Source organism: Eumetopias jubatus, unplaced genomic scaffold (assembly GCF_037043125.1).
Source record: "Eumetopias jubatus isolate StellerSeaLion01/CBP00866 unplaced genomic scaffold, mEumJub1_p1.0 scaffold_17, whole genome shotgun sequence".
Taxonomy (NCBI): Eukaryota; Metazoa; Chordata; class Mammalia; order Carnivora; family Otariidae; genus Eumetopias; species Eumetopias jubatus.
This window is the reverse complement of record NW_028274823.1, coordinates 14,040,761-14,329,118: the sequence shown is the minus strand read 5'-3', so window position 1 is coordinate 14,329,118 and position 288,358 is coordinate 14,040,761. Positions and strand designations below refer to the sequence as shown.

General features: G+C 45.0%; 3 protein-coding genes across 3 annotated transcripts; 2 read left to right on the top strand and 1 right to left on the bottom strand.

Moving 5' to 3' along the window:
- The first annotated feature begins 22,208 nt into the window (after positions 1-22,208).
- On the top strand, positions 22,209-33,556 carry KCNK18 (potassium two pore domain channel subfamily K member 18). Its single transcript, XM_028121723.2, is given in 4 exon segments — positions 22,209-22,428; positions 24,960-25,088; positions 32,759-32,933; positions 32,935-33,556. Coding segments are annotated over 4 exon segments (1,146 nt in total).
- A 21,750-nt stretch (positions 33,557-55,306) lies between these two features.
- On the top strand, positions 55,307-92,113 carry SLC18A2 (solute carrier family 18 member A2). Its single transcript, XM_028121844.2, has 16 exons — positions 55,307-55,368; positions 55,793-55,928; positions 57,205-57,556; positions 66,217-66,275; positions 66,557-66,640; positions 66,932-67,024; positions 67,820-67,909; positions 68,049-68,092; positions 68,164-68,224; positions 70,704-70,799; positions 80,217-80,295; positions 80,470-80,521; positions 81,160-81,223; positions 82,933-83,052; positions 83,398-83,531; positions 89,841-92,113. Exons 2-16 carry the CDS (start codon positions 55,808-55,810, stop codon positions 89,943-89,945), a joined length of 1,554 nt encoding a protein of 517 aa, XP_027977645.1. The 5' UTR covers positions 55,307-55,368; positions 55,793-55,807; the 3' UTR covers positions 89,946-92,113.
- Positions 90,159-171,349, bottom strand: PDZD8 (PDZ domain containing 8). Its single transcript, XM_028121843.2, has 5 exons — positions 170,257-171,349; positions 145,940-146,065; positions 130,161-130,263; positions 102,108-102,270; positions 90,159-97,774 (listed from the first exon to the last, which is right to left on the bottom strand). The coding sequence occupies exons 1-5, from the start codon at positions 171,126-171,128 to the stop codon at positions 95,571-95,573; spliced, it is 3,468 nt and encodes a 1,155-aa protein (XP_027977644.1). The 5' UTR covers positions 171,129-171,349; the 3' UTR covers positions 90,159-95,570.
- Between the last annotated feature and the right edge of the window lie 117,009 nt (positions 171,350-288,358).

Genomic DNA, 288,358 nt, shown 5'->3' with positions numbered 1-288,358 from the left:
TCTGGCCTTTCTTGGATCTGTCCCAGCTTCCCCACCAGCCTGGCAGCTTCTCTAGCAAGGAAATGGCACCTGGATCATCTTTGAAGGATGCCTCCCTCCCTGTAGCCCTTAGCAGGGGACTTTGCTGACCGGAGTGCTTCCTGGAGGAACTGGGGCCCCGGGGCAGGTCACAAGGTGAACTGCGGTGTCACCTCTGAGGCTGATGCTGGCTGACCAACTGCCTACCCCATGCCGTGTGCCTTCTCATAGGTCTTGACAGATGGTGGCGTGGGTTTGACAGCTTGTCAGCCCCACGTGGATACTTGTCCCCGGTCACTGCGCTCTGACTGCCAGCTCTGATTGCAGGTGCGCCGGGCTTTTCCGAGAATGCTTGCAGCTGGGGAGATGGGGCGGGAGCAGCGGGTGGGACTTTGAAGGCAGCAGTGGGGTTGGCAGGGAGATCTGAGAAGGGCTCACGTCCGTTCGCAGGCATGACCTGCACGGAACGCTCAGGAAAAGCTCCAGAGAGCCGGAAGTGGTGGCACCAAGAGCCCCAGGCAGGAAAACACTAGACCTGGTTCCAGGCCTGGCTCTGTGGTCCTCGGCTGGTCACTGAACGTCTCCGAACGCAGCGTCTGTGTTTGTTAACCTTGCTGGACGTATTTTCCGAAGATTCTTTTCCAGGTACAATATTCTCTTCAATACACACATATGTATTAAAAAGACTGATGATGTGTCCAGTGACCCGTGGCTGTATGCTACCACTTTCAAGGATGAAAACTCAAGAATCTGTAACTCAAGATTTCTACACATTTCCTCCTTAGCTGGCGAGGCCATTACCTGGGCACTACTGCCCCCTTGTGGCAGCGAATCTCATTTTGTGGGGTGGTGATCAGAAATTCAACAGTTTATAAGGCTTTATAAACTTGGATTTATAAAAGGGTTGGATAATGAATGTCCACAAAGCTTTATTCATGCCTGGAAGGAACGCATGCCTGTAACCAGATCAGATGCCTTAGTCATTCACCCTCTCAAAGCCTTTCCCTTATCTCAAAACTTTATTTATTTTAATATATATTTTTTATTTTTATTTTCAAATTCCTCTTTAAATTCTAGTTCGTTAACATACAGTGCAATATTGGTTTCGGGGGTAGAATTCAGTGATTCATCGCTTACATATAACAGCCAGTGCTCATCACAAGTGCCCTCCTTAATACCCATCACCTAACCCATCCCCCACCTCCCCTCCAACAACCCTCAGTTTGTTCTCTATCTTTAAGAGTCTCTTATGTTTCCCTCTCTCCTTTTTTTCTTTTCCCCTTCCCATATGTTCATCTGTTTTGTTTCTTAAATTCCACATGAGTGAGATTATATGCTGTCTTTCTCTGGCTGACTTACTTCATAAGTGAAATACACTTATGTGTATTAAGCATAATACACTCTAGCTCCACCCATAGCATTGCAAATGGCAGGATTTCATTCTTTTTGATGGCTAAGTAATATTTCATTGTGTGTCTGTGTGTGTGTGTGTGTGTATACCACATCTTCTTTATCCATTCATCAGTCTATGGACATTTGGGCTCTTTCCATAGATTAGCTGTTGTTGATAATGTTGCCATAAACACTGGGGTGCATGTGCCCCTTCAAATCTGTATTTTTGTATCCTTTGGTTAAATACCTAGTAGTGCAATTCTTGGATTGTAGGGTAGCTCTATTTTTAACTTTCTGAGGAAACTCCATACTGTTCAAAACAGTAATTTGGAGGCAATCTTTATTTATTTATTTATTTATTTTAAAGATTTTTATTTATTTACTTATTTGACAGAGCGAGAGACAGCGAGAGAGGGAACACAAGTAGGGGGAGCGGGAGAGGGAGAAGCAGGCTTCCCACTAAACAGGGAGCCTGACGCGGGGCTCGATTCCAGGACCCCCGGAACACGACCCGAGCTGAAGGCAGATGCCCAATGACTGAGCCACCCAGGTGCCCCTAGAGGCAGTCTGGATTACAGCCAGATAAAAATTGGCCACAGATTAAAATTTGTGAGCTTCTGAGAACCGGTATGCTCCTACTTCAGAGTAGATTCGTTAATCTTTTTTTTTTTTTTTAAGATTTTATTTATTTATTTGACAGAGAGAGTGAGAGAGCACAAGTAGGGGGAGCAGCAGAGGGAGAGGGAGAAGCAGACTCTCGCTGAGCAGGGAGCCCTATGTGGGACTTGATTCAAGGACCCTGAGATCATGATCTGAGCTGAAGGCCGATGCTTAAAAGTCAGCCCCCCAGGTGCACCGAGTGGGTTTGTTAAAGAGGGAAATGTCACTAAGCCCAGATGGCACTTGTAGGTATTAAATATCTGTTTGTGCGAACATTTCTTTTTTCTTTTTATTGAGGTAAGATCTACATAACATAAAATCAACCATTTTAAAATGAACAATTCAGTGGCATTTAGTATATTCATGATGGCGTCTTAACCATCCTTGAAGGATGCCCCCTTCCCTCCAGCATCTAGCAGGGGGCTCTGCTGATTGGACTGCTTCCTGGAGGAATTTATGAAAACATCTAGCTCCAAAACACTTTGATAATCTTAAAAGAAACCTCCTGTACCCATGTAGTTAGTCTCCAATCCCCAGCGCCCCCCAACACCTGGAAACCACCAAGTTGCTTTCTGCCTCTATGGAATTACTTATTCTAGATATTTCATTGGAATGAAATCATATACAGTATCTGTCATTCTGGCTTCTTTCACTTACCATAAAAGCTTCAGGCTCATACACGTTGTAGCCCGCCAGTACTTCCTTCTTACTGCTCAGTAATATTCCATTACACATAAGCCATATTTTATTTATCTGCTCATCCACTGATGGGCATTGGGGTTATTTCCACCTTTTGGAGATGGTAAATAGTGCTGCTCTGAGCAAATGGTATTTGTCTGAGACCCTGTTTTTAATTCTTTTGAGCATATATCTAGGAGTGGAATTTCTGGGGCATAGAGTAATTCTGTGTTTAACTTTTTGATGAACTGAATCTTTAGAATGATGTATCATTAGGAGGGAAGATGACACACTCCAGGATGGGCACCTTCTTGTTTATAATCCAGGATCTGTCTCCGGTTTGCAGGCTGGTTGGTGTGGTTTCGCTCGGGGTGAGGGGGTTCTGGTCCGCTCCCCACATCTGGGATGAATAGCTCCCAGAGAATGTTCTTCTTAAGATGCATAGCAGGAGACCAAACCAATCTGTGCAAACACATTAAAAAGCCTCTTCCGGCCTCCCATCAGCCACCATTTCACTGGCCAAAGATCACAGGGCCAAGCCCAGCTTTAATGGAGAGAGAAATATAATGCTGGCTGGGTCTATCAGAAGGCACTGTGACGTCACACGGCTGAGGGTGTGGGTGCATCGGGGTGTCACAGACAAGGAGCAGTTATATTCCCAGCATCCCCTGGGGTATTTGTTCCCTCTTGGTAAGGGGCTGGGGTTCTGTGAAATACTTAATTTACTTTTTCTGTGTCATATTTACATTGTCTCCAAGACATTCATGATCTTGATGCAAATGCATTTGCACTGTGGGGTGTTTGTTGGTAGAGAACCCCCAGACTGCAGCGCTGGGCAGCAAGCATCCTGCTGCCGGATGGGCCTCTGGGGAAGCGGGGCTTGCGCTCGGTGGAAAACTTCAGGCTCCTTTAACCCAGGCCTCTTAAGAAATGGGAATCGATAAGTGGCATAAATTATTCACCTCAAGGAACATTCTCAGAAATGAACAACAGGGTATTCATCCTTTTCAGTGTTTGGACCTTTCCTCACCTCCTGAATGGCTGGACATTTCTAACTCTTAAAAATTCAGATCTCAGGGAAGAATGAATCTAATCTTTGCATGGAGATTTCCACGAACTCCGAGTTTCTGAGGGTCAGACGAGTGAGTAAGCAGACTCGGTCTTGCGGGGTGACCTCCGGGCTGTCGAAAAGACCTAGCCTCTGTTCAAAAAGATCTTTTCTACCTGTCGGCTGAGATACCAGAAATTCATTCCATCTCTAAAATCCCTTCTGAGGGCTTTGTCTCTTTGGAATGGAAGACTTCTTTCAGAAAGCAGAAACCCGGGTGGGGAGGTAAACTAACATTTATCAAACACCTATTATATGGATGCATCATCGCCCCAAGATAAATAAAAAGAATAAGAGTGCCTTGCATCGCGGCCATCAGAGATAATCTCTGGTAATGGTGTATAATCCTGCAGATTTTTCTCTGTACTGATACATGTATTAGCATCTTTCTTGATTTATAAGCAGCATTTGACTGGATTGGTTGTCCTCCTGGCCTTCTGAGATGGCTTCCCCATGATTTTCCACCTGGTGCTCTGGCTGCCAGCCTCAGTGGCTTCTACAGGTCTCTGGATCATCTTCTCTGCTCACTCTATACATATTAGGAAGTCTTGTTCAGTCCTTTACGATCCTCATGTACCATCCACCCAACAGCCTCCTTCTGTCTTCGGAGCTCCAAACTAAATACCCAACTGCCGCCTGACAGCATCACTTGAATGACTTGCAGGAACCCTGAACTTTGAACAAAATCAAGATGTTGATCTCTCTCTTTCAAAAGCTGCTACTCTTCCATCTCAGAATTAGGACCTCTACCTCCTGAATTGTGACTGGATATCTTTCTCTTCCTTGCTTCCCTCATTCAATCCATCATTAAGTCCCATCAACCTGGCCTGCAAATATATCCACATAGTACAATAGGCACATTTTATCAAATCTGAAATGTGTTGCCGCTGGTACTTTTTAAAAAATTTTTTTTAAGATTTTATTTATTTATTTGAGAGAGAGAATGAGATAGAGAGAGAGAGCATGAGAGGGGGGAGGGTCCGAGGGAGAAGCAGACTCCCCGCTGAGCAGGGAGCCCGATGCGGGACTCGATCCCAGGACTCCAGGATCATGACCTGAGCTGAAGGCAGTCGCTTAACCAACTGAGCCACCCAGGCGCCCGCTGCTGGTACTTTTTTAATCTTTTTTTTTTTTTTTTTTTTGAGAGAGAGAGAGTGTACAAGTGGGGAGAGTGGCAGAGGGAGAGAGAGAGAATCTCAAGTAGACTCCACGCTGAAGGCAGAACCTGACTCGGGGCTTGATCTCCCGACCCTGAGATCATGACCTGAGCCGAAGTCAAGAGTCAGATGCTCAACCGACTGAGCCACCCAGATGCCCCAGGACTTTTTAAATCTTAGCAAAATGTGTCAGTGGAATGTTTTCACCACACAATTACCTCACAATTGTTCCATGGTTGATAACAATTGAAAGATACTATCGGTTGGAGGATACATCTTGTTTTTTAAAAAGATTTTATTTATTCATTTGACAGAGAGAGAGGGAGAGAGTGAGCACAAGCAGGGGGAGCAGCAGAGGGAGAGAGAGAAGCAGGCTCTCCGCGGAGCAGGGAGCCCTGGGATCCCAGGACCCTGGGATCATGACCTGAGTCAAAGGCAGATGCTGAGCCGACTGAGCCACCCAGGCGCCCCTGGAGGATACATCCTGGTTTCGGAGAAGCATAAATGTGAGAAAGAATGTGGCTCTTGGAGTCAACGAAATACAGAACCTTGAGTCCATCTGTTTCCATCTCGGTCACTCCTGTTCTGGCATAAGTCTTCTCCCATCTGGGCTTCCTGCATGCTCTTTCAGACCTCACATTTGCTTCTTCTCAAGCCTTCTCTCCCCTTTATCCACTGGCAAGTCCCGTTTACCTCCAAAATCTACCTGGATTCTAGTGAGGTCTCCACACTTCTCTTCGGTGACCCTCGTCCAGGCCCCACCATCTCTTGCCTGGACAACCGGTCTCCTCACTTCCTCCAGCAAGCCAGAGGGATCTTTCTAAAGAGGAAGCCAACCTCATCACCCCTCATGTCAAAACTCTGCAGAGATTTCCAGTTGTACTTGGAATACATTTAATGGCCAGGCTACCTGTTCATCGTTCTCCACTTGTCAGCTTACTCCCTGGGCCACAGCTCCCTGCACGTTTTTCTCTGCCTTCACACATGCTGAGCTCATTTCCATCTCAGGGCTCTGGCATTTGCCCTTCTGTTTGCTTCAAAAACTTGTCCTGGGCCTTTGCACAGATACTTCTTTCCCACCAGTAAGGGGTCAGCTCAAATGTCCCTTCTGAGGAGGGACTAAAGCTGCCTCTCCACCCTTATGTCCCCCTCCCAGTCACTGTCACTTAGTACCTAACAGTATCTGATTTATGCATTTATTTCTCTTTCTCCTGTCACTAAAATGTAAGCTTCTTGAGGGCAGGGACTCTGTTCTCTGCTCCCACTTCAGCACCTTTGGGCTTAGCACAGAGTAGGCAGTCAATAAATATTGATGAATTACTTGGTTCCCTACTCCCTACTTGCTCTTTTGTCCTTCTGAACTTGACTGCTAGACTGATCTTTTAAAAATGAAAATCCTGACCATGACTCCTCTACTTGAAACCCCGTAACTGCTCATTACAGTACTGAAGCAATGCGTTAGCAGCATCCTGCTCTCTCTGATCTGTTCTATTTTCATTTTCATTCAGTTCAAAATGCTTTCTAATTTCCCTCATGATTTCTTCTTTGAAAGAAGAAGGGCTGGTTAGAAGTGTGTTACATTTAGTTTCTGAATATTTGGGGATTTCCAGATATCTTTGTGTTACTGATTTTTAATTTAATTCCACAGTGCCCAAAGAACATACTTGGTACGACTTGGATCCCTTTACATCTACTGAGACTTGTTTTATGACCTCAGATATGACTGATTCCCATAAATGTTCCATGTGCATCTGAGAAGAATGTATATTCTGCAGTATATATGCACAGGAATGTTCTATAAATGTCAGTTACTCAATTTTGGTCGAGAGTGTCATTCAAGACTATTCTTGCTGCTTTTTTGCCTACTTATATCAATTCTTTAGAGAGGGGTATTGAAATTTCCAACTATAATCGTGGATTTATTCATTTCTCCTTGAATTTTATCAGTTTTTCTTTCATGTATTTTGAAGCTCTATTATTAGGAGCAAGCCCTTTAAGACTGTTATCTCTTTTTGATTAATTGACTCATTTATCATTACAAAATGACCTTCATTCTCTCTGGTAGTATTCTTTGTTCTGAAATCTATTTTATCTGATAGTAATATAGTTATGACAGCCTTTTCTTCTTCGTTTTTACAAAAGATTTATTTAGTTATTTTAGAGAGAGAAAGCACCAGCGGGAGGAGCATTGAAAGAGAGGGAGAGAGGATTCCAAGGAGGCTCCCCACTGAGCATGGAGTCCCATGCGAGGCTCGACCCCAGGACCCTGAGATCAGGACCTGAGCTGAAATCAAGAGTCGGATGCTTAACCAACTGCACCACCCAGGCGCCCCACAGCCTTTTCTTCTGACCATTTTAACATGGTATATCTTTCTCCATTCTCCTAACCTAATAGTGTCTTTATATTTAAAGTGTGTTTCCTATGGATGGCAACTAGTGAGGCTTTGCTTTTGTATCCAATCTGACAACCTATGCCATTTAATTGGGATGTTTAAACCATATATATTTAATGATTATATTGTTATGGTTAGGTTTCAGTCTATCATCTTGCTCTTTATTTTTCATTTGTCTCATTTGTTCTTTTCTTCATAGATCACTTCATAGATCATAGATCACATAGATCACTTTGTTGTCTGATATCCATTTTTTTAAACACTGTTTTATATAATTTATCTTTTTTTTTTTCTGGTAAGAAGGATAGCTTAACCCTGTTATTCCATTTTGACTGGACCTATTGATTGTCTTTGAGTTCATTAATTCTATCTTCTGTTGTATCCAAGTCTTGAGTTAAACCTATTTAGTTAAACCTATACATTTCTAAAAAAAAAAAAAATAGACTTTCTTCTTTAGGGCAGTTTTAGATTCATAGCAAAATGAAGCAGAAAGTTCAGAGAGTTCCCATATGCCCCCTGCCCAGACACATGCACAACCTTCCCTACTATCAACATCCTGCACCAGAGTGGTACATTTCTTGCAATCCATGAGCCTACACTGACACATCGTTATCATCCAAAGTCCATAGTTTACATTAGAGTTCACTCTTAATGTTGTACATTCTCTGGATTTTGATAAATGTATAGTGACATGTATCCACCAATATAGTCTCATGCAGAATAATTGCATTGCCTTAAAAATTGTCTGTGCTCTGCCTTTTCATCCCTCTCTGCCTCTTAGCCCCTGGCAACCACTGATTCTTACTGTCCCCATTGTCTGGCCTTTTCCAGAATGTCATATAATTGGCATTGTACAGTGTGTAGCCTTTTCAAATTGGCTTCTTTCACTTAGTAATGTGCATTTAAAGCTTTTCTATGTGTTTCCATGGCTTGATAGCTCATTTCATTTTTAGCACCAAATAATATTCCATTGTCTGGATGTACCACAGTTTATTTATCCATTCACTTACTGAAAGACATCTTGGTTGCTTCCAAGTTTTGAATATTATGAAAGAAGCTGCTATAAACATCTACATGCAGGTTTTTTGCGAACACATGTTTTCAACTTCTCTGGGTAAATACCAAGGAGAGCAATTGCTGGATTGTGTGTTAAGAGCATGTTCAGTTTTATAAGAAACCACTAACCTGTCTTCCAAAGTGGCTCTACCATTTTGCATTCCCACCATCAGCGAATGAGGGTTCTTGCTGCTCCACATCCCCACCAGGGTTTGGTGTTGTCAGTGTTCCACATTTTGGCCATTGTAATAGGTGTGTGTTGTATCTCGTTGTTCTAACTTGCAATTCCCTGATGTCACATGAGGCTGAGCATCTTTCCATGTGCCTGTTTGTAACTGGTGTATATTCTCTGAAGTGTCTGTTCAGATCTTTTGCCCATTTTTAAATCAAGCTGTACTTTTCTTTTTACCACAATCTTTTAAAAATTTATTTTCTTTCATTCCCCAGCTTTGAACCCAGGTATATGCTTCTCTATTCATGCAAACTTTCGCTAAGCTTTTTCTCCCTTATAACCTCATATGCTACTCATAGGCACATTTCTCCACAACCTTGCAAGAATCACTAACCTTCTTCTTTGCTCTTCTTTCCCCAGTACTAGAAACAGGAATGAAGGAGAGAGGCTACTTGATAATCTTTGTTTTACAGACTTATGGACACCACATAACACAGTGAATGGAGCCCAGATGTCCAAAACAGGGCACAATCTCAAAAATTTCCAGCCTCCCCTTGAAGGTTTCGAGACCTATCCAGTTTCTGCCCTATGCCTCACATACCTTGCTAGCCCCTATAAACTGTCCCTAGGTTCAACAAACACAAGGCAGATTTGGGGCTGATCCCTGCCTTCTCATTGGGCTACCCTTCTGATAATAAACTTTCTCTCCTTCAAACCCAGTGATACAGAGATTGGTTTGCAGCAAAGCAAACACACTCATCTTATTTCAGGGTTTGGTAACAATTTGGTGAGCCAGCCAGGAGGGGTGGGCCATCCTGAAGGGCGGGCCATCCTGAGCGGTGGGGTGACTTGGGGGATTCCCCGAAGCTGCTTGGACCACGTATCAAGTCCATGGGAGTTCTCCTGGCCAGCTCCCCAGTATCATCGGCTGCATTCAGCATCAAACCACAGTTGGAGGAGAGCAACCTCTATTTGGCCACTGGGAGGCATTCTACAAACTGAAGGGTAAGTTTCTGGTGTGCATAACCAGAGACTGTTCCTCTCGTTTGCTTTTGGTCCTTCTGGGGAATATTCCTGCTGTATCTGTATCTGGGCATCTGTAAGAGGGACCCTCACAGTTTGCGAGATAGAAAAAGTCATCTAACCGCCCGTATTCAATTATGTTTCCTCCCACAATGCCTTGACTGTTGCCTTTGTGTGTTGTATGTTAGTCTTGCTTATAAACATGTGAAATGCTGATTTGGTTCTGGACACTTTGGGCTGCGTATTTCAAAACTGGTTTTAGTTATGAATTTATGAAAAAGAAAAAGATGATATTCTTTTGCGACACTGCTTGGCCATAATATTTTTTAGATTCTGGAGAAAAAATGACCAATTAATGGATCCACAAGTTATAATACTAGCTTACGGTTACATTTATTTTGTAAAAGGGAGATTTTTAGAAATTGGGTCTTTAATATCTTCTCCACAAATATTAGTAAAACAAAGGCTAGATTTTGTTTGCATTTTGTTTGTGTATATATGTCCATATGTGTTATGCATATGAGATATTTTCTCTACCTCGGATGGTATTGCTAAAATTAATTTGCAAAAAGCTCTATTTAATTGGCTTAAAGACAAGCACTTGTAAAAATTGGGCATTCTAAAACTCTGATTATAGCTAACCCAAATGTTTTTCAAGTTCACATGGCCTGGAAAAATATTTGATATTAAAGCAAATTCAAGGTTGTTGGTTTAATTAAACAGACATGTATTTAGAGTTATCAGCATCAAACATAAAACTTTTATTCTACCAAGGTTTACCAAAGGTCAAATGAGCTCATACTGTCCTGTTACAGAATTTGTCAACAAAAAATATAACTTAAGAATAATGGTTAGCTGTTTAGTGTCATAAAATTTTCATAAATTTATCTCAACATAATTGTTGAGGATAAACAGATGAACTTTAAAGTTTTGCTAAGTTAAGTGGTGAGTAAAGTTAAATCCATTACCTGGGTGTCTGGGTGGCTCAGTCAGTTAAGCGTCTGCCTTTGGTTCAGGTCATGATCCCAGTGTCCTGGGATCACATCAGGCTCCCCGCTCAATGGGGAGTTTGTTTCTCCCTCTGCCCTTTCCCCTGCTCCTGCTCTCTTTCTCGCTCTGCATGCTCTCTCTCTCAAATAAATAAAATCTTTTAAAAAAAGTCATATCCATGAAATGTCTAGGTCATTTCCAAATAAGACTAAGTCCTGAAACATAATTACTAAATATATGTTTATCTGCTTTTGGCTTCCTATTGCAGAGAAACTAAAGATACTTGGGTCTGTTAGTAAACATGTTTTATGCTTTATTTAAAAAGTTATATTATAAAAGAACACGTGTTTCTAGAAATTATGAAATATATTCATAAACTTGCCAGTCTAAAGAATTCTGGAATAACAGACGCTTCGCAGTTGGTGACTACTTAGTTTTCCCTGGAGATTGAGGTTTCTAAGAGTTAAGTATTCTAATAAATGTAGTTGAGACTGCTGGAAATGATAAGGAAATCAGCTGTGTGTGTAGGGAAAGTAGGATATGTCTTTTTGGTAAGAAAGAGTAGAGGAATGGAGAGGTATTTTCATTTAGGGAAAAGAAAATAATTTTGTCCTAAAAGAAGACTGGTTATTTGAAGAAGGTAAGCTTAGGACAATATCTAAATGCAAAGAGAAGGTTGTGGAAGGCTTAGGAGAAGGAAATCTTTGGAAAAGAATTTTATGCATGGGCAGGATGCATGAGAAGTCAATTTTGAATTTATTAGAACTTATGAGTTAGAATTATTAGAATTTATGAGTTAGAATTATTAGAATTTATGAGTTAGAATTATTAGAATTTATGAGTTTTAATATCAAAACCACACTGGCATAAAATTGAAATTTGGTCTTTCTCTCTGTTAAAATGACAGAGTTTTCTTAGATTACTGGTCTACTCTTCACAAGTGTATGAGAGCTGACAACACCAAATCCATCTTTGGCTCTCCATCCTTTTTTTTTTATTTTTAAAGATTTTATTTATTTGACAGAGAGAGAGCGAGCGAAAGCAGGAACACAAGCAGGGGGAGTGGGAGAGGGAGAAGCAGGCTTCCCGCCGAGCAGGGAGCCTGATGCGGGGCTCGATCCCAGGACCATGGGATCATGACCTGAGCCGAAGGCAGACACTTAACGACTGAGCCACCCCAGCACCCCTTTGGCTCTCCATCTTGTCCGTACTCACGCTATGGCCTCTCTCAGTGTTACGTGGTCCAGGCCCCATGGAGGTTAATGTATGCCTGACTGGAATGCCAGAAAGTTTGTTCTGACCGTCCCTAAAATGTTGCACAGAAGGCTCCACTTGAGATAACTAGTTGAGATCCTCTGGTGCACAGAAGGCAGCACTTGAGATAACTACCCTATGACCTCACTACCATGCTCTTTTCTGTAAAAGGTGCGGATTAAGGTCGGGCTGGGGTGGAGAGTAGATGCATACAGCCTGGACCACCAGCTCCTGTCAGTAGGCCACCTTGAATAAGGCTCCATGGAAATGGTATGGAGTGGCTTGTTTCATTCTTTGGTCTTTTTTTTTTTTTTAAGATTTTATTTATTTATTCATGAGAGACAGAAAGAGAGAGGCAGAGGGAGAAGCAGGCTCCCAAGAAGCAGGGAGCCCAATGCGGGACCCGATCCCAGGACTCTGGGATCATGACCTGAGCTGAAGGCAGACGCTTAACCATCTGAGCCACCCAGGCACGCTCATTTTTTGGTCTTAAGCTGCGTTTTCATCTGGAGGATATATTACTGACCTTCCTCCACCTTCTAGCAATAAGAAATTGTAAACAAAGGTTTTTCTTTACCTTTAAAGATTCCGCCTAGGAAAACAAAGTTTCTGTGTTTTGTCTTTATCAGGTCTTTGATTACTTTAAAAAGTTGAATCGTCTCAGTATTAAAAGAGCTAGTTTTGCTAACAACCATATAACCCTCTGTATTTGCCTTTGGAATTTCTGGTTACCACCTTGACTAAATAGATAATTAAGTATTAAGTTGTATAATGATCTGTGGTCCTATTTAGGCATGGGCTTTGTAAACTTTTTTTAAAGATTTTATTTATTTGACAGAGAGATTGGGAGCACAAGCAGGGGGAGAGGCAGGCTCCCCACCTAGCAGGGAGCCCGACATGGGGCTTGATCCAGAACTTTGGGATCCTGACCTGAGCCGAAGGCAGTTGCTTAACCGACTGAGCCACCCAGGTGCCCCTAATTAGGCTTCTTTATTTTGTATGTCAAATTACATGGGAAGCATTGTCAGACAAGTGCTGATAAACCTTCTTATGTTATGAGTGAATGCTATAATTGTTCCGGAAATTACATACAGTTCCTAAGCTTTTGATACGTCCTAGTATAATGTCATCACTTGTAATCCTAATTATTAAAATGTTGTGTGTCACAGAAATAACTGAATTCCCTTGTCACCTGCATTATAATGAACTCTCATTAGATCTTTAGCCATGGACATTTTTGAGTCCTTTGTCATTTACAGTTACTGTTTTATTCTGATGCCCTTGAAAATGTGTTTCAGCTTCAAAGAGATTCATGGAAAGGACTTTTTAAAAAATTTATTTTATTTAAATTCAATTAATTAACATATAGTTTATTATTAGTTTCAGAGGTGGAAAGGACTTTTGACAAATCCAGGTTTCCTACATCTGTAAGATCATAAAATGAAACTAAGAATTTCTTACTAATAGGAAAGCTGCATTCAAACAGAACAAGAATTTGTAACATGGGGCTAGGTAAAGAGAGGAAGATGATTATAGTTTTTGCGACTCTTGTTTAAAACATTGCCTGTTCTCCAATGTTTGCTCTTCCAGATTTAAGGAAACTGTCTTTCTCAAGATATCTATGACTTACAGAAATTTGGAAAAATCTTCCTTTGTAAACAAATGCAAACATTTATCTTTTCTCCCTACCTGAACCCTCCAGAATTCAGAAACTCTCAGGGAGTATTCTTTCATGGCAATTATAGGTGTGTACTCAAATTCATAAGAATCTGTTCCCCCTTATAACAGGGCACCATTAAAACATTGGTCATATTATCAAGGCTTTGATTGGAAGGTCATATTTGAGAGACACATGCATAGACTCAGATATGACCAGACAGCTTGAAGGAACTAAGGTTGACTTAATGGAATCAGTAGAGCCCCTTGGAAATGTTGGCCTGATATCTTGCCTACAGAGTTCCCAGTAGCCTTACCAGGTGAATAAAGAATTCCTGGCAGGTATAGGAACCTCAGGATGTTTTGGGGATCTTAGGAAGAGAGGAATTCACCCAAATGGACAGGTATTACAGGCGAATCTGATGGTAAGTATTTGACTTAGCTTCTGGCTTCAAGAGGCTGTTAAAAGTTTAATCTGAAATTCCCTATGAAAGCTTCCAGCAAAGCAAGTTTTTAAAAACTTATATGGTCAATTCTTGGTGCACTTTTGTAAATAATTAGGCCAAGTTTGTTAAAATTGGACTTATTTTACAAACAAATTCATTCTAATTTGGCCATCTTTGGCAGAAATGAGGGTGATTTTAGAGAGAAAAATATATGTTTCAGTAACATACCTTTATGGATGTTAGGTTCTATTTTGATTAATTGTCTTTGAATGTTTCTTTGCCTTTAAAACTGGGCTGGCTCCTGAAGCCTTCTGGTTTCCTCAAATATCTGGCGATGACTCTCCAAACTAGGTTTCCAACTTTTTCCCATTCTCTTGAGAGTTCTCATTGAGAACTAAAACTGCCCCTTTTGGCGCCTGGGTGGCTCAGTCGGTTAAGCGTCTGCCTTCGGCTCAGGTCATGATCTCCGGGTCCTGGAATCGAGCCCCACATCGGGCTCCCTGCTCAGCTGGAAGCCTGCTTCTCCCTCTCCCTCTGCCTGCCACTCTGCCTACTTGTGCTCTCTCTTTCTGTCAAATAAAGAAATAAAATCTTTAAAAAAAGTAATCAAACTTCCCCTTTTCCTGAACCCCTGCAAACTGAAGCTGGATAATTTGAGGTTAAATTGCTACAATAGTTCACGGATAGTCCGTCTTCATACTTGTTTTTCTGCGGACCAGTCATAAAGATCACCAGGGACATTTGAACTACTGTCTAGAAAAATCCATCAGATTACCACTGCCTGCTCCCACTCCATCTGAGGATGCTTTGAACCTGACATCTGGAAATCTCATTGGCAACACTTGGGACTCAGAGGCTAAATTTATAATTTGCCGTGACCATTAGCCTGTGTTTTACTTTGTTTCCATAGAAATGCCTCTGTTAATTACCTCATCGCTTGCACAACCTAGGCCTAACTTGGAGAGCCCACTTGCAGAAATGAGACACCTATTTAACTGAACTGACCAATTCTTTTTTTTTTTTTTAAGATTTTATTTATTTGACAGAACGAGAGAGCAGGAGAGCACTAGTAGTGGAAGGGGCAGAGGAAGAGAGAGAAACAAACTCCCCACTGAGCAGGGAGCCCGATGTGGGGCTCGATCCCAGGACCCTGGGATCATGACCTGAGCCGAAGGCAGACGCTCAACAACCGAGCCACCCAGGCACCCCTGAACTGACCAATTCTTAAGACTAAGACTAGCTCATGAAATTTAGAGTAGGATTTTTACCTAAGATTCAGAATAGAGCAGTTAAACTCCAGCTAAGAGGAAATAATTGTTGATCTATGATGTTTTTCTAAGAAAAAAAATGTGTCAAAAGGGGAGAATGTTAATTCCTGATCATACCACAAGGACTTTTGATAAAAATTTATTCCAGATATGGGACAGAGTCTCATACATGCCTCCCAAATATGATAAATTAAGTCAGAGGGCCATGATGCTGAAAACAAGCTAATCATAATAAATACTGGACTCTTTTTCCGGATTCCCTAAGGGATTAAATCATTGTTACAGGACTAGTATTTGGATTTATGTAATAATTAAATTGGTTTCTGAATATTTTGGTCATGCAAAATGTACAAATTAAGCCGAATATTTCCAGCAAGTGCAAAGCTGTTTCCTTCCTCCAACCCAACTTTTGCCCCTCTTTGTCAGAAAGTAGCTGAGATTGGTTGTCACCCTGTTCCCCATGATCAAAGAATTATAAATGGGAATGGGGACTTGAACCCAGACATATGCTTCTTTATTCATGTAAACCTTCACTAGGCAGGCTTTTTCTCCGTTATAACCTCACACGCTGCTCATAGGTACATTCCTCCACAGCCTTGCAAGAATTATTAAACTTGTAGTTTGGGTTTTTCCCCCAATACTAGCTATAGGAACCAAAGAGGGAGGGCACTTGATAATGTTCATTTTGTAGACACAAGGTCAACATGTAACATACCAGGACCACTGGTTAGAACCCAGATGTCCAAAACAGCGCACAGTCTCAAAGGTTTCCAGTCTCCCCTTGAAAGGTTTCGAGGGTCAACCAGTTTTTGCCCTAACCTCCACATACCTGTCTCTAGGTTCAACAAAGACAAGGCAGACTAGATTGGGGGCTGATCCCCAGTCTTCTCATTGGGCTACTCTTTTTTTTTTTTAAGATTTATTTATTTTAGAGAGAGAGAGCATGCACATGAGCAAGGGGAGGGGCAGAGGAAGAGGGAGAAAAGCAGACTCCCCAGTGAGCAGGGAGCTGAACACAACCTGAGCAAAAACCAAGAGTCAGACGCTCAACCAACTGAGCCACCCAGGCGCCCCTGGGCTACTCTTCTGATAGTAAAACTTTCTCTGCTTCCAACCTGATGACTCAGATATTGGCTTACAGTGCATTAGACCCATGGATCTGATTCCAGGGTTTGGTAACTTTATTGAGATGTAATTGATATGTAACATTGTGTAAGTTTAAAGTATATAATGTATGATTTGATAATGTTATGTATTGCAAAATGAGGTTGCTCTTGTTGAGTTTTAAAACTTCTTTGTAGATTGTGGATAACAATCCTTTATCAGATGTGTCTTTTGAAAATATTTTCTTTTAGTCTATGGCTTGTCTTCTCATTCTCTGGACATCTCGTAAGTTTTAAATTTCATATGTTTTAATTTAAATTTAGAATATACTTTTGATTGTCTTTTTTTAAAGATTTTATTAGAGAGTGAGCAAGCACAAGCAGGGGAGGGGGAGAGGGAGAGGGAGAAGCAGACTCCCCGCTGAGCAGGGAGCCCAATGTGTGGCTTGATCCCAGGACCCTGAGATCATGACCTGAGCTGAAGGCAGACGCCAAACCGACTGAGTGACCCAGGTGACCCTTGATCGTCTTTTATAACTTGTAGATATTAAAATTTTTCATTCATCCATTTGTCAACCTTTTCATCTATTTTCTTTAACGTATGAAGCTATGTTAAACTAATTGTCTGCTAACTCGCTCATCTGGATCATCTATGGGTCTACTTTTTCTTTCCCTACTTCATTATGGTCACATTTTCCTCTCAGTGTGTCTGTAAGTTTTTTATTGTGTGCTAAATCTTCAGGATGGAGAGTGTGGGAAACTCCAGACCCCAACATTCTGGAATAATAAAAATAACCGTACTTCAAAGTTTTCAAAGCACTTCCCATGTATTGTATCTTTTGACTTTCCTCATTCTACCTGCCCCCAACCAGGATAACTATAAGAAGAAGTTATCTCTGCCAAGAGATTTTATAAAGGCCCTGGCCAGAAACTTGGAGACATGAGTTTCCATCCAAGTCTGTGAGGGCGGTGTCTCTGCCTACAGTCTCAGGATGCCCTCTGCCCCTTGGTGGGGGTGTGGTCAGTTATGACCTCACAATCAATGACCCCTGTCTTCCTGGGCCATGGCCACCTGTTAGAGGTTACATTTTTTAGCCAACCTTATGGCTGAGTATAGCTGTGACAAAGTTCTCATCAACTGAATGTGAAGAGAAGTGGGGGCGCCTGGGGAGCTCAGTCAGTTGGGTGTCCAACTCTTGGTTTTGGCCCCGGTCATGATCTCAGGGTCGTGGGATCAGGCTCTGCGGTCAGCACAGAATCTGCTTGTCCCTCTCCCTCCCCCAACTTGCGCTCCTGCTCTCTCTTCCTCTCTCCCCCTCACTCTCCCTCTCAAATAAATAAATAAATAAATAAATTAATTAATTAATTAATAAAACCTTAAAAAAAAAGTGATGCGTGTAATTTCCACCCCACCGGCTTAAAAGAAAGGTGATTGCCCTAACGCCCTCTTTCCCTTCCCTTTCCTAAAACAGAGGTGGGCCTCAGAGGCCAGTTTTAAGCATGTAGGTGAGGACAGTGCCCTAGGGTAGTGCTTCTCACACTTCAGTGTGCTTCAAAATTGCCCTGGGGCTTGGTCAGACTGCTGTGTCCCACCCCCAGAATTTTGAAATCTGGGGTAGGGCCCACGAGCTTGCATTTCTAACACGTTCCCAGACAATGGTCATGCTGTTGGTCTGGGGACCACAATTTGAAAACTGCTGCTCTAGGGTAAAGCAGAGCAACAAGATGGAAGGACCCTGGCTACTTAGTGTCAGGATGGAGCAGGGCTGCCCCAGCAATGTGCAAATCTTGCTTTTGGACTATTATGTAAGAGATCAATATGCCTCCTTTTTTTTTTTTTTTTTTAAAGCACTGTATATAGTTCAAGCAACTTTGCCTTCACCCCATCAAGGACACAGGTGACTGCCCAGTAGGGAATGGTGATCTCTAGGCAGGTTTTGGATCAGTGACAGCGCTCACATTCAATCTTCTTCTTTGGTCTGCAGGTCCAGCTCTCTCTGAAGGAATCACCTCTTCCCCATAAGCCTGACCTGCAGATGGCAGGCCACAGGGCCCTCGGCCCAGGGCAAAGCCTACTGGACCGGAGGTGGAGACCCGACCTGAGAGGTGCCCACCTAGGCTGGCATATGTGGGCTGGATAAAGCAAACAAGCTTTGGAGGCCTGGTTTGTACACCCCACCCCCACCTCCCTGCCTTCTCTCCACCAACCTGTTTGCATTAAGACTTTCTTTCTTCAGTTCCCACACTCTCCCTTAAGTGGTTAAGACTGTAGGTCGTAAGTATAAAATGGATTGTACAGCTTGATTGTAACACAGCAATTTGATTTTTAGGAACCAATGCCATGTTTAATGTAGGAGTGTAATTGGCTCCTCATTATTTTTTAAAAAATTGGTGGGTTCATTGTGACTGAAAAACCCACCCCACCCACCATGCTTGTCCTCTTTCAAGAGAGAGAAACAGAAACACACACACATACACACACACCCATGGGCAGAAAGCATGGCGCCATGTCTCCTTCCAGGGCACGCTGTGGTGTGAGAATTCGCCTGGGGCCAACACTGCTGCTCCCCCACCAGAGGAAGCCAGTCTGGGTGTTGCTTTTCCAACTCTGCCTGGATTAGAAGGACTCGTCCTTGGCTGCTGGAATAGCACCATCCCCCTTCTCCGCTGTCTGGGTGCGCAGTACCCACCTGAGGTGAGGTACCCTACTGAGTCTCAGGGGACCAGGAGGCGGCCTTAAACCTTGATTTTGTTTTATCTGTACCTTGAGTTCCTGTGTTCTCAACAAAACCACTCCTCATTTAGAGGAACAAAAACCTTTGCTGTATTTCCACCCACCCCCACCTCCAGAACTAGAAAATTTTACCTCAGTCAGACCTATGACCGTGGATCTGCTCTCAGCTGGCCATTATTTTCCTTCTCCTTGGACATCTTTTGAGCTCTTCTCTTCCATGTGGCTCCCTTAGGCTGCTTGGTCTCCCAGCATTCCTCTTTCTTCTGCCTCCCATAAGCCACAGGGTGTTTGCATCTCACTTCCTAATTCATCCCTCATTATACTGAAGTGAATGAATCCATCTATCTGCATCCTCTCTTTCCATGGGTGGTGGGGACCTTTGTTGGCCTCACATCATCTGGCCTCTAGTGGGCTCCCAGGAAGTGCTTTTTTGGCTGGTTGACGGATGTCCATCTGATGCCTCATCAGCAGAGGGATTTAGACTTCAGCAAGAAGAGGTCTCTTGCTAATCTGTGTCCCTTCCTCTCTAGGAAAAGGGGCTAGATAATGTATAGGAAGCAGAAAATTTCCCCTCTCCTAAAAATGAAGGAAACTTGGGTCTTCTAAGAGGTGGGGAGGGGTGACTGGATCTCATGGCCTGCCTTTATCCACAAGAGTCCCTTCTGTTGTGGGTTCTCACCTATTCCTGCCACCACTCTCCCACTGGCCCAAATGTGGGTGGATAACTCCTGTATACTGATAAAAACCATAACATTGAATCATATCCAACTAGATCTTGTGGCTAACAGGCCGGAGCTCACCTGACTCCAGTTCGTGTTCTATCACAGGGTCTTTCTCTACCCAGCTCCCTATCTCCCTCCAGATGGTGCATGGCATCAGGGGTAATGGGTACATGGCACTTGTTATGTTATTTTTTTAAACATTTTATTTATTTATTTATTTGACAGAGAGAAAGAGCACAAACAGGGGGAGTGGCAGACAGAGGGAGAGGGAGAGGGAGGAGCAGGCTCCCCATTGAGCAGAGAGCCCAATGTGGGGCTCAATCCCAGGACTCTGAGCCGAGGCAAAGAGTTCTTAAACTTGACCTCATCTAGGAGGTTGGATACAGATGTAAGGGTGGGGGTGGGGATGCAGACTGTTGGCTTGTTCTAGGCTTGGAGATATTCTCGTTCTTCAGGACTGTAAAGAAGCAGTGAAGCATTGGTTGCTTTCCATTTCAAACTGAGAATTATGTGATCATATTCCTTTACTGTCTTCCATCCCCACAACTCTGGGCTCTGTAGAGGTCCTGATCCCCGAGGGGGACACATTCACCAGGAAACCTAGTAAGGGGCCCATTGAACTACACCCTATGGCTGCTGCCTGGGCATTTTAGGATCTTCATAATCAGGAGCCAGAAAGCAAGAGAAGGGGTGATTATCTTGTCGAGGGCAATTGCCTTGTCAACGGAAGGAGGTAGGGCTGCTTTCACACAATGGGGGCTGAAAGGAATATGAGTGTAGCTCAGGAGACCCACGTGGGTACGTCTTGGTACTTCTTACCCAACTGTGTCTATGAACAACATAAGCAACTCCAACCTGAAGAGGATATGGTTACCATGGACTCAGACCCCCCAGGAATGAGGATTTGGCTCGTGCCATGGGGTAAGCCATTGAGACAATGGAAGAGTTGGCAGAGGGCAAGGGGAATTTAGATTGGGTAGTGCAAGAAGGGAATGATGAGTATCAGTTGCAGCCCTGAGGCCAACTGCAGCAGAGGCTGTGGTCTGTCCTACTAACCTCCCTCTTCTAAGTTTGCCTTCAGGGGATCGACGTAACTTCATGGTAATCATCCAAACTCATTGTCCTTACATTTATCATTTCTCCAATATGTTTTCAATGCCTGAATTGTTGTACTGGTCAACACCTTCCACCGGCACACCATCCCAGTCACCACTGGGAGAAGTTTATCCAAGTGGAAGGCCATCTTGAACCAAGAGCTCTCTGTCCACCATCTCCCCACAGTTGGGTATTGGTCAACCCAGTTCCAAACCCCCATCTTAGAGTCTGCTCTCCCAGGACGCTTTTGGTGTCAACTACCACAGGTTGGATCCTCTGCGAAGCAGACATGGAGATCTAGGGTAAGAACTGCAAAACCTGTACTGGGATGCCGGATGCGACAGAGGATCATGATGCAGAGCTGACAAAATCCCTGGCAGACCAACAGGGAGTTCTGGAACATAGGTTGCAGTTTGGAGGAGTCCCTGGGGGTGAGGCAGACATAGGGAATCTCTTGAACCCCCACCTTGCTCAGTCATTGCACAGGGCTTCCCAGAGAAGAGGGCTTGAAAGTTGAGGCACACCCTGAAGGGATGAATAGCTGGAAGCTGTCCTGAACCGTGTTCCTTGAAGCTGCGCAGAGGATCCTTTTATGAAGGGGGATCCAAATGTGCCCACAACCCCGTGCTTGTGGCTGGCCATGTTTTTCTTGTGGTGGAGATAGGGCACCGGGGACAGACATTTCAAGCCCCTGCTTACGTCCCGTCTGCTAACGGCCGATTGGTTAGAGCAAATCACGTGGTCTAGCTCTGCCCACCTTAAGGCGGTGGCAAAGGGGCGGGGGGCGCTATGCTACAGGGGAGTGAAGAATTAGGGCCGGTAATTTGATCCGTACAGGATAAATGTCGTAGACTGCCGAGCTCCGGCCGTGGCCATTGCTATTATTAGTACCAGTCCAAGAAACCAGGTACCACAGACAACCCTCAGGAAGGACAAAAGTCAAATTTGGTAACTGGAAGTCAAAATTGCAGCTGCCAGATGGGAAAGGCCAAAGCACAAAGCCACCCCCACAGCGTCCACCCAGAGCCCCTGCAGGACAGCTCCCGGCCGGCGGATCAATAGCAATTTGGGGTGCTAGGGGGGCGCCGTCTAAGTAACTGAACGTGATGAGAACCGGCTGCTCCCCAGTCCTTGGGGAAGCACCCGCACCATCCACTTAGTGCTGGAGCCTCGCCATTCTCTGGGCGCTCGCATTCCTCCCCCGTCCCTCCTCCTCCTCCTCCAGCTGGGGCCTGCTCCTGCCTCTTCCACGAGTTCCTCCTGTTCTGAGTGCTCCTGGGAGGATGGAGGCTGCAGGGCCACCCCCGGCCCGGAGGTGCTTTCGGGAGGCCCTGGAGAAGCTTTTCCCCCGCCTCTGCTTCCTCTGCTCCCTGGTGACCTACGCGCTGCTGGGTGCCGTCCTCTTCTCGGCCATTGAGGGCGGCCAGAACCTGGGGCCAAATGACCCGGAGTTTGAGGAGTTCTTGGTGGAGCTCTGTGGCATCTTGAAATGCAACAGAACAGGTAGGGGGCTCCCCTGGGTGGGGTGGGCCCTTTCTCCGTGGGTGGAGGCAGCTCCAGGAGAGCAGAGGGCTGTCTTGCAGGAGGCTGGGGGGGGGGGGGCCCGGGAGCCCTCAGCTTGTATCCTCCCCATCTCTGCGTGGGACCTCAGGCAAACCACTTCTCTCTGAGCCTCAGTTTTCACCTCCAGAAAATAGGGAGAACAGCAGCCTGTTAGTGTTGCTATGAAGAATGTAGGGAAAGCACTGAGCCCCAAGTACATGCTCTGGAAGGACCAGCTCCTTTCCCTTAGCCTCAGTTCCCAGCCCACCCAGACTGGCAGGCTCCAAGGAGGATGGATTGCCGGAGATTTGATGAGGTTGGTTGGGGGACATGGGTGAGTAGATTTGGGGCTGGGGGTTCCTAGGCTGGTCCTCCGAATTATGCGTGCCTGGCCCCATGACTCAGTTTACAGGAACTAGGATTCAAGGGACAATTAAACTGGGCTTGGTCCCCTCGGAGGAGCAGCCTGGCCCCCTTCTCTCCCATTTCCTGTTCCCAATGGCCTTTTCTACCGTCAGACTCAGGGGAAGGGAATTGGTAACTTGGGGGCCCGGTTTCAGTCCTGGTTGCTCCCCCAGCTTGCTGTGCGATCTGAGGTAGAGCTGTTGCCCTCTCTGGGTCTCAGTGTGCTGGACGGTGGGGGCCCACAGTCTCAGGCCTGCCAATCACAGGGACCCTGTGGGAAGCAGATAAAGCACACGAAGCCTCTTGAAAGGCACAGGCTCTTTACCTATCTCCTTACTGCATTTCATTTGTCTTTAGTCACTCATTACTGCTCTGCCTTATTCCCCAAAGCTTGCAAATATGTATTTAATAGACCAGAATAAAAATATAGAGAGTTAATAAATAAAAGACAAAGGAGAAACAGCCTCCACAAGTGAGGGGAAGGATGTCCCTGGTGTGACAGGTAGGTCCTCAGCTGGGGCTGCTCACAGCTCCTTCCATGGGCCTGACCTTGCTTCCGAGCAGGTTCTTTCAGCTGAGGCCGACAGGAGGCTGGTCACAGGAGGCAGGCTCTCCTCCCTGGAGGGTCCTACTGTTTCTGTCTGCATCTGTCCCAGACAGACACACGCCTGCTCAGCTGACCCAGGAGATGTCCTCTGCCACCGCCACCTCCCGGACTCTGAGCCACTCCTGGCTCTGATGGTAACAAGTTCAGAGCTTCCCAACCCTGGCCACACATCAGAATCATCCAGGGAGCTTGTCTGAAATACACATTTCCAGGCTTTTCTCCAAACCCACTAAATCAGGATTTCCAGAGCTGGGTTGGGAATCTTATTTCTACAGTTTTTAAGGATTCTGACGCACAGAATACAAGGGGAATTTAGCACTGGTCCAAACCCCATTTTGTTTTTGTTTTTTAAAATAATCTCTACACCCAGCTTGGGGCTCGAACTCATGGCCCTGAGATCAAGAGGCGCATGCTCTTCTGACTGAGCCAGCCAGGCACCCCTCCAACCCCATTTTGTACTGATTTTTGTTGGAGATTAAAATGCTCAGTAAGTGCAGACCCTGTGCTGAACACGTTCCTGTGTTATCCCACTTAATCCTCACGCCAACCCCAGGGGCCTGTATGAATTGACCCCTTTCACTAGGAAACAGAGGCTCTGGGAGTTAAGCAACTGGCCAAGGTCACAAACTACAAGGTGGAGCCAAGGATTCCACCCCAGGCATTTGGACTCCACAGCCGCGTCATGCTGCTTCCCTGGTGGGGAAACAGGCTCAGAAAGAAGCGTCTTATCCACGGCTGTGGGAGCTACTCAGGGTCAGAGCCGGGTCTAGGATGTCTGGACTCTCAGGTCAGCACCCTTTCACGTAAGTACTGACTTCCTGCTGCGTGCCAGAGTCCCAAGATTGTTCTGGGGTCCTAAAGCCCACTGGCCACCCAGGCCAACAGAACTATGTGGGAACTTCCCTGAGGAACCAGGGCCCCAGTCCTGCTCTGTTGGCCCTGGGTCAGATGTTGTGAAAGCCAAGGCTTCCTAGAAATCCTCAGGCACCTTGGTGCCCACAGATCCCAGTGTGAGTACCAAATGCCATCAGGCGTAATGACCTCCAGGAGTGGGGATGGTTTGTATCCATATAAGAGCTTGCATTTCATGAGACCCATTTTGCTTTCAATTCTCAAGAACCCTGTGAGAGAGACTGAGCCGAAGTAGAATGCCGCTTTGCAAAGCAAAAGACTCAGAGGCTCAGAAGTTTCAGGAAGCCCCCTCAGGCCACACAGCAATCCTGTGGCTGAGCTTGGGCCAGACCCATGGGCCTCTCCCTGGGGGGATCCTCTCATGGGGGGGGGTGTGTGTGTGGCCTTGTTATCTCCGAAGGCACTAAATGCAGGAACTAAGTGCAGAGACAGCAAACACAGAACCAGGTTTTGGCGTTAAGGGGCCACAAGGCAGGGGGCGTGCTGGTCCCTGGGGAAGACCCCTGCGTGTGGTGGGACCTGTCTGGAGCAAAACCCTCTGCCTCACTCTGGTCCCCTCTTTCCCCAGTTGAGGAAGGCAGGAAACAGGACCTTGGGGCGCTGCTGCAGAAGGTGAAGCCCCACTGGTTTAGCAGGTTTGCAGACTGGTCCTTCCTGAGCTCACTCTTTTTCTGCTGCACAGTGATCAGCACTGTGGGTAAGTCCGAGGGCAAAGGCAGGCCTGGGAGAGAGACGTGGGGGAGCAAGAGGGAGAAGGGGGAGACTGGGGACCCTTGGTGGGGAGGTAGAATGTTCGGTTCACTAGGTCAAGAAATGGTGATGGGGGGCTGCCTCTGTGTGGGGTCCACCATGCCGGTGAGCAGGGCTGTGCTGGCTTCTAAGGTGGGGGCTCCTGCTGGTGGGAATTTGGAAAGAGTGCCCTTCTCCTGGTGGGTGCAGCCCCTTGCCAAGCTGGAGGCCCCAGGGAGCAAGGCAGGGGATGCCTTTCAGCCCCTTCCTGCCCCTTGGCTGAATGTTCTCCTACGACAACCTCTTGCTAGTGATGCCTGCCAGCGCGGACTCCCAGGCATCGAATGTGGTCAGCACGCAAAGTATTCGGGGTATCGTGGGAGCGCAGAGTAGGGGCAGCTGTCCCAGGCTTGGGGGTGGTCCAAGAGGCAAGACTGAAGTGGTAAGAACATTTTAAAGGCTCCCGGGAGGGGATGCCGGCCATGCTGAGTCAGGCAAGGAGAGCAGGAGTCACCAGTGTGGGGGAAGGTGGGCGTGAAGACAAAGGCCCAGTAGCAGAAGGAGTGGTAGGCACTGTAAGGTTAATTAGGGGTGACAAGGGGTGGGAGGGAGAGGAGGGGCCAGTCCACGGGAAGGCCCTGCAAGCTGGGCAAAGAGGTTGGGTTCATCCTGAGGGCAGTGGGGAATGTCTAGAGGGTTTTAAGCAAGGGGAGAACACGGTAGCTCAGCATTCCAGAAGGATCAGCCCAGCTGTAGCGTGGGGGGGAGGGATCAGAGAGGGTAAGACTGGCAGCAGGGAGAGCGGTAGGGGGGCTTCTGTGGCAGCCTATGTGAGTGATGATGGCAATGGCCTCATCCAGGACCATGGTCATGAGGACGGAGAAGAGGGGTGGATTGGAGGAAGGCTGCAGGAAAGTCTGCAGTGGTTGGATACCTGGGGGGTGAGGAAGGCACCGCAGTCTCTAGCTTTGCTGGATGGGACCGGCAGGTTGCTGCGGGGAGGGTGGTGAGGATGCTGGGCCGGGGGATGGAAGTGATGAATCAGGGCGAGTCGAGGTCAAGGCTCCAGTGGAACTTCCGAGGGGAGACACCCAGCACTGCTGGAAATGTGGGTCTGGGGCTCAGGGCCCTGGGCAGGGCTGCGGAGCTGAGTTTCAGAGTCACCAGCGTATAGATGGCAATTGACTCCCAGGGAACGGAGGGGAGCAATGAAGCGGGGGTGTGGTGTGGGGAGGGCCGGTGGGCGAGCGCAGGACTAGGAGCACTAACAGTGAGGGGGAGGGAGGAAGGACCTCGGGGGTAATGGGTGCTAACAGTTACCCCCCGGGGCTGTACTAAGCTGCCTCCTTTAAAGCTCAGCGAGGTTTTATGGATCAGGTGGGGGAGCCTGAGCCCAGAGAGGTGCTGCCAGGGGCCAAGGGCACACAGTGAGTAGAGCTGGTGCCCGCAAATAGGCCTCGAGACTTCAAGTCCAGTGCTCTTTCCCCAGAGTAGCCTGCCAGCCTTGCAGATCTGTGGGGTGCTGCAGGGACCCTGCCCAGCCCTGCCCAGGGAGCCCCAGGGAGAGCCTGCCTGTGCCTGGGGGGCAGGGGCAGCTCCGATTTCCAGAGAGACCTTGTGTCTGGCTGGAGTTGATGCCAGTGCCTGGAAGGAAAGGCACTTGGAGAGAAGGAGCCAGCCTGACCCCGTTCCCTGCCCTTCCTTTACATGTGTCTTCAGCCCCCAAAGAAAGCAAAGATCCCTTACGTGCAAGTCACTGGCCCAGGGCAGCCCTTCCAGAGCCCAGGGTAGAGGGGAGGGTGTGGGGCACAGCTGCCCCCTGCAGTGGCCACTTGCTCATTTAAAAGGGCCCCAGATCCTCTTCTCAGGGGCCACATGAGGTGTGGGCTCCTGGGTGACCGAACAGAGAGCGGACAGGAGTGGGGGGGACATGGCAGGAGCAGTAGCCTCCTGAGCTGGGGGGCTGGGCTGTTCTTGCACTTGGGCGCTATGTCGCTGGGCCTGCCTCTGAGGATGCTCAAGTAACTAAGAGCCCCTGGCTTCCCTCTGTGGCAGTGCAGCAGGATGGGCCAGGTCGGAAGGGCCATGCCAGGGCTGGCAGGAGTGTCCCCTGCTGGGGATGCGGGTCACAGGAGTGGAGGTGGTGAGACTGCCCTCCGCCAAGGCTCGGGAGCTCCTGGGTCAGCATCCCCCCTGGGAGTGGGGCCCATGGCTCAGCCCCGGCCCCTCTTGGCCAGGGAAAAGGCCTGGGGCCCTGTCTTCATTCAAGAGAGTACCAGTCCCTGAGAGGGATGGGCCAACAAGGGTCACAGAGCCCCGGCCGTGCCTGGGTGCTCGTGCTGAGGCTCCTTCCCACGTGGGGGGTGGCGCACACTGGTTAGCTATGGACTCTGGAGGCCGGCCACCTTGGGTCAGTGGTGTGAGCATCAGGGAGTAATGTGGCCCTTCTGAGCCTCGTCCCCTCATCTGTAACGCCTCCCAGTCCTGCCTTTCAGATCAGTGTGAGGATAAATGTAAGTGGCAGCCAGGATCCTCTCAGCTGCCACTAACGGAAAATCCAACCCAACTGGCTTAAACTGCAAGGAAAACGTGTTCCCTCCGGAGTAAGGAGTCCGGTGGAGACAGCCCTGGGGCTGGTCGGTGTGCAGCTCAGCCGTGGCACTGAGCGTCAGGTTCTCTCCCATCCTGCTCAGCAGGTCACCAATGTCCACTCCCGTTGGGGCTTCACTGCATCTGGTAGACAAAGGGATGGCCATCACCACCAGCATAGAAACCTCCCAGCCCCAAGCCAGTCCTGGCAAGGGGATTAGATCACCAGAATGACTTAGAACGGTTGGCTCTATCCCTAGAGCAGGTGGGGGAGCAGGGGTACCCCAGGAAAGAGGAAGGAACGGTTGCCGGGAGGACAACCAGAGTCTGTGGCAACGGGCTTCAGAATGGGCCCGTGTTTGTGTCCAAGAGCGCCCTCATGTGGCTCCTTTCGGAGCCGGTCTCTTCCCCTCCGTCGCTGCTACCCGCGGGGAGGTAAAGGTAACCCGCAGAAAGACTACTACTACCTACTGCAGTACCGAGCTGTTGCCAGCACTGGGCATGGCGCGCACAGCCTTTACACGCATGATCTTATCTAATCCTCATGACACGACAGTCCTGTGGGGTAGGCGCTGTGGCCTTTAGCAGAGAGCTGAGGCTCTGGAGAGGGAGGTCACAGCCAGCAAGGCAGGGGCAGGGCGCAGCTGGCCTTTCCAGGGAAACCCGCAGCTCAGTGGAGCAACCGTGCCGGGGAAACGGTAGCCCCAAGGAAAATAGTGGAGATGAGCAAAGGGGTTCAGTTTGTTTCCCTTTTGCTCCAGAACTTCTGGGGATTAATCTAACGCAGGCTTTCTGGGCTGGCGCTGTGGGCAGCTCGAGCTAGATGATTCTTTGTGGTAGGGGCTGTCCTGTGCATTGTGGGATGATTAGCAGCATCCCTGGCCTCTACCCGCCCGATGCCCCCACCTCTTCCCCTGCTGTCTCCACATTGCCAAATGTCCCCTGGGGGGGGCGGGCAAACTGTCCCCGTTGAGAACTGATCTAATGCAGTGGTCCCTGGACCCATTAGCATGCATGAACATCACCTGAGAACTTGTTAGACATGAGAATGAATTCTCAGGCCCCATCCTAGACCTACTGAGCCAGAAACTATGGATGTGGGGCCCAGACATCTGTATTTAACAAGTTGTCCAGGTTATGCTGATGCACGCTAACGTTTTCGAAACACTGACCCTGTGCGAGGGTCCTCAGTCCTGGCTGCACATTGCAATCATCTGGCTATCTTTTATAAGCTCCCAAGCCTGGACCCCGTGGCAATCAAGTCAGAGTCTCTAGGGACAAACCCAGGCCTCAGTATTTTTCAGAGCCCTCCAGGTGATTCTAATGGGAGTCCAGGCTGTGAACCACTGATCTAATGGAAATGCATTATCTTGGTTCAAATCCCAAGAAAGCGATGCTCCTATCAAATCAATTAGGATATCATGCCGTCCAGTAATTACAACTGGAAAAGGATATTGGGGAGGTTCTCCACTGCGTGTAATCAATAGCAGTGTTGGAAATGCTTCCTGCCCTACATCTTTGGGTCACCCTTAGTGTACCTGGCCTTGATGCTGAAAAAGGGACACCTGGCAGGTGTGAGGTTGGTCAATCCCCAGTCATTTCCAACTGGGGCAGTGCCCCTGGATGAGAAAGTAAAGCGCGTGGGGGCGCCTGGGTGGCTCAGTCCGTTAAGCCTCGGACTCTTGATCTCAGGGTCATGAGTTCAAGCCCCACGTTGCGGGTGGGGGGGCTCCATGCCCAGCATGGAGCCTACTTAAAAAAAAAAAAAAAGAAAGAAAGAAAGTAAAGTGCATGGACTATTAAATACTCACAGCCTAAGTGGAGTGGATTGACCGACCGTATTGGAATATATGAATATGTTATAAGAAATGATAGGATTTTCCATTATGCATTTCAGCATTCAGTAATTGGTACAGTTAATACAATTTCCTTCACAGGGGCCGTGTGCTCTCTGAGATTTGCTTCCTTGATGCATTTTCTGGAATATGGCGTATCTCCTGGACTCTAAACATGTTCTACCTAGAGGCAGTCACCTCTAGTTTAAATCCACTAAATTCACCTTTGCCAAGGAGAACACTGGGGTGGCAGGTGGACAGGGGAAGTCTTCAGGTAAGGGGTGCACACCCTTGTCGGCTTTGAGCTGCGCCACCCCAGACAGGTCACCTGACTTCCCTGTTCCTTGTCCATTAAATGCGGTAATAATGGTGGTTGCAGGCATTAGGGATTTCGCTATGCAGGGAATTGGGATGAAATGGGATGTTCTTTTCTTTAAAATAGATCTGACCCTGGGACCGTCTCCTGGAAGCTGAGAGGTTTCTACTGTGGAGCCTCTCCTGACTCACCGGGGCGTGCACAGGAACCCAGGGGGCTCATCCACCATCTAGAAAACAGGGTGGTCCCCATCTCTGGGCCCTCATGGCTGTTGCTGATATCCTAAGGACTGATGGCTATGTGGGGCCCATGACAAGCTTTGGCACAAGAATCTTTGCTGACACTCAGGGCCTGGGCTCTACCAGAACTCCGTGGCCAGGCCTCTCTGAGCTCCTGCCCCTCCAGTAGAGGCTCCAGGTGCCCTCCTCCCTCATCTTCCCTGCTCCAGAGACTCTTTCCACACCTTTCTTCATGGCTGGAGTGACCACCTGTCCAGTTTGCCTGGGACTGCCACAGTTTTAGCACAGAAAATACGGTGTTCTGGGAAACCCCTCAGCCCCAGGCAAACTGGGCAGGTGGTCATCCCGCCATGGCCACCTCTGTTCCTCTTCTCCACCTTCCCCTTTAAGTCCTCACCCCCACCTTCATTGCCTCAGTGCTTCTGGGCTTTGATCGAACAAGGCGCTGAGGCCACTTCTGCAACCTCCTCTCCTAGAGGGGAGGACCGGAGCTGCTAGTGACCCTCACGGAACAGGGAGGGGAAACAGAGGCATTTGGAAGCCTTGGCACTGTCTCAACAAGTCCTGCCCCATGGCACAAGCCTGGGTTTCTAATGGGAGAGTGAAGCAATGCGGCTCCCATTCCTGTCCCCTGGGACATACATACACCTGTCAGGTCCTCATCACATCCTGCTGATAGTGGAGAACTAAGCTCAAGGCCTTGCTTCATCCTCAACTAGGAGTCCTAGAGGGCAGGATTTCTGCCTGTTTCTCATTGTACTCCCAACCCCACCCACAAGTGCCTGGCATAAGGTAGGTGCTCAATAAATGCAAATCCAGGATGGGCGCTTTTGTTCTAATTGCTCATGGAACAGTCTGCTCTTTTATGTCCTGTTGTTGATCTCCATCTGCCATAGCATACTCACTAGTGTGGTTATTTGATTCATATCTGCCTCTCCCCCTAAACCAGAAGCTCAGCAAGGTTGGATATCTCACCACTGTGTCCCCAGCACATGCAGTAAGCGCTCAATATGCACCTACGCTATGAATGTACATTCAGATTTAACTGCCCCTGCCACCAAATGGTGCCTCGGGAGTCAGCCAAGGGCGGTGTGGAGTGCTTTGTGGTGGATGCCAACTGATTAGACCCTCTGAGGTCCCCAGCCCTCTCCCAGGATCCTGGTGAGGGTGGGCAACTTGAACATGTGTGTGCTCCTGGAAGGCAGAGCCTGAGGCCAGAGTCAGCCACAGGGAGCTACAGCCCTGGAGGAGGCTGGGGCTTAGCCAGCCTAGCAAGTGCCTTCCAATCAATTTACACAATTGGCCTAGGTTTTCCTGTATTAATCATCCTTTATGACATCATAAATTAAACACAGGCATTTAATACAAAAGCTTTTCCCTCACTTTGTTGAAGTCACTGAGCTCGCTCACTCCAGAAGATCCAACTACCTGGGCTGTGGGGTTTGACACCTCTCTGCTCCTGCCCTGCTGTAGACAGGAGGGTCGGGGCTGGGATGATGGAAGGATGAGGGGCTCCTGAAGAGCACGGAAGCCGCAGCCCACCCCTCCCTTTGCTTGGTCGACTGGTTCGTAAGGATTGCCAAGTTCCATGCCCTTGGGTGCTCCTGGCCCAGTGCGGATGAATGCTGGTGTGGCAGCTGGGTGGGTCTAGGGGTTTGGCTGCCAACTCCACTCTTGGTCACTGAATGTTCTTGGCTGGGTTGCTCCATTTCTCCAAGCCTCAGTTTCCCCACCTGTGAATGGTGCTAACAATGTCTACCTCTGTTGGTGGGTCGACACCAGCCCATAGTAAGCGTGACCAGCAGCTATTCTCAGCTTGAGGACAGGGCTGCCAACATTTCTCAGCTGCCCACTATGGGTCAGTCCCTGGGCTCACGTAATCCTTCCAGCTGGTCAGTATACCAAGCAAGGATGGTCATCCCTATTTTACAGACAAGAAACTTGAAAATGTGAGCCAAAGTCAAGTAACATTCTAGCAAATGGCAGAGCTGGGATTCGAACTCAGGTTGGTAAGATTCTAGATGCTGGGATCCTCACCACTTCACTAGCGTTTGTGAAGTGTTTGTCTAATCTACTGAACCACAGTGGCTCTGAGGGCAGCAACTGCATTTCACTCCTTCCATCCTTCCACTGCCCCACATGCTGTGCACACTGCTGTACACTGTTGGCAAATACTAATAGCCCGTTACAGAGAAACAAAGAAACGGAGGGCCGGACATCCTGGGGAGGACAAGAGTGGCTTCTTAACAACAGGTGCTTTCGTGGAGGATGAAGGAGGAGGTGGGTCTGATGGCAAAGCTGTCCACGGCCTCTCCCCTGCATTCATCCTGCTATGTGGATGCTTAGGTATGGCCGCAGCAAAATGAAAAGCGATCAGCTCACTCCCAGACATGCTTGTCCCCTGCCAAGGGCATCTTGGGTCAAAGATCTGGACATGAATTGCTCCTTATCCTAAAGAGAAGCTGAGTTTCACCTGTCACTCCTCCCACCAAAGCGAGCCCAAGGCCAGATGGTGGATGAATGCTTTAAGCTGAATATTTTCAAACACATTGTGTAAACTGTCACACCAGGGAGGAGAAATGACAGAGGTCTCTTTAAAGCTCTTTTCAGGGGGAGTGGGAGAGCAGACAACCACCCTGGGCTCTGTCCTCTTTCTCAGGTTACGGTCACATCTACCCAGTCACCAGGCTCAGCAAATACTTGTGCATGCTCTACGCCCTCTTTGGCATACCCCTGATGTTCCTAGTCCTCATGGACACGGGTGACATCCTGGCCACCATCCTGTCCACGTCTTACCATCGGTTCCAAAAACTCCCATTCTTCCCACCTCCCCTCCCCTTACTGGTGCTCCCGCCTGCTCTGCAGAAAGCCGGCCACCATGCCCGCGGGCGAGGCTGTCCCGAGGATCGTCACAGATGCCCAAGAGCTGCCGGGCCCCAAACCCGGCCCGTGTCCGTCCACCCCAAGCAGCAACACGGATCTGTTCGAGAGACTTCTTGCACGAGAGAAACGGAACATGCTGCACCCGCCCCCGCGGGCCGCAGAGAGGAGTAACTCGTGTCCCGAGCTGGTGTCAGGAAGACTCTCCGACTCGGTCATCAGCGATCTGGACCAGGTGGGACGGCAGGTGGAGAAGCTGGACGTGCCCCTCCCGGTCATCGCCCTCCTTGTGTTCGCCTACATTTCCTGTGCGGCCGCCATCTTCCCCATCTGGGACAAGACGCTGGACTTCGAGAACGCCTTCTATTTCTGCTTCGTCACACTGACCACCATTGGGTTCGGGGATACCATTTTAGAACACCCCCACTTCTTTTTGTTCTTCTCCATTTATATCATCATTGGGATGGAGATCGTGTGCATCACTTTCAATTTGGTGCAAAACAGGCTGATTCACATCTACAAAAATCTCATGCTGTTCTTTGCAAAAGGGGTATTTTACCACCCTGTTAAAAAGTGAAATCTCTGCCATCTCTTGTGTGACAAACACCAGCTGAGCTGGTTTCCTTGCGTTGTCTGTTGGGGGCCAGAGTAGTTGGAACTGGTGTCCCTGCAGCCTGTCCCCTGAGACCTTGGGGCTTAGAGACAAATCCTGCATGTGGGCTGATTTTCGTCCTGAGGCCCTGCAGAAACATGGCTAATGCCCTTCATATCAAGACGTCAGACAAAAACTATCACCATCCTCCAAAGCCCGGTTAATTGGAGCCCCACCTTCATTTTTCAAATGTCCCACCTGATGTAGATGAAAGCACCTTATGAATATCACAGCTTTTCCTGAGTCACCAGAAAAAAAATTACCATTGCTCTTGCAATTTGTACTTTCAGCTCCATTAACATCTTCCCGAGCTACTGCCTGTTCACCCTTGATGAAAGAGAGTGAGTCTGAACCACCTCTTTTCTTGAATGGCTTCATGGATGTGTGCAAGGTCAGCCCAATCCTGGCCCACCCAAAATGCACTGAGGCCAGGGTGGGATTGTCACCTGTGTTCTCAGGGGCCTGGGCTATTTCAACTGCCAGATTCTCTGTAGACCAGTGTTGTCACTAGGGTGGAGGGCTGGTGCCTCCTGAGAGAGTAGGTGTGTGCAAATGTTGATGCCCGGGTGGATGGTTGGTACAGGAGAGGGTTGGCGCTCAGTGAGGGGGATATGCTCCTGAGCTGTTCCTGATTGAGTTGGCACGTGAATGAGCTGAGCTCTATAGCAGATGCTGTGGATGCCCCACTCTTATGCCGTGGGACTCCAGCTTCCTTTGCCTGAGAACTGTCCCTAGTCACTAAAGCACGGGCCTATGCGGGGCAGGCTAGAAGGGCCAACGGGTGAGCGCTCCTGGGCGTACCCCTCAATCAACAACTGACAGGAACAGGTGGATGGATGGTGCCCAGCTGCTTGCCCCTCCCACGGGCTGACTCTGGGTCGTATCCAACACTGTCTTGCCGAGTTCCCCAGTGGAATGGAACCTCAGTTGCTCATCCACATCGCCTGCCTTGGCCTCCTTCATCTCGGTTTCATTTCTCCATTTCTCTTGAGATCACCCCCAAATGACCCACTTGCACACAAATCCTTGTCTCCGAGTCATTCCTGGGAAGCCCAGCCGGGGAGAGGATGTAACAAATCAGTGTGTGGACATGCTTGGGGTAGTACAAGAGTCTTCCTAGTTCCTCGGTTGGTTATGAGAAATGTCTTATTTGAGAGAATCAACGTTTCTGGAAAACTTCTTTGAGAGAATCTTGGAAATCTGGTAATTCACAAAATGAGTCCCTGGGTAAGTGGTGAACTTTGCTCCAGAGTATAGCACAAAGATTGCAAAAACCAATAAAAAGTGCCAGGAGGTTCCAATTAGAAAGGAAAGGAAGCACCTACCTTTTGAACCTTTTCTATTCTGCCTTAGGTTCAGGTCACTGCCAAGGGCCAGCTCTCAGAGGGGCCTCGGGTCTTCTTTTCTGGATCTTCCCTCCTCCTCCCCACAACTATGAGGTTCCTGCCCCTTCAACACTTTAAGACCTGCCTCAGGAAAGGGAATTGGCAAGGTGTAAGCAAGAACCACTGAGAGACAAAAAGCACTGAAAGTGGGATTTCAGGCAGCCGCTCACCAGGATGAGGGCTTTTATGGGGTTTCTTGACATCCCTGAAATCACAGCGGCCCGGGTGCAGCAAAACCCCTTGAACTCAAAGGTCAATCTAGACCGGCCACTCAAATGAGAGCACATGACCGGACCAAAGGGCTCTTCAAGGTTCATTCAGTTCTACCAACATTTATGGAGTGATTGTTACTTTCCACTCTCAAAGAGGATTCCAAAGATTAATCAGGTACATCCTAGAAACATGGAGGTAATTACAGGTGGTTTCGAATTTCTCAGCCACTCCCTTCTGGAGGCAATAGCAAGTCCTGTTCCAATGCAAACATGCAGTTTGTCAGGGATACATATCATGTAAATTAAGCATCACGATCATTTGCTTATTGCACTTGCTAGTGGGTGTTCTGCAGTTCTGGGGAAATGGCCCAGCATGCCTTCCTGGTCCTCATTTCTTGCCCATATGCACCCCATATTCCAGCCACCTTGAGCTATTTATTTCTGCATCCCTGTGCAGGAATGTGCATTCATTCCTCCAAGGATTTGCTAGGGGGTTCTCAACCTAGCCTGTACACTAATACCCAAGGGGCTTCAAAGAATTCATGTGTCTCCCTCCCCTCTCCAAGAGACTCAGTCATTGGTCTGGGGTGCCACCTGGGTAGTGGGGTATTGGGGTGATTGAGTGTGTGGTCAGAGTTGAGAACCAGCTGCTCTCTTGGCCTGAATGCCTTTCTCTCATCCAGGATAGACGAAGACTCATCTTTGAGGTTCAGCGCACATGGCACCTCCTCTGGGTAGTGACCCCGGACTCTTGGGAGTGATCACCACAGTCTCCCCCACACTCCCACTGCACCCACTCTAATCCCTTCCTTAGTTACAGTACTGTAGCTGGGCCCTCTCCAAACTCAGGTCTGCCCTGCTAAAGATGGTGTCTTTTTCCATCATCATTGTTTTTTAGATTTAATTTAATTTAATTTAATCCTATTTCTTAAGTAGGCTCTATGCCCAGCGTGGAGCCCAATGAGGGACTCAATCTCATGACCCCGAGATCAAGACCTGAGCTGAGATAAAGAATCAGACTGTTAACCAACTGAGCCCCCAGGGTCCCCATCATCAGTGTTCTTGCTCCCTTGTCATCTTCCTAGCCTGCTCTGCAGTGTCAGCCGCATACATATAGGGGGACCGAGGGCAGGACTAGGTGCCAAAGGAGGTCAGCCAGCATTTACCGCACACCTACCACATCCAGGCCCGGAGCTGAGTCCTCATGTGCACCATCTTATATAACATTCCCTGCAGTGCTGAGAGAATGGTGCCCATTTTACAGGTGAGGAAGCCGAGGCTGAGTAACTAGCTCAGGAACTCACCGCTAGGAAGTGGCAAAGCTAGGATTCACACCCAGGTCTAATCTGACTCTAAAGTAGTTCTCAGTGGACCACCTGCATCAGCATCCCCTGGGAACTTGTTGGAAATGCAGATTCTCAGGCTCCATCCAAGACCTCCTGGACCAAAATACTGGACAGTGAGCTTGGCGGTCTTCACAAGCCTTCCAGAGGATTCTGATGTTTGATTAAGAAAGTTTCATTCTCAAGCTTGAAAACCACTGCTCTAACTGCTGTATTCACAGCCTCCCCGAGTGTCACCAGCCGATGGGGACAGTCACCTGGGGGAAGGCATGAGGTCTCCTGGATGGGGAAAGCACACTGCAGGGGTAGTCCGGCCAGGAAGGCCTCCTGCAGACTGGAATGGATCCTGTCCCCAAAAGAGCTAACCCTCTGTCTTCTCCAAACTCAGGCTATGTCTTGGTGATCAGGGGAGCCTGCTTCCTGCCTGGCCAGGCCTCACCTGGGGGCTGATGATCAAACTCCCCAGCAGCACTGGGCTCTCTAGGAATGGCTGCAGGGTTTCAGCTTGGCTAGAGTCAGCATGGGGAATTAGGGGACTTGGAAGTGGCCCGGAAGCTCCTGGACTGGAGGCAGAAGGAAGTATTTCGGTGATCACCTACTGCATCTCCGACTCAGGGGGCAGAACCTCCCGGTGCAGATGCACAGCGCATCTCTGACATCCAGGCACCTGGACCAAAGCCTTTGGGAGGCGCTGCCCCGGCAGCCGTGGAGGTCGCCCTACCCAGTTGTGCATCAGCCCAGCACATGGTATTGTTAGATTCCAGCCCCACCTTTTTTTTAACAGAAGAAGAAACTGAACTTCTGTTCTAGGACATTAAGCAGTTCTCTCAAGATGACCCAGCCAAAGACATGGGGAAAGGTCAACGATGAAGGAGGCCCAATTCCCGCGGAGCCTGGGGGCTGCGAGAGCGAGCGCTGCCCCGGGAAGGGCAATCTGTCCTGGCCGGTGCTGCCAGGTGGGTGGGGACTCGGAGCTTCATAGGGTGGGGGAAACCGAAGGAGGAACCGCTCCCACCAGGACCCTAGGACGGTGTCCGGCGGCTGGACCTTGCTTCCCACAACGGCCAGCAGGTGGCGCCACCAGACCGCTCGAGCCCCACGCTCCGAGGCCAGCAGGTGGCGCGTCCGCGGCTCCGCACCTCCGGGAGGGAGCCTCGGAGGATCCTGTCTGCCGCCATGGACCCCCGAGAGTGGACGCCTCGGACTACAGTCCTCGCTGCGGTCCCCGAAGACGAGGCTCCTCGCCTTTCCCCCGCCGCGGACATCTGGGGTGGCAGCACATTTGTGAACCCTTGTCCTCGGAGCAGCGGTCTAGACAGCGCGCTTCTCTAATACTGCCCCTTCCCCAGTTTGGGTGGGCGGCACCAAGCCCTAGAATGAGGATCAGAGACTTCCACTGACTCCGATCAAGGTCAGCGTGAAGGACAGAGGTGATCTACCTGGAGACGAAGGAAACAGAACCTCAGGGACCTTCCGAGGCCAAGAGACGCTCTGACAATGTGGTCACACAGGGGCGTGTTTTTGTATTTGTCATCCTTGGAATTTGTTATTTGTTCTCATTCTAAACAAATATACGTGTTCTCATCTGGTTTGGATTGGGTAATTTTGCATTCTTTTTAGGAGGGCCCCTTAAGTTGAATAAACATCCATAAAACCTAGATTCCCCCTCACCCCAGCCGAGAAGGAAAAGGATGTCCAAAGGGACAGCCTCTTAAGCCAGCCACCTGCTGATTTTTCCAGCATCCTGTCCAGACAGAGGTCCAGCCACATTTCCACGGGGCATCACGTCCCTTCCTGCCACCTCAGCCTGCGCACACAGTCAGGTAACCTTAAAATAACCTAACAAGATCCGTGCCCTGGTTTCTACCAGGTGGTAGGACAGTTCGCTCTCCAGAGATGCCCAGAAAGAAGCTGACCGATAGAAAGGGTGAAGAGGAAGGCAATCAGATGGCCAGCCATCTGGAAACTTCCTCCAGAGCACCCCTCGGTGTCATGCTGACCAGCAAGGAGCAGTGTGGCTTAGTGGTTAAGACCCTCCTTGGCCAGCCTTGAATCTTGGTAGGTTCCTTTACCTGTCGAATCGACATAAAATTAGTACCTACCTCAAAGGGTTGTGAGGATCAAACAAGATGACCCGTGGAAAGTGTGGTAGCCCAGTGTCCAGCTTTGCAAGCTCTTAAAAAAATTCTAACTGTGCCCATTACTATGACTAGGAGGCAGAAAATGGCACATTTCCATTTTCTCCAGCCCCCCCCCCAACTGCCTGCGAGGTGGAAAGGGTGTATTTAGCCTCAGTTTTCAGGACACTCTCAATGGGTCTCCCAGTGGTTCCGGGGTGGTCTGGATCGTGGGGGCTCAGGCAGGATGTGACCCCCCACCCAGGTGTGGTGCATTCTGTAGCCAACAGCCCAGCATGCAAGGGGTGGGAGGCATTCTTTCCCAGCTCCCCTCTTTGCATGCTGGGGTCCCCATGCCCAGCTGTGTCCTTCTTCCCCAGCCTGTGTTTGTCACTTTCTCTTGGCTTCCCCTGCACCATACCCTTTGACACTCTCTTCCATGGCCTTTGCTGTCCCCTTGTGCTCCGGAGTTCACACCCGAGACCCTTCATTTCTCCTCGGCTCTACTCCCTCCCTTGTGGTCTCTAGTGGATATAAAAGCCATCTCCAGTCCTTCACCCCAGAACTCCGGATTCACGTCTGCTTCCCCGGCAGCTCAAGTTGACATGTTCAAGATGGAGCCCAAACCTGCCCTCGGGCCCTGCTCTTCCCCATCCAGGGAGGGGCAGCCCCAGCCTTCCAAGTTGCTCAAGACAGAAATCCGGGAGGCTGTCTTGATTTGGTCTTCCTCTCTTCCGCTGTGACTCGAGAGGTGCGTGTGCCGCGCCCATTTTGAGTCTACCTCCCTGATGCAGCCAATTGCAGGCAAGGCCCCTCACGTGTATATTTTAGAAGCTCCTGGCTGACTCTGGGGCTAGATGAATAGCCCTCAAGAAGAGCATCTCTGACGGACAGGCGCACAGTGGGTGAAGATATGTCTAATGGAGGTGGTGGCCCAGGCCATTCCCCTCCTCCCCACAAAAAACCATAAGACAGCTGGATGAGAGAGGGGCCAGGCTGAGTCGGTCCTCCGGCTCCCCATCCACCCAGGTCCCAGGAAGAGCCAGGCACATGGCGAAGCTGACAGGGGGCCGTCCAGGGTTGGGAGGCCCAGACGCAGCGCTCTTGTTGCCATGGAGATGGATGTGCGTCTGTTGGGCAGAGAACTTTGGAGTAGCTTGGAAGTCGGACAACAAAGGGCACCTCCACCTTGGACACAAATTGCGGTTTCTTTTCATCCTCTTTGGCCCTTTTATGCTCTGCTTTTGTTCTTGCCATTTAGATCAGAGAATGAGACCCTTTCAAATGCTATAAATTCAAAACATAGGCAATTAGGGGGCCTCTCTGCTGTTGCAGCCCCCCTGTAATCTCTTTAGAAAGTAATTGCATGTGTGGTGAAACAGAGATGACTGAGCAGAAGTGGTCAGCACCTCCCAGATGTTACTTTCCAGCCAGTAATGACTGAGCATCTACTATGTGCCAGGACCGAGGCTGGCGCTGGGGATTCAGTGTGGTACAAGACCGACCCGATCGCTGCTCCATGCCTCAGTTTCCCCAGTGTAAAACAAGGGGCTGACTTGGCCCAGGGGTTTTCATGTGGAAAGAAGATCCCAGTTACCTATTTTGACTGAGTAGCTTTGCTTTGCTGTGTTATGTGCTCCTCTTCCCTATAACATTTTGTTTGAAGAGAGAAGTTCATAACTTAAAAAAAAAAAAAAGGAATGAAAACCAGTAGGCAAGGATTCCCTAAGGCTTTTTCCAGATGGAATGTTCCGTGCTGTTGATAGCTAAGGAGAATGCAGATTCCCCAGGCTGTTAGGACACATAGAGACTGATACACAGAAGAAGCTAGGTTGCATTTAGGATGTTTATCTACCTGGTTGACTGATTATCCTGCCTTCATTTTACATAAAGTCAGGAACCTCACTGAATGTTGGAAAGAGAACGGACCCAGGGCTTTAGGCAACTGCCCTTGTCAGACTTGGGATCCCAGCCAGGCCTCAAGGCCCCGTCCACAGCCTTTCCTCGTGGGACTTCACCTGGGCCAGCAGGCTTCAGGAACACACCCTCCTCAGAGCTCCCCCCGCCCATTCTGGCCTCAATGCACCTGCCCTGTGGTGACTGGGGGTCTGCCGTCTCTGCCCGGCTGGACTGTGCAGTCTCAGAACACGATGTGTGTTGAGGAACTCACTAGATGAGGTGCTGGGAGTCCTGCTGGTGTTGCTTCTTCTCTGGGCCCTGCCTCTCACCCTGTGCCCTTCCTGGTTTTCTCCTTGAACTGCAGGAAAGCCCAGTGGGCAGTGTGCAGAGCAGGCCCTCTGCCGCCTCCTCTCCCTCCCTAACGGACGGCTGAGGGACACCAGGCCCCCATTACAAAGGCGACCTGAGTTTTTCCCAAAAGCCATTTGCACTGTCTGGGCAGGGAAGCGGGAAATAGGTCGGGGACAGGGTGTTTTATTGACTGTCTCTTGTCTTGAGGAGCTGCAGGAAAGCTTTATTAATACAGCAAAACCAAACAAGCTCATTTAGGGCCGTGCACCACCTGGACCCATTGGAGGTTCAAGCTGATATTTTTGCCTGAAGGCTGAGTCCCCTTTTATTTCCTTATCACGTACGTTACCTTTTTCCCTGAAGACCAAATCGGTGCAAGAAACAAAGAGATTCTGGATTAGAGAACAGCTTCTCTTCAAAACACCCTGAACGTGTCGAAGCTACCCCAGTACGTGGGGACTGTTGAAATTTTGCCCTCTTGCCTTATTATCATGGGGCCCAACCAGAGATCAGAGGATGCCAGGGAGCGGAGGTCACACCCCCCTCTGCACTGCACGGTCCCGGGCGCATGGTGGGCCTGCAGCAGGAACAGCCCCTCTGCCATTGGCCACGTAGGATTAGTGACCTCTTGGTTTCAACACCTTGGGGGACCCTTTTTCTGGGGACGTGTGGAGTTTCAGGTCACCAGCACTCCATGCCTGCAACCCGCCCCTCCCTCATCCTCTGGGGAGATGTGAGCTGCAGGGAGCAGAGGGAAGATGCCCGAAGCAGGCTGGTGGGGGGGGGGGGGCGATCTGCTTCACCTTCTCACGCAGCTGCATGATGAGCCCAGAAGTGGGAACCACTGGCCACACATTTGGAGGAAAGGGCACCTTCACGAGTGCATGCATCTCAACACAGATGGTTTCACCCTTTGCCGATGTCATTTCCTTGAGCCCTTCCTTCTGTAACTCCCTGATGGCAGAGGGGGGCGATTACCATCATGAAAGTGTGGGCGCCCTGAGGACGGTGATGACCACCCACAGATGGGCTCCCAGGGCAGGGCTCTGGGCAAGGAGGAGGACTCCTGCCCTTCTGGGTGGCTGGACGTCAGTCTTCCGGGCCTTCGGGTGGCTCTGTTCCAAATCCCAGCAAAGCTGGCTGGGGACGGATAGCCGAGGAGCAGAGCGAGAGGGTCGGGGAATGAAAATTCTCTAAGAGCAGACAGCAAGGATGGAAGGATTCTTGCCGAACCTACTTAACACGATTGATTTTCAATGAAGGCAGACCAGGACAATCAGACATCCAGAGTGAAGGATATGGAATTTGACCAGATAGAGAGGGTGATCAGATATCAAGGATGGGGTGGTTCTTGCTAAAATGATTTAGGAGATTCTTGCTACAGCTGAACTAGACTGGCTGAAGACAGGCCCAAGAGCAAGACCTGGTTGGAAAGAAGGCTCTGAGGAGCATGTCTACGGTTTGGTCGGGAAGAGGCTTGGCATGGACATTTGGACTGATGGGCCTTTTTGAGGGCCGCCATTTTTAACAACCTCATCCCCATTTCTTTTGTCTCTTCAAAGGTTTTCTTCCTTTGGTCTCTCATAGAGAATCTTCTAGCACAACACTGGCAAACTGCTTCATTGGAGCAGAGTTCAATGGACAACAGAAAATAAAAACACAGATTTCTCCTTGAGAAAACAATAAGACTTTGGATTTTTAAAAGGAACAACAGTGATTTTCTTGGGAGACAAGGGTATTCGGGGCCAGGAGCTGAGTCTGTGAGGCAGAGTGCTGGCCCAGTGTGGGACTGGAGGCAGGAGGGGTGGGGGTGGGGGGGCTCTGGAGGAGAACCATGGGTGATTACACATCTACAGTTTCTATTTACCCAGTGTTCTTCCAGAACCTTCACACTATGCTAATCAGGGCTCTGTGACATTGACAGCTGGCTGGTCAGGATACACCCCAGGTGGGAACCACCCCTACTGCCGTGAGGTTTCCAGCACCTTCTGGACATTGTGCCACTTGAGGCAGGTTAATGGGAATGATCACCTGCTTTTAGGGGAAGAAACATAGAGGCTTAGGGGATGAGGGGAGCTGACCGTGGTCTTGGGACAAATGGAAGAGAGGATGCCAGCCCGTGTCTCCCTAAACCTTCCTAACCACTGCGCTCTGCAAAGAACAGCTATGGAAGATTGAAACGGGCTCTACCCACATTGGGAATTTTCCTGCCCTTTGACCTCATATGCCACCCCATATGCCACTCCTAGGGGTTTTCCTGAAGGCGATAATTGCACAGATATGAAAAGGTGTGATCATAGGGACTGTTCACTGTGGCATTGTTTATCACTGACTGACAAGGCAAATGTCCCTCAAAAGAGAGCAATTAGGTGAATCCTTGTGCATTTATACCCTGGACTCCCTCGAACCACTAAAAGTGAAACTTTTTGCAATCAGCTTTTTGCAGTCAATGTATTACGTGTATAGGAAGGCAAAAGCACAATAAAAATCTTTTAAAAAATTACCGGGATGGTTTGCGGCAAAAGGACATCATTCCCAAAATTAGACTCACTGGGCAATAATGGTGCACAGTTCAGTGTGCAAAGCCTTGTGCTAAGCTCTGTGGGGAGTCATGACATTTAGTGATAGCCAGCCTTGTCCTCTGGGGGTTTGCAGAGGGAGATGGTAGGGCAGGCTCTGACAGATGGCTGCCTGCGTTGGGCCATGAGGCAGCCGAGGAGAGGCAGTGAAGACTGCCAGGGAAGGCTTGGGTTCAGGTTCTTGGGTGGTGGAAGAGCCAGATGCAAACAAAGGGCATGGGGCATCCTAGGCGCTGGGATGCCAGAGTGCAAGCAGCAGGGAGGTTACTTTGAGAAACCCTTCTTACTTCTCCTCCCTCCTTCCCTCCTTTCTTTTCATTTGCATGAAGACCTTAAAAAAACCTTCAAAATTAGCATTATGTGTTCATGCAACTATTTTGGAAAGTGTTTGGCGTTGCCTGGGAAGGGCGAAGCTGGGCCTATCCCACAATCCAGCAGTTTCTTCCACATGCAGACCCTGGAGACGCACGTGCATCAGTGCGCCAGGGTGTGGGGCACGCATCTCCGCCGCAGCCTGGCTGATGAGAGCCCCAAATCAGGGAGGCCCCAGTGTCCACTCACAGAATGAACACGGAAAATGCGATACGGTCACACAAGGGAATACTAGACAGCAATGAACACTAATGAGCTGCACTTATACAGAATATGGCTGAATCTCACCAGCGATATTGCACCAAAGGAACCAGAAGAAGAACAAGGAAGGTGTCATCAAGTAAGTCAGGAGAGTGCTTACTTTTAGGGGAAGGGAGGTGACTGTGATGGAGGAGAGGCACCCCGGGGGCTCTGGGGCTTCTACATCTCGACCTGGATGGGGGTCACCTGGGGCTCACCAAACAACTCCTCTTTACATGACACGTTTTGTGCCCTCTTCTGTGCATGCACCTCATAATAAAAAATATAAGAAGCAATAGAAACTTGTGGTAAATAACACTTCAAAAATATGGAAGGGCATAAAATTACAAGTGGAAAATAAAGATCTTCACCCTCCTACATGCGCCCCCCCCATTTCACTTCCTGGAACTGATGACTATGGGCACCTCCGGGGGTTGACCAACACCCACCCAGAACCCAGCTGTGTGCACGTAGAGCCTCTTTAATAAATGTGCTTGTTTTCCTAAATTGGATTGTAAGAGGCCTGCTGTCCTGTGAGTTTGATTGCACTGGAGGATAACATCTCTTGGATATTTTTCTATGGTGAACATCGCGCTACCTAATTTTCTTAAGGGACCACTTGGTATTTCGTTGTAAGAGTGACCACCCCTTATTTCATAGGCCTCAATGTGCCCACGCTCAGGAAGTTTCCAGATTATTCTTATTGAGCAACAATTCTGAAGTCACGCAAGAGACTTGACATACAAACATCTTTTCCAAAAGCTTTCTCATCCTTAAGTCTTTTCTCCCATTTGGGGGGTTTGGTGAATGTTTGGGCTGGTAGAAGACACTCTCTGCATGCGGCCATTTTAAAGGGATTCATTTTCTTCTCCCCTCAGAGGAATTAGGGTGGCAAAATCTGGAACAAAATAAGACCAAGACCCAGAAAGTCACGCTTATAGCAGCAGCTCAGGCTACCTGTGCAGAAGGGGTGGACCAGAACCTTCCGCAAAGGCTCCTGGAAAAGGGAAAGCTCTCTGCGTGTGCGTGTGCGTGCGTATGTGCGTGCGTATGTGCGTGCGTGTTTCCCTGTGGCACCCAGCACTGGTTTTGTGGGGAGACAACATCTTCTACAATAAGACAACAGTCAATATAAATCCAATTGGATATAATGACTGGATTTCTCTCCCCCCACAGAGATGGTGACAGTGATTTCTCAGGTGTCTTTTAGTTACAGACAAGTTTCTGAACAAAATAATTAGGTTTGGGTCTTTGCAGCCTGCCCTATCGGACTATTGATTAACCACTGAAGTCTCCTGCCCTGCGGATGTCTGGGTGTGCAGTCGGCATAGCAAGTGGGCAAAGACAGCTCTGAGCAGGGGGTGGGGGAGGTGGGGATGGGAGAGGTGAGGCTCCACAGAGCTGCATCCTGAGTCTGTGGTTTCTCCCAGAGTCCTCTGCTGCTGAGAACCACCTGTGGGCACCCACCTGTTGGTACCCCCAGTGTTAGGCACCTGCTTCCCCCAAACCATAAAGGTCCAGGAAGCAGAGTTCTAGTCCCCACCGCCTGGTCTCACACCCGTGTGACATCGGGCAAGGCTGTGTCCATCTCTGGGTGCTTCCTTGTGTGGAAAGGGCAGCCTTTAGACTTCGTAGCCTCCCAGGCCCCTTCCAGCCCTGGTGTTTTGTCCCAGGCCTGCCCAGGAGAAATAAAACGTGGGCCACAAACTTGGGCCATGCAAGTAATTTAAAACTTTCTAGCAGCCACGTTAAAAGAAGAAGCAACTGGTGAAATTAGTTTGAATAATATATTTTATTTAACCCAGTGTATCTAAAATAGTATCGTTTCAGCATGTAAACAATACAAAAGCTATTAACGAAATACTTCACATTTTTTGTACCAAGTCTTCGCAATTCCGTGTGTATTAAAATAGAATATAAATGCCGACAGCGCATCTCGAGCCTGGTTGCGTTTCAAGCGCTCCAAGGCCCCATGTGCTGAGTGGCTCCTGGATTGGACAGTGCAGGTCTACCTGGTTCAGCTGCTGTCAAGCAGATGGGGAAACTGAGGCCCAGCTGGTTGGGGCAGAATCGGCTCTGGTCCCAGGGCTCCTCACCTTGCGTCCGATGTTAGTCCTGTGGTCCTACTCTGCGGGTAGCTCCGTGCACACTTCCTTGGGGAGACAAAGGAGGAAGAGCTCACGTCCTTTGCTGTCAAGGAGTCAAAGGTCCAGTTGGAAAAAAAAAAAAAAAGAATGAGCCCAGGTGAAACTGTGGGGGCACACTGCACTCTAGCAATGCTTTAGTGGGGTTTTTGGAGGCAGAAACCCAGGGAGGGTGGCAGCAATTATCCCAGGCTTGACTGCCCTGTGCAGAGAGGACTTCAGCTGGGCTCTGGGGGGATGAGGAAAATGTGAATAATGTCTGTGGCTGGATTAGAGCCAGTGTGGAGACGTCTGATTAGAGCAGAGTGTGGGAGCTGGGGGGTAGGGTGGGGGACGACCCTAAGAGCTAGGCAGAAGGGTTTAGATGTGAGTATCAGGGAGTCACCTAAGGCTCCTGAGCTGGGGCAGGGGTCCTTGGAAGCTGTGGTTCATGGAGACCCGCTGAGTTCCCGACTGAGTTCCCAGTCAAGCCTGGGCCAGTCAGGAGGCTGCTGGAGCAGTAGCTAGTGATGGGGATTGGGGGTTAAGACGAAAGAGGAGCCATTCCATGGACTTTGGAGGAAGCCTGTGCCGTGGCCATGCTTTGGTGGTGACAATGTGCCCCTGTGATGACATCTGGGTAGTTTGCTTTTTGCCGGCCTCCCTTGCCCAAGGGCAGGAAGGTCATGTGCGGTGGATGGATCTGCCTAAGCAAAGACTCCGAGTCAAGAAGGAACAGAGGTTGGAGGGTCAGGGGGCTGGGATGGCTGCAGGGAAGGGGGCATGAAGGATTCAACTATCCGAGACTTTAACAAGCAGAGACAGCCATCCCTCGTAGCATCATAAACAGAATGGGCTTTTTGGTGAGTCAGTGGGATGGTGGGAAAAAGGTTTTTCACGCCAAACCAGGTAGGAGGAGATGGGGCTTGGGTAGGTAGGAGGGGGTGCACACGGCAGGTGAGGGAGTGACTTTTGCAAAGGCAGGGGGCTGGACTGAGCTAGCACATCACTGGGTGGGAGGGCAGATACCTGCTAGGGCACCGGTCAGTTCATTTAGTTACCCGAAGCTGGTGCTCATTGCTTAGGTGATCAGGGACCGTGAGCCAAGCACAGCATTTACTGAATGCTGTTTTCTGTGCCAGGCAGTGTGAGACTCTGGGGGGCGGATGATGTGGTGAGCAAGACACCAGAGGCCCTGGCCTCAGCTTGCATGGAGGAAGATGTAAAAATCAGACGTTAATCATAGTTGCAGTGAAATTGTGATTATAACAAGTGCCAGGAGTAGGGAGCTATCAAAATAGCGCGGGGGACATATGCATAAGGGTCGGTGAGGACTTCTCTGAAATGCTTTTCCATCCACTTACTTTTTTTTTTCTTTCAAAAGTTTATTTAGTATCAAGCAAGAGGAGACTTCACTTAACACTACAGAACATTTCCAGACTTGAGTTACAAAAGAATACCACATTACTCCCACTTGCAATTCGCTTCCATTTTATGCTTGTTGTTGGCGAGTGGAAAAAAAAAATTAGCATACGGCTGAAAGATAAAATAACTACATTTCTATGGAAACCTTTAAAATGAAAGGTGAGGCTTATGTTAAAAGTCCATTCATTTACTTTTAAATGTCTTGACCTGAGATGTAAAGGCTAAGGGGGAATTAAGTACATAAATGGGAAGAGAGGGGGGCATTCAAGGCAGCAGAAATGGTCTGAGCGAAGGCTCTGGGGTAAGAAGGAACGCAGGGTGTATGGACAGATGGGAGACTAGGAATGAGAAAGATAATCAGACAAAGAGGAAGAGGAAGAACCTCTCGGGCAGAAGGAGCAGAGAGTGCAAAGGCCCTGAGGCAGAGAACCCACCTTGAGAGAAGCCCTTTGTGGCTAGAGGGGGAAGGCAGGACAGAGCGGCATCAGAGGTGTGGAGGCTCCATGGCCCAGGTTGGCGAGGGCTCTTCAGGCGGCAATGCTGGGACCCTCGGGACACACAGAGACATCTGAAGCCATGTGAGAGCCCAAGTAATCAGGGAATCCGATTTTCGACCAGAGGCAAATGAAAACGGAGGGAGTGGTTGAGGCTGGACAGGGTCCCACTGAGCCACATTGAAGACATTTGACGTTATCCCAAGTGCAAGGCCCCTGAAGGGTTACAGATCAGGGAGTGGCGTGACCACACTGGTGTTCTGGAGCTCTCTCCCGCTGGTGGTGAGGAGGGTGGACTGTGGGAGGCCTGGGTGGCTGCTGGGGTAGCCACTGGGGATGACAGCAATGGTCCAAGTAAGGAGGAAAAAATTAAGGCATGGAGCTGATGAGACACAGCTCTTCACAGCTGGCTGGCTCTTTGCAGCCTCCAATTACAGCGAATGTCCTCAGACAGGTTGGTGATTCTATTAAAGTGGCCAAACCTGGAGACCTGCATCTTACAGATAATGCTGCATGAAGCCAGCAAATTCAGGGACTGAATTATTAAGTTAGAGCATCTATGACTTAATTTTATCGGCAGTCAGCAAGGCATCCTTCAAGTAAATTGACATTTGCTTTGCCCTTCCCTCTTAAACCACAACAGATTTGGTTCAATTTTAAACGGAAAATGTTCTCTTGCAGTATGCAGAAGAACTCAGAAACGAATGGAAATGAAATGCATTTGTTCCCAATCGTAGCCTCATTATTTACATGTAGGCTCAGCAACTGAGAGAGCTGGCTTCAAAGAAAAAAACCCCCAAACCGACCAATAACCAAACAACCCTTTAACTGAATGTGACGGATCCTGGCTGAGACCTTCCATGAGCACTGGAAAAGAATAAAGTCGGCTGTGGTTCAGGGTAAATAAATACCAATTAAGCCAACGTGGTTGCTGGTATTGTTTTGATCTTGTATACGTCTGCTGGTTCTTCTGGTCTAGGTGCTCTATCGGTTGCGAGAAAGAGGTGCTACATCCCTCAGGATTGTGAAATTGTCTTTTTTCTTCCTGTCTGGCTTTGTTCCATATGTTTTAAAGTTCTCTTATGGTGTACATACACACTGTGATGACGATGTTTTTCTACTGCACTGATCACTTTTGTCATGATGAGAGTTCCTTCTTTGTAACTCCGTTTAAAGTTTGGTTTGGGAATGCACGCGATCTGGTGGTAACAGAGGTATTCCAGCCTTCTATGCTTACGGTTTGCCTGGTATATTTTTCCCACCCGTTGACTTCCAACCCATCTGTGTCTTTATATTTAAAGAATGTCTCTTACGGGCAGCGTAGAGTTCAGGCTATTTTTTTTTTTTAAATCCATCTTAACAATCTCTGTCTTTTAATTGTAGTGTCCATTACCACTGAAAGTAATTTGGGGTCTAGTTGGATTTCATCTATCATTTTATTCATTCCTCATTGTTTTTGTTCATCTGTTCTTCCTTTCCCCGCCTTTTAAAATGATTTGAATACTTCATAGAATTTAATTTAATTTTAATTTTCCTGTTTAGCTATTCTCCTTTGCATTATTTTTTACAGTGGTGGCCCTACAGATTACAATATACATCCTTAATTTTTTACAGTCCATTTACAGGTAATAATCTACCACTGCACGTAAAACATAGAAGTCTGGTCACTTTATAGCCTCATAACCACCTCATCCTTTACTTATTATTGTTATAATACATCTGCACATGTCACGAATCCATCAAAAGACCAATATACTTTTGTTATATTTTTAAAGAGTTAAAGGTTCGTAAAGGGAAAAGGTAAAAAAAAAAAAAAAGCGGAATAAAACAGAAAACATCTGAGTCTGTTGCAGTTAGCCAGATATTTATTTACCTTTTCCGAAGCTCTTCATTCTTTCCTGAGGATCTGGGTTTCCATTGGCTGTCATTCCCCCTCAGTCGGGCTTGAGACACAGCACAGCCCTGCCCGTCCCTGGGAGACGCGATCCACGTGTGGCCCACGTGCTCAATACGGCCACCTCTGCACGGAAAGCCTTTGTCCCTTCCAGGCAACCACGGCTGACAGCCCCTTTGGAAAGGAACCTCGTGTACAGAGAGCTGATCGTCTGTCTCGGTTCTGTGCACACTATGGTCATTGGTCTTTGCAAGGCCCATTTCTTGGTTTATTTCTACATCTTTCCACTTTCCCACCTCATCCCGGATTCCCACTCCTGGGCCCCTCCCCCTACAAAGGCATCCTGGTCCGTGCGCTCAATACATAGCCTTGGACAGGAATGAAGCCCCAACATAGGCAGGGGTGCTCTGTGCACTCTTAATGAACCAACATGCAATCATGCCCTAGAACTTGCTCTTCTCTGCCCTCCCCCACCTCCTTTCCTCCTTCATCACTGTGAAATCTGCGCAGACACGCTGGTAATCCGATGCGCCGCCTCTCAGGGCTCCAGGGGGCTCCTCCTCATTTCGCTCCTTTGCGCCCCGGGGATGGAAACCGGGCTTGCCTGCAGCTGCCCACTACTGCCGAGGACACTGCAATGTCTCCGCCTGTTCTGGGCCCCTTAGGGATTGCGGAGACAGGGCTGGATCAGAGAGTGCCTGTTGACTTCATTCCCCCAAGCGGTCCTGATGGCTCTCCATAAAGGCTGCACCAGTCCCCCCACCCCACTCCAAGGTGAGGAACCCCATTTCCTCACATCTTCACCAACAAATGGCATTTACCCAACTTCCTAACTGTTGCCAGGCCGATGGGGGTTGTGCTGTTTCTCACGGTCTTTGATTGCCGTGTCTCTCATCACTAGTGTGCCCGAGTGTCTCCTCAAGAGCTTGGCAGCCCTCTGGGCTTCCTTTCGTGTGACCTGCCTGCTCCACCCTGTGCCCAGCTCTCCAGGGGGTACGCCGGCTCCTTCCCCCCCACCCTGTGTTTCCTAGTACATCAGGTTTTAGGGTCAGAACCATCGTCTCTTCAGGGCGCCCTTGTTCGTTTCTGCTCTGAACACTATTTGCATTTCATACTTCAATGCCCAGGAGCTAAGTCTGTTTTCCTTAATTCCAAGCTCTCTCATAGGCAAAGACCTGAGAATTTTCCCCACAGACCACCTACGCCTTCCAGGTACTCAGCACGTTCACTATTCCAATGCCAGAGAACACGTCTTAAAATTTTGATGTCGTTTTGTTTTAATTCCAATATAGTTAACAGGGTTATATTTAGTTTCAGGTGAACAATATGGTGATTCAACACTTCCTTACATCACCTGGTGCTCATCACAAGTGACCTCCTTAATCCCCAGTGCCTGTTTGCCCTCCCTCCCCTCTGGTCACCAGCAGTGTGTTCTCTAGAGCGAAGCGTCTGTTTCTTGGTTTGCCTCTCTTTTCTCCCCCTTTGCTCATTTGTTTTGTTTCTTAAATTTCACATCTGAGTGAAATTATATGGTATTTGTCTTTCTCTGACTGACATTTTGCTTTGCATTATACTCTCTAGCTCCATCCATGTCAGTGCAAAATGGCAAGAGCTCATTCTTTTTTATGGCCGAATAATATTCCGTTATATACATACACCACATCTTCTTTATCTATTCATCTATCCACGGACACTTGGGCTGCTTCCACAGTCTGCCCACAGTAAAGAATGCTGCTACAAACATAGGGGTGCATGTATCCCTTTGAATAAATGCTTTTTTTTTTATTTTGGGGGTAAATACCCCGTAAGGTGATTCCTGGATCGTAGGGTAGTTGTATTTTTAACTTTTTGAGGGACTTCCATATCGTTTTCGAGCTCTCTCTTCCCCCTCGTTTTCGACAGTGGCTGCACCAGTGTGCCTTCCCACCAACAGTGCAGGAGGGTCTTTTTCCTCCACACTCTTGCCAAAACATGTTTCTTGTGTTGAGTTTAGCCATTCTGCCAGGTGTGAGGTGATACCTCGTTGTAGTTTTGATTTGCATTTCCCTGATGATGAGTGATGCTGAGCATCTTTTCACATGTCTGCTTCCAATGCCAGACAATATTTTATGAGTGTGAACATCCACTGTGTGCCTGGCACTATGCAAGCATCATCTCCCTGAATCCCCGTAACAACTCTGGGAGGGGGCCTTTTATCATGCTTGAGTGACAGACCTGAAAAAAGGCACAAAGGAGTTTAGAAAATGCCCAAAGTCATATAACTTGTGAAAGTGACCCAGTCAGGATGCTACCTATAGCTGAGATTCCTTCTAGTGTATCTCAAATAATGCCGATTTCAATTAGTGGCTATGTTCTAAGCAGCTCCCTATCATTCATGCCTTCTCATTCCTAAATATTGAAATTTACTGAAAAAAGTCAACCCTGGTGGTACCTTTGTACCTTCCCAGTCCCTAGTGTTTGAAAGGGTGGGGGCAAGTGGAGGCAGGGGGCTTGGTGGCTGAGCTCACCCGTCTGAGTCCCCAGGGAACTATCTAACCCCAATGTTCATACTCCTTACAGGTATTTAATGAGCATTGACTGTGTTCGGCAATCTTGGTGATGAGCAAAAAGAGTATCTGATACTTGGAGAGACAGAGATAATTGCTCACACTTATGGGAATATTATTCTTCACGGAGAGACAAGTTCTGGAGGAAGTAACGGTTCCATGAGGGTTTAAAAGAGAAGGCCCTGTCTGATACCAGAGGTGGGGTCCACGAAAGGATGGCTTCTCGTAGGAAGTGACGTTAGGGCTGATAAAGAAGAATGAGAAGGAGATAACTAGGAGAAGAAGGGGAAGATCTTCTCAGGCAGAGGGAACAGTGCAAAGGCCCTGAGGCAGAGAAACATTGAGAGGAACCAGGGTGGCTGAAGGGGAAGGCAGGAGCTAAATGGGTTAAGAGAAAGCTGTGGATCCCCAAAGACCCAGACCAGACTGGTCTTCCCGGGCTGGATCTTCAACCTGGAATGCCAGGACACTGGGTATATATGAAGGCTTCTCGAGCCATGGGAGACCTTCGATTTACACATGTCCTCTATTTTAAAAATGATCTGGCTGAGATGGACCCAGGGTAGAGACGTGAGGTTGCTCCTTTACCACCTCCCCTTTCAATAATCTCCTGTCTCCCACTGGTCAGAGAAGACGTTCACCTCTCATCCAACCTGATTCTTACCACCTTACTGTGTTATATTGTCCTGAGGCATAAAAACACCCAGAGGCAATGTCAGTGCCTGTTTTTGCCAAAAAATCCTCCCCCCATCCATCTCATTCAGTCATGCACTTCTAATACAATTTTTCTTATGTTTAGTAATTATCAAAATTCATATGTGTATGATGCCTTTATCATTTATATGCTACTAATGATTGTTATAATAACACGATCATAAAGGGAATTTTAAAATTCACCTGTATTGCGCTGCTCCCAGAATGTGTAGGCACCCCAAGAACAGTGATTTTGCCTGCTTCGACCATTCCTGTCTCCCCAGCATCAACCGTTGTGCCTGGCTTGTAGTAAGCACTCAATAAATCCTTATCAGGTGAATGAATGGTGGACAAGCCAAGCTCTCACTTTGCGCAGAGCACTGTGTTAAGGGATTCCCACTTCATCTTCACTACAACCCTGCAGTCATTCCAATTAGTATCCCCATGTCAGAGATGGGGAAACTAAGGCACAGAGAGGCTATGTAATTTGCCCAAGGTCACCTACCAAGGAAGTAGCAGAATGGGACCCGGGCATCCTGACCAGAACCCTTAACTATGACCCGTCTCTCCCCAAGGGAGCATGGGGCAGAGTCTGTGTCTTTGGGTTCTGAAACTCCAGGCATGTTGGGGCACTCCCTGAGTGTGATACCCGCCACAGCCTTCTCCACGACTCCCTGCCATCTACTCTCTCCTCCTAAGTGGTTTTCCTTCTCTCCGTGTTTAATATTTCAGTTGACACATCCTGGGACATCCCGGAGTCCCCATGTCACTGACCTACTTACTTATCCAGCCATCTTTCTCATACATCAGGGGCAGCATGGGGGTGTATGGAAGGAAGGAGGTGAGAGAGTGGGGAGCACCACGCATCCCCCTCTGCTGCAAGCAGCCTCCAGCTGACAATAGGCCAACATTAGTAAAACAAGGCTGGGCTCCATGGCTAGGATACTGCAGCAGGGTAACATTTATTCTATGTGGCTTTCCAAGAAACTAGCTCTGGTTCCTTCCACCCTCCAGAAGGGTCTCCAAAGTCCAGCTGTGTAAGGACATCTGTTTGTTTCTGTTCTGCTTATGAAACGGAGGGACTTGGAAATCAAAGGTTGGCCCTTACCCCTTGGGAGTGAGGATTACAGCTCCTGATCACCTACAAACAGGCCTGTCTTAACCAGACCCCCCTCCCCCCACTCGGCCTAGCACAAAGACTAGAGGACTACAGCATACAGGGTCTGGGCCAGCTGCCCCCCCCCCCCAGTCCTTTTACTAAGATGCCAGGTACCTACCTGGTCTCTAGCGTCCCCTGTCCAGGGTGACGTACTCCTGCCGGCCCCAGAGGCCCAGGACCCTGCTCCTACTTTCTGAGTCCTAGGCTCCAGGGCTGGGGTCTTCACGTCCCCTTTCTCACTGGGGGGTGACACCCAGAGGTGTCCCCTTTCCCCCTGTTTCCCCATCCCAACCTGAGGGGACCCAAGGACCTGCCCGTCAAAGACTCCAAGTGGCACCCTTCATCATGCTCCAGAGGCGGGGAGAGGAGAGGAATGGTGGGGGTGCTGAGTGGCTTCCCTTGGAAAGAGATCTGTCCCTGCCTCCCAACACCCTATGACCCCTTTCCCTGGCACTCTCATCCAGTAGCCTTCATGTCCTCACGGCCGGTCTCAGGGGCAGGGAGGCTCAAAGAGCAGCTGCAGCCCCTACCTGGGGCCAGGTGAAAGCACTAATCCCGGACTCCTCCTCTTGGCCCTGACCTTAACTCCAGGACCCTCGACCTCTCGCTCTGGGGCCCCTGACTTCTTCCCTCGGCGTCCCAGCCGCGTCCCCCGGGCGGCTTGGGATGGGGCACCGTCCGGTCCGGACCGAGAGCCAGGGAGGCCGGCGCAGGTCTGGGGAGAGGGAGGGCTGAGGCCGGGATGGGAGGTGGCGCCCTCCCGCCCCCGCCGGCCGTGACGTCAGAGCCGGACCGGGTAAAGTGGGCGGCGGCGACGGCAGGGGGGACGCTGGGGTGGAGGCTGCGACCCGGCGCGGACGGACGGAGCCCACGGTGTAGGACAGGGGGCCGCAGGCGACCCCGAGGTAACGGGGGAAGTGGGGGGAGACGGCGCGGGGACAGCGGGGTCCGGCGGGGAGCAGGGAAGAACGCCAGCGCCGCGCGTGGGTCTCCGGGGCGCCGGACGCACGGGGCGCGGGGTCCCGCGGCGCCTTCCGAGCGCTCGGTGGGAGGAGGGGGACCTCGGGGGCGGCGGAGAGAGGGACGGCACCCCGCGGGCCCCAGCTTCGGGCCCCGACGGCGCTGGCGGGCGGCACTGGCCCGGGAGCGCAGGTGCCCCGAGGCCGCCCCCGCCGCAGGTGCCCCGAGGGTGGGACGCTGGGGCCCGGCCCGTGCGCGCGGCTCCCGGACCTCTCCTCCTGCCCGGGCGGGGTCCGAGCGTTGCGGGTGCGGGGAGTCCCCCCCCCCCCGCCCCCCGCCGCGGCCCCTCACCGCGCGCCGCGCCCACAGCCCAGCCGCCGAGCCATGGCCCTGAGCGAGCTGGCGCTGCTCCGCTGGCTGCTGGAGAGCCGCCACTCGCGGAAGCTCATCCTGTTCATCGTGTTCCTGGCGCTGCTGCTGGACAACATGCTGCTCACCGTCGTGGGTACGTACGGACCGGGCGGTCCCCAGCCCCGGGGACCCCTTCCCTGGGTGCTTACCCCCCCCACCCCCGCTCCCCCGCGCACCTGAGCGCGCCTGGGTAAGTTGGAGAACACGTTTTGCAAAAACCTCTCCTTCCCACTTCTTCCATCCAGCCCCCATCCCCATCCCCAAGTCTGCCGCACTGGGCTAGTTGCAGTCTCGTTTTGTGGCTTCGTTTTCCTGCTGGTCAGGTCAAAAAATGTGACATCTGTTAAGGACCAGAACTTGTGTTTCCTCCTGATAATTTCCTGCTTCCCCCTGCCTACTTTGACCGCGATGAAAAAGATTTCTACTAAGAACCAGCAATTCCCCAGGGTTCAAAATAATGTTACAATAATTATTATGCCAACCAGCAAGGTGGGTTAACAGTTCGCCTTCACATTTAAAGGAACAAGTCAACATCCCTCCCTGCAAAAAAAGGAAGTGACATGTAAATATATTGTATCAGTGCTTGGCTGGAGATGGAAACGTTTCAGGATCTTTTCAAGAGCACTTTAAACAGTGTTGGTTTTAGTCTTTTCCCTATAGTGGATTTTTGAAAAACAATTAAAACCCAGGTCTCTTAATTAGCCCCATTAATAGCAGCATTTGGTATGCTTTTCCTTAATGTCTAAATATCTAATGAACATATATATTTTTTTAATTCAGATTCTCAGGGCTGGGTTATGCCCCTCCTCTCCATTTACGGGTTCTCACCTCCAGGATTACCAGAGTAGTGGGGCTGATGGGAGTTCAGTAACAAGGACCTCACTTCTTTGTGTTGAACGCTCTGTTGTCACACACATGCCTAGAGCTGGCTTTTACATTAGTTTTTCTTTGCCTTTTTAGAAGTCTCAGGAATTTGTACGTTTTCCACGTTGTATGAAAAATTGTGGACTCCCACTCAAGTCATAGAAAGATGAAGTGGGCCTGTTGCAGAATTTCCAAATTATTACTTCCTGTGGTTTATCTTCCCCTAAGATACATAATGAAATTTCGATTTCTATTTCTTGGATTCATTCACTGAAAGGTCTTTCTGAGCCTCTCTCTGAGGAGGTCTCGACCCCAGGTCAGCCCTGAACAGACTTCAGACCCCATTTTGCTTTCCTAACCAATTCCTGGGAGGGAACCCCATAAATGAACAACCCCACAGAGGCCCAGAACCCCAGGCAGGCCCCTTCTGCACAGCGCAGACGGACTTCTTGCAGCCTCCTGGGGCTCAGCGTCTTCTAAGATTCCGTCTGTGTTTTTGTCCTCAGTCCCCATCATCCCGAGCTACTTGTACAGCATTAATCATGAGAAGAACACCACCGAAATCCAGACTGCCGGGCCAGGGCTCACAGCCTCTACCTCAGACAGCTTCCAGAGCATCTTCTCTTATTATGACAACGCCACTATGGTCACGGGGAACAGCACCCGAGCCCTTCACGGGGGGCTGCTGCAGCCGGCCACCACACAGCGCGCGGTGACGAACACCTCCACGGTGCCTTCTGACTGTCCCAGTGAGGACAAGGACCTCCTGAATGAGAACGTGCAAGTTGGCTTGCTCTTTGCCTCTAAAGCTACCGTGCAGCTCCTCACCAACCCCTTCATAGGAATGCTGACCAACAGGTAGGTTCTGTTATTTTGGCTAAGGAGGGTTTTTGTTTTTGTTTTTGTTTTTTAAAAAAGGTTTTATTTGAGAGTGAAAGAGAGTGCACAGTGCGCACGTGTGGGGAGGAGCAGAGGGGGCCCTGGGAGAAAGATTCTGAAGCCGACTCCACACTGAGTGCAGAGCCCCACAAGGGGCTCGATCCCACGACCCTGAGATCATGACCTGAGCCCAAACCAAGAGCCGGAGGCTTAACCGACTGAGCCCCTCCCGGGCACCCCTGGCCAAGGGGTTTCATATTTATATTGTTCCCAGGTTATTTCTCCCTGGGATTCTGTTTCTTGTTCATTCATCAGAAGGTTGAAAACCAGTGGTGGGTGAGCTGGGGGAGAACCCCGATCTCCTCCTTTTGTTTCTTTCCTTAATCGCGATTTTGCATTTGTTCAGCCTGTCTGTTGCCCCCTCTATTGCTTAGGAAGTAAGACACTATTGAAAGAGAAGAAAGGGGCCCTCCCCAAGTGGGAGAACTCTGAGTCTGTCTAAATGCCGGATTTCATTAGTGCATTTGTCAGACTCGCCCCTGGGCAGCAAGAAGTCTGCAGCCACATGGCATCGTCATTGGATTCTGTGTGTCATACAGCTTTGTCTTGTCTTCTACCTCGGGTCACCCACTTCCCTAAAGAGAGCCAGGGTGGTTTGCTTTCCAGCTGGCAGGGTGAAGGCTCAAGATGGCGGTGGGGGGCGGGGGGTGCAGGGACTGTGGAGAAAGACCAGTAGTCCTGCCTCATCGATGGAATCTTAGCGGATGCTGAGGCCGTGGGCAGTGTAAGCGGCTCCCTGGCCAGTTACTGAGCTGGGTCCACGTGCACAAAGAGAAAAGTGAGGCTGTTTTCTGGATAAATCAAACCAGCCAACAATGCCCCAGATGATGCCCCAAGCTAGCTTTATGTTGATCTGGATGTTCTGGATGTTTTGTTTTGTTTTGTTTTGGACCCCCTCCTAATTTTGAATAATTGTTCCCATCTCTACTGTCAGTGGCTATCTGGCTAGTATTCTACAGCTCTGGTGGCCCAGCTCTGCCTCGTGCGTCAGGGCCTCAATGCGGAGGCTGGGAGGCTGGCTGAGAAAAGAGAGAGGCAGCTCCTGCAGGCGTCAGTTGCAAAGAGGGGGAGATGGTACAGTGTGAGTGGTGGGGGGGGGGGCAGATAGCCATACACACACCGTGGCCCTCAAGGCAGAAAAGTGGTAGAGAGAGGAGTGCCCGGAGTCCTACTTGTGAGCCAGGCGCAAACACAGGAGCGAAGGCCAAGATCACAGCTGGCAAGGAGGCCATGGCGGGGGGGGGGGGGGGGCAGGGCTCTGAATAAGGAAGGCAGGGCAAGCAGCCGGGCCAGGGCAAGGCTGGAAGAGGCCCCAGGTGCCAGGTTGGGAGAGGAAGGGGGTTTTGTTGGAGTGAGGGGGCACTTGGGAGCCACTAGATGTTCCAAAGCCAAGTTGAAGAGTCCAGGAGCCAAGCACAATTTTCAGTAGGTCAGCCAGGCACCCTGTGTAGTCTGGGAGCAGGGATATCTTTGGGTTCACCCGGGTTTTGGCCTGTGGTAGGGGAAGCAGGCCTGGCTACGTTACTTGCAGGGCCCTTTGTTCAAATATTATTGAGCATTTCAAGAATGTAACAATAGATTATTAAAGCAAGCACAGGACCCTCCTGAGAGTGGGGCTGGCTCTGGGGCAGGGAAGAGGAGGTGTGTTGAGTGGAGGGCCCCAGGGTGGTGGCAGAGGCTCAGAGGTGGATCTGGCCCTTCCCCCCACCGGGCAGGCCTGAGACGCACACACAGGTTGCTGGTCACGTACCCGTGGCCACTCGGATGGAAGCACGTTTTAAGCGTTTGCACTCTGACTCTCTGGACTGGGTAGCGGTGCCCCTGAATAAATTTTTAACAATCCTAAGCCCCGTCCAGCAGCCCCCCCCACCCCGCCCAGTCTGTGTCAAGCAATATTACGAAGGTGCCAGGTTAAAATATGCTGAGCAAATGAGCCTCGCAAGGACGGACTGACTGGGAGCCCAACTCGAAGCACGGTTATCAAGGTGCCATTGGGAGGTTTCGCTCTACTTCAGGGAGAAAACCAAATAGCCATCGAAGGGTTGTTTTTCTCTGCTTCTAAGAGTGCCTCTTAAACTGCATCTGGTGTAATTACAGAAAATGTCTCCGGGTTTTGTATTCTGAGAAAGCAAACAGCTCAAAGGCTATATGAGGAAAATTGAAGACATTACCGTAATAATGCCTTGCCAATCACTGGGGCACGAATCCTCCTAGCTGAGGAGTGCAATACAGCACTCAGAAACTCCGCCGAAATGGTGTGAATGTTCCAGTCTTCCAAATGCAAATGGCAAATGAAAAGTTTTTTTTTTTTTTTTAATCCCGTTCTTGTTTTTAATGTTTTGCTTACACCCTGGGGAGGAAGTTTGTTCAAAGCCTGTGAGACCTTTTCCCTTATTAAATACTCCGAAGGCTTTGATATTGTAGCCACTCAAGGCTCCTGTTTGGGGCTCAAAAAAAAGCCTTCCAAGAGAAACCTAATTTTGTTCTGTGACCTGTGAAATTCGGTCTCTTCTTGCGATGAGTTAATCCACTTTGCAATTTAGAGCAAAATTGTAATCCCTGACTGGTTCCCCCAGCCACCCAGCAAATTTCAAAAGCCTCTCTATTGCTGCCTTGTAATATGTAAATGCAAACCAGTTGTAACATTGATGTAGCGTGAACTCTGTCGTCCCTCCAAAATGATCCTGATTTTTGTATATTCAATATTTTCCAAGCCCAGTAGACATGAATTTTGGGGATTTGCGGCGTTTCTGAGCACCCCATAGCTCTGCTCAGAGCCGTGATATATTCCACTTTCCTTTACGGGACTTTCCCTCGTGAGCCCCTGCAGTTAGTCTTTTGATGTAATTTGTGCCAACTGCATCCTCAATTATGAACAAGATGTGTGACTCACATTTTCAGTGTCGTAAACAACTGTGTTTAAAACAGCATTTTGCAGTTGGTTAATACGTTTCTGATTAGAGAAAGTGGTTAAAAGCATGGAGCATCAGAGCTGGAAGAGACTTTAGCCAGGGCTTTGGGGCCAGTCCTACCATTTTATAGGCAAAGGAGTTTGTCACTCAGGAAGAGAAAGCATCTGCCCCGGGCAGCAGCAGGGCCAGAGCCAGTGACCAGACTCTCTGTCTGGGTGTCTTCCTCCCTTCCTGTTCTCTCCACCTGCCTCGTGATTTATAGTTTTTACAGTTCGCTACTCAGAATCAACAGCGCAGGTCAAAATCTGTCCTCCTTGCATCTGCTTGGGCTCTAATTGTACCAGGCTGAGCTAGTGAAAGTGAAAGCCCAAACAGTTGTTGATTGCTATTCTTTTTTTTTTTTTTTTTTGAGATCTATTTATTAGTGAGCATGTGCGCACGAGCTGGGGGAGGAGTAGAGGGAGAGAGAATCTCCAGCAGATTCCCTGCCGAGCACAGAGCCGGACCTGGGACTCGATCTCACGACCTGAGCTGAAATCAAGCGTCAGACACTTGACCAACAGAGCCACCCAGGCACCCGCCGATTGCTACTTTTTAATCATTGGGTAGGGAGTTTAGAAGAAAACCTGTGTGGTTTTTTTTTGGACACGGACCCTCCCTCACCTCCCCAGCTCTGGAAAAATATCTTTTTCTTGCTCTTGGTGTGATCTGGCCCTGCTTGCTTCTGACAGTGGGGAAAAGAAAGGCCTCCTACATCCCCCAAAACTGGGGAAGCTATGGAGAGACAGGTTGGAGCCCTCCTTTCTAGAGCCTTTTGCTGTAAGTGGGACCCACTCATCACATGCGTCATGTCATGGCTTGGACCCTCCTATTCATGGTCAAGGTGCTGCTGCCTGAGTGGCTCTTACGGGTGGGTGATCCTGGAGGCAGGCTGCCGGTCTGTTGTTCTAAATATTGGATAAGTGCTCTCCTTCCAAACCCTGAGAGTAAAAAATGACAATTCCTGAGAAATGCTTAATTGCCCATTGTGCTGCTGATATACAAGTTTTATTCCTGTTTGATTTCATCTTCAGGTGCTACATTTTTACTGGAAAACAGGTGCCCAGAGAGGGAGCGAAGGACTTTTGATTTTGGCAAGAGTGGTGCTCGCATATCCAGCAGCACACTTTCCAAAACCCGCGGGTGCCTTGATTTTTATCTTTGAGGCTCGTGTGACTTCTAATTCGTTTATTCATCTCACGATTGCAGCTCTGCATCAAAGGGAGGGGGTAGAAGGAATTTGACTAACAGCATCTGTTACTGTCTACCCCCGTGAGTGAGTTTGAGGCGTATGTAGACCTAACGGGAATGTTCCAGGCAGACAAACACTGTAAAAGCACCTCTCTGTTTCTCTCCATAAATCAGGTTAAGAACGTGGCATCCTGGTCTTCACTTGCTTACTCTGGGGCTTCCATAGTTGTTGCATCTTGAGAACCAAGAGCTGTTCCAGATGCACTGGATGGATGGGGAAAGAGTTAACTCGGGGTGCTGGGGGACAGCTCCCTCGGCTTCCTCACTCGTTGGCGGCTCCCTGGTCTGCTTTTTATCAAGCCAGCATCAGTGGCTTAATATATTTCCATAGTTACCTCGTATATTTGAAAGCCAGTTATTTGTCCTCACAAATCTTAGCCCACATCTGAATGACAAGAAGGAAGCCGCAGGGCATGGAGTCTCTACAGAATGTACGGTGGTAATTTTTTTTCCTTTGCTTCAGCCAGTTGGTCCGAAGTAGGCTCTGTGGGAATAAGCAGTGACCTTTTCAGTTCTTCCGAGGACAGGGAAACCAGCTCTTCTGGAAAGGGATTTCCCGTCCTAGATGTTGTTAGGATGGTGTGACACAGTCTTTGCCTCTGAACTGGAGAGAAGCTGGCAGTAGAGTGGGGTGTTTCCCATGGGAGCCAAGCCCCCACCTGAGCTGTGTGGCAGGGACAGGGGTCACCCCCACCCACAAAAGTATGAAGTCCACGGCTCGCATAACTCCCTGCGCGCATCTGATAGCTGAACAAGACAGACCTAGGGACTAAACCTAAGAATTTTGTTTTGTCTACGAAATGATGGACAGTCAAACTCCCTAGTAGTACGTTTTAGCAAACGTTAGGCATCATTCATTACTGATATCTCTTACTGCACCACCTTTCAGAAGATCATTGAAAAGGGATATGCCTCCTTTTGTCTCATCTGATGATCGTTTGTACCCTTCTGGATCCCCTACTTTGTGTCAGGCAGAGGGAGCCTGAGTTTTAACAGCCCTGAGAATGGGGCGTGCATTGGTCTCTATGGCAGAGATAAGCTAGTTCTATTAAAGAAAAAAGTATTGATTTTCAGTGATGATTTAGGGGCTATGGAGTTTCTCCATTGGTGTGTAGGTATATATAATGAGCATAACTTTTATTGCTTTGCACTTTTTTCCTGGGGATTCGATATATGACTTTTAGTCTTATTTCAATTGGATTAACTGCTCCCTGATGCTCTACAGAGGACAACTGTGGGCTGGGATGACGCGTAAGGGGGCATTTTGCTAAAGGTTTGCTCTATCCGGTCTGGCTCTGCTTAGCACTGAGACCAGAGGCTGACTCAGAACTTCATGACTAATGTCACTTGAGTCTTTGTCCATTTAGGAGACATTGTGGGGAAGGAGAAAGGACACTGGTGATCTGCCCATCACTCAGTGACCCTGGGGCATGGGACAGCTTTCCTTCGGAGGTGGGTGTTCGGGGGGTGGGGAGGGGTAGAAGAATTTGAGGGTGGAGGAGTCCAGGATCTGCCCATTGTGCCCTGCTGCCTTGGGACTGAGCTCTGGGGAAAAGATGCTGCCCAGCACTTTCCACTGGGCAGCCCGCTCAGCAGCCTGGCCGGCAATGAAAATATAGGGGGCATGTGTGTCTGGTAACAGGAAGGAAGCCATGTGAGCCCCGGGGTATCCAGAGTGGTTGGCTCGCTCTGCCACCAGGGGTGAGCCACTCTCTTTTTTTTTTAAAGATTTTTATTTATTTTTTGACAGAGAGACAGCCAGAGAGGGAACATAAGGCAGGGAGGTGGGGGAGAGGGAGAAGCAGGCTCCCCGCTGAGCAGGGAGCCTGATGCGGGGCTCGATCCCAGGACCCCGGGATCATGACCTGAGCCGAAGGCAGACACCCAACGACTGAGCCACCCAGGCGCCCCGAGCCACTCTATCTTTGAACCTCCACGATCTCATCTAGCATGAGGGTTGGACTGGCCAACCTTTGCGTTTCCTTCCAGTTTGGCCACATGGTTATTCCCTAAGTGCTTATTAAAATCCCAAAGGGATTTAAAACAAACAGCCCATAGCTGCAGTGGTTCTAAAGCAAACACAGCACCTGGGCTTGGTAACAAGAATCCTGTGTGAGCATGTATCCCTCTGGGCACAGAGCGACCTGCTGCTAACCCAGAGACCATCTGTTCCACCCACGCGGCGTGACCCTGTGGTCCTGTATTGGGCATCCCCACCCATGTGTATGCCAGCAGGACCGGACACACCCCAGGCGCTCAAAATAGGCCTGTTATCCTGAATTTGGGACAAGTTACTTAAATTCTCTGGCCCTAAAATGGAGTCGTCTGAAAAATGAGGGTCCTGCCAGCTACCTCAAGGAGCTGCGGTGAGAATCACAAGGGACCCCCTTGCTAGTTTCCTACTTATGGTCTTGGGGAATGCCAGAGCCTTCTGGTAAGAAGAAGCTACTCGAGATGTGTCCTGCCAGGTGGCCCTGGCCAGTTATCAGGGCTGCAGACTGAGCATCGTTGCGCTGGTATTTCCACCAGCTTCGACAAGTACGTTGTTTTCCAAGGAGTGTGTTGAAAGGGGGTGAGAAGCCTCTGTCTATTCTAGGGCAGCTACAAGCATTGCCATATTCCATTCTTCCCCCAAGATGTGCAGGAGTTGCTGGGGAAAAATAAACTGCCTGTGAGTTCTCCTCTCTCAGCCTCCTGGAAGTTTCTTTATTCAGTATCTGGCAGTGCCGTGTAGGGCCTGGGGTTGCGAATGGGGTTCTTTTGCCTAAGTGAGGAAAGCGCGCAGAGCAGTTGGCTCCAGGCTAGCTGAGGTTAGAGACGCTGCCATTTGACGCCCATCGGAGCTGCTGTGTTGAACCCTGGCATCTTTCCTGGTTTGTCTGATTGGCTCCGAGCCCCGCCTGGTGAATTAATAAACTCATCTCCGGTCATAGTAGGGGAATTTTTGCATGGGACGGAGGGCTGTCTGGGAATCTGACATGATTTTGCGATGTTATGTGTATTTTTGCTAGTTTCTGGAGCACATGAAGCAGTTTTAAAAAAAGGGGGGGAGGGGGGGAGTATGACCAGGAACTTTTGGAAAGATTTTATTTAAAGCCACATATGTCCTTTGGCTTCCTGGGGAGGTGGTGAAGTTTGCAGGGAAAAGCCCTAGACTGGGCAGGATAGCCCTGAGTGAAATTAGCCCCAGGACCTTTGACAAGTCACTTTTTTGCACCTCTGTCTCCTCACCTGTGAGATGGGGAGGTGGTCATTTGTCCTTACCAAATCATCGAGCTGGTGGGCGTAAGGGCCTGGAGAATTGAATGCAACTTTAAATGAAGTTATTGTTATCATGATTTCTTTTAGGCAAGCCTGGACGAGAAGAGCCCTTCCAGGCTGAGTAACTGGGGACTCAGGACTCCTTGGTCCTCACTTGGTTCCTGTCCAGGAGCCAGTGGGTCTAGGGCTGGGAGGAAACAAAGCCTGGAGATGTTCTGGGCTGTTCTGCTAGAGGGCGGCCACTCAGCTGGCGTTGAACCCCCTCCGGGGCAGCAGGGCCCAGGAAGCTGCCTTCACTCTCCTGTCCCACTCATGTGGCAGGAGCCAAGTGGTCTGCTTACCTGCAGGCACAGAGAGGAAAGAAGAGAATGGGGGAGGAAACACTTTCTGAAGCCTCTGCTATGTCCCATAGTAGCAGTTGATCACCCACATCTCATTCTGTCGTCCCTCCCGTGCTGGCAGGTGGGTGGTGGCTTGCTCGGCTCCCATCGGAGGGCTGGATGTGATACCTGAAGACCAGGGTCTTCCCACTGCCCCTGTCCACCCGGGGCAGAGCCCTGTATGGACCGTGGTCTTTTCCGAGCAATCAGGACGTGGAATTTTTGCACAGAAAACGAGGCCGATTTTTCTAGGCTGGACCCATTGAGGTCAATATGGAGATAGACTTGAGTATTTTCTTGTATCCCCAGTGCCTCTCAAATGTGGTCCCATTGGCTCTGCTGCCAGTTGAATCACTTGATGACCTTTTACTGGAACCGTTGCTTGCCATTGTCCCTTTGGAGAAGCTCTAGCAAAGACAGTAATTAAAGAATTAAAAAAAAATAAAGATGGGAACCGGGGTTGTGTATTTTAGACATGCTCTGGATTGCTTGCCAATATTGTGTTAACATTTATTGCAGAGAAATTTCTGTTCAGAGTGGCAATCCTGAAATGTATTCACGTTCCAAGGTAGTCAAACACGAAAAGGTCACATAGGAAGCACCAACTATATGAATTTTTAGAAAAGTCGACCAAACACTTATCCACCTGATCCCAAAGCGTAGGCAGGAGAGACTCCATATAAAGCCTTAGAACAATACAGAGTCACCAGAGGGTCCCTGTGCTTTTCTTTTGCAGAATTGGCTATCCAATTCCAATGTTTGCGGGATTCTGCATCATGTTTGTGTCGACAATTAGTAAGTGTCTACTGTTTGCCTTCTGCGTGTGGGTCACGGGGTGGGCTCTGAGGACCCCACACCGGGAGTCGAAGCTGCAACTCCGGGGTGGGGGTGGGGGGTTGTGTATCGGCCACGGTTGCAGAAGGGGGTCCGTCAAGTGGTTCGTGGCACAAAAGCGCAGTGCAGTTAGTACGGAAATGGGCCATCGGGTTCAGGGCTGGCTTCACGGAGCTTGTGTGAGCGGCGCGGCCCCGGCGTCAGGCTGGGACTGATGGGCCGCCGGGCTGCTCCCTTGGCAGTGTTCGCCTTCTCCAGCAGCTACGCCTTCCTGCTCATCGCCAGGTCACTACAGGGCATCGGCTCATCCTGCTCGTCTGTAGCCGGTAGGTGTGCAAAACGCCCGGTAAGTCAGTGCGCCCGGGGCCAGCTGACCAGCCCCTTGCAGAATTAGCTGGAATAATGTAGGGAATCACGGTATTAGCAGTGGTGCTTGGGGAGGGGTGCTTAGGGAGGGTACTGCTTTTTCCTTGGCTTCTGCTTCGTCTTACATTTCTGTGCATCTGGCCGGTTTGGGAGATCACAGGTCTGGGCCCGAGAGGGAGGGCGAGTCACAGGGGATTTCTTTTGGTGCTCCCTGGAGAGCTTGGCTGTTGAGCATTCCTTCTCTTGTTTAGGGATGGGCATGCTGGCCAGCGTGTACGCGGATGACGAAGAGCGAGGCAACGCCATGGGCATCGCCCTGGGAGGCCTGGCCATGGGGGTGCTAGGTGGGCAAGGGCCACGTGGAGGCCGTCTGTGGGGAGGGGCCTGTGGGCTGTTGGAGGAGGGCTGCAGTGCTCCCTGAGTCCACTCCGAGTCTGTTCCCCTCTTATTCCCTACTTTCATGGAGCCTGTGTAAACTGGTGGGACCTTCCTGACCTGGGGGGATGTGGGCTCCCCTCTGCCTCCCCTTCCCAACCTGCTGGGTGACCTTGGGCAAAAAAACCAGAGACCTTCATGGGTCCAGATGTAAAATGAAGGCTGGAACAGGGTGGTCTGCCAAGCTCCTTTCTCTTGGGCATTCTCTGGGTTACCATCCACTTGTGGACCTTCCCACCTTGCTACCTTCCAAGTCTGCCTCTCCCCCCTGCCCTGGCTGACCTCCCTGGCCAGGTGACAGATACCTTCCCTGAGAAGGAGATTTGGGTTCTCTCCCTTTGTCGCATTCCTGGCCTTCACTCGGGAGCCCAAAGTTCTGCCCATGCTGGTTTATAAGGACCAAGGTCCTCACTGACCCACTTTCCTGCTCTCGTTAAACAGCACAGTTGTGTGGCCTGGGTCTGGATTCTCTCTGGTTTTTACTTTTGGGGTACCCTTGTATGCTCTTGCCCATGTCTTGGGTATAAAACTGCTTGGAGGAAGTTGCCAGGGCAACTTGACCTGAATAGAATGTAGGGTGGCCACCCCAAATAGTTTTTGGAACAAACTCAGGAAACAAATGGATGGTTCTTGTGGAGTGGCGGGGGCGGGGGGGGGCATCAGTCCCAGGGCCTGGCACCAGCCCCTCTTTCTCTTCCTTGCAGTGGGCCCCCCATTTGGGAGTGTGCTTTACGAGTTTGTGGGGAAGACAGCTCCGTTCCTGGTGCTGGCTGCCCTGGTGCTCTTGGATGGAGGTGAGTCCATGTGGGCACCTTGGCCTTGACCTCGGCGGCTGTGACCTGTGTCGGCAGGTGATCCATTTCACCAGGTGCTTGTGCCCACACCTCTTCTTCTTCTTCTTCTTTTTTTTTTCCTTCCCCCTCCCTCTCATAGCTATTCAGCTCTTTGTGCTCCAGCCGTCCAGGGTACAGCCAGAGGTAAGCCCCTGGGGAAGGAGGGTGCTGTGGTGGCCACATCAGCTTTTTTAACCCCTGTTTTTTGCTGACAGAGCCAGAAGGGGACGCCGCTAACCACATTGCTGAAGGACCCCTACATCCTCATCGCTGCAGGTGGAGCTCCCCTCAGTCTCCCTGATCCTTCTCCGCCAAAGCGTGGGGGGTGGCTGGCGAGAACCAGTGTCCGCTTTGCTGCTGGAATCTGTAGAGAGTCATGAGCGGCCAAGAGGTTATATATGCGTCACCAGGAATGTCTTTCTTCCATCATTAATCTCTGACCCTCAGCCAAGGTCCTTCCTTGGTTTTCACTTGGGGCAAAGAGGTCTGGGTCACGGAGATGCCCTGACCCAGAGGTTTGTTTGTGTCCGTGGCCATCACTGTTTGGCCTTGAACTCCCGGAAGGAGTCGGTGGCCTCACTGCAGGCCTTGTAGGTGGGCGGTCTGGTTCACCTGGGCATGCGTGAGTAAGGGCTGATGGCAGAGCCCCAGAGGACTGCTCCCTTCCCGTGGAGAGGTCACTCTGTGCAGCACCAGAGAGGCTGCCGGGAAACCCTGTCTACAGAAGGGCCCATCTTCGGGTTCTTGGCCTAGGTGGGCTCAGTGGAAGCCCTGGTTCTATGGTTTGTTCATTCATCCAAGAGAGTGTCCCGCCAAGACCATCTCAGGGATGCGGGCCTGGGGCTGCCTGACAGGGGACCGGCCTTATGCTGCCTGGGCCTGGACGCTGGTCACCAGTGACCATTGGGGTCCGGCCAGGAGAGGGCAGCCCTGAAGTGTGGCAGCAGGCGCAGTTAGGGTGAGATTTGTCCAAGCAGTGGTCCCGAACACGGCTAGGGCTGTGGGAGTCTGGCTGAACTTGGGTGCGTGCCCCGAGAGCATTCCCGTTTAGCCTTCCTATGCCCCAGGCTGGCTTTGTTGAAGCCTTCTGCTGCTGGATTTGGTCATGGGGGCACCTGTGTAACCCTGGTCTAGACCGTCCCCATCAGGCCAGCCGGTCCCAGTGTTGCAAACCCGGTGTGGTGACGTCCTTATGCAGGGGACCTCTCTATGCCCCCAGCATGATGCAGGGACTGTTCCGGTGCCCAGACGCCCGTGGAGCCCAGGCTGTCTCCGATGGAGTGAGGAGATGTGTGGTGAGAGCGGGCCTCCCTGCAGCTCAGCTACACCCACTGCCTCAGGCTTTCTTTGACCCTCACCGCCTCACCCTGACTCAGGGGGGAAAGAGCCACCCAGCACTGAGTATCAGGCTATCACAGCTCCAGGCAGCCTCGGCTGAGGGAGCTAGAGGCCAGGCAGTGTCTTCTTTGTTCTGGTGGGATTTTAACTTAACGAAGGTGACTGAGTGATGACCCAGAGAGGTCAGTGCTATTGAAAGGAGATTTTATTACCACACCACTCAGGGCCACCTGGGGACGGAGCAGGTTTCTTAGGCCAGAGGTTTGCATGAGAAAGGCAAGGCAGGGCTGGGGGAACAGCTTCCAGGGGCAGGCTTTGGAGCTGGGGGCCGACCCCGGGTGCCTGGCGCCTGGCCCTGGGTGGATTTAGGGCAGGGATGTTGGTTTGCTGTGTGAGAGTTGGACAAGGAGGGGTTCAGAGCATGGGCCCTGGGTCCCCGGGGAGACATAGCAACTGTATCAGTTTGGCCCTAACTGAACAGATGGCAAGTAGACCAACCCCGAATCTGGGCAGTAGGTAGGTGGGGGGAGCCAGTCATGTCCGCATCCTTTCTCTGTTCCACCTGTAACGTCACGAAGCATGAAAAAACCTTTCTTCATTATGTGAGCCCCTTAATCACCACAGCACAATGTTCTTTGAATCAGGATTCTGGCAAATTAGAGGTTCCTGGGGACAAGGCACAGGAAGCTCCCAGCACTGTGGGGCAAGGGTCCTGTGCGTCTTCTCCTCCAGTGGCTCTACCTTTACCAAGGGTTCTGGTTAACATGGTGGTAATGGATATTTGCAAAGATACGCTATTTGGATAGTTGATTAAAAAAAAAAAATCCCTCGACAGCCCATCTGTACCGAATGTACTGGATTTGGGGGCATCCCAGGGCATCTTTAGAAATGTCTGTGTTCATTGCACAGTAAAACTTAGGTGCAGGAGCCTCCAGTTGCTGGGGTCTGTGTGTGGTCTAGAAGGGGCCCACACTGGTGGGCGGCCTCAGGCAGGTAAGTTACTTTGTTAATAAATTGGAACTCCTTTGCCAGTAGGCTGGGATGGGTAATCAAATGGCCTCTAAGGCTCCCTCCAATTCCTTTATGACTCTGGGATTCTAGTTTGAAAAAACTGTTTCTTAATACTTTGTTTAAATTTAATACTTGATTTCAGTTATTAGTATTTCATTTTAATAGATTTAACTTAATATTTAATTATTATTTAATAAGAATAATGATGATGATGATAGTAATAATAAACCCAACTTCCCCAGTCTCCCCTTGACCTGTTGTCTATCTTTTCCTCACAAATAGAAGTTCTGGGCCTCCAAATGGATTGTTCTGGCTGTGGGCATGTGGGGTTTAACTGTCTTTGGAATCAGTAAGAGATGCTCAACACCCAAAATGGAAGCACACTAACCCTCTCCCTCCCTTGAAGGGTCCATCTGCTTTGCAAACATGGGGATTGCCATGCTGGAGCCAGCCCTACCCATCTGGATGATGGAGACCATGTGTTCCCGCAAGTGGCAGCTGGGTAAGGACTGGAGTGGGTGCTTCTGGTTCTAGAATTTTTGTCCTCAGGGCAAGTCCTATCATTGTAGCCCTGCCAAGCTGCAGGTACCAGGATGATAAAATGATGGTTTCTCTTTGACAATGGGGTCCGTGCTTAGGGTTGCAGTGAGCTTTGGGGTCTGTTTCAGCTCCAGTTTTTTTTTTTTTTTAATCATCCCTGATGGATACAGAATTAGCATAGAGGCATCAGACGTGGGCAGAAACGAGAGCACAAAAATACATTCAGTGTCTCCCCATGTTTCTGAATTAGACTAGTTATGTTAAATGTGTGTGGACAGCAATAAAATTTATGTGAAAGAGGCTAACAAGCAGGATTTAAGAGGATTAATTTTAGCATTTCTAATTTAGACAGTAATACATACTTTATTATTTAAAAAACAGACCCAGAGCAAGGAAATAAATCTTAAAATCTCATGTTCATCTTTTTCCTCCCAGCCCAGTCCTCCATGATACTCATTTTTAATAGTTTTGTGTCTTTTCCCAGATGGTTCTGCATTTATCACCATGTAGGAAATGCTTAAAAGCCCAACGCAAGTGGAATCTTCCCAATTGTATCACTGTGTGACCTCTTGTTTGTTCATGTTTCCAGGTCAGATGGGTAGATTTAATTTTGAAAATTAATTAAATTTTTACCAGTTACACATGTACTTAACGTTTAAGTTAAACATTACTAGCATTACTAGAATTATAATGAAAAAGCCAGTAGTCTTTGACCTATACCTCCCCATCTCCAACCCCCTTCCTCAGATTTGATAACCTTCAACGCTTTTGGTTGTTTTTTTCTGCTAAATTATGTCTCTAAATAATAAGTGTAACTGCTGTCTTTTTTTTTTTTTTAAGTTCTCCAATTTCTGACATTGTCTACTAGCTCCCTAATGTGGTAGATGGAGATTTAATGCCATTATTCTACCTGAAAACATCAAATAACCAACTCACCTGTTTTCTCAACTTCTGTTTTTCTAAAACAGTTATATTACGGTTGTTGGTTAGATTGGCATTCAGTATTGACATTATTGTGACTGTGTAAATATTGTTCAAAGAAGAGCTATATAGAGTTTTGTGATTATTTCTTTTTACAGACTTTTGTTTTTCCTGGAGTTAGTCATGGCCATGTCTTTCCATTTTCTTAGTTTTCAATGTAGCATTTATGGACATATACCCAAACTCTCTGGCAGAAGTTAAAGGCCCTCTAAATGTGGCCAAGTACATCAGCAAGCCTAATCTATTTGTGTTTTTGCTTCTTTGTGGACATTTGCCTCACATTACTCTGTCTTGCTCCAGTCTGGACTTACCACTAGGTCATCCTAGGACTTTCCTCTTCCAGTATCTGGGCATCTTTGCCTCTCTTCTGTTTCCTGTATCCTTCTCTATATTCCTTTCTCTCGGTTTACTCTAGCATTATGATAGAACACATCCTCTAGCTGCTTTCTGAGAGATGGTGCATGGCATGTAAATTTTCAGAGATCCTGCATATCAACAAACATCTTTATTCTCATGTTTGGTTGACTTAGTCTATTTGGGTATATGATTCTTGGTTGGAAATTATTTTTCTTCAGTTTTGAGGCCACTGCCCTATTGTGCTCTAGTGTCCAGGGTTGTTGTTGAGGAGGCTAGTGTCCTTCTCATTCCCCATCCCCTGTAAGTGCTGAAAGGATCTCTTCCTCTCTAGGTTATGAGCGTCCATGATGGTTTTTGCAGTGGGGTCTGTTTTCTTCTACTGGGCACTTGCTTGGTTAGCCTGTTCACTTGGGAAGCTCCTCCTTTTAGTTCTGGGAAACCATTTTGTATTATTTCCTTACTTAATCCTCTCCTCTACTCCATTTTCTTTCTTTTACTGTTACCCTTGTTGGTTTGATGTTGGACCCTCTGTGCTTTATCCTTTTAATTTCTTGTCTTGCTTTTTCTTATTTCCACTGATTTTTTTTTTTAAAGATTTTATTCATTTGAGAGAGAGAGAGAGCATGCACACACAAGCGGTGGGGAGAGGCAGAGGGAGAAGCAGACTCCCTGCTGAGCAGGGAGTCTGATGTGGGGCTTGATCCCAGAACCCAGAGATCACGACCTGAGCTGAAGGCAGAGGCTTAACCATCTGAGCCACCCAGGCACCCCTATAACTGATTTCTTCATCTTCATTTTCTAAACTGTCTATTAAATTTTTGTAATTGGTGTCTTCATATCTTAAATTTGAAGAGCCCTTTCATATTTACTCTAAGTGGTTTTTGGATGTGTGGAAAGGCTGTTGAAATAACAGCCTCTTACCATTTAGTAGGAAGACTTCCACTCCCTTCCTTTCTCAGCCTCTCGTGTTATCCCTGGTCTCCATGCTGCCTGGGCTCCCTGGGCCAGTTGAGCTTGTTTCTCTAAAGAAGCTGTTCTCCTGCCAGGGTGAGTGATTGAGAGCTGGCAGGGTCCAAGTGCTCCTCAAACAGCCTTTCAACCCTCTTTCCAGTTGACAGACTCAGCCTTACATTCACAGTACCTGGAGCCTTCAGTTCCTGAATAGACTGGGTTCTGAGGCACGAAAGCTGTTCCTTCTTGTTGGCTGCCCCATGTGCAGTGCAGGTGGAAGGTTCCAGTGTTTTCTGCTGTGTCTATCACTGCTTTCACTCTGCTGCTTCCTCCCTCTCACCGCGTTTTCTCCTTTCTCCTTTTGTTTGTTTTTGGGCATTAAGGGGAGGGTGTGGAGTTTTCTTTTGTTCCTTTATTAAACGGAATTTGGGATAGGAATAGAGAAAAACCTATAGATTCAGTGTGCCCAACATTCATTTTAACGATTGGGTATCGTTCTATTTTAAGGTTGTATCATAAATAAGGTTATACCATAAATTTTCCGCCGGTTCCTATTGTTGGACATTTGGGTTAATTCGTTTTTGCCATTTAGAAACCATACTTGTAGCAAGATATTCTTACATGTATTCCCGTTAGTGTTTGCAAGTATTTCTGTGTGCAAATTCCTGAAAGTTAGGTGGGCATTCGATAATTAGTAACATTGCACTAACACAAGTATTGTCTTCCCCAGTTGTGTATGTGAGAAGGTGGGGGGGGGTCTCGTTTTTATTTCTTTTTACAAATTCTTTACAGTTGAGCATTTTTACATATGTTTCTTAGTTATATCTATTTCCTCTACATGGATTTCTTATTAATATACTTTGCCCATTTTTTCTGGGGAGTTTTGTCCTTACTGATTTTAAATGTTCTTTGCATATTGATATTAATCCTTTATCAGATGTTTCGCAAATATTGCCTCTGTCTTGTACGTCTTTTGAGTTTATAAATGGATTCCCCGCCCCCCACACTCAGAACATTTAAGATGCCTCTAAGTCAGGGTTAGTGGTCTGCCCCTTCGTGTCCTTGTCATTTCAAGGTGAGACCTTTCCCGTGTGGAGATTATTTTTGTCATATGTATTTTCTCCTCATTTATGATTTGTTTTTTACATTAAAATCTTGGATTTACAAGGTCTTAATTTAGGTGCATGGCGTGTGAGAAGGATCTGGTGTTACTGTTTTCTGTATGACTAGCCAGTTACCCTGAGTGTCCACCCAATTTTTCCCAACTTTATCATACTTGAAATGACTGTGTGTCCTTGGGTCTGTTTCTGGGTTCTCTCTTCTGTTCTATTGGTCAGCAGGAATTTCTGTGTCAAGATCCTCCTATTTGATTACTGGAGCTTTAGAACACTGTTGAGTATCTGGACAGCTAGTCCCTGCACGCACACCTTTTTCTTTAAGAATTTATTGATTATCCTTCCTGGGGATTTATTTTCTTTTCATAGTTCTCTCAGCTTATAAATTGCCATCTTCGGATGGAGATTCTCAGTTCCAAGTGAAGCTGACATTTATAGTGCCCCCAGCCTTCCCGCAGGCAACTTTCTATTCCCTCTGCCATGGCATCTTGCTAGATGCTGCTTCCTGGTTCACACTTGTCCCTACCCCAGCCCTCATGGACGCTGCACTGATTGCTGTGTTCTTTCATCAAATAATCCTTCCTTAAAAAGGCCCAAATTGCTTGGGACAGGGCAGGATGAGGGGGTGCTGCTAATGGGTGTGGGTCTCTCTTTGGGGCGATAAAAGTAGTTTGGAAACGCATAGTGCTGATGGTTGCGCAACCCTGTGAATGGTACACTTGCAAAGGGGGCGTTTTAGGGTATGTAAATGATGTCACGAACAAAATCAAAACCACGCCCCAAACAGCAAGAGTCATTCAGCGACAGAGGAAGGCTTCTTGGAGCAAACCTAAGGCTAGTTCTTAGAAATTTAGCTCAGAACCTCCTGGCAAGGGAGATGCCAGAGGAAACCCAGAGACTCAAAGCTCCCAGGGAAGGCATACCACTTTGCAGAGGGAAGGACTTTTTCTAACTGGGAGTTTTATAAAAGATGAAGAGCCGCTCTTCCTGTCTTATTGCTGATGCTGGCTGTTAACCCCGTGGGCGCCATTTCTCCCCATGGTGGTTTGGGCCTCCAGGTGTTTCCAGGAGGCGGCACTTGGTGTGTGCACTGCGGGGTCCACGGAGCCTCTGTGTTCGCTTTGCGAGCGCTCTTGGGCTGAGGCCCTTCTCTGGTGTTTCTCATGTCCCCACCTGACTTCTTTCCTGACTGAATGCATCTTGGCCATGAGCAGGGCACCTCGGCTGCTCCATCATTTTCCTCTCCAGACGCAGTGAGGCTTTCTTTAAAGAAAGTCCTTGAAGTCCATCAGAGGCTGGAGCCTTCCGGGTTAGATAACAGGCTGCAGGCCACCTCGGTTTTATCAGGAGATCCTCTCGTTGGGCTTATCTCCTGGGCCAGATGGTCCGCGGGTTGCATCTTTCCACCCTGAGCTCACGCCCTTCCTGCCTCCGACATGGACTTGTGTTTCAAGAGAATCCCGTATCTGCACCTGTTCTGCCATGTCCTCCCCAGTGTGCACGGAGCACCTCTCCCAGAGCCCCTCAGGCCCCTTGGAGCCTTGGGGTGAGGAGGCCACCAGGGGGCGGGGGATGCGGTACAAGGACCGAGGGTGGAGGTGAGGACCCGCCAGGAGTCTCGGGAGGCCCGGGCAGCCTCCCCTCCCGGTGCAAGGTCATGTGTCAGCTCCCTCTCCAGTTCAGTGTCAAAAGGAAAGCCCTTCTGCCCCTCTGCTTCCCTCAGCATTTCTGGAAAAAGACTGTAAGCTGCGAAGTCAAAGCAAAACAATCTTACCAGGTGCCCAGGGGACGCATGACGGCTTTTGTTGAAAGCGGCGTTTTTGGCCATAATTTTTAGAGGAGGTAGATGGCGGCCTCAGGAATGGATCATCTGGAGCTCGGAAGAAGCCCATGGACGCATTCCCACCATCCCTCTGGGGCTGCGTGTCCAGCATCAGCTCCTTGGGGGCTTCGTGGTGGGTTGAGCCTTGCCCTCTTGTGCCCGTTGAGCCGGTGGTCAAAGCCGGGCTTTCCATGGAAGCACAGGGGTGGGCGGACGATCCCCGTGGATGAACTTTCTCATAGGTGCAGGGGCGAGTGAGGAGGTGCGGGCACCCCTGTGAGGAGAGCAGCGGCCCAGCAGAAGGGGAGGCTCCCACGTGTGGCCCCTGCACTGTGTGCAAGCCGGCCCGTCAACACGTTCCTCCTTGTTTCAGGAAGAGGCGGACAAAGACTTTTTTATCGCATTTGCAGGGGATACGGGTTTGGGGAGGGACAAAATTGCCCAGTTGGTGACAGATCCTAAAAGATCTCCCCTGGCACCAACCAAAGTCTGAAAAGGACAAGGAGGAATCCCTCTGGTGAGAAGGTAGAGTCCTGCCCTAGGGTGGAAGACGCCCCCCAGAGGCCAGCAGGGACGGGGTGGGGGTGCGGGTCGGTGCGCTGTGAGCCCCTCGAAGGTTGTGTGAGTGTTAGCGGCGGCTCCCCGGGTGTGGAACAGGCGTGACTGCCTCCAGAGCCCGGAGTGGCCCAGGGGCCAGATGGTGGAGCCAGCTCCACCATTCCCTTGGTCCTTCCCCAGGGGCTATGGTCACGTGTTGTGCACCCAGCATGGAGCTGGGCAGGGGCAGTTCTGGGCACCGTGTTTCAAGGTAGAGGAGTGACTTGAACTTGTACACGAGGGTGGCAGTGGATGCCCAGCCACTGGGAACGACCCTGGAGCCCTGGTGGTGGTTCGCTGGGGAAGCCCAACCGTGGGTGGGAGGCATTTTCTCTTGTGCTGGTGGCCTGGCTGGGGGAGGAGGTGGAAGGTTCCAGAATGCACACCAGGACCAGTGGGTGGAAGTGATGGCAAATTTTGGGCTTGGTGTTAGGACACCTGCACCTCACAGGAATTGTCCTTAAGGATCTGTCTGGAAGAGCAGTGCTCCCAGCCCGGGTCTTTCTGAGCAAAGCCAGGTGGTCTCTTGGGACACCAGGCAGGCTGCTGTGGGAGGCACACTGAGGTTTCTAGGTTTCTTTGAGTTCCTAGAACGGGTTCTGTCGGTTGTGTGGGGCGGTGGGGGCCCTGGCAATGCAGAGGATGCCGAAGCTGTGGCAGATCAGCTCTCAGGGGCTTGGAGGCTGAGGTCCGAAGCTGGAAGTCAAGAAAAGAGGATCCTGGCTCCAGACTACACTGTCGTCTCTCACCCACCGGAGGCAGGCTGCTGGACAAAGGGGGCCCTGCCTTCAAGGGACATTGGCGTCCCTCAATACTTTTGGTTCTGTGAAGTCAGTGTCCTTACACGGGTTTTTTTCTCTAAGTGATCAGCCGTGTTCTGAGCATCGCCTGTGTGCCACCTGGAGCTGGGCGGTGGGAACAGGTGTTGTGGTCCCCTCTGCCCGCTAGGAGATCACTGCAGTTTGGGGAAGGCCAGCCCGCCAGGGTGAAATGCCAGGAAGGAGCTCACAGGGAAGGACAGGGCAGGGGAATCAGACGGAGAGGACTAGTTGCCCTTGGAACCCCAAAGCCTTCCTATGAGGTGAGTGCTGGAGAAGCGGTCCACTGTTTCTTGGGCTCTGAGAGGTTACAGCGACCCACTGGAGCCTCCGCTAGTCTGTGTCTAGCTGAAATGAACATCTTGCTTCTTGCCTTACTTCCGGTGCTTTCTCCTGGAGAAGCATGAAACTGGAGTTTGCCACCTGAGAGTATTTGCCGTCTATGGAAAATCAGGTGCGTCTACATGCGGGTCCCACGGGTGAGCCTAGCACCCCATTCGTAAGTCAGGAAGCTGTAGCAGATCTGTGGCTTCCTCTGGAGCACGTTGCTGACCCTGCTTTGAGGCTTTGCTCCTAGAGTCAGGACTCACCAGGAAGCAGGGCTCCCGGCCGGGTTCTTTGCAACCCACATCCTTTGGCTCCAGGTTACGGCGGTGTTTTGTGGACCGGAATTCAGCCCATAGGTGGGGTTTGGTTGGCTGCCTCAGTGTCAGCCTGCGAGGGCTATATGTTTTTAAAAAATTAGTTGCCAACGTTTACAAATCCCAGAAGATTTCATGGAAGACCCTGAGTTCAGGCTTTTCTAGAAGAATTGGATCTTCCAATCTGTGACCTCAGTCCTCTAGAGCAGTAATCGTCTGGGAGGAAGCGCAGCTGCTTTCCTGGAGGGGGTCGAGGCCCTTCCCCTCCGTTTTCCTTTTGTTTCTTGGACGCTGAGGCCCAATGTTGGTGGCTCTTTATCATGACCCCTGTGCTGTTATTTGTCTCATACTTTGCTTCCTTCCTTCCTTTACCTCCTCCCCGAACCCCAGAGACACTCATCCTGAGACCAAGGCCTTCGTGATTTCCTGTGTCTCCAGACTAACTCGACTATGTTGTGGTCAAGGTTAGGCCTAATTACCGGCTGCTTTGGGGAGCATCTGGGTTCCCAGAGCCCTGCATCCGTACCTGTGTTAGTCCCTGACATAGACATGTTCCAGTTCAGGCGTCATCTGCTTCCTTCCTTTGAAGACGTGCTCATGGCGACTAGAGCCACGCTGTGGTCATTGTCTTCACTGTAGCACTGAGCCGGGCCCGTGTTATCAGGCACGTTTGCTGAATCCGATTACACCCAACAATCATTTGGCTGCCCCTATGACAAGTGTGACGGAAATGGTTTCCTGGAACATGAAAATGAGATTGCTCTTTATTATTATTTCCCAGATCACCAAGCCTAGGATGATTTGGTTTTGGATTTCACTCCTGAACCTAATCATTTTGAAGTCCCTCCTGTGCTAGAAGGCTCAGCCTCTCTGGAGGGTTTGATGGCTTGCATTCGTGCTTAGAGAGATGCAGGGAGAGGCTGCTCTATCCTTGAAGGGCCGAGATCACACTTGTCTGTCTGCACGCTGCTGAGCTGCAGGGACAGGAAAGGCCCCAGGCCCTGTGCATTTCCAGTGCCTACCTGCTGACCATCTAGTATATGGCATGTGTGTCTGGCTTGTACAGTCATGGGATTGAGGACAGAGCAATGTTCACCATGAGTGGGCAAGGCTTAGAATCAAATCTGGTATAACTGAGTCCAAGAAGAACATCAAAAGTATGACTAGTTTGAAAAGCCATCTTTTGAGAAGAGATTGTCTGTTGTCCTGATAACCGATGGGGACCACACGGAGCTGATGTGGACAAATCCCCAGCAGCCAGGCAGGTCACACTCGACGAGGACTTTCTGTTTAATGCAGAGATGACGTTTAAGGCGACCACCACCACCCGCACCTGGAAACTGGCACAGGCTTGGCCTGGGGACGACAGGTCTCTGGGAGAGCATGGAAACCTTGGACATGTCAATGACCGTCACGTGACTTGGCCACAGAAAAGGACCACATGGACATTTATTTTTTTTTAGACATGGAAAGATGTTCATAAAGCTAGTTGAAAGAAGCAGGATGTAGAACAGTAGTACAAACCCATATTTTGTTTTTTGTTTTTTCTTAAAATCCCATGGACACACATTTATCTGTGTGTGTATGAACTTGTGTGTATAAACTTATGGGAGGAGATCCCCATGCTCATTCTCTGAGTGATGGGGTTTGGGATGATTTTAACTTTTTTCTTGGTCCTTAATGTTCCCGTTTTTTTCCCCCAATGCCTGTGTCTTCCTCCTTGTGGTAAAGTAACAAAGGGGTGAGGCCGGAGCGGGCGGTGCTACTGCTCGGCGTGTGTGGGGTCGCAGTGGCCCCGCTCCTGTGGCGGGAGATGCCCAAGCCAGGCCGCGCGTGTAGCCACCCCCAGGCAAGATGGAGCTGTTGATAGAGGAATGGATTTCATTTCTGGAGTGTCTCAGCAGCTTTGTGAGGATGGATCAGGCCCGTTGAGGCCAGTCTGGATCTGTCAGCCGCCGGATATTAGCTGCTTGGGTGCTGGCCCCAGGGCTTCTCTCCTCGGTTCTAATCACCATCGTGGTGTCTGACAATTATTACTTTTTCTAACACTTGACTGATAATCAATACTGATAAGGTGTCCTTTTCATAAATTTACAGGCATTGCTTTCTTGCCAGCTAGCATCTCTTATCTCATTGGAACCAATATTTTTGGAATGCTCGCACACAAAATGGGGAGGTAAGATGAAATTCAAACAGCACTCTCTTAGAATAATGTATCTCTTTTAAGCAAATTCTACATGTTTCTGCCTTAGTTATTACAAGCAATTGTTTTAACTTCTATTGAAAAATTGGACTGGGGAAAAATCGGAGTGGTCATTTACTGAAGGTGCTTTTTTTGTTTTCTTGGTAGGTGGCTTTGTGCTCTTCTAGGAATGATAATTGTTGGAATCAGCATTTTATGTGTGAGTAAAAGATATTTGACAAGTGGTAATGGTGTGTAAATAAAACTTTGCTTTGGGCCAGGATCCCCAGGAAACCTTTTATAGCTGTTTAAAGTTTGTTGATTTTTGGTTTTATGACATCTTCCATTTTCCTCTGATTTTTTTTTTTATCATCTTAAACATTTTGGACAAGATTTTCCAAGGAATACATTTTCATTTTATGTCAGTTGGAGGTTAGGTAGTATATTTTGTTGCATAGTGTATATGTCACTATCCCCTCATCATCTTAAACATTACAGTGTCTTAAAACACTTTCAAACAACTAGCCTGAAACAACAGCAAGATGTTTTTCTAGAATAAAACACCTCTACCAACGGCCCGTATCTACCGCAAGTGAGGCCTTCTGGTTCTTGTCAGAAGCGGAGTGTGGTCCAGGCTCATCTCAACTGTGGCAGTCAGCGAGTTTTCCTTGGTGGTCGCAAAACCCATTTCAGCTTCAACTTTTAAAGACTTGGAGGTCCCGGTTCTTCCCAAACACCACCCTCTTCCTTCCTCCCATTTCCTTCAGAAGGAAACATGCACACCCAGGCCAGAGGTTTTCCCAGAAGATTTACAGTTGGATATGGTGATTCTCGTGTAATGTTTATTTCCTCTTACAGATTCCTTTTGCAAAAAACATTTATGGACTCATAGCTCCCAACTTTGGAGTTGGTTTTGCGATTGGTAAGTCCCATAACCTTATGCCCAAATTTGAAACTTTGTTTTCCCCACAACTAAGAAAGATCTCCTCTTTCTTAGTTGATTTGGGCAGACTGTAGTTCCTCAACCTAAAATTTCCGGAAGCTTGAGAGGAGGCTGTGGGCAGCCACGTTCAAGTACAGCCTGACCACTATCTATAGATAGATACCTGCTTCTGCGTACTAGTCCTTTATTTCCAGAAAACCAGTATTTTTAAAAGCCTGATATTTACAGAAGCAAACGGATACTCCGTTGCTGCCCTCGGGCAAACAAGAGAATCCCTTGCTCAGAGCCTGTTTGTTTGGGCTCAGGTCTGTGCACTGAGCTGCTCCTATGAACCAGGGCGGGCGGGGGGGTGGGGTGAGGTGTGGTACAGAAAAGGTGAACAGAGATATCGATCACCACCATGCTGCGGGACTTCTCACCGGCAAAGGGGACGAGTCTGTAATGGGAGGAATAGTCACATGTTAGGAACAATCTCGTGAACATGTTCTATAAATAGTATACATTTGTTTCTCATTTGTAATATACAGATGGCACCTAATAAAAGTAAATGCTAAATCTATCACAGGCTAAAGGCGAGAATTGAATCTTTGGTACTGTGGAAAGAGAGAAGGGAGCCTCTGCAGACTCCCCAGGCTGGGTTAGGTTTGTCCTCACACAGCACCTCATGGTGTCCATGACAACTGTGATTCGTATTTCAGCTCTTTGCGGCCCGTCCGCCCCTTCTGTCCATTTTGTTCACCCCATGGCCCCAGCACCCTCCACATGTTAGGGGATCAAGGAATACTCATTGAATGAAAGAAACTTCCCTCCTCTTCTTGCCGCTAGTCCTTGGTGGGGGTGAGGGAGCTAACTTTGGAGTACCCTGCTGGAGGGGTCCACGGATGATACAGTCTCCTTTCAGCCGATCATTATCTGCACCATTTTATGGATGGGGAAGCCAGTGTTTGGAGAGAGAAGAATGGCCGGGCTCACCCCGCCAGGGACTTGAACCTAGGACTCAGCACACATGCTCTTTATGCTTCCTGTCCCGGCCTGTTGAAGGAATAAGAGATTATAATACTGGCCTTGGGTGTGGTGTTTGTTTGAGCCCCAAATTAGAGCTCTTTCAGTCTCTTCCCTGAGCAGGGCCGGGTGACCTCTCAGACAACTTCATGTTCTGATTCCTTCCCATCTTCCCTGATACTTTCCAGCTTCTTCTTATGGTTTGCGTGTGAGGCTAAGGTGTGGCTGAGGCCAGGGGTGTGTGAGGTTTGTAGATGTGCCCCCTGGCTGAGGGCAAGGGGCCGGTGGGCCAGAAGAGAGTTAATCTGGAAAGCACCAGCTGGAAGCAAGTGAGGGGGCCACACAGCCAGTAGCCAGCACCCCACTGGATGTGAAGCCTGGTCTGTGAGTCACCAGAGGACTGGAGGCCCTCCCCTGGAAGATGGGCCCTTCAGACCGTAGAGGACAAGGTGAGGTAAGGTGGAGAACAGGCGAAGGTGGCCGGGGTTCCAGTCCTAGCCTCAGCCACCGGCAGTCTGTCCTCAGTGAAGTGTATGCCTTGGGCAGCCTGCCTTGAGACTCACAGGTGGTGATGACCACTGGGGAAGAGCTGGTGGGGTTGTGAGGTTAGGACACAGTCCCCAATATTCCCCACATTTTTGGGTTACATCCATTTTCCATAGACCATGTTCCCTGACTGTCCACAGGAATGGTGGATTCATCAATGATGCCCATCATGGGCTACCTGGTCGACCTGCGGCACGTGTCTGTCTACGGGAGCGTGTATGCCATTGCAGATGTGGCGTTCTGTATGGGATATGCCATAGGTAAGGACTCTGGCTTTTCAAAACAATGTTTTAGCTTAATGCATGATCATGCTGGTTGAAAATCATTTAAACTTTTTTTTTTAAAGATTTTATTTATTTGAGAGAGAGAGAATGAGAGATAGAGAACACGAGAGGGAGGAGGGTCAGAGGGAGAAGCAGACTCCCTGCTCAGCAGGGAGCCCGATGTGGGACTCGATCCCGGGACCCCAGGATCGTGGCCTGAGCCGAAGGCAGTCGCTTAACCAACTGAGCCACCCAGGCGCCCGAAAATTATTTAAACTTTTGTACCTTCCTATCTGTGAGACATCTGGAGAGAGGTCAGTCTAATTCTCTGTTTCCTGAAAGGTCCTTCTGCTGGTGGGGCTATCGCAAAGGCAATCGGATTTCCATGGCTCATGACCATTATTGGAATAATTGATATTCTTTTTGCTCCTCTCTGCTTTTTTCTTCGAAGTCCACCTGCCAAGGAAGAAAAAATGGTAAGAAAATTTGGGGCCGCAGTCAAGTGTTTCTTGATCATTTTAGCATGGTCTTCTGGATAGTTTCTTCATGGCTTAATTATAAAATATGTTTCTGTTCCTTTTGGACAGAATTCCCCAAACATAAATGGTCAAAGTTCCTTTTGAGTTTATACCACATGGGCCATATTTTTTTTTTTTTACTATATCAAGCATTTTGTTTGTAAATGTGAAGAATGAAATAACTTTTATACATATGTTAGCAGTCTGTATAGCTCTTGTCGACCAGACATGGGGTAGTTCAATGTGATTTTCTTCAGCTATTGAAAATCTTGGATATTATTTTTTTTTGCCTCCTGTGCCGAGTCCTAAGATTAGCCATTTTTGGTGCTGTTTGCTTTTCTCCTAAGCCTTACAGCTTTCAGTAATAGTGTTTTAGTCCTTACTGCAAAAGATTCTAGAGATGGTTTTGGTGTAGATAACAGAGCATTTTGGAAAACTATCATATATGTACCTCTGGGCCCACAGGGGCATGTCTAACCTTTAAATTCACAATTTTATAGCCAGAACCGTAACTAGATGAAAGATATAGAATTGAGTATAAGGTGTTCCTCTTCTGAACAGATTCACTTATTGATTCTAAACTTGAATTTTAAAATGCATTAGTCGTGTTAATCTGACAGCCTCCATACGTGGTGGTAGAGTTTTTAAAACCTCCCATGGTGACAGATTCTCGTCCAGCTGGAAGAAGAGTGGTTTAGATTAAGAATGAATGAGATAACCAAGGCAGGCAGAGACAGTATTTTTGTGATTATGAGGTTCGCTTGTGATGTTCTCTTGGGGGTACATCAGAAGTTCTTTCTGACGGTTGAACTGAAATGGGTCTTGATGCTTTGGCATTTCTTGAACTGCCCTTTTATGATTTTCCCCAAAGAGTGAGTTTAAAAACAGACACAGATTCTAAAGTTAGGCTATGTGCAGCATTTATTTGTTTGGAGCGTTCTTTGTATTCATGAATTCCTTCAGTATATTGAAAAAATATATTCAGCATTGGGCACTGGTCTTATGCCCTTTATTATACAGGATGTAAAGCAGTAATTTTGAATCACTCAGGCCCTGTCTGATGGAAAGAAGTGGAAAGTGTTGTGGAAATATCCCGATGGAAACCACCCCTGCTTCCGTCCTCTTGCTTAGATGCCGAACAACCGTAGTGCTTTATCTGACAGATCATCTGACCTGTCCCCCGGCCTGACCCCCACACAGTGCCTTGCCCAAATCAGGGTCAGAAAATTCTCAGTGCAACGACTAAAAACTGTCCTTCTGTTGCCACCATATCAATTTGATTAAGGCTGAAGGAAGGTTACTCCCAACCCTTTTTGACCAAAAAAAGACAAATCACCTACGAATGCTCCTGTCCCCCCAGGAGACTGTTCATGATTCTTGGGAGATCGTGAAGGGCTGGCATGGCCTTGGAGCCAAACTGTCCCATGGGGGAAATGACCGCATCTGCCTCACTGGCTTGCCGGGAGGATTCGGAGGAGAATCCCGCAGGGTGCTTAGCCCCGTGCTTAGCACACAGGAAATGTTCATTCAGCAAACGTGTTACTATTTCCAGTACCACCCTATACTTCTTTCTTGCTTTTACTGAATGCTCTGATTTACTGTCCGCCCAGAGGGTCCCTGCTATTGTCCCTTTGTCCTCTCTGTGAGGTGAGTGCTTCCTTTTGCTACTGAGACCCCAGGACTGCTGAATGGGTTTCCCTGGCCAAGCAGCAGACGTTAGTGGCTGTTGGGTTATCTGTGTGTCGGCAGCAGCGCGATGGCTTACCTGGGGCGTCGGAGGAAATGAGCGAGATGAGAGAGGTCCGAGGATGAGCTGGGGGATCAGCCTGCCCACCAGCTGCCACCGTGGGGTCCCCATGACGCCGGGCAGGAGGCAGGCCCCCGATGCCTCTTCTCTTCCCTCACGTGAATCCGTGCTTTAGTTCACGTGACAATGCCCGGGAAGTGAAAGAGATGATCTTGAGAGGCAAAGCAACGAGAATTGCAGGCTTCCAGAAAGCCACTTTCACTGTAAAATGTCAAAATCCTTAATGCATGCCTAGGAAGAGGAATCCTTAAAAACTTGAGAAAACGCGCATCTCGCTGCCCGTGATCGCTGCCCGTGATCGCAGGTATCACACTGGATTCCGTCTGCCCCGTGGAATGGTAGCCTTTGAGGGTGGCCGGCAGCGGCTCCCTACTCACGGAGCAGGAAGCAACCTAATGATGCGGGGGGCGAGGCCGGGACGGCAGTGTGCCACGGAGGGGACAGAAGTGATTACTGCCCACTTGAGAAAATCCAATACTGACCAGTGCTGGCGTTCAGGATGAGCAGTTACCAGATGCAGGGGGGGCAGGAGAGCCGGAAGAAGGCCTATAAACTATAGCAATTAATTCTTTCATTAGGCAGCGTTCTGATAACGAGGCATTTGGGCTTCCGCTGTTTTATATTGAAGGATCAAATGCTGTGTTCATGGGTCCGCAATCGCAGAATCATGGACTAGTTTGTGAGCACTTGAGTGCTTTTTCTATTTGGTGTACTTGATTTCCTTCTTTCTTCCTTTCCTCTCCCTCTCTCTTTCTCTCTTTCTTTCTCTCCTCCCTCCCTCCCTCCCACCCTCCCTTCCTTCCTTTCATCAGTACAGAGGGAGAAAAAAACCTGTTTGTTACTCAGGTCCCTTTGCAAGTATAAGAAATATCCGCTCTGCCATGTGATTTAGGTACATGACAATGACATGCAGCCCATGATTCTCAGAGTACCCAGTTGAGAATAGCTGTGTGCTGGTATGGATATTTTTTTCAGGTTGAAGAATTATTTTTGAAGATAGGGCACGTTTCTTACATCTTACTCTTGAAGTTTCTGGTTGTGGCCCAGAGGGGAAGGTCGGTGTTTGAGATCACAGCTTGTTTTCCTGGGTGACTCTTGGCTCTCTCATAGTTGTTTCCAGAGAGTCCTTCCGTCCTTCCTGCTACTGTTTCCTGAATGCAGGGGCCAGGCAAAGACCTGCATGTTACAATCTATTTATAGAAATGTGTCCTTTTGCAGGGCATTTACATAGTGGGTATGCACAACCATCACTAATTTTTTTTTTTTTTTTTTGATACAGTAAATAAAACTTTGCAGCATACAGGCCTGGTATCTCAAAATCTCCAAGCCTGGAGGGGCTTACGCTTCAATGCTTTTCCTGTCTGAGTATCCTGCTGTGTATTTAATTTATATACTTCATTTGGTCCAACAAGGCTTTTACCACTTTGGAGAGCCTCACTCTGCTCTGTGTCTGATAGGAAGCCAGGCGCTTGGTGGGGGTTCATTTCTCAGTAACTGGGCTCTGTTTGGGATTCAGATACCCTCGTCCTTCCTCTGTTGTCTTTGGTGGAGAGTCAGACACACCTTGTTCCCCAGCAGAGTGCTGGCTTAAATTACCTGGCGGCTCCATGAGCCGCGCTCGTGGCCCCTACACGCTTGACTTACCCACTTTCTCCTGTTCACCCCCCTTCTGTCCCTGGCTCTTTGGGAATATTACAGATGCCGTCTGGCTTATTTGATCACATATAACTTGTTAAAAAAGCAGATGTCACAGATGTCACACATTCTTTCAAAAGAGGTTCAGAAGCCAGTAAGCTAGGTTTTAAGAGCTACGAAACAGTATTTCAAGAAAGAAAACTTATTTATCTGGACTAGGCTTTGTGTGCAAATGTGATTTGGCTGCATTGATAACTTCTGACCACTGAAGTCTGTTCGATGCTCCTATCATCAGTCTGACTGAACTTCCCTTGCAACACAGCTGTTTGAGTCCGTACTAGGTGCCCAGTGTTAGGTTTCTGGGATCCTTAAGAAGTCTACATATACGCAGAGTCAGGTCTGGGGGGACGGGCGGTGAACCAAGAGAGGGCAGTTATGAGAGGGGTAGAATGACAGCCATCCTTCCCAAGGCTCTTGCTGCCTGTGGGTCAGGGATCGAGGCCCCTTGCCTGGCGTTCAGGGCCCTGCAGTCTGGTTCTGGTTGGTCTTTCTAGTTAACGTCTGTGTACCTCAACGTCAGACCTCTGTGGTGGTCAGGCTGGCTCACTTATTGTCTCTGTTTTTATTTTATTATTTTATTTTTATATTCTTTTTGAGAGAGAGCGAGAGTGAGCAAGTGTGCTGGTTGGGGGAGGTGGTCAGAGGGAGAGGGAGAGAGAGAGAAGCCCAAGAAGACTGCTTGCTGAGTGTGGAGCCCAGTGCGGGGCTCAGTCTCATGACCCTCTGAGATCATGACCTGAGCCGAAATCGAGAGTCAGCCGCTTAACCGACTGAGCCACCTAGGCACCCATGCCCCTGTTTTACATAGTGGCTCGTCGAGGAGATAATTCATACTGTGCTCACAGTTCCTTTGCTGTGCCCATCCTTCCCATCCTTCAAGGTTCAGCTCGTGTCCCATCTCCTCCATACAGCTATCCCTGAGCACTTCACCCACCTGTGTGTGCTGTGGGACCTGTCCTTCCCTTGTGGGGAAGTTATGGAGGTGCTGGGTTAGGACCTTAGGGGGACGGCAGCAGGTGCCCAGCAGGCTGTTGGTAGCCATTCGGCTCTGCTGTAGTTCTAGATGATACTGTATCACTAAGGCAGTGCTTCTCATAGCATGTTGACACCACTGTCATGAAGGGTTAGGGACCTGAATTTCAGGTTTAATTTCACCCCCCCCAGGTGATTCTTGTGCATGTTTCTTTGAGGATCACTACCCTGTAGAGGTGAGACGTTGAGATCTTTGGAGGTTAAACCTTTTGTGTAACAAGGATATGTCCATACGGGGAGAATGGTCCTCGTGGACAATGTCTGTTGCATCAGTTACTGAGTTTTAGAAATTGAACTCTTTATTAAATACATGTATCAATTCACTTGGCATGAAGCATAAAAAAAAAAAGTTAAATTTGCAGCTGATGATTTGAGCTGGCAGCCTGACTTAGAGGGTCAAGAAAGTCATTATCTTAACATGTCACCCAGGCAGATCATTTTAGAATTTCTCAGGAAATGATAAATGGGTTAGCACTGAGTGGAGTCATGGAAGTTATCAAATGTATGGGGCAAGACCTGGGGGGCGTAGCTGACAAACACCGAGAGAGGTTGCCGTAGGCCAACATGAGATAAATTTTAACAGATAAATGTTTCCAAGTAGATTTTCATGCTGCAAAAAAAGGTATTGGGGGAATAGTTTATATGGAGGAAGACTCCAGAAGGCACAGCTGGTGGGAGAATCCATGAGTTGTACCCAGTGTCCTGCCCTGCAGTGCCGCCCCCCCCCCCCCCCCCCCCCCCCCCCGCCTACAGCAGGAACAGACTTTGGCACAAGGCTATCTGGCGCATATCTGCCCCATTCTAGCTGTACGTCTCATGGTCATGTTCTTTAATCGCTGTGCCTACACAGAGGGTTATGGGCCTACCACCTAGAGTGCTCGTGAAGCTGAGGTCTTGCAGCAAGGCCGCTCGGCAGGGGCCTGGCAGGATCGGGGCAGCTGTATTCTCAGACAAGAGGCTTGGTCTGCACATGTTCAAGAGGAATAATGATTACCAGGACTTATTAACTGAGGATCAATGGACTGTTCTTCAGTAACAGTGAGAAGGCACACGATTTTTATGTTCATTAGAGTGTCTTTTTGTGTGTTTTAAAACCTCCATTTGAGCAAGAGGAAGACACCCAGGATTTGGGGAGAGGTGCTCTGGAAATGCCATTTATGAAGACAGGGGGCCCTGTGATTAGTGTAGGGAAACCTAAGGGGCCAGGGCAGTGGTCTTAAGATATCCTAAGGGCAGTCTGTGAAGATGGCTCGAATCTGAGCCGGATCCACGTAGAGAAACAAGGGAGGCAGTTTAGCCTCAGGTACATTTCCAAGAGGAGTTCACCTCATGGAGGATATGTTGCCACCGGGAAATCCGTGCATTAGCAGTTGGACTGGGTGACCTACAGGATTCCTACCCCCTTCTCACCCCAGTCCCAATTCCAAGATTCTAAACAGAATCTTCCTAAACGTGACCCGCACAGCCCTTGCTTCATGGCTTGCAGGTTGCCCTGACTGGACTTCACAGCCCTGGGGGAGACCGCGGCTGTGGTCTCTCTCGCCTGGAACCCTCCCGGAGTGTGGAACCCCGGGGCTTCTGGGCCAGGCACCTGGCAGTTGCACCCAAGGACTGGTTGACAGCGGGTGGTGCTAGATACAGCTTTCCAACTAGTAATCCTTAAAGATGGTAGGTTAAAACCATCTTCTCTTTATGAAAGAAGGTTAATATATCTGCACTTGGCTCTCTTTCAGGCTATTCTCATGGATCACAACTGTCCCATTAAAACAAAAATGTACACCCAGAATAATATCCAGTCGTATCCGGTAGGTGATGATGAAGAATCTGAAAGTGACTGAGATCCTCAAAAGTCTCAAAGTATTTATTGTATAAAACCGTGTTTCCAGAAGTGAAATGACTCCTCCGGAACGGTCTTAGTCCTACCATTCATCCCTGGTGAAAGCAAAACAACCAAAGGTTATTCATTCTTCTCCATGGTTGTGATTGATTGCCAACAGCCTTATAAAGAAAAAGCAGCTTTTCTAGGGGTTTGTATAAATAGTGTTGAAAACTTTATTTTATGTATTTGATTTTATTAAATATTGTACAATATATTTTGACGAAATAGATATAGTGTAAATCTATAAATATTTGAATCCAAATCAAATATAATTTTTAAAAAACTTACATTCATGAACACTTGGGCAAAAAAAATCTTATATTTTTTCTGAATATTGGTAATGAGTGTTTAAAATGAAAGCACACATTATCTCCGAGACACTTCCAACACTGAGAAACTAGAAGGAAGTCTGAAAAACAGAATCAAGTAAGACAGCATATGATGTTGTGACACTGAGTGTGGTTAACTTGTAATTACTATCAGTATACTTATGAGCTAAAAGCTAGTTATCTCAAATGCAGAGGACAGGAAGTTGAGTCCATCATCTTTTGGACTTACCCATAATCGTGGCTGGCATTAGTTTTCTACAGAATCATCTACCTGGAAACAGATGGTCGTAAATTATGTATTTACACGTCGTGTGGCGGGCAGCGGACAGTAAAGCCAATAGGGAAAATAGTAAATATTCTGAAAGCAGAGAAAAGCACCCAGAAGTATAGTTATGAACAACTAGCTTTCCCTTTCTAGTATATATTTGATTGTCCTAGGATGAAAAGAAAATTGAGGGTAGATACACCTTCTACTGTCGAGGTTGTTTAAGCATAAGTATATTAACATCTAGTTCAACTTTTAGAAACTTAAAAGGCTAATAGCTGCTATGATGTGAAAAAAATCTGACCATACCTTTTTGACCTGGGAAGAGGTCATCCAAGTGTCTATTAAGTTTTGAATTGCAACTATTATTTTTTAGACTTCTGAAGGTTGTTCACATTAATGTGAAAAATTTTAAACGAAGATGGAGGAGGAATGAAATTATCTTGAATCACATTAGGAAAACAGGTAAAAATAGTAGGTCAGGACACATTCCCTTTCAAAGACAGAAAAACCCTAGAAACATCTAGAAATGTCTGTGTATTCTTCTATCATCTAGTGCTGTATAATGTGGTTTTTCTAAGCATGACAACATTGACGTGCCTTTTCAATTTAACAGCAAATACTGTGTTAGCACTGTCAGTTGCCATCAGGTTTTGTATGAGATGTGATTGGAGTGTGCAGATAGTATAGAATGTCTCAGATAATACTTGTAAATTCTGTAGTTCTGCAATCAACAAAAATTACCTAATGTCTGTACTTTGTTAAGCTAAAATTGTGTTTCTGTTAACTTGGTCAAGGAGCAGAGAAGTTTAGAACAAGGACTCAATCTCTAAGAGAGTAGCTGGTACTTTCCATTTGCTTTATGAAGCTTCTCGGTAGCTTTATGAAGCTTCTTGGAGTGACTTCAAATCTGAAGTGCAGTGTGGTGGAAGCAAACAAGTTTCCTCCTCACATATTTGCACTGGGCAACTTACAAATCTCTGACTTTGTAAGATGGCTCTAGAAGCACTTTCATATGGCTAACGTAAACCATCAGAATTGTTCTCTACTCCCACAGGGGAGACCCTTCAAGAACGTGCTACAGATCAATTCTCTTAGAGGGCTGGTGGCTCTCCCTGACCACAATACTGTATGATTTACTCCAATTTCATTCTTGCCTTTATGGCTTCAGTCTCTTCAAGAATGACTGGCAGAGGCATGCCCACTGTTGATCTCTAGAAAGAGCGTAAAAGACATGTGAGTTTTTCAGAACTGTTTTGGGAGCAAAAGTATCAATTATATCTGAGGGGGAAAATTACAAGGTCTTTTATAGGACTAATATTCTGGCCTTAGCAAAACTGTGAAGTGAGGCTTTTTTTTCTCAATGTATAGGAACCGTGAACATACAGCTCCCTGAATGTTTTTTTGAGGTGGGTTTTTATGTTTGTACCTGGCAAAACAGATACAAAATCGTTAATGAGGTAGCAAAGAATATTCAGTTCTTTCTTCTGACTGCTAAGTGTATGTGCATACATGTTTTAGCTAGTTTCCTTAATAAATCTTCTGAACACTACTGTGCCTGTTTGTATTCCTTTATAAACCAGACATGATCGTTGGAATAAAATACATAAGGTGTTGACTGTGAATATCTAATTAAAAACTATTCTTTTCTGCTTGCAGGCATCAGGTAAAAACTCAGGTTAGTCTTAACCCTACTTTTTGGCTTTGCAAAATTGGCTTTAGATTGAAATCTGTAACTAGTCCCATGGTGTCAATGTGGAAAAGCCCAGTTAAGTTACCCTTGCATTTCTAAAGTTAAATTGCCTTCCTGACTGTCGTGAACAAATCTAAAGTTAAATTGCTTTCCTGACTGTTGTGAACAAATAACTGTATCTGATGGAAGTAACTAAGCTCTTCCACACGGTGAGCCCACATGGCCCTGGAATCCAGACAACGTAGGGTGTGTACGTGTGTCTTTCAGGCATGAGACTCACAGGCATGAGAATCGCAGTTTTACTCAGATCTTAGAGGGGCTCTACAACCTTCCCCAAGCCTTCTATTAAAGGAAAGCTATTATCTCAATTTAGAAAGAAAGACGATACATTTTCAAAGTGATTTTAAATTTATTCACTTTTAGGGAAATTAAGATCTTTGTAATCAGGAGCCACGTTATTTTCAAACTGCCTTTCAAAAAATCGAGATAAATTTAGAGCTTGACAGTACCCTTCAATTTTCAGCTTTTCTCAAAATCGTAAAATAGCCAATAGCATTTCAGCTATTCTGATACTTGAGTATAGGACTTAATATTAGGAAATGTAGCATATTCTGATTCCAAAATAATGCTAAAATATTGTTCAGCTTGATTGTTTAACCTAGTTCTTCACCTCGCCTAAATACCAGAAATACAGAAAATAGTCTAATTCCTAATAAATAGCAGGGCCGATCCATACATCTGAGATTTCACAGCTTAGAAAAACAACAGTAAAACCGGAATTTAATGCTTTTAGGCAAATTTCAAAAGAGCAATTTTGTTTAGCAAAAGTGGACTTTGTGAAGAGCTTGTTTGCATGGCCAAATTCTACCAGGCGGTAATATCCAAAGAGATGTAGCAATCACCTCTTTCAGATGTTAGCAAATGAAGATATTCTTGTTTTCTGTGGTAGTTCTTTTTATTATTTTTTAGCTATTGATAACATAGCATGGTAGCAAGATTACATCAGGAATGTAATAGAATACAACTGTTTTCATGGAAGCCTCACACCTCACTATCCCCTAGGCTATTTGGAGTGACCACCTCCCCCACACTAAAGCACAACTGTGATGCTTCTACTGCCTGTCCAAGTAGATAGAAAAATATTGCACTACATTAAAGGTAGATTTTACAAATATCATTAGCAGCATTACTGAGCTTTTCATAATTGTGGTTCTACAGAGTTAAATACTTTTAAAACAGGAGATTTTTATGAACCAAAATTTTGCATTATTTCTGCAGCTCTTTCAAATGCATCGGTTTCAGCAGCATGCTTGGATGTCACTAAAACTCCTGTGGTGTCATCCATCCATACACACCAGCCACTTACAGACACTGGCTTTCCAGGTCATCACCGGTAAGTTATTTTTCATAAGATAAAAGTTGGTTATTACATTGGGCAGACTGTTTCAGGCACATTACAGAACTTTTTTTTAGCTTTCAGAGAAGTTGGTGTATAAAGACTTCCACAGCAGTGTTCTTTTAAAATACAAGCATGCTTAACACAAAAAAGGGGATACACAGATCTATTTTTGTTATCAACTTGGCCAATAAAGGTACTTCCTAATATTTCACTTAATAAAAGTAGAATAACTCCTCTACCTTCAAAAATGTTTTTGTCCCCCATTTGAGTCATATTTTTTCTTGAATACTTTTTTTACTATTCAGAACACTTCTGCAGTTCTGTTGTTCTCCTCACAACAATCCTGTGAGGTAGTTAAAGTATTGTTTATTCCTACTTTGGAGCTGGGGAGACTGCGGCATGGAACCTTCTTGTGATTATAAAGTTCATTAATGGCCAGTGGAAGAGCTTGACCTTTAACTCTTGCCTGGAGTCCTGGGCTATAAACCTGGGCCAGAACGCTTACTGTTACATCTTACAACTATGCCTCTTCCCTGCCGGCCACCGAAACTGTCCCACCTAGCTTTAAATTCATGTCAATCTTTAGTATATGTCATTTATCACAGAGTTACCTACAAGAGGAAAACAGACATATAAAAGGCCAAAACTTTTATGGTATACCAACAGAGGTCATGCTCACATGTTTTCCCTCAGTCACATGTTACTGGGGTCCACACAATGGACCGAGTATTGGAACACATCTTTATTATCAGAGAACTGATCCCCATTCCTATGTATCTATACTGTTTTTTTATTTTTTTTAAACAAAAGACTGTCTGAACTATAGACACGTTCAGAATGACCACCATTCCTTCAACCTACAGCATGTCAATCTATCTTGCATGATTCCTTTACAACATCCTCCTGCATGAAAATGTTCCTAAAACAAAATAGCCAAACCCAGTTATCAACACGGTCATTTTAAGAACAGTCCTCTGAAACTTTATCCTTGACGTGCTTTATTTCCCATGGGAGAACTGAAAATGAAAAAAATCAAATGTTCAGAACTTCCATTTAAAGGGAGAAAGCATCCACATTTTGAAAGATTTTATTTCAAAATCCTACTGGTTACTGTTTTTTTTAGTAATCCTCTCTACAAAATTCTTGACCAACTGCATTCTCTATTTCCTATTACATTTTGTTTTTCAATGCAACCTCTTCAAATTAATAACTGTATTCTCACTAAAACTGCAGAAAAACTAGAAAATTCACAGGATAGAAAGCAAGCAATACACGTAAACTTTTTTTTTTTTACTAATCAGTGTAACTGACTAAAGCCGCAGCATCTGCTTTTATGTTACATTTGGCAAAAACAAAAAACCACCCTCAAAACCCCAAAATAAAAATTTCAAGCAAGTAGAGATGACAAACTTTCTAACACGAAGATTCAAAACCTGTTCCCTCAATGACTGCCGTTGTCAATTTGGGCATGCAGCAAACTTGTTATAACCGTGATGGAAATGAAAATACTTCAAGAATTTGGACAGTATCCTATTTAACACTCATTCAAAACTAAGATGAAGGAAAGTAACACAATGAGACATCACACGTACATAAACATGAAAAGTTAGCTTACATAATTACATAATTAGAAAAAGTTAGAAATAAATTAGTAAAAATAAATTCCCAGTATAAACCCAAAAACGCATATAGCTATAAATGCAATCTGAAACAACCAATGTAGTGAGCTGGTCATGTTTTTGCTGGAAAACCACCTTTTTTCACTCTTGTTCTTACACAAGCAAATGGCTGTGGAGAAGCAGGCCGAAGTGCATTAGAAGAGGGCTTCCATGTGGGTTATCTGTGGTACTTGAGATGCAACTTTTCCCTAATCACTCAAAGTTTAAACAGGCTGTCTGTTAAACAGACTCTGATGGGCCAAATAAGTCCTCTGATATGCTGCTGAATGGCTGGGAGTCTATTAGTTGGGTTATTTCATTATCGAGGTCTTCTTCTGTATCATCTGTGTACTTGCTTATTTTTTTGGAGTGCTGCTCCAAAGACAGACTTTCCAAAGATTCAAGATCTTCAATGCCCGCTCTGTAGTGGATCATGAGAAGTGTTAGAGCTTGTAGCCTTTCACCTGATTTAGACAAAGCAGCAGAAAGAAGGGATTTTTTCCTTGATTCAGTTGCTTCTTTTTCTTCTCTAACAAGGGAATTATTATGTTCCAGCTCCTGGTCAATTTCGTTCTGCAGTTTATCCAGCATGAACTCTAATTTCTGGATCCTCTCCTCTGTAGGCAAGCCCCTGTACAGATCGCGGCCGATTTCTTTAACTGCAATGAAAACGCTGTCGTCCAGACCACCCTCCTTCCTCACCAACTTTATTCCTGTGTTGTTTCCCCGTTTAGAAGGACTGTTCGGACCACAGACCTCTGTGTCACTGCCTTCGTTGTCTGATGTGTTGGGTGTGTGTTTTGGTGAAGGTTCCACTAGATCAGTTCCTGGTTCAGAAAGGCGAGTTTTAGAGACTTGGCGCAAATTTAACAAACGAGAGCTCGTGTTGATGATGTGTCTTGTCAAACCTGTTGTTTTATTGACTGACTTGCTAGCTTCAGCATCAACACGAGGAGGCAGGCCTAAGAAGGTTTCTTGTCCTTCCAGCCTGAGGTTTTTCAGGGTCCGGTCTATCCGCCTATCAGCTGCTCCACAAAGAGGTGTCTCCGCTAGACACTTTTCCTGACATTTTTTATGGCAAACGTAAGCACAGAACATACACTGGGAAGCAGCTTTAGTCCACACTTTTTTCTTACAGTAATCACACCAAGTTGGGTTCTGGAACTGAGTATCCTGGAAACTATGTTTATTTTCTGTTAAACCCATCTGTCCAACAAAATGTTCCTCTTTAGGTAGGGCAGAAACCTCTTCGACCAAATGGAGTTCTTTTTCTTTCTCTAAGTTAGTAACTATAGGGTGGTCTGGTTCTCCTTCTTTCAAATATTTGAAGTGAATGGTAATGTCACCAAAGCAAAACTTGTCATTGAATCCCTTTTGCATACTCAGATTCCGTAGTGCGGTTCTCGTAACCATTGCCTTAGGTGAGGGGGCTTCCAGTCTGAATTTTGAAAAGTATTCCATGTTTGATGTAGCCAGGCATCCTAAAGCCACCTCTTCAAGTTTTAAGCTGACATGCCCCAAACAGATAAGACCCCCTAACTTGAAAGGATCTCTGCACCACAGTGCAATGTTTAAGTATCTGTGGCAGGCTTCTATGTCAAAGAAACAGGTTGCTCTGGTTCTTGTCCATTTTCCTAGCTTATTACGGTAAGGAATTTCTGATGATTCCCACGTCTGAGGGTCATCTGAACTGTCCTTAGGAGGGCAGGAACCTTCTGAAGTAAAATCTCTCGCCACTTCTTGCTTTGCTAAAAATGGCTTAGATGCAGCAGCTACATCTTCTGTATGATCCATATTTTTCGCTTGCTTTTCAGCAGGTTTATCCGCGGGAGGAGGCAGCACCTTTTCTGGCTTTTCAGGGAGAACATCTGGTTCTGTCTGGTTTGGGGTGTCGGCAGAAGGCAAAGGAGCTTTCACTTGTGGTCGTGGTGGCACGGGTGGTTTGAAAGTGGATCCTTGGGTGGGTTTTGACCCTTGTGTTGGGTCTGTTAACTCAGAAGCTTTTAGGGCCAAGGGTTTATTTCCCTCTTTACATGGAGGTTTTGGTGGTGGTGGGTGATTTCCTACAGCTAGTTTACGGTTTAAAACTGGTGATGTCGTTGCAAGGGGTTTAACAGAAAGTGTTGCTGGGGTACGTTTGGGGCTGTGACTTACTGACGGAGTCTCTTCTTTGAGCTCATTCTGCGCTCTGACGTCACTTGCCAAGTCTTCAAATTCAGAATCCAAATCTCTATTTTCAGCATCTACCGCCAACCCAGTGGTTTCCTCTTCGTAGTTTGGCGGGCACGAGCTTGACAGAAAGTTTTCTTCCAACTGCCCAAAGTTATCTGGCAGCGCTGCGCCTTGACTGCCCTGGCCGACAGGCCTCTCGTAGTACACCAGGACCCGGTCCCCAGCCTGCTTGATCAGCTTCAACACCTGCAGGGTAGATGTGATCTTCACACCTGTCGTAAGATTTTAAAAGGGAAAACATGTAAATTACTGAGATGAAAATCACTTAAGTTTGCTGAATGTAACTGCCCTTAGTTTATGATTATGGAAAAGCAATACAGAAATGTGGTGAATGATCAAATTCAGAGACCAATGCTTGAAGTAAACTTAGCAAAATACTGTATTATGAATAGCGGACTCTTTTACATATTCTTTTTATTAGCCCTACCCATCAAACTAATCTTTTTATCAGGACCAGAAAGAACAAGGAAAGCATAAATTGCTTTAAAGTTTAACAAGGTGGTCACTATCTGCATCGATACTATCAGCTTAAATTTTCATTTTATTGGGCGCCTGGGTGGCTCAGATGGTTAAATGTCTGCCTTCGGCTCAGGTCAGAATCCCAGAGTCCTGGGATCGGGTCCCGCATCGGGCTCCCTGCTCCTTGGGAGCCTGCTTCTCCCTCTGCCTCTCTCTCTCTCTCTCTGTCTCTCATGAATAAATAAAATCTTAAAAAGAAAGAACAAGCAACTTAAAAAAAAAATTTTTCATTTTATTATGTTCTAATAGGTGGCTACATTAACCCCGTTTGAAATTCAAAAGGTACAGAAAAATGCAGAGTGAAAAATCTCCCTTCCACCTCTATTTCCCAACCACACTGCCCCTTCCCCGAGGCAGTCAAAGCTAGCAGCTTCCGGTGGAGTCTCTTCCAGAGGTACTCTAGGTGTTATCTTTAAAGGCTCTATTTGTTTCCTGCCCCTCCCCCCACCCTCCCCCAAACAGTACTTACCCAAGCTAGCCCTTTCTGTAGGACTTAGAAAAAGGTGAGAAGGGGTCTTTGCTTTCCAAAGGTCTTAGGGCCACCCTAAATAAATCAGAGTAACATCAGCCCCATCTAACAACCTGACTTCAGAGTTCCTCAACCTATAACCTCTCCTACCTCAGCTGCCCAGGCAAGATCATGCTTTAGACCTGATTATCACTTGGAATTTCCCACATCAGAGATCTTTCACTTGTAATTAATCTCTGCTCACAATCTCCTGTTTGTTACTAACTGAATCTGTTTTGAGGTAATTTCCAGGCCCAATCATTCTTCCTTTGCTGTCCTGGTCCAGCTGGTTGGTCTCCTAACACCACTTGCTTTTCTCCCCAACCTTAGTCTCAAGATTTCACTGATGTTCACTTACATCAAGATTTGGGATTCTTCTGCCCTGGCACTTTCCTCTTCTGTCTACCTGGCTTTCTGATCCCAGCTTGCTAGCCCCATCTCCTTTTTCTGTTCCTGGGCTTACCACCGGTACCTAGTGCTAACGGATGCTGGCCATCTTCAGCAAGGCATTCTTTTGAATTGTTTCTGGTCTCTAAACAACTAAGTCTCTAAAACCCCAGCTTCAAACCCTCCCTACTGTCTTTTATTCTGCAGGTGATCTCATTTACTGCAGAGATCAACAAGCAGCCACCTTTTCTCCTGGCCAGTCATTTTTAGTATGAACCTATCTCTGAGGATGAAGTAGCCCTTGACTTGTACTTTGGATCCTATTGCCCATCTCCTTCAGGACTTTGCTCCCTCAGCTATCCTGGGCTCATTCTTTATTCCCTTCCTTCTTCTCCTGTAAAACCTTTTTCTTGGTTTTCACACTGTACTACTAATTTGGCTCTGACCACCTCTGCTTTCTTTTTCTCCATCCATATCTGCGCCTTGTACCAAACGTCCCCGTGGCTTTTATATGCCCTAGTTCTCTCCCTTTTTACTCTCTCCCTGGATCACAACCACCTCAGTGGTTCCAACCGTCTTTTTCTTTGGTTGGTCTCCCCTCTTCTTCACACTATTCCTACATCCCTAACTACTTCTGGAGATCAGCACCTGGATGTTCCCTCGACGTAACAAATTCAGCTAAGTTAAAACCCCTCTCTGATCTTCTCATTCTCCTGTCCTCACTATGTGAATTAACTTGCCACCCTCCCAATTAATCCAATCTGCACCCCAGAGACAGCTGACCCCCTAGATCCCAGGAGCTCTCAGTTCTGTCAGAGTTCTAGGCCTTTTCCTCCCTTGTTCAGATCCACCTGGTCACTGGCTTCAGTTCCAAGAATCCACAGCTCCGTGCTGTGACCCCTCAGGTCTTCCCTGTTTTAATCACCAAACATACTGCTCCCCAATTTTCCTAAAGCTTTGGCTCAAAAACCTTTAGTGTACAAACTCATCACACTGGAATCCAGAGCTTTCTAATGTGGCTCTCTCCATGATTCATCCAGCCTGCTCTTTCCCTCTAACCACACTATGTTTCAACAAAATTGTAGTCTGACCTACACACAAATGAAAAATAAGTCCATCTACTGAGCAGGAAAACTTCAACTCAATCTAAACTCATTCCTTGTGACTTAACACCTGGCCTCATCTCTTTCCCAACCCCCAGGAGCTCTGGGGAGACAACCGCTATTCTTCTAAGGACTAGCTGGCCAAATCTGGATTCCTTTTCTTTTGCAATGTTACAAATACACACAAAACTAGAGGAAACAGAAGAAAAATGAACTCCATCATTGAGCTTCCAATATAATAAGCGCTTTGCCAATCTTATTTCAACTACCACCAATCCCATTACTAAATATTTAAAAATTACATACCCATATAAACGAATTACAGGTATAAAAAATAAGTATTATACCTGTCCCGTATCTCAGTACTTCGTTTTTATAAATGTTAGCTATAAAGGGGTGACCTTTTTCCACTCTGCACACATTTATATTGCTTTATTTTTGAGAAGAGATATTTTCGAGAATATTTACTGCATGTGTAACTGAAAACAAAAACCTTTCCATAAAAGGACATAAAAAAGAAAAAAAAATACCCTGTAGGTAAACCCAGAACAAAGGTATGTGTGGATATAAAAAATTTATACTGAATTCTAGTTTTTGGCTGAGGGGGAGTAACTGCTATGTTTGTTAAACAATTACGTAACAGAGGAGGTCTGTTTCATGGCTCTGCCATCCTTAGTTCCTACAAAGAGCCGCAGCATCTGGGGGCTTGTGAGAAACGCAGAACCTTGGGCCGTTGTCCAGGTCTGCTCTGAAGCAGAATCCCTATTTTAACACCATGTCTGGGTGACTGGAATAGTCAGAAGGTTTGAGAAGCACTGTTTATGACCTATCAAAGGGATTTCCATGTGAAAATATGGACTTAGTTGGGCTTCCAGGTGTGCAACTAAATGATTTTCATTATTTTACTGTCATGGCTCTGAATCAAAGCTTTAACATGTAACAAAGGAAAACGCCTTGCTTTGAGGGGCGCCTGGGTGGCTCAGTCAGTTAAGCGTCTGCCTTCGGCTCAGGTCATGATCCCAGAGTCCTGGGATCGAGTCCCACGTCCGATTCCCTGCTCAGCAGGGAGTCTGCTTTTCTCTCTCTTTCTCTCTCTCTCCCCTTCCCTCTACCCTTCCACCCCTGCTCATTCTCTCTCTCAAATAAATAAAAATAAAATCTTGGAAAAAAAAAGAAAAGAAAACTCCTTGCTTTGGGGACTGATCTACCTTGTTGTTTATTATCTTAGCTGTGAAAGAATATACCACATTGTCTTTGGAAGCTCAGCTGTGACCAAACATGAGTTCAAGAAATTTCTTGACAAGCCTAGAATGGGGGGACGGGGCAGGTACTACAAAGGTCTGAAAAGGTTTGGACTTTTTCCCCACTGGTGTGTACAGGGAGTCCTACTGCCTATTCATAAACATCCAAGCAAATAATCTGCCTATCAACAGAATTTATGTGGTTATCAGTCCAACTGATAGGAAGGCATACAGGTGACACGTTCTTCCACTAGCAATAGTGATTTGGGCTGTACTCTAACGACTGCATATTAACAAATGGCTAGCCAATCAGGGACAATACACAGCCATCAATATGGGGCCACAGGACAGTTCAAGTGTGCCCTCTTGGACAAGAAATATTAGTCTGTCTCCTGTTCATTATCTAGTCCGAAGTGATGGGGGTCATAGTGCTAATACTGTCAATTTTAGGCCCAGAGGAGTTAGGTGGTTATACAGAAGGAACTGTTGGCCTGCCCTTTCTTTCATATTCATTAAACACTAGAGGAGTAGAAGATGGGATGGAAAGGAAAATTAAGAGTTTACCGAAGAGTGGTCTAAAAATGAAGTATTTTACAGATTATACATAAGGATAAAAATGGCATATGTGTTGTAAATTAAAGCTTCCTTCAGATTTTTATTTTTAATAAAGTTATTCTCTTTCCATTGTAAAAGTAACGTGCTCAGAGAAAGAATGAAGATAGGGAAAACTCCCACATTTGATGATTTCTCTATAAATGTGATGTGTGTTGCATATTAGCATAATTACCTCCAATAGCAATCAGTCGGTCTCCCCGCTGAAGATCTGCAAGTGCAGCAGGCGAGTTTGGGGCCACCGTCTCAATTATGACATGCCCAGCATACCCGTCAGTTGACTGGACAAGACGAAGTGTAAGTCCGACACTTTGTAAATTCCCCTTTATTAATTCAACCTTTGATAAAGAGGAAAAAATGAAAACAATCAATGGGTTCATGGTAGGGGAGTGAGAAAACATTAGCCCACTGAGAACACTGTAGCTGATGCTGTCTTTTGTACCATGGTGACTATTTTTACAGACAAGTAAAACAGGAGGAGATTTTTATTGTGACAATGTTAACACGTGCTCAGACTGCACATATGGGGTTCAAAAACATTAAACATACTTTCTTATCTTCAGTATGTCTTAAGATCCATTCTCACTGTAGAATATTTGCAAATAGAAAGGCAAAATGAAAACACTCCTAATCATACCATCCAGAACTGTTGTATACTTTCTAATATACATATTTTAACACAAAATTAAGATTCGATTGTGAATATAATTCTGAATCTTGCTTTTTTGAAATATAATGGGAAATATCTTGTATGTTATTAGATGTGCTTTGGAACCTCTTTTTTATGATATATTGTTAAATTATCTTTTGGGGAGGAAGTAAAAGAGTTTACATTTGTTTTATTAACAGGTATCTTATTAATGAGATAGCCTTTTCTAACTCATCAAGATCATTTTGTTTTCTAAACAAGCGTCACCTAATTTATCAAAATATGTGTCCCAGATTCACATCATCTGTGAACTAAAAAGGCAATGCAACATGTTATGTCCTCATTTAAATTACTGATTAAAAAAACCAGATTGAATGCTACATCCTTCTAGACGACAAGAATTCAATCTGTGTTTATTGAGTTAAATAAATTACAAATCAGTCTAATTGTATTATCATTCAGCCCATGTTTCTTAGTTCTGGTCTTCAAGAGATCTCATGAGGGACTCTGCCAAATAACTTGCTAATATCCTAATATATCACTGTCTGTATTGCTTTAATAAATAAACCCTACTTTTAAAAGCCAGAAATTTAATTCTCCTACCTAATGGTGTTGGCTGGTAAAAGAGACCTAACTGGAAATTGTTTTTTAATATGGATGTTACTAGATTTTGTAAAGGTGCTTTTAGATTAAGAAAAATCTTAATCACATTATGCTCAAGAAATGGGAGAGGTAGTCAAGTTTTTGCTTATCTAAAGGTTTACACACAAACAAAAAACCCTTCCAAAAAACGTATGTATTTAAACCTCCAAAAAAACTGAACAATTCTTGCCTTATGATACAGTAAATAATCACCTTATAATGTTAATAGTGGTTTTCACTTTAAAAAAGCCCTTAAGAATACATTCTTTCAAATCCACAAACATAAATAGATTCTTAATATATACAGAGTGCCAAAACTAAAACTTATAATGTAACATTTTCTAATATGAGAAAGTTAATAGTACCAAATGGGCAAAAAACTAAATTGTATGAGTCTGAGAACTGTAAATTTTAAAAACACTGTGAATGTGTTTTTTGTGATTTACTCTTTGTTCTTAACATGGAATAGAGGTTGGGTGGATGGGGTTGAGAAGGGAACTGAGGCTACTACAGGTTTTGTGTAACTGACTTAACTTATTTTCTATATACCAATCATACTATTCCCTTTCCTTTTCTTACCTCAAATGATTCTTGAAGTAAACATTCCAGATGGAAAAGGATAAGGTTTTCAGGAGGAAAAATAAGGGTAGATGATACATTACTGCCTGCCCCCCTTTTTACTACTGGTTAATAGTAAATGCTATTGATTTCATACTTACACAGGGAACCAAACTTAAGACACTATTTCTTCTGCCTCTTTTCTTGTTAAGATTGTTTTGTTTCCTTCTAAACTCACAGTGCTGACGTGTCTAATTTTGGGATTATAGGTACAGCCTTCTCTGAAACAGAAACTTAAAAATTTAAGTTCTGACAGCAAAACTTTACAAGTATAAAAACACCTCATAATTAAAAACCTGACAAAACATTTAAAAATGAGTATCACACAAAAATTTTTAATGTGAAATTTATGATAAAGTTTACAAGACTATCCAAATGATACCATGACTTCTGGAACAAAACTGACATCTCCATTGGGATGAAACTATTTTTAAAACAAGAATAGCCAAAAATAAAAAATTCTCCTCCATACACAGGTATTTTTTAAAATTATACATACGACTATTGGATATTCCATGCAACTATAAAACATATGCCAAAATACAACTCTTTAAATGAGGTGAAAATAAAAGAGAAATCCTAAATATTTTTAATGTATCTGCATGTGGCATGTACCCCCCTGAAATATGGGACACCTTATTACCTGGGAGGTTTTGGTTTTGAAATTTTTATTATGGAAAATTTAAAATATATACAAAAATAGAGGAGAGGTAAAATGAACCCTGTGGTAGGTTATAAAATATGGTCACAAATTACTATCCTCGTATGCAAGTCCCTCTGTAATTATTCCCTTACCCAACCTGCCATTAGAGGTGTAACTTGTTTCTCCACCCTTCTCAGCAACCAATATAACCAAAAAAAAAATAAGCAAAGACAAGACAATCTGATCATTATCATCCCTGACATAAGTGACATTTAAAGAACATGATACCTAATTATGACAAATACACATTCAAGTGCACATTTCACCAGAATGTGCTAGGTCATAAAATAAGTGTCAATAAATTTAAAAGACTGAAATTCAAGATATGTTCTCTGAATGGAATTAAATTAGAAATCAACTAACAATAAGATAACTAGGAAAACCCCCAAATATTTGGAAAGTAAAAACAATATGTTTCTACATAATTCATGGCCAAAGAATGAATCAAGAAAAATTTAAAAAACATTCTGAATGGAATGATGAAAATACAAATTATTAAAATCTGTAGGGCGCCTGGGTGGCTCAGTTGGTTAAGCGACTGCCTTCGGCTCAGGTCATAATCCTGGAGTCCCGGGATCGAGTCCCACATCGGGCTCCCTGCTTGACGGGGAGTCTGCTTCTCCCTCTGACCCTCTTCCCTCTCGTGCTCTCTATCTCTCATTCTCTCTCTCTCAAATAAATAAATAAAAAATCTTTAAAAAAAATAAAATAAAATCTGTAGGATGCAACTAAAGCTGTGTTTACTAGGAACTGATAGCTTTCAGTGCTTATACTAGGGGCAAAAAATACAAAATTAGTGAAATTAGTTCCTATATCAAATCAGAAATCTCAAAATAGAAGGAAAGAATAAAGAGCAGAAATCAATGAAATATAAAAACAATTCAATCATGAGAGCTGATTAATGAAATAATAAAAGTGATAAGCCTCTAGGCCAGACTCATGAAGAAAAAAAGACAAGACACATTCCCAAAATCAAATAAAAGGGACCATCACTACAAAATCTACAAACATTAAGAGAATTAGGCCATATTTTGGACAATTTTATGCCAATACATTTGACAACTTAGATGCACTGGAAAAATTTCCTCAAAAGATACAAATGACAAAACCCCCAGAAGACAGAAATTTTGGATACATATCTACTATTTATATCAAATCCATAACCCCTTCATCCCCACCCCCACCCCCCAAACTCCGGGTCTAGACTGCTTCGTTGGTGAATTCTCAAGGAAGAAACAATACCAATCTTATCTGGAATCTTCCCAAATCATGTGTTAAGGCCAATGCTATCCCCTAATTCTAAAACCCAGACAAACACAAAACAAGAAAGCAGAACTACAGACTAATATTTCTAGTGTTCACAGAAGCAAAATTTCCTAAAAAAATTTTTAGGGAATTTAACCCAGCAATATATAAAAAGGATAATAATCAAAAACAACTGGAGTTGATTTCCAGGAATTTAAGTTTGATTTAAGCAGCCAAGAATCAATCAATATAATTTACCATATTAAGAAAACAAAAACAAAACAAAAAAAGAAAAAAACCCCTAACATCCATTCATGATAAAAATCCCGAACAAACTTAAAAATACAAGGGGACTCTTAAACCTGATTATGGGCGTCTACAAAATTCTACAGGTAACATGATAGTCAATGTTTTCTACCTAAGATCAGGAACAAAGAAGGATTTCTGCTTTTACCATTTCAATTCAGTATTATACTGGAGGGTACAGCAGGGTAATAACACAAGAAAAGGGGAAGGCATAGAGATTGGAAAGAGAAGAGAAAAACGGTCTTTATTTACATATAACATGATCTGATACATGAGTAATCCTATGAAATCTACAAAACAACTATTAATAAGTGAAATTAGGTCACAGACTACAAATTCACTTACAATAGCATAAAAATATTTAGGGTTAAATTTAATGAAAGATGTGCAAGATCTGTATGCTGAAAACTATAAAGCACTGCAAAGGAAAATTAAAGAAGACCAAAATAAATGGATAATGATACCATGTTCACAGACTGAAAAACTCATTACTGTTAACAGATGCCAATTCTTCCCAAATTTATCTACAGATTCGAACAGAAATCTCTGCAGGCCTTTGGAGAGGCAAAGTCAAAGAGAGGTAAAGGACCTGGAATACCCAAACACATCCTTAAATAGAACAAGGATAGAAGACTTAGACTCTCTGATTTCAAGGCTTACTATATACAGCACACACAACACAGATAAATCTCAAAGACATGTGGAGTGAAAGGAGTCAAACACAAAAGACCATATGCTCTATGATTCAATTTGTATGAAATTCTAGAAAAGGCAGAATTAGAGTGACAGAAAACAGATTAATAGGACTGGGGGTTGGAGACTGCAGACTGAGGGCATACAGTAGCACAAATAAAAGTTCCCAGGTGATGGAAATATTCTGTATCTTGATTGGGGTGAAGGTTACATGATTGCATACAATTACCAAAATTCACCAACTGTATACTTAGTGAATTTATTGCATTTAAATGATGCCTTAATAAGGCTATTAAAAATAAAGCAGAAACAAAACCCCCAATATACCATCTTTGTCTTAAGATACTTAAATATAGATTACTGATAATTCATTCAGATAGCCCTTAGTTTTCCAATTTACTTAATTTAATAAAAACAACCTGGGATGAATTTAGATGTTCCTTAAGTCAATCAGGAAGGACAGCAACATTTAGATAGTTTTTCCATTTAGCGTATGTCAATGAAATGCATCCTGACTCTTATGTACAGATAACTGGAAATACTACACTGTAGATACAGGATTAAACCAGATATAATTGTAAGAAGAACAAACTGTGTCTGAAAAAGAAACAAAAACACCTGAAAATGTAACCCAAGTTTTAATGTTATGTACTGTTAAATCACCAAAAGAATATGAATAAACTTTTAATTTTTGTCAAATACCTGCATGTGGTTAAAAAAAATCAAATACATAAAATAACTTACACTAAAAAGCAGCAGTCCTCTTTTTCTAAGCCCCACTCCCACACCACAGCAACTACCTAGTTTTTCGGGATTTCCTTTTCTTCCTCTAGGGAATACATTACTATCTCCTGATGTATCGAATTTGAGACAATCTGCTGACTTCCTACTATTACAGACAAGGATGTAGCCCCATCTTCCTTTCCCTAAATACAGTAGAATTCATCACTATTTTTAGTTCCTCTACATAAACTCTTTATAATTTTAATTAATACACTTATCCTTCTATTTCTTATTTCATCTTTCTTGATATTAGGACTTCCATCTTTCCCTTCACCTCTCCTCTTTACCTGCTACCTTCTAAACTCTGTCAAAGTTGGTAACTATTACCTTTCTAACTATAATTAAGCTATCAAGTTTGATTCTAAAAGCTAAAGACCAGCAGTGTTTATTTATAATTACTGCAACCATATAAACATTATTTATTGTAAAGCTGAGCATTATTACAGTTTCTGTTTTGTAGAGCCTTTTGTTTTCCTTGGGAGTTTTTTTCTTTCAACAACATAGCTTTCACTTTAAATGTAGAATTTATGTTAAGTACGGCTTCTGCAGTTAGCTCTTAAATTCATTTATCCATTTTTTTGCATATTATTTAGCACCCAGTCGAAGGGAAGCTTTTCTTTACCCACCCTTTGCCTCCTGCCGAAAAGAAGCCAGTTAATAAATGCAGAAGAAATTTTAAGATTAGAGAAATCACCTCCTGGCAAATACCACCCCCCCCAAAGGTAGAGGGACTGTTTTAGGTTTAAAAAAAAAAACAAAACAGGGGAGCCTGGGTGGCTCAGTTGGTTAAGCAACTGCCTTCGGCTCAGGTCATGATCCTGGAGTCCTGGGATCTAGTCCAGCATCGGGCTCCCTGCTCAGCAGGGAGTCTGCTCCTCCCTCTGACTCCCCCCTCTCGTGCTCTATCTATCTCATTCTCTCTCTCAAAATAAATAAATAAAATCTTTAAAAAACAAAAACAAAAACAAAAAAAACAAAACAAAACAGGACACAGAGACTAAAGAGATGTTACAACCAATGTTATATATGAATCTTGATCAGATACCAGCTTAGAAAGAAAAAAAGGCTACAAAAATATTTATGGGACATTGGGGGCATTTTAATATAGGACTATTAGGTAAAATTAGGGAATTATTAATTTTCTTATGTGTGATATTGGTTACTATGGTTATGTAAAATGCCCTATTTTTAGAAGATTCATACTGAAATATTTAGGGGTGAAGTATCTACATGTTGATGTTTATAATAATCCTTGACGATGACTTGAGGCAAATGTTAACCTCTCTGAATATCATTGGTAAAATGAGACATCTATCTCAAATGTGGAGCTCTGAAAAGGCTCAGTTGTTATTACTGTTATTAGCAAAACTCAGCACTACTAGTCAGAAATGGGAATGCAAAAGGAAATTTAAAAACCAGTCTGCTGCGAATGAACAAGGCAAACTATTATGACACAAACATCAATTCAGGGCATTAGAATATTTAAACTATCTTATATCGGGCAAACATTAGTTTTATAGGATCAAGACTGAGAGGCTAAGTTTATGATTGATTTAAAAAATAAATAAATAAAAACCTGTCTAATAAGAAAAGACTCTTTGGTGACTGGTGTCAACAGTTGGTAAAAGAATAGCTGCCAGTTCAAACGAATTAGAAGTACAATGGGCTCAAGCAGGGTCTTTACTTCCAAAGAGGTAGAAATTATACTAATGGTGGTAAATATCTACTTTTTCACAAAATTGTAAGTTTTCATTTCATTATAAAGTTTCCTCTATGCAGGAGATAAAGATGTATCAGATGAAAGTAAAAGGAAGGGGCCAAAAAGAACAGCAGGGCGAGAAAAAACTGTATTTCTTATGGACAAATAAAGTATGGTGAAGAAAAAATGAACATGGAACAATATTATATTGTCCTTTGGGGCTGAGCATGAAATCTTTTTTTGGGGGGGGAGGGGCAGAGGGGGAGAGAGAATCTTAAGCAGACTCCACACCCAGCATGCAGTCTGATGTGGGGCTCGATCTCACAACCTGAGATCATGACCTGAGCCAAAACCAAGAGTTGGACACTTAACTGACTGAGCCACCCAGATGCCCCCCGGTCATGATAGCCTTTACTAAAAAAAGAGAAAAGGGGAGGATGAAAGTGAAGGCAAAATGTCTGTGTAACAAATACAGGTATACATTAAGGTGGAAGGCTTGGGGTCAATTTCAATAATCATCAGGTAATAACTTTTCCTTTCTTATAAGAAGCCAACTGGATATTTTTAAGTTCATCCAAACTGGGTGATCCCCTACTGCAAAAGATAAGCTACAATTAAGGAAAAGTTAACCTCTATAAAATTTTTCCATCAAAATCTCTGTAGATATGCAAGTTTGCTTTCTATGTTTCTTCAAGGTAAACCTTCTTGTCCCAAGTGAAGATCAAAATAGGAAATAATAAATGGGGAGGTAATAAATGGGGTCACAAAACCTTCTTCCTTTGGAGCAGTCATCTGATTAACTTCATGGAATTTGCCTGGAAGTCTTAAGCCAAATCCTCCAAATCCAAATCTGTGGTGATGTAAACTATATAAACTCCATGATCCTGAGACTGTTCAGACCACAAGGATCCTACCTTCATCAGAGGATTGGAGGACTGGAAGCATCGTGGTCAACTGTTAGCATTGTTCTGGAGATTAATACAGATTTAGATTAATATGGGATTTAGATTAATATCTAAATGATATTCCAAGAGCAAAGCACAATGGGCCACAAGACATGTATGGATATGGTGTTATGGGAATTCCGGGGGAAGTGAAGACTGCCTCTGGATGAGGGGTCTGGGGCAGGCTTCACATAAAGAAATGGCATTTAGGTTCTATCTTAAAGCATGAGAACAATTTGACAACTAGTGTAGGGAGTTGGGGGCAGGGGGAGTGGGAAGTGGTAGGAGAGGTTATCATTCTAGCTCACAGTAACATTGCTAGAGCAAAGAGATGGAGACAAGAGTTCAGAGCACATGAGAAAATTAAAATCATCATGATGGTATTAGCTGAGATTTAATGGGAGAGAAAATTCTTACCCTGATTATAACAACACATTTTACTAGGAAAAAGCCGCAGCACTTCATAGAACATATCACAGAATCCTATTGTATTCTGATATCTAATAGAGAAAAAGTCCTACAATATATCATCTTGCAATAAATGTATATAGTTTGCAAACCTCTATTAATATCTATTTGTTATAAATATGTTCCTTAAACCTATATTTTGTGGCATGGCTGATATTTTATAAGAGAAAGAAGAAATTAGTAGGTTAGTACATATTAAACACTTACTACATGCTTAGTAAAACAGACACTAATGTTTGCCATGTTCTCCCCTGCTCTGGGTCTATCTCTGCAACTCTCTAATTCCCAGTATGGTTAAGGTGGGAACAGCCAGACTTATATAACACGGTCCCACTGCTCTGCCTCCTTACATGGTCCAGGGTACACACCTGACCCAAATTGGACCAATCAGAGTTCTTTTCTGGATGGTGGGAACTCATCAGATTCAGAGATTCCTTGAATGGGATAAACATAAGTCTAGCTGTAGGCATCTGTGTATCTTTTTATGAACTAGGAAACAAAGCCAGTCTGCAGAGTGAAGATTAAGGCATATAAACAGCCAGGAGCAGAGAGGAAAGAGAGGCCTGACAGTAGTTTAGTTTCTGGTTCCAGTTTGTTTCTAAGGCCTAGCTATACTCCTGCTAAAAGCTAAGCAGAGTCTAACCCACAAAACGACGAACAGTGGCCCTCGCATCTGCCTGTGGCATCCGTGCAACACCAAAAAAGTACCTCTTTCTTGCTTTAGCTAGTTTTGGTAGAAATCTGTTTCAAATAAGCTCTAACTTAACAGGTACTGTGTTAGAGACAGTCACAGACAATATCTCATTAAACTCAAAGTGTTATATTTATTCAACTAGAAAGCTACAAATACATCATAAAAGTTGGATGTAGTGTTTTCTGTGTGGCTTAGCCTGTGTCAACTCGCCTAAATTTTGTTAAAACCAAAAAGTAGATTTTAATGGAGTAGAAATATTTTATTTCTAGTATTTTCTGAATTACATACAAAAAAAAAGTTTATCAATTGCCAAGAACTGCTGACACATACTAACTAAAACAGCAATTATATGCGCTGAATCACAAGTCAATACATACAAGATTGCAGACAGCCTGCATTCAACTTTGCCAATAATGTCAGACACAGGTTAAAAAATTCTAGCTGTATGTGCATCTATCTTGGGGAGAGCAATTTAGTAAAAACACCGAGATAGCCTTTAAGAGCTCTCATACTCTGGCAGCCTTTTAGCCTGTCTTGGACCCAGCTGGGATGCTGTATTTTCACCTGAGGGTAAAACAACATATTGATTTTTTTAATCCCTTCCTAACATGCACAAATTTTATACAACGGATAAGAAAAGGATATATTTGAATAACACATCAATACAGCTCTTTTACAAACTGTTCTCTCCTATACAAGCTTTTAACATTGAGGGGGAAAAAAACAAACCCAGACGTGCAAGAAAAAGGATCACTAAGTGAAAGACCCTAAATTAGTATGACCAGGTATACTCTTGAGTATTTTTTCATCAAATACGTTTCTGAAAAAGACATCCTGAGAACTATTTCCCAGTTTTTTTAGTAGAGTAGCGGGGCAGGGATGGGAGAAATGGCACAACAATCTGTATACATATGTACACAACGCCAGTATATAATGGAACTTTTATCAGCAGGCTTTTAAGTGCAAATAACCATTCCCAGTCTTCCTGGTCCATGATGTAAACCAATACCTTTCCTACCAGAATTCTTATTATATTACAATTTAAAAACATGCTCATGATCTTCAGACACATTGGTGTATTCTATAACTCCTCTTCTCAAAATGAAGTGGTGTAACACTTTCAGAAAAATCAGTGTTGATCTAAGAAACACACATTTAACAAAACCTACAGCAAAACTACCAAGGAAGAAAGGTAATGGGAAGAAATGCACCAACTGACTCACTCACCCAAATGCTTAGGCACTTTGCCTAGAGGTTGAGCCGTGAACAAGAGAGATGAGCTTCCCTGCCCTCATGGAAGCAGACAGAATAGGTAGGTAGAACAAATAATTACAGTACTACACATGCCATTTAATAGGAGTCACCTAACTAACTAGAAAGCAAGGAAGGCATTCCTAAAAGAACAAATTTAATTTGACACTTGACAGATTAGTAGTTTATCAGGCCAGGTCAGGAGTGCAGGCAATATGTCTAACAATGAGAGCAGTAAGTTTGAAGGGAGGAGATAAAAGCTAGGCATATTTAAAAAATGAAGGAAGTTTAGTATTACAGCTCTTTGACAAGTTCAGTCTACATGAAGAGGGAGGGAATCTTGGTTCATTCAACTAAAAGTAAGAAGAGTATCAATTCCACCACCAATTTTATGCCCAAGATACTCAAAGTAACTATGGTATAAAGAAGCATTTGGATGTGCTAATTAATACTATAATGTGACTGCAAACTTGAATGTGAATAATATTTAATCCACACTGGTCCATTCAAGCCCCTTAAAAAAAATGCCCAGTTTCACAAATACTAGCGCAAAAGGGGAAGGGTTTTTTTTTCCCTTAAAGAAAAAAAAATCTAAAAAGTCAAATGTTTCAAAAAGATACATATGTTTGTAAACCATTAAGCACTTCTCCTTTTATAGGTCACTGATGTAGATTATCCAAATTTCCGAAGTTCAAGTACTCTAAACCTAAAAGCCAAGGCCGTAAAACACAAACCGAAGGAGTTTGAAAAACAGAATTCTCCCATGGATAAATTTTATTTACTTAACCAAAATGTGAATGCTGAGAAAGAGGCACTTCATAAATTGCTAAATGAAGACTGAGGCTCTAAAAATAAAATCATATAGTTGCTGTTTTCTCAGGGCAATCTGCCGTTGAGATGAGCAACTTGTGACTTAAGAGTGATTGCTCTGACAGACTCCCTAGTGGGTAGTTACCAAGGAAAATGCCTACATGTAATGGACAAAATGGTGAGAAGCACAGAAACAGGTCTGACTTGGGCGACACAAGTGTTAGCTCGAAGTTTCCGGGCAAGCTCAGCCTAGCGGTGTGGCTTGCCTGGCTGCAGGGACAGGATCCAAGGGCAAAGGTCTGCAGACTACTTCTTTCCCACCTACCTGGGCAGACTGAAACTTAATTCCCCTTTCCCCTTTCCTTCCCTTTCCTATGCAGGGGGTAAGGGCCCTGAGCCAGCCACCAAAGACCCAGGACAACAAGATTAAACAAGGAAGACAAACTATACCTAATTTGGTTCTTTCCAGATGGGCAGAGTGGATTACATCAGGGCAGTGATGGTCTGGAACAGTGGAAGGGCTTCCTACAGGAGCTTTCTGAGAAGCTTGTTGACAAGAGACAGCTAAGTGGCAGAATCTAGCTTTACAAGAGGTGGCCTTTGAAGAAGGAGCCATCTACATAGTTCTGTTCCCATCATTAAAACATTTTTTTGGAAGGGCATTCCCTACTCATTACAGTATTCAACTATTACTGTGTTGATTTGCAGTGGTTTTGTTGCCTACATTTTTTAAAAACTGAAAGCATACACTCTTTCAACTATCTGGTAAGTTTCTGCAGACTGGCTAAGAGCCTGGATAGCAACTGATGTGGGACCCTCCACGTCTCTGTCAACGCCTCCAACCTCTCGTACTCCTCCAGGACTCTTCTCTACCGTGTGAGGTCTCTAGCTTCACCTACTTCCTCACACATGACAAGAGATTTGACCTGCTTTGCCCTCCTTTAAAAATCTGCCACCACCTAGGGTTAGGCCTGGCTTCCTAATTCCTGTTCTTCTTGAAGGGCGCTCTGGATGGGTACACATCCTAAGCAGGGATAGAATTAGAATAACAAGTACAGAGATTCTAAAAACAATTACCTTATAAACTGAAGTTTTTGAAGATACATGCCTGAAAGCAGAACTATTTTTATGCCAACTAAATACCCTGGATCTTCTGGGATTGTGCAAATTTTAAAAGTTGTCTTCAGAAACTATTCTACTAATGCAGCAAACAATTCTGTCAGAAAGCCACCTGAGTTTACAAAATTTGGACACTGTGTTCATGAGAATATAAAACCAGATCCTTTGGTCAAAGTAGCTCAAACTCTAATGCGAAGATTTTCAGAAGGTGACTAAAAATCCCTATTTCTGATGGGCCATTGTATAGATTACCTTTACTTGGCTTGCTCTGGGGCTTGGCAATTGAATTCTGAGTATCAGGGATCTAGACAATTATGATTACAGTATTGAAGATTTATCCCTGAACTCTGAATTTCAATTGAGAGTTCAGGATTTCTAAAACTAGAACTTTTATATTAAGTTACTGAGCTGTAGGCAAGGGAAACAACATACTCAGCACAAAATGTGGCAGAGGTGTAACATTCTGGTCATTTCCTTGAATACCAGATGTCAGACCAATTTGCTTATGGTTACAGAGCACAAATTACTGCCAGGCTAGGAACCAACAGCTTACCGTCCATCTCAATTAGAAGCAGCAACAACCTGCTGTTGAAGATCTTGGGCCAGATTTCATATTTTACCACCCATCACTTTTAAAAATTATAACCACAAGTGACAATCCCACCACAAGGAGAAGCATATGCTCATGTTCGCAGCCATTCTCTTTCCTTCTCCCCCACTCTTTCTTCTCCCCTTCTCTCCCCTCAACACACAAACACACTTGAGTATAAAGTAACACAAGTAACATTTGGCTCAATTCTGAAGCAACAGAGCTAGAACTAGAGTACTATTACTAAACAGCTGCTGATAAAGCATATTTCAATAAATTATAATTCTGAGAAATTAATAAAACAATTTCTAGGTTCTAGAATGAAAATGGGCACATGTGAAAAGAAAGAAAATACTAAGTCTCTGAAGGGTCATTCTGTATCAATCCAACCCCCTTTTAAGCACAGGCAGGTTTGACAACACAGAAGATGCAAACTGAAATACTCCATGGGACCCTCAACTGCTGGGTAACTGTGTGTGCGCTTCTAAGGACCCAAGTACATTCTCAGCCACCTTCTATTCAGGTCCACCACCATCTAACAGGAAAGAGGTGGTACCGTATTCGTTAGCAGTCTTTTCTGAAACTGTCTTGTATGAGCAAAGAGGATTCACAATTTAATGACTGAGCCACCCAGGTGCCCCAGGGATTCACAATTTATACCTAATCGTACTGTCTTTTTCATAGAAGGTATAATTCTGGAAACAAATATGGCATATATCTTGGTTTTATCTCTTGGCATAAAAATTACTATCAACTCCCACAGAACTTTTCAAAGACAGGTCATTAAAGTTTACTTCATAAAGGTTTAAATGAGAACAGTTTTTAAACTCATAAGCCAGATAAATGAAAAAGAATCTGTCAGGTAAAGAAGCGCTACTGCAGAAGTTTCCATACCCCCTGTCCCAAATGATGACAAAAATTATTTTTTAAAGACGTTCTTAAAGGGGCATATTTGAATAGTACAGTGAATAAAACCTAAATTTTCTCACTTGGAGTTTTACATGTAAATAGTTTTTCAGTAGAATGCCTCAATTTTCAGTGATCAGCTTTTATAATGGATAGTTAACAAAACAAAACAAACCAACACTGGAATCAGTCCCTCCTCAGCACTGGGGCAGATTCAAAATTCCTTTTTGAAGAAAAACTGAAATGTCTGGGATGGCTTGTATTCAGCACTGGGTTTGAATCTGGGCTCTAATGTTTACTAGATCTGTGATCTCAGACAAGTGATTTAGCCACCGTGAGTCTTATGTGTATAAAGGGGATACTAATGTCTATCACACTGGTTGTCAAAATTAAAGAAACTACAGGAATAAATGACTGGCACAATCCAGGTACTTCCATTGCCTTTCCTCAGCCGGAACAGGAAGACTCCTTTCGGGAGTGAAAATAGAGTGAGGCCCCTCAATCTTCAAAACAGAATGCCAGCTTGGACACTTCTCTGATAACCTGGTCTCTAAAGCAATTAGATGGTAAATTAGAACCGCATCCTTTGGTTGTCTCATCTAAGAAGACAACAAAGATATAGAAATATGCTGAAAAAGTAAAGTCCATTATACAAAACTGACCTAAGAGATCTAAAGAATAAAAATTAAAAATGATCCTCTGCCTAGGTTCAAAGGCTGTTAAAAGGCTGTTAGCAAAGTAATCATATCAAAATAACTACCTTGCAATCCACTTAAGTTTCTTCTCTTTTTAAATCTGATTGAAGTCTCCATTAATGCTCTGATTTGAAACTAATTTAAATTTTATACAACCATTCCAGTGAAATAAAAAGCTCTGAAAAGTATGCAAAGTCTGAGGTTATTACGGAAACAACAGAATGGAACATTGTTGCACTTTTAAATTTCTTTGTCAAATAGCTCTGATTCTGAATCACAAAGTCTACCCCTGGCTTCATATACTATCACTGTACTTCGGGTAGGGGATTTATATCTTACTAAGGAAGTATTAAAGAGTTTTAGACAAATTACTTATTTTTTTATCTTGAAATAATTCAAACTTATGGAAAAGATGCAAAAATAGTACAAAGGATTTCCATTTTATCCTGAATTCAGACTTCCCAATTGTTAACATTTTGCCACATTTGGATCTCTCTCTGCATATTTTTTCTGAACCATCTGAAAATAAGTTGCAGACATAATGCCTCCTTTAACCCCAAATATTTGAGTGATTTTCTTAACAGGACATTTTCTTATAACCACAGTACAATTATCAAAGTCAGAAAATTAACACGGATACGATCTACAGACCTTATTCTAGCTGGAATGCAACTGTGAAATATGTACCAACAGCCTCCTTACTTCTGCACAGCTCTGACCAAAGAATCATTTGGATCAAGGGTCAACAAACTAACCTGTGGACTGTTTTTTAAAGAAGTTTTAATGGAAAACAGCCACACTCATTTATGTATTGTCTCTAGCTGCTTTAGAGTTAGAATAGCAGAGTTGAGTAGTTGTGACTGTTACTATCTGACTTGCAAAACCTAAAATATTTACTGTCTGGCTTTTTATAGAAAAAGTATGCCAAACCATGACTTAAACAATGGATGTGCATGAATATATTCACACTGACATTACAGATTTCTTTACAACATCAAAAAATGGGAAAGTCTACATGTTCATTAATATGTGATTGATTAAATAAAACATGTCACACAGTGGAGTATCAGGCAGAAATAAAAACAATAACACATGTATACGGAAATAAAAATAGGCCGTCGGTATATTGTTAAGTAGGAAAAAAGGCAGGTTATAAAAAGACATGATCTCATTTTTAAGCAACCATAAACATAACCTGTGAATAGTATGTATATGCTTGTGTTTATAAAGTTCTTCTAAAAAAGTTAACAGTGGTCTCCCTGGGTAGTGGGATTATGGTTGGCTTTCCACAGTTTTCTTTATAGCTTTCTGAATTTTTTTTATATGGGCAAAAATATAGCTCATACCAATTTCCAAACATATCATTTTTATCTTACAGAAACTGCTGATTTTATTGTTAAATATGCATTTGCTCAAATTTCACACGAGTATATCACACAGAAATTAAAATTCTGCTTCATGATACCTATGCTTCCTTATGCTCAATAGCTTCCCACTTAGACTTCTAGTAACATTCACAGTGTTGATCAATTTACAAAAGATAATTCACACATCATTCATTTAGAAAGTGAGCCATCTGTCCATACTCTACGAGTCACGTGATAACCTTTAAAGAAATATAATGAATTACCCAGAAGTAGTCTTATTTACAATGATTAATAAAACATTCTTATCTTTTCCAGTATAGAGCATACTGTTTATATATAAGCAGCTTTCAATATAACCACTTATTTGTCTAGTCTGATTCAATATCAATGTAAATTAACATGCTTACAAATGAGAAACACAGCTGTCCTAAACCCACTTTGATCAGGTCATGTTCAATATTTATGTGGAGAAATACACAGCACCTTATGGAAATACTAAAAAAGACTGACTGTTTAAACAGGACATAGGAGTTAAGTGTGGTCTTTGCTGCCCTTTGCCCTTTCCCTTTTGAAGATACAAACAAAACCTTCAACCTAGTTTTACTTTTAGTCTATTCATTTGAAAGTAACTTCAATTAGTAAATGATAGAACTTCACATTTACAGTAAAGTGAAAAAGTCAGTGCTAGAGATCTCAGGTTAGTCCCATATACTACTACTTTCTAAATGTTCTAAAACTATGCTATTAATGACAGATATCTAGGCTTTTTTTCTATGCTATGACATTAACACTGGTTATTCCTATGAAGTTCTTAATTTATTGTAAACCTTCCTGAAATTTAAATGCTTGTCCATGTTTTATCCTCATGTGAGATGGGCAGCAGGTGGCTGATCTCCATCCTTCTTATAAGAGCCCTTATTAAACTTGATTTTTTTTTAAATTGCTGATGTTCTTAAAAGTCACTATTTGGCCCGTAAGTCTTAAAAAACAAACAAAAAACACTATCCCATGACTGAAGAAGCTATTTCCCTGTCCTCCTCACCGTGTTATAAGAAGGATTTAAAAGGATATATAAAATGTCAGCACTAAAAACATAGGAGCGAAGGAGGTGGCATTTAGGTCAAGTTTGATGATAATAGTTACTATTATAGTTATTATGGGCCAGATACTGTGCCAAGTGTTTCACAGATATTTAACCCTTGTACTGTTACTATTATCTCTATTTTAGAGACTAGGAAATAACTTGTTCTACAGGCACAGAACTAGAATCAAAGAGCCCAGATCTGAAACCACCACTGGTGGGATGGTACAGTAATTAAGAACACCAGCTCTGGAGTCACACTACCTGGGTGTGCAGACTGTCTTCACCACTTGCTAGCTGGGGGATCTGGGTAAGTTACTTTCTCTCTGCGTGTCTCAGTTTCCTCCCATATAAAATGGAGATGACAAGCATGCCTATTCTCATGAGACTGCTAAGAGAATTACACGGTTGCTGCATGCAGAGTCTTACCATCATGACTGGCAAAAGAAAGTGCTCAGATCTTGTTACTACTCCTAATGACTATGAGACTGAACACATGTGGACAGGGAGGTGTACGCTACCGCAGGATCTCTGGTAACTCTCAACACTTTTCTCATTGTTTATTTCCTCATTCTGCAACCTGCATCTGAGGGTATGACTTGGGAAATGGGCTATTTGGCTAAGTGGCTTTCTGTGGGGAGGTGCTACTGTGCCTCAAGAGGATGCTTTAGTTCATGACAAAGTATGGACTGAGTGGATGAGTATTACTTGGACCATAGTAGACTGGAGGGTCCTGAGGAATAGAATTCAAAAACAGTGTTTAAGTTTTATTAATATTATTTTGTTTTCAAAAGCTCTTTTAAAAAATATTTAGATTCTTACTACTTTCTTGTGAAACCATTCTGCTTCTCTTTACCCTATTTGAAAAAGAGACCTAAAAACAGAGCATATAACCCCAACTAAAGTGTTCAACTTACTAATGTCAAGACCTTAAATGACAGCATCAGATGTATAAAAACAAAAAACAGTAGATCAAAGAGGCACATGAACAAAATCCCATCTCTAGATCGACCTTTGACAACCACTGTACCTGAAACCCAACATGTCCAGAATGAGATCTTCTTTCTTTTCTTCCTGCCGCCTCAGGCTCCAGTCCTTCTGGCTTCCTCTTTCACTGTCCCCAAACCCCACATTTCCAGTGGTATCCAAGCCACATCGATTCTATTTTCCATTTTCGTTGCCCACATTCTGGTTCAAACTTTCATTGTCCCTCACCCCTACTATTTCACATCCTTCCCTTGTCAAATCATCCTTGACTTTATCCATTTGCTGCCAGATTTAGTAAAGTTATTAATTACTACATACTGTATGCCAGATACTGACCTAGACATTTTAATACAGAGATTTCATTTATCCCTCCTACATCCATGTGAAGCACTATCAGTCCCATTTTATAGAGGAATAAAGTGCTTGTGGAGATGGGTTTGAAGACATTGACCAAGATCATGCTGCCAATAAGTGACCTAACTAAGACTCAAATTCAGAGCCAGGTTTGCCTTAAACCAAGATTCTGATGAGATCACTTTCATTCTAAAAGCTTCCATAACTCCTACTGTCTTGGAGAGTAACAGCTAAACTTCTTAATCTGGTATTTAAAGCACTTCTGTAATACGGCCCAACCTTTTTATTGTTGTTTTGTATAATCTTCCTACCCTACCATATTCTTTAGTCAACCTGGACAATACATATCCGAAACATACTCAAACATTCTCATTCTTTATTTGGTTTTAACTCATGTCCTCCACCTTGAAATGCCCTCCCTACCATCTCAAAATACTACATATACCCAGGAAGCTTGGCTCAAAAGTTACCTCCTATTCTTTCTTGGTTTTCCTAGAAGAATGCTATCTCCCCTCCATAGTATTTGGTTCTGATACTCTCTTAGAGCATGTAAATGCTAACTATAATACTGGTGCTCAGATACTCTCTTAGAGCATGTAAATGCTAACTATAATACTGGTGCTCAGATACTCTCTTAGAGCATGTAAATGCTAACTATAATACTGGTGCTCACCATACTGCTGATCTTACTTCCTCACTGCTTATCCTCCATGAAAGAAAGATCATACTCTCGTTGCTTATACCTCATATTAGGTTTCTTCTTTTTTTTTCTTTTTAAAGATTTTATTTATTTATCTGACAGAGAGAGAAAGAGAGAGGACAAGCAGGGGGAGTAGCAGAAGGAGAGGGAGAAGCAGGCTCCCCACTGAGCAGGGAGCCCAAAGCCGGGCTTCACACGGGGCTTGATCTCAGGAACTGAGCTGAAGGCAGACGCTTCACCGACTGAGCCACCCAGGCGCCCCTCAGCTTCTTTTTCATATTCACACAGTGCCTTACACGATCGGAGAGTTGAGGTTTCTGTATTTTAACCTAAGTTCCTACTCTTTTCACAGTATTTCACAATCATATTAAACACACTAAGAAACTATGAAACAGAGAACTGCATCCCTCATTTTTAACCAAGATGAACTTTAAGAGTGGAAATGCTGCATAGGATTTACTACTAAAGCTTAAAAGGCATTTAGCTTATTTAAGAAGCCAAATTATAGAACATTACATATGGTTAAAATTCCACTGAGTCCCTACTGTATTCACAAATATTATCAAATTGAATTAAACCAGAGTTTTCATAAAAACTGGCATTTTCAAAAAAGCTTTATTTGCTCTAATCTTTTTCTTCCTTTTGATAAGATTAAGACTGTAAATGGCAAATGGTTAAATAGGAACACCAAAATGCTATCTGCAAGGCATCTGGCCTTAAGCAAACACACCAAAATGCCAGCTCTGAAGCATCTAGCCTAATGTATTTATAATTTGTCTGTCTCAGATGTTCTTTAGGAACTCTTTTTGACTCTTCGTATGTATATTCAATAAATTGTAGACAGATCTGGATAGCTATCATTCAACAAGACTTCTAAAACTCTCCAAAACCAAAAGGGAAATAAGACAAGTAAAATTTTGGATCACAGTCATTTTATTTAGGCTACAGTGACTATACACATAGAGTAAGAAGTTCTTCTAATGTTTTTAATAATGCCATTATTCCATTATGTACCATATTTGTAAACTAAAACCCTTACTGTAAAAACCAGGCTTTTGGGACGGTTGGGTGGTTCAGTCGGTTAAGCATCTGCCTTCAGCTCAGGTCATGAGAGTGGGATCCTAGGACTGAGTCCCACATTGGGCTCCTTGTTCAGTGGGGAGCCTGCTTCTCCCTCTGCCTTCTGCTTCCCCTGCTTGTGCTCTCTCTGACAAATAAATAAAATCTTTAAAAAATATATTAAAACCAGGCTTTTAACAGAAGGAATACTGAGTAGTAAATCTCATTTTGTGACTAAGTCATGCTGAAACCTAGAAGTCTAAAAGAAAAAAGGTTGAGGGTAAATGGAGGCTCAAGGCTAGTCAGTCATTTTCAATATTCCCAGAAACATTTACTGAATACCCATTAAATGCCAAGTGCTATCAGCAAAAACAATCACAGTGTCTGCGGTAAAGAAACACACTGGCGAAGATAACACCAAATTATCATAGAAATATAAGTATGAATTCCCAACCATGAGAAATATTCCCAGGACGCCCGGGTGGCTCAGTTGGTTAAGCATCTGCCTTTGGCTCAGGTCATGATCCCAGAGTCGTGGGATTGAGTTCCGCATCAGGCTCCCTGCTTGGGGGAAGTCTGCTTCTCCCTTTCCCTCTGCCCTTCCCCCTGCTCATGCGTGTGCGCTCTCACTCAAATAAATAAATAAATAAATAAGTAAGTAAGTAAGTAAGTAAGTAAGTAAGTAAGTAAGTAAGAATCTTAAAAAATATATTCCCAAGGTGTCTTATGCTCACTATGCAAGGTTTTCTAGAGGAATGATGATTGGTTGATGTTATCAGCCAGGGTCTGATAAGGAAAGAGAAAACACCTTAGTATTTGAAACAGAGGTCCTTCAAAACAGGGGAATGGCTACCCAACAACAGAACTGACAACCAAACAGGAGAGTGGAGCGACTCAGATACTAGCAGAAGTCACAGGTCACTACCAACCTTAGGCTGGAAAAACAGAGGGGAGGAATTGGTATTAGTACAGGCCAGGGGCTAGAGCACCCAGCACAAGCAGGAAACATAGTGGGCCTGTCCTAGGAGAAGCATGGAGCCCTGGAGGAGAGATAGCAGCTGCCAAAACTGGTCAAACCCAGCTGAGAGTCAACTGATAATAAAGCCCTGGGAAAACTGCCAGCAGAGGTCAGCCCTGTCATGACACGGTGCAGGGGTCAGGCCCAATAACGTATCGAAGGGTGATCAAGCTAAGGGTTGCCACAGAGACCTGAAGAATGGGATAGGTACAGGTATACATGTGGAAAAGGGGGTTGGGGAAAGGGTGCACATGTTCAAAAGCTGTGTGGTAGACAGACTATGGTAAGTGTGAAGGAGTGAAAGATGGTCAGCACAGCTAAAGCCAAACAGGAGTGTAGAAGAGAAGACTGGAGAAGTAGAGGCCAGGCCAGGGAGTGCTTTGTGGGGCACATCAAAGAACTGTCCTCATTCTAGGAGCAACATGAAACCACTGAAAAATTTAAGGAGGCAACTGAAGGATCAAATTTGTATTTCAAAATGATGACTTATCCTCCTCTCACCCTCCTAGGAGTTTGAACAAATGGAACATACCAGGGTGTCTACTAGGTGCAGTACACATAGCATATTTGTCTCCCTATGAAGTCTACCAGCAAGTATGTAGTGTGCAGAACTGTCAAAGACCTTTTAAGTATCTTTCTTTTAGCATTTATATCATCTGATCATCAACCATCAGGGACATAAGATTTATCTTCATTGCCCTACAGATCTAGTTCCTTGCTCAGTATATTTGTTGATCATCCTACTGTTCACTTTTTGTGTTTATATGCTTCCATTAATCATTCACCCACCTTTGTATTTTCAGCTGAAGATCACTAACTTTTCCCCATTCATTTATCTATATATGGCTATCTCACTGCCATATTAATTTTACTTCTTTCTCCCCACATTATCAAGCTCTCATAAATTTCTTGTATTATGGAAACCAGAAATGCACAAATAATTTGTGAGAATTTTATGGTTTTTAAATAAGTGTATTCATTTTGTGACACTACTCTCATGAAAAGCTGAAATTTGTTTGGAGGCACAAAGACATATTTATTTCTTTAAAGATCCTAGATCTCATACATTTTAAGCATAGTTTCGAATTCTAATGTAATTGTCCTACAAGCTTTTTCTTCGTTTTGTTCCTCTTAACTTAGAGCATCTTAGAAAAGTTTCGTGCCACATGCAAATCTGAATATTATATTGTACATCCTTCTTTTTGTTCTGTGCTGCCCAGTATAGTAGCTACTAGCCACATGTAGCTACTGAGCACTTGAAATGTGGTTAGGATGAATTGTGATGTGTTGTAATTGTAAAATATGCACCAGATTTCAAAGACTTTAAAAGGAAAAAAAAAAACCCTCCTCATTTTTTATGTTGATCACATGTTGAAATAATAATGTTTTGGGTATACAGTTAAATAAAACATTACTAAAATTAAGTTTACTTATTTATTTTTACTTTCTAAAATGTGGCTACAAGAAAATTTAAAATCACCTAAATGGTGTACATTTTATTTCTATTTAATTTTCTACTCTAAAGTGCAGTTTCACATCATTTGTCAAAACTGATCAAAGTCCTAGACTCAATCACTCAGGATATTATTATACCTGGTCAACTTTATCCTTAAGGCAGCTCTATTTGTAACAAAACATTCTCCTGCTAAAGAAATGATTTAGGAACCTTTTGTATGGTTCTTCATCAAAAACTTTCTTAAAGTTGAAATGCATTTACTGTTTCCATTTCTTCTATATGCTTGTTTAGCACTGTAATATTAAATTAGATAGGGAATGCGTTTCCTATATATTGTACTTTGTTCCAACTGATTATGTGCCCTCTGCCAAGTGTTTCCTGGATTCAGTTGCCCCAACCTTTACTCTGAAAGTATAGGGAGACTCACTGGGATCTATAATAAGGCAGATTGCCTCTGAATCAGGCTCAATCTTACGCAACTGAGCATGGCTCATCTTATTATAAAGGTCGTCCTTCCATTCAGATCTCATCTCCCTAGAGTTTCAGAGCTCTCCCTGCCTCTGATTCTACTACCACCACTCCCAAACTGTCTTCTAATTATTAGACTACCACTCAGTCCAATCTTTGTTAGAGTAGTGGGATTTAATGGAACAAGTATAGATCCTCTAGGCAAAAAGCTTTGGCTCTCTGTATATGGGCAAAGTATATAACTCATGTTATATATTTGGTTCCCATGCCTCTCTTGTTATACTTACAGTTCTTTGAAAATAAGGATCATTTCCTCAAATGCCTCTTTAATTGTAAGGGTATGTTTAAAAAGAAAATTGAGGAAGGCTGATATAAATTATTTATCTTTCAGAATCAGATCCTTTAAAAAAAAATGAGGTTTTTGATTGGGAAGTAGCAGTGAAGAGAAGGAAAAGTACCACTCAGGTCAAAACAGAGATAAAGTCTAGACTCTAGGAGGTGAATTCTTCTGATTTCATAATCTGCAGTATGGCTGACCCTATCTAAAGCCTTTCTTACAGCAGCTGCCAATTTCAAGTTGCCAGTTGATACCATATAACCCTATGATAGGAATATACTCATTCTGATTAAGAGTTCCAAATTATCCTTTATGGATTCTCCCCAAATGTCAGTTGAACGCTCATCAGGGATTTATTATTTTATCTTTCAGGCAAATCTGAAATACCATGACATCTCCTAATGCCTTTAACTGCAGTTCCCTTGGGAACCTGTATATTGGGCTCCAGAAGACATGAAGTGCTTCTATTTATACTGAACACATGACTATTCCAATATCTCCCTTCTGCCCATCTACTGTACATTCAGAGACCCAGAAGATTCCTTTCTATTTACTTGTCCATTTCAAAACAGGGAGAAATCCATATTCCTTTCAATTACTCGCTTATATCCCAATATAAGAAAAATTCCCTTAAAAATAAGTCCTCAGACAGATTTGAATATTTTCTTATGGTAAGACTGTGGGTTGGGCACCTAAAATGCGTTCAAAACCCTTCACCCGTGCCTTCTGCTCTACAAAGGTTGGAAAACTAAAATGATTCTCCATAGTTCCTTGCTGTTGGAGACACCGAGTGACTCAGTTCTAGCCAATGAGATACAAGTGGAAATCCCTGGAAGGAGCTTCCAGGAAAGCATTTAAAAATGACAAGACCTGGCTGACCTGTGCCTTTGGCATGCTTTAAACCTCACCATCCCCCTCCTTTTTTTAAAGATTTTATTTATTTATTTCAGAGAGCAGGAGCAGAGGGGAGGAGCAGAGGGAGACAGAGAAGCAGACTCCCCACTGAGCAGGGAGCCTGATGCAGGGCTGGATCCCAGGACCCTGAGATCATGACCCGAGCCAAAGGCAGATGCTTAACCGACAGAGCCACCCAGGCACCCCCTAAAGCTTTTCATCTATTGTTATTATTAATGATCTTCCACTATCAGCAATATGATAAGGTACATTATAACGCTTTAAAGACTCAAAGGCACATTTAAAATATGGAAAGAATTAAGTTTCTTTCATTCTACATATGCACTGAAACTAGTGGCTCTCTTCACTGAATAAATTTCAACACTTAAAAAACGAATTTAAAACTGAAAACTGTATTTATATAAAGATAGCTTCAAAACTCATCAAATACCTTCTCATACTTATTTTTCTAATGACGTTCTTTTTTTCTATCCCAATTTGCAATATATTGCAAATAATCAAATCCTAGCCTGCAATCTTTTATGTAGTCCTAAAGAACACAATGAATTTTTCTCCCTAGAGTTATTAAATTCAGACATTATGTAATTTAATGCCTGGAGACACTTAACTGCTGCTGACATTTTTGACACCAAATGTAATTAGTAACCTAGAATTCTTTCTCCAAAACTACCTACGACATATGTGAAGACCCAAAATTGTAACTCAAGATTATAAAGTCTTACTAACCTTTTCTGCAAAATATTAAAGTTGTCTAATCTCATATTTTGCAAATATAATAAAGGAAAATTAAAATGTCATTAGCAATGGCAAGTTATGACCATTTCAGACCTGGATAAAACAATAATGCTTTTTCACGTATTCATGTAATTCAGAACAAACTGGTTAATTTATTCCTCTGAGAAGTTGCTTCAAATTGTTTGAGACATAACTTAAAAGAAAGCTAAGGTACGAACAACCACCAAAGAAATGGGAGACTTCCCTAAAAACCACTATTTTGACCATGTCATTCCTATGCTCAAAATCTTTAATAGCTCTCTACTACTTTCATAAATTCAAACTCTGTGGCCCATCCTCCCTTTCCAGCCTTACTCCTCCCTATTTTCCCACTCTGATCAAAATTATTCTATTTATTCCAAAAGAATTTCATACCACTCAATTTTTTGTAAGGATATTCACAAGTTACTGTATAAAGAAATTATGAAATTTAGAAACAATTTAAGGTCAAAGGAACATCCAAAGAATAGCACATTATCATTAAAAAAGTAAAAAAAACAAAACAAAACCCGATGAATCACAGATCTGTACCCCTGAAACAAATAATGCATTATGTTAATAATAAAATATATATTAATAAAAAATAAAATTCTCAACCAGAATTACAGACAACCTCAGATATTTAGAATACAACTGAGTCTGACATATATACCTAAAACTAGATATTCTGGAAAGAGCTCAAGTACCTTCTCTAAAATATGGGGACTGAAGAAATCCCACATAAGTACACATCCTATTGTACATAGCTAGAAATGTGATTCTACCTTCGGATAATTTGGAGTTCAGAAAAATAAAACATATGTGGTCTGATTAAAAAAAAAAAAGAAGTCATGTTCTCCAAGAGCATGGAGATATGCTTACAGACCTATTTTAAAAACTGAGAACCGTGACTATTTTTTAAAACGTTACAAAGAATAACAGGTTATTCTAGAAACCAAAAGCACATCATTACTACTAAAAAACAGCTAGGTAGCATAGTTCAGAAATACCTATTCACCATAATGAAGACATAACAGAGAAATAGTTTTCCTAAATTATCAGCTACAGATAATAATCACAGGACTGGCTATATTGCCACCAAGAATTAAATGTAATAGAAACAACTAAATATCTAAGTTATTAAATACATCTTTAAAGAATACAACTATAATTTATTCCTGCAAAAAAACTATTGATGTGCTAAATGGATCTTATTTTTCAAAAGACTAAAAAGTAACTCCAACGAGGTTTGGTGGTTCCAAGAAGCACTCTTGGAATTTTATTACCACCAAACCTGTAATATTTCAGTATATACTTAATAAATGAAATAAATTGTTTAAAAAAAAAAAGGGATATGGTACGGTCCCCCCCACCCCTACCATAAGCCATAAAATTCTGGAACTCTGTTTCCATTGTGAAACATCATGGGCTTAATATAGAAATTCTGTAGACAATTTTGATAAATGCTCTAAATCTTTAATAGACTACTAGATTTATGCAAAACACAAGAAGCACAGAATAACTGCTATTAAAACTGCTATTCATAATATTCAGAAACTACTAACTCACTTTGGAAACAAATTAACCAATAACTAGTGACAATTTTTATTCATATAAGAACCCAAAGGATTCAACAAGTCCAATTAAACCATGTTGAGAGCAAAGGACTATTTCTGTTTAATTCTAGCATTTAGAATATTTTAAAAGCCTTTACAATTTTTTCAGTCTTGTAATAGTCCTTTAAAGAAAGAAAAGAAACCAGAACTCTAAGTCCTTCATACACCAAAAGTATAGCCCAAATCCATTCTCTTTTTTCTATTTTCTCAGCTACCACCTAGTTTTAGTAACCAACACTTCCCCTGAATGCCTCCTAACTGACCTCTCTCTAGGTTTACTCTTGTGCTCCTACAATCCTTTGTCTACACAAGCAGAACATTTTGTGCAAAATGTACACAAGATCATATCACTTGTCATCTTAAAAGTCTCCCACCACAAATGATGAAATTCAAACCCCTTATAAGATGTAACGTGACTCTCTGGCTCTCATACCGTGCTCTAGCTGTGTACTAGCCTTCTTTTTGTCCTCAAAACTCACGTGCCCTCACACACCTGCTGCTCCCTTTGCTAGAAATGCCTTCTACTCCCTCATTTCCCGACTCTCCATGTGGCTTGCTCCTCTTCAGGATTCAGGCCTCATCTCTAGTGTAAAGTCATCAGACTTAGCATATAAAATGTGGGTAAATACTTTTAAATAAATTATTCACTGTTTATCTGAAATTCTAACTGGGGCATCCTGCTTCAGTGTCATCTCTTTAGAGGTTTTCCCTATTATCATCAAATCTGAAGAATCTGCTCTATCATAATCCTATTTTCTTCATAGTATCTGTCAATCTCTGGAAATTACCTTATTCATTTCTTTGGTTTACCCATTTATTGTCATTTTCTACCTCTATCCTATAACATGTAGTTCACCTCTCTCTTCTAACCCTCATGCCAAACCTCTGTCCCATGCTAGCACCACAAAAACAGGGTCTTTTCTTGTTTTGAACTGTTTCCCAAATCTAACACAACACCTAGTACAAAGTAAGCACTCATAAAACATCTACTGAATGAAAGAATGCTCTAAATTTACTTGCTTTCTAAGGTGTTTAGAATTATTTCCTCCTAACTCCATCCCTGTAAAATAATTTTAAAGTTCCAGAAGGAAAATTAGACAAGGTTTCTAATGCAAGTGATCTGAATACCACAGTTTTATGTGATTCATTTTATTACTATTGTACTGCAACAAGACAAATAAGAGCTGTCCAAAATTATTTGTACATGACCAGAAATAACTCTATAAATATAGATACATTATTAAAGGTATGCTTATAGAAAACAAACTTTATACGGATGTAAAACTATGCAAATCCACTGTACCGTCTTAATAGAACTCCTTTGTTTTTCTTCCCAAACACCACTGCTCAACTCGAGTGTACAATGAATATTTGCCTCTCTGTCATAGGATCCAAAAATGAGTAACCTGCAGTATAAGAATAAAACAAGGAGACTATTATACCAGTTATATGCAATAAAATTTTTCTCTGATTATACCAAGAAATAATAAATTACTCCATTACTATTTATAACTTTGGTAACAGAAAAAAAAAATTAAGTCAAACACTTAGTACACCCTCTAGTGGAAAAGTGAAGTAAAGCTAAAATTAGGTGAAATTCTGGGATAAGCTGTTCCTTAGCAGCTAAGTCAAACAGAAAGTAGTATGTATTCATGAGGCAAACAAACTGACCAGAAAGCAAAAGCTTCAGGTCTTCAAATCAGACTGTTGAATTTAAAAAATAAGTTGCAGAGTGATATACATAGTATCATACCACCTCTGTAAAAATTAACACATTCATAAAATAGTACAACATAGTTGCTTATGAACACACCCACACACTTATCCATCTAACAGTGTGACTTCAGGCAAATTATTTAACTTCTCAAAAGCCATCTTTTTCTCTGAAAAATTCAGGGCAAAAATAATACCACTTAGAGCTGTTGTGAGAACAGAAGATGACAATGCATACAAGGCATTTAGTATAGCACCTAGCAAACACTAAGTGTTCCATAAGTGTTTGCTATTTCTATTATCTTGAAAACAATTGTGAAGGAATAACAGCATCACCTAATTTTACTGTTTAATATTCAGATCTAAAAAGGAGATCTCAGGCCCAATCTTGAGATGATATAAAGCAGTTTTATTATTGAAGGAAAAAAATATTACCCACATGTCTAGCTTCCATATTACCTGTCTTCTAAATGAGAACATAAGTCTACCAAAGTATTTCAAGAGTAAGCTTGAGAATAGCTTTAGTGTTAATCAACATTTTGACTGCTACTCTATTACTTTATGTCTACACAAAGATCATGGGGGTAGAAGTGAGATGAAAAAAAAAAAAGGTAGATAAAACTTATTAGAGTAATATGAGAAAACTGTGTCCTAAGGTTGGAGACCACTAGCAAATCATGTCCATACTTCACAAACTGGCTTCATAAACTAAAAACCTGAATAAACTCATGGCAAAACAAAAACAAAACCAACCCTAAATTTAAATAGTTTTTAATCTTAAAAGTAAATTTAAACTTAGTGCTTAACGGCCTACTGCCAAAAAATTAAGAAGATTCATAATTATAAAATACTAAGTTTAGAAAAATGAGAATTTTCATTCATCAAAGCTCTGCCGCCACCATCTGGTCAAAAGAGTAAACTACCTACAGGCCTTTACTACCATACACAGAAGGCTATGCACCAAATTCCCAGAAAGATATTAAAATTCCCAAAAGATATTAATCTTCAGGATTCAGAAATGAGAAAGCACATTTATCAGAATCCTTCCCTGAAACTACAACACTTTCATATTTTTATAACACCTTTTTAACGTTTTTTAAAAAGAATAACACAAAACAATGATTAACTCAAAATGAGTCACAGAACTAAATATAAGAGAAGAAAACATAAATTCAAATCTTTGTGACCGTGACTTAGGTGATGGTTTCTTAAGATAGGACAGCAAAAGTACAAGTACCAAAGGGAAAAAAAAATAAATGGGACTTCAACAAAATTAAAATTTTTGTGCCTCAAAGGACATCACCAAGTAAGTGAAAAGACAATTCACAGAATGGGAGAAAATATTTGCAATTTAGGTATCTCCTAAGGGTCTAGTATAACTCAACTTAAAATCGGACATTTCTCCATAGAGGATATGCAAATAGCCAATAAGGACATGTAAATAGGCTCAACATCATTAGCCATCAGGGAAATGAAAATCAAAACCACAATGAAATGCTGCTTCACACTCACTAGATGGCTAATCAAAAAAGGAGACAAGTACTGGTGAGGATGTAGAGAAATGAATACCTGTACTTTGCTGGAGGGAAGTAAAATGGTACAGCCACTTTGAAAAATAGTTTGGCAGTTCCTTCAAAAGTTAACATATGATGCAGCACATCCATTCCTGGTATATAACCAAGAGAAATGAAAGCATACGTTCATGCAAAAACTTAATATGTATGTTCATAGCAGCATTATTAATAGCCAAAATGTGAAAACAACCCATAGGCCCATCATCTGACGAAGAGGTAAATAAAATGTGGCATATACACACAATGGAATATTATTTGGCAATAAGAGAAAATGAATTAATGATAAATGATATATGCTACAATATGAATGAACTTCAAAAACATACTAACTGAAAGAAGCCAGTCACAAAAGACCACATACTGTATGAATCCACATTTATATGAAAGGTTTGCAGTAAGCAAATTTATAGAGACAGAAAGTAGATTAGTGGTTACTTAGGGCTGGGGAGGACTAGGGGGATTAGGGATTGACTGCTAATGGGTATGGGGTTTCTTTAGGAGGAACAAAAATGTTCTAAAATTAGATTGTGATGATGGTTGCACAACCCTGTAAATGTACTAAAACACACTGAACTGTACACTTTACATGGCTGAATTGTACGGTATGTGAATTATACCTCAATAAAGCTGATTGAAGAAAAAAGAATAATGTATGATCATGACAATGAACAGTAATGATTAGGGTTACATTAAAACTTTTAAACATTTTAATATTCGTTACAAAAAGATATAATAAATACTTGGCTTATCATTACTATGAATCAATATATTGTGACAAGATTCATATTTCAATAAAGCGTAAGCATGATTTTTATCTGGTACTTGATAACAGAAAACATTAAAAGGGTACCTTGAAACCAAATAAATTCCAAATGAAAATCATTTAAAATACTGAAATACCACAAATATTTAACATTTAATAGTTATTCTTAACAATGAAATTTTAAAGTACACAAAGCATTAGTTGCCCTGATAAACCTGATCCGAGACACAGAAAACTTTCATTTTGCATTGCTAACAACTGGTCCAACTGTTAAAAGTATTTCTAAAAACACCTCCAGATTGGCTGTTAGGGTTCATTTTGCTTCACATAACTTTATTTCTTTTTTTAATAATGAAGATATTTTGCCTGACTGTCCAGAATTTGGTTTTACCACTGAAATAGATACTGCTTTTATTAATTCTGATTTTAGATCAATTTCTGATTCTATGTCAGAGTATCCCACAACATTCACATCTCCTCTTTATGTTTCGTCCATTAAAGCACTTACAAAGAACTGTAGCCTATAGTGAATATTCAAATACTAGAAAAAGCTGGGAAACATTATTAGTACTCTAACAAAGTAACTTTAGTTTCTCTCAGAAAAGTTAACAACATAACACAGAAGCTTGTGTCATACTGCCAATTTAAGGATTTATTTTGCTTAGAAAACTTATTTCTTGAAAAAAAAAAAGCATCATTTCCTAGGGTTTATATAAGGTATACTATGTATGTAAATTTATTAATATTTATTTTGTTTGCAAGAATGACTCCCAATTAGCAGACAGGGCAAAAGCTCCACCCAAGACTGACTGCTCAGACCATGACTGTTCCCCTCTATAAACTCCGTATCTGGTCCTCAGGACATACTTCCTATCAGTGTTTCCTGTGCCTGCTTTTGATGTGTAATCAGTGGATTCCTTCACCCAGTAATGACTATGTTGAATGCTAAGCTTTAATTCTCACAATAGAATTATAACATTTTCCTCCATTTTCTTGATCTCTTGACTGTTATCTCTTGAGATTTGGAAAAACATGTAAATTTCTGGAGAAATGCCAGGAAGAATTTCCTACCAGAAACACAAATACCAGCTAGTTAGGTGAATTTAGAAAGCATTTGCTTTAGTTTAGGCAGAATATTTAAAACAAGAATCAATTTTCATCCTACATCCCTATGCACTTACAATTCAGTCTTGAGTTAAACAAAGGCTTTCCATTCAGATTATATAAGCACCAGAAATACACAGTTACAATCACTGGCTAATACATATTTTGAGTTAAATGAACACTCAATATATGCTGAATAAGCAAGAAATGGTACAAAAATTTTTTACTAAACTACTTTGAAAAGGGGAAGAGTCCATACTGCTGAACAAAATGACAAAGGAAATTGCCTTTAGACCCCTATCTCCTGAAAGAGATATTATTTCCAAGTTCAAAAGGTTAATTTTTTTAAAGACAGAGGTATACTGAAATCTCATGTTAAACATAAACACAAACACCACCTATCAAGAAACAGAATTTATATGACTCAAGATCAAACCACTGAGAAAAGGAAAGTAATTTCCAATGTGCCCTTATAAGAATCTCATTTTACACCAAAAAGGAAAAAAAGTAAAAAAAATTTTTTTTTTTTTAATGATTAATTTGAAAGGAGTCTTGCACCTGTAGGGAGTCAAATAACAACTCACTGGTTGTGAAAAGAATCAAATGTAGCTGACCTCCTCCTCCTGTAGTATAGGCTTAGGGCCTATACTACCCCTCCCTTCCCCCTGAAACCATCCTACTCAGAACTCAACTCTCTTGTCTTTGACAAAGACTTCCAAATCTAATGTCCAGTCCTTGTCTTTTCCCTGCTTTGCTTCTTTTTCTTTTTTAAAAAGATTTATTTTGTGAGAGAGAGAGAGCGCGTGCGAGTGGGAGGAGGGGCAGAGGGGGAGAGAGAGAATCCCAAGCAGACTCCACGCTGAGCACAGAGCCCAACCCGGGGCTCGATCTCATGACCCCGAGGACCATGACCTGAGCTGAAATCAAGAGCTGGAAGCTCAACTGACTGAGCCACCCAGGCACCCCTCTCCTGCGTTGCTTCTAAAACCCCAAGTTTACAGAACACTTGTACAGGGAAATCTAACCATACCCTACCACTAAAGATATATGAAATCACATTCATCTCCCTCTGAAAAAAGCACCTGTATTTCTCCCACTAGTCCTAAGAGGCAGGAGCTGTGTCTGGCTCTTTATAACCTCCAATATCTAGAAAAATAATCAACACTTGATGACCAAATGGAAGTCAATTTTACCATAATTTTACTCAACTCAAATCTTTAACAGTCATGTGCCTCCCCCACCTATACCCATCCACACATTCAGCCACTCAGGAAACCCTGTCCTTGTTAGCTTGTTTGTCCCTTTCTTTCTGTCCCTACTGATCCTATCTTTCAAGTGCTTACCTCTTCACCTTTACCCTGTCACACCTCTTAGTTAGGCGCTAGGGCTTTAACCTTTCTCTCTATGCAATCTACTTTATAAATAGCAATCTTCTTAAAACAAGTGTTTCTTAATATAACCTTGAGACACCTTCAGTAACTTCCCTCTGATTAAAGATTAACTATCTTGGACTTCTGCTAGCAAATTTGGCCCTGATTTTTCACATAAGTATCTATATTTCACTCAGGTCCCTGAAAATACAAATTTTCACTTTTGTCTTATTGGCTCTTTTCCCAATCACCTACATGATTTTTTTGTTTGTTTGTTTTAAACTTTAAATTCTAGTTATTTAACATATAGTGTAATATTGGTTTCAGGAGAATTTAGTGATTCATCACTTACATATAACACCCAGTGCTCATCGTAACAAGTGCCCTCCTTACCCATCACCCATTTAACCCATCCCCCACCTCCCTCCCTCCATCAACCCTCAGTTGTTCTCTCCAGTAAGGAGTCTCTTACGGTCTGCTTCCCTTTTTCCCCTCTTCCATACGTTCATCTGTTTTTTTCTTAAATTTCGTATGAGTGAAATCATATAGTATTTGTCTTTCTCTGACTTATTTTGCTTAGCATAATATACTCTAGCTCCATCCATGTTGTTACAAATGGCAAGATTTCAATTCTTTTTGATGGTAAATTGCAGTATATATATATATATATATATATATATATACACACACACACACACACACATATATACATATATATATATATATACACACACCCCATCTTCTTTATCCATTCATCAGGTGATGGATATTTGGCCTCTCTCCATAGTTTGGCTATGGTTAATAACATTGCTACAAACATCGGGGTGCAGGTACCCCTTAAAATCTGCATTTTTGTATCCTCTGGGTAAATACCTAGTAGTACAATTGCTGGGTCACAGGGGAGTTCTATTTTTAACTTTTTGAGGAACCTCCATACTGTTTTCCAGACTGGCTGCACTAGTTAGCATTCCCACCAACAGTGTAAGAGGGTTCCCATTTCTCCACATCCTCACCAACATCTGGTGTTTCCTGTGTTGTTTATTTTAGCCATTCTGACAGGTGTGAGGTGGTAGCTCATTGTGGCTTTCATTTGTATTTCCCTGATGATGAGTGATGTTGAGCATCTTTTCATGTGTCTGTTAGCCATCTGGATGTTTTCTTTTGAAAAATGTCTATTCATGTCTTCTGCCCATTTCTTAATTGGATTATTTTTGTTTCTTGGGTGTTAGGTTTGGTATGTTCTTTACAGATTTTGGGTACTAACCCTTATCAGATAGGTCATTTGCAAATATCTTCTCCCATTCCACAGGCCACCTTTTAGTTTTGTTGATTGTTTCCTCTGATATGCAGAAACTTTTTATCTTGATGAAGTCCCAAGAGTTCATTTTTGCTTGTTTCCCTTGCCTCCAGAGATGTGTCTAGTTAAGAAGTTGCTATGGCCGAGGTCAAAAAGGTTGTTGCCTATGTTCTCCCATAGGATTTTGATGGTTTCCTGTCTCACATTTAGGTCTTACATCCATTTTGAATTTCTTTTTGCGTATGGTGTAAGAAAGCGGTCCAGTTTCATTCTTCTGCATATTGCTGTCTGCCCAGTTTTCCCAACACCATTTGTTGAAGAGACTGTCTTTTCTCCACTGGATATTCTTTCCTGCTTTGTTGAAGTTTAGTTGACCATATAGTTGTGGGTTCATTTCTGGGTTTTCTATTCTGTTCCACTGATCTGCGCATCTGTTTTTTGCTAGTACCATACTGCTTGATGACTACAGCTTTGTAATATAGCTAGCCTGAAGTTCAGAATTGTGATGCCTCCATCTTTGCTTTTCTTTTTCAGGACTGCTTTGGCTATTCAGGGTCTTTTGTGTTTCCAAACAAATTTTAGGATTGTTTGTTCTAGATCTGTGAAAAATGCTGGTGGTATTTTGATAGGGATTGCATTAAATGCATAGATTGCTTTGGGTAGTGCAGATATTTTAACCATGTTTGGTTAAATCCATCCAATCCATCAGCATGGAATGTTTTCCCATTTCTTTGTGTCTTCTTCAATTTCTTTCATAAGTGTTTTATAGTTTTCAGAGTACAGATCTTTTACCTCTTTGGTTAGGTTTATTCCTAGGTATCTCATTATTTTTGGTTGCAACTGTAACTGGGATCGGTTCCTTGAGTTCTTTTTCTGCTGCTTCATTATGGTGGGGTTATATCAAATTCAGAGTTATAGACCTTTATAGTTATAGATGTACATAGCTTTAAAGACCTGAAGGAATAATATTCAGCAACAATTCCAAGTAATTCCTCCCATTTTTCAACATCATTCACACAAATTTAAATGTCTCATATTTGAGCTAATTTCCTCTGAGCTCTCCTTTCATGAAGGAAAGACTTCAGCCTTCATCTAAATGATACTTCATTATTAGTACACAAGATCTGTCCCAAGATTTTCCTGAAAAGGTAACATTTTAAAAATAATGACTTGCCCTCAAACAGGTAAAAAATTTCCAAAATTTGTATATTTCTAACATAAAATGAAAAATTTTTGGACCAGATTTTTCCTTGATAAGATTTTTTTTTAAAGGATATAAAGATAAGAGAATGAGGGATTTTGGAGTCAGACAAACCGAGATTCAAATTCTAGATAGGACGTGTTGGGCAAGTAACCTATAGATCTCAATTCATCATCTATAAAATAGATGTAATAATGCTAACTTTGTAAAGAGATTCTGAGAGCTAGAAATAATGAATGCAAAGTGCCTATTATATGTTATATACTGCAGGTAATAAATGCTATTAATAACAATGTAAGTATTTGCAGGGTCATGCTCCCAAATATCTTCAAATTTAGCTAGGTTTTTTTCCCTTTTTAAAAAAGATAAAATATCAAACATTAAAGTAAATACAGATAATATAACAACACCCATTTATCAACTACTCAGAGAAAAAAAAGTTACCACTAGAATAAAAAATAACCAAGTGAATAGAATCAAACAATAGTATAACCTAAATGAAGGATTCACAAACCAATGCAAGGTAGAAATTATTTTCTGGTTTTAACTTCTAAAACAGCTTGTCTTGTAAATGAATTTCAAAATCCATCCTGTTAGCAGGCTTCTCTACAGAAGAACTAAACATTTTGCTATATAACATGGACATAGTGCCATTAAAGGATTAATTCCTTCTATCAAAATGTCATCTTGAAGCCACCTTCAATATTTCAAAGGAAATATAGGCATATTTCCTTTTATTGTGCTTCACTTTATTGTGCTTCAGAGATACTGTGCTTTTTACAAATTGAAGGTCTGCGTCAAGTCTAAATTGTAAAAATATTTGATTGACAAAACAGGAAGAACAGAAAGAAGGGACAGAGGAGCAAAAACCAAACCGAGCCAAACAGATGAGACAAAAAATAAATGGCAAAATGACAGACCTAAATATAACTTAACCATTACATTAAATGTGAATGAACTAAAGAGTCTAATGAAAAGGCAGAGACTGTTAGACTACACATAAAAGAACCGTTTATATTTAAATATAAAAACACAGAAAGACTGAAAGTAAAAAACTGTAAAAAAACAACAACACAGAAACAGTACAATCAACGTAAGAAAACTGTAGCATCTTTATCAATTTAGACAAAATAAATACTAAGACGAGAAACATTATGAGACAAAAAAGGACCCTTCATAATGGTAAAAGGGTCAATATGTCAAGAAGAAATATGCACCTAATAACAAAACTACAAAAAAGAGATAAACTCATAGTCATGCCTTGAAGATTTATACACACTTTTATTCAGTAATTGACAGAACTAGACTAAAAAAATCAGTAAAGATACAGAAGATCTGAATGACCGTACAGGCAGTCCTTACTTTGAGTTACTACATAGAACTCTGTCCCTGCTTTGCACTGTTCTGATATGCAGGGTTTTGGTTAACATAGTTCCATGTGGAGTAAGGACTGTCTGTATATGTTTTTGTATAGTTCTGGGTTTTGGAAGTATGTTAATGCCCCACATATTAAAATATGAATCAATAAGGATGGAAAGGCAGGGATGGGAGGGAGGGAAACTGAAACTGAAAGCAAACAGAAAAGAATAAAGCCAGCTATATTTCAAATGCATATCATAACACACTGAAGGGGGAAAATTAATCTAATTCATGAATATAGTACTTGACCATATGCCCTTAATCTTGGGTAGAGTGGGGGAGAAATGCAAATAAATCCTGAATTTTTTTTTAATTTTTCATTATGTTAATCACCATACATTACATCATTAGTTTTTGATATAGTGTTCCATGATTCATTGTCTGTGCATAACACCCAGTGCTCCATGCAGAACGTGCCCTCTTTAATACCCATCACCAGGCTAACCCATCCCCCCACCCCCTTCCCCTCTAGAACCCTCAGTTTGTTTTTCAGAGTTCATCATCTCTCATGGTTCGTCTCCCCCTCCGATTTACTCCCCTTCATTCTTCCCCTCCTATCTTTTTTTTTTCTTAACACATATTGCATTATTTGTTTCAGAGGTACAGATCTGTGATTCAACAGTCTTGTACAATTCACAGCGCTCACCATAGCACATACCCTCCCCAATGTCTATCACCCAGCGACCCCATCCCTCCCACCCCTCCCCACTCCAGCAACCCTCCGTTTCCTGAGATTAAGAATTCCTCATATCAGTGAGGTCATATGATACATGTCTTTCTCTGATTGACTTATAAATCCTGAATTTCTTTTCGTAAGTATGTTTTCTCTACTTATACAGACAAAGCAATTCTGAAACTATCTGAGATGTATTACGGGATAAAGCAAATGAGTAAATTGCTGATGTTACTGGGAGCCAGGGTTCAAGGGACAAAAATATGAAAGGAGCAAAAACCAAGGCACAGAACAACCCTATGAGAATGAACTGGAATTGGATATATTGGGTCAATTCACGATTTCTAAATTATGTATGTGTTGTATATATTATATACCTATAAGTGTCTATACATGTATGTATTTGTTAACTGTCCACTAATGGGGCCTCTGATTATATACGAGTAGCAATGACTATATCCAACACCCAGATCTTGATTTGTAGTATTATTTTCTACTAAAAGGAACCAAGGTTCTTTGGAAAAATAGCGGATTCTAGGACTGTGACAGAGAAGATACAAAATGAACCTAGAACAGCTGTTATATCACAAAGTGATAAAGACCTTTAAAAAAAAAATCAAAAAAAACAAGTTTATGTCAGATGCAGCATACAGGAGCCAGTTTGAACAGGCTCCTAGAGGCCGAATATGGGACAACTTAGGCACCAAAATAATTAAGGATAGTAAAAGGAAAAAATAGGAATCCATGCATCCATGCTGATAATAGATAACTGGAGAATAAGGGAAGACTCCTGATAATAAAGTAGAATGTCAACTGCTGTGGTTTTCTGTCTTCGTGTTAACATTTGAAAAAATTTTTAAATGATGTATTTTTGGGACCCAGTAAAACAAAACACTTTAGAAGCTACTGACAAAATACAGACTTTAGAACAGTATGACTCAGTGAAGAACTGACCTTAATTAGAATTTCCTATCTATAATTAGGACAGGCTATCCTAAATATACTGCTTTAGAGTACAGAATTCTCACACAACAAAATTTCATAGGCTTTGCATTCACCAACTACAATCTTAGTTTGTTTAAAATGTAACTGGCTGATAAAATAAGCCAAAGAAAAGAAAATATATCTATTATATCAATGTCTTTTAACATAAAGATGTATACGACAAATCCCATCTAGAATTTGGTGCCAGAATTTCTTTTCCCCTGAAGAACATGTACAGTATACCAGAAAATAAGAGCTAAGTAATTCATCAAGTTTCCTTTGCTGCAGAAAATTGATCTTTTCTTCTCTATATGGTTATTTTTTATATAACTTATCTTCTATTTAACTGCACATGGGCATATAGTTTCTCTGCAAAATACCTCAAATCCTTTAAGATGGAATGAAATTTATGAGATAAATTGTAAATCTAAAAATAATCTTAATATGATTGCAACACGAATGTTTAATTTAGTCTAATAGCAGTGCTATGAATACAGCAATTGAGCTCATCTAAGGTTAAAAAAAAACAGCTATAGTCAATGCAAAAAAAATTCAGAATATCTATTTTTAAAAAAATTTGACAAATACAAAGTGTTAGAACCAATTTTTACAAGTGAGGTTGTTTCTGCCCCCAAGATTTTAATCGGGAAATTCAAAACTATATTTCAGATAATTAGAAAATAACTTCCCTTTACACCATGAGACCCTTTTAAGTAATAAAATTCGAATTCCAGGGGGCACCTGGGTGGCTCAGTCAGTTAAGTGTCTGCCTTCAGCTCGGGTCTTGATCTCAGGGTCCTGGGATAGAGCCCTGCATGGGGCTCCCTGCTCAGCGGGGAGTCTGCTTCTCCCTCTCCCTCTGCCAACTCATGCTCTCTCTCTCAAATAAATAAAATCTTAAAAAAATTCCAGCTTTCACAACCAAATACACAAAGAAAAATATACTTTTGTTTAAAGATTTGTTTTCTTCTTGATAAATACTATGATTATATTAAGGCATAATAATAGAGACTACTAGGGTGCCTGGGTGGCTCAGTCTGTTGAGCATCTGACTCTTGATTTCAGCTCAGGTCATGACCTCAGGGTTGTGGGACAGAGCCCCACACTGGGCTCCTCGCTCAGCATGGAGTCTGCCTGTCCCTCTCCCTCTGTTCCTAACCCTGTTCCCCCCGTCACTTGCACAATCTTTCTCAAATTAGTAAATAAAAATCTTAAAAATAAATTAAAGGCTACATCTATCGAAGGCTTGCTATGCAGTAGGCACTGCGGGTTATGTACCTATCTCTAAATAGGTACAGCAAGGCAGCAAGCATCCTTGCCCATTCTAGAGATGTGCAACTTGTCTAAGGACATACAGCAATAAGAGCACATGGCTAAGATATGAACACAGCACTTTCTACCTCAAATGCCAGTATTATTTCCACAACTCCAACATTTTCAGTAAAGTTTGTTTTCTATGGATACTTCTGATTTGTTTCCTCATTGGCAAAATGCATTTAAAAATGCATTTCCCTCTGTAAGTGTGAAACTACATCAAAATAAAGTTTAAAAAACGTCCTCACAACACAGCCATTACTTCAAATTAAAAAGTTTAAGAAAGAAAAAGAGATCCTCATAGAGAACTATGGTTGTCTGGGAATGAGTTTGATGTTCTAGGTTACGGACTCGGGAAAAAATTACTGAAGTTCTATTATTTTTACCAGATTCAAGGTCAAGTTCTAAAAGCCTACGAAATAAGCATCATAAGAATGTTAACCTAAAACTATTAACAATAGTAAATGATACATATGACATTATAACAACTTGAACATGTAAGTCTCCTTCAAGCAAGAGAAATGTGAATATGCATGTCTAAAAGCTAAAAACTCAGGAAACTTTAACTCATGACAGCATGCTAATTCAAAACAACTTTATCCTCATACAAATGGTCCACAGACATGTTTTAATTTTAAATGTTTATGTTCTTGAGGCACCTAGGTGGCTCAGTGGGTTGAGTGTCAGGTCATGATCTCATGGGTCATGGGATCAAGCTCTGTGCTCGCTGGGAGTCCACTTGAAGATTCTCTCCCTCTGTCCCTCCCCCAAGCATGTGCTCTCCCTCTCTCTAAAATAAATAAATCTTTAAAAAAATGTTTATGTTCTCTTAAAAATTTGATCATTCAATAATTTTATTCTATTTGCCTCAAACCTTTTCGTATCATTAAATGAAGTAGTCATGGTAAAAAATATCTCAAGGGTCTTAAACCATTAAGTTTCAAAAATTGAAATAAGCATTTTTTTTTGGTCCTCCCTCCAAAAAAAGGGCACTTATTTTTTCTTCCACTTTCTTTACAGTGTCACTTTCTTTCTGCTTTAGAGTTTATAATATATCACACAAAATGAGTTTACATTCAGGAGCAGGAAAAATTACTAAAATATAAATGCTTAGATTACAATAATATGTCCTCTTTAGTTTATATCCTACAAAGTTGGAATCTATCTGACCTGAAAATTCTACTTTTTATACTAAGAAAAAAGTTTAGAAGAAAAACAATGTAAGATTTTAATGAGAATGAATGTTAGAATTCAATTTGAAGACAAAAAGGCAGGGATGAGTAGAAAACAGTAATTTATTCTTTCCTTCATAAAAAATTTTAAGTAATCCTTAAGCTGTGTGAAAATAACGCAGGACCACAATACTAGCTAACTTTACATGGTGGGGTTTATAAAGATAGTGACTGGAAAACGCTTTAAATAATGCGCTTCCTCCCAAGATATAATCAATCTATAACCCCACCAGCAACATTAAGGCAAAAGAACTAGTTTTTTAAAAATTCCTGGCACACTCTTAAAAGAATAAATAAAATCTAAAAAAAAGGGGGGGGCACCTGGGTGGCTCAGATGGTTAAGCGCCTGCCTTCAGCTCAGGTCATGATCTCCAGGTCCTGGGATAGAGGCCCATGTCGGGCTCCCAGCTCAGCGAGGAGTGTGCTTCTCCCTCTCCCTCTGCCTCTACCTCTCCCCCTGCTTGTGCTCTGTCTATCTCAAATGAATAAATAAAATCTTAAAAAAAAAATAAAAATTCCTAGCACATTATCTCTTTATTACACATCATCTACATCACAGTAAATAAATGTATGTTGAATAAGTGAATAATAAATCTTCAAGGCTATCTTTGCAGGTTTGGGGAAGGGTAGATGAGTAGGTAAATACAGGAGAGTTAAGAAATTCTGTCCAAAATTGCCCTTCTAATGTTTAAAAGTTGCTATGACTATTCTGGAAAAGATAATCCAATGGTATGATTGTGAATCTACAAGAAAATTCACTGAAAGAAAAAAAAAATCTGGTCAAAATTTCCTTAGACACAAATCACTTGAAAAATGTCCTTCCTAATGTTAATGTGACAAACCCAAATTATAATTAGATATTTAATACTCATGCTTACATACCATATTAGCTTAGCCAATTCAAATTCAGACTTGTGTAGAGCTGTGTTTTTACTGTGTCATTTAACTGTACACTACAGTCCCTTTTACAAAATCTACAGCATATTTAGTCTTTGATAAGAGAATTCCTTTTCAAACAGTCTTTCTGACATAATGATGTACAATACTGAATTATTCCAACACAAAACAAAAAAAATGTTTAGCACATTCTTAGTATACTTAAAATTAACCTATTAGCAAGGACACAAATATATTAGGTACAAAATATAACTGTGTACTCAGGCACTTGTTTTTATTATGGGCTGGAAATAAAAATAAAAGTGATAAGTACCAAATAAGTGGTACAAACAAGTGTCATAGAAATGTAGCATAAGGGCAGTATACTTGTACTTGAAATGATCAGGAGACACATTAAAGAGGCAGGTGTTGAAGTCGATCTAGGAAGTTTGGTTTCAAGAAGAAGAAAATGGGGTAGGACCTTCAGCCTGGAAAACGGTGGGGAATCAACATAAGAAGCTTAGTATGGTAAAATATCTAAGGCAGGGAATAGTGAACTACGGTCCATGGGCCAAATCCAGCCCCCTGCTTGTTTTTGTGTAGCCTATAAACTACCATAGGTTTTCACATTTTTAAATGATTGAAAAAAATTAAAAGAATATTTCACGACACACGAAAATTATGAAATTCATATGTAGAGTTTTATGGGTACACAGCCATACCATGTACTGTCTATGACTGCTTTCATACTATAATGGCCGAGCAACAGAGACCATGAGAATCGTAAAGCCTAAAATATTTACTATCTAGCCCTTGAGAGAGAAAGTTTACCAACATCTTCCTTTAGGAAAGCCTATGTGGCTGAGGCACTCTGAGTGAGGGGCTGAGAGGAGAAAGAAGCCAGAGAGGCAAGAGGGGCATGTAGACCATAGCAAGGATTTGGGTCTATATTCTAGTAACGGGGAAGCCATTAAAGAATTTTAAGTAGGAAAGTGACAAGAAGATTTGCATTTTAAAAAGGCCATTCTGGTGGTTATATATCGGTAACCAGTATTAGGAGAAAAGTAAGGAGGTTAGTGTAGTAAGTAGTTTAAGCAAGATATGAACACAGTTTAGACTATAGGGCAGGCAAAGTAAAATAAGGAGGTTGGGCAAGATTATTTCTGAGATCCCTTTCAGCTCTAAAATTTTAAGAATCACAGGGTTTTCTAAGCATTTCTGATTGGTATTTTCAATTATCACATATAAGTCTCAAAAATGTTATACTATAAACAGCTCTCCAAGAGTTAGTAAATTAGAAATATGCCAACAGAGCATCAAACATCTAAAAAGTCCGGGAATTACTGAAGGACAAATGATCCTCTCCATTAGAATGCTTTCTTAAAATATGGTTTTATTTTTTGCAAGCTGGAAAGGACTAGTTTTATGAAATTTATGATTAAAGATTTACAGATCATACATAATAAATTAACACAAAGGGGGAACAAACACAAACATGCTTAAGTATATTTTCACTGCACTTTCTTTCCCATAATGTAGCAATGATGAAACAAAGAACATACCTGCTACATTCTAACAATGTAACTTTAAGGCGGCCTTCCGTAAGTGCCCATTGCTGTATATGGATATGCTCTTCTTCATCTTCTTCAAATCCTTGCGAAGTTTGGAATGGAAAAAACGGCTTAAACCTGAGAAAAGTAAAGATAAGTCTAAATTTTTGGACAATAAACACCACAGTTTAAAGAGTAATTAACAAAACCTACCTGTAGGAAAGCAATGTAAAACAAAAACCTAATACTGCATGAGCCCTAAAAATCCAAAGCTTATCATTCTCCCCTACAACTGGCAACAGATGGTGTCTTCTCTATGGCACTGAGACCTCCTTTTTTTTTTTTTTTTTTTTGGCATGCCCTCATTGACAAGGCAAGACACTTAGAAAAAAGAAAAAGAAAATCTAAAGACCACCATTAGGCCCTGAAACTTGGGTGGGTCAGGACAGTGATTCTTTCTGGACCAGATGGGAAGAGTGTTTCTACAGTACAAGATCAAAATTCAGAACGCACTCTTCTGGAAACAATATAATTCATAGTAATTAGTACATGAGTATGATTAATAACAACAATTAATGGTGGCAAAGGTATTCATCAGAATTGTCGACTATTTGCCAGGCAGTGTGTTAAGAGCTTTCCAAACTTTCTCTTATGTAATGCTCACAATCCTGAGAGGGTGATAGAACCAGCTTCCCTTTCCAGATGAGAATAGTGAGCCTTATAAGTTAAAGGATTTGTTCAGTGTTACACAGTGGGTGGCAAAACCAGAATTCAAGCTAGTCTGACTCTTATCAAAGCCCAAACACTTCACAGTTACCTATGAATAACTCAGGCCTATATGTGCGTATTCTTTAATACTCTGATTTTCATGAAGAAGCTTGTGCTGAGTTATGAACTGTAGGCTTTAAAAACTTTAATTTGAAACACAATCCATACTCCTTCATTAAAGCAAAGGACAAAGAAAATGAAGAGAAAATTGGGCTCGGGGGCCTACAGTTTTCAATTCACCTTACACACTGTCACCAGACATGATGGCTTCAAAGGCTTCTCATCAACCACACACAAAAAGAGACGGTCAAAAGTTCTTGGTTTCACATCCAAGGTCCACCACAATTAATCTTTCCACTGGCATTTTTCCCTGTTAGAAATCTTCCTATACCGGAAGTGTAGTCACCTCATGTGCTCTGAGGATACTATCTATGCACACTCCCGCCTTCAGGCCTTCTGAACTAACTGGATGTTCTCCCTACTTCTCAAAGCCTAGCCAAATCCTAAATGCTTTTCGTAATCGGCTTTAGGTCCTAGATCAGTCCTAGATCACAGCAGAGCACATGCACTGCTTTCACTCTTATTTTGCAGTCACTTAAACTGCTGTGCATTTATGCCTTGAAATCTCAAACGTGACCTGGTCTCACACTGTTTGTACCCTTCATGCAAACAATCAGGACTCAAGTATGTGTTGAGCTGATTTATAAAAATCCAACCCTAAAAATGAAATAAACATTTAGAATATATTAATAGCCCACTACAGTTTATACTGAAAGATACTGATAGAGGGGGAGAAATATTGTTTTACGGTTTCCCAATGAACAGGATCAAAGGAAAAACTTTTTAGAGAAAGATAAGTAGGTATACAAACCATGTTCAGTGCTTTTCTCCTGCTTCTGAATTAGGGGGAAGGCAGAGAGTCCTCCTCAATTCCTTAATTTGCATTTGAAGTCATGTGATTCAAACTGGCACCAAATTTTTAGAGGGAAAAAAAATTGGGACCTAAATCTGTTATGTTAATACATTATTGTAGTTGAGTCCTTTTAACACACAAGTCTTATGGCTCCTGTAGAACACTGTCACTCATAAAACATTACAAAGATCACTATACTATACACAACCAACTTTGAATGTTAACAATCCCGCTAAATCACAGCTGCTCTATGAATCAACTTTTCTTGTCATATATAAACTTAAAATTCAATAAAAACATTTCCCACAGGTATGTGACTTCAATGTTCTATGGAATAAAGTCTAACTTGGTTTATTAATGCTGCTAGCAGCGTTTCCTAAAAATGTTTATGCCACAAAAGTACACTAAAATCACAAAACTGAATTCCATTTAAAAATAACACACTAAACAGTGGGATAAAGCTATTAGTTCACCGAGCTAATAAACAGAATCCACACATTCACATTCCCTAAGGACACTTGGTTTTCAAAACGTTTAAGTCCAAGGCTTTAAAAGTATCCCAAAACCCATAAAGAAATCTAAACAATAAAGCAGGCTACCCCTTCCTTTTACCTTCCCATCCTACCACATTATCCTTCCTCAGAATTCATGAACCTATTCTTCTGTTAACCTATCAACTTAAAAATGTCACTGTCTTCTCATTCAAGTTCCCTGAATAAGCTACTTGTACGTCCTTCTGCAGAAGCCTTAAAACCAACCCAGAAAGATCAAGTTCTGAAATGACAGCATGAAGAGGTCCACTGACCCCCTCGGCAATAAAACTGGTGGAAATTATTAAAATAAAAACAAAAACACAAAGAAAACACGTAAAGCCTCTGAAATGTCCCTAAGGGTAAACAGCAAATGAAGGAACTTCTATTCAAGAAAATCTACAAAAATTTGGTAAGAAAGGTGTGAGTCTGTGGTGCCTAAACCAAGACTGCTCCCTCCAACAAGCTCAGCAAGGAAGAGATTCCACTCTAGACTGCTGCAACCAAGAACACAAGTGGTCTCACCTCCAGCTCGCAGTCAAAGGGAGACTTCCTGAGAAGAACAGGACAGCAGTGTTTCTCATCCAGCCTTCTGCCTAAGAAGCCTGTACAGAGCCTAAATTCCAGGCAGGTGTAGTCAAGAGATGGGAGCTCCTTTCCTTGACCCTGCCCCCATTTGTGGAATGGAAATTTCATGTTGGGCACAGTGCCCTGATCATCTTTGCTCTGGCTCACGCTGCAATGGTTCTATGCCAAGAGAGGCAAGCCTAAAGTACCTCAGGCTGCTGCCACCCCCTCCCCCCCCTTACCCAACTTCTAGAGTGGGGGTGTCACTCACAGAGAAGCTTGCCTTTGTTCCCATCCCCAGCTCCAGAACTCTGACTCAAAATTTTTGCTAAGGGGGCTGGAAAGGGTAAGGCATGCCATAAAAAAAGCTCCTGATCTCTTCCCAAAGGAACTAAGAAGCTCAAACCTAAGTGGAAGGAGATTCATGGATTTCATGAAGATACAGCCTACAATAAAGGTTGCCTAGTTTACAGGAAATAAGACAGCTGGGCGATCTCTCCTGGGGTCAGAGCAAGTATCAAACACAGACCTCAGAAATTATTCCTTCAAAGAAGCCACAATTTGACTGCGTTAGATGGTAGAACAATATATGCCCCAGAGTACCGGTGAGAACAATAGGCACAATGGGGGTAGAGGGTAGACTTCACTAAAATAACCCAGGCAATCACTAAAAAACAAATAAATAATGAACCCTGGGAGGGGGGACCAGTGCTCAAAGTTGCTACAATACTATCTAAAATAATTTCCAACAAAAATTGTGAAGCATGCAAAGAACCAGGAAAGCAGATTTCTTTCTTTCTTTTTCTTTCTTTCTCTCTCTCTTCTTTTTCTTTTCTTCTCTTCTTTCTTTCTTTCTTTCTTTCTCTTTCTTTCTTTCTTAAAGATTTATTTATTTGACACATAAAGAGATAGCAAGAGGGAACACAAGCAGGGGGAGTGGGAGAGGGAGAAGCAGACTCCCCGCTGAGCAGGGAGCCCGATATGGGGCTGGATCCCAGAACCCTGGGATCATGACCTGGGCCGAAGGCAGACGCTTAACGACTGAGCCACCCACGTGCCCCAGCAGATTTCTTTCTGACCCATAAAGCAGAAAGCAGGCAACACACACTGCCAGTGAGAATGACCAGGTATTGGATTTAACAGAAAAAGAATTCAAAACAGCCACTACAAATAGGTCCACGAAAAATTTTAATAGCATGATTAAAGAGGTAAAGGGAGGTATCATGCCAATGTCACATCAAATAGAGAATATCAATAAAAATATAGGAATTATGTATATTTAAAAAAAAAAAAGTGGGAATTCCAGAGTTGAAAACTAACAACTGAAATAAATTCACCAAAAGGGCTCTCAACCATAAATATGAACTGGCAGAAGGAAAGAAGTAGTGAATCTGAAGACAGAGCAACAGACGTTATGCAAGCCAAAGAACAAAGAGAAAAGAGAATAAAGAAAAATGAACTAAGCCTTAGAGAAATGTGGGAGATCATTAAGTACACCAACACACACATAACGGGAGCGCCAGAGGGAAGGATGAGGAGGGGAGAGGAGGAGAGAGAGGGAGCGGAAAAAATAGTGAAAGAAATAATAGAGGCAGCCAGTAAGCCCTAAAACCACAAATTATAGGATTCCATTCATATGAAAATCCAGAAGAGAGAAATCTAGGGACAGAAAGTACATTAGTACTTAGGGTTGGGGTGGTTAGGAGGAGGATAGCTGAAGGGTAGGGGGTTTTCTTTTTTGAGGTGATAAAACTGTTCTAAGAGGGACTGTGGTGATGGTTATACACATCTGTGAATATACGAAAAATCACTGAATTGTAAGCTTTAAATAGGTGAATTTTACAGAATATGAATTATACCTGAATAAAACTGTTAAGAAAAATCCCAATCCAGTTTACCCAGAATTTCTTATTGTTGCTTTGATATGTAAATGCTTGGTTAGAATTATCTGATTAAATAAGAAACAAAACCATAAATGACAGCTCTGTTAAAATAACTTATAGCCCCTTTTAAGGCTTATGAAAAAGATTTATTAAAGTTATCATACCAGGTACTGACTAAAAGTCACTTATTTGCTCACTTAATCCCTACAACCACCCCAAAACTGGGCATTTGAAGGTCTAACTAGGTCTTAGAGGTCTCACAAATACTACACACTGAAGCCAAAACTGGAACTTATATTAGTCTGCTAGGGCTGCTGAAACAGAGTACCACAAACTGTGTGGCTTAAAAAACAGAAATTCATTTTCTCGTAGTTCTGGAGTCTGGAAGTCCAAGATTAAGGTACCAGGAGGTTTGGCGTCCGTGAGGCCTCTCTCCTTGGCTTGCAGACAGGCACCTTCTTGCTGTGTCCTCTCATGGTTTTTTCTCTCTGCACATACATTCCTGATGTTTCTTCCTCTTCTTAAAAGGATACTGGTCCTACTGGATTAAGGCTCCATCCTTATGACCTCACTTAACCTTAATTACCTCATGAAAGGCCCTACCTCAAACACCATTACGCTGGGGGTTAGGGCTTCAACATATGAATTCTGGGGGATGCAATTCAGTCCACAACAGAACTCAAATGTGACTCCAGAGCCTGATCTGACTGCTACCCAGTTTTCTACAGGAATAATGCACTAAACCTGGCCTGAAGGTACCTAGCAAGGACACTCATGGTTTCACATATATTATTGTTCTTGATCCATAAAGTAACATGGTAAAGCACAGTTGCAAATCATTTCTTCATTTCACACAGATAAGGAAACTAGTTCAGAAGAAAACAAAGAGACTGCTGGAGACTGCATCCTTTATTAAAAAGTTACATGAAAATAAATGCCAGCAAAATGAGGGCATAAAGCAAGAAAGAAGAAAGTGATCCAGAAAACAGTGGATCCAAGTCCAGAAAGCAATGATATCGTACACCCAGAAGACAGGTATGTGACAAGCCAAGAGGGAAGTCTGGTGTGGAACAGGGGAAGAAGGCTCCAAGAAGATCTCTTGGAAATAAGGGGAATGGACAAGATAGGCAGAAGGAATGAGAAGGGAGAGGTTAATTTTTCATTTAAATCTTGAAAATTTGGTTAAGGCAATTAGGTAAAAAATAAAGAATTCAAACTTGATTACAGGGACATACTGCTTTGAATGGCACAAAGATTCTGAAATTGGAATATAGAGAAGGAAACATAAAACTGCTTATTAGGTAGCTCTGCAATAAAGAAAAATTATACAGACATAGTAACAATGTAAACACAAAGACCAGTCAAGGAAGACAACTCTGAACAGAATATAAATGTTATCAATTATATATAAATAAGCATATAGTTCAATTTATGAATTGAAAACAATGATATAACTAGATTAGGAGGGGCGCCTGGGTGGCTCAGTCGGTTAAGTGTCTGCCTTCGGCTCAAGTCATGGCCCCATAGTCCTAGGATCGAGCCCCGCATCGGGCTCCCACTCAAAGAGGAGCCTGTTTCTCCCTCTCCCTGCTGTTCCCCCTACTTGTGCTCTGTCAAATAAATAAAATCTTAAAACAAACCAAACCAAAAAAAACTATATTAGGAGAAGGCAGAGGGAAGGTGAGAGAGGGTATCACCTATCTAAATCCTTATCTACCTCAGAAAGAAGTTAATCAACAATGTCTGAAATTGTTAAATCAAGAACCGCAATATAACATTGTTGAGCAATATAGAGGTAACACCATAATTAATAAGCAAAGCTAACTTTACTGAGTACTTACGGTATAAAAAGCATTACATTTATTAATTCTTACAACAATTCTATGAGATGAGTACCATAATTCCCATTTTGTAGATGAGGAAATGGAGACACAGAAGTTAAACAGCTTGCTCAAGGTTATACAGCTAGTAAGCAGTGTAGCCAAAAAGAACCTAAGCAGTCAGGCTCCCACATCTCTATTCTTAATCAGTGACTCTTAAAAGCTGTTAAAAACAGAAATAGTTACAAATGGTTATTTCTGAAGGTATGACTTAGGTGGGGAAAGTAGAGGGTTTATGGAAGTGACTGCTGACTTTCATTTTAAGTCGTTCTGTTATTATTTGATTTTTTATTTGATTTTTCAATTATGTACATTAACTAAAATGAAAAGACAATACCAAGTGCTGGAGAAGATGTGAAACTGCTAGTGTAGACTATTAGAACTACTTTGAAAACTCTGTGGTAGTATTTACTAAACCTGAAGAGATACGTAACCTGTGACCCAGCAAACCTACTCCTAAACATATCCAATAGAAATGTCCACAAATGTATAAGAATAATCATAACAGCGCTATCCAATGGTTCATCAACAATAGAAGGGATAAACTGAGGTACAATCACACAGGAAATACTCCACAGCAAATACAATGAACTACATCCATACACAATGACATGGATTAATTTCACAAATGTACTGCTGAGCTACATAAAGAATCTAGAAAAACAATGAGTGCATACAGTATGGCTCAATTTATATAAAGTTCAAACACAGATAAAATAATAAAAACCACCCCGAAAGCAACGACGGTAGAAGTCAAGATAGTAGCTACTCTTAGGCACAGTAGGGAGGGTAGTGACTGGGTGGCAGGGACTTCCTGACTGCTGGTAATATTCTATTTGCTTGTTCTGAATGCTCTTCTCTTCACTTTGTAAAATGCACTGCATTTTATAATTAGTGCACATTTAAGGGGTGAGTTGTATTTCTGTAAAAGTTTAAAAGAAATACCACGTTTAATTTAAAAATGTACATTACTTTGGTAACATTTTAAAAATATACAGTATTTAAATTTTACACCTACAAGAGAAGACAAGCCTTCTTCTCGTATGTGGATCTGAATCTTTTTTAATGTCTAAAATGTTTTTTCTCTAAGATGTTTCTTCAAGAATGCTGTATAAGCACCCTGAATGCCAGCTGGTGACATCTCCATCACATGGTAGCAGTAAAACTGTTTGCAAATACTGTGATCTTTAGAGAAAGAGGGTTTACTACAAATCCAATATAAAAATAGTCTGAGGTCTAAATCTACTCTTGACTTCAGCATGGGCTTGTGTGTCTTTGCCAAAGTAATAAATCTGCTCAAGTTTTCAGCTCAATAAAAGGGAAAATTCACTAACAATTAGAGCAAGTAAAAAAAAAAAAGACACCGCTATTTCACTGCATTGCATACCTTCTATGTCTAGAAATAGGAAGAAGTTGGACGAGACTTTGTCGAGGGAGGGTGTCATGAAAACAACACAAAAGTTAGAATCATACAATCCCAACACCTAGAGATTTGTTTCAAAATAATCAGGGGGAGGGGAGTGTGGGGAGACAGAGATGGTCAAAAGTGGCCATAAATTAATGACTGTCTGCTATGGATTATGGGGGTTTACTGAACTATTCTCTTAACTTCTGAGTTAAGTTTGAAATTTTCCATAATGAAGAATTAAAAGAGGTTTTTTTCTGCATACTAAAACAACTTCAGTTCTCTCTTCCTGTCTCCTTTCTCTTCAATACTTTTTTTAGCAACATCATTTGCTCTGTTTCTACAAGTTCTATATATTGATGCCTAAAAGTAAATGACACCTTTTCTTCAAACTTGCTCCTCTTCTATTTTCTTACTGGCACTGTGGATTTCATAGACACTTGGGAACCTGCAGTTACATTATTTACTCTTTCCCTTCTCACAACTAATCTGTTCCACCTCCATTCCCCTCTACTGTATTGCTAAAATGTCTCTTCCACTGTTGTTTTATGTTGTCCACTGGCCTGGCTCAGATTTTCACTGGTTACTGTGGTTTCTGAAATCAGGTTTCCTCTTCTTAAAAAGAGTATTTTTAAAATCCAAAACAAAAGCCTGCAGTTAATCTTTAAATAAAAAGCTACCTGATAGGACTATTACAAAGACTTAGAAAATTCACACAAGGGAAACACCTAGTGGAGTTCCTGGCACGTACCAGACACACAGATTCTGGTTTTCTTCCAAGTCTTATCAAACTGGCTTCCCCTTTAACTCACTGAATCCCTAAAGATAACCATACAATGTCCTGATTCCTGATTCAGTTCCTTTGTTTCTCCCACCAACACTATACTTCTATCCCATCTGCCTGTGTCTAAAGATAAACTGTCCTTTAACTGGTCAGCTCAAATGTCATCTCATCCCTTTCCACAAATGTGCTTGAGAATACAGAGACCAAAGTTAGGCATTCAGAGACTATAGTCTTATTTCATGTTCAGGAATACAAACAACACTACATCCTGCCTAAGGAAGAGAGTAGAACAAGCAGTTCTCAAGAGGCAATTGGGAGTTCTGTGTGGTTTCTGCCTTTCAGTCTGACAGTCTTGGCTCTCTCACATTAGGAACTAAAAAAATCTAAGTGTGCTCCAAATTCTCCTAAACCAAATACCTAAACTAGATAAAGCAGGGGTGATCATTTTCAAAATGTTTCATTTGTCATTCTTCAGAGGTATCTTAGTATTCCTTTAAATAATGAGTTCCCCTGCTGCATTTAAGTATCATTACAAAACCTCAATTGGCCATAACTTTTCTGGTACACATTATTATACTAAGTATGGCACACTAACACAAAACTACATACAAGTTAGAGAGAAAACAAAGTATGAGTGGTTCAAAATACTCTTATTTTCTATATTAGTAAACCATGAAACTAAATTGCAAATTTTCAATTTTACTTAAACAATTTGATTGATATTACATTAAAAAGACAATTCATGACAGAAACTCCTCCATGCTTACCAGGGTTAGTACTGCCATATTATTTTTCCTGAGAGACTGTCTGCCTGCTAACCACTGTGATCCCATAACTAGCCCCCCATGGTAAGCTCCTTCCACCATTCAAATTCTACTTCAAAAAGTCACCTCCTCTCTGTAAACTGTCCCCTCCACCTAGTATCACTTCCTCACCTGTGTTCTAAAAGCACTTTACACATACTTCTATTATGCACTAATCACCCTGTTTACTTGTCTCTTTCTCCCTAGCTCTCCCTTCACACCACCCCCTCTTCCCAACTAAACTGTGAGTTGCCTGGAGAATAGAAACATACATGACAGCTACTGGAGAATAGTTGGTAAGAGCAGACTCTGGAGCTTGAACATAGCTTGGCTTGGAATCCTGTTCTGCCACTTCCTAGCAACATAAACTTGAGCATACTCTGACTTTAAGCCTCAGTTTCCTCATATGAAAAAGGAGGATAATAATTACACCCAGCTGACAGAGCTGTTATAAGAATTACATGAAATAATAAAAAGCATTTGGCATCCCTTACTCCTCAGCTTCTTTTTGACAAGGCAGTTTAAAGCAGTGTTAAGCACACAGGTTTTAGAGTCAGTGCTTTGTTTTGAATTTTGGTTCTTACATCTGCTAACTTTAAGACCTTGGGCAAGCTGCTTCAACTTTGAGAGCCTCAGTTTCTTCATCTGTAAAAGTAAGATAATAATTATTACCTATCTTACAGGGTTATTGTAAGGATTAGATGAGAAGGTTCACATAAAGCATTAGGCACTGGGAGGTGCTCTAGAAATATTTCCTATCAAACTTTGTATTTATCTATTTTAAGGTTGGTCTCCTGGAGACATAACCACAGAGCAAACTCCTTCTCTTCCACAAAGAACCATTTCAGAAGTCAGCATTCACCAAGTATGATGTTCAAGGTCATAGCTGTTGGCCTTCCTTGGATTTTAGATTCCACATGGCCATGATTTCAGTCGTCATACCAGTTGATTTTTTAAAAATTGTGTTCTTTCTGAGGATATCAACCTGCAAGTGCAGGTAAACTAATAATAGCCAGCATGCCTCCCTACCTTAGTTGTTACTTTTCTACCTCTGCATCAATAAGCTTTGTAACTAAAGCATATATTAAAACTGAATATAGTAAGACACTGACTTATGGAAGTCTATGGAGAATTATTCTATTTATGGAATTCCTGGGTGCATACCATGCTGACAGAGTCTATACTTGGGAAAGTGATTTTAATTCCTGTACTCCTAAGGAGAAAAAAGTACCCATGAATAGTTATGAAACTAATAAGAATAAGGACAACAAACACGGTTATAAAAACTTCTTCCCAATCATCTACCTACCCTCTACTTAATATGAAATATTCACGTTTGTCCAAACTCCTAATTCTGCATAGAAGAATCAAGATCTAAAATTCTTCACCATTTTCTGATGTGGTTTTATATATACACTGTATACACTGAACAAAAGAGTGATAACAGAGGCTGCAGGTCCCTCATAATAGAACTCACCTTTGAGTTCAATGTTAACTGATATCCTGTGCACAGGAGAGATACAGTATCAAATGAAATGAGCCACTCAGGCAACCAAAGTAATCCTCTTGACCACGTCTGATAAATCTCTTATCTTTTTATGTTCATCACAACTCACATGTGAGGGTCCCTTACCATAGCCTATGATCAATAAAATTGAAATTCTCAGCTTTCACAAAGCTGGGGGAGAAAAGAACTGTCCTTAAATCCAAATTCTACTCCTCTCTACCAGCTCCCCCAACACACACCTGTTAATAAAAGAATACAAAAATTACTACTTTATTGATTTCTAGCATGTCTGTGAATGATACAATACTTTCATATACATCCTTGATTCTCATGACTCATAAAATGTGTAGCATTGTCAGTCTTATTTACATATGAAGAAACTAAGGATGAGGAAGTTCAAGTGCCTTTCATAATCATAACTACAACAGATCCACTCAAACCTGTACTGCTTACAACACCAAGAATTAAATACTATAAATCAACTGAAAATAATGTATGTATGTAATGTTCATTAAAGCTGACCCAGAAAGTGAGGCAACAGGGGTATCTCCTTCCCATATGGTAAAAATAAATGAGATTAGATCAGCAGTTCTCAAATATTTTGTTCACAGGGCCCCTATACATTTTAAAAAATTAAGGACTCTAAAGACCGATTGTTTATGTGGATAATATACACATTTACCACATTGTAATTAAAAATGACACTTTTTTTTAAAGATTTTATTTATTTATTTGAGAGAGTGAGAATGAGAGAGAGAGAGAGAGAGAGCACATGAGAGGGGGAAGGGTCAGAGGGAGAAGCAGACTCCCTGCTGAGCAGGGAGACCGATGCGGGACTCGATCCCGGGAATCCATCCCGGGACTCCAGGATCATGACCTGAGCGGAAGGCAGTCGCTCAACCAACTGAGCCACCCAGGGGCGCCTGGGTGGCTCAGTTGGTTGAGCATCTGCCTTTGGTGGCTCAGGTCATGATCCTGGTCCTGGGATCAAGGCCCCCCGCCCCGCTTCCTGCTCAGCAGGGAGTCTGCTTCTCCCTCTCCCTCTGCCCCTGCCCCCACCCCACCCCGTGCATGCTCTCTGAAATAAGTAAATAAAATCTTTTAAAAATAACACTTTTAGGGACGCCTGGGTGACTCAGTTGGTTAAGCGTCTGCCTTCAGTTCAGGTCATGATCCCTGAGTCCTGGAATCGAGTCCTGCATCGGCCTCCTTGCTCAGTGCGGAGCCTGCTTCCTCTGCCTGCCACTCACCCTGCCTGTGCTCTCTCTCTCAAATAAATAAAATCTTAAAAAAAAATAACTTCTATTTATTTGACACACAGAGAGAGAGAGCACAAGCAGGGGGAGCAGGAGCCAGAGGGAGAGGGAGAAGCAGGCTCCCCACTGAGCAGGGAGCCAGATGCAGGGCTGGATTCCAGGACCTTGGGATCATGACCTGAGCTGAAGGCAGATGCTTAACCAACTGAGCCACCCAGGTGCCCCCCAAAATAACACTATCTGAAACACAAGAATACACAAGCTCACAAGTTCACATTCCATTTGCTGTCAGGATGATGACGTCATCCTGGGAAAAACCTGTGAAAGAATGAGACTGAAAAAGGCAAATAGCATTTTTGTATTATTATGAAAATGGTTTTGACATGGTAGACTCTACCCTTCTGCAAGAGTCTTGGAAATCCAAAGTGGTCCCAAGCCATACCCTGAAAACCACTTAACGTTAGAAGGTTAACAGCTATCATGGCAATTCTTAAATTCTAAGTTCTAACCCACCATCTTACTTTAAGTACATTGTTTCTCAGGTCTAGATTAAAAAAAATTTCTCACAGGAAGGGCTGTTTTATTTATTCCCTCTTAGCACTAATTCTCTTTACAGTGTATAGTGCCCTGGTCAAAGATGGTACCAAACACAGAGTAAACTGAATCTCTTAAGTCTAGTGGATGGGGAAAGAGAAAACATCTTAAAATAAAATTATCACTTCTCTACTATGGTAAAGACATAAACAATGAAGTATGTAATACAAATGTCTGATCTTAAGCCAGTTAGATGTATCAATTAGACAAAAACTCCATTCAAGACACGAAGGAATAGCAAAAGATCTGAACAAGAGAAATAAGGAGAAAAGTTAATACTTTAAGGTTATATATCTGTCCAGCTTTCTCCTAATTTTTTCTCTATCCAAATAAAAGTAGCAAAGCATATTCTGAAACATAAATGCTTTAATATTGTCTGTATCTCTGCTTCTCTTACCTAAAGTTGGAACTTATTAAATTTTTACTTAAGTATTTTTAAGATGATTTGTAGTTGCATATTTGAGAGAAATCCCTACATGAGACCTCTGTAAAAATAACAGATAAGTGAATAATAATGCCACCTCATAATTACATAATTCCTTTTTCTTAGAATTTTTAAAACTTTAATTTTTATTTCATTAAGCCTTCAAAATAACAAGTTGCATGACTTGCCTAAAAATACACTAAATCAACAAATCAACAAATCAACAGTAATTCCAGAAGTAAAAGAGAAATTCCCGGTCATCTAATCCTATTGTTTCAGGACAAAGAGGCTGAGTTACTTTCGAGAGAAACCTTAAGAGCACAAAGTATCCCCAAGGCTCCAACAATTATTACCACAGAGTCTGGTCTAATAAATGCTTGTTGACTGGCATGATTCTCGGAATAACAAGTCCAAATCCTAAGTCTATAGCACTAAAAAATCCAAACATTTTGAATAATTTACTCAGATATTTTAAATAAACAATTTACTAAAATATGGCCTGTAATTTAGATAAATTGTATTTATGGGCTTTATTACAGACTAAAACTGTTGGGAATTTTCTCCTTAAACTTGACTAATTTCAAAATGCCAGAACTAAATTCAATCTGTACTATCTACCACTCCAGTATTAGTAAATGAAGGACGCGTAGTTTGCTACATTTAAATTCTTTCCATGTCAAAAGTTTACACGTTAGTCCTGTTTAAAACCCAAAGTTAAATACTGAGAACTAATGACCTTTCCAAATATTAGAATAGACCAGACATCACCTGTCCTAAATCTTACAGAATATTATACTTATGGTAAGAAAATGAGGTTTTCAGTGCATTAAAAAAATGATTATCATACAGTGAAATTAGCTATAATAGAATGGCTCTTACGTCAACCACAGCAAGTTTCACAGAACTAAAAGCTTTGAATTATTTACTTGCTTGACCAAATAACTAAGGTAGCAAGACTGTTGTCAGCAACCACAATCACCCTTAGTGATGAGTAGGAGTATAATCAAGTATATATGAAAGACTATTGTGTGAAAAGGACAGTAAGCACACAACACCAACACCAGATCCACTATTTAGTAGATACTGATGTCTTCATGAAATGCCTGTATCTAAGAACAGAACACAGTTCTTTTTTAAAATAGAGATTTTTGTAGCCAGCTACTAAACAGAAATATGTCCTCATTATTATTAAGATTTTATAGCAAAAAACAATAGTCACTTATAATTGCAGATTATACAAGTAGGATATGGGAGTTGATCCTACAAGAATGTTTGTTTCTGTACTAGTATGTACAAGTATGTTTCTATGTTTCTATGTTAGAAACAAGTGTGTTTCTAAACATACTGAGGTCACAAATACCTGTTTCACTGGCAATGTTCCTTACCACTGAACCAAGTATGCATACAGATACTTAATACAAAGGAAAAAGCCCAACCAAAACATTTTTACTGTGCTAATCATGGTATTCTTGTTTGTCTGTTTGTTAAGTAGGCTCCAGGCCCAGTGTAGAGCCCAATGCGGCACTTGGACTCACGACCCTGAGATCAAGAACTGAGGTGAGATCAAGAGTCAGATGCTTAACTGAGCCACCCAGCCACCCCCTAGTATTCTTGTTTTTAAGTACATAACAACAAGAACTAATTATGCTGGGCAGTGGGACATTTTCTAGCTCTTTTCTCAAAGCTATGCAAACCAAAGCACAGACATCCCAGTACCCCACCCACCATATCATCACCTCCATTCTCCCGACAATACATGAAGAATTCATGGGCATAAATACCCAATGTGTTGATTAGAGAAGAAATACATGTACTAAAGCATTCTGCTGGTTTCATGAAAATTGCTAATTATGCACCAGACCAGTGAAAATTAGTTTTATTGTTATTCTATATCAGTCCAAGGAAAGGATCATCTAGAGTTTATCTATACTGACCTTTCCTAAGAACGTGAAATTAAAAGCCACAGTTTCTGGAGTGTCAGAGAAGGTTGCAAACACATTCATGTTTTGTTTTTGTAGAAATGAGAGGAGAGCTGGTGCCCCCAAGGTGCCCAACAGACCTTAACTCAGCACCGTGAACTGCAGGAGACTTCAATCGGCATAATTTGTGTGCGTGTGTATGTTTGTAAAGGGAGGTGGCACTCCTCTTCCATAGTGATTTTACAATCAGAATTAGGTTACATATCAGCAGCCTGTGTTTATAGTAACAACCTTCCATCATTTAAAAAAAAGGTTAAAATATGTTCTGTACATCTGTTTATGAAAGTCAAAGAATACAGAGCTCTTTAGAGGTAGAATTCAAAATTCCAGCACTTCAGATACAGAGCTGTTTCACTTTGTGAAATTTTCACTTTGTGAAAATTTATCAAGCATACACTTAGGATTTGGGCAGTTTCTATCTACACAGACACAGACACACACACACGCACACACATATATATGTCAATAAAAAGTTTATACAAAAAAAAGTTCTGGCATTTAAAGGGCTAACGTGCTTTTTCATATAGGACAGTCAAAAGGTGGTATTTCAGCAGGGACATGAAAAATGGTGTGAGCTCTTTGGCTCTCTGTGGGAAAAACATTATTAACGAAAAACTAGGAAAGCCCTTGTGACGGGGGCAGGCGTGGAGTGTGAGAACAGCCAGGAGGCCAGAACAGACTAAGTGAAAGGAAGTTATAGAAGGTAAGGTCAAAGCTGGAGTGGAAAGGAGTGAAACAAAGTGGCGAGTGAGAGACCCACACAAACTGCCAGGAGGGATATCCATGTTACTCTTACAAACCAATCTGCCCGGTGACATTTATAATGTACTCCCCCATTTTATTGTTAAGGAAAGAGGGAGAGAAGATGGGAGAGGAAGAAAGAGCGGGAGAGAGAGGAACCTCCTCAGCATGCCAGAGGCCTGAATATGTGTCTGAGCACAGAGTTAGGTATACACATCAAACTTAACACTGGATGTATTGGGGGATGAAATTAAAAGGGAGAGGAGTACATTTTCAACTTCTTTATGTTCCTAAATACCATTTGAGCATTTGCAAAAAATACGGCAAACAAAAAACAAAAAACAAACTGAAGAAACAGCAGAAGAAAAAACCTAATATCTACAAAGATACAGGTAGAAGGATGTTTACGGTATCATTATTTCTATTAGTTAGAAAAATGAAGAAAATCAATAAGGAATTGGTTCACTTATAGTACTTCTGATCAATGTAATTCTAAGAACCTGTTAAAACAAATGAAGTAGGTATATTTAGAAAAGCCGAGATATAGTAAGTTTAAAAAAAAAAGGGCAAGATGCTAAGAATGGGATGATCCTGTTTTTATTAATTAATAAAAAATTAGAATATATTTAAGAAAAAGTATGGAAGAACAGTCCCTGAATTTAACCATTTTAAGATATTACAGATTTTTCACTTTGATATTTCATATTTTCTATTTGAATTTTTACAATGAGCTTATCATTCCTCTGAAAGGGGAAACAAGTTTAATGTGTCACCTAGCAAATGTCTGACATATCCTGAGTAAAAAGACTGACAGATGTAGGATAATCAATAAATGTGTATATTCAATCAGTTACTAAAGGGAAGATATGTTTATTCAGTAGATAGCATATATGTGACATTTAATATCTCTACATTAGATAGATATTATTTCCATTTCCATTTTACAGATATGGAAATTGAGACTAGGGAAGATAAGGCCTCTTGTTCAAGGGCTCTTGCTTGGGAGAGTGCTAAAATCAGGCACATATTACCCCAAAGCTCTATTGACTGGAACAGACAATTTAAGTACTTCTCTATAGCTGCAACCCCCCAAAATAAAATAATTCCAATAGCAGTGACAGTCTCTACTTAGCACCTGCAGTTCTACTCATCTGAAGATAATTAACATGTAGTCCTCCATTTTCTCTGGTACAAGTACAGTATGTATGTGGTTTTATGTAAGTCTTAGCAATTCGGCAAGAAACATTTTCAAACAAAACTTCTGTAAAACTTGTACTAATAACTAGGTAGTTGCTTTATGACTTTCTTGTGAAGTATGATGTTCTCTGATGCCATGCCAAGTGTCAGTAGGTCCTATGACTCTCGTAATGGAACAAAGGGATTTAACAGCACTTGTTTCCTGGTGACACTGTTCTGAGAAAATAGAGAATTTGATAGGAAGAAATGTCAGGTCAATATTTAACTTCTAAACATGGTATTGGGTGGTAGAAACTCTAACTTTAAATGTCAAATATTCTTACTGAACAACTGATTCAAAAAGCCTCAGTCTGCTATAGGGAATCTTACTAAGGGGGGGGGGGGGGAAGAAAGACTGGTTATACTTCCTTGGATAAAGAATTTTTAGGAATGTCTGAGCCATATGAGTCCTGTATACCTTCTAAGAAGGCCAACACAATTATTAAAGTGCTTAATATTTAACCATGTTAGTTTTAGTTATACTTACGGCAACAAAGTTGTATCCTTCTGTCTGTGCTTATTACTCAACCTGGAGTCTAAGCACCCTAAGCACACCATAAATTTCATGAAATTACATGAAAATCTGTTCATGCATTTTTCTGCAGAGAGCCACAGTTCTCATTAGCTTTCCAAAATCCAAAAAGATAAAACCCTCAAAAGGCTTAAAAGTACCTTTCAACATATATGTACATCTACTCCTTTTTTGTAGGCATTTAAGTCGAGTTTTTGTCTTGTTTTTTAGGTTTTTTTGTTTAAACATTTAAAGCAAACTTTTTTTTACAAAGTACCAGATAGTAAATATTTTAGAATCTGTGGGTGCATATGATCTGTCTCATATTCTTCTTCTTTCAGCAACTTTAAATGTAAAGTTTAAAAATGTAAAAACCATTCTTAACTCAAAGGACTAACATCAGCTTGTTTTAGAGTTACAGTTGGTTTACCTCTACAGAAATAACACAGCATGAGCTTTGGAAGTCAAGACTCTTTCTTTGAGAAAGTCACTAACCCCCTCTAAGTCTCAAGTTTCCACATCTGTAAAAATGAGATACTAAACTCTCCCACGCAGTAGTTTTAACTATTGAGGCAGCAAGTGCACAGAAGTGCCCACGCAGTCCCTGGCATATAGTTAGCAAACTGGTTTTATTATCCTTGCCTGTGCCTCATATGATAGATCATCAGTGATATTTATAAGTCAATATTAAGTGTTTGACCAGCAGGTATACTCCTCCCATACAATCTACTTTATAGTGATCTGCTTTGGCTATTTTCAGAAACTAACTGGGGTTTTCCTGGACAGCCAGCAGGCATGCACGCTACTCATGAGAATCTAATAGTCTCCTCATAATTACTCTTCTCCCTTCAATGTGTGAACCAAGTTTCTAGAGCAAAGATTTAATTTATCAGTATGTTATTTTCCATCTAAAGTGTTACAAATGCCCAAATCACAATAATTCAAAAAAGCTTAAGAAAACCTAACTTGAGGGCGCCTGGGTGGCTCAGTTGGTTAAGTGACTGCCTTCGGCTGAGGTTATGATCCCGGAGTCCTGGGATCGAGTCCCACATCGGGCTCCCAGCTCAGTGGGGAGCCTGCTTCTCCCTCTGACTCTCTCCCCTCTCATGCTGTTTCTCTCTCGCTCGATCTCTAATAAATAAATAAAATCTTAAAAAAAAAAAAAAGAAAACCTAACTTGAAAGAAGTAAAACCAGCATTAATGGGAGTATACTTAGGTGTACCAAGGACCTAAGGTCACAAAATATTATAGGACAGTCATCAGCAGAGATACTGATCTCTCCTCTTCCTGTTCCTCACAAAACGGAAGGTCTCAAATATATCCAAGATGCCATTATAATGAGCTTCAATTGTTCTGTTTTCTCCAGAAAGATTAACCAGCTTAAAAGCATGAACTATGTTATAACCGTTTTTATCCTTCACCACACCTACCATAACACTAGGTATGCTAGTCTTCAGGAAACAGTTACTGAAAATAAGTATTTTAAAAACGATTTTATTTATCTAAGACAATGATCTTTCAATTCTGTTTATACAGATATTCATCTACTACTACATCATTACTCCAGAACAGCTAGAGTGATACAATAATGTCCCTGTCTGTACTCTCCCAAAGTATCAAAGGTTATATTTCCTACTAACCTTAGTAAGTAAAACTATGATTCCTACAATCACTAAGGATTTTGGAAGCTACTGTAAAATATTTTCCAGCCTAAGACACCTTTTAAAAGTTGTCCATATACAGTATATGAAAGAGTAAGTGAATAAATACAGTATATGACACTTACAAATGATTTTGTCAGCTTTCAGTAAATTTACTTTGAAAGTTTGTAAGACATGATTACTCAAACCATCTTTACAGGGGGCCTGGGTGGCTCAGTCAGTTAAGTGTCTGACTCTTGGTTTCAGCTCAAGTCATGATTTGGTTTCAGCTCAAGTCATGATCTCAGGGTCGTGAGATCAGGCCCTGTGTCGGGCTCATGCTCAGCTCGGGGTCCACTTGAGATTCTCTCTCCCTCTCCCTCTGCCTCTCCCACTCATGTGCTTGCACTCTCTCTCTAAAATAAATCTTAAAAAAAAAAAAAACTTTACTTCAAATAATCAGTAAAATGAAAAAGCTATAATTAACAGTAAGAGTCAATGTTTTTCTTCCTCATCTCAGAAGACAAAGAAAAAATAATTACAGACCACATTATAGAGCATGAGGCTTTCCAGACCAAGCCTAATTTAGTTCTCTGAAATAAATGGTAAACTTAGAGAAGATATAGGTAAATAAAAACATGCTAAAAAGCTCTACCTAACTAAATACAGCCCAGTCCTTGCCTTTGATGGGACAGTGGTCCTCCTTGATCTCTAGTCAGTAGGAATATTTGAAAAATTTCCACAAATGTATATGAGCACAAAGCTTTTCAGGAGTAAAAGAACAGAACAGTTATGACAAAAATAGCCATGTTCAGAAGATATTCTATGAACCTGAAGAGTGAAGTTTTCCCCCAAATATTTGTTCCCATGCATTCATCAAATTCAAATATCAACAAGTAGATGTCTCCTTTATTTGTAGATCAGATTAGTATATCCTTACATAGTTAATGACCCACTTCACACTAAAACAAAAATCCACCATACTCAAGTGAAAAACAGCCACTATGTACTTACTACCACTGTACTGCAGAGAATGAAAAATGTTTCAAGGGATTTTTTTAAAAAATTCTGGTAGAATGATTTTTTTAAATTCAACATTATATTGAAGTCTTTTATAAAATAAAATTGCTCAAAGTCCCTTGAAAGATAATAATGTTTAAAGAAGAGTAATAATTATCACCCTTTACTATCCAGCTATTAACTCTTCCCATTTTCACTGGTTAACAACAGTATTACTCCCTATTTAGAAAGGATCTCAAATTTATACGATGCCAGGCCAGACAACTACCATTAGCAAGTAGGTGGGGACTATAAACTATGCATAAGAACTTCCTGCAGCTGCTACCAGACCTATCTCTCCATCCTGTTATTGCTATAAGGAATGCAGGCCTGGTGCAACAAGATCTTCCAATGTTTCCTAAGAGAAGCCAGAAATCCAAATCATGCAAAATCTTCCCTTTTTAAATACTGGCAATTATGAAACAACAACAGAAAAATACCATGAGGCCAAATAAAAAGTACCTGTAAACTGAATATGGCCTTTCAGTATGCAACCAGTGCTAAAACGGCAATAAGAAGAGTCTAGGAAGAGAAGCATCAGTAAGAATCTCAAGTCTCTGACTCCCAACCCTGGACCATTACTCAGATTTCACAATGAAGATGGATTCTCCATGTAATCATAAATATCAGTGGTAATCTTTCTTTCCTGAAGACTAATTTTTGAGTTAATTAAAAAAAAAAAAACCTGGTAGCCCCCCCGCCACATACTAGTACTTTAATTTACTATTTAAAGTATACATTTTAGGGAAAAAGTTCAAAACAGCATTTGAGGGAGATGAACTTAGAATTATATTAGTAAAACTAAATTATAATATGTGGAAAATGTATACATATTATAACTCATTTTTTAAAAACATTATAATGTTTTACAAACTATGTTAGTTGGGTAAAATGAAGTGTTAATCTTCACAGTCCTTAGAAAGCAAACCACTTGAACGCCTTCGAATCTCTAGATTGAGACATCAGGAACTGGCATTCCTCATAGGTCACTTTCACTTTGAAACATGAAATGGAAAAACAAAGGGTGGGGAGAAGTGACAACAATGTTAACTGGTAAAGTATTTCTGTTATATAATAATTAAAGTGCCAAAGGATCCTAAGACTCAATACAATTTTCTTTACTGCTTTAGCTCTAAGTAGATTAGATGGCTAAAAAGGATAAACAAGCAGACCTTCTATTTGGAAACAAAATCTGCTGGATTAAAGAAGAAATACTATGTGGGGCGGCACCCGACGATTAAACCTTTAAAGGATCTGCTCTCAAAATTTTCAATTTAAGAAAAAAAACCCTTTAGTTACACTCTTCTCAGAGTTCTCAGTTGCTTTGTAAAGGTACCTCCATGTATGTTATATTGGTAACATACTTAAAAAAACAAAAAATAAAACCTTAAGAACGAGGTGACAGAGTTGAAGGAAAAAAGGTAGCTTTGGCTTTATCAGGGCTGGATTTTACTACCTAACAGCCGTGTGACTTCAAGCAAGTTATTTAACTACTCTGAGCACTACTCTCTCATCTACATAAAAGGGTAAACAATAGCTACTTTAATTCTCATTACGAGAATTGTGATACATCTTAAATGTATTTTAATTCATTCTCTTAACTGAAATCTGAATCCGCTCCACAACATCAGTAGCTTAAAATACTTCTGGCAGAAAAGCTACATAGACAAGAGAACTCAACACTTCCTGGAGCAGCCCATTTCATCTTCACACTTTTATTATTTTCTTTTACTTAACTAAAATCAGCTGCCTAGTTACTTCAACCCTCCATCAATCAATCACATTCTAGTTAAATCATATTAAGTACTGCTAATTCAGTTCTCATGACATTTTAGGCTCCACAATGGTTGAGGCTGTTCAGTATTGAAGCCCCAACACTGAAACAATGGTAAGCACATAGCAGGTGTACAACAAATATTTGCAGATTAAGTAATAAGTTCTGTTAGTATGTACTGATTTACCACCGAAATGCCTTCTAATATAAAGAGCACAAACGTACATTTCTGGAGGTGACCGTTTAATGTGTAAGGTTTAAAATTTGAACTATCAAAAATAACCAGACACATGCTATGTTTTTAAAAAACCCCTTCAGATACAGTAAATGAAAGCAATTTTACTGTACTTTAAATGGTGATGCTATTCAATGATACAGATGATAAAGTTCCTTCAAAGCAATAAAACCTACTGTCTCCATAACTGCTATTCATAATTTCCTTCAGATTTAACTGAATTCCAAGTCTACATTAAAAAAAAACAAACAAACCCTCAAAAGGATATCCAACCTCATTGCCACTGGCTATTCTGCAATAACCCCCCCAAATAATAATTTAGTCAAATTTTATTACCTGAAAGTTACCCAGAAACAGCAGAATGCCAAAAATCTGTAATTTTTTCTCATTACTTTCTTAGCAAAACACTGCTATAAACAAACATCTCACTGGTTAAATAAATACCAGAACTCATTTATAATTTAGTCAGTTACATTCCAAAGCTTGAAGAGCAGGTTTCATAAAGTATGTTCTACTTCACAGAATGGGAAATCAAGCACAGTGAACAACCAGTTCACCACCTTCTGCAAATCTATGGAAATATATCCATTATAAAGTGAATTTCTCCTGCCACTCAACAGTTTTAAGCTGTCACTCTATGCTATTAGCCTAAACAAAACATAATTAGTAAGGCGTATCTGCCACATACAGAAGTCAATAATCCATTACGAACCCAAACATAAAATATCTCTAGATTACTTGGGTCACTGTTGCTTGACACTTTGGTAGAAAATTAGTGATCTAGAAATATGCAACTAGAGGGCACTAGGTAAGGCAAACATCAGACTGTCAAAATCCAAGAGTCATTTTAATGAACAGAAAATTAGAGGACAGAAAGTGATAAAAAATTCAGCTGATTTTGAAGAAACAGCCATGTATGACCCTTTCTACTCCAACAATTCAGACCAAAGTAGATGAAGCCCCTATCCTTACGAAACTTTCTTTTCCCTTCCACTTCTTCCAAACACCAAAAACAAAAAACCCCTGCCCATTAATCAAAAGAGTATACTACATAAAATTAAGCCACCACATACAGGAGAGCTTTAAAAAGTTAAAATCACTACCTATCATTAAAATTCCATCTGCAGGGTGATCTCCGGTACTGTGTAAGAAACTTGCAGCCCGAGTTGATACATGAGCAGAATCTAGGTCTGTGCTACAGAACCTACCCCAAAGGGCTTCGAAGATGACAGTAACACAACATCTACGTATAGGCTCCCAAACTGGTTTTCAATTTGCTGTGGGAAAATATAACAGATACTACTTCCCTGCCCTGAAAGTTGCCAAAGCGCCACTGCAAAAGTGGCCTGCAGTTGCAAAATACAACAGCCTCGGGCTATCCGCACACTTCTTTCTCATGCCGGTACTTTGGGTTCAGGAACAATTTCTCAACGTGGTCAAGGTGATGCTGCAACACCGCCCTCAATGCCGCAACCACATACAGGAACAGTTTCTCACCAGTCCCAAAACCGACTCCTGGGGACTAGGGGGACTGCCCTTACATTTTCAACATGCTGCTCCTATCCACGCGGACAGCACCCTGAGTGCCCACGAACACGCAAGAAGCCTTCTGGCTCATACTGATGCCCTCTGGAAGCAAAGAATGTGTGTGCACTACTCGCCTTCCTCCCGGGTCCTGTCCGGCCAGGGCTGGGGAGATCCCTGGAAAAGCAGGGGCTGGGGATGAGCCTCTGGCCTTCCCATTCCACGCAGGCAGCAGCATCCCGCCCAGGCCCGACTTCCCGGCAGCTAGGCCCCCGCGCCGGCAGGGTATCTTTCCCCCACCTCCCTCCCTCTCACCTGATCTTGTAACTCGGGAGAGTGTGCTTGCGCTTGATGATTTTCTTGAGCTGATTGACGATGATGGAGGTAAGCTGGGGCATAGGCCGCCCTTCAAACTGGGAGCGCACCTCGAAGTCGATGAGCGGGTCCTCCACGAAGGAGAAGAACCAGTGGGTGAAGGGCACGCGAGTGAAGACGAAGCGCAGCCTCCCCACCACTCGGGACAACTTGACGAACAGGTAGGCGGACTTGCCGAAGACCAAGTCCACGTCGATGGCCAGGTGGAAGCCGCCGTTGTACTCCACCTCCGCCTCGAAGGCCAGCTCCTCGGGGGAGGTGGCGGGCAGCGTCTCCCCCTCGGGGCCGTCCGATTCTCCGCTGGCCGAGGGCACCACCGGCCGGAGGAGCCGGATGGTCTTGATGAAGGGCACGGTCTCGCCCAGGAACACGTCCCGCAGGCTCAGCCCCTCCAGCAGGCGCCCGGCCGTCTTGGTCTGCAGCAGCTCCTCGAACTCCACCTTGATCTTCTTGGTGACCCAGCGGCGAGCCAGCGCGGTGTCCCGCAGCTCCCGGAACAGGAACAGGATGGTGGCGTTGAGGAAGTAGCAGGTCTCCCGCGTCGGCGGGGCGGGGGTCTCGGGAGCCGGGGCCGGGGTCGCGCCGCCCTCGGGGGGCCCGCCGGAGGGCTCCTCAGTCCCGCCGCCGCCATAAAGGTACTCCCTCAGGGCCAGGCCCGGCACCGGCTTGATGTAGCGGAAGCCGTCGCCCGCGCGGGCCGCCTCGTCCGGCGGCGGCTCGGGCTGTTTGCGGTACAGCAGCAAGAACTGGGTGAGGAGCGTGAGGAAGGAGCCCAGCACCGCCGACGCCAGAATCATGAGCAGCAGCCCCATCCCGGCACCGCCTCCGCCCGGGCCGCCCGGGCCCCTGCTCCCGCGCCCACAGCGCCGCTCTCTTCACGTCGCCGCCTCCGCTGCCTCCATCTTGAGGACATCGGGCGGCGGGGTTGGGGCGAGCGGCTCCCTGGGCCTCGTCCGGCGGCTCCGGCAGGCGCGGTGCGGCGCCCGAGCCCGCAGCGGCCCGCGACTCCTCAGACGCTCCCGGAGGCGGCTGCTGTGGCGGCGGCGGCTGCGGGTGGGAGGGGGCGGAACGGCACTCCCTCCGGCCTGTGCTCATTGGACGAACGGCGCGTGACGTCAGGGGCGTGCTCGCTCTCGGCGGTGTCGCCTGGCACCCGGCGCCGGGGCGCGCGTATGCGGGTCCCTGTTCACCTCCCAGGCGCCCTTCCAGCCCCGCCCCCCTCGCCAACATTCCATTCCCCCCGCGGTCCACGTGGCTGTCACTTCTGGAGCCAGCGACGGGATCCCGGGAGATAACTGGGGCCACCGTTGGAGGATAAGGAGGCCGGGCGTAGATGGCGTGGCGCGTTCTTGATTCCGGTCCTCCCGTTACCTTCTGATGCGCCCATCCCCCCCTCTTTCGCCGCGGTCCCTGCCTGTTACCTCTGCTGCAGTGTGGTTCTTTCACTCGCGCGCCTGAGAGATGGGCTGGCGGCGGCTTTCCCTGCAGGGCAGCGCCGCAGAGGGTCTGAGCTGGACGTTCGGAGACTTCCCAAGCCGAGGACAGGACTGAACTGCCTCAGAGACCGCGGTCGCTGACCGTCAATCCAACCAGCAGACGCTCTGCGTCTGCGAAGGGTGGGCCTGGGAAGGAGGGACGGAGAAAAACGGCGTAAGATGCAAACTAACTTAACCACCAAGGTGGATATTCGAGATTAAATGAGAAGGAAGTAAAAGAGCCCGGATGAGCAGGGATGATGAGTGAGATGAACTTGCCAGATGATCAGAAGATGAATAGTGGCTCTCACCGTCGAGCTCTTGCAGTGTGTTGAAGAGGAAGTTATTGTTAGCCCCCACCCATTTTACAGATGCAAACACTGGCGCAGAGAGGCAAAGGAAGTTGCCTAGGGTCACCCAATAGAGGCTGGTTTGTCTAAAACTAACTCCCCAGCCCTTGGTCACTAATCTGTACCATGACAACCAAATTGCTAGAGTTGGTTTACTGGTTCCCTGGTGCACAGGAAGGCGGAGTTGGGGAGGAGGGTCAGGAAGGACTTGGAATTTTGCACAGGGTAGCACACTGACCAAAGCCATAAAGTTAACGAAGCCAGGTTGCCCAGAACAGTGATACTCCTCATGTCCTCTGGCTACTTGGTTGTTACATCATAAATGCTTATGTGGCTCCTGCCACGTGGACACCACAACAATTCTACCTCTAGCCCTACAGAGGTCAGATATTCCCTACTTAAAAGTCTGGACGACTCTGGGTGGCCCTAAGGGCCAGGGCATGGCCCCTCTCTCTAGCCCTGGAAGATCTTCAAGCTACTGATTGTTTCGAATCTGGGTGATTCTAGAACAAAGGCAGAGTTCCACCCCATTTTGACCCAGCTGGAGCAGGTACAGAACTTTGGAACCAGGCCTTACTTACCCATTACCAGGTGTGAGACCAGAAGGGTTCCTTTACTGGGAGAATGTAAGACAGATGCTTGCTGAGGAGCCGGGCTTAAACCCCATATTCCACGTACTACAGAAGTCCAAAGCCCTGTTGGGATTTCTGGGAACTCCAGCATGGTCTTTTCTTGTAGTCACCTTTGACTCCTGGCGTCTGCTTCAGGACTGCTGTCTCAGTTCTCTATGGTTTCAACCCAAATGGGAATTGTAGGCTCTTCCTCAATTTCAACCAAAAACCTTATTCATAACTCGTGCACCACTGTGAGAAAAGTCACTGAAGCTGGATGTGAGGTGGAGCAATGGAGTAGTTCTTACACTTTCCTGAGATCCAAAATCCTGAAATTGTATACTGACCCATCCTGCATCTTGAAGTATTCCTTAGCCACATCCACGAGGAAAGTTGGTGATCTTCCCGGGAATGAGTCCACGGCCCCTCCCTCCTCTCCCCACCTCTCCCCTCCTTCCTCCTCAGATTGCCTCTGCGAATCCTGAATCTTTTCAATCCATTATACAGTCACTCCAAATCTGTGAAGGAGCTCAGCACACATTTTGGGAAGATAAAAAATTTTTTCCCTGGTGTTAAAAATGGCTAACATTTATTAAACACCTATAGTGATTTTAATAATTATAGTATAAATAATAATATTTTTAGAGAATTGACTATGTTCCAGGCACGGTGTTAAACATCTTACGTGCCTTATTCTTTTTAAAAATCAAAATGTCCGGGGTGCCTGGGTGGCTCAGTTGGTTAACTGTCCCTGCTCTTGATTTTGGCTCAGGTCATAATCTTGTGAGATCATGGGACTCTGCGCTGGGTGTGGAGCCTGCGTAAGATTCTCTCTCTCCTTCTCCCTCTGCCCCTCCCCCACTGTGCGTGCTGGCTCTTGTGTTTTCTCTCTCTCTAAAAAACTAAATAAATAAAAATAAAAATGCCCATAAGTGTTAGCCTCATCCAGGCCTGGGGTAATGAGTCCAGCCCCTGACTGGCTGACCCCATCATAACCCACCTGGCCATCTCACTCCATGTTGCCACATGCAAATATTCACCAGGTTGGGACCTTGGTTTGTTTTGCCTTTTACTAGGTCATTCAGCCAACCCAAGGTTTCTTAACCTCTGCACTACTGCCTTTTGGAGTGAGAAGTTTCTCTGTTATGGGGGCTGTCCTGTGCCTTGGAGGAGGTGATGTTGTGTTAATAGAAGCTTATTATTTGTAATGGCATTCCCTGGAAGAATATAAATTCAGCAACCTTTAAAAAAAAATCAATCCTAGTTCATAGAAACTCAAAAATCTAAGAACCTTTGGCCCCAGCTCTAAATCTATGATTCTGAGTAGGTTTTTGAAGGAAGAAGTTGCATTTTGCCTGCCCGCTGACCTTTTAATGAGTTTTAAATGACATCATTGAAATTGAGCTGCCGCAACAGACTTCATGGGAAGTATCTATTTCATGGGTAAAGGCGGTTGAATACTGCAAGATGGGATGCTTATAAGACTAGCATCCTCACAAACTAGAGAGAGGCATGGACCACTTTTGCTGTTAAAGTCTAAATCCTTTCCACTGATCACTTAATAGGACTGGAAAGCCAAAGCATGTGAATATGGAGAGTTTGTGAGTAGCATGAAAAGCAATTTGATAAAAATGATGTAAAATGACATAAATATCACAAAATGGGGGGGATGCAGAGAGAAATTTAGAATGATTGTCTAACAAATGATACATCACACCATTTTGTGTACTGTCAGAATTCAAATTCAATGACTATTCTTCAGCATCCAGTGTGTGCCAGGCTCGGGGACATGGAATGAATCGGACAGAGTCCCTGCCCCGAAGGGCTGCCAGGCCCCAGTGGAGGCAGACACACACATACCTACATAACTGATGTTAAGAGATAGTACCCGGTGTACTGTTAGAACAGAGCCTTACCGGTTCAGGGATAGGGACAGTAGATCGCAAGGAACAGACACTGCCTCAAGCTCACTTAACTGAAGTTGGATTCATGTTAACAATACTGGGGTAGCTCCAGGAACTCAGCTGCAAGATGCTCAGCTGGGGCTCTCTCAGAAACCTATGACAGAGAGGGCTGTTTCTCTCGCTTGTTTTCTCTGGCCCCACCTACCCAGTATCTTGTTGCTACACCTCTCTGCAAGTCTGTGCCATTTTCTTCCATAAGGCTCTTGGTTCCGACTGCCCCATAGCCTCAGCGTGTAGGCAGCTTTGGAAGGCACCAGCTCTGCACCCAAGAGGGCCCTATGTTCCTGGTGCCTAAATGACCTGCTGTTTCAATGTCAGGCACTAGGAGAGAAACCCAGGTTGGGCTCTACCAATCCAATCATTTATGCCCAAGGAGCTTGCCTCTTCTGGTTGCTGGTGTATGGAGCAGCTTCGCCAAGGAGGCAGAGAGGGTTGAGAATGAGCATAAACGGACAATTCTAGTCCAATAGGGGATGAAAAGTTAATTCTGGCTGAGGAAAGTGAGGAACTTCTTGGGGTCAATGGAATTTTTGTTGGCTTTTGTTGACTAGAAGGACAGAGGGACACATTTGAGATATACTAAGGAGTATAAAGAACATGGGGGAGTAAGGAGGGCAAGCAAAGTTTGGACAGGTGGGTCAATGGTAGGGAACACAGAGGAAGAGCCAGCTTGAAAAGGCTAGTTGTAAGGTGAAGCAACTAGGATTACATTTGACTGAATGTTACAGAAAACCCAGGGCTGCTATGGTAGCTCCAAGAGGTCATGAAGGATCCAGGCGTCTGTCTGCTTTGCCATCTTTAGCATAGGGCTTCCATCATCAAACCTATCTCAAGGTCCAAAATAACTCCTGGAGCTCCAAAAATCTTGACTTTATTTCAGACAGCTGGAAGAAGGAACAAGAAAGGAGAGCAAAATGGTATAGCTTACAGCTAAGTCAATTCCCTTTGAGAGACTTCCAGAAGGTCCTAACACAATACTTAATACAGATCAGAAACCAGGCACATGGACACATCTAAGCATAAGGGAGACTGGGGGATAAGAGTCTTCTATCTAGGTGCATTGCCATTTGTGATAAAATGGGAGTTCTCTTATCGAGAAAGAAGGGGAGAATAGACAATAGGCAGGCAACCAGCAGTGTCTGCCAGGGGGGAGACGTTCCGTTTTGGTCAAGTTGAGTTGAAGATGTCTTGAGAATAGGCAGGAGAGAAGTGTGGCTGGAGAGCTGTGAGTTGAAGCCTCCAGAATTGTTCATCAATCAGGTAAAGGATGAGGAGTAAAAAAAGAAGAGGGCCAAGTAGAGAATTGTGGAATCGCTCAAAACTGTATGGGCGATTCTCTCTCACCTAAATTCCTGCTACTGCCTCCTAATTGGTCTGCCCACCTTCAGTTTTCCTCTCCTTACTTCATTCACCACTCTGCAACCAAGCCAAATTAAGCTACTCCCTGCTTAAAGTCTTTCAACAGCTCTCCACAGGCTTCTGGATGAAGAGCTAATTCCTGAGTGCAATCCCTCAAGCCTGTCTCCATTTAGCCCTTGCCTTGAGATTCCACGCCATCCCTAACACTCTCCCTACTTACGCCTGTGCGCCAGGCTTCCTGGACTTTTTGTGCTTCCTCCTTGTGCCTTGCTCTTTCTCTTACTCCTGGGCCTTTGCACATGCTACTTCTTCCACCTGAAGCTTTCTCGCTCTTCTTTTTGCAGGCCACCACTACCTTTCAAGTCTAGACTTAAACATTCCTCTCTAGGAGACTTCCTCCCGCCCTAGTCTAGGCGTGGCCCCTTGCTGTATGCTCCTGTAACACCCTGTTCTTGCCTTATCTTAGGCTTGTGGCAGAAACTGCTAGCTGCCTCTCCAATATCCATTCATTCTTCCTTTCATTCCAAAGACGAATTTGAGGGGCGTTTCGCTGGCCCAGTCAGAAGAGCATGCGACTCTTGATCCTGGGGTCATGAGTTCCAGCCCCACGTCGGGTGTGGAGATTACTTAAATAAATAAATATTAAAAAGAAAAAACAAGAATTTGAGAGCAGCAAATGGTTCAGCTTAAAAAAAAAAGGCATTTCCCAACTTGCCTTGCAAATAAGAGCTGTTGGCTGTTCTCCTCTGGCAAAACAGGAAAAGGTAACCGTGGGAGAAACTAACAGGTTGCAGCAGTAAGAGACTTAGTGATGGTAAGTCCTTGAGACCTGCTGGGAGAGCCAGATTCACTGTTTGGAGATCCTTGTAACCGCTGGGGCCTCAGGACACACTCACCTCTTCTCTGTTTACATTCATTCCTTAGGTGATTTAATCGGCCTCATGGTTTTAAATATCACCCATATGCTTATGCTTCCAGATGTATTGATTCAATCTGGACATCTCCACTGAACTCCTTTAGGAAACCCATATATCCAACAGCCTCACAGACATCTCCACTTGGGTGTGGGTGTGGAATGGACTCACTGTGTGTAAAACTGAGCTGATGTTCACCCCACACTAGTTCCTTGACCAGTCCTCACTGTCTTAGTTAATGGCCCCTCTGTTCTTAAGGCTCAGGCCAAAAGCCTTATGTTGTCCTTGACACTTTTCCGTCATATCTACGTGTGCTCTGTTAACAAAATCTGTTGGTTCTACCTTCAAAATATATTTGGAATTTAACCACTGCTCTTTTTTTTTTTTTAAGATTTATTTATTTTAGGGAGAGAGAGAGCGTGTGAGCAGGGGAAAGGACACAGGGAGAGGGTAAGAAGCAGACTGCCCACTGAGCGCAGAGCCCCATGCTGGGCTCGATCTCATGAACCTGACATCATGACCTGAGCCAAAATCAGGAACTAATGCTTAACTGACTGAGCCACCGAGGTGCCCCGGAATTCTACCACTTATTTGCCATCCTGGTTCAAGCATCATCTGGGGCCTAGATTATTGGAGTGATCTCCTAACTGGTCTGTCTGCTTCTGCCCTTCCCACCCCAATGTCTGTGAAAACACTGAAGCCAAAGCAACTGTGGAAAAGCACAAGTCTGATTGTGCCGCTCATCTACTCAAAAGCACTAGAGGTTCCTGTGGTGGCAGAATGTTGGCCCCCCAAAGCCGTCCGTGTCCTAATACCCAGAACCTGTGCGTGTGTTGTGTTACATGGCCAAGAGGAATTAATGGTGCAGCTGAAATTAAGATTGCTAATCAGCTGACCTTAAAATAGGGAGATTATTCTGGATGATCCAGTTGTGCCCAGTGTAATCACAAGAGTTTTTCTAAGTGGAGGAGGGAGGCAGAAGGGAAATGGAAGTGAGAAAGACTTAACCAGTTAGTGGCTTGGAAGGTGGATTGGGGCTAGGAGCAAGGAATGTGGACAGCTGCCAGAAGCTGGAAAAGACAAAACGAATGGATTCTCCCCTGGAGTTTCCAGGAAGAAACATAACCCTGCTAACACCTTGATTTCAGTCCAGTGAGATCTGCTGGAAGTCAGGCTTTTGACCTCCGGAACTCTAAGGTAATAAATCAGTGTTGTTTCGATCCATAAATTCATGGTCATTTGTTACATCAGCCATAAGAAGCTAATACAGTTCCCTCTCTCACGCAAGGTAAAAACCAAAGTCCAAGGTTCCAAATGACCCGGTCCCTGTTATCTCTCAGGCCTCATCTCCCACTTTCTACCTTAACTCACTCTTCAGCCACACTTTCCTCTTCCTCCAGGCACACAGCTTTGTAGCATGAATGAATGATTTTGAAATTGTTCATTTTCCAGAAGAGAAGAGAGGCAGCTTGCCCACGATGCCCCAGCAGGGACTTGAACCCAGGACACCTGCCCAACTACCAGAGGGTACTCTTTCTGTTGTGCCTAGCTTTGACTTCAGCTTCCTCCCCCAGAAAGTCTTGTGGTTAAATCTCCCCTGGCCACCTACCAAAGTGTTTCAACTCCCTTCCAAAGAGGGAAGCTTTATGTTGGCCATATTGTTCCTGGCCAGAAGAGTAGCTCATTTTTTGCTGTGTGAAATTCAGCGACAGAAACATCTTCCCTTTAAAAGGCAGGGGAAGAAATGTCCAGGACATCAGATTGTACGGATCAATACAGGCCAATTTCTTAGGAGGAAAAGACAGGACTGGCTTTCCTTCAGCCAACTAGGTTTACTGTGTGGAGTCCTGTTTATGCCCCGGGGAGGCATACAGTGAGTTTCATGGAAACCTCGACAAATTGCTAAGGGTTGTTGGCAGTCTCAAATCTGAGTGCAAAACAGCCTTCTTTTTTTTTTTTTTTTTTTTTTTTTTTTGCCAACCTGGCATTTATATTTCTAAATGAGAAAGTTTGATGGGTTAGCTTGTAGTCACCTAGTGAAGGGCCCCCACTGGCTGGCTGTGCTGAGTCACCTCAGAGCTGATCTGTCTCCTTGTGTCTAGCCAATATGTGTTGCAGGCTGCTCTGGGGCTCATATCTGGTCTGGTCAGTTCTGGCCACAAGAGCAGAGGCAACTTCCTCTACAAAGCTTGTGGGTAGTACCCACACAGATAGAACAGGCCTCTTCTGTTGTTTGGGGTTTTGTTTTTGTCTGCCCAACCCTCCTTTCTTTTGGGAGCTCCACTTTGAGGCTGTTCTCCTGGAGTTCTCAATTCCTAACCCCTGATCTCAAGGATAGGCACAAGACCCATGTCTGGCCCAATTTGTAGTATCCAATCCTTCTGACAACAGTGACTGTTCTAGAAAGGGTGGGCATGGATTTAAGCAGGGCCCATTAGAACCCAACCCCAATAAGAATATATAGACTATAGGAAGGAGACTCTTCTTTTTGGTTGGGATGGCTAACCTTGGGAGAACAGGAATCTGGAGTTGCCCAGTAGAGAATACTTGTTTGTGCAGGAAGCTAAGCATAATCAAGCAATGATGAGAAGTGAATGGAGAGATGGTTCTTGGGGTGATGAGTCCCAGTCCAAGTGCTGCAGAAGCTTCAAGCATGTGGCAGTCAGGGCTAGAGTACAAATGGCCTTTTAAAAATTAGAAATCAAGCTGTTAAATAGAATTTATCTTCTTTCTCTGTGTGAACAAATCTAGCCTCATAATGGCAATTTTTTTAAGTTGGAAAACTATAGTTTTTATAGTTCTAAAAATTGGCAAAATATGAAGGTAACTGAATTTAATTATTATTGTGCATGTGCTATTGACGGCCCAGAAGTATCTGCATGAGAAAATAAAGTCCCATTTTAGGAATTATCATATATTCCATAAAAGCTATTTTTGTGCTTTCATGACAGAAAAAAAATCACTAGTTATGTAATTATATAAAAATATACACATAATTTATGTGCCATTGACAATAATGATCTAAAGGATTAAAAAGAACATGTAATTATATTCAGAGTATCAAATTGAATATATTTCCATCAAATCCATCAAAAATGTAAATGAAGATAAATGTAAAAATAAGAATTGAATATTTTAAAATAAAATTTATTTCTTAAAGCACAAAAATAGTAACATTAAAAGGCAAAGTAGAAATTATAATCATGAACAAAGAATTGTAAATAAAAGTGTTTAAATCAAGTTGCAGTTTTCATTTGACATTTCAAAAATGGAATAAAATCTTAATATTTTATGAAAATAAAATGATTCACAATTCTAACATCCATTCTTTTTTTTTAAGATTTTATTTATTTATTTATTTGAGAGAGAGAATGAGATTGAGAGAGAGAGCATGAGGGGGGTAAGTTCAGAGGGAGAAGCAGACTCCCTGCTGAGCAGGGAGCCTGATGCAGGACTCAATCCTGGGACTCCAGGATCATGACCTAAGCCAAAGGAAGGCAGTCGCTTAACCAACTGAGCCACCTAGGCGCCCCTCTAACATCCATTCTCTTAACTTAGTTGCTGATATAATCAGTATCACACGTCTCTCATGTTATGCCTAGACTTACAAATATATTTAAGAGTAATATAAATTGTTTAATATTATAGTACATTTCTCAGCTGCCCATGTACACTTTTGTTGTGATTTTGCTAATGCATGAGTTCTTTAGGAACTGCAAATAAGACACAACTAAAAGGAAAAAAAAAAAGAGGGGGCCTGGGTGGCTCAGTCAGTTAAGTGGCCAACTCTCAGTTTCCGCTAAGGTCATGATCTCGGGGCTGCACTCTACGGGAAGTCTGCTTGTGCCTCCCCCTCTCCCCTCTGCAGCTCTCACCTCTCCCCCTCTCCCCTTCTCCCTCTCTCTCTCTCCCCCCCTTCTCCCCTCTCTAAAATAAATAAATAAATAAAATCTTTAAAAAAAAAAGATACCATTAAAAGGAATGACCCCGGGGCTATACAAAAATCTACTTAATTCATGCTGAGAGGAAGAAATGGACAAGTTAATTTGCCTTTTCTGTTACTAAGGGCTCCTACCACTTGAATCCTCTCCTCCTGCTGAAGCTGTATCCATTTCTGAGGCTTGCAGCAGCAGCAACTTACAACCTTCATGGCCTTCCCACCCAGTAGCCTTTGTTTTGAGGACAAAGGCAATAAATGTAAAAATGTTTCCCTGGGACCTGAGCAGTACTGGTCCCGAGAGTGGATATTTAGAATTATGGGTAGTGATATGCTTGTGTTGAGCACCAGATCCCAAGTGACAGAGTCACACATATGCCTTTAAGGTGTGTGTGTGTGTGTGTGTGTGTGTGTGTGTGTGTGTGTGTGTGTGTGTGAAATAATGTGGGGTCCTCTAGGGCACGGGCCTCTTTTCTCCTGCCCAGGTCTAAGAATGGTATGGAAAGGAATTCCCTGGATGGTTGACTGATAGGTCATTTGGGGTATATGCATCGTAACAAAGACTTTTGCTTATCCCCAAAGAATCCCTGGGATGAATGGAGCCTTAGAAGGCAATCTTGAGCCAAGAACAGGCACATTACCTCTTGCGTATACTCGCCCTTACTTCCCACCACACCTGAGAAGAATGGGGTTCTTCAGTTAGGAATACTCAATCTGACTCTGCACTCTGTGTGCTCTTGTAGCAGCAGTATAGCCTCAATTGTTGAGTAACAAAATATTTGGAAATCAAATGTTTTGGGGAGCCTGGATGGCTCAGTCAGTTGAGTGTCTAACTCTTGGTTTCAGCTCAGGTCATGATCTCAGGGTCATATGATGGAGCCCTGTGTCTGGCTCCACGTTCAGCAGGGAGTCTACTTGGGATTCTCTCTCTCCCTCTGCTCCCCCCCCAAAGTAAATAAATAAATCTCTAAAAAAGGAAATCGAATGTTTTATTTCTTTATTTCCTGATTGATAGCTGAGTTTCAGCAAGTACTTTGACAAGTAACTTTAGGGGACAAGGGCAGGCTGACCCAAAATATGACACCTTGACATACTGATTATTTTATTTTATTTTTTAAAAGATTTATTTATTTGGGGGGGGGAGAATATGAGCGGGGGGTAGAGGGAGGCCAAAGGAGAAGCAGGCTCCCCGCTGAGCAGGGAGCCTCACGCGAGGCTCCATCCCAGGACCCTGGGATCATGAACTGGCTGAAGGCAGACGTTTAACTGACTGAGCCACCCAGGTGCCCCGTATACTGATTATTTTAAATAAAAGTTACTTAAGAGGCAGCCTGGGTAAGAATGACACTCAGACCGACCTCTGTCCCACTGAAAGCAGGAAATAAATTTCCTGTGTGAAAGGTCCCCTCCTGTACCAGGAGGTAAAGAGCCATCCTGATCACCAGAGAGAGGGAATTTAAAGCTGAGAAGGCTATATAAACAAACCTTGTTACTTTTTACTCTTTTACTACCCCAGCACAAATTCCGTTTAAAATTCCTTACTAAGATTAAGCTTTCTTCATCCTGTCAATTCCTCACAGATATATTGTCTCTTTGTTTAAAAAGTATAAAAATTGCCTGTCTTGGTCATTTCTTTAGGTCTCAATGTTGTTATTGGGCCTCAGTGCACTTGTAATAAGACTGTTTTTTTTTTCCTCCTGTTATTGTTTCATGTAAATTTAATTCTTAGTTCAGCTGGAAGAGCATGAAAGGTAGAGGAAGAATTTTTCCTTGCCTACATAACTTAAAAATAAGCACATCAAAATAAAACAGAACTAATGAGTGGATAAGATTCTGATCTACAGAAAATGACAACATTTTTTTTTTCAAGTCAGGAAAAAATTGCCAAGATATATTGCTCATAAGTGCCTACTAAAAGTCTTTTAAAAATAAAAGTACTCTTAATGGGCACCCTACTATAGGATAAGCCTTCAAATAAAAACAGAGGTAAGTGTAGAATTCCCATTTTACAGAGAGGAAATGGAGGCACAGAGAGGCTAAGCCCCTTGCACAAGGTCACACAGCTACGGAGTGGCAGGGGCGGTATTCCAAGCCAGGTTCAACTGTGTCCCGATTCTGACTTGGTGACCACCATGGCATATTGGCTGTCTGCTCCCTTTCACCTCACATCCAGAAGAACCAAATGATCAACATCAGCAAAGAAAAATTCAGGAGGGTCCCTGACTAAGCATCTTTCTTTGGCTTACTCTTCAGGTTCCCCCCAAAGACAAGTCTGATTATGACTGCACAACAGCTAAGCATGTGTTAAAGTGTTAGGTTATAAGATGTGAAGCAACACTTGCTGACTTATGCTTTCCAGTTGGGTAATACCTGACCATGAACTCTGGAGGACCTCTTCCCTCCAACCACAGAATGTTAACTTGTCTTATCTTACTTTTTGAAAACCAACGAAATTTAGAAGGTCACTATAAGTTGAAAAAGTGCCAACAGGGCCTTGAGTAGTAAGATGAAGAAACATTGTAGTGCTCTGAAGATATTTACAATATGTTTTTGTTTTGCCAATATTGTTATGATTAATGAGATTTTGGCTTGAGATATTTTTCACCTACCATAAAATTCACCTGTTGAAAGCGTATGGCTGGTGGCTGGTTAGTTTTTAATGTACTCAGAGTTGCGTTACCATCACAATAATATAATTTTAGGACATTTCAATAACCTAAAACGAAACCTCTCACCCATTCGCAATTTTCCCCATTTCCTCCCATCCCTGCCCTAGGCAACCACTAATCCCTTTCTGTCTTTACATATTTGCTTAATCTGAGTATTTCATGTGAAATGAATCCTATGTTTTGTTTGGCTTCTTGCACTTAGCATGATGTTTTCGAGATTCATCCGTTATAGCTCAGTACTTCGTTCTTTTTTATGGTCAAATAATATTCCATTGCATGGATATACAGTTTGTTTTACACATTTATCAGTTGTTAGACATTTAGATCATTTCTACTTTTTGGTATGGTGAATAATGCTGCTATGAACCTTTGTGTACAAGTTTTTGTGTGAACATATATTTCCATTTCTCTTAGATATATGCCTATGAGTTCAATAGCTGGGTCATATGGTAGCTCTATGTTTAACCTTTTGAGGAACTACTAGAGAACTTTATAAAGCATTTGTGTCATTTTACATTCCCAACAGCGGTGTGTGGGGGGTTCCAATTTCTCTACCTGTTCACCATTATTTGTTGTCTTGATTTCAGTCTTAGTGGCTGTGAAGTAGTATCTCATTATGGTTTTTATGTGCATTTCCTTAATGTCCAATAATGATCTTCTTTGGAGAAATGTCAGTACAAATTTTTTGCCTGTTTTAAACTGGGCTACTTATCTTTATCAAGTTGTAAGAGTTCTTTATATATTCTGGATACCAGTCTTTTCCCAGATATATGATTTGCAAATATTTTCTCTCATTCTGTGAGTTTTCTTTTCACTTACTTGATGGTGTCCTTTGAACCATAAAAGTTTCTAATTCTGGTGAAGTTGAATTCATCCATTTTTCTTTGTTGCTTATGCTTTTGATGTCATATCTAAAAACTCATTGCCTAACCCAAGGTAATGAAGAATTACTCCTATGTTTCCTTCTAGAAATTTTATAGTTTTAGCTCTTACATTTAGGTCTGTAATCCATCTTGAATTAATTTTTGTAAAAGGTGTGAGGTAGGTGTCCAACTTCAGTCTTTTGCATATTGATACCAGTTGTCCATTTGTTGAAAAGACTCTTCTTTCCCCACTGAACGGTCTTGTATTCTTTTTTAAAAAAATCAATTGACCATAAATGTGGGAGTTTGTTTCCGGACATTAAATTCTACTCTATTGACCTATATATCTATCCTTATGCAAGAACCACCCTGTCTTGATTACTGTAGTTCTGCTGATTTTGAAACCAGGAAGTGTGAGTCCTCCAACTGATCTCTTTCAAGATCATTTTGGTTATTCTGGGTCCCTTGCGTTTTCATATGAATTTTAGGATCAGCTTGTCAATTTCTGCCAAAAAGGCAACTGGGATTTTGACAGGGATTGCATTGAGTTTGTAGATCAATTTGGGAGAATTGCCATCCTAACAGAGTTAAATCTATTGTTCCATGGACATGGGATGTCTTCCCATTTATTTAGATTTTCTTTGATTTCTTTCAATAATGCTCTGTGTTTTTCAGTGTGACTGTCTTGTCCCTTTCTGTTCAATTTATTCTTAAGTATTTTATCTTTCTTGTGTTATTACAAATGGGATTGTTTTCTTTATTTCATTTTCAGGTTATTCATTGCTAGTGTATAGAGATACAACTAATTTTTGTATATTGATCTTGTATCCTACCATACTGCTGAACTTGTTCATTGATTCAAATGTGTTTTTTAGTGGATTCCTTCTTATTTTCTATGTACACAATCATGTCATCTGCAGATATAGTTTTACTTCTTCCTTTCTAATCTCAATTCCTTTTTTTGTTGTTTTTGTTTTTTGTTGCCTGATTGGCTAGGCTATTACAATGTTGCATAGACATGGCAAGGGCAGACACCTTTTTCTTCTTCCTGATCTTGGGAGGAAAGTAATTAGTCTTTCTTCATTAAATATGATATTAGTTGTGGGTCTTTGATAGATGCCCTTTACCAAACTAAGGAAGTTCTTTTCTATTCCTGGTATGTTAATACTTTTAGTATTTACTTCCATATCTCTAAGAATGTGCTTGTATTGCTACTTAAAAATTTTTTTTTCCAGTTTTAGGTATTATCTATTAAGGTCTTCATATAGAAGAAGAAGATTTCATTCTTTTCTTCTCCCACAGTCTTATCCACACACTAAAATTACAATCCACTTGGGGTAGGTCAATATTCAGCTTTAATATTAATGAGATCATATATAACTGTTTTGAGTTGACTCGTGTAGTAAAATAAGTATTTTTCCTTTTCCTTGTAACTTTTTATATTCATTGGGAGTAACTCTTTTGTATTATCATTTCCTTAGTTTCCTAAGTACTTAATACTAATTGAGCCCTTATCTCTCTGCCAGTTATCTCCACTGCCTCTCAGTACATTCATTCACATCATCTTCTTGAAAGTACCCTTACCAGAGCCTTCTGATGGGCTCCGATCAGAACTAGTCATTCTCTACATCGGGTCCATAGTGTTACCCAGGGTCCTCCCTCAACCACTGTCTTGGCTTGCCTTCCCCTCTCTCCTACTTTGGATCTCCTTTTTCCCATCTTTCATGTCTTCCTCTTTACTCCCTCAATTTGATGAAGCACATTTTCTAGGACCTTCTAAAGAAAGTGTGTGGGAGATAAAATTTTGAGAACTTCCATATATGAAAATGTCTCTATTTTGTCCTCATACTTGATTAATGTTTTGACTGGGTAGAGAAATAATTTTCCTTCAGCATTTTGAAGATATTGCTCCACTGCCTTATAGTGTTGTTTTTAGGAAATCTGAGGCTATTTTTGCTCTGTTTCTTTGCCCATGGGAGCCTATAGGATCTTCTCTTTCTTCCTGGAGTTCTGAAATGTTACACTAATGTGCTCAGTAAGAGTCTATTTTCATCCTTTGTGCTCAGTACTCCTAGGCTTTCAACCAAAAGCATGTCCTTCAGATGATGGCTTCCTTCCCTTAAGTTTTTTGGTTTTCTCTTCCTGGAACTCCTGTTATTCAGAGATTGGAGCTCCTTGTTTGTTCAACTAATTTTCTCCCCCTTTCCCTGTAACTTTTTAATTCTTTTTACTTTTCTCCTCTAGGAGTGCTTCTCAACTTTATCTTCCAAACTTTCTGCTGAGGCTTTAATATCTGACTCAGTGCTTTTAATTTCTCGGAGGTTTTTTCCCCTCTGTCCTTTGAATGCTTCTCTCACCCCATTTTAATAGAATCCAGCTCTCATATCATGGGTGCAGTGTCTTCTTACTCTCTGAGTTAGGGTCATTTTTGAACTTGTCTTCTCTCTTACTGATTTCCTCAAGGTTTTTTTGTTTGTTTGTTTGTTTTTTACTGTTTGTTTTAGGCCCTACTTTTATATTAAAGCCTTTTCTCAGCAGTCAATTAATCCTTGGTTGTCTAAACATATTGAAGAGAGGTGGACAAAAAAGCTGACGGGATCTTTGAGTGTGTTGGGGGCCTTGTAGATTTTGAGCTCAGTCATTCTTAGGGTGATTGCTTATGTTGTTTCTTTTTCTTTTCATTTCTTTCTTTTTTTTGAGAGAGAGAGCACACACACAAGCGGGGCTGGGGGACAGGGGCAGAGGGAGAGGGAGAGAGCGAGAATCCTAAGTAGGCTCCATGCCTAGTGTGGAGCCTGACACAGGGCTCAGTCTCACGACCCTGAGATCATGACCTGAGCCAAAACCAAGAATCAGACACCCAACTGACTGAGCCACCCAGATGCTCCACTTAACGTTGTTTCCTTAGACATTTTGTCGGGGGCAAGTCAGATTCTGCAAAGAATGCTCTTTGGTTCTCCTGCCTTGAAGGTAAAGACCAGAATGTCAGGGTTCTGGGCACTGAATGAGGGTAGAAATCAGGAGGAATCTCATAAATTGGCATGCACACATTTATTAGTGATCCAGGTTTTTACTACAGCACTCCTGCCCTCTGCTGTGTTTTGCTCCAAGGGCTACCCCCCCAGTCTTTTGCTGGGGGTGGGGTGGGGTGGACAGCACTCAGTGGTACCGTGGAGTGCTAGAAGAATCTAACAATTTCTCACCCAGCTTTCAAACAGTCCTCCTCATTTTAATCTCTGCCTTCACCCTCATTTCTGGTGCCATCGGTGCCACTTGCCGAGTCTTTTGCATTTTCTTCCTCTGTTCTGTTCTATCAGGTTGACTCTTAGCTTTCCCCACGGCCAGCTTAGCACTTGGCTTCTCTCTGTCTGTGAAGTTAACACTCATCTGTCTGCTTTCCAGAATTGCTATGTTGTTTCCCAGCCTACACTCCCTGTCCTTGTGGGTTTAGGTCTAAACAAAGAATTCTCTTAATGCAGTTTTCAATGATGTTTGAAGAGGGAGCAAGTTAGATGCTTGGGGTCAATCCACGATCTTTCCCCGGGAATCATAACCATTTATTTTTTTGAATAGCAAATGAGAAGTGGATAAGGGTAGTGCAGGCTTATCTTCTCCTCACACTCCTTTTCTCCTTGCATTTCATTACTCTGGCCTCCCAGCTGGGTCTCACATCTTTATTCTTGGTTTTCTTTGCTGCCTCGTCTTCCTCTTTCTGTGTCCTCCAAATGATAGGGACCTCCAGATTTGGGTCTTCAGTACTCATCTCTGGCCTTTCCATCCTTCAGGTCTTCCAAAGCCTTCCTCTCTAAATGGTCTGCCAAGACCATGCCTTCTAAGCTGCCCCCCGACCCCATCACTGTGTCTCATCTCCTTGATTGTTTCCTTCATAGCCCTCATCACTTTCTGAAGTGGTTTATCACCTTACTTATCGTCCGTGTCTTCCACCAGAATGCAAACTTCATCCACGAGGGTAGGAACTGCCTCTGTCTTGTTCACTGCAACAAGCAGTATCTACCGGATACGTAGTTGGTACTCAGTACTTATTATCTCAATCATTGAGTGAAAGATCTGGGCTCTCCCCACATTTCTGCACCTTCATTTTACATGTCTTCCCTCTCTGTTCTTATACTTCTCATGTCTAACCATGAGCAGTCCCCCGAATATTAAGACTTTACACCTCAGGGCCTTTGCATAAGCAGTTCTCTCATAATGGAGTGCCCTTGCCTTCCTGCCAGACTCGCCCTTTATTCTTGAAGACTCTCTATCCTCTCCCCAGGCATTCTGACACACCTTCCTTTGGACCTCACTGTAGAAGTGCACACTTCTGTCCTTGACTGTCACTCCACAGGGTCCTTTAATTAGCTACTATGCCTGTCATTCCAACTAGACTGTGATTCTGGAGGGCAGGGACTCTGCCTTAGCTGTTTTTATTACTCCAGACACAGGAATTCAAAGCGTGTTGAATGAATGATTTACATACATCTCCTATATGTGAACTCCTGTGGGTAGAAGGGCACATTCTAATTTTACAAACATTAACTCTGAAAGGCACACCTTTGCGCATGTTTTTCTTATACAAACTAAACAGGAGCTTTGACCATTATTGGAGTCATTGACAAGTATTGGTTTATTAAGAGCCCTGTCAGGGTTATACATACATATTTAAGAGAAGTCCATTTGAGGGCCTGAATGCATTGATCAAATAAACCGATGGTGGTCAAAACTCCTCTTTTCCTGGAACTCTGTAGGAATTGACCTAGATGCCCATTCAACCCCCAAGGAAATTCTGTTCTCATTTGTGCTAAAGCTACTTTCCTCCAACCACACTTGGGCTCATTACATTCTCTAATAACTTTAGATCAATAGGTGGAAGATGTTCATGTGTGTCAGATGTTTCTACCCTCACTGTCTCATTTCCTGTCTCAGACCAAAATATCTTTGGACTGGAGACAATTGATGAGCTGGCTGAGAACATCAATCCTGCCCAGTTTAGACCACGTGCCTTTTTACAGTCATTCCCATCAGAGTGAGAGTAATTAAGACTCTAGACTGACGAGTATATGGTTCTTCCCACAAAATTGCTTAGCTAGGCAGACCTTTCTTCTTCCATGTTCTTCAGTGACCTCAAAGGTTTTTAGGGTTGGGGGTCAAGGGTCTCCTCTTAAAGAGGAGAAGCCAAATTGTATGTGACCAAGAACGGTTTCCCACCACAACATTGCGTCCTCTATTCATGTATTCTAATGAACAAAACCAACACATATTTCCAAAGTAATGTGAAGATTAAGAATCTTCTACTTTGAAACTGTTCCACAGCTCTCTGCTTTGCAAAGGACCCTTCAAAGGATTTCATATTTCTTTTAACCACAAAGCCACTCCCAATGGCCACACATAGCCCCCTTTGTTTCAGAGCTCAGAGGTCATAGTAAAGCTTGAACCAACTGCACTCCAGTTGTGAAAGTGAGAATTCTCATACCCTCTACTTCAGTCATAAACTTTTTAATGAAAGCATTCCTAACTGCTCATTCTACTGTCAAAACCACAAAGTTTCAGAAGAGACTTTAGAGCCACAGTCTGTTAGAAGCAACAAAAATGAACAAAAAGGTTCACTTAGGAGAACTCTACTTGAAGAGAGGGGGAGAAGGGCCTGAGGTGCACTCCCTCCTACCCCATTCTCTGGTGGCTCAGTCACCTCCTCCTCCTCCCAAGGGTGCAGAGAGAGGCCAGCAGCTTTACTCTGATGGAGTTACTTTCACGTGGAAATACAGAGTCACCACTTCCAAAGGGTTTTTTCATCAAATAATTTCAGGAAATAGTGGGCTGATCTCTGGTGAACAAAATCAGTCTGATTTCCTTACTGCAGATCTGGAAACTTTTAATATGTTCACGTGTGCTGTGATTCTCAGTGGAGAATGTGGTGTGCAGACTTCTCTAGAGGCATTTGACCATGGAACGCTTTCTTTCCAGACCCTCTCTTTTCCAGGTTAGTGTTCTGTGGGCACACTTTGGGAAATGCCACCGGACAATTTTGTAAGAGCCTAATTCTGGGTTTGCACATGAATTCATACTCCTTTATCCATACATGTGAACGCTCCTCTCAAAGAACAGTCACTTCTCAAGAAGGAGGGATGTTTGTACTGCTCAGGGCATCTGTGGTTTAATTCATGCTATTTGGCCAGAGCAAAGCCATATCCTTCGATGTAGCTTTACCAGTAATAAAGGTGATATTTTCATTTCCATCTGTTGGAGTCCTGTATCTCTCAATTGTTCAAAACTCAGGCAGAATTTCATTTATTGGGTTCATTAAAACCCCAACAAGACTCATTAAACCGGGGTCCCTCTAGACACATTTTGAAAACCACTGCTGAGGAAGTCACGGAGAGTATAGAAAGATGGGCAGGGCTTGACTGCTGATGGCCTTGGGCAGAGGGGAGCTGAGGATGACATCCCCGCGGCCACCTTGAGTGACTGTGGGGATGGAGCTGAATGAAGAGCAGTAATGGGGGGAAGGTCGGTTGTGATCTTTAGCTGAGCTCCGTGTTCTCAAATCGGAGGGGGACAGGAGGAACAAGGAGGGTAGAAACTGAGTCTAGGGTGAGGCTTTGAAAAGGAAATCCTTTCCTGGGACTGGGGCAGAAAATTATGAAGACAAAACATGTGCCAAGAGAAGCCTCCTCTTTGGGGAAGAGTTCCCAACCAGAACCCTAGCTGGGGAGGTGATATTAGCAGCTTTGCAAGCAAGAAGAGATTCTAGGGGTGCCTGGGTGGCTCAGTTGGTTAAGCATCTGCCTTCGGCTCAGGGCATGATCCCAGGGTCCTGGGATCGAGCCCCGCATCGGGCTCCCTGCTCAGTGCGGAGTCTGCATCTCCCTCTCCCTCCGCTTCTCTCCCTGCTCATGCTCTCACTCTCTCTCTTAAATGGATGAATAAAATCTTTGGAAAAAAGAAAAGAGATTCTAATTCAGGAGGCATTTTCTGACCTATGTTTAAATCTGTCCCTCTGGTGTCTACCTATGTCCTATTTCCAGAAGTTATGAGCAGATCTGTAGAGGCTGATGCCCCTTGGCCCTGACAGGCAGGAACATCTGGGAACATGTTATCCCACTGACTCAGCAGGTTCTGTTCACGGGAAGCCCTGGCTAAGTGCGAGCAGCCTTTATCCTATTTCTGCACCCGATCTCTCACGGAGGAGCTATAAAGATCAAATGAGGTAACAAATGTGAAGCAGCAAACACACTGCTTGGCACAGAGTAGGTGATGCCCGTATGAGGTGGTCCTCTTCCTTCTGATATCCACAGCCCTCAAGAGCACCAGATCACCCAAAGTGTCATCCTAATGGTGAAAAACAATGACTTGATATCAGACCAGCTTGGGTACAATTATTATCTCGTGGGGATAATAATTCTGCCCTCAGAACACTGTGGTGAAGATTCACTGTGATTCCCCATAAAGAGCCAAGTACAGTGCCGGGTACACCTAACAAGTGCTCCATACACGACAGTTACCATCTAATTATGTTATTATTAATAAAGGCCTCAAAAGAGGCTAAAGAAGACAGTCAATGTGCCAGGTAAGGCTTAACGCCATCCCCAAATATTCAAAACCAAAATGCCATGAAACACTTTTCACACACAAAAAAGGGAAATTGCTTTTCATTCACATATCTATCCTTGAGGCTCTATAAAGAGTTTGTGTTGTGGGCTCTGCATCTGCTGGTCACCTACACTTTGCACGGCTAATCAGGAATATCTGGTAAACTTATCCTAGAGCTTGGTGGGCTACAAGGTAGAGTGAGGTGAATGGTGCCCCCCACTGCCAAAAGATATGTCCAAGTCCCAACCCCTGGTGCCTACAAATGTGACCACATTTACAAAAAGGGTCTTTGCAGATGCAATTAAGTTAAGGATCTTGGGATGAGGTCATCCTGGATTAAACAAGTGTGCCCCAAATCCAATGACAATTGTCCCTAGGAGAAACAGAAGAGGAGAAGATGCAGGGAGAACGGAAGAAGCCCATGGAAAGGCAGAAGAAGAGGTTAGAGGGATGCAGCCACAAGCCAAGGAACGTCAGGAGCCACCAGAAGCTGGAGGAAGCAAAATTCTCTCCTAGAGGCTTGGAGGGAGTGTGGCCCCGCTGACGCCTATCAAGGTCAGACTTCTGGCTCCCAGGCTTGGGAGAGAATAAATTTCTGTTGGTCTAAGCCACCCAGTTTGTGGTAATGTGTGATGGCAGCCACAGAAAACTAACACATAGAGGACAGAAATGCACAGAAATGCACTCAGGCTAACTTTGGCAACAGGAAAGGTGGGGAGAGGGCACTTTTCAGGAGGACACAGGGGCTACTGTGGGTTCCAAGGACAGGAAGTTCAGGCTGGCCTCATGAGGAACAAGGACCAGAATGTAGAAAGTTGGGAGCGGGGTGGCTCTCTTGTTGTGGTACCCGACCTCTCCTCTCCTGTCACTCTTCTCTTTTGGCCTGCAGGCTGGCTCTCTCTGGTTCTTCGTGCACGTGGCCAAAGCAGGCACCGTCAACCTGACCTGTCCTCACATGACATTTGAAGCACCTAATGGACCAACAGGTGTCTCCATGGCTTGATTCTAAATTGTGGGGGACAGAATCTCTCAGCCTGGGTCCAATCAACTCTTGCCCTGGGGTGAGATCTTGTGTCTGGGGGTCTTCGTTTGAGGGTAAGGGGGCTGCTGGCAGATATCCTAGAAGGTTTTCATTTGAATGCCAAAGACAGTGTGAAGGGCAGACAATCTCCATCTATCCACCAACTTGATAGGTCAGGGAAATTCTAACCTTCTCTCCAGATCTTCCTTTCTGCATTAGACAATGGTCTGAACTTTCTAACCTTCTGTCTCCTCAAACCTTTGTCTCTGGTGTAACCACATCATATTATTAAGGGGGGAAGTGCAGGAGAAAAGTTGTCCATTAGATACTCTTCTTGCTCAAAACACTTGGTTAATCTTCTGAAACAAAAGCATTATTGATTTTTATCTCTCGTAGTCTTTTCCTGAAACAACAAATGTGTGCTACTATTGATAAAATGTTTGGCCTGTTTAAAATTCCCATTTTTTTCTCATATTGCCTTCAAAAGCCTCCTTTAGGCTAAGTGGCACAGGAGAGATTAGGAGGTTGAAGGACTTTGCTTAGAATGCTTTTGATCTCCAAAGCAAAGCTTCAGACCAAACAAGTCCAAGCCAGGCAGGAGTGTGGCATACCAGGAGAAATGGGGTCTGGGGAGAGTCCCATCCCTTGAACTTCATTCACTAGTCAGGGAGAGTTTGTTGAGTGCATCCTAGGTGCTGGACTTTGAGTCAGAGCTAGGATTACAGAGGGGAATGAACTGGACATGTGCTTCTCACAAGGAGCCTACGGCCATGGGACAGACAGACAGAGATAAAAGGGAATGATACAGGTGACTGTATCACTGCAAACTATCCAAAGGTCACGGAGAAGTATCTGGTACCTGACAGTGAACAACTCAGGCAATTAGCCCAAGGGGTCAGGGAAGGCTTCTGGGGCGGAGGCACATTTCCGGAGATCTGAAGGGTGAGTAGGTGGTTAACTAGATGAAGCTGACGGGGGTGGGGAGGCGGGCGATCTTCCAGGCGAAGAGAATGCTTCATGCAGATATTCCTTATGCCATCCAGGTAGAAATCCATAAAATGTAAAAGACATCTGCGTACACATGCAGACCCACGGACTCCTGCGGAAGGAGACGTCCTGCAGTTATGCTCTGGTTCTTTGCCATCTGCAGGGGACAGAGGCCGCACGAGGTTTCCCACCACGTCTCGGACCCCGTGTAGGTCTCCCTAAAGTGTCGTCAGAGACTCCGGCCTCCCTGGCCGCCTTGAGGGCCCTCGGGGCTCTCTGTGTCCGCACCATCTAGAGTGTATCAAGGAGCTCACAGGGTAAAGGAGCCCAGACGGACAGAAGACAGGAGATTCTATGAGAAAGAAAATGCTGGGAAGAGGAATGATTTTGTTTTCTTTTATCTTGTCTCTAGAGGGAGCAGATGGGAATCCGGGGGCCTGGGGAGATGCCTACTGGGATTTTCCGCGGTCCTCCTCAGCGGGTCACCTGCAGGAGTGAGCTTATCACCTAGGAGAAGGAATCACGTGGGGGAAAGCGGAGGACATGACTAGGGAGCCCGGGGCTTCTCCTCAGGATACTCTCTTGACCACTTGTCATGGGCCACTCCTTCCTGTGTGTCCCGGGAGCCTGGGTGCTTCTTTCTCTCATGGCCTGCTTTAGGGCGCGTCACTACCCCTCGCTACCGTCTGTCTGTTCACTGGTTGCTGCACTTCTCCGGGGACTCGGCCTTCTCCCGTGTGTGGTCTGTGCCTAGCACCTGGCACTTACATGCTAAGCCTTCAATCAATATCTATTAAAGGAATGAATACATGGACCTTATTCACTTACACTCCACTTTAGTCCTCAAACATTTTGAAGCTGAACCATGTTGCTTAGAAATAGATGGCGGGAGGGCGGCGCCTTGCGGGGGGTGCTCAGTCGGTTTAGGGTCCAACTCTCGGTTTTGGCTCAGGTCATGATCTCCGTGTTGTGGGATCCCGCTCAGCACGGAGTCTGCTTGGGATTCTCTCCCTTTCCCTTTCCCTCTCGCTCGGCTCCTCCGCCCCACCCTCCACCACTGGTGCACAGGAGGGAAATAAATAAATAAATAAATAAATAAATTAATATCTTTTAAAAATGAAATACATGAGTGGGATTCAATGAGGGGTACTGTTGGCACCACCCTGGACTTGGTAGGTGCTCAGGAACTCAATGGTGACTTAGCAGCTAGGTGGTTATTAACATGTCCGTGTTCATGCTCTGGGACTTATAGGTAGCATAGCTTATTTCTTAATGGCATTGCTTTCCTAACAAAGCAACACTCCGGGGTGGGGGTAGCATTCACACGTCCCTGAGCTAATTATTACAGGGAGGCCCAGATCTTCCAGTGGCCATTCTCTCTCTACACAGTAGTATATACTTCTGCCCTCTGATGAAAGATAGGACACAGGGTTTTTGGTCCCATTTCTAACACCTGTAGGTCAGGACAACTGGTTTCTCGTGCATGTGCATGTGTGTGTGCATGCGTGCGTGCATGTGTGCGTGTGTGTTCAGGAAACAAAGGCTGAAAGCCGTTCAGCAAGGGCAGTTGGGGTTCCTATATCTCCTCCTTGCATAGTAAGTGTTGTCAGTTATGGCCGCCGAGGCTGGGAGGGGGGCAGCAGCTTGCCAGGATGGTCTGTGACACTGGATAAATAAACATCAGTATTTATCAGAGCTGCTGGGTGTGCTTCCTCAGCTGCCGGAATGGGGAGCTCTCCTTGTGCCTGTACATAGTTTTCTCCGTATGAGATAAATGTCCAGGACCATTAAGGGGAAAAAATATTTGTACTCCGCTCCCTAGTTACCTAGGCTAATTTACCGCACAAGGAGGCCTTGTAGTTCATTAATAATATACAAATACAAACCAAGGGAAGAAATTGCCTTCTTAATTGACTTTGGAGATGCTAATCTAAGACTCCTTGGCTTTAAATATTACCCAGCAATGGTGCTTGTACCAGACACCTTGGAGAAAGCAGAAAGCCACACAACGCCATGTCGGAAATCATTGCCTCTGGACTTTATCTTCAAGACACTCACCTCCGCAGGTTCTCTTGAGGAATCTGGAGGTATGGGACACAAAGGAAAGAGACAAACAGAGGATGGGGATAGACTCAGCCATCCTAGACTCGATAGCCCGGACGTGCTGCAAGTAAAGGAAGGCCAGGCTGTGCAGAGCCATGCTGGGCAGGGCCAGGTCGGGCAGGGTGTTGCTGGGCTGCCTGTCCCAGCCCAGACTGCTGCAAAGCTTGAACAGAGAAAGTAGTATTAGGCTCAGCTGACTGGTCCAGCTGGGAGCCAAGTTCATCAATCTTAAGAAACCAAACTTCTGAGGCACCCGGGGGCTCAGTTGTTTCATCGTCTGACTGTGGTTTAGTACATGATCTTGGGGTCCTGGGAAGGAGCCCTGTATTGGGCTCCATCCTCAGCAGGGAGTCTGCTTCTCCCTCTCCCTCTGCTGCTCCCTCCCCCACTCGTGTGCATGCTCTCTCTCTCAGTAAATAAAAAAGAAATCTTAAAAAAAAACAAACAAATCGCCCCCACTGACATCCCTAGGCTATGCTTCTGTCTCTTGTCCTCTCTGACCATTGTCTATGAGAAAACATGGAACTTTTGTCAGTTTATTCATAATGAATGGGGAGGTAGTAGAGTTGAGTGGTGAGGTTTCCCAGGCCAGCCTTGATGGTCACATGGATCCGGATTTGAATGCTACCCATATTCTCTCCCACTGCAACCACCAGTCACCCACCCCTACAAGTCTGGAGCTGGAATTTCAAGTTCATAAATGTGACCTAGGCATTAGTGACCTTGTCATCCCCTTTGAGTCTGCAGGAGCTACCCAGGTGACAATCTCAGCCCCTCCTTGATGAAGCCACTTACCCATGGCACAAGGAGCCACGCAGAGTTTCCTCTGGATTCCACAGGGTAGACAAAGAGGGTCATTAAATTGCATGCCCCACCACATATGGCCTTAATCCCTCCTGCTTTACTTTTCTGCCCTTCCCAAGGTCCTCCTGAATTGCTTTGCCTCTGGACTTTTCCCTTCTGACCTTGCCCTTTGGAGTCCTCTAATTCATCTCATTCTTGCCTTTCTTGATTAAAGGAATAGAAGAGAGAAAATCAGGTCTGGTGTGTGAAACTTGAGATTCATTTCTCTTTTAAGTGGGCACAATAATAATTCCTACCTCATAAAGTAAGAGGGAGAATTAACTGAGAATTAGTAAACGTGGACCCTAAAGCAATGTTTTCCCAACAAGACCCATGAAGTCAGTTTAACGGGTTGCTACCAAAATTTTCAAAAATGGAATATAGAATATCAGAGGGCACTGCTTGTAGGAAGGGCAAGTTTTATTTTGTGAATCTTTTCTTTCAGTTTCATGTATGTATGTGCACACGTATAAAACCACTAGCAGATGTAAATGGATATTTTACTGTAGGTTATGGTAAAAAGTGCTGCAAATAGGTGTCATTAACATTTACCTTCAGTCTTGAGGAGATGAGCTCTGAGCCTTAGGCAGCCATGAAACCCTAATGTTGAAAAGATTGGAGAAAGAGATCCAGCCCCCACACCAGGAGGCTATGAGGTGACACCAAAGGCCCATTCTGCCAGCCCAGGGACTTCTGTTCACAGATTTTTTTGTTAGGCTCATGTAGATTTTATTAAAAAATTTTGAATTAGTTACTATCATTTGAAAATCAGGAGATCGATAGAAAAATCTAGATTTTCAGCGTTTCTGAAAACTTGGGGAGATTTGGCCACAGCTGGTATCTTTCCTGCAGCCTCTGTTCCACCTGCGTCCCTACTTGTCTCCTGCCTGGGCCCTGGAAATATGCAAGGTTTGTTCTCTGACCCGGAGTCCTTCTGCACCTGAGGCTCGATGTTTGTTTTAAAGAATCACAAAGCTGGAACATATCCAAGAGCTCCTTAGGTTCAAACCCTCATTTGTGGAGGGAGGAAAGAAGCCCATGAAGGAGGAGGTGACTCTCCCAAGGTCACATGGATCATCACTGATACAGCTGGGAACGGTACCCCCATCTCCCTCCTCCTGGGTCAGTCCTCCCGTTCAGCCCTTGGGAACAGGCAGCCGCCACCCTCCTACAAATGGAGGCTTTCTTAAGAGATGTGTTTGATTCACTTCAAAGGTCACCGGCCCTCACTTCTTCCCTCTGTCTCGGCCACGGCAAATGTTTACCTTGCAAAAGTGAAATTAGATCCAGAGTGGTTCCTGCTTGTCTTACAAGGTTTTTACATGTCTCCGGCTTTGCCCTCTGACTTTTCCTCTTGGCTTTGCCATCACTGGGACTCCTTTGAGCGCAGCTTCTGAGGGAGGGAGGTACCCGGGCAAAGGGGTTCACTTGAATGGGAGCTTGGAAAAATGTGTATCCCCAGTATTGTCGGGCTATGTTTTCACCTCGTTTTAGTTGAAGGACAGAGAAAACCAGTTTGGAGCGCATATCTTGTCAAGCACGCTCACAGGCAATGCCCGCATCAGCATATGACGTACAAAGAGTTTCCAGATCACCGAAGAGGAATGGTGCAGGGTGGCCCTGCTGGGCCATTCTCAGAGGGGGATGCCACCCAGTGCTGGGCACAGGGCCAGGAATCTGATGGCTAGTTTGGTTGTTTTTAATGCTAATTTTTTTTTCTTTTTGCTTTATAAAAATAGTCAAATATACACAAAAGTAGAAAGAATAGGGTAACGAACCTCCATACACCTCCCTCAGATTCAACATTTATCGAGATCTTGCTGCATATGATTTTTAACTTTCATTTGGTATAAAACATATATAAGTAAATGCACAGATCTTAAGTGTAAAGTTTGATGAGTTTCTAAACTTATTACAAAATAATTTCATAAAGATGCAAAAAAAAGCAATATGTATAAATTGCCATATACTCTTCAAAGAGATGCCCCAAATGGTAACAAATTACCACATTTGCTTTATTATACATTGTACACACACACACACACACACACACACACACACACACACACATTTTTCTGAACCATTTGTAGGTCGATGAGTTTTGCCGAATATTACGTGCATGTAATCATCACTCAAGTCAAGCTACAGAACATTTTCAGCACTCCAGAAAGTTCCCCAGTGCTCTTTTCCACTTGTCACTTTTCATTTCTTTTTATTCATTTCATTTTCATTTCAATTCTCAATCTTATTTTTATCACCATAGATGAGTTTTGCCTGTTCTTGAAACCAATGCACATGGACTCATCTCCCACTTTGTTTTTGCTGAATTATTTTAAAACAAACCCGGGATCTCATGTTACTTCGTCTCTACATAATTTGTAAGTCTCTCTGCAGGCATTTTCTTACATAACCAAAAAGCCAATGAGATCAGGTAAAAAGTCTTCCTAGCAAGCTTCTGTGATTATCTCCATTTTCCAGGTGAGTGCTCAACCTCTAGGAGGTGGGAAAACTGGCCCAAGGTCAGTTTTCCATTACCCAGTTTCCTACTACCCAGGAAGTAGCTGGTGGAGGAAACAGTCTTCCTCCAGAGCTCATCCTTACTGTCTGGGCTGTCGGCCTCAGTGCGGACCCCAGCAGAGGTGCTTGCTGCCTCTGGGGAACAGGAAAGCCTGGCACCTCTGTGGGCCCTTTCTTTCAGGCCCGCCCCCAGCACATGGCTGTCCAGAAATGCACTCCCAGCAACCCTTTGAGCACACCTGCCTGCACACACACTCACACCGGCGTGTTTTACAAAGGCTTCCTGCAGCCTCTGGCTTCCCCTCTTTAGAGACAGAGGGAAGGGACCACTCAGGCCCCCAGTGGCTACACAGACTGAAAGGCAGGTGTGTTTGAAAGCTGCTGAGAGCTTCCCCATTCACCAGGATCTAGACCTCAACCAAGGTGCTACGTCAAGTTACATGATCAAAGTGCAGAAAAGATCCATGCCTTTAATATTTTAGATCATATTTGCAAACAAGTTCTCGTAACACACAAACTCACATGGGTGAAAAAAAACAACAACTAGAACCCACAGCAATCTGTTCTTCCAGGAGATGATTAGGCAGAAACAAATCTAAAAGCTATATCTGCCCCCCAGCCCCCAGCCCGAAACCAAGCACAGAACTCACCAGGAGCAGACAACTTATTGTAAGCCTGAATCAACCGCTAGTAATCACGATTTTATTCAGTCTCATAAATTGTAGGGTCTGTGTAGCAACTAGATACATCAAAGACTTAAATGTTTTCACAAATCGAACCCTATACCCTTCCCACAGGACGTATTGGTAAAAACAGCCTTATTGTTTGTTTCTAAAACAGAGCCGGATGGAGCTATTTAAAGAGATATGAATTTTCAGCAAAAATGTAGTTACCGATTACTTAGAAATAGAATCGCCACCTCCCCCCCCACCATCATCTTGTCTATTCTCCACATTATGGGCCAGTTGACTATGACAATGTTTTTTAGCTGTATTTCTTTTCTAGGTACAGAGATCAAAAGAAGGACTGAGGGATGGGGATGTGGGGGGGCGGGGGGGATGGTTGAAGCCCCCGCATCCCTCCCTCACAAGAAGCTGCCTGGTTCCTTTGTAACCTGTTTTACATGCTGAACTTCTGTATGAGATTACTTTTGGAAAAAGTTTTCTCCCTCCCCGCTCCCCAATGACTTCTTGGTGTCCCGAGAGAGGGAAAGTGTGATTTTAAATGGGAACAAGCACTACATGGAGGCTTGAGAGGCCTTTAAATGTTCTTTAACTCCTCCTCCTTCCCCTTGGCCTCATTATTATTATTATAAAGATACATGCTGTTTGAAAACTTAGTAAAATACAGAAAAGTCGGAAGAAGACAAAAAAAAAGCTTTCATCATCCATTGCCTAAGGGTAAGAAGGTATATTTTCAGCTTCCAAATTTAAAAATGCATTTCCCTATAGCTTAGCTCACACAGTATGTGCAACTGTGTACTCTACTTTTTTCACAGACCTTTTCAAACGCAAAGCCTTTTTACCGACTGCATAATATTCCATTGCAGGGTTGGCCCACGATCTCCACCCAAGTGAGACTTTGTAGGAGGATTTCCTTTCCCATGAATATTGCTTTAAACTGTTCCTAACCTTTCACCAGAGAACTCACTCTACTCTCTCTCTCTCTCCCCAACATGAATCGAGGGGCACTTCGTTTTGCACATAGCCCATGCTCACCACGAATGGAGAAGCCAGCCACAAAGAAGGCCAACTAAGAATGGACTGATTATAAATTCTAACACAAAGACAGTTCACATGGAACCTGGTGAGTGCAAGGCTGAGCTCTGTGACCCAGAGAAGTGCTCTTGAGTTCTCCCCACTTAGTGGTGCTGGAGCACCTCAGTCTCTTGCTTCTGTGCCATAGATCACCTCCTGAGAGCAGCTTCAGGATACTGCCCTCTCCTCTCATTAGTCCTCTGTGTGCTTCAGGCTCCCGGGCCTTTCCAGAACCTTTATTATCTCCCCTCCCTCCACCAAAAAAGGTCCCTGGCTCTCCCCGAGCCACCAGGAGCCATATTCTAATATACAGCACTCCGGAATGGTCATGCCAAAAAAGGAATGACCAAAATAGTAGTTGGATGCCGTCCTTGCACCAGGCACTGTGCCATGGCATTATACATATGAGATTCCATTTAATCCTTCCGAGGCAGGAATTGTCCTGTCCACTTGGCAAATGAGGAAAGTGAGCCTCAGAGGGAGCTTGAATTACTTGCCCAAGAACTAGGAACCCACCTTCCTGTCTTGGAACCCCTGGCTCGACCGCCAGCCTCTTGGCCATGATTTCAGCTGCGTGACTTCTTTGCTTTGGCTTGTCAGGGATCTCTTCCTTGCCCCTCCCCACGATTCGGCCTGCATCAAAGGCAGGCAGGACTTTGATCCAACTGCCCCTGGCTGGACCAGCAATGCCTCCTCCCAGGCCTTCTCGTCACCAAAGGAGAGAAGCACCATCGCCCCCCCCACCCCACCAAGACCTCATGATCTCCCCAGAACCTCACGGGGTACAGAGAAATGGGGCAGGAAGAATTCTCTGGAGACGGGGCCTTTTATTTTTCTTTCATTTCAAGAACACAATGAAAAAAAAAAATCCTGCTAATAGGATTGCCAACTCAGCAGGCCTAGGCAAGTTATTCCAAGTAAATATAAAGCACCCTGGCACACCTTGAGATTGATGACAAGTCAGGAACAATGACAGGAAACCAGAAATTAATCAGAAGAGTTGCCTTTCATCAAAGGGAGGTGGTGGGGAGAAAGTGCAAGAGCCAGGGCACAGCCATGAGAACCAACAGCTGCGGGTTGTGCAGTTGCTCTTGGGCCCCCACAGCCCCCCAGGAGCAAAGGGAGCAGCCAAGGGGCTCCCTGGGCTGCCTGAGTGCTTGCAGCTCTCCTCCCCGACTCCAGGGAAGCGCAGGGCCTGTGGAGGAAGAGCTTCCTCCAGGCCAGGGGCGATGAACGCTCTGGGCTCTGGGCCGTGCCCTGGAAGCCTCACTGGGCCAAAAGCGGCCCGTCCTTTCTAATCTTGGCCTAGCACCAGCAGCTCTTAACTTGGGGCTGATGGACCACAGCCAGCCTGTGAGCTGCTAGCTGCCACCTCCCAGGCTGGGCTGGTCTCGCGTTGATGTTCCACACACCACGGTCTTATCTCTCACCTTGCCAGGCAGCTGGCCGCGGTACCGGGCTGGGTGAGCGGGTGGGAGGGACTCAGGGCGCAGGGGCCCCGAGAAGCACAGCGGGCCCCTCCCAGGGCTGCATCAGCAGGCGGGTCGTTCCCTCACATGGCTCACCTTGCCCCGGAGTCTATCCTCTGCAGCCAAGTGTACAAGGGTAGTCTCAAGAGGGAGCAGAGGGATGCTCCGGTCGGGGAGGATGTCGGGACTGGAGAGAGATTGCCATCGGGAAGCCACAGGTAGATTGTAGGCGGGGACTTGCAGGGTTAATTAGCCCATCTCTGTCTTGCCACTTAATAACACTGAAAGTCGGATGGTTTTGTTTTAATTTAAGAAGAGCATAAACCTCTTAGCATTATGAAAATAACTGAAGGGGCAACATGGCAATCCACATGATCGTGCGCCAGACCACAGTGGATGCCCATTGGGTGCGTTACAATGGTTCGAGCAGGGAAAAAGTGCCCACCCGAGGTCACATTTCCTTCACCTCCTTCCTTTGGCATTTCTTTGTTATGGATTATATCTTGAAACTTTCTCAGGTCAAAGTTGATTTGGCATCAGTTCCCCCCACCCCCGTCTTGGACATCTGGGGTCCCACTCAGTCTTCATTTTGAAGTTTCCTGCTACGGACAACTTTAGAAAAGACTTTCACAGTTGGGTTTTTGAATTCTTCTTCCACAGTGATTCTACATGCTGGGAGGAAGGTACTAAAGCCTTAATCATTGCGCGAGGCACATGACATCTTTTATTCCTTCTAGGACTGAGCTTGGCGAGGTTGCGTGACTCGCACTAGGTCACAATCCTAGTTGCAAACCATTATGCCCACCTTTAAGTCCTGGCTTGGTCACCCCCACCACCTGGCCTCTCAGCTCTATCAGTGACTCTATCCACAAATGGCCGCCAGCTTCGAACAAAGCCCATTTTACAAAAGCTCTTTTGCACCCATATCAGTGGGTCTGCACAAAAACACTGAGGTTTCGTGGACATTTTTATCATGACTTGTCAGCATCCCTTAACTTCTTTCTTGGCTTTGCTCCCTTTTTTCAAGGAACCGTACCTTCTTCTGTACAATGAATTGGGTCTAGGGTCAGGCCAGTAGATCCTGCCCCCAACCAAAAAACCAAACCAACCAACCAAACAAACAAACAAGAAAGCTGAGCCAATTATCGTACCTCATTCGGCTGGCTGCTCTGATTGGCCCAAGGATGCACACGTGACCCATGCTGGGCTAATCAGAGCTCTCGAGGATTTTTACACTTTGAGCTGGAGGAATAAACCTTTACCTCTCGGGTAATAAACATGTATGTTTGAGCCCAGAGCTGAGGTTAGCAGTGTCCCAGGCTCTTAGAGAAAACAGGTTTGAGGAATGAACCCAGATGCCAAGGAGAGAGATTGAATCTTGAAGTGACGGAGGCCCTTGTTTTGATTCTTCCTGCTCTTCCCATCAATATGATTCTTTTTCATCTAAGCCAGTTTGAGTTAACTTGCTAGGACGCACATTCAAAGAGCGCTCAGTAAGAGGCCAACAGGAGCGGTTTTCCCGGGCAGCAACTGGGCGCAGGGATAGACGTTGCATATGAGTTGTTTTTAGAGGCTATAGAAAGGAAATGCCCCTGTGGGTGATATGTAAAAAAGTGTCCCTCTCTGTATGATGCAAATGACAGAAAACTCCAACTTAAACTGGTTCAGTCAATAAAGTAGCTATAATAGCTAATGTAATTTAGAAGTCTAAAGAAAAGTCTGCGCTCAGGTGATGCTTGATCCAGGCTCTAATAATGTCTCTGAAGTCATTTCTTTACCTCTCTAATTTGCCTTCCTCGGGTTCACAGAATGACCCCAGAAGCTTCAGACTTCAGCCTTCCCCTTATAGTAGCAGCATGCCTCAGTTTCAGATCGTCAGAGAAAGACAGGATAATTTTCAGCCCAGATTTTGTACAAGTGCTGGGATTTACTTTTCCTTGATGACTCAGCCTACATCAGATGTCCATCCTTGAAATCAGCCACTGGTCTAGGAAGGGGGCTATGTTGTGGGGAGGGTGGGAAGCAATTCTGTCCAGATCCCAGAGCAGAGAATGGAGGAGGGTGTATTCTCTTACCTGTTGGGGAGAGGAGCAGGGATGGATGTGACGGACAGAGCAGCACATACCCACTGCAACCCTTGCTGCTGAGGCCACTGTGTACACAGGCTTGGGCTGGGATTGGCTGAGATGCTGGGGGGGCTCCCCGCTCATGTAGAGATGAGCTGAAGTCAAGGTTTGAAGAACAACTGCAGAGGAAACACACTTTGGGGTGATCTGTAGCAGCCAGGGCCCACTTTGCTAAGGGATGTCACATGTTCTAGTTGGCCATCTGGGGACCCAGCGGTTGTGTGACCCAGCTTTCCTTCTGACCCCCTGATACTCGTGTGGTGGAGCATTCTTAATCTTAGCTTTCTGGCACTCTTGACTAGACTGCCCACAAGGTCAATGCCATGTCCTCTTCTCTGCTCTCCCAACCCTCTGCGTCTCACGCCCCCTGGGCCAGGTACTAACCGGCTGTGTGCATAGACCTGTGTGTTCCCGGCAGAGGGCAGGCCCCTTGGTGATAAGAAAGGGGGGCCATGTTTGTGAACCCCTCATGCTCGCAACTGAGGCTCCATCAATGTCTGGTGAGTCAAAAATTTTCAGGGCTTAAGCTAATTTTTTTGAGTCTTAAATTCTGGCCAGCTGGACTAAATCCCCTGACTGTGTGGTGATTAGGAAGACACAGCTTCGAAATATGGTACAGGTTTATCACTTCTGGAAAACTGACCTTTCCAAATGCTTGAACAGCTGTTCTTTTTGACCTATATATAATAGGAAATAATTAGAGACAACTTTAATGTCCATCACTAGGGTACCTCTCTGATGGGACGCTCGGCAGCTCTTTTTAAAGCATGAGTTAGAATCACATGTCCTTTCACGGTCAAGATGTCCAGGATCTATGTTCAGGTGACCAACAAATTTCAGAGCAGTGTGTAGTACACACCCCCCCACCCCGCCACCGCCAAAATGCACAGAAATCAAACTGTAAGCAGTGGTTGCCTTTGGAAAATGGGGCTGGGGTAGGGCACTTTCATTTTTCCCTCATTTCTAAATTGTTATCTTTGACGTGAGCATGTAATTAAAAAAAGTAATATAAAAAAAGAAGAACTCTAGAAGAAAATAAAAATAAGCCATCGTGGTGGGCACGGTGAATTGGTGCTCCCCTTTCATTCTGCCCACCTGATGTCCCTTCCAAACTACAGAAGCCAGAAATGGGAAAACTACATCTCCCAGACTCCCTTGCAGCTAGGATTCTGGGTGTGACTTCTACTTAGCCAGCCAGAGAGATTTGGAGAGTGGACATGAAGTCAAGGCTGCTTTGATGCTGCTGGCTCTGACAAGCACCGGTGGGGAGGGAGGGGGGTTTTCTGGGACAGTGGTAGTGGAAATCTCAATGTCCAATCACTCGCTCACCTTGTGGGGACAGGGTGCAGGGCCCCACCTGCTGGTGGGTTGGAGCGGCTGTGGTACGCCTCTGCAGTGCAGGATGGAAACTCTCCAGTTCAGCGGGTAGCTTCCTAGTGTTAGAAGAGTCAGCTGCTCCCGGGTGGGCCTGATCTTGCTGTGGGTCTGGAAGTTGTACTTTTTTTCAGCCCTTCCTATAATTCTATAAACTGTGATAAACCCCTTTCTGGGGCTAGAATGGATTTTTTTTTTTTTTTTGCTCGACAGATACACTTAAACGGAAATCTGGAAAAAGCAGTGTGATTTTTTTTGGGGGGGGGGTTCAGAGCCCTCTGATACCTTTAGGAAGCTGAGAGAATTGATTGTTTCTTTTAAATAAAGCTCACTAGGGAGACTCAACTTCTTAAAGGTACATTTTAATAAGTTATGCAATCTGATGGCACGAACCGAGTCAGGAATGTGGTCTTTGAGTCTCGAAAATCACCTCTCTACGTTTTCTCTCTTACATACACACCATTTCTCTATCGCTGGTCATCTCATAATTTCACTTAGAGCCACTTTGAGAGACTAGTCTCCCTGGGCAAAGCCCTAGGCCAAAAACAAATGGAAACACAAGAAAAAAAATAAGGAAACGAACAAGGATGTGGTCTACTAGTCCAGCTGATATTAAGGAGAGCTCGCTCTGACATAAGAATGAGTAGTGCCTCAAAGTTTTCGTTTGAGTTATGTCTCTATTTTACAAAATCTTTTTGAGATGTAATTTTTTGAAGTTAGATGGCTCTTGAAGTTACTCACCAATGCTTATCTCAAGAGACTCGAGTCCAGAGGAAATGTTTTTCTGATGAGGCCATGCTGGCCGTCCAACGCCGAGTCTCCAGAGCTTCAGTGACACTGGACATTGGAAGTGTTGTCACGTGGCCACACCCCCAGAGTCCTAGTCCTTCCTGGTACCTCCTTACCAGCTCTGCTTTGTCCTCTCCATCACCACCTTCATCCTAGCGGCCCAGCCGCTTGCAATTTACAGGCCACTTTGCAGACATTCCCATTGGACATTGACCACAACCCTGTGAGGCTGGCTCAGCAGGCAGCATCGGCTTCATTTCAAGGATGAGGCAGCTGAAGCACAGAGAGTTTAAGGGACTCGTCCAAGGTGACACAGAAGCAGCGGGTCTTGAATCAAGCTTTCTAACTTAAAGTCCCATGTAGCCACTGACAGTTTTATTTTTTCTGGTCTTACCACATTGCCAGTGACGGTCCCCGTTCCTCTCTATGACTCTGGGGTTAGCACTCAATTATCCCATGGGCCTCTTGCAAACCGACAAGGCCTTGGCCTGGCTTACATGGCCTCCAGCTGTAAATCACAGGGTTCCCCGAGTTAACAGCACCCACCGATAGCCAACACCCTCTATCACTCCTCCTTCCTCTGCGTGAACATCCACTGGATTCTGGGCAGAGCGAGATGGGGAGCTTCAGGCAGACAATTCTCTGTGACCACTGGATGTCAGTACTGATCTATGCCTGATAACCGAACCTCTTCCCAGGCCGGCACAGCCATCAGCACCCGGATTTAAAACGGAACAGGAGGAAGCGTGTTGATCAAAAGCAGAGTGTATAGTGACCACGTATTTTAATTGAACGGCTGGGTTTCTGCAGCTCCATGGCTGACAGGCAGCAGTTCTTGGAGTCTCCCTCTACGTTGTTTGAGCTAGCTCTTCTGGATCTGATCTAGCAAGAGTGAGAGAACAACAGCCTTCCCAGCAGGGCCTTAGAACATCTCTGTTGGCTGATTCATTCCCTTCCCAAGGACAGTACAACTCCAGGTATATCAGAAGTATTATAAAGCAAAGCGTTGAAGAGATAGGGAAAACTAAGAGGGGGAGAGCCTCGAAGAGCTGTGAGGCTTTAAACTGTGCAGGTGTGTAGCTTGAATAAAAACAGAAACAAGAAAGTGCTAGGGAGCAGCCATTAAATGAGGAGGAACGGGAAAGAAGGGAAGGTAGGACCGCCTTAGGGACTGGCCCCAGTGGTATAGGGTGCTAGAGTTTGGGCGACCCTGGACTAAGTGCTCTCCTTGCACCAACTCAATCACGTCTCTTTGGGCCCTAAGCAACCCTGCCAGGTACTACTAGAAGAGGAAACGGAGGTTTACAGAGGTGAAGTAATGTGTCCGAGGGGCCAGAGGTGGGACTGGGCTTCAAACCCAGGCCCGACTGATGCTCTTAACCGCTCCGTTATGGCTTCTTTTTACGGTCACCCAGCAGCTCTGTGTGATTTGGCCGAGATCGCACAATGTTTGGGGCCAGGGAAAGTGGACTGGGGCTTTCCACTCCAAAGTACTGGGGCTTCCTGACTGTCTCAAATGTTTTTCCATGGTCCCTCCGGGGCTTGTCCAAATGTCTGTGTCAGACCCCGAGGAAACGGAGGCCCAGGAGCCTTGCATCTTGGGGACTGGCCCGGATGGCCATGGCAGCCCTTTTGGAGGGAGAAGGCAGATTCGACAGCCCGCACGAGTGCAGCTCTGAACCAGCCCAGCGGATAACTCACATTTCCTGGGACCCTCCTTGCCTTTCCTCATGCAGCCTATACCCCTGACTTATTCTGCTCTCTCTAAACTGGCAGACGATCCTGGTCTCCCCCAGCCCTTTTACTCTGTCCCTGGGAGCTGTTTTTAATTCAAGGCAGCCTTCCAGTCCCCTCAGTCTGGTACCCATGTTGTCAGGGCCTTTTGCTCATAGATGGAAACCTAGCAACAGGGTGTGCACATCAAGGGTGGACCACGGTGGCTGGTGGTCAAGCACATTCTCACCTGGCCACCCGGGGCACGGAGTGACATGACTTAAAATAAAATTTGGGTGGACATGTGATGATCTGGGGCCCAAAAACCTTTGCTGTGGGTCGTCTGTAGAATAAGCATAACCCAGAGGGAGTGTGTTTTTCTCCCTTATTTCATTAGGCATATGGTGTGGATTTCTACCCTTGCTGGAGACAGTTGGAGCCTCAGAGAGGCACCCCGGGACACGGGTCTGTCACAGGGCTGGATAGTCCTGGACCCGGAGGTAAGCAGTGACCAGGGCTGATTCATGGGTACATTTAGGCACCTCTGTAAACCTTGGAATTAGGAGGAAAAATGGAAATATTGATTCCAAATGTGTTTTTTTAAAGATTTTATTTATTTATTTATTTGAACAGAGAGGCAGACATAGCGCAAGAGGAAACACAAGCCGGGGGAGTGGGAGAGGGAGAAGCAGGCTTCCTGCGGAGCAGGGAGCCCGACGGGGGGCTCGATCCCAGGACCCTGGGAGCATGACCTGAGCTGAAGGCAGATGGTTAACAACTGAGCCACCTAGGCACCCCCCAAATATATTTTTAATAGAACTTATTTTTTAGAGCAGTTTTAGGTTCACAGAAAAATTGAGTACAAAGTACAGAGAGTTCCCATTTTTCTCCTGCCCCCAGACATGCAGAGCCTCCCCCACTAACAGCCTCCCACACCAGAGTAGTACCTTTGTGACATTCAATGAGCCTACACTGACACATCATTGTCACCCAAAGTCCATAGTTTACTTTAGCGATCACTCTTGGTGCTGTGCATTCTATGGGTTTGGATAAATGTATAATGCTATACTCTGTACGGTAACGTACAGAGTAGTTTTACTGCCCTAAAAAGCCTCTGGGCTCTGCTATTCATTCCTGCCTCTTTCCTCACCCCCGGCAACCACTGATCTTTTTGCTGTCTTCAGTAAATAGCAATAGTTTTGTTGTTTCTGGAACATGATATAGTTGGAATTATACAGCATGTAGCTGTTTTTAAGATTGGCTTCCTTTACTTAGTAAAGCACATTTAAGTTTCCTCCGTGCCTTTTCATGGCTTGATAGCTCATATCTTTTAGGGCCAAATAATATTCCATTGTTTGGTATATAGTTTACCCATTCACCTACTGAAGAACAAACATCTTGATTGCTTCCAAGTTTTGGCAATTATGAATAAAGCTGCTATAAGTGTACATGTGCAGGATTTTGTGCAGACATAAGTTTTTAGCTCATTTGGATAAATACCAAGGAGGGTGATTGCTGGATAAGAATAAATTTAGTTCTGTGAGAAACTTCCAAACCATCTTCCAAAGTGGCTGTACCATTTTGCATTCCCACCAGCAATAAACGAAAGTTCCTGTTGCTCCACATCCTTGCCAGCATTTGGTATTGTCAGTTTTTTGGATTCTGTCCATTTCAATAGGTGTGTAATGGTATCTCACTGTTGTTTTAACATGCATTTCCTTGATGACATATGATGTGGAGCATAGTTTCATAATCTTTTTTACTATCTGTCCATCTTCTTTGGTGAGTTCTGTTCAGATCTTTTGCCAATTAAAATCAGCTTGTTTGTTTTCTTACTAAGTTTTAAGAGTTCTTCGTTTATCTTAGATAACAGTCCTTTATCAAATGTGTCTTTTGCAAAAATTTTATCCTAGTCTGTGGCTTGTCTTCTCATTCTCTTGACATTGTCTTTTGCAGAGCAGAAGTTTAATTTTGATGAAGTCCAGCTTGCAATTTTTTTTTTTTTTTGGTGGATCATGCCTTTGGTGTTGTATCTAAAAAGATGATGTCAACCTGAGGCCATCTATGTTTTCTCCTCTGTTATCTTCTAGCAGTTTTCTAGTTTTGCATTTATATTTAGATCTATGATCCATCTGAGATTAATTTTGTATAAGGTCTGTGTCTAGATTCTTTTTTTGTATGTGGATGTCCAGTTGTTCCTGCACCAGTTGTTGACAAGACGGTCTTTTCTCCATCATCTCCATATCTCTTTGCTCCTTTGTCATAAAATTTATTTTTTGACTACTCCTATCTAGGTTCTGGGAATAAAGCAGAGAAGTAAACATGGTTGGTCCCTGCCATTTGGAGTTGATATCTGTGCACATGACTTTATTTTATTTTTTTTTCTTTTCCTTCCTTCCTTCCTTTTTTTTTTAGGTAGAGAGAGAGAGCATGTATGTGAGCAGGGCAGGGGAGGGGTAGGGGGAGAGGGAGAGAGAGAATCTTAAGCAGGCTCTACGCCCGGCACAAAGCTGATGCAGGGCTCGGTCTCATGACCCTGAGATCATGACCTGAGCCGAAATCAAGAGTCAGACGCTTAAACACCTGTGCCACCCAGGAGCCCCAGGTACACTTTCTTAAGCCAAGCAGAAAGGTGCCTGAGCAGTGACACTGGGTATGTATGCCTATTTCCACTTTTGTGTCCCAAGGCTGGTGAGGTTGATGTTACACCATAAGAAACCAGAGGCCTGGACTTTGGTTTTAGGGAGGGACTGATTTGCTGGGCTCCTCAGCTGACATTTGACCCAGATCCCAATGGCTGCTGGGTGAGCACAGGGACTTTCACACTGTCTATATGGGAAGTTCTGTGTTCTTAGAAAGAATGAACACCCAGGAGAAAAGCCTCTTCAGGAATTCTTGCCCACCATCCTGGGGAGTGGAAGAAGACACGCTGACTTCTGTTCTCCACATGTCAGGGGTTGAAGGCCAGGTTGGACTGGTTCAATGGTGAAACTCAGAGGGACGGGAAGCCCCTCTGCCTCCTCCAGTTAGTGATAGGTGGAGGGCCCCAGTGTCATCACCTGTCAGCTGGCCAAGTGGGGCTGGACGACCTTTCAAGTCCATCCACCTCTAATGTTCTATGTTTCTAAAGGAAGCTGAGTTGGGGCATGGCCTGAGTCGTCACATTTGGCTGACCTCATTCATGATGACGAGTGAGGTGGGCAGACTCAGCTCGCCCTTGACAGTAGGGAAGAGTGATTTAATGAAGTCCCAGATGCCAGATGGGAGTGGTCCTGGGGGAAGGGCAAGACTGCTTTTACCTTTAACCAAATAAAAATCCCTGCCCAAATTATAGCTTTGATTTTAGGAGGTGAGAAAGCATCGTGGAGGTAAGTGACAAGATTTATAGGGAGGCTGCACACTGTTGTAAGTTCACCGCCATCTCAAAGGAAACTTTAGAACCTGGCAGAGAGGATTTTATGGGAAGGCAACTATGGTGGCTATTGATGTGGTGGAGTGTTCAGTGTGTGGCATGGGTGGACTGGGAGGAGAGGCAGAGGGATGAGCCCAATGGGTTGAGAAAGACACAAAAGGACATGTAACTCTAGTGTGTGTGTGTGTGTGTGTGTGTGTGTGTGTGTGTGCACCCATGTGCCTGTGTGTGCACACATGTGTGCATGTGTGTGTGTATGTTAAACCAGGTAATATCTTGCTGCAGCAAAGACACTCCCCCAGCCCACACACTGGATCACCTCAAGAGTCCCCTGACTGGTCTCTCGGCTCCCAGTATACCCACGGCACAGACTGATCAGCCTAAAGCACATTTTCATCCCATTACCCCCCGGTCTTCTGGGACAAACTTCTTCCTGTGTGGGCCTCCGGCCTTCCCTACGTGACCAAAGCCTCCCCGTTATCTTTGTGGTTTTCGACTTCCCTCTCCCCCGTACACACCCACATGCGTGCACGCGCACACACCCACACACTCGGGTTGTCAGGCTCTTGTTCATGTTTTTGCCCATCTGCCGTTCTCTCATCCTCCTGTCAACCTATCCACACTGTCTTCTTTTGTTGGGGGGGGGGCCTTAGGGGGAGGGAGAGAGAATCCCAAGCAGACTCTCTGCTGAGCGCAGAGCCTGACGCAGGGTTGATCTCATGATGCTGAGACCATGACCTGAGCCGAAATCAAGAGTCGGACACTTAACCCACTGAACCACCCAGGCACCCCTCCTCTCTCTTTTTTTAACAGCTTTATTGAGATACAATTTACACACCACACAAGTCATCTCTTTAAAGTGTAAGATTCAATGGTTTTTAGTATATTCACAGATACGTGCAATCTTTTCACAGTTAATTTTAGAACATTTTCCTCACTTCAAAAAGAAGCCCCATATCTTTTAGCTCTCACCTCCCAATCCCCCGGCCGCCTGCTACCAGAGCTAAGAAATCAGTAATCTACTTTCTTTCTGTATAGATTTCCCTGCTCTCTTCACATGAACGGAATCCCACATTTTTGTGTCTGGCTTCTTTCACTTTGCAGAATATTTTCAAGGTTCATCCATGTCGGAGTGTGCATCAGTACTTCATTCCTTTTGATGGTCAAATAATAATCTAATTCTCCCTGTCTTTCAAGGTTCAGCTTGGTCTCCACCTCCTGCAGGAAGCTGTCTGTAACTCCGCGGGCCTTCCTGACCTCTCCCTGGGATAGTCACGGCGTAGCATGGGATCGTTCCAGCATCCCGTGAGAGCCTTCCTTCCCCATGGGCCTGCAGCAGCCCAGTTCCCCGGGAAGCAGACTCTGAGATGGAGATCGGTGAGCAAGAAGTTTACTGGGGGGTGCTCTTGGGGCTAACCTCATGGGGGAGGCGATGGCTGCAGGAGGGGCAGAGGGAGAAGGGGAGCTGCAGTGCGGTCACAGCCAAGGTCCTCACCCCCAGGAGCTCTAACCTGGGAGGGCCCTCCGAGAGGGCCAAAGGCTGGCCTTCATAATCCCAGGTCAACAGTCATCGGAAGCTGCTGCTCCAGGACCAGGGCACGATGTTGGACTTTGCCCAGTCGAGGGCAAGTCCCGGGAGAGGGACTCAGCCAACAGCTGTAGCTGGTGGACCAGCGGCTGGAGGAAGGAGGGCACAGGGCATCCATGATGGAGCAGAGGCCCCTTGAGGTCGGGGCCATGTCATCCTTCCTGCTTGCTTCGCCCCTCCCCTGGCACCTAACTTTTGCTCAAAGTCAGGCCCTGTGGTTAGACAGACACGGACTCAAATCCTATCTCTGCCACATACTAGCTGAGGAACCAGAGAAAGTCCCTAGCTCCCTTTAAACCGGAGTTTCCTCATCTGTGAAACGGTTATAATGATAAAAACAGTCCCACCTTTAGAGTTATTGTGAATCCAAGTGACTTGGTGTTTGTATTTAAGTGTTGGTTCATAATAAGCTCCCCCAAAATGTGAGCCATTGGTATTATAATGGTATTATCAGAAGATGCTCAAGGCCATCTGATAATCGACTGACTTAAAGAAGTGGAGGCAGATATAAACTAAGGGGCAACAAATGAACCAGACGTCCGTATTGAGAGGGCAGTATTCTAAGGTAGAAAAAATTTTTTTTTTTTTTACTCAGGGATTATTTCAGACATCCAGAAATGCACAGAGGTTTACTGAACATTCATGTTCCCACCATCGAACTTGATTTTCAAAATTACATATATATGTGAAGACTATAGTGCACCCCACCCCGGTATGCACCTGTCCCCCAGGTGAATCTTGAACGCGATGTTTATCATCCCAAGGAACGTCTTGGTGCTGTTGCTGTACATGTATGAATCTCCAGAAAATATCTCATCTCCAGATAATATCTCGTCTTCTGTATGTTTTATAAACTTTATATAAATGACATCATAGCGTATCATCCTTCTGCTTTTTTTACTGAACACAGTGCTTGACATCAGACATGAGATTTGCCCATGTTTTTACAGGCAGCTCTGGTTTGTTTATTTTCCTTATGGAATAAAGCTGAAAATGCTACTTGCAAGGCCTAAGAAGCAGTGGAGGGAGAAACTCTTTCCAGCTGACCCGCTTGGCCCCATCTTCTTTCCAGCCATCTGCATCTTCTGGAAAGGTAGCATAGCCTCGGGCTTAAATCTACTGGAGCCAGATTCTGCCGTTTGCTAGTTGGGACATACTGGGTGAGCTACGTAACCGCTCTGTGCCCCCATTTGCTCATCTGTCACATGAGAACAATACCTACTTCATAGCCTTGCTTGTAAACACCTGCTGAGGGAGCTAGTGGGCTGTGTCTAAGCAGGCAGTATGGAACACGGCTCCCCGAAGCAATGCCCCAGTCAGGAGGGCCTGATTCCTGCCGTGGAGGGAAGGGTTGCTACATAGCCTGGAATTTTCCACATTTGAGGAAGCTGTGAACCTGACATTTGGAAAGCTAACTGTGTGATTGTTCCATTCCATATTTTGCTGGTGGTTCCTGGCACAGTTGTGAAAAGAGAGCTCCTGGTTTCCCACCCCACACTGCCTTTGAACTGTCCAGCTCCCTCAAGGCCACTTTTTTAAAAAGATTTTTTTTATTTATTTGACAGAGAGAGAGAGCACAAGTAGGCAGAGAGGCAGGCAGGGGGAGAGGGAGAAGCAGACTCCCCGCTGAGCAGGGAGCCCGATGCGGGGCTCGATCCCAGGACCCTGGGATCATGACCTGAGCCAAAGGCAGCCGCTCAGCCGACTGAGCCACCCAGGTGCCCCAAGGCCACTCTTATTATTCCTATCATATAGGTGAGTAAATGGGCTCAGAGCCTTGAGCTACATCGGTGGCCCCCCAACTTCTCTTAGTCATCTTCAGCTTGTTTTCTTGCCTGAGGACAGTGGCGGGAGCCTAGAGGCTGAGAAAGGAAGAGAAATAGTTTTCAGGGCCATGTACCCTGTCAAAGGTATGACCTTGTATCTTCAACAATCAGATGGCAGAAAGTCATTCTAGAACCCGAGGTTGTGTGGTGGTGTTTTCTCGGTCTTCCCTTAAGGGCTTTAGGTGAACCGTCAAAATGTATTTTCCAAATTCTCTAAAAAGCTGAGTAGTCAGCAGGGTGGGTGTTAGGGGGAATCTGCGCATGGGTGAGGAGCATGGAAGCAGATGGTGGCCAGCCAGCGCGGATTGCGTTCATCCAGAGGGACAAGTTTTGGCTTGCCTCACCTTGAAATGGAGTTTTCACAGAGGAAAATATGTCGAGGTAAACAGATTTTCTTCTTTATGAGGTGTCATATGACTATTCTTGTATACAGTTATTTCTTCAAAATAATTTGTAATGGCATAGCTCAGTACCATAATCAGTTTGTGTTTCCATTATAAATCCAATTTTGGAGGGTGATGGTGTCTGTCATTTCATCTTCCTCAGGGTTTAAACTTTATATTTTCTCCTTAAAAAAAAAAAAAGGAAGCAGTTTGTGTATATGGTTTAGGAAACTAGGGACCTGGGTTTTGGGGGAATGGCTTAGCAATAGGAATTTAGGCAAGAACAAAGAGAGCAAACAGGTTTCAACTCCTTCGTCAATTTTGATCAATTCATACTGGATGATAGGAGTGTCGTGTGGAGAAGGAATCTGAGACCATGTTCAGTGCCAGCACAATAGAGCAGTGATTGATTAGCGATGTCTGTCATGAATCTCTGGAAAGAAAGATAAGAGAGCCCGGAGGGAACCCTGCAAACATCCATTTAAAAAGTAGAGTGAGCTTGGCACGATTTCTCCGAACAGGAAACCTTACATCTTGATAGCACTTGATAGTTTCAAAAGCATTTTTCATTTGTTTTATTTTCATTTAACCATTATATCAACTGTGTGAACTCAGGAGGGCAAATCTGTCTTCATATTGATTAATTTACCCATTAAATGCTTATGGGGCCGTTGCTGTACTAGCCTGTGGTAGATCATCTGTAAGGATGACCACCACCAGTTCCTTCCCTTTCTGTTCTGGCATGTTGCGCATCATCCAGAAGTGGAATCCACTTCTCTTCCCCTTGAATCTGGGCAGTTCTTGGTGACTTGCTTGGCTCAGAGGATGCTGCTGAAATGATGTTCTGGGACTTCTAATGATAGGTCTCAAGAGCTGTTCAGTTTCAGCCTACATCTTCTTGAAACATTTGCTTTTAGAACTTCGGTCTGCCACATAAGAAACGTAGCTACCCTGGGGTGCCTGGGTGGTTCAGTTGGTTAAGCAGCCAACTCTTGGTTTCAGCTCAGGTCATGATCTCAGGGCTGTGAGATCGAGCCCTGCATGGAGTCTGCTTGAGACTCTCTCTCCTTCTCCCTCCCCCGCAGGCTCTCCCCCTGTTCTCCCTCTCTAAAACAAATAAATAAATAAAATCTTTAAAAAAAGAAAAAGAGAAGAAATGTGGCTATCCTTCTAGAAAGACCACATGGAGAGGCCATGACACTAGACAGAGGGTGCTGGCTGAGCCCAGCTTTCCTACAAAGGCACCAATGATACAAGGAGCCATCTTGGACCCCTCAAGACCAGCCCAGTTGCCAGCTGGATACTCCTGAGTCACGCCAGTTGAGATGGTGTGCAACAGAAGAATCACCAAGCTGAGCCCTGCCTAAATTCCTGGCTCACAAAATCATGAGGTGAAATGGTCACTAAGTGACTAAATTTTGGGTTTTTTTTTTATTACATAACAACAGGTAACCAGAATATTGACACAGAGTTTCCAGAGATGAGGAAGGCCCGGTTTCAATCCATAGAGAATTCCAAGTCTCTTAGGAGAGGTGGACACATGGACAAACTAATTAGAATTCAGTGAGACCAAGCATGTACAAGATAAAGTGAGAGCCAAGAATGCAGATGGGTAACTCTATCTTAAAGGCGGTGGGAATGCTTCCAGAAGGGTGATGTCTTTTTGGGCTCTGGTCCCATTGTTCTTGCGATGCACAGCTTACAAGAAGTCACTTTTTTTCTGGGAGCATTCCCAATACAGAGAGAGGGGTCCCCAGTGGCCAAGTCTATATTAGGTGACTCTGCTTTCCTGGCCACAGCTGATAGATCCAGGGGTAGACGAGTTCTCAAGGTGAGCCAATCAAGTTCCATCTCACAGTAAGCTGAACACTAGAATGGAGAGTCTTACAGGCTGGGCATCATTGGAACTGAATCATGGTAATAGCAGTCCTCTAGAGCAGGGTTTCTCAATCTTGACACCATTGACATTTTGGGCTGATTAATTTTTTTTGCTGGGGTGAGAGGAGCTGTCCTGTGCATTGTAGGGTAGTTAGCAGCAGGCCTGGCTCCATCCAGCGGATGCTTCTAGCTCCCCATATCCCAGTCACGACAATCCAAAGTATCTCCATATATTGCCAAATGTCCCCTGGGGGGCAAAATCACTCCAAATTGAGAACCACTTCTTTAGAGTGACAGTCCTTAAATCATGAGCTTTCTTATCCCTGTCCGCTTTGAAATATGGTAGTTAAATTCTTTTTTTTTTTTTTTTGAATCTGCAAGGCATTCCAGAGCCTTCTAATCATTCAGTGTCCATTTCCATATCCTGCAACCCAAAGAATGTTAGCTTCTATAGTATTGAAGGTTGGAATGGAGTTTGCTACACAGGCAAGTCTTGGGAAGGCATTTTAGATAAAGGTACTCTTTGTATGGAGGCATGAAACAGCACTAAGGAAGCACTGGGTATGGCTAGAGCTGTTCATAGAAGGTGGGTTGTGAGGTTGGAGAGGCACAAGGGTCAGCCCATGCTTTGCAGGCCACACTCAAGCTTACAGATCATACAACCGTGGCTCTGGGAACCTCCGTAATTTACCATTGGTCAGTGCTTTCCATTGAACCAAAGGCCTCCTACCATCTTCCATTATCTCTAGATGGAAGGAAGGTTGTTTAGTGGCTCTTAAAGGCTAGACCTTGGGGCTTCAGAGGATTGTGTTCCACTGAGAATATTTCCCCGTGTTGAGGAACCAATTGCTCCTAGATTTTAACCCTGTCCATGTTTCACTAACAAACTAAAATGAGGACTGAAGTCATTCTTTAAACTTTGCCGAATCCCACATGGCTCCTTGGTGTGAGGCAAAAGTGGACTCCTTTAGGCTTGAGTGAGCTGGATAAAAATGTCTCATTGTCCACTTGGCTATGTGAGCATGTGTTTGGTGTGTGAATGAGGATCCTTTGGGTCACAGAGATCTGGAACAAATTCAGATGACCTCAAATTACAGGGCGCGTTGTTCTCCGCATTCTTTCAAACAGCCATGCTGCAAGAGCCTTCCCCTCTTCCTCAGAGACTCAGAGACTCTTAGCTTCAAGTTCCACTGTTCTTGCTAATAGTAACAAATTCTCTGCAAATCTCAAGTTCCAATTCCCCAGGAGAGAGTCTGGTTGGTTGGGCTCTGCTCTAGGACAAAGCTTTGGCTCCTGGCCAACCATAAACCCTGCCTCTGGGGGCTGTGATCATGCCCAAGTGAACTAGGGTACAAAGCATGGCAGAACCCTGTGGAAGCAGGACCCCTCAGCTGTCCCAGGGTCAGGGTAAGTGTCCTTTTCAGGCACAATTAAGAGTGCTGGGGTCAGGGCTGGGCTGTGCTACTGATCTCCCTTCACAAATTTCCAGTGGTGGCTCTGGACCCAGAATTCCTGTTTCTAACCAATTGGCCAAATCCAGTAACCCTAGACCAGGGGCACCCAGGGGAGGCCACTTTTGAGAAGTTAGCTTCCAGGAATAAATTCCCTTGGAAAACTCTGTGGGTAGCTTACATCTCAAGAACAGTACTCATTAGGAGCTTGGGGAGCTGTTAATTGCCCTGTCCAGCCAAGACACAGTGCTGCCACTTGATGAAAAATAATGAAGCCACTGGAAGTGTCCAGCTTCCTCCCTGTCCGCCTAGGTTCCCTCCCGCTTCCTCTCCCGCCTCTCACCCCAGGCACTAGGGTCCCCCTGCCCCCGTTGTCCTGCTGCCCAGAGGTCCTTGCTGTGGTGTTCAGGAACCTGTCCCTGGGGCAATCGTATTCTCAGAAAAAACCTACAGAACCTGGCAAAGGGTTGTTTCCCTGAATTAGACATGTATTCGTCTGCAAGCTGTGTTTACAAAGGTATAAAGATTAAATTATATAGAGCTGCTACTCATCCCGTCTCAGAAAGTTAGGACCCCTCAAGAAATTCATCCAATCTTGGAAGAGCTGTGACTCTCTGTGGTTATGGCAACACCCACCTCCTGGAGTGGCCCCGTTGCAGGCTGGAGCATAGTGCAGTGGGGCAGAAAGACCTGGGAGGCCAGTGTGCTAGTCCCCGCTCTGATGCTAAGCAGCCACGTGAGCTTCGGAAACAGGAGTATTGAACTACTGACGTCAGAAGTCTTTTCTAGCAGGAACATTCCATGGTCAAGTATCTGAATGAAGAGGACTTTAGACCCTTTGACGGAGATTTAGTATGTGAAACTGCTTGGTACTAGGGGCATTATTCCAGAGCGTGGGTTAAGGTGGGAGGCAGGGCCCCCAGATCCTTGGGGAAGGTGGAATGGGGCAGAGGCCTTCCCTCTGCTCTCACCAACCAGGGGAGCAGCACCGGCCCTGTGCTCAAGCACCTGGCTTTCTTCCCTGGGACTTGGAATCTGGAGAGTGATCCAAAGATGTGCGCTCAGGTAGAGGTTATTCACGGTGACAGCAGCTGAGCTGCCAATGCAGAGGCCATGGGGGGCATGTCCAGTGGTGCCAAATGTAGTGCCTCAATCAAGCCTCTTCTGTGACATGAATGTGACTGTGTTCTCCCCCTTAAATTCCATGGTCTCGCCTCCCTTCTCTGCCTCTCACTCGATTTTGTGAACAACCCAATACCTTCAGATTTGGTGTTCTCTCCTCAGTTGGCCAGAGTGGATTTCTATTGTGTGCCACCAGGAATCGTCAATCAGAACCTCGGTGAACTCATTACCCTGCAGTTTGCTGTTTAGGATTTGAAACCATTTTAAGGTCTTACCGAATTCCAGAAGGTTTCCAAGGTTTCAAAAAGGATCAGCGATCCCTCACCCGAGACTACCATTGAGCTATCACCTCCCCGGCCACCTCTGCTCAATGGGCAGTAGTTACACGAGGCACTGTGTTGAGGAGGATTCTAAGGCTCAGACTCACTCGTGGGGTCTGCCAATGGGGAGAGGGGAGAGAGGGGCAGTGCTCCTACCAAGTGGATGTTTTCCATGCCTAAACTCAAAGGGGGCATTTCAGGGGCTTGGGGAGATATATTTTGTGTCCCAGGTCCCCTCAACTCTCCTGCCTTGGTGGAAGGCAGCTGAACTTCCTTTGGCACCATCTTTTGGCAGGACAGCCTTTCTGAGAAACCACAGTGCAAAACCAAAGGTAAGATCAGCATCCCTTATGAGACCCAGCACAGAGAGACGCGGTGTGAGCTGCCCCAGTGGCGGCAGCTACAAAGCCCAGGGGCCGGCCTCTGGAGTCAGACTATCAGAGCTCGAAGGGGCCTCCAGAGGCCACCCACTCCAATACTCCCATTTCACAGACAGGAAAACTGAGGCCCAGAAAGAAAAAGAATGACTTCTCCATGGCTCTGCTGTCAATTTAGTGGCAGTTTGTGGTTTCACACATCAGTTCGTTCTTGGCCAACATACTTCTCATCTCACTACCATCTCATATCTGTTGAGCTCCTTATTAGTCACTCCACCTCTGGAATACCCCAATGGCTATTGTAACACATTACCAAAAACTTAGTAGCTTACAACAACACAAATTTATCTTAGAATTCTATGGGTCGGAAGTCCAACACAGGTCTCACTGGGCCAAAGTCCAGGTGTCAGCAGGCTGCTTTTCCTTCTGGAGGGGAGAATAATTGCCTTGTCTTCTTTGGCTTCTAGAGGCTGCTCCCATTCCTTGGCTCATGGCTCCCTTTGTTCATTATCAAAGCCAACAATGGCCAGTGAGTCCTCATATCACCGTGACACTGACTGGTCTGCTTCCTTCTACTTTTATTGGTTCTTTTTTTTTTTTTTCATTTTATTTATTTTGAGAGAGAGAGAGAGAGTGAGCAAGAGAGAGAGAGCACAAGCCAGGGGGAGAGGCAGAGGGAGAATCTGACTCCAGGCTGAGCAGGGAGCCCGAAGTAGGGCTGGATCCCAGGACCCCGGGATCATGACCTGAGCCAAAGGCAAACGCTTAACCGACTGAGCCACCCAGGCACCCCTTCCTTCTACTTTTAAAGGCCCCTGGGATACGGTGGGCCTACCAGATAATCCAGGACAATTTCTCTACTTTAAGGTCGGCTGACTAACAACCTTAATTCTGTCTTTAACCGTAATTCCCCTTTGCCATGTAAGAGAGCATATTCATAGTCTCCAGGGATGAGCACAGAAACATCCTTGGGGGCCATTATCTTACCCTCCACACCCATGTTCTAAGGTCGGGGTTTCTCATCCTAAAAAAATGATTTTTGAACCTGTTACTTGCCCCCAGTGCCTCCTGTTAGATTCCATGCTGAACTCCTCAGAGGAGGGTCTATTCTCACCACTTCCTATCCACCATCAGCTGCTCCTTTTTAAAAAAAAAATTGATATATTTTTCACTTACCATAGTAGTCACTTTTTTAAAGTGTACGATTTAGGGTGCCCGGGTGGCGCAGTCGGTTGAGCGTCTGACTCTTGGTTTCGGCTCAGGTCATGACCTCAGGGTCCTGAGATCGAGCCCTGCATCGGGCTCCGTACTGGGTGTGGAGCCTGCTTAGGATGCTCTCTATCCCTCCCTTTCCCCTTCTCCCCCTACCCCTCATGCTTTCTGAAAAACGAGTGTACCATTTGGCAGTTTTTAGTGTATTCACTAGGTATGCAACCACCAACACTATATAATTCCAGAACGCTGTTGTCACCCTAAAAAGGAAGGCCATACCAATTAGCAGTCAGTCCCCATTCCTCCCTTCCTCAGCCTCTGTCAATCACAAAACTACTTTCTGTCTATATGGATTTACTGATCCATCCTAGACATTTCATGGAAATGTAATCACAGGATATGTGACCTTTCGTGTGTGGATTCTTTCACTCAGCATCGCGTTTTCAAGGTTCACTCACGCTTAAACACCTTGCAGCCTGGCCTCCACGGACCTGCCCCGTGTTTCACCTGCTGAGCTCCCCCAGGCTTCCACTATGCAGTCCCCAAATTCCGCAGCCCTTCTCAACCCTTAGTGGGTCACAGGTGAGATCTTCCTCCTCGGGACATCTCATCCTTGGCTTCCATCAGGATGCCCCTTCTCAGTTACCCTTCTGCCTCTGTGCTCCTGCTTCTTCTCCTCTGGCCCTAGTCTCTCCTTGTCTTCTGACAGGATCTGTGCCCCAGTGTTCAGTCCTAGGCTCTCTGCTGGTTCCCGTATCCCAGGGGATCTAGCAGCCCCGGGCGGGCTTTTCGATGGGCCCTCCCTAAGACTGTAGATGACACTTTATACACATCATAGCATTTCGTCAGCTTCGCAAACGGGTCTATATATAGTAAAGTGTTAAAAGTCACAGCTATGTAATCTTTCTGTCTTTGAGGGCTGAGTTAGGCAAGCCTCTTTGGGTTGCAAGAGACAGAAACCCAACTTAAGGTGAGTTGAACAAACAGGGAATTGAACAACTCACATGCCTAGAGTAGCTCAAAGAAGTGAAGGAAGCACAGCGGCTTTGGAGGTTTTGGGGACTGGATTCAGGAACACGTTGCTGTTAGGATTTTCCCTCTCTCGATTTCTCAATTCTGCTGGCTTCTGCTTGGCTTATTCTCTCCAGCACATTAGCTTTCATCCCATATCACAGAAGATGACACCTGGCAGCCCTCAATTTCTTCCCACTCGGGACTCAAAAACGAAGCTCTTCTCCAGTTCCAAATTAAAAATCCTGAAGAAGGACTCTGAACACCTTATGTCGGGTTGTATACTCACCATTGGCACAATCATGGAGCTGTGTGCTAGGATGAAGTAGACCCAGGCCTGCTGTCTGCTCTTGTATGTTGTGGGGCAGAATGCAGTGATGGCGGGCCTGCCAGATGCCCATGATGGGAGAAGAGGAGGAGCAGTTCTTCAAAGCGGTGTGTGTGTGTGTGTGTGTGTGTACTGGACAGTGAAAAATGGGAGATATCTCCTACAAGACATCACCCACACCCACTGCTTCTATGACTCCACCATGTGGATAACTTCGACAGTCCCTAGCTGCCAGATGCCCATTGAAGTCTACCTGGTTGGCCACTGGCACCCCCGAACTTCCCTGGTGGCCCAGTTTTTATCAGTGGCACCACCCCCAGCAAGTCTCCCAAGCTTCTCCTAGTTCCTTGCCCTCGTGAATGGTTATTCCTGCTCTATCTGGATACTTGGCCAAGTCCTACCAATCTTCACTGTCTTTCCCAGCCATTGTTCCCATCCCTAATGTCCTTGCTCTAGGTCAGAGCCTCAGTGGCTCTGGCCTGCCACCCTCCCCATCCCTCCATGGCTCTCCCTGCCACGAGGTAGATTCAATCACCATCTGTGGAGCCTCCACTCTATGCCAGAGATGTGCTGAGTATTGGGTTTGTTTTTTTTTTTAATCCTCATAACAATTCTATGAGTGGAATAGTGGTATCACTAGGAAAATGAGGCTCAGTAAACGAAAGGCTCGTGAAGGGAGGCAGGGGTGGTTTGAAAGAAAATTTGAACTTGGGTCTCTATTCTAAGGATAGCGTCAATTCTAGTTCCCTGCCACTGTCTTTTCAAGTAGTTGCCAAATGAACTTATGAAAGATCGAATCATGCTGACTTCTTTTGGCTCAACAGCTGTTGTGAAACCTTCCCAGTTTACAAATAAGAGCCTTTAAGCAGCCCTGGGCCTTGCCCATCACTCACAAAGGGCAGTGCTGCTGAGCTCGCTCTGATATGGGGACTTCCCTGAAAGTTTGTGGGACTCCTCTCTCCCACCGGAGGCCTGGAGGTTGAGGGAAGGAAGAAAGCCTGTTTCCAGAAAGAGTTCAGCAAAAGAATCCAGTGTTAAGCACTTAACACTGGGTCCCTGATAACCAGCCAACATCTGATAAATTGGGGGTGGGGATGGGGCTGCATTGTCCTGGCTACCCCCCGGAGGGGGTGCCGGGTGGCCTCTTCTGTCTTTGTCGACTTGTTTGCATACTTGGCTTGTTTTCAGGCTCTCCCCACTGCCCCAAAATAAGCTCCAAGGGAGAACCTTGCCTGTTTTCCTCCGAACCAGGGCCAGACCCATGAGTAGGCGCTCAATAAATATTTGTTGTGGATGGATAGGTGGAAGGAGGGATCAGACGGAGGAATGAGAGAAAGAGTTTCTAGTTCAAGTCCTAGAATGAGATATTTCGAACTGTTTTTACATCTGGTTATTCCACTCAAGTGTGCCCAGATGGCAACCCAGCAATGACGGGGCCTCGAAACACTTACTTTATGGGCTCCATGATAAATGCTCTGCCTTCCCCTGCCCCCCCACAGTTAACCCAGCTGCAGAACTGGGTTGACCTCGAATGAAGTGGTGTTTCCAGCTGCAACTTCACAGGCATTAATCTGGAGTTGATTAAGCCAGCATTGTGAAAAGGAAAACTATAAGAATGGGAGGAAGAACCCCAAGTACTGAGAATTTCACACCATCCATTCACTCTCTTTGCTCCACGCATCTCGTGTGTGGGCGCTTTAAAAAAAATAAATAAACAATTAATGCACTGCCGTGGAGAGAGAAGAGGAACGGGGTCCAACTTTGTCTCAGCAGGAGGGCGGACTGGCTGCCCAGGGCCCTGGAAGGGCATTCCTGGCCCTCGTCACTTTTAACTGGATGGTCTGTCCATTCCCCCCAGAGTGGGCAGCTGAGCAGGGCTAAGGCAGCTGGGGCTTTGTGAGGGGTTGTAAACTCTTCGGATCTGCCTTTGGTTTGGTTTGGTTTTATTTCTGTGGCAGTTCCAGCCTTTGGCAGGGCCGCCGGAAAGAGCAGAAAACTTGGGTTCTCCTTTTGGCTTTGCTTGGCAGAGCTTGATTGGGCAAATGACCTCACTTTTGGGGCCTCAGATCACTCATCTGTAAAATGAGGCGGTTGGACAAGAACAGAGGTTTCCAAACCTTCTATTATTTATTATTATTATTTTTATTTATTTATTTTTTGCCCTGGAATTCTTTAAACAAAAATGAACTGGGTCACCTCTCTCCCTACAATATATTAAAACAAAGTTGGGAAAAAAAAGATGGGGTAGGGAGAAGTAGCATGGTCCCATACTCCCCCATGCCAATCTCCAGTCTGAGAGGGGGTCCTCTGTGGAACCCCCAGCTTCTGCAGCACACAGTTTGAAAACTACTTCAGATTCCCTTCTGGCTCTAATTGGAATTATCTCTCATCTGAAGGAGTTTAATGTTTGCAGCACCTAAGAATTGTGAATGGCTGTTAGTAGTGGGAACCTGACAAATAAGGAGAATAGGGGGCTGTTTATTTATTCACTTATTTGGTAACAAAGTCCATAGGGAGGCACTGCAGGGCAAATGTGGCAGCTCTAAGCATCATCTGGGAGAAGAGACCCAGGCTCCTTTTATCTTTCTGTTCTATCTTTCTGAACTCATGGCTGCCCTTCTCAAATTTGGCTCCTAGTCAAAATATGGCTGCGGAAGTGCCAGACATCACATTCGTACTCTAAACAAGAAAAAGGAGGAAGGGGAGAAGGGCAGATAGGCACACACCAATTTTGTCTGCTCCCTTTAAACACCTTTCCTGGGAGCATCAGCTGGGATTCCAGCGGATATCTCCTTGGCAAGAACTGTGTCATGTGACTACCTCTGGCTTCAGGGGAAGCCAGCAAAAGTTATCATCATTATTTTTTAAATTGAGGTATATTGGCACCCAGCATAAAACTAGGGCTCTGCTAATAATGATGATGACGAGAATGGATACTGGCTAGGCCACAGAAAATACAGCCACCACGGCTCAGATCTACTGAGCCCTTACCAAGTACCAGGCACCACGCTGAGAATTTTGTAGGCTTTATCTCTTTTAATTCTCATAACTGCCCAGGGAGGTCAATGCTCATCATCCCCATTTTATAGCTGAGGATGTGGAGGCTCAGAAAATTAAGTGACTTGGCCAAGATCCCACAGCAAAAAAGATGATGAAGCCAGGATATTAACCCAGGCACTCAGATGCTCGAGTCCAAACCCTTCATCACCAGATTATACCGCTCTGGTGAAGACCAAGAATAAATTACACCCTAGGCCCTTCAATGCTGTTTCAGCATCTTTAAAAAATGGAGCTGCGGGGCGCCTGGGTGGCTCAGTTGGTTAAGTGACTGCCTTCGGCTCAGGTCATGATCCTGGAGTCCCAGGATCGAGTCCCGCATCGGGAGTCTGCTTCTCCCTCTGACCCTCCCCCCCATGCGCTTTCTCTCTCTCTCATTCTCTCTCTCAAATAAATAAATAAAATCTTAAAATAAAAAAAATAAAAAATAAAAAATGGCGCTGCGGGGGGCAGGGGGGATGGTGAGGGGGTGAGGGGGTGAGGGGGTGGGGGGTGAGGGGGTGGGGGGTGGGGGGTGGGGGGTGCGGGGTGGGGACACAGAGGGCTAGAGCCCCGCCTTTTCTGCTCCTCTCAGTGTCCCCGCTGTCTTCCTCCTGGTAAGGAAGGCAGCGTGACACACTGAATTCGCTATGATGCATTTACCGGAACGTAAGTATTTTAGATACGGTTTGGAGGGAGTTCAGGGGAAACATTTTCAGGGACTTGACTTGCAGGCATGATTTATGGAGCAGGGTTAAAAGAGCTAAGTATATACGGGCTGGCACAGTATGAGAAGTGAGAGGGGGAGGGGGGAGGGTGGCACAAAAAGAAAACACGGAGCCGGCCCCAGTGTTCCAGAAATTTCGGGGAGGGCTGCAGCAACACGGGGCAAAGGGGTCACAACGCAGATCCAGTTGAAAATAGAAAAACAACAAGCCCTTGGCTCCCTCGACCAGATGTTTCTTCAGCTCTGCGAGGGGAGGTGGCAGTGTCTCCTGCTTCCTGGGAGTCAAGGGGCGTGAACAGAAATGGAGCCGTTTGCTGTGGGGTAATCGTAGAGGCAGAACTCAGAAACGGTCTCCCAAGAGGAATGGGCAAGGTCTTTAAGTCCAGCTTTGTATTTACAGACCACCTTGGCAACATTTTCCTCTTTTGATCCTGGCAACAGTATTATTCGCATTTTGCAGATGAGAAACCTAAAGCAGAGCTGGCTGGAGTGCCAAGTTCAGGTGATAGCACACACGTTCCATCAAGGGCAGACCCAGGAATGGGGAGGGCAGCAAGAACGGCGTCCCGACCCCACACAGCTGCCGGTACATACTAGGTGCACAGCAAATGCCATCTGTCAGTACCTAACACAGCTGATAACCAAATCCATGGACATAGTCCCTTGTCGGGATTTCTCTTCAGGGAAGTTCAACTTCTGTTTCTGTCCATTCATCAGGAGAAATACTTACTGAAGAGAAAGTGTTAGCCCTTTGAGACTAAGGAGTAACGCAGACTAACGTCTCACAAGCCGACGCTGAATGAGAGAGCCACTAACCTGGGATTTTATTTAATAATGGACTTCTTTCTTGTTATGAGGGGGGTTTCCTGGGGTGTTGGTAACATTCTATAACCGGATCCACTTGTGAAATTCATTGAGCTTTATTATTTGCATATTTTTAATTTTTATTTTTTTAAGATTTTATTTATTTGACAGAGAGAGAGAGCACGCACAAGCAAGGGGAGCAGGAGAGGGAGAAGCAGGCTCCCTACTGAGCAGGAAGCTGGACCCAGGGCTTGATCCCAAGACCTTGGGATCATGACCCTAACTGAAGGCAGACGCTTAACCGAATGAGCCACCCAGGCGCCCCTATTTGCATACTTGTTAAAAAAGTTTTATTTATTTATTTTAGAGAGAGAGAGCATGCGAGCGGGGGGAGGGGCAGAGTGGGGAGGGACAGGCGGAAAATCTCAAGCAGACTCCATGCTCAGTGTGGGACCCAACATGGGACTTTATCTCAAGACCCTCACATCACGACCCGAGCTGAAACCAAGAGTTGGATGCTTAACCTTAACTGACTGAACCATCTAGGCGCCTCTTACTTGCATACTTTTTATTGAAGTATACTAAATATATAGAAAGGTTCTTTAAAAAATAAAAGGGCATCTTCACTAATTTAAGGTCCTAAATTGGCTTTCTGGTTAAGACTATGATGCGGCAGGGACCACTTAATTTCACTCTGTTTCCTTTTTAGAAGGAGACTTTTGATTTTTAACTGGGCACAGGGCCAGCTAGAATAAAAATTACAGCTTCCAGCTTCTTTTGTAACTGAGTATGGCCTTGTGACTAGGACTGGCTAGTGGGATGTCAAGGAATGATTGCATGCAACTTTCAAGAAGTTGCTTAAGGCAGGTGACATGCCCTTCTTTCCTTCTCTTCTCCTTCCTGCTGGCTCAGAGGTAGACAAGATGGCTGGAGCTTGGCAGCTATCTTAGTCTGGGAGGAAAAACCCATGCTGCAAGCAGTGACACTTTGGATGGCTGCTCCCTGAACATCATGGAGCTCTCACAGCAGCCCTGAGCTATTTTCCTCCGGATCTCTTTTTACAAAAGTGAATACACTTCTCCTTCATGTGAGCAACTGTTTTGTGTTTTCTGTTACTTGCAGCCAGACTTAATTTCAATGGATATGTATGGAGGGCCCCAAATTCAGGTTACTTTGAGGAGGGGGAGGAGAGAGTGTGATGAGCTTCAACATTATTGGTTAAACCTCTGTTACTTAAGCTAGCTGGTGGGCACATGGGTATTAATTAGGATATCTCATAACTTGGGGGGTTTATTGGAGTATCACAAACGAAATCTTTTTAAAAGGCACTGGCAGAAATGGTGTCAAAGCAAGACCATGAGACATGTAGAAAAGAGAATCAACTGGTGGCAACTTTGGGCTTCATCCAGGTGCTATGTCTGAATTAGTTTTGGTGTTAGGGTCTGAGTGCAGCCTCTGAATAAGCCTCGTGAACAGAATAAACAAGACTTGAAGGGGCAAAGGTGAGTTCAGCCTGGGGATACCCAGTGTCTGGAAGCAAGAAGGGAAGGAAAAGAAGATTGGGTACCACTCCCTCCCCCAAGCTGCCAAGACCCTATCTAAGTTAGGTCAACAGGAAGCTCTCATTGCCAACAAGGCCTGATAGGGTCTCTTGACCCCACCTACCTTCATTTTTAAGGAAAATAAAGAAGTATTTCACAAAACACGTTTTCTTCCTTCTTTTTTTTTTTTTTTTTCAGGTAAGCTCTATGCCCAACATGGGGCTCAAATTCACAATCCCAAGATCAAGAGTCGCATGCTCTACCGACTGAGCCAGCCAGGCGCCCCCACAGAACACATTCTCACTGCAACAAATTCAACCAGATGTGATTAAAGTAAAACATGAACATACTCGCCTACTCAGATTGTATCCTACCCCTCAGAGCTGGCCGTGCTGAACGGTATGTGAGCACGTGGTCGTTGGCAAGGCCAAAGTAAAGGCCGGAACCCCAGGGAGACCAGGCAGGTATCTCCAGCACCTGGGGGCGACCTCTGCCTGGATACTGCTCACAGATACTGTAGGCTTATGGGGCCTGGGGAAAGGGCTCTGCTCTTGAGAGGGTAGGCCTAGGAACTCCTTGAACGTGTAACTCTGATGACTGGGATCAGGACGTTTCAGAAGAGGCAGACCTACTTCTTGCCTTGACTGGTCCGCAGCCTATCAGCCACACCTCACCAGGACAGGCCCCAGAGGCCAGGAAGCCACTTCCTCCCACATTTGTGATTCTCCTTTTAAAAAAAAAAAAAAAATGGCAGCAGCTCCGAGCATTCCTGAGTACCATGGTGATAGACATCACAGCAACACATGGATAGACGGGCACCTTTGTGAGATATCTTGAGCTTGATGAATCATGTGTCAGGAAACAGGCACCCTAGACCTCTGAGTATTCAAGTTTGCAGCGGCAAGAACAGCTTGTGGTGACATGCAGTATCTTTGCTGTGCCCAGGTAACTACGGTACAATGGATCATCCCTCATCCCTGTTTTGTTAGAGGATATAGAAAGTTATGTTCAGTCCATTCGCTGGAGGAGGAAAGGCGACCACATTGCTCGAGACAGGAATTGAGAGGGCCTGGCAAAGGTTTTCTCTTGACTTTTACAATTATAAACATAGAAAGGCATTTAGTTTTACTACTGAGTTATCTTTACTGAGAAGTTGGGAATGTCCTAGTAATTCAGACTCCCCTTGTTTGACTCAATACTGAGTAGTAACACATATAGGCACCAATATTGCTCTTAAATGGAGTTTTGCATATAGTACCTCATTAAATCCAGTTGTCACATCCAAAAAAGATAATAGGTAAAAATTATCCCCAAATTACAGATGAGCAAACTGAGGCTGAGGAGGCTTCCATAATCAGCAGAAGTCACATAGTTAATTAATGATGGAGCACATATCTGAACTCAGACAGGTTGACTTTCAGTGCCAGACCCCGGAGGCTTCGTCAATAAGGTGTTCTGTTCTCTCTGGAATCCTAAGGAAGGGCCAGGTGGACATTCATCACTGAAAGATCAGAAAGGCATCATTATAAGGGCAATTGGAACCAAGAATATCTTGGTCTTTTTGTGTCATGTAAAGAATATCTTGTCAGGGTGCCTGGATGGCTCACTTGGTTGAGTGTCTACTCTTGGTTTCAGCTCGGGTCATGATCTCAGGGTTGTGGGATTGAGCCCCACCTCGGGATCTGTGCTCAGTGTGGAGTCTGCTTAAGATTCTCCCCCTTTCCCTTTCCCTCCCCCTCTGTCCCTCCCCCCACTCACATGTGCATCCACTTTCTCTAATAAAATCTTTAAAAAGGAAAAAGAAAATCTCACCTTTTGGTGTCATCTAAAATGCTGTTTGCTAGTAAAACAACAAAACAACCAAAAAAAAACCAACAACAAAATGATCTAACCCGTGATTTAACTGATAAGGGACATTCATTATTTCATATAACCAGAAGTTCAGAGGTGGAACAGCTCCAGGGTTGGTTAACTTAGCAGTTTAATACCAAATGCAACGCTTCAATGGCAAATGCAAGATCCAGGTTCTCGCCATATTTTTGCTCTGCCATCCTCAGCATTCAGTAGCCCTGCTTTGTCCATGGGGGGTAATTCAGGACCCCCAAGACCGCCAGTGGATCCCTGAAACCACAGATGGTGCTGAACACTATATATATTATTTTTTTTCCCTATAAGCACATATTTATGATAAAGTTCATAAACTCGGGTGGTAAGAGAATAACATAACTAATAATACAATAGAATTATAACAATATACTATAATAAAAGTTATGTAAGCGTACTCTGTCTCTCTCAAAGTACCTTATTGTACTATTTACCTTCTTCCTGTGAAGCTGTGAGATGGTAAAACGCCTATGTGATGAGATGTCGTGGAGCGGCGTAGACATTGGAACGGCATTAGGCTACTGTTGGCCTGCTGACAGTATGTCAGAAGGAGGATCATCTGCTTCCAGACCACGGTTAACTGTGGGTAACTGAAGCCACAGAAAGCAAAACTGCAGATAAGGGGAACTGCAGTATTGACCTTTGCAAGCTTGTCCCTTCACCAGCACAAGATGGCTGCCATCAACCTCACACAACAATGTCCAAAGGCCACAAGGTCCGAAGACGACATCCTCACATCCCTTTTGAAGAATATGGAGCAGACCTCCTTTTATGCCATAACCGTGCCATGTGTGCATTCTTAAGCCAATCACCAGCAGGGAGAATGGAATCACTACCGTGATTGGTTTGGTGCTTAACAAAGGCTGCACATTAGAATCACATGAAGAGTTAAAAAAAAAAAAAAAGTCCCTACATCCAGGTCCCAGTTCTAGAAACTCTGTTTGAACTGATCTCAGCTCCGTTCCAGGGTATCATTAAAATCTCCCCAGGCACTCTACTGTGCAGCCAGGGTTGAAAACCCTTCATTTAGACCAATCAGGCTTCCTCCCTGGGGCTGGGGCTAGAGCGGGGAGGGGGAGGCCTGCCAGGAGACACATGGTTGCCTGATTCCTGAACAGAGCTGGGCTTCTAGTTAGCAAGACATAAGGTGGATTGGTGGACCAGGGACAGGGTTGGCTCTTGGGTAGGCGGCCAACATCTGCCCGCCCCCTTCTTGGAGGCGGGGATTCCAGCAGAGTTACAGCACACTTAGATTTCTTCTTTCCTGGCCATCAGATGCTTTCACTGATATCCTCGGGTTTCTCCAAGTGTGGTCTGTGACCGCCAGGACACAAAATGTAGGTTCCTGGGCTCCACTCCAGACCGGTGGCACTAGAACATCTGAAGGTGGGACTTGGGGCCTAGCATTGCGACAGACACCCCAAGCAATCTGCTGTACACGCTCACGCTTAAGAACAATTGAATTAGGTACTGCAGAAACAAAGTACAAGGGGTCAAAGTTTTCCCTTTCTCCAGGAAGCAGCAGCTTGAATAGTAGTTTTCTTATTATTTTCTTGTGGGTCTCAGTGGCTTGGGAAGATGAAAAAAGCTTGCCTGAAAGTTGGCTTGTGGAGCCAAAAAGAATCAGCTCTGAAGCTGAATATGGGGATGGTTGCCGAGCCACCAGGAGGTGTCCTCAGTGCCAGGCCCATCCTCCAGCCTGGGAGGCCTCTGTGTGCCAGGAAGAGAGGCAGCCTGGCATGGCCACTGAGGAGGCTACACGGCTGCTCTCTGGGGTCGATGTGGGCAGTTCTGTACTGGCTGTGTGTGTGTGCATGTGTGTACGTATGGGGTTGGTCCTTCAAGGTTCTCATCAAATACTGGAAGTAATATTCATTAAGCCCTACTCCTTGATGAGTAGATTCTGATCCTCGAACAAGTAGAAGGGAAACAGGTGGCTGAACACAATGACTCTCCAGGGCTGGCCTGTCCCAGCCTGTCCCAGCCGTGGCCCTCAAACTTCAAGGCCTCCAGCCTCCCCCTAGTCCCCTCTGTGCACGGGATGAATCTCATCATGCCGTGTCCCCATGTCCTGGGCCCCCGACCTCCCAGAACAGCCACAGGTCCTTCAATGTCTGCCCCCTTCTACCTCTCCAGCCAGGTGCCCCTTGGACTGCTCCTTGGCTTCCACGCACTGAACCTGGGCGGGGGGGGGGGGTCTCCCCTCTGCTCTACCGCCCTGAATCCCTTGGGGTTCCCTGAATGCCTCCACATTGTGGTTTCCACTCCCCGCCACCTTGCCTGGCCAGCTCTGACCTCATTCTCTAATTCATACAATGAGGAGCCGGTTCAGGAAGCCAGTCCTGGTCTCCTCCCTCCCGCAGAACTCCCACCCCTACGTTGGTGCCCCAGTAACAGCTCAGGGGGACTTCCCCAGAAGTGCTTGCGGCCCCTTATTGCGTGGGGAGGAGCACGTGTCTCTTCTGGGGCAGGAGAGCCCCTTGGGCAAGGCTTTACTCTGTAATCCTGAGCCTTCTGAGCAGCAGGAGCCCATCAAGTGCTTGTTGATGGAATGAAGGACACCTGGTGTTGCAGAGAGTCGCTCCACCTTCCTGGCAGCCGGAGCCCTGGGGAAATGCGTCTTGCCCCATCACCACAATCCTTTGACTCCACTATCCTTTGACTCTTAACAAGTGCAAAAAGCTAACCTTTGCTGGGCTGAGTCCTCTAAGAAGCTGGAGAAGCTTCCAGAGCAGGAGCTTGGTCTGCTGGGAAGGCTGACGGCAGCCTCTTCCTTGAGGCGGCGTGGAGGAGAGAAGGCAGGAAGGAGGGCAGGGGGAAAGGGGGAGAACAGGTGGAGAGGGCTTTCCAGAAGCCAGGTGCTTTGTAATGCAGCATCTTCTCTTTCTTGCCCACGAAAGCACCTCAACATGGGTGTCACTATTCTCCCAGAGACCACTAGAGTGTGGCCAAGTGTGAACTTGCTCAAGATCTCAAAGCAGGAAAAGGAGGCCAGTCTGGTTTTAAACACATGGCAGGTTGGGCTGCTGCAAAAAGCTGTAAACAAAAACACTAGATAAAATGTGTGTGCTAGAAACTTCTAGAAAAGGTGTACCCCTGGACAGGAGTGATTTTGAAATTAGACAACTTACTCCTCTTAGCTGAGTGACCTTGGGCAAATGACTTCACCCCGCTGGACCTCAATTTCCTCATCAGCAAAATGGAAATAACAATGGGTGTCCTGCGTAACTGTTCAAGGATTAAATGTGTGTGAAGTACTCAGCGAAGCACGCAGTGGATGAGCTATATTATTCATGTTGTAGGTGCTGCTACTAGCAGGCATTTTTGTCTCCTCCAGGAATCCAGCTGTGGGCTAGGCCTGAAGAGGGCAGGAACTGTAGCTCTCCCTCATCTCTGCATCTCCAGGGCCCAGATGTCTTGGTAAAGGTCTGAGGGTTGAATTCAGACTTGTTATTCTTCTCTGTTCCGTGGCACTTTGCCCTTCTCCGAAACCTCTGAATATATTCTTCCCTTTGAGCCTTGCCAGATGCCTTGGGGGCAGGCAGGGCAGGTGAGACTATCATTCCCATGTTAGAGCTGCACAAAATTGAGGCTTACAGAGATGATGCTTCCTGCCCCAGTCACACTGCTGAGCTGAGCTGAGCTGAGCTGAGGTCAGGCTCTTCAGACTATGGGTTTCGTGGTCACTGTTGGTGAAAACCATCCACAGGGAGCAGAAGGTGTTGCAATGAGCTGAGTTAGCAATCGCCGGGGAGACACCCCCTTCCTCAAATCCTGGGGCTTCTCGCCCATAGATTCAGAACGGGTTTCAGAGAAGGCCCGAGCCCCGGTCATCTGGTCACACTGATCTTGGCCCCTCTTCCTGCCCAGGCTCGGCCCTGCCCTCTGTCCGAGGTGGACCCCAGCTGGACCATCATGGCCCACCAGACAGGACCTGGCAAGCGCTGTGGGTTTCGGCACACTTCCCTGGGCGCTCGGAGGAGGGGAAGCAAGAGGCCTTGCCCAGCTGCAAAGACACCCGAGGTTTGCATCCTGGCCTGGCCGACAGCCTCACTGACAGGTTTATGACCAGCTTTTATGACTTCCAAGCTTAGTCACTGCTTAAGTCAGCCTGCTCAGAAACAAACACTTCACAAAGCTGTGACCCAGATGGTTCGGCAGGGAAAGGCACACCCCACCCCTTGGCCTCCGGAGCCAAGTCTAGGGACATGGGAGGCCAGGAGTCTGGGTCATTGTGCATTTCAGTGACCCACACAGTTGTCCTTTATTTTCTTCAAGTGTCCATGACTGAGTTTTCTGAGGGTAGGAAGCAGATGCCTAGCTGCCACCAGAGACAGCCTGATACGTGTCAAGGGCATTGGATCCTATCCCCAGGCCTTCCTTGAGAACTGAGCCCGGAGGGGTGAAGGGGGCAGGGTTGGTACATCCTTTGGCAGACAGTTCAACCCCCTTCCCGGCTTTCAGTTTACACACTGAAGATGGAAGCCCTAATTCTGACCCAAAGCAAACCCCAGATTCCTACTCCTGATGTTTTTCCACCCCTATCATCAACCCGGCGTGGCCTCTTTTAAAACCAGAAGCCTCTCCAGAATCTCTCTAGCCTCCACCCAGATCTGCAGGCCTTCACCCACCTAGAACGGGTGCAGGCGCCGGTGGAGGGGAACACCCCTGGGCCCAGCTTGCCCAGCGGAGCCTGGCGGGGGATGAGGAGCCCTCACCTGGGAGCCAGCCTTCTTGCTGTAAGGACACAGGCCTCTGCTGGTGGCCTTCCCTCCAGCTCAGTGAGGGCCGCCTCCACAGGCCCGAGAAGAGGCGAGGTGCCAAGTTAACTGGAAACTGGCTCAGACCCAGAGTTTGTGGCTCAGAGCTTTGGATGGGAGGAAAGAATTTGGAGGAGTCCACTGAACTTGAGTTGGCTTACTTGTCCATTTTCTTGGCCGTGTGGCTGTAGGGCACTTGGGTCATAGCATCTGCTCTCGTTCTCTGGCTGCTCATTTAACTCTTATCCCCCTGGATCAAGTCACTGTCGCCACGTGTCTGATTAGAACTGCCGAGCTTCCTCACTGATGTCCCGCTTGGAGGCACAGCTCCATTCCAGCTCCTGTGATGAATAATAGCTATCATTTTTATTCTTTTCCTCCCCGGGATTTTTATCTTCTTAAATACGACCCTTCCTTCACTTCTCTTTCTTTCCCTCCACACGTACACTGGAATTTTATTCTAAAAATTGCTCTTGGATGCCTGAGTGGCTCAGCTGGTTAAGCGTCCGACTCTTGCTTTTGGCTCAGGACATGATCTCAGGGTCATGAGATCAAGCCCCATGTCAGGCTCTATGCTGGGTGTGGAGCCCGCCTAAGAGTCTCTCTCCCTCTCCTTCTGCCCCTTCACATCCCTGCCCACGTGCTCTCTCTCTCTCTCTGAAAAAAACTAATGATAAAATAAAATAAAAAATAAAAGTAAAATAAAAAAATAAAAATCGCTCTTGATCTCTAGCTAATTATAATACTGTAATGCTGTTAAAGGAGGAAAATTTCACACACATGAAATGCGGGGCAGCATCACCGATGAGTTTACAAAACAACTGGGATAAGCTTGTGCACCGGGCTGTTCCAGGCTCTATTGGCCAATTGGCAGTTACATCCCATCCGAACCTATGTCATCACAGGAGTGCATCCCTGCAGGGTTTACTGGAGCAGAGCCAAAACCTACATTTTGGACTTCAGCCCCAGAATGCCCAAGATTTAAACCCTAACTCTGCCACTTGTTGATTTTATGACACAGACCAACGTATGAGCCTCAATGCTAGTTTCTTCATTCGTAAAATGGTAGAGAATCATACTTACTTCATGGAGTTGCTGTGAGGTTGAAATGCTGTGTCAGCTAGCTACTGCTGTGAACAATCAACCACCATATCTCAGTGACATACACAATAAAATATATATTTCTCATGTTTCTGAGGGCCGGCCAGGCCAGTTGCTGTAGCTGGGTGTACTGGGCAGCTTGGCTTTGAGTGGTGGGTCTGGCTGACTCAAGTCTACTCGGTGAATCTCACTGTGGGCCCAGCCAAAGCAGCAGCAGCTGCCTGGGGGCGGGGGGTGTGTGTGGGAATCTCTTCTCCTAACAATGGCAGAGACACAAGACAAGACTGCTTGAGCACATTTCAGGCCCCTGCTTGCATCTCATCTACTAACATCCTGTGACTAAAGTAAGTCCCAGGCTGAGCCCAGTGACAGGGGTGGGAAGCAGTCCCCACAATTAGTCCATGGCAAGAGCTTGGGAGCAGGGAGGAGTGAAGAACAGGGCTGGTCATTCGATCAACCACAGATGACACTGCTCCTTCAAAGCAGCTCTTCAGCTCCCAACATGTGGTAGGTGCTTAGTAAATGGCAACTATGATCACTGCATGACTCCTTACAGTTTGCTTAAAGCAAAATGTCTCAGTCTCGTCCTTGGCTAGTAGCAAAGTCAGGAATGGAATCCGGGCCTCGAAGCATCTTGCTACCATTCAGCATTTTCTAGATAGTCCTATCACTGGCCTCCTGTGTCTGACCTACTCCAATCCCTTGCACTGAAGGAGGGAGGGGAGATAAGTAGGAATGCAGAAGAGGTAACCTCGGGCCCCGGTGGCCCCAGGTACATCCAAGACACGTAGACTGACATCAAAGGAGCAATTGGTTGGTCCCCCTGGTCCCATTTGCTTAGTGATGGGGAACTGGTGGGAAGAACATGGCTTTGCATTAGAATCCTATTTCTGCTACTGGCTGGGTGACTGTAGGCTCCCCCAGAAGGCAGACCCTGAGTGGTCGATCTATATTGGGTCTCCCATGTCATTCTCTCTCATGGCCCTCTTGGCCCTTCCTTGATTATATTTTGTGGTGATGTGCAATTGTCTATTTATTTGTGGGCTCATTTCCTCAATGCCCGCCAGACTGTAAACTCCATGAAGGCTGCTGGGGTCTGCTGGGGTCAGTTACTACCTAGTGGTTGGTATGTTTAACTGTGGGAATAAATGAATAAATAAATTCAAACTCTTTGAACTTTACTATCCTCTTGTGAAATATGAGCTAATAATATATTCTTTAAAGAGTTGTTTGTTTGGTTTTTTTTTTTTTTGAGAACTGTAGAGGAAACTATTAGAATGCCTTCTGTGGGGCCTAGTATGGTATGGGTGCATGGTACATGGTTCCATTTCATTCCTCATCTCCACAGTGGACACTGGAGGCGGGGGGGCTGTGTTCTAGACTCCTGGGCTGCCCCACTCAGCTGCTCCTGTCTAGCTAGTAGGGAAACCCCTCCTATTTGGTCCCTTTCTATTACCACTCCCTTCCTTATGCCCCCTAGGTCTTTCTGACTTAGGGTTGTGATTTGGTGAGGACGTACTAGGAAAGTCTCATTGTGATTAAAATACTGAAATCCTCTAATACAAAATGGTAAAATGTATCAGCTGATGAGACTCTATGCCAACAAATGACCTTGGCCCTGGCAGCCCAGAAGAGGTTACCAGGGCAGAGGGGAATGCTGGAGAGGGTGCTGGCAGCCTTTGATGGCATCGAGCAAACAGGGGCAGCAAGGGTGAGTGCCACTCCTGCCACGGCGCCAGAGCAGCCGCGCGGCAAATGCCGTCTGCATCCAGACCATGTGGTAGGTGTGTGTGTTCCCGGGCTTGATGTGTGGGCAGGATGCCAGGCAGCCCAGTCTGTGATAGCACCCCAGGAGCCAGGGACCTAGTGAGAGTCACTCTAACGGGGGTGTCCTTGGAAGAGGTTGAAGCAGACCCTGTAGGAAACCGTGGCTCAGACAGGGTCCTCCTAGGCAGTGGTGACCAGAACAAAGGAAAAAGATCACCCCACAGATGAGTTGGAATTCTTAGAAGGGTTGAATGAATGATTTGCAATACCATGTTTGTCCCCAAAGAGAGGTTTCAGCATAAATAGTTTTGTTTAGAGAATAGAAGGTAATTGCATTTACATATTAATTAATTTGTTGATTAATTATGGCCCAGGTTGTACATATTTTGTATCTCCCCTCCCTCTGGACCCTCCCCAGGCTCCTCTTCACTCGGCGCCACTTGGCTTTGCACATGCTCTGGCCTCAGGCTGGAGCAACTGTAGGACAATTAGGCTTTTTTTCTGGGTCAAAGGTGACTTCTCTCACTTAGCCCTTAGGTGTTTTTATGCCATGTATCCTCTCCTTTTTTACCTTCAGCCCTATGATGGTTAATTTTATGTGTCAACCTGGCTGGGCTCAGATAGTTGGTCAAACATTATTCTGGGTGTGTCTGTGAGTATGGTTTTGGATGAGATTACCATCTGAATCTGTGTACCGAGTAAAGCAGATTGCCCTCCCTCAGGTGGGTGGGCCTCATACAATCAGTTGAAGGCCCGAATAGAACAAAATGCTCACCCTCCTGCAAGAAAGAGAAAATTCCTCCTGCTTTTTCCTGACCCAAACTGAAACGTCAGCTCTCCTGGGGTCTAGAGCCTGCTGGCTTTTGGCCTGGAATATATAATTCAGGACTATATATATATATATATCTCCTGTTGGTTCTGTTTTTTCCAAAAGACACTGACTAACACAAGCCCCAATTCCTCAACTCCCTTTTGCTCTTCTACTTTGGGCATATCCTGGTGCCCAGCAAGGGCCCCGAGGAGAAAAACCTCCCCCTTTAGGAATCCATGGCCATTGGTATTATACCTCTTATTTCTGCTGCGTCCTTCCTCTCTGGCTGCCTCCCCGTCATGTTGCTGAGCCCTGCTCCTGGGTGGCCAGAGTGATCCGCAAACTATGTGAAACTGGCCCAGAGGGGTCAGTCCCTAAAAGCGCTACCTGAGTCATAGGGAGACATCCACGGGGGCCAGGCTTAGTGGGTGGTGGCTTATGTCACCTTTCCCAAAGACCAGAGGCTGCATGTCAGGGCTGCTAATCCACCTCCTAATGGCTCCTGGCTCAACCCACATGGAATTAAATCCAGAATTAAAATTCAGCACTTGCTCTGGACTTGGAGGGCAGATTTAGCTCTTTTCCTCAGGGAAAAAGCTGGCCTGGGAAGCATCACTGTGGCAGTTTGGAGCGGAGGGGCCACCGGGCTGAGGGACTGTCCGCTGTGTGTTGAAAGATGGCAGAGTCCCTGTCACCGCAGCCTTGACAGATGCAACAGGGGAGCCTGGAGTGGGGCACAGGAGGCTAACGGACCCTTAGACAGGAACCAGCTTCCTGCCCACCTGTTCCTCTCCCCATAGGCGGGGGCGCCCATACCCCTGCCCTCAGTCAGAGCTGCCACCGCCCCCTTAGCCTAGCTTGGGGGGCTGTCTGGTTTTCTCCTCATTTTCTATTAATCGTCTTCCAGAGGCTGCCCGTGGCCCTAGCAAGAGGAAGGTGGGACCCAGAGGGTTCCGGGCTGGCAGGCTGCTCTGCTCCTTCTTATCCCTCAGGAAGTCTGCTTTTCACTCCCCTCAGCTGTGCCCTCAGGCCAGCCCCGAGCCATGTTCCTCAGTTTGTTCCCTGGGTGCCCCGTGTATAATTCAAACCTGGGGGACCCAACGTGGGGACCCCACTTGCGGGAGGAGGGGGCATCGTGGAGTGGTTAATTCTGGCAGGACCGTCTTGATTCAAATCCAGATCTATCCCTCAGTAGCTGTATGACCCCATGTCAGTTCACGCCTATGTGCCTCACTGACTTCATCTGTAGAATGGGAAGGATAATGGTCCCTACCTTCGGGGTTATTCTAATTAATGTGATTAACAGATTAAATGTGTTACGACTACAGAGCATAGGGTCAGGCTTGTCCTAGGTACTCAGTCATGTTGCTTAACCATTAATCATAGTTAATTACAAGAGAGCCACCATGACCTTCTTCACCTGTTAAATGAGATACTTGCCAAGTGTTTCCTGGTACCTGATTCCAAGCAGGTTCTCTGAATTCTCATTCCTTCCTTTTCTTCTTAGTGAATGAATGTCCTTTACTCTCATGGTTGTCTGGAGACTCAGCACTAATCAATAAAACCATAGAGATGTAATCAGGAGTGGAGACACCTTGCTCTAAAATATTGCCTTATCTTGAGAGGCCTGGCAGCTGGGGGCAGGTCCTCCTTGATCCTGGGGTCAGGAGTGGTGATGGCTGGCCTTCTAATGGTGTAGGCCCTGTAGGCCCTACAAAGTTAGCCTCTCTTCTTGTCACAGCCCCCACAGCTGCAGGACTCAGGAAAGCCCCAGCCTCAGAAACACCACCAGTCTGAGATGGGGCACTTGGTTTTTAGCTCTCCTGTGTTTCAGAGTGGGCACCACCGTTTCCCTCTTGATTTGGAGATAATCTTTGTCTCTCTTTTTCTTTGAGAGCCTGCGATAGTTAATTTTATGTATCAAATAGACCGGGCCACAGGGTGCCCAGATATCTGGTCAAACACCATTCTGGGCGTTTCTGGGAGGATGTATTTGGATGATATTAACATATTTAAATCAGTAGCCTAAGTAAAGCAAAGACTGGTCTCCATCATGTGGGTGAGCCTCACCGAATCAGTTGAAGGCCCGAATAGAACAAAAAGGTTGACCCTCCCCTGAGTAAGAGAGAATTCCTCCTGCCTGACTGCCATCAAACTGGGACAGCCGTATTTTCCTGTCTTCAGACTCAGACTGAAGCACTGGCTCTTCCTGGGTCTTGAGCCCGCCAGCCTTTGGACTGAAACACCGTTGGTTCTCTTGGGTCTCAGGCCTTCCAGCTTGGACTGCAACTCCATCTTTGACTTTTGTGGTCTCCAGCTTGCCCACTCAACCTGCAGATCTTGGGACTTGTCAGCCTCCATCATCCTGTGAGCCAACTCCTTATAATAATGAACCTCTCTTTCCAGGTACTTCCTATTGGTTCTGTTTCTGGAGAAGCCTCATGCAGTGCCCACTCTGCAGGGCAGGGCCCCTCTTTTCAGGCTCCACAGCCCTTCTACCACCTCCCCCAGGTGGCCAAGGAGCCCCCTGCAAAAGAGGCTCCTCCAGGATCCTAGCATTCCCAAAGGGGCATGCCATTTGATGCCCCCAGTGCCTGTGACCCCTCCTGGCCCATAAATGCCTGCGTGTGCAGGGAGCTCCATTTGGCATCAGCGGGGGCACACTGCCAATCCCTTCCCCGTCCTGGCTTCACTTACCAGGAGGGGACCAGAACATTGGATGAGTAAAACCCAGCCGAGAGCTTGACCTGCATGCTGGTCAGAAGCCGGTGCAAGAAGGAGCAATGTGACAATTAAGTAAATGGATGACCTCAATTCGGAGGCGGTGTTTGTCGAATTGAATCTTCAGCGAGTTAACTTTCCTCATATGAGGAAAAATGATATTTGGGATTAAGTTTTCACTGCACTGAATGCATTACTGGATTTCTGCCTCTCGTCATTTAAAAAGAGGACATAACCTTCACTGAGGCGGTCTGCGGGGACCGGGACAGCTGGTGTAGCCTCCGAGTGCTGGCTGACCACAGGGGATTACGGCCAAACACAACTCATTTCACACTGACAATAAGCTGATTTGTTTTTGTTTTTAAATAAGCCTTATTAAACTGGCTGCCGCTGCTGTGGGATCTGCGGGAGCGTAGCAGGGCAAGGCTCTACCATCGCTGGCTTGGCGGGCAGCAAAGCTGCTTTCCGGCTCCTTCCTGCTGCAAATATGGGAATAACCGGGGTGGAGGGGGCCGGTGCTGGAGGCTGCCCGGAGCCCCAGGGAAGGTGCCGAAGGTGTCCTGTCCTCCCAGGGTGCAGCTGAGTGTGGGCAGCCTGGCATCCAGCAGCTGAGTGGCAGGGGACACTGTTCACAGGTCACGTGGGCACGGTTGTCTCTGCATCCATCAGCCTTTCTGGAGCTCCTCAGGGGTCCTTCCTGACGGTGCATGACTCCCCATTGGGATAACCTCACCTTCCCCTTTCCCAGCCTCTCCACTGGCCCCACTAAAGACCCTACCTCAGTTCTAGAAGAGATCATAAAACCTCCCAGTGTGTCCTGGGAATGTTGGCAAGTCTGCAGGACCCTTTCAGGTGACCCACAAGGTCAAAACTATTTTCATACCAGAATACTGTGACATTATTTGCCTTTTCGCCTTTCATTCTCACAGTGTGTCATGGAGTTTTCCAGAAGCTCTAGGACACATGACCACATCATCACTGTGATGGCTGGAGGAATGTGTGCTTGTGTGTTCTAGTTTGTTAAATGTTTCTCAGTTCTCATTTTGACTGTGGAAAATTGATGGAAGGGAAGCCATATAAATATAAGTTCCTTGGGGTTCTTGCTGCTTTAAGAGTGTAAAGGGATCTTGAAACCAAGAAGTGTGAGAACCTCCATTCTGGATCTTTCTTTTTCTCCTTCAAAGTGAGGTACTATATTTATTTAGCATTTATGTATTTTTTAACCATTGATATGTAAGACCATGCTACCATTTTTCTTAGGTTCCTATCTCTCTTTTAAATGGGCAATTGACCAAATTTCTGAGTGTTAGGCCCCAACTTCACTTTTTCCCATGAACTTGGTAACTTTTATTATGTGATTTTAAAAGTTTTTTTTTAATTGTGGTAAAATACACATCAGAAAATTTAACATTTTAATTACTTTTAAGTGTATAATTCAGTGGCATTTAGTACATTCATGCTGTTGGGCAGCCCTCACCCACTGTACGTCTCCAGAACTCCTTCCATCTTGCAAAACTGAAGCTCTCGCCTATGAAACACTACCTCCCCACTCCGCCCACCCCTGACCCCCAGGAACAACCATTCTTTCTGTCTCTGTGAATTTGACTCCTCTAGGGACCTCATATAAGTGGAATCATATAGTATTTCTCTTTCTAGAATCTTCCAGCAAAACTACATGGAGTCAGGGTTCTGTACAGTGGCTCAATGACTGGACTAAGAAGTTCCTGTCCTATAAAGACGTATCATCTGTTCACATCATCCATGTTGAGACTGCCAGCCCTGGTAGCAGTGGTGTGTTGGACAGGGCACGGAGACATCAGATGGGCCTGGCTTTCAAACCTGCCTCCTCTACTTTTAAAGCCATGAGGCCTCGGTAGGAGACTTCCATGCTCTGAGACTCAGTCTCCTCTCTGAAACTAGGATGAAGCTTCCCTCTTCCCGGGGTGGTTGTGAGGATTAGAAAAGTTCATGGAGGAAAAGGCAGGGAGTTCAGTGGGTCTGTGGCCATGCAGAGGCCCAGTGGTAAGGAAGCAGCTGGCACATGGAGGGCCGGGGAGGTGGAAAAGGGTAGCAGCTCCCTTCTCCAAGTGCAGAGTGGGAGGTGAGCAGAGAGAAAGAGGCCCCGAGTTGCCACACCATGAAGGGTCTCAGGGCTACTTGGAAAGATTGGGCTTTGTTCTGAGGGCCATGGGGAGCCATCGAAGTTTTCAGACAGAAAAGGGGACAATCAGAGTTGCATTTCAGATCAGTCCCTGTCAGTGTATGGAGAATGTATTGGAGGGGCACCGTGGGAGGCTAGGGAGGACACTGCCCCAGTCGCCCAGAAAGAAGCCAAGATGTCATGATACAGCAAAATGCTGTAGAAATCCCCTTGAAACATCTTCGTTCTTTCCTTCAAGTTTCTCTTTCTTGCTTCACGTTTCCTCTTTTCCTAATCTACGGTCTCGCAAAATGTCTTCCTTATCTTGAGCAATCCTGCATCTGCTCTCCAGGCTTGCACCCCTCTCAGTGTAAACCAAGTAGTGAGCAGGCTAGAAACTGCCCTCACCCCTCAGGGGTACTCCTTGAGCCACCCCCCTCTCCACCCCTCCCTGTGCAAGAACTGAAGAGTCTTCACTGGAAAGAAGCCACTGTCTTATGAGACCAACTTTGCTAAGAGAATATGAGCTGTTACCTTCATTAAAATGTTTGGTTCTCCTGGTTCCTGTCGTCCTGTGCCCCTCCCCCTCTTTGGGCTGTGGGACCATCATCAGGCCAAGAGAGGACCATTGCAGCACCATGCACAGAACAAGAGTGCAGGGTCTGAGAACCTCGGTTTGAGTACATAACAAAAGATCTGGAAGACTGTGCTCAATCCAAGCCCGTTCCCTGCCCCCAGGACAGGATATGCAGTGTGCCCCGATGAGGTCTGGGCAGAGGGGCTGGAGGGGAGCCAGTGGCCTTCTTACGTGGGCACTGAGGTCCTGTGTCTGTGAAAAGCAGGGAGAGGTAGGGAAGGGGATACCACAGAACCTTAAAACACGCTTGGAGAGCTGAGAGCAGAACTGGCTGTGTGTGCAGGAGAAAGACTCAGCAAAGGTGCAGGTGTGGGCACAGAAAGGGGTTCGGATTCCATTCTTTTTTTTTTTTAAAGATTTTATTTATTTGACACACAGAGCGAGCACAAGCAGGGGGAGCGGCAGGCAGAGCGAGAGGGAGAAGCAGGCTCCCCGCTGAGCAGGGAGCCCGATGCGGGGCTTGATCCCAGGACCCTGGGCTCATGACCTGAGCGGAAGGCAGATGATTCACTGACGGAGCCACCCAGGCACCACTGGATTCTATTCTAATGGCATTGGGAAGCTAGCAGGGATGGAGTAGGGATAGGATATAATCGGATTTATGTTTTTTTAAAGAACACTCTGCTTTCTAAGGAGGGTGGATCCCATCAAAGGAAGGCTCCTTTGTCTTGTCCTACTGCCGCAAAACGGGGGAGCAGAGGCTGGGGAGAGCTGAATTTTGGTGTATTAGAAAAGGGAAAGGTTTATTATTATTTGGGGGCAGCTGTTTTTCTAAGAGCAAGCAGAAATATGGGGAGAAAGAGATGGGTCAAGTAAAAATCAGAAGACCAGAGCCCCCATTTCAAAAATGTTTGGGGGAAGTTTTAGCAATAGGCATATTGAACTTAGAAATGTCATTCCTATGTATCCTAAGATACATAAGAGCAAATCATCACTAGCTAGCACCTGAGGTGTAAATACCTTAGAGCTTACAAAGTAGTTTCACACGTTTTACCTAAAAGTGAAACGAAATCGGAAAAAAGGCTTTCCCTGAGAAATGATCACCCTTTGGTTTTGGGGTTGAAGATGATTCTGAAGGAGTGTGAATTGCAAGATCTTTTCGAGACACCATCTGGCAGTGCCTCCTGTACTTTAAACACACATTTCCTCTGGCTCAGGAAGCCACTTCCGGACTCCAGGGGGCAGTCAGACCCCAGGGGAGGGGCACCATGATCATCACCGTGACCATCATCTAATAACAGCAAAATCAAACCAAACCAAACCAACAAGACCAACTAAAGCCCACTTGGGAACAACCCAAATGTCCATCAACAGGAGACTGGTTAATAAAATCATGGTTAATCGTTCATTACAGAATGAATTGTTGTGTCCCCAAAACTCATTCGTTGAGAAATGGTATTTACTCAACAAATGTAATGGTATTTGGGGGTAGGGCTTTTGAGGGGTGACTACATCAGGACGGTGGGGCCCTCCCCACCAATGACACCATGATGTAATTAGCACTAATATGGGGGCCGCCTGTATTAGTACTCATACTAACGGTATTAGTACACTTATGCAAGAGACCACACAGAGCTGCATTGCCCCTTCTACCATGTGAGCTGACAGTGAGAAGCCAGGCACCTCTGAACACGGAAGCAGGGGTTCACCAGACACTGAACCTACCAGCGCCTTGATCTTGGACTTCCCAGCCTCCAGAACGGTGAGAAATAAATTCCTATTGTTTATAAGCCACCCAGTCTATGTTATTTTTGTGATAGCAGCCTGAGTAGATTAAAACAATGGTACATCCACACAATGGGATGCAATGCAGCTGTTAAAAAAAAAAACAAAACAAGTCGGGCCCTATCTCATGAGCTGGAAAAATAGCCCGGATGTAGTGCTAAATTTTTTTAAAAAGCAAGTTTAGAAATATGTGTCCTAGTTTTGTCTGGGGAGAAAAAAGCCAGTAGATCAATAAAGGCATTAAAAAAAATCAATGCTACACATCTAAATAGTAATCCTCCGAAGAGAGGGATTGGAAGGCGACAATTTAAATATACCTTTACCTATAGTACTTTATATATTATGTAATTTGGTTCTATATTTACCCAATAAAGTAGGGGAAAAAAATCCTGACTTACTGCCATCCCAAGCAGGAGAGAATATGTCCTGTCTGGATGCCTGGTGTTTTTCTGGGGGTCAAAGCAGGACATTCCAATTCCTGATTCTCTGCCTCCTGTCCTTCAAGAAGTGTCTCCTGCACAAGTGTGTGTGTATGTGGAGGTGAATGGGAGGCAGGGGAGAGGGGTGTAGCTCTAGGCAGTTCCTATAAACCCCTTTTCCCACCCATCTTCAACCACAAACCCTCCTGAATAACCAAGAAAGCTGAAAAGAGTCCGTGGGGCTCGAGGATAGGATTTCTAAGATGGAGGCTGAGCTTCCACATGCAAAGGGAGTAGGTGGAAAATTTGACAAAACCCTGGAAATGGCTGGCAGAGTCCCAGGAAAGCTTAAATTATCTCCAGGCTTGAACTTTTCCCGGTAGAGACTTCAATCCTCTCCGTCCCCTTGCATGGGGAGACCAGCTGCAAAGGAACGTTGAACAACGTTGGCTCCTGCTGGCCACAGCCACTTCCCCCGGGCCAAGTCTCTCCACTTCCGGTCTCTCTATACCCTGCTCTCTGACCATTTCCGGTCTCCCCACTTCCTTCCTCAGTCTCCACTTCCTGCCTGTATTCTTCTTACCTGTGTCTGAACCTGCCACTCAATGTCCTGGGACTGGCCTGCAAGCCCAGACCCCTCTTGGTCTCAGCCCCTCCAGTGTTGGCCCCTTACATGGAGAACGGTGCCCAGGAGGGCCCCCTCGGGCCCCACAAAGCTGCATGGTTTGGAGTTGTATCGGCTGGTCTCCTTTCCTCGTTTAGTTTTCTCTTTAACCCCCGATTTTAGCTCTGGGGTGAGGAGAAGCAAGGAGGCAGAGGAGGCTTTGAGAGCTTATCTGCCGGGCCAGCTATAAATTGGGCTGAAAGCAAGAGGCTGAGGAGGGGGTCCAAGCTCTGCACAGGAGCTGCACAGCGGATGCTCAAGTTCCTCAGACTTCCTCAGCCCCGACGGTTTAACAAGAGGTGACCGGCCACTGGCTCCTACAACAGGGCCTGCCACGAAGGTCTCCAAAGCACACTCCCTCAGGGCCCTGGCCAGAGCCCCAACAGACTGGGCGCTTGCTTGGGTCATTCAGCATAAAACATATTTAGTGAACAATGGCTCCTTGCATATAAGTGGCAACTTTCCACTGGGTAGAATTTATTTTCCACTTGAGAAGCTAATGAAAACCAGTCATGGTGAAAAACCCAGCCAAAGAAATAATTCAGGCTTTTCCTTTCTTCAGTAGGAGAATAACACCAGGCTCTGGGTGGTTCTTTGTGGAATCAAGATCTAGGGAGAAGAGGGGGCTGTGACACCTGGAGTCCCTCAGACTCCTGTTGGAACCTGAGCCTTGGGATGGGATAGGCAGCTGAGTGGGGTTGGCAATGGGTGCGGGGCAGGAAACGTGCTCATTCTTGTGAGGGTGGGTATGTGGAGAATGCCTGGGCAGAGGAGAATTCTGGAACATCTAAATATAGTGGGAAAGTCAGAGCTGGAGAGCCTAAGAGAGACAGGAACTGAGCTCAATAAATCATACACTTGCTTAGCTGTTTCTCTTTTAGTTCCCTGTGCTGAAGTGGGTGCAGGGAAAATCTGGGCTGAATCGAACACGCTCCAGGTTTCATGTTCTCTGCTCATGGCTTCATTCGACAACTGTTTCTCCCTCTCAACGTGCTGCATTCACTGGGGTGGTGGGCCTACTTGGATCCTCCTTACCAACAGAAAGCCCTACCTCCAGGAACCTACTCAGTGCATGTTCTTCTTCCTCATCACCTAGGATGCTGACAGTATGACTCACCTCTACTGGCCCATGACCTTTTAGATGCTCTCTCCCCCTGCTTAACAATCTTCAGTGGTTCCCTATTTGTTCCCGAAGTTCCACTTTTTAGTTTGCCATTCAAAGCTCCTTATAATCTTGCCCCTGCCTCCCTTCACAGCTGAAGGCCCTGCTCTCTTGAAAGCCTCTTAGATTCCAGAATAAATACTTGACACACACTCCTGAACTGTACTCTTTCATACCCAGGTGCTTTTTGTACATGCTGTTTCTGCTCCAGGAATTTCTTTCCCTTTGGCTTTGTCTGCTGGAGATTCTCTGAGTCCTTCAAGAAACAGCTCTAATACTGTTCTTCCTTCACTACAAGGTGCGCTGCTCTGGAAAGTCATTCCCAAGCTTCTATGACAGTGTGGGCAGGCTCTGGTTGGAGCACTTTGGACACTGAGTGGCAGTCACTTATGCCTTGGCCACGTGAATCTTTTAGAGCCTCAGGATCGTTGTCTGTAAAATGGGGCTAACAGGACTTTCTGCATGGGGTGGGGGAGGGTTATTCATGAAGTGAGGCACACAAAGTCCCCGGAAGCACTCAGTTAATTGTTGATGGGAATTATACTATCAGACGTTATTGGACATTTTGAGGATGGGCACCATTCTTAATTCATTCTTCTATCCCCGGCTCCTGAGACAGACACCAGTTGGGGAGTTTTACTGTGTTTGTTGAAGAGAAGGTTGGCTGCTTTGTGATCTGTTATCTGTCTCTCTCTCTGTGGACATGTGTCCAGCTAGGACTGCATCTTTCCTAAGGAGACTGGTCCTCATTCCCCCACTGTGCCTGGCTTACCAGACATACTCAATAAACAGCAAGCTGGCAAATAGAGGCAGGAAGGGGAAAGAGACGACCGTTCGAGCCTGCCGGTCCTGTGGGGTGGGCACTGGAATTGTGCGCATTTTGCAGATGAGGAAACAGGCTCAAAGAAGTAGACTTGCCCAAGCTTGTGACTAGAGGGACTGGGAGCTGAGCACAGGCCCTTTGAATCCAGAACTTGGGCACACAGATGCCAGGTGCAGAGCAGGAGGCAGGCATTACTAAGCCAAGTGTGCATGTGCTCTGCAGGTAGTGAGCACGTTCTCCTGAGTTAGCGCATTCACCTGGCGGTAGCCCCAGGAGGGTTCTCTCCAGTTTTGAGCTGAAGAAATGGAAGTTTGCACAAGGCTGGCCCACTGCATCCCAGCTGCCTCTAACCTCTCCCCTTGCTGGCCAGGCATGACCTCCCGGGCCCTGTTAAGCTTGTCTTTAGGAATCTAACCCCTACCACAGGGCCACTTACCCCTGGAGAGTGCTCACCTGCTCCCACCTCTCCAGGCTGAGCCCAAAGAACCAAGCTTCACGCATAGACAGAGGGGTTTAGGAACCCTGAAGGTCCGTCAGAGCTGCAAGCCAGCTGCCTTCCAGACTGTGGCTCCCACTGTGTGGTGGACCTCAGCCACCTGACTCCAGGCATCTCCATCCTCACTAGATCCAAAGGCTCAGCTCCCTGAACAGGGGTCTGATTCTTCTTCAGGGGTCACAACACCTGGGCCCTGGAGCCCCCCCAGGGGAGCCCTGTCCAGCGGTGAGGACCAAGCTGAGCCCTGGTCAGGCAGGCACCTCCATTTGGCCCCCAGACTCTGTTATCAGAGTGGCTGCCCCTGGATGTGTCCTTAATATGGGACAGGGTGGGGTTCCCCTGGGTGCTGGTGGCTGGGTGGGAGCTTTACCTGTGGCCTCCCCTTGGAGGTTTGGGCGATGGGCCAAGTTTACTGCCATCAAAACATTCAAAAATATGTCTTGTGTATGCGTGAGACGGGGTGGGAGGTATTAGGGTAATAAGAGAAGGCTGGACTGTTCTAAAATGCCTGAGTATCTTGGCAGAGTTCAGCATGTACAGGAAGAACATGAAGCCAGTTAGCTGCTCCAACCCAGCAGGGTGCTGCACCTGGACTCCCCAGGATGGGTGGGTGGGTTGAGAGCCGGCTTGGGGGGAATCCTGCTCCCACAGCCCTCAGCCTCCAACAGCCCCCTGCAGAGTAATCTGGGGCGAGGTGCAAAGGTCCCTGTTAGGGCTGGAACCCCAGGGCACATCTCAAGGCCACCTCGTCCCATTCTAGGGGCAGGAGCTGAGGCTCAGAGGCTCTCTCTTCTGCTCCGGTGTTCTCATTACACGTATGTTACAGCTCTGTGGTTGTCCCACAGTCCTGGCATGTTCTGTTCTGGTTTTCCCGTCTCTGTTCCCTTTGCTTCTCAGTTGTGGAGGTTTCCACTGACATGTCCTCAGACTCAGAGATTCTCCACCCCCCCCACCCCACTGCCGCTGCTTCATTTTTAACAGCTCTGCAAGTGACGTCAATCCATAACAAAGGCTCATCAGATATCTCACCTTCTCCAGGAAGCCTTCTGCACACACGCAGGCTCATGCAAGGCCCCTTCTCTGGAACTCCTATAGCCCACAGTGTCAGAGGAACTCAGTGGCCTTGGGTATGTCTGGACGCCTGGGGTGTTTATATTCTGTCTAAGGTTGGACTTGACTCCAGCTCGATAACATTTTCAGTTTTTGAAAACAAGCACAGCACAGCAGAAACCTTCTTATCTGATGTTATTAGGACTGGTGATTAGGTGGTCAGTTGAAAAGCCAAAAGGAATACCAGTGGAAGGCTTGCAAGCAACACGGGCCCAGCATGCAGTGGGCCACAGCTTCACACAGGGACAGAGAGCAGAGGTTAGCCACTGCATGGTTAAATGGAACTTGGCTAGGAGAGGTTCTCCCATGTACAAAACAAACAGCAGCCCTTAAACCCAAGATGAATGAAAACTGGATGCAAAGTTGTCTGTCCTCCCCTTCAGAGTGCATTTTTTAAAAAAAGGAACCATCAGCAAAAGAAACAGTCCACAAAACCAAAAGACAACCGACAGAATGGGAGAAAATATTTGCAAATGACATATCAGATAAAGGGCTAGTATCCAAAATCTATAAAGAACTTATCAAACTCAACACCCAAAGAACAAATAATCCGAACAAGAAATGGGCAGAAGACATGAACAGACATTTTTCCAAAGAAGACATCCAAATAAATGGCCAACAGGCACATGAAAAAGTGCTCAACATCACTTGGCATCAGGGAAATCCAAATCAAAACCTCAATGAGATACCACCTCACACCCATCAGAATGGCTAAAATTAACAAGTCAGGAAATGACAGATGTTGGCGGGGATGTGGAGAAAGGGGAACCCTCCTACACTGTTGGTGGGAATGCAAGCTGGTGCAGCCACTCTGGAAAACAGTATGGAGGTTCCTCAAACAGTTGAAATTAGAGCTACCATTCGATCCAGCAATTGCACTACTGGGTATTTACCACAAAGATACAAATGTAGGGACCCGAAGGGGTACGTGCACCCCAATGTTTATAGCAGCAATGTCCACAATAGCCAAACTGTGGAAAGAGCCAAGATGTCCATCGACAGATGAATGGATAAAGAAGAGGTGGTATATATACACAATGGAATATTATGCAGCCATCCAAAGGAATGAGATCTTGCCATTTGCAACGACGTGGATGGAACTGGAGGGTGTTATGCTGAGTGAAATAAGTCAATCAGAGAAAGACATGTATCATATGACCTCACTGATATGAGGAATTCTTAATCTCAGGAAACAAACTGAGTGTTACTGGAGTGGTTGGGGGTGGGAGGGATGGGGTGGCTGGGTGATAGACATTGGGGAGGCTATGTGCTACGGTGAGCGCTGTGAATTGTGCAAGACTGTTGAATCACAGATCTGTACTTCTGAAACAAATAACGCAACATATTTTAAGAAAAAAGAAAAAGAAGAAGATAACAGGAGAGGAAGAATGAAGGGGAGTAAGTCAGAGGGGGAGAGGAACCATGAGAGACGATGGACTCTGAAAAACAAACTGAGGGTTCTAGAGGGGAGGAGGGGAGGGGGATGGGTTAGCCTGGTGATGGGTATTAAAGAGGGCACATTCTGCATGGAGCACTGGGTGTTATGAACAAACAATGAATCATGGAACACTACATCAAAAACGAATGATGTAATATATGGTGATTAACATAACAATAAAAAAATTAAAAAAATAAAAATAAAAAAAGGAACCATCAACACTCTGGGCCATTTAAGACTTCTATCTGTTTCAGATGTCAAGGGAAGGAGCCATGCAGAACCATTTAGGAGCATTAGAAGTGGAAAGGAATTCTGGGCCATAGTGAGCGGCCCCCATGGAAGCTGGATTCAGAGAAATAAAGTGCTCTTCTGAGAGTTAAACTATAAAACAAACAAAATAGGTCAGAGCAGAGAATTGCAAAGACCTTGTTTCACTTGATTCACAGTATGAAATATCTAGGAGAGAATGTGGTCATCAAAATTGAGTGTGTGTGTGTGTGTGTGTGTGTGTGTAAGAGAGAGAGTGTATGTGTTGTGCATGATTCTGTGTGTATGTATGTGAGTGGGGTGAGTGTGAGCATGTGTGTGAGTGTATGAGCTTGTGTGATGGTGCATGATCATGTGTGTGTGCGTGTGTTTGTGTGTATCAGAGTGAAAGAGTACTGCTCCAGGTCAACTTCCGTGGAGAATCCACGACCTCTCTGGTCATCTCTGGAAGAAAATCTAGCATCTAGGAATTGCCTCCTCTCGCCCCCTCCAAAATGTGCATCCCAGCGTCTGAGCAATAGGATGAGGCTGTCCAAGGCTTGCACTCCCTGCCGTTTTTATTTATTTCTTTATTATGTTCAGTTAGCCACTGTATCATTAGTTTTTGATGTAGTGTTCAATGATTCATTAGTTGTGTATAACACCCAGTGCTTATCACAACATGTGCCCTCCTTAATACCCATCACCCTGTTACCCCATCCCCCTACCCCCTCCCCTCTGAAACCCTCAGTTTGTTTCCTGGGGTCCATAGTCTCTCATGGTCCATCTCCGTCTCTGATTTCTTCCCTTTCAGTTGTCCCTCCCTTCCCCCAGGGTCCTCCGTGCTACTGCTTATGTTCCACATATGAGTGAAACCATATGATAATTATCTTTCTCTGCTTGACTTCACTTAGCATAATCCCCTCCAATTCCATCCATGTCAATGTAAATGGTGGGTATTCATCTTTTCTGATGGCTGAATAATATTCCATGAACTTCTCAAACTCAACACTCAAAAAACAAATAACCCAGTCATAAAATGGGCAGAAGACATGGACAGACACTTCTCCAAAGAAGACATACAAATGGCCAACAGACACATGAAAAAATGCTCCACATCACTAGCCGTCAGAGAAATACAAATCAAAACCACAATGAGATACCACCTTACACCAGTTAGAGTGGCAAGAATTGACAAAATAGGAAACAACAAGTGTTGGCGAGGATGTGGAGAAAGGGGAACCCCCTTACACTGTTGGTGGGAATGCAAGTTGATGCAGCCACTTTGGCAAACAGTGTGGAGGTGCCTCAAAAAGTTAAAAATAGAGCTACAAACCAGCAATTGCACTACTAGGTATTTACCCCAAAGACGGATGTAGTGAAAAGAAGGGGCACATGCACCCCAATGTTCATAGCAGCAATGTCCGCAATAGCCCAACTGTGGAAGGAGCCGAGATGCCCTTCAACAGATGAATGGACAAAGAAGATGTGGACCTCCCTGCCTTCTTAGCTCCCCTCTTCTTTTCTGAAACTCTGACACTCCTCAGCAGCCCTGCCTTTCTTTCTGATTATAATGAGAACCCTCTGCTATTTGCCGACTGAATCAGTGTGTGTTTCCCTGAAGAGCATGTTTTTATTTCAAGGGAGTTGTTACTGCCTGGCTCTCTGGCTGTGCTCTGTGTTCCTGGTGGGTATGGCTCCAGGCCCTGGCACGCACCCTCTGGCACTCAGGTGCCAATAGGATCCTCAGACTTCCAGACGATCCCTGTCCCCACTCTGCCTTCATCTGCTCAGATACGCAGACCTGGTGCCCAGGAATGCCCTCCCTTCATTCTCCCCATCTCTTACCTGCTCTGGAGAGAATACATACACAAGTCAATGACAAACAGAAAAACCCAATGACGGCCCAAGAACTCCTAAATTTTCCAAATTGCTGGCTACACTTCCTCTAAGTTTATATCCCTGCATGCCTAAGCAAGCCTGCCCCTCCGGGCTCAGCCCCAGCAGCTTCAAGCAAGCGTCTGCTCATTCCAGATGCTTTGAGAATTGCTGGGGCTCCAGGGACCAACCTCTTCCGATCTCTTCCCAGAGTGGGGTGCAGCTAAGAAGCAGGGTCCCTGGGGGTGGGGAACAGAGAAGGAGACCAGAACTCTCTCAAATCCAACTTTTTCAAAGCCTTCTTTGGCTTCCCACAGGGAAAACGAACCAGCCAGCCAACCAATCAACCAAACAACCAATAAATAGAACCAGTGAACTTGCCACCAGAATCCCAGGGCAGATAAAGAACTCTCAGTCAGTAGGTTTGTGGCAAAGAGGTCGTATCCCCATCCCAAGCAGCTCTATGCTGTATGTGAGAACTCATCAGAGGCGCAAAGAGGCCAGTGCTTTGCCTCCAATCCTTTTATTCTTTAGAGCAGAATCTTCCAGTTTGGGTGGGAGAAGCAAAGCCATTTAATAATTCATTTCTTAATGAAGAGTTAATCATTTTTTAAAGCCTTCTGCCTCTTTTACTAGCTGACCCTATAATTAGACCAAGCATGATCATTTCCTGCTGGCTCTCCAAAGCAAGATCTATTAGTCAGGGTCTATCAGGAAACAGATGGCATGCTCAAAATGGGATAATTTAACAAGACCTTAAAAAAGAGAGAGAGAGAGAGAGAGAGAACTATTTACAAAAGGTATAGGGGCACCAAATGGGATAGTACAGGCTATGGGGCGAATATCTGATTGTGGGGCTCTTACCACCCCTGGGCCTGAAGGGGTAAGGCAAGAAAGTATTATGAAAATCTGGAAAGATAGTCAAGAGGAGAGGATCATTTTGAGAGGAGCTGGGCCCGTCAGCCAGGGGTGGAGCCAGCCTGCGTGACCCCACGAGAAGGAAGCCAGAGGAGTAAATATTCTAGCCTCAGTCTCCTCTTTCCCTCGGCTCTTCTCCTGTGCCCTCAGCCTATCCTCCCCCGCACTCACCCAACCTGGGCAGAAGCCAGAGGGCAAAGAGCCTCTTAACGTGAGCAGGTCAGTCTCGCGGGGCAGAGAGCAGAGCACAGCGGGTAAGGAGCGCATCTGGGGGTGGGGAGCAGGAGGAGATGCGTGGCGTTCATCCTGGAGCCCACCTGACTCCTTCCTTCTAAGGCTACAGCCACACAAACATCATGTCATTTTGCTCTTGACCCATCCACTCTTGTGTCGTTATCATATACATCGTCTAGATATCTTATCTCCCAAACCAGCTTGTAAACTTTGGAGATAGAGATTGTGTCTTACCTCCCAACCCCACCTCCCCGCCAGCAGCCCCTCCCCCCGGCCCTGGGTCCCTCTCTTGCACACGAAGGGACTCAGTAAGTGCATGCATGTGCATGTGTGTGTGCATGCGGGCACATCAGTGAGGACCGGCTAGGTTATACTGCAGTAACGACCACCAGATCTTGGCGGCTTCGCACAATAAATGCTTTCTCTTGTTCACACTACCTGTCCCATGGAGGTCGGCAAGGGATGCTCTGGATACTTTGGGACCCAGGCTCACTTCCTCTTGACATACACACCCACAATCACAACAGAAGAGGGAAGAAGATGGAGTGAATTATGTACTGGCTGAAGTTTCTGCCCAAAGTGTCACTCTGCACAAATTTCATTGGCTGGAGCAAGTCTCATGGCCATGCCTAACATTTACAGTCTGGGAAAGCAAAATCCTTACATTTTCAGAGAGCGGAAAACTAGAAAGAGTTGGTGAACAGTCCCCACGGTGGGCAAGGATGGTCTCTCCACCCCAGGGAGCCATGGAGGAGCAATTCATGTTTTTTGTTTAATTTAGTTGAATAGTAGGTGTCAATAAAAATTAAATGGATAAACAAATCAGGTGCGTAGGAATTGCAGAATTCAAATGATTCTGAAATGGGCAGACTGGCTTATATTACAGTATTCTATTTCTGGCCGGTTTTAACAGAGCCTGTTTTGTTTGATATGAACTTTCCTGAGATTGGATTCTTCATTTTCCCCCATCAGGTTATGTCATTATTTTCCAGATTCTCATGTCCTTGGCTATTCTTTAAGACTCCAGCAAACTGGTACAGCTATGCTTATTGATCTTGATGGTTTCTTTGGCTCCGCTCAAAGAAGGCAGCCGCTGCCGCACTCCACTCCCGCTGTGGGTGGTGTGTCCCCGGAGTGCTCTGTGCTATCCCCAGGTCTCATGGTCCATACTTGCCCGATCCTGAGCCCCCAGGGAATCCCTGAACCTTCCAGCAAGTCACTTTACCTCAAAACTAGGAAAGGATGAATATAAATTTCCAGATCTGGGCAATCTCTCTATTGAATGGAACATAGTCTTATGATTTTAAACCAAGTTCTCACCATTATTTTCAAAAGTAGAAAAGCATATTCAATCATCTTCAGAAAACGTCCACACCTAAGAACTGTGAGGGTGGTAACCCTGGCCAGCTGGGGTTACCATCAGTATCTCATCTATTCATCTTTCCAAAGAGATTGCCTTGAAAACACATGAAGAGGCTGTGACCAAAGGTGTAAAAGATGGTTATAGTAAAAAAAAAAAAACTAAAAACTAAGAACCAAAAACCAATGCTATAGAGGCTGTAGCCTCTCTTCTCTGCTCCCTCCAATTTTCTTTCTTTCTTTTTTTTTTTTGTAATCTTTTGCATGCTATGAGCCCTGAAAGCAAGCACAAATACTGCTTCCTTAAAGTAAATTGTTAAAGGAGTTTTTGTGGCTGGACTCAGGCAGATGGATGTTTTATTTCCAATGGCAAACCAGATCTCCCGGAATGAACGTTAATTCATGAGCTCTCTAGGGTCCTCTGTGCAGTGAGAAGGATGAAATTGACCCTCAATCACATGACATGCACAGGATAGAGGGACTGTAGCAGGAATCTCAGAAGCCAGCAAGAGTGATGGTTGGCACGGTCCTTACCTGTGTGCCCGAGGGAGTCTGGCTCAGGTCAGCTCTGGGACCTTCCTGAGGATCTTTTTAGCCCTGCCTCTCGTCTTCAGCTTTTTCAGCAATTCAGATTCTGCTATAGCCTGCCAGGGAGGGAGTGAAAATGATCAGAAATAGTAGCTCCCACTTTGATAATTCTTTTACCTGATTATGAGAGTACTACCTGCTCCCTGCAGAGAATTTGAAAAATATGAAAGATAGAAGAAAATAAAGAAAACCCTATTCCCCCAGCCAGTGAGAATCACCATCAATGTTCTGATACCATTCTCTCTTTCTCTTTAGCTTTTTGTTTTCTCTTTATTGATTTTTTTAATTGAAGAGTAATTGACACACAACATTGTATTAGTTTCAGGTGTCCAACGCATAGTGTTTTGCTATTTATATACCTTATGGAATAGTCACCACAATAAGTCTAGTTACCATCTGTCACTGTACAAAATTGTTACAATATTATCGACACTATTCCCTATACTGTACATTATATCCCGTGTCTTATTTATAACTGGAAGACACTACCTCTTAATCCCCTTCACCTATTTCGTCCATCCTTCCAACCCTTTCCCCTGTGGCAACCACCAGTTTGTTCTCTGCATCTAAGAGACTGTTTCTATTTGTTTTTTATTTTTTGTTTTTTAGATTCTACATATATGTGAAATCATGTAATATTGGTCTTTCTCTGTCTGATTTATTTCACTTAGCATAATACTCACTAGGTCCCTCCAAATTTTTACAAATGACAAGGTTTCATTCTTTTTTATGGCTGAATAATATTCGATTGTGTGTGTATACACACACACACACACACACACAAACACACACACACACACACACATAAAACATCTTTATCCATTCATTGATCAATGGACATTTAGGTTGCTTCCATAGCTTGTAAATAATGCTGTGATGGACATAGGGGTGCATATGTCTTTTCAGATTAGTGTTTTCTTTATTGATTTTTAAGTTAAATATTTCCATTGTTCGTTCATCCTTATTTTTTGAGCATATGCTGTCGTCCTGTTCTCAGCATTAGTGGTATAACAGTAGAATAAATAGACAAAGTCCTGTTCTCGTGAAGACAAAATAATACCAGAGACTGTTGTTAAAATTCAGTGAGTCAAAAGCCAACAAGAAAATCTTCAAATACTTGGAAATTAAGCAGTATGCTTCTAAATAACTCATGGGTCAAAGAGAAATGTCCAAGGAAATTTAAAAATCATAGAACTTAAGCGAAAATTAAAATATAACATCAAAATATGTGGGGTGCAGCTAAAGCAGAACAGAGGGAAATTTATAACCCTAAATTTGTACAGTAGAAAAGAGAAAATGTCTCAAATTAACAATCTAAGTTCTTACTTCAAGAAACTAGAGAAAGAAGACCAAACTTAAGCCCAAACTAAGCGGAAGGAAGGAAATAAAAAAGGTAGGAGCAGAAATCATTGAAATTGTGAACAGAAAAGCAATAGAGAAAGATCAAACAAAAAGCTGGTTCTTCAAAAACATCAATAAAATTTATAAACTTCCAGCAAGACTGACAAAGATAAAAAGACAACACAGATAATCATAAATGCAACCACTTAAAAGAAATGGAGCAATTCTTCAAATACCACAAACTATGAAAACTCAACCAAGATAGAAATAGACAGTCTGAGTAGCCATATAACCATTAAAGAAATTGAGTTCGTGATTTAAAAGGCTTCTGAAAAAGAAATCTTCAGTCTCAGATGATTTCACTGGAGAACTCTTCCAACATTTAAAGAAGTAACATCAATTTTATGTCATCATTTCTAGAAAGTAGAAACTCATTTTGTGAAGCTAGTGCTCTCCTGGGGTACCCCAGACCAGCCAGCCGCAAGAAGGCAAGGAGACTTTTGGTTTCCAATCCGGTAACTAAGGCGTTTAGAAGGGGCCAAATCATCCCAACAAATAAAAAGCTGAACTAACTGAAAAATGCACAACTCTTTTCAGATCCCCCCGAGAAGTGAGGTCACCGGGCAAACTACTGCCCCCCACTTTGAAGAAACAGATAGGAGCATCCAGATAACCACAATTTGCCAGAGCAGAAACCCTCTGACAGAAACCTCTGGGGTAATCAGTGAGGGGAAGCACGACGAAGCCCAGAGCTGTCATTGACAAAGAGTTGGAGGCTCAGCAAGTCTGTGACTAAACACCCCAGTGGGCCTGGTCATGGGGGACCCCACGTATCTGTGAGTTTTATCTCCAGGAACTCCACCAGGTTCTCACTGTGAACATTGGAGAAAAATTCCCCTTGTGCTTCCAGCAGGGGGATGGGAAAAAGGAACATTCTAAAGATAATTCTCCTCTTAACACTGCTCGCCTTCAAGAGAAGCTACGTCCTTGAGACTAACCTATTAGGGTTTTATCAGAGCCTAATCGACCTGCATGAGGAGAAATACTCGGCTCCAGCCTGCTTTAGTCTTCCACGTGAAGGAAAGGAAATACCAACTCCAGCCCCATCCAGCCATTCTTTCCCGTCTAAGTTGAGGGCTGGGTGGGGACAGATGTACCCCTGAAGTTCACAGTGCAGGGGCATAGATTCACCAAAAGACAAACCTAGGGGCACCTGAGTGGCACAGTCGGTGAAGCTTCCAACTCTTGGTTTTGGCTCAGGTCATGATCTCAGGGTGGTGAGATCGAGCCCCAGTCGGACTCCATGCTCAGCCAGAGTCTGCTGAAGATGCTCCCTCTCTCTCTCTCTCTTTCTCTCTCTCTCTCTCCTTCCGCCCCACCCCCCCAGCACTCACTCTCCTTTCTCTCTCTCTCTCAAATAAATAAATCTTAAAAAATAAAAAAAGACTGAGACCTAATTGTAGGACTAAGGAATGGCTCCACATAGCCCCACTGCCACCCCAGCTTATCACTATATCCCTAAAGGCCTATTTACAGCAGTTTCCTCTTATTTGGTCCATTATCTTTGTTTTTTTTTTAATTATAATGCACATTAAAAGGCAAAAACACAGTTTGAAGAGACTGAACAAGCATCAGAACCAGAGTCAGATATAGAAGGAATGTTTGAATTATCAGACCAGGAATTTAAAAACGAAACAAAACTATGAGTAATACGCTTAAGGGCTTTAATAGAAGAAGTTCTTCCAACAACAGCAGAATACATTCTTCTCAAGCTCACATAGAACATTCACCAAGATAGACCATATTCATAAAATACACTTTAATAAATTTAAAAGAAATCATACAATGTCTGCTTTCAGACCACAATGGAATTAAACTAGAAATCACTAACAGACATAGCACTGGAAAATCCCCAAACACTGGGAGATTAAACAACACACTTGTAAATAACACATGGGTCAAGTGAGAAATCTCCAGAGAAATTTTAAAATAGTTTGAACTAAATGAAAATGAAAATGCAACTTACCCAAATCTGTGGGCTGCAGTGAAAGCCCAGTGCTTAGAATTTATAGTATTAAATACATATATTAGAAAAGAAGAAATATCTGAAATCAATAATTTAAGCCTCCACATTAGGAAGCTAGAAAGAGAAGAGCAAATTAACATAGGAGAAAACCTAGGTGATCTTGGGTATGGAAATGACATTTTAGATACAACACTAAAGACACCATTCATGAAAGAAGTAATTGGTAACCTAGACTTCATTAAAATTACAAACTTCTGCTCTGCGATGCCAAGAGATGTCAAGAGAATGTCAAGAGAATGAGAAGACAAACTACAGACTGGGAGAAAATATTTGCATAAGACACATTTGATAAGGGACGACTACCCAAAGTATACAAAGAACTCCAACACTCAACAATAAGAAAACAAACAACCTGATTTTAAAAACTGGTGAAAGATCTGAATGGACCTTCCCAAAGAAGATACACAGATGGCCAAAAAAAAAAAAAAGCTTCTGAAACTATCCTACACATTATATATTACCACATAAAAACAAATTAAAACAAGATACCACTACATACCTATTGGGATGACCCAAATCCAAAGAACTGACAACACCAAATGCTGACAAGGATGTGGAGCAATAGGAACTCTCATTCACCGCAGGTGGGAATGCAGAATGGCACAGACTCTTTGGAAGACACAGTTGGTTTCTCTCAAAACTAAACATACCCTTCCCATATGACCCAGCAATTGAACTTCTTGGTATTCAGTTCCCAAATGAACTGAAAACTTACACCCACACAAAAACTTGCACACAGATGTTTATAGCAGCTTTATTCATAATTGCATTTAGTAGATGAAACAATAAATCTAAAAATATTCAATGGAAGTAATTATTTTGCCATATTTGCTTCAGGTTTTTTTCTTACAGAGAAATAAAATATTACAGATGTAGCTAAACATGTAGTTCCAAACCCCATTCTCCTGTCTCTCATTCTCTCTCTCACCAGGGACCTTTATCCTGAAGTTGTTAATGTTTATATTTCTGGTAAATGTTTTAATAATATTACTATTCAGTTATATGTTAAAAATATTTATACAGCATGATTTGTAATTTTAAGTAATTATAAGTGGTGTTACACCGTATTGCCAGTATCTATCACTCGGTATCCTACACACACACACACACACACACACAGTTAACACCTGGGAGTGCACTAAATATGTGCTCTTAGAAACTTGAACACCTTCTTTTGAAAGTTTGACATCTTATGCTAATTAACATTACATCCTGCTAGTATACCTCATGAGACTTCATTATTGTGCCCCCAGAACCTAGACCAGCACCTGGTGCATAGTAGGTACTCAGGAAACATCCGGGACCTGAATGACAGATCACTTTAGTCTCCTCAGCTACTCCATGAGATGGGTATTGACCATTGGAGCAGCAGCTGGGAGACATTAAAGAATTCACCTCCAATCCCCGAGCTGGGAAGTGACAAATGTACAATTTAGAGCCACCCAATTGGCCCCCGAAGTTCAAACACTTCTGACCTCTCTACACTGGGCAATTGAGTTCAGTCATGACATTGGGGTTCTGGGAAATGGTCATCTCCTTTGGCCAGGGCTGTGGCGGGTCTTACCCAACTCTGCACCCCCCACAGCAAGCTAGGGGAAGGGTGGGCTCCACTCCCAAGAAGAGGGGCGAGCAGCAAATGTTGCAGAAGGAAAGAAAGCCAGGTACATTTGCAGGCCAGAGGGAAGAGGAATTCAGCCTGCTGTATGTTAATATGCCAAGAGGACATCAGCCTTCCAGGTCGTAGGGCCTGAGGCAGAGCTGGTGGGGAAGGAAAGTGAGGGGCCCTGATGAAAGCCTCATTTATCTAAGCAAACAGGTACCCAGAAAGCACGCTTGGAGCACGTGGGTGGCTCAGTAGGCTAAACATCCAACTCTTGATTTCAGCTTGGGTCATGATCTCGGGGTTGTGGGATTGAGCCCCACCACAGGCTCCCTGCTCAGCTCGGAGTCTGCTGGAGATTCTCTCTCTCCCTCTCCCTCTGCCCCTCCCCTGCTCGCACTCGCTCTACATAAATAAATAAATAAATAAATAAATAAATAAATAATAAATAAAATCTTTAAAAAAATTTAAAAAAAGAAAGCATGCTTTTGGTACAAACTGATTTTTTTTTGGAGGGGACGCCAAAATAAATTAAATGAAATTTAATCTCTCAGTGAGTAGTTGCTCCATATTACACCCACATACACCTACAGACACATACTCACACACAACAAACACACCCTCACTCCCATGCACACACAGGCTACACACACACTCACATCACCTCCACACACATGGTTGGACTTTATTTTCCCCACCTCATGCACTGAATGAAGAAAATTAGCAGAGTGGCTTGTGTTTTTGAGAGCACTTTCCATACATCCTGGCGCTGTGATGTTGCAGACGTGGCTTCTGCACACACACCCCCAACCCGCCAGCACGGGGAAGCCCTCATCCTCACTGTGATGGCACGTGGAGCCTTTGGGAGGTCATTAGGGTTAAACTGGGTCACGGGGCTCTCCTGGGGGGACCAGTAGCCTTGGATGAAGAAGACAACAAGGAACTGAGGAAAGGCCACGTGAACATAGTGAGCAAGTCGCCCTTCACAGCCCAAAAGGAGACCTTCACCAGACACTGAACTGGCTGTCACCTCGATCTTGGACTCTCCAGCCTCTAGAACTCTAAGAAGTAAACGTCTGGGTTGCGTAAGCCACCGTGATATATTCTGACGGCAGCCTAAGCCGATCAAGACAGCCAATGGCCCACAAGACCCGGCACCATCTTGGCCCTTCTCCCTCGTTCTGATCACCTCTCTGACTCCTCCCCTGGCTCACTCTATTCAGCTATGCTGGCCTCCTGGCTACTTCCTGAATGCACAGAGCCCAGTCCCACCCCAGGGCCTTTGTACTCCCAGCCATTCTGTCAGGTAAGCTTGTCTTCCATGGCAAAGGCTTTTCTTTCCTTCAATGCTTTATTCATAAGTCACCTTCTCAATGAGGCTGACCCGGAAAACTATTTAAAATGGCAACTCACCTTCCCCACCCAGCACTTCCCATCCCCCTTGCATCTTCTGCTTTGTAGTTTTTTTCCACGCACTGATCACTTTCTACCTTACCGAATTCTTTATTATCATCCACTGCAAGAACATAAGCTCCAGAAGAACAGAGATATTTGTCAGTTTTGTTCACCAATGAATCCAAGCATCTAGAACTATGCCTGGCACAGTTTCCCCTCAATAAATATTTTTCAATTGAATGGATGAACCTCTTCACCCCTGGTGAAATGGCCTGCAGCCGGAGACCATGTCATACCAGCATTGCCCAGCAGATGGCAGCCGATGAACGCCAGAGACAGCTGAGAGCCTGCACTCGCAACTCAAGGTTCCGCCGGATTAAATCCAAGATAATGACTCAGGAGACAAAATCGGGTTCAGCTCACTCTTAATGCAGACTTGTATTTGTGAGAAAGAAGTTGTATGTAGAAGGTGAGCGGCTGAGCTGATAAAGCTTTTATCTAATAAAGGAGGCTGTTTACCCACACAATTCATGGGGGAAAAAAATGAAAACAGCTGTCTGAGAAGAACCAAGGTCAGAGTCCTCCCACGGCCGGGCGGTGGAAAGGGGGTGAAGAAGGTTCGTGGCCCCGGATCTACATCACTCCTCCACAGGATGGAAAAGTGACATTTGACCACTACAACTGAGAGAAAGAAGTAACACTACAGATTAACACAACACCGGGGCGGAGGGGGGGGGGGCGGCGCTGAGGTGTTGTAGAGGTTTCCTGCCTTCCTTGCAACATTCCAGAAGATGCTCTATTACAAGAACCTTGAGTCTCCCTCTGCAATACGGTCCTCTGGGCCCCCGCCAAGCTGCGCTCTTTCTGGGTGCTTCTGTTACTCGTGTAATTGAATTGCAGCTGTAACCAAGCCTTCAGAAGCCAAGTCCAGGGGAAACTGCCTTCGATCAAAGTCAGCATTTGTGTGAGTCAGGTTAGGGGGCGGCTCCAAGGCAGATAATGCCGACCCAGAACTCTCCAAGCCAGCGGGTCAGCCTGGACACTACCACGGTGACGACGACGACGAGAGCGGCCTTTACCCCCCACCGCCTGCGCGCTGCGCAGGCGCGGAGGGCATCGCCTGCAAGAGCTCATTGGCCCTCGGAGCGGCTCTCTGACGTCACACTGTTCTCGTCCCCATCAGCATCTCACAGGTGACGCGAGACAGGGGTCCCTTGCCCAAGGGCCCAGCAAGTTGCACTCAAGCTCCCTCTCAACCACCGAGAGTGGGGAATCCGCGGAGGTGCACCCCGGATCCTGACGAACTTCAGAGAACATTTCTTCCAGCCCCTTCTGTTCGCAGATGGAGACTCTGAAGCCCAGAGACGGGAAGGGACCAGCCCAAGTTCACTCGGAGAACTTGAGAAGCCCCCCCAGGCACCAGGCACTAAGAATTATCCTGCACCTCACCGTTCCCTGCTGGTGTTGGGAGGCCCCCACTCATAACCAAGCCACAGGCTTTTATTTTGCCTTCCTAGATTCCAAATTTCCTTTAGTCCTCAGGCACTAGACACTTGTGCAGAAGATCTTGTCAAAACAACAGTACATCTCGTTTTAGGCATCTCATCAGATAGGAGACTCACCCGCCAGGATCACTGGCCTCTCCTTATGTGAATTCTGGCTTCAGTGGCTCATTAGCTGGTGTTCTTGGCCCAGTCCCCCATCCACTGAGCAGGCTTGTTCATCAGTAAAATGGGAATAACAATATCCATGAAAGGGTCACATTATAGGCCGGTGCTAACACAAATCCAATAGGGGCTGCAAAAGCAAGTCACATATGTAATCTGAAACTTTCTTAGTAGCCACTTTTTAAAAAGGTAAAGGAATCAGGTGAACCCAAGTACTTGATGTGCGTGCACCGTTTTTAATTTTTTATAATTTGTTTCATTTAACCTAATATATTCAAAACATTATTTAAATATCAAATCAGTATACAATTGCTAATGAGATACTTGGACATTTGATTTTCACTCCAAGTCCTCAAAATCTGGGGTGGGTTTTGTACTTAGAGCTTATCTCGGTGTGGACTAACCACATTTCAAGCGCCCAATGGCCACATGTGGCCAGTGGCTACTGTATTGGACAGCACTGTTCTAGGCCTTGGTAAGTGTTCTGAGCACATGGCTCTATGTTTTCAGTCTGTGCAGTTACACCTGGTCTGGGGCAGACCCTCTTCATGTAGCTGGAAGATAATCTGCTTGGAGCCCGATGGGCGTGGAGGGTCTGCCTTCGGGCTCAGCCGTGGAGGTGATAAACCCCGAGTTCTTCCCTGCTCTGAGCCGGTCACTGGGTGCCTTTGAAAACTCTCCCTCCCCAGATTCATTTCCTCCAGGGTCACACGCAGAGCTTTGGCATGCTTTGCAAATATTTGTGTCCATCTTGTCCTTGGTGTGGCGGGAGTGTTCATAACAATTCACAATAGCCTGAAGTCCAATCAAGAAGAGTGGAGAGGAGGGTGAGGTGACAGGGAAGCTGGAGGAACGGTGCCCTCCCTTCCCTGGGGGACCTGGGGCCCCGGGCTCTGGTCACCATGGCACCTGGATGCTGTCCTTGCTTCCCACTGTAGACCATTGCCTCACTGGTCCTGGCTTGACTCCGTGGCCTGAACAGAGACGCTGTCTTTACAAGGGAGCTCCACCTGTGGGGCCAGTAGCTATGTTTGATCCTTCTTTGGGGTTAGGGGTGCAAGTGTGCAGGGGCTGTGCCCAGAGACACAGCCAGGGTTCACCCACAGGGGGCTGAGATGGGAAAATGGGGCCACTGTCTGCCTGGGTTCTCCCAATAGCAGTGGTCCCTGGGGTTCAGGAGGAGGGCCAGGGGCCCGGGCTGGGCCACAGTGGGAAAAGTGGGTGGGAGAGCTTAGACACTGGGGCCCTGGGTCCCCAGAGAGCCTGGGGGTACTCTCCCACTCTCCCTTTACCTCCCACGCCCAGACAGTTCCTCACTTTCTTCTGGAAAGCAGTGGTTGAGGGCCCAGAGCTCTGCCCTCCAACGTCCTGGGTTCAGATTCTGACTCTGTCTCCTACAGTGTGACTTTAGCAAGTTAGCAAGCTGTCAGCCGCAGTGTCCCCATCCACACATGGGGTAAGAGCTCTCTTCCGGGGTCTCCTGAGGATTGAATGAGGCAACTCATAAGCATGGCACATACACCTACACACACTGAAGAGCTACTCCTACACCCTCCCTCAACAGCCCAAACGCTGCACACCCCTGCGCAAACAACTGAAGCGTTTCCCTGCAGGCCAACCGACCGTATCCCAACCCCCAAAGCATTTCACACCCACAAACACATGTACTCAACAGCCAATGTGCTTCACAATCACACACACACACACACACACACACACACACACACACACACACACACCCTCAAAGAATTTTACTCTCCCAACCAAGGTGCTTCATACACTGCTCCCTACAACCAAAATGTTCTACTCATATCCCCAATAACCCAAGCTCTCTGTGTAGACACCCCCCGCAAAAGAAAACCCCAAAGCACTTTGATTTGTTTGCTGCAGCAGCAGATACTTGAACACCAGGACGTTGGGCTGCGACTTTCTTTTCAGATTAATGAGCAGAGAAAGATCGGGGGGGGGGGGGCAGAGAATGGCGGGAGAGAGCAATTACACCCAAATCTTTTCTCTGTTGATTAGGGATTCCTTCTCCAGCCTGCTTTGGCTCCAGCTAAATCTTTTTCTAATGAGATGTGGCTTATCCAGATCAGAGCGCTGAGAAAAAAGTTGCAATTAACTTTAAGAAGAAAAGGAGTGAGTGAGAAAGAAGGGGGGCAGGGAAGGGGCTGGACTGGCAGGCAGAAAGAGTGGGTGCAGGAAGGAGGCTGTCCTGCAGGGCCAAGGGGCCCAGGCCCAGCCCCATCTGGGCCATCCACCATTTTGGATTCCAGAGCTTAGGAAAAATCCCTTGTGACCCCTATGCCTGCCTGGGTCAGGACTTTCAGCCACTCCAGGCTCAGATCAAGGGTTGGGAGTGGTGGGCATCCTCAGGCCTGAGCCTCCCCCCCTCTGCACCCCAACCACCTGGTGGGGATGGTGGGGAGGGTGGACCCTCTCTCAGCTGCCTCTCTTTCACACCTGAGCTCTTCCTTCTGCCCGCTTACCCCTGCGAAGACATGGGGCCCTCGGCTGTGTGCCAGGAATCTCCACGACCCCAGGTGTCAAGTCAGCACAAACTTCCAGAACCACGGGGTTAGCTCTCCCCTGGCAGCCAGAAGCATGGGTGCAGGAGTGAGGGTGCCGCAGCTGGGGTCTCTCTAACTCGCTCGTCATGCCCATCTGGGAATCGGCCTCCAGTTATTTTCATGAGCCACTTCAAAGGGCAGAGAGGGTCTGGGATTGAAAGAGACATTTCATACAGAAATGGTGAAAATGCCGCAAGCTCCCAGAAGCAACATAGATTTACCTTCCTTTGCTTCTCCGTCCACAGATGCAGGCGTGGCCAAGCAGCAACTGTAGAAGCCGCTACCTCTCCCTGACGCTCAATTTCTTCCTCTGTTGAGAAAAATAAAGACGAAGGTGTGGGCAGCAGATCTCCAGGGGCTTTGCCAGTCCTGATGCCCCGAGATGAGTGGGAGCACGGGCTGACTCGGCAAGTCCTGATCGGAGGGGTCACACCCCTGGCACCCAGGGACACATACTCATCCCCCCGAGTTCTTATCCATGCAGAGACTGGTTTCTGCCTGGTTTGGCGATCAGTATCCAGCAATGCCTGAGGGCAGTTTTCGCCAAGCTTGAGACCTCTAACCCGGTGCTTGTGGTGGGGTCTCAGATAATAACTTGACATCTGCGTGCCAGCCAAGCTGGGGACCCCAAACTTGCAGAAGAGGGAAATAGGAGAGGTGGGGTGGATGGAAGGGCAGGAGCAGGGCTCCATTCTTCATTCCCTTTGGTCACACACAGCCATCTCTGCTCAAAGGGCCGAGGCGGATCATTCCAAGCTGGATGCCTTCATTCCCTTATCCACAGCACATCCTTTCCCCACCCCATGGACCTCCCTGTGCAAATCAGAAAGGATTTTTACTGCACTGCTGGTGACTCAGTGGGAAAAAGTGAATCTGGGGCCTCTGAACCGCACCTCATCCAATGAGTTTGCCCCGTTCCCAAAGGAGAAGGGCCTCTGAGTGTCGGTGGCCACCCACAAACACGGCTCCCTCAGGAGGATATTTGGGTAACCCCTTACCTAATAAGCTGTGCAGATCACACCAGGCCAGGGGGCAGATGAGCTAAGCCCATTTTTCCTGTGTCTAAGTTCCCAAGAGGCCAGCCTCTTCCACAGCCTTAAGACTCAGGAATTCCTTAGAGCCTGCTTCCCTAGGTGCCTCGTCAACTCTCCTCTCTGCCCCTGCCTTCCACCGTGTTCGCTGCTGGACACAGTCCTGGCTTTCTCCTATCTTTCTCTGGCTGTTGCCGATCTAATAAGCGTATGTGCTAGAAATACTAGCTGGAGTGCTAAGGTAGAAATGCTTCTTAAACGTGTAGTAAGGTCAGATGAAGGGGGAAACAAAAAACAAAACAAAAAACCACAACTCAGGAAACAAAACACAAAACCCCGAAACAGGAATCGGACTCAGGAGGGCAGATGTAGACGGACCAGGAAGTGCCGGCCCGAGGCTTAAATGAAACAGCTGAAACAGCCTTCACCATTGTTCTAGGCTGAAAACAGCCTTTGCAAACTCCACGCGGCCCAGGCTCAGAAAGCAGATGTTAGTAATTACAGCACATGAAACGAAGGGCACAGGATTAGGCAAGTGACGAAAAAGAAATGGTACTAGTAGATTTATAACTCGCTCAGGCAAATCTGTTCGGGCTGGTGGGGGTGGGCAGGGCGGCCCCGCTGCAGATGCCCCCACCCAATCCCCTTCCTAGTGTGGCATGTTGGCTTCTGGGATGTCTCTGAATCAGGGGATTGTTTAGATGGTTTTAGGGTGGTGGGCTGTGGAGGCCTTTCCCAGCTGCCTTTCTGGGGACCCCGGGCCTCCAGGCCACAGCCTATTGCCTCTGATGTAAAGGAAAGAGATAAAATGCCCAATACCCAACCCAAGTACCAGAAGGGGATCTCTGGGCAGACGAATCCTGGCGTCGGATGGCTCGCTGGTGAACAGGGACACGCGGACACAAAGCTGGGCAGCCGTCCCTGGAGCTCTTGCTGTACCAAGGGGTTCACGTTTAAAATCCAGGAGCTCAAGTTCTTTGCAGCTGAAATTGATTCACACTTTCAAGTCAGCCAGCCCCCCAGCGCTTTGGAGGAGGCAACGGAGCGCCGGGAGAATGTTAGGGCAGTTGAAGAAAGTACGCAAAGCAAGTTTCTTGGGCTAATTACATTAAATAGAAAAGTCAGAGTCTTCACATGTTTTCTGAACATTCCTTGGTGCTTTTCCATGTGAGCCTGCGTTGTAAAAAGCAAAACAAAATACACACTCACATCCACCCCAAATCCTCCCATCCCACCACCCCCCTGGAAAGGACGTCTCCAGGAAAGGTTAGAAAGAAGGTAAAGCATGTGTTTGCCATCTTTACGCCTGATATGGAAACCATATGCTTAAATACACTAGCAAACATACTTAATATAACACTCTCTTTTATTAAATGTGGTTTTATAAACGCTCTCCCCAGCCAGGGCACCTTTGCTGTGCTGGAGGCTGGAACTTGGCAAAATAATCTTCCCGCTGTTACATCTATTGATACACATTTTTGGAAAATGAGTCTCGGACCCTCGGAAAATAGACTGGTTCTGATTATTATTGCAAGTGGGAAGGGGCACATGAGGGCATCTTTTTTCCTCTGATAAATTAAAAGAACTGTAACGGGTGCTTTCTGCAACCTGTAAAGGGCAGAGCCATCTGTGATTCATTTAGCAGCTCCTTACAGAAGATTTATTTGATTAATTCGGTCAGAAGAGAGAGAATATGGATTTTCCCCCGCTCTGAAAGGCACATTCGCACTCACACATGCACACATGCACCCACCCATGGGTAGACATCCCAGGAATGAAAAATGACTAATCGTGTTATTGGAACTGGCCAACTCAGGGCCCCGGTGGTGAGATAGCAGGCTCCCACCCTGCCGATGGGAGGGCTGATTTCAGAATAGGTTTCATATCCTCCTGCCCAATGCCACCAAAGAGTGATCTGAGAGAAGAATCCCATGAATCCTGGGTTGCTTTTATCAGGTATCAATTACTGGTACCAGGCTCCGTGCTGAGCGCTTGGCACGCACGACCTCATTGCCCGGTTGCAAGGACCCCTCTGCTTTGCAGACAGGGAGATACCCCCTTCCTAGCAGTCCTTGTTCAAAATGACGTTCACTTTTTTCAGACGGTATTTGGCTTTCTTCGTCCTCCATGCCTAAACCGTGCAGATAGAGGATACAAGTCTATATTTGTCTCATAGTGCCTAATCATGAAAGAGGTCATCCGCTTTGTGCTCCATGCCCTGTGGGTTCCAGTTCAGTGTTGACAGAGAAAGACTCTTTGGGGGGCTTATTTCTAGTCTCGGAGAGCTGGCCTCTTCTGGCCTTGCTTGCCCCTACCTTGCATGGCCTAACCCTACAAGCAGTTATCCGAAGACCACTGTCGATGCCCACGGGGTGGGCAAGTCCCTTGAAATAGGTCCTTGGAGAAGGCACAGAAAATAGCACAGTCAAGAGGAATCATAAAAACCTTACAAGTTTGGAGCCAAAGAAGACATAGGAGATCAATGTCAGGAGTGGCAAATATATGGCAAGGAAATGACATCTTCCTTCCCTTGGTCCTGGCAGACATTGCTAATCGATCCCAGTTCTCCCTCAAACTCTCAAAATCGTTCTGAGCACAGTTCTCCAGGCAGCCTCTACCAAAAGATCAGAATTAGGGCAGGCGTTGAAAGCTGTTTGCAGTCCCTTCCAGTCAAACGTTCCATTTTGTGGCAGGAGAGACAGGGGCCCAGAGAGAAATCAGCTACAAAACCCGTTAGGGAGACAGTTCCCTGACTTCCCTGCCCACTAGTCCTTGAGTCCACACCAGTGGGCTTGCTGGAAGCCAAGGCACAATGGGTCATAAACCTGTGTTTTGCTGGGTATGCTCTTACCCCCCACCCCACCACCCCCAAAGAACATCAGCGACGCTGCTCTGCAGACAGGATAAAATGTGTGCCCTAGAAGGCTGCAGAAGATTGAAATCTCTCTGGTACTTTAAAATAGTTAACTCCTGGGGCGCCTGGTGCCTCAGTCGGTTAAGCAGCTGCCTTCAGCTCAGGTCATGATCCCAGGGTCCTGGGATTGAGCCCCACGTTGGGTTTCTTGCTCAGCAGGAAGTCTGCTTCTCCCTCTCCCCCTGCCTGCCGCTCCCCCTGCTTATGCTCGCTCTCAATCTGTGTCAAATAAATAAATAAATAAAATCTTTAAAAAAAATAAAAACAAATAAAATAGTTAACTCCTAACCTGGGATAGGGTGGGGCATCCTGAACCCACAATATTTTATAGTCCAGAGAAAGAAGTAGAAGGTTTAGAAGGTTTCACTCTGGAAACACTAGGGTCAGCGGACACCCCCCACTCCCAGGCTTTCCACTTCTCTCTGCTTGCTGGACCGCAGGAAATGCCTACCTCAAAAGCAACCAGCACTCAATAGGCTGAAGGCATAGAATTCTTGTCCCAGGTGATGGTCACAGCTTCCTCAGACTTTCCAGTTAAGTGGAATTTCTCTGTGGGAAGAATAACGATTCTTGAAGGGGAGGAGGCATCTACAAGTTTGGAGGTTCTCTCCAAAAACCCCTTTCCTACTGGTCCTTTCCCAGACCCATCGTAAATGTTTCTCAGCCCAGTGTGGCCCAAGAGGGGATTTGGGCTCACTACCTTGTTCTGCTGAGTCTGATTTGACTTCCATCAAAGAAGCAAGGTCAGATACACCACATATTTTAAAGGGAGGCCGTCACAGTGTGTTGAATACTGAGTCTCGCCACTATCCCATTTAGCAAGGTTTCCTGTTGGATCTTTAGGGGACCTGCTTAAAGAATGGGTAACAGTGGTATGTGACTTCCATCTCACCAATTGGGGGCTCTTGGTGTTTCTGCAATTTTTGAAAAGGTTTGAAAACACTTTGTTTAAACATGCCTCCTACCATCTTGCTTACACTATGAATTTGCGATTCATAGTGAAGAAAAGTTTGCTAACTGAATCATACTCTAGCCCAGCAGAGCCTCTTGAAAGATCACAAATATTGAATTAGTGAGGTCCCGAATAATGAGGATTTAACAGGGCTCAAATGACAGCCCTTGAAGGGGTTTGTTGACCAAACGTCATTTGTTGAATAAAGGTGTTTGTCAGTATTGCAAAGTAGTTTTCCAGAATGTTCCTGACTAAGGGAGTGATTAAACAGGCTGGAGAAGGAGCCGAGTTTGGGTGGGGGTCAGAGTAGAGGCGGGGGTGAGGAATGGGGAAGCGGGAGGTGAGGGAGGATTGGCACTTGTTGCACCATTTTGGACTCCAGGAAGGGATAAATGAGCGGGCTGAGGTATGTATGAGTTTGCCTCTGAAGACCCTAATAAAAAGAGGGACCAGGTACCATTGGAAATTACAAACAAACTCAGTGGCCAAGCAGGGAGTCACTACCTATGTGACTTTGGGCAAATTGGGTAATCTCTCTGCACTTTAGTTTCTTTCTTCATAAAGTAAAGGTAATAATAGCACTTACCTCATAGTGTTGTTGTGAGGATTAAGCACTTAGAACAAGGATTGACAGCTTAGTATCAAGAAAACTTTATCTCCCACACCGATGAATGGATAGACAAAATGTGGTATATCCATCCATATAATGGAATAGTATTCACTCCTAAAAAGAAATGTAACATTGATACATGCAACTGTGTGGATGGACCTAGAAAACATGATGCTGAGTGAAGGAAGTCGGACACAAAGGCCACACATGGCCTGATCCCATTGATATGAAATGTCCAGAAGAGGCAAATCTATAGAGATGAGAAGTAGATTCGTGACTGCTTTGGGCTGGTCGGGGGGATAGAAATGTAGTGACGTGATAGTTAAAAGGGTTCAGGGTTTCTTTATGAGGTGCTGAAAATGTTCTAAAACGGACCGTGGTGATGGTTGCACATAGCTGCGAATATACTGAAAAACCATTGAATTATACGCCTTAAATGAGCAAACTGTATGGTGTGTGGCTTATATCTCAATAATGCTGCTGAGCAAAAGAAACCTATCTGATGTGTTTGAGTGAGTGTGGTTGTAACAGAAAATGGTGGCGCCTCTGACAGCAGGGGTGTCCTTGCCCCAAGAGAGACAGTCAGGTTAAAAAACCCAAAACATGTCTGGGGGCCAGACTTGACTTCAGCTTCCCCATCTGCTAGAGGAGATAGAAGCTCCCCCCTCAAATGGCTGTTGGAAGGAAAAATGAGGTAATTCATGTTTTGCGCTTAGCATGGAGCCCGGCATGTCCCAGGTGCTGAGGAGGCAGCAGTGGGCATTGCCACTATTCCATTAGAGTCTAGAATTCCATACTGGCAGGGGTGGGGGTGGGGGACAATCTGGTTGGAAAGGGAGGAGTGACTAGGGGTCATGTACCGAAGCTGTAACATTTGCACGTCAAGCCTACGGCCCCAGCTTTGTTGTGTGCTACAATATCGAGACACTTGATTTGCAAAGTTTTCTAAAGATGCTCATATTCACACTTTTCATAAGGTTGAGGGCATGTCTATATCAAACAATAACATTATTTTTTGTTAAATTTGAAGTGCCTTTGAGGGGAGGCTGATGAAAATTATGGAGGAATTGGGATGTCCCTCATTCCTGCAAGCCACCCATAGGTGCCATCACCTTTGTTAGAATTAGGTATTTAAGACAAAGGCCATGTACAAAGACCACTGAACAGAGTCCAGTGCTGGGGCTCTGGGACTGACTCAGCCAATCCCAACTGTTGGATTTAAGGAAAATAATTTGACTTCAGTTTTTTTCCATTATAAACTGAGAAGATAATGGGTTCAATTTCTGTCTTTCAAGCAAAAAACTTCAGCATCCCTAATAATGGCCCAGGCCTTAGTGCTAGCTGGGTAAGCCACTCTGGCCCTTCCAAAAGTGTGGACACAGGTTCAATAGACTGGAGCTTGTCCCTTCTAGTCCAAGGGTCTTGAGTTCTAAAATCCCGAGCTGAAGCTCACAGCACAGCTACTACCTCCATCTTGATTCCTCCCTGACTGAAGCATCAACGTGGTTCCTTCCTCACTCTCTGGAACTGGAGACACTGGGTTGGCCATTGTTTCCCCCCTCCAGAAAAGAAAAACAAACCAAGAACCCTCATATCCATCAAAACCTGTGAAAGCAACCTTATTTGAAAATAGGGTTTTTGGAAGGTTGTCTGGGTGGCTCAGTTGGTTGAGCATCTGACTCTTGATTTTGGCTTGGGTCATGATCTCAGGGTCGTGAGATTGAGTGCCGTGTCAGGCTCTGTGCTGGGTGTGGAACCTGTTTGAAATGCTCCCTCTCCCTTTACTTCTCCCCCCTCCCCTCTTCCCCCTGCTCATGCTCTCTCTCTCAAGAAAGAAAGAAAGAGAAAAAGAGAGAAAGAAAGAAAGAAAGAAAATAGAAAGAAAGAAAATAGAGTCTTTGAAGATATAATCAAGTTAAGACAAGGCCATACTGGACTAGGGTAGCCTTATAAGAAGGAAATTTAAACAGAGACACCTAGAGACATAGAGAGGCGAATTCCACGTGAAGCAGAGGCAGACATCCCCCACAAGCTAAGGGATGCCTAGGATTTCCGGCAGCCAGTTGTGGCTAAGAGGGAAACATAGCACAGACTCTCCCTCAGAGCTTCCTGAAGGAACTGATCCTGATGACACCTCAATCTTGGACTTCTAGCTTCCTAAAAAGTGAGAGAATAAATTTCTCTTGTGTTAAGGCATCCAGTTTGTGGTACTTTGTTACAGCAGCCCTAGGAATCTAATATAGGGCATGAGGTTTCTGCTCCCCCAAGTGCCAGCGCCATCTTGATGAGGGAAAGACCCCTGGGAGGGAGGGAAGAAGAAGGCTGTCATGTGAGCGCCAGTCTCCTTGGTCCACCATACAAGCTCATGAGGCTGCTACAGGAGACTCTGCTTCTCCCTGGTCCATGACGTTGAGCACAGAATTGGGCAGCAATGGTCTGGGTACAGCGCACCCAGACTATTCAGGAAGGCTGCACTTGACCCCGGGTTTCCCCATGTAATTTTGACTGTGCTCAAGAGTAAGAAATACATTTTACGTTGCAACCTCGTACGCACAGCCACAAAACGAATTTCATGAAACAATGCTTGTTCTTACTCACATTTTGATATTTTCTATTCTATATTTTTTAAATGCTGGTTGCTTCCCGCTACATTGACCCACTAGCTGATTATGACCTACAGTTTGAAAAACACTGAATTGGAGGAAATGTGAAAATAGTAAGTTTTGGTCCCTAGCTTATTCTCTTTCATATTTGTAGACCTCAGAAAGACAGTCTTACCATCAGAAACCTTATTCATTCAGCAAACGTTTATTAGCATCTCCTATAGCTCTGAAAATTGGGGGCTAAGAGAGAACAGAGATACCAAGATAATAAGTAACATTTAGAAAGCCACTCTCCTGGGCTAGGCATTGTGCTCAGCACAACGTGTGTGGATTTTCTCGGTTAAGGAAATTAACACTCAGTTCATGTGTCCAAAATTGGGCAGTTAAGAAAACAGCAAGATCAGGATTTGAACTCAAGGCAGCTCAACCCCCGAGTCAATGGGCTCTCCAGAAACATATGGATAGTGGGAGGGGAGGCTCATTTGTGAATGTTTGAATAAAAACAGCAAAATTACACTTTTCTTCCTAGGCTCAACTACTGACAACAGTTTGAAAGATTCAGAACGCTCTCCCTGTGTTTAGCACATGGATACAGTTGGAATAAGGGGCACCTGGGTGGCTCAGTCAGTTAAGCGTCCGCCTTCGGCTCAGGACATGATCCCAGGGTCCTGGGATCAAGCCCTGCATCGGGCTCTCTGCTCAGTGGGGAGCCTGGTTCTCCCTCTCCCTCTGCTGCTCCCACTGCTTGTGTTCTCTCTCTCTCTCTGTCAAATAAATAAATAAAACCTAAAAAAAAAAAAAAAAGATCCTCTTGTGTTTGTGCTTATTGGAGGTGAAACATAAAAGGAGCCTGTGTTTTCCAGTGTCACTTACAGATGTATCTCTGATGTATTTTCTGTCCGTGCACATAGCACCATCTGTGTCTCTTACCCTGCCCGGCTACCCCACAGACAGGCCAGCTACTCCTATTTACATCTCCTGGCCCTGTTTCTAGATGTTGGGTTCGTTTCTAAATTTTCACTATTATAATGACTATTTCTGTATTTGTGTCTTTGTGCACGTGTCACCTCTTTTCCAGGGCCGATCACTGGAAGTGAGTACTGAGTGGGAGAAGAAGTGCTTTTTAAGAAATGCGGTCAAATTCTTCTCCAAGGAGGCTGTGCAGTTGACATGTCATCGTCGGTCCTGAGAGTGTTTGTTTCCCTGCAATTTCACCACAGTGGCTATTACCAGCTACTGTGGCTTATGTTATTTTCATGAATGCAAAAAAAATCTTTGTTGATTTGTGTTCCCTTGATTACATGAAGTTGAGCATTGCACCTGCGTGACGTCTGTGGACTCTTGTCAGCTAGCCCACGTGGCCCCAGGGGTCTAGAGAAGGAAGAACTGCCTCCTTAGCTCTCCATAGTAGAGCGGGGACCTGCCTCTCCCCGTGACAACTTGCAATGGGGAGAAGGCCACTGTGCCCTGAGAGGTCAGCCCAGGGTCAGGAGGAATGGGGTTGGGATGCTGTGCGGGACAAACAATGACAAATGTCCACAACCCACCTCCATCCATTCAATGCCCCTTTCTTCACCTGTTAGTCAATGGATCATACTCTTGGCCCATTTTCTCTTAGCTTGTCTTTTGTCTTATTTATTTGTAGATTCCTTTATCCTCCATGCTGCCTTTCCCAGATTCCTCTGCCACGAAGGCGGCTTTATTTCAGGGCATGGCAAGACCACCCCTCTTCCTTTCTGTTTGCTCAGAAAAGCATAGTCTTCCCAAATGTGAGTGGCTTCTATCAGGATTGTCCTAGAGGACCTCTGAGCATATTTGGAAAGGGAGCCTCTTCCCCAAAACATGTTGCTTCTGTCTGTTGGAAAAGTGTTATGATATGCTGATTTTATTAGAATAGACACTTTATTGCAAGCCAGAGAAATAGAATACATTTACAAATCTATGCTATCCAAGATGGGACTGGCCCTCCTTTAGGGAGGCTGCCTTGATGCAGTGCACAACCCGCCCAACTGAACAGGTGGCTCTGATCCTAACTTCAGACAGCCCCTCCAGAGTACCCAGCTCCCATCTGCACCCTCTGGAGGAAGCCTGGTGTGAATAGTTTCCAGTCCTGGCCTCTCCACTCCCATCTTGCTCGTTCACTTCAGATTTGTCACCATATCCTTCTTGGCTTCCATGCTGTCTGCTCCGTCTTCCTCCTGAATAGGGCTCAAAGAGATTCGAGCCTTTGAAGAGTCAAAAGTTACCTCGAAGAAGTGTTACAGTGTTACGTATACTATGGAAGCACATTAAAGTTAACATAATGTAGCAGTGTTAATATACTTCCTTTACAGGCTGGGGGTTCTGTGCCCATTCAGCCATCCATCCAGAAGGGCCCCATGTCCTCCTCGCTGTGGCTGCCCTGAGAGGGGCAGTCCCAGAGAGGCCTCTGTGTGCCGCCAGGCTTCTGCCCTCCACGGGTGTGGGGGCCAGACAACTCCCCTGAAGTCATCCTGTTTTCCCTGTTGGCTTGGCCTCAGCGCTGAGCTTGCTCCGTGGGTCTCCGCAGTGGCCGGCAGGGGTAAGAAGGGATTGAGATGAAAGCTTGCCAGTCCCTTGGGCACCAGCACCCCTGGCGGGAGTGAGGATGCACAGTCTGGTGACCCCAGGGCTCCAGGGTTAGCCGAGATGTTTCCGTGGATTCCTGAGCATTTTTGCAATTTCTAAGAACCTCGTGGAATAGTGTAGTGACTCCCAACAAAGTCACTTGGCCTGCTGGACACTTCAAATTTCTTGACAGTGATCCGGAATGACATGAACGAGACATAGAGACGCTGATTCTCTCGCGGTGGGCAGAAGCTGCCCAAATGGCAGGACAGCAGCTAGAACGGACTTTTTTAAGATAGGAAAGAAATTAGTACATCATAAAGTGCATTAATTTGGTAAACAGGCCATTTTCAAAATGAAGGCCTGTAGGGAGGAGGAAAAATAATTAAGCCCTTACTTAATTTAATAAAAAATACCTTTGAACAGCGCAGCGTGTCAGGCCATGCCCTTGGGGCTCGGGATGGTGACTCTCCGGAAGAGAGGGTCCCCCGCTCCCATGGAGCTGATGTGCTTACTGCAGGAGATGGACAGTGAGTAGGGAAACGAAAGGGACTTTCTTAGGGGCATAATTAATGGTAGTTATTAATAAGAAACAATTTAAACGTCCCACAAGAGGGGATTGGTTTAATACATTTTAATACACCCACGCCTTGAACTATTTTGTATCCATTTCAAACACACAGAAAAGTGCTCATGGTTCATTCATTCATTCAGCAAACATCCGTTGAGTATCTTACTCTGCCAGGTTCTCTCCTGGGCTCTGCAGACTGAGCAGGGAGCCACAGAGGGAAAGCTCAGACAGGCTCCCTGCGGTCCTAGAACATACATCCTATTCAGGGAGACGGTTCATAAACAAGTGGAAAAACATCCGGACAGGGAAAGGTCAGATGGAGACACCAAAGAGGGGATAGTAGAGTCTGCCTGGGGGTGGGGAGGGGAACGCTGTAGGCTGGGTGACCAAGGAGGGCCTCTCAGAGGAGGTGACCCAGGACAAAGACCTGACCAAGAGGTGGCCAGTAGCTGAAGATGAGAAAGCCCTGCATCTGACCATCTTTCCAGAGCAAGGTAAAAATGAGGGTGCATTGAGAGATGCCCCCAGCTTGGCAGGTCAGAGCTTTGTGGAAACTTTAGGACCAGCTAGCCTTTCGTTAGTGCCACAGATAGGGAGACAGAGTTGATGTGGTTTGTTCTGGAAGCTGGTGACAAAGCCGGGGTAGAGCCTTGGGTATGGGCTCCCTGGACAGTGCTCTTCCCCAGCTGTGGACCACCCCGGCTCTCAGTAAAGGTCCCTTCTGAGAGCTTTTATGGACCTAGGGCCACACAAAGGCTGTGTCTCTCCAGGAGTCAGCTCTCCAGGAGTCAGCGCTCCAGGATTTCTGTAAGGCCTACAATGTGCATGGTGCTGTCCCTGCAGCCACAAGGGATCCACACCCACACAGGAAAATGAAGGGAGCTACACCCGAGAGCCTGGATGTGGCCACAGCATCCTGGGCTGCCACGGACAGGCAGCACGTTGAATGCAGCCAGGCAGGGAGACTGAACTCTCACCTGTTCACAGACAACTTCTCAACCCCCAGGCCATTGGTTCCCCAGTTCCTGATGTGGACCCCAAGGAAGAGAGGAGGCCTTTGTCTTGCACCCCGGTGGGGGCGTGTCCCAGGCCTTCAAAGAAGCCCCAGCCCAGTGATGCAGCCACAGGAATGATATGGGACCAGTCCCCCACCCCCCCACCCCCCCACCCCCCCCCACCCCCCCCCCCCCGCTCATTTCTGTTCCTCACTGCTCTGCCACAGCCGCTGGCTTTGATCTCAGTCCCAGGGAGTTTAGCCTGGCTTTGAGATCTCCTGCTGTGACGCCCCAGGCTGGTTCTCCAAGCTCGCAGGGACTCTCTCTGTTTGTCTGTATCACAGGCTGGATCTGGCCTCCTGTCTGCTGGGCTGTGGCAGCAGGATCCTTTGGGACCCAGGGGGAGGTAACAAGGGGAAAACGTACCCTTGGGCCAGATTTTGGGGAGGGTTTTGCAGGCCAAGGACAGCTAGGTAGACGGACTTCGATGGGCAATGAAAGCCAAGTCCTTCGTGACCCTCCGGGTGGTATGTAAGACCCAATGGGGGGTCGTGGGTAGTAGTCAGGGGTTTAGCCTGGGATGGGGGGTGGAGACCCATTCACACACCAGTCTAAGCCATTTCCTCCCTGGGTGACCAAGGCTACGTTCCTTAACTACTGTGCCCCTCAGTTTGCTCCTCTGTAAAATGGAGATGAGAAGATAAACCACTTCCTGTGGTTGTTCCAGGGAATGAATGAAGGAATGTATGTGACAGCAGGTGGCCCGTGGTAAACACTCCACACTAGCTGTCACGGATGTCTCTGTCTCAGCTGACTTTGGGAGGAATTGGAGCCAGCCCTCTGGATGCACAGCTACACTGGTCCTGGGAGCCTCTTATCCTGCCTTCTGCAGGAGAAAAGTGTTAACTCCCCACTCTCAAATCCCTGTTGTCCCTTGTCCTCTGGCTCCTGGTCTGGGTTGGATGGAATGACCTCTGGGGGACTGGCCCAGATTCTTCCTTCACCTTCCTGCACTCAGCCTCTCTCTGCCCGGGCTCCTCCTACTCCCAGCTGCCCAGAGGGTGGTCCAGCCCTGCTTCCAGTCCTCAGTGGCTCCCCGTGGCTGCAGAGGGAAGAGCAGTCTGCTCAGCTCTCCGCAGCTCTTCAGACCCCTGGCCATCTGACCCTTCCTGAAGTTCTCGGCTAAAGGTGGATCTGGGCAGTGTAAGCCTGAGTTTGGATCCGGTCTCTCCTGCAGCTGAGCTGTGAAACCTTGGGATGTGTATAATACCCCTCTGCATCTTGATTTTCTTATCTATAAAATGGAAGTAATTACGCCTGCCTCCTCGACTTCACAAGGATGTTTGATGCTCAGATGAGCGGCGTGTGTCCACTTGGAAAGCGACTCACTGGGGGCCACACGGTGGTTTCCTTTCTCTGGGTCTTTGTTCTCACCCTCCCCTCCACCCGAATGCCTTGTCACCCCTGGTTAGCATCATCCAAATGGGAGCATCTTCAGAGCCCAGGGCAAACGCCACGTCCCCTGTGAAGCTGCCCTAGCCACCCTGCCTGAGATGAGCTCTTCCCCTCAGGTTTTCCGTATGGAGTTGCTTACACCTCTCTCCAAGAGCCGGGCCGGCCTCGCTCATCCCTGTCTTCCTGTGTCTCTGCCTTAGCTCCTCGGACCTTGAGCGCCTGGAGGGCAGGGCTGCCCTGCAACCAGCTCTGGTTTTCCCACAGCACCTCACCGCCCCACACAACAGGTGCTTGATGGGTGTTCGTTGAGAGGACAGGTGACTATACGGACGAATGCATAAATTTGGGCAGAGCAGTGGATCCCTGAAGTCAGAGATGGGCCCCATTCCCCGTGCTGCCCGCCGTATGGCCCCAACAGCCATTTTCTACCTGTGGCCAAAATTTCCACAACTAGAATGGACCCCGAGTGCCTATATAGGAAGGACTTAGGGCAGCAATCTGATTGGCATTTGGGGCTGGCCGGGACTAGTCTGGAAGGCCGTCTTATGCAGAGCAAATATATATAGAGATCTCCCCTTTACTGACCATGCGGGTTAAGGGTGGGACTGGTCATACACCCAGACCAGGTGGTGGGGAAGAGTCAGCACCATACCTCACTCCAACCTGTCCGAGGGGTGGGCGTGGGTCCTGAAAAGTGCTTTTCTGGGAGGGCGTGGGGAACAGTGGGGTTGCATGGTAGCTGGGGAAGTGGCTCCTGGTGACCTGAATTATGTTCCACCCACAGGAGCACCTGATTTATTAGCAGGGAGCGAAACACAAGAAAGAACAAAGGGCCCTGGGGACATTTGTGACCCAGCTGCTCAGTCTCTAGGCTGAGCCCAGGCACCGCATTGTCAGTAATGCTCAGAGGCCCTGTCTCCTCTTTGCATGAGCCCTTCACCCCCGCCCCCCCTCCACTGGTAGACTCTGGGGCCACACATTCCTCAGGCGATGTTGAATCCTAAGTATTTTAATGCCTGATGTCTATCTCCGTATGGATTTTTGTTTTATCATGAGGCCACTGGAAAGTTTTTTTTTTTTCTAATATCTCTTTGAAACAGATGTCAGCAAAAGCTTCCAGCACAGATCAAGGGCAGGTTAAGGCCTTTGAGATGGGTCTGAATGTCCCTTTAACATCGTTCAATCTAATACCCGAATATACCTCGAGTCATTACCCTGTTTTTATAAGAAGCTCTGAACCATATGTTCGGGAACTAATTAAGCATACAAATCAAGCCCTGGGATCAGGTGGAGCTCTGTTTAAATATCTTAACCTTTTATGATTATCTTAATTTCGAGAAAATTCAAAACACATTCAGAAGTCTTAGAAAATGAACTAACTAGGAATTTACTGGCTGGTTTCTTTTCTTGATGTTGGGATCATATCTTTACAAGCCCAGCCCAGATTCCTGGGGAAATCCTCTGTGCTCATGACTTCCTGGGAAATGCAGACATTCCCGGGCCTGGAAAGCCCAGGAGGGGCCACACCTGACTACCTGCCCCCCCACCCCCACCCCCGCACACACACACAGCTTCTCCCAGCCTGAAAGCCCACCATTCCCCAGTTCCAAGCCCAGATGTCTCCTGGTCACCAGAAGGAATAGGAAGAAAAGAATGGATGCTGAACCTGAAGTTTTATCTTCTTTTTTAATAAAATAAATGAAGGATGAGGTGAGTTGGTGCAAAATACTCTTGCAGCTCACGTTATTCTGCGGGGAGCCCTGGAGGGGAGCTCAGGGCAGGGGCTGAGATGGACACTGCACAGATCTGGCTCCATATTGGCTGCAGGTGGCTGAGAGAGAAAACGGGAGCATGGAGCCTGCCTTCCTTTTCGATTCCAGGTCTACTCTGGCAGTGGAGAGTGAGGGCTGGAGCGGCCCTTGGGTCTGCCTTCTCACCAGCTTCAGGTAAAGGAAATGCTTGATCCATAAGGCATGTTTAAAATAGACATACTTACCAAAACTGACTTACAACAAGGGCTCACAGTCTTGTAGCTGCTCAGTCAGTGCATCTTTATTGGGCACCCACTGGGTGGCAGGTTGTGTTCTAGGCACTGGGGATTCAGAGAGCGAGAAAGACACGGTCTTGGCAAGGATTGTAAACCGCCTCTGATTCTGGTGATTTTTTAGTGGACCAACACTGGATCATGTCTTAAAAACACTTTTTCTTAAGGTTCTTAGGACCATTAAATCTTTAAGATAGAGTTTCCAGATAAAACACAGAATGCTTAAATTTTAATTTCAGATAAACAACAAATCCTTATTTACTGTAAGCACGTCCCAAATATTGCATGGACCATGCTTTTACTAAATAATTGTTTTTTACCTGAAGTTCAAATTCAACTGAGTATCCTGCATTTTTATTTGATAAATCTTACAACCTTACTTTAGAAAAAAAGATACAAATCGACGGGGGTAGCATCTCCATCTTGCATGTTAAATACTGACTTTGGAGGAAGGCAGCCAGAACACAACCTATGCTATTTCATCTAGACCCCACCACAACTCCATGAAATAGGTTCTGTTATCATCCCCATTTTGCTTATGAATAGATGGAAGCTCAGAGAGGTTAAGTGACTTGCCCAAGGTTGCCCAGCCTGGGCTTTTTCCATGGCACCCCAATTCCAAGCCAATGGTTATCTTCGCAGAGTTCTTATTTTCCTAGCTTGTCCTGGCTTCTCTCAACTTCTTCCCGTTTTTCCACAAACGTTCAAGGAAAGATTCACTCCCATCAGATGCATGTCAGTGCCCTAATGAAAACCACCACCCAAGCACATGAAGGATGAGATCTGTCGAACCCTAATGAGAATGGTTCCGATTATGCAAAAAGCAACCTCATGGTTATTCTAATGTTACAAGTAAATATAAAACATTTAGAAATACTTGGCTTGCGCTGTTTTTTTCAAGTACAGATGTCTGACTCCCTGCCAGTTTGTTATTAAAAATGCTACGGTGGTTTGGGTACAAAGATTGCTGTAAAAATAAAAGCTGATGCACTTCGAGCGCTTGTTTTGACTCTGCAGGGCAAGTCAGCGACGGCGGGGCTGAAGCAGATGGTGGCTAGTGGGGGCTTCTACGGCGGGTCCCCCAACATTCACAGCTGGGTCACTCCCCCACTTAAAACCCTGCAGGAACTTCCCATGGCACCTCAAATCCCAGGACGGTTCCTGCCGCCCTCCAGCCCCAACTGCTGCCTGTCCCTTGCTTTCTGGCTTCTCCCAGCTCCACGCACTTGCACTTGCTGCGTTCTCTGCCTCTGTGTTTCCCCCCGGGCTCCTCATCTCGCTGGCTCCTTTTCAGCCTTCATCCTTCAGGCCAGCTCTGACCACCTTCGCTGACGTGGGGTGTGCTACTTTAGCCTCCAGCGGCTCGGTCAATGTCCTTTGTCTCCTCCTCACTCTGAAATCACTATTCGCTTTTTGTCTTTCCCACCAGAAAGTAAGCCCCATGAAGACAGGGACCCTGTCGGTTTGTTGACACACTTTGTCCCGGGCAGATAGAGCAATGTTGGAGCACACGGTGGTTGCTCAATAAATGTTTGTGGAACAAAATAATGAGTTTACCAAAGCTCCTGAAGTCTTCCATTGCCGAGTCCCCTCTGGGTCTATGGGCCAGAAGGAAAGGGGCAGCTTCTACACATTTTAATCAACTCATGGAAAAGACCGAAACTTGGGAGAATCCTAGACCTCTGTGAGCAATGGTTTTGAAGCCAGCAGGAATTTCCAGGGCGATGCTCTCAGTCTCGGCAATGGAAAACTTTAATTTGCAATAGCTATTGCTTAAATATGGCAGGAGACGTGTAAAAGAAACGGAAGATGGAGGAGGTTCAAATGCGCCGTCACCATTGTCACCCTAATAATCTCGCTATTCCCAGTAAATGCACCGATGTGATGAGAATGATTTTGAGGCACCGGACAGGGAGCACTCTCTGGAGCCTTGGCACTCTAGCTTGGCATCAAGACTTCTCAGATGCTTACTTTAAACTCCTCCTTCAAGTTCTTCTCCTGCCTGTCTTTATGCCGCCTGAGTCCCATTGGTCCTGAACTATTTGTCATGCATACCATTCCCTGTGTGCTTTCCCTATGCCTGTCCCCTGACTCTCCAGGAGCCCTTGACCTAGACTGCCCCTTCCCCACCTTGCAGATCCAACACCTACTCACCGGTCAGGGCCTGGTTCAAAGATCATCTATTATCTTATCAGACTTTTATTATGTCTACCCCCACCTGGCAGTGATCTCTCCCTTCTCTGAACAACCTGGGCTTTTTTCTTTTTTTCTTTTTCCTTTTCCTCATCATGTTCGGCTTGATATCAAGCCTGACTTCATGCTCCATAAGGGCAGGAGCTGTGCTTCATATTTTTCAACAAATGAGTTCATGACGTTTCCTGGGCACACACGGCCTCATGTCGTTAGCTCTGCGCAAGAATGGGCCTGCATCAGGGAGCTATGCTGAGCAGAATCCAAAACTTAATTTCCCTTCCTCAAGGCCTGAGGGAGGAGTGATGTGGCTTATAGATTGGGGAATCTAAACCAGTGTCCACAGGACCCTACGTGTCCAAATGAAAGGTCCAGAAAACAGACTGAACTTTCCCCTTTCCACTCAGATATTTTCCTGTTGGGTGGCCAAAAGCCTGAAACAGCTGAATTCCTGGGCGCCCTACAAACCTCTCCCATCCCCAACTTTCCCAAATATTTTATTCCAAAACTCCGTCCAAATAAAAAAATCCCTAAAGAAACGCAAGTGCTAACACTGAACACATGAGTCCCAGAACCAGAGATCCGAGTGGAAATAAATACCCTGTTTTTGCCAGGTACATGTTGTCAAATATAGGAACATGCAAATATATTTATCTCAAGTGGGTCGTAAACAAAGCATGCACCTCCTGCGGGGTCCAAGTTCACTTACAAAAAGATGGTAACTGGTTTTGGAGAATCTCACACGCATAAAGCCAAGGATCCTCCCTTTCTGCGTGATCCAGGAGATCTGGCAATGTGCTGCGAGCAATGTGGTTTTAAAACGAAGCCCAGTACAAGCTTTTGATCTATAGAGGACAGTCTGTGTGCATGTGCAGCCCTCCTGCATTCGACAGGCTGAATATAAACACTCCTTTTGCACACAAATCTGGGTTTATTATTTTGCTTTGGGACACACACATCTTTTGCATTTTCTACATATGTGACACATGAAGAGGTGAGGCAGGAGTCCTGTGACTCACACCCAAGTGTGGCCTTGGTAGTTTTGGGGTCACTGTCATATTTTCAACAAGTGGTTGCCGTTAGATGGTAAGCTAGTAAAAATGT

Bases quoted from the DNA above. Each gene is read 5' to 3' on its own strand.
- SLC18A2 (XM_028121844.2), top strand. From the start codon at position 55,808: ATGGCCCTGAGCGAGCTGGCGCTGCTCCGCTGGCTGCTGGAGAGCCGC. The intron at 55,929-57,204 runs GTACGTACGGAC...TTTTGTCCTCAG, and splicing joins CATGCTGCTCACCGTCGTGG to TCCCCATCATCCCGAGCTAC. The intron at 66,276-66,556 runs GTAAGTGTCTAC...CTCCCTTGGCAG, and splicing joins CATGTTTGTGTCGACAATTA to TGTTCGCCTTCTCCAGCAGC.
- PDZD8 (XM_028121843.2), bottom strand. From the start codon at position 171,128: ATGGGGCTGCTGCTCATGATTCTGGCGTCGGCGGTGCTGGGCTCCTTC. The intron at 130,264-145,939 runs GTATGTTCTTTG...CTTATACTGCAG, and splicing joins ACATTGTTAGAATGTAGCAG to GTTACTCATTTTTGGATCCT. The intron at 97,775-102,107 runs GTAATTATGCTA...ATCTTACGACAG, and splicing joins CCGACTGATTGCTATTGGAG to GTGTGAAGATCACATCTACC.